A 288,358-nucleotide genomic window follows, 5' to 3' on the forward strand; every position below is an offset into this window, starting at 1 on the left:
CATTCATCTGCAATGTATCCACGTTGTTTGACTATTGATCAGAATGTTTTTATATTTTGTGATATGTCTGAGATGTTTCAAATATTAGGAGGAAAACATTAATACCCATACTTTGGAGTAGAGGATTTACAATTTGTAGACCTGAATTGTACAATTTATTTTTTTTATTTTGCATTATTTGTAATTTTATTTGCATTAATTGATTACAACTTTTGCAAAACATTAAAACACTGATCAGACCTCCTCCAAGCAGTATCTCCTAAAAAAGACAGAACATGAAGGAGAAGTGTGTAGGTATGTGACCATTACTGGTGAACATTAACAATAATCATAAGGTTAAGCCTTCCATTTTGTCTATGGGAGACTTTTGTTCAAAAATGCCACTGTGGCTAATACCAGTGGGACCCTTTCCCCATCCAAGAGAAGTGCCCACCAGCCTTCCAAGTCTACTGATGGCATTTCCTTCAACAACGGACCAAAATAGTTTGTTCTCTCCAAGGTCAACCCTGGACAAAATGTCAAAAGATGTTTTAAGGTTTCCACTTTGCCCACCTTTGCACAAAAAGACATTGGTTCGTTTTCAGGATGTTAGATGGCAATCTTGTTGCGATTATTTTATTAGTTGATAACAGATTCAATCTAATCCTAAATAATTGTTCCTTTTGAAATCTACTCGGGAGCCTAGCTAGGTACCCTGGTAGCACACTCAATTGTTTTGCTTCCAAGATGCTTACAAGAGAGTGACAATCCAATCAAGCTACCCCAACTTGATATTTACCCTACACAGGTTTGATTGTAAGTCTTCTTCAGTGCATTCAATCACCCTCAGCTTGTTGCGGTTGACATCGACCTATGCCTTTAGAGACCTGTTGGTCCCATCCATGATTTCATTATAAATGATCTCAATGGTTTTTATGTGAGAACCCAACAGAAATGTGCTGAAAAGGGCCAGTCTCTTCCAGTCCACTGTTGCCTTTAATGAAAAGAGGCCAAACTCCCTATGAAAAATCTGAATAGGGAAAGACATTGGAATTCTCAAGACCTTCTTCCAAAATAGGCCTTCCAACAGAGGCCAGAAATGTTTAGGAAGTTTTAAGATTGCCTCTGCACCGTAGGTCAAAGTAGGAACAACTTTTGACCTAAAATAGTTCAGAACAGGAATCAATGAGAATTGTCCAAATGTCCTGTTCACTGCTGTTGCTTGATTTGCTTGATTTGTCAATGATTTTGCTTTCCTTCGTAGTGCATTTCTGGCCAGGGTTTCAATGTTACTGTTGTTAACCCAAACCTCTAGGTACTTAAATGATGGAACCTGTTCGATTCGCGTTTGGCCCAGGTACCACTCAGGATTCTCTTTCAACTTTTCTGTTTTTTCAAGCACCAAGATTTTTGTTTTTCTTGTGTTTATCTGCAAGTCATTCTCCTCCACTTCCTTCCTCAGTTTGTCCAACTGACGCTGAAAACCAACCAGTGTTTGGTCTATCAAGCCCTAGTTATCAGAAAAGAGAAGGTGGCTTACATGGACCCCTCACTATACGTGGTGGAAAACACCTTGCTAGGTCCCGAGATAAATTGAGATCAGACATACAAAGGTTAAAAAAGAGCAGTGCCAGTGGGAAACCTTGTTTTAGGCCTCTGGAGGTTTTGATCTCTGATGACAAAAGACCCCATTTATTCAGTCTTACTCTCAGGCTGATGTTTGAGTGCAATGAGACCAAAGGCTCCAAAATTGGCTTTGGGCAGTTCCATGTTGACAGATTTTTCCACAATTGTGTATGACCAACCTGGACAAAATCAACAAAGGCCAGGTATATTCTCAGTTTACCTTCCCATAGCATTCCTTTCAACATGCTCAACAGTAAGATGTAGACCCCTGTGCCAATCCCCCTCACAAAAACAGCTTGGAAGGGGTTTTTGCATCCTTCAATCCCAGACCATTCATTTAACTTCATCAGCAACATGGAACCATAGATCTTACCAATCACAACCAGACGGGTGATTGGGCTATAGTTCTTAGGATCTTCCCTTTCACCCTTCTTGAATATTAGCACCATTATTGCTCTCCTCCAAGAGTTAGGAATGGAACAGTTCTGGGTAATTCATTTGAACAACAGATGAATGAAGGCAGCCCACGATTCCGGGTTTTGTTTCAGCAGTGCATTAGTAAGGCCATAGGGGCCAGGTGCACAGGAGCTGTTTAACTTTGTTAGTTTCTTCATTATGTCCTCAATGTCATGGGGCGTCCCATGGTATCAGCTCTTCGCTCAATTCAGGGACACCAAAGTCATTTTTCTCTTTGAAAAGCCCACTGAAATGACATATCCATGCTTCCTCCTGAACACAATTTAGCTGCGATGCAGTGATATTACCTGAGCAGGAATTTAGCAAGAACCAGAATTCACTCACTGTCCTCCCACAGATTACTTTCAGCATGTTTTCAGAGTTGTGCTGATACATATTTAACCCGTGGGAGAACAGCCAGTTCTTGTAGTATGAGGATGCATTTCTAGCTGTGAGTAAGTCATCCGGATGTTTAGAGTTAACTGCTTTTTGTTTAATCCTCCTCAGCTCTTTTCTTTTAGCAGTCAGGAGTGCATCGTAGGAGTGTAGTATATGTGTAACTCGTTGATGAATTCCACAAGTTATTGAGTGGAGACATTCAAGTAAGGGCATGTAGTCCACTGAGCCACATTTCTCCCTTACCTCTGTGTTCAAGTAGTTGTTCACAAATTGGGCTGTGAGAGGTTCTATTGAGTTCCTCGACATTCTTAATCTGATCTCTCTATTGCGCTCAATTACAGGGCCTCCAATCTTTTTCTTTCACGACCAGAGGCTGCTACCCGAGATATTGTCAGCAGATTATGATCACTGTAGGATGTTTCCACCACTTTGAAGGATGTTAACATAGGTTGCAAGTTCCTGGAGACAAAAACATATGGGCCTCATTACAAATCGCCCGGTATGGAAACAACGGTGGCGGTAAACCCGCTCCCACCGTTGTTTCCATGCCGGGTGATCACAACTCCTGCAGGCGGAGGTGTCAAACCCGCCAGGTCTGATCTGGCGGGTTTAACACCGCCCACCTGCAGGCGGACGTGGAAACACCAGCACCATCACGAGATGGTGTCGGTATTTCCATGATCCCTGTTCCCATTGAGTCCTATAGGACTCAATGGGAATGGGGATTAACACCATTCCACCTCTGGAATTCCCGGGACACCAGGGTTGTAATGCCCTGGTATTTCTGGGAGTCATGGAGGCGGAATGGTAATACGAGTCTGGCAGTAACCAGGCAGTTTTACTGCCTCAGTTACCGCCGTCCTCGTAATGAGGCCCATAGTCTATGACACCCTCTTGTCATTCTGTCGACCAAGTTGCTTGCTGGCGACGTCCTCCAGCATTTGTGTCCATTGCACATTTGCATGTCCCTTGATGCCATAACGGATTGCAAAAAGATTCCTCTTGATGCTGAGGTTTTTCCTGTACACAATCTTTTATGACAAGGTCCCCCAAGAGACACCTGGTGTTTAAATCAACACACAGGATGATATTAGCAGCGTCGTGGTTAATCTATACATCGTCCATCAAGAATGTCACCGGTTCCTGGAAGACATCATTTGAAAAAGAGCCCTTGGGTTCCAATATAGATATGATTGCAAGGCGAAGTGCATTGACCTGGCCTTGCTCCTCCGTGGTTGGCGACCATCCTACTATGATTTCCTGGGCAGACAGTTTTAAAAAAGCCACCTCAGTTAGATTGCCATTTGGAGAGCTGATGTTGGTCTTCCTTTGGCGGGGCTCAGGGTTATGTTGTATCCATCAAGGATCGGTTTCTGACAGACCCAAGTCTCTTGGAAACACAAAAGGTCATAGCCCCCCAAATTATCGTAAAATGTTTGAAACCCCTTGTGTTCCACAAGGTCATTCTCAGTAGTCATGGAGGGGTTTCCTTACATAGCTACAGACTTCCCTTACTGTCCAGAGCTCCTGACAGCCATGTCCAGCAAAAGCTATCCATGTTAACTGGGTCGTTCCTGGGGGCTGTCCGTACCTCTCTTTTCAGTCCAGTTACATTATCAGTCAGGCTTGTGATGTTGAAGTTAGAGCTAGGCCCTCCAGGAACACATTTTGTCCCCAAAGGTTCTTGAAAATTAAGCCTTTTCAGATTGCCTGCTTAGTCCACTACACTTTGGTAAGTCTTTGACGGTCCTCCTGATTTGATCGTCTTGACGATTGTGACAGGGTCTGTGCTCTCCCTGACCGGGGGCTCTGGGCTGCATTCCAGAAGGTTCTTTCACCACTATAAGATTGAAACCCAACATTACCAGACTTTCTGCAACATCCAACAACATTCCCTTCACCACCGGGGAAGTTGTATGGAAGTAAACACTGTCCCAAAATTCAATGATTCTTAGGTCCCCAGACACACTTGGTGGAGGTTCGAGATACAATGTATCACATCTATTACACTTTTTCTCTTCAATATTAAGGCATCTTCCTTGTCTAGTATTCGCTCCAATTTAACTGAGCAAACGCTTTTCCCACTTTGTGGCTGAGCTTCCGTAGAGGAGTGTGCCATTTGATCTGTTCTTGGAGCCCCGGCAGCACGCCCAAGTTTGACATCCTGACTGAGGAATACCTCCCGGATGGCTGACTCTGGCGAAAATTGGGCATGACGTCGACCCTGCCTACTGCCTTTCTGCTCAGAGGCTAGTTGTCTGGGCCCTGAGTTGTTTCCAACTCAATCGTCCTTGTTCAGCTTGTTGGTGTTTTTCCCTAAGCTCTTTGCCATATTTCAGCCATTTTTAAGAATTCGGGCGATTTATCTCACAGGAAGGTTTGTCCAACCAAAGTGAATAGGCCTTTATTCTGAGTTGGACTTGTCACTCGGGGGCCCTGGTTTTCCTCCAGTTCCGTCTCCGATTCCTCAATTGACTGACAAGTTTATTTGGTCCTGGGATTTTGTGGCTTCTTCCTCTATATCATCTGATCTCTCAGCACCTTCTCGGTCAGATACCGTCAATAAAGAGTGAGGGGTTTTCAGCACTTGTGGTCGTCCTTTATGCCATTAGTTACTGTAACTGAGACAGCTCCCTGATTTCGATGATTCTTTTGAGTTGATGCAGCAGTGCACATTTTGCTTAAGCAAGTTTGTCAGTACTTGATCTTCTTTTCTTTTTCTGCTTCTGGGAAAAGATGGGAAACTCCTGAATCAGATTGCCTACAGTGTTTGTTTAATCTTTGTGGACCTGGGTCACAGGATCTTCGTTTGTTGGGCCCTTTCCCACTGATACAATCTGGGGGACCTAAATTACTTCCCAGTCATCCTGGGCCGTGTTAACGCTCCTCTTAGGTGTGCGTTCTTTGTGAACCCGGTTCTCATATGTCAGGACCTGTCACTGATGTCTGAGCATGCTGGTCCCTTGTCATCCCCATTAAGTCTTGGGTCTTTGGGAGACTTGAGTTCCTTAGTTCAGAAGCAGTAATGAAGCGCTCGACAAACAGCAGTTTAGAATGCACCATTGCCATCAAAGTGGTTTGGCCCTTTAGGGTGTCATTCAGTGCCTTGTATAGCTTTGTAAAAGTGCACCAGGAAGACATGATAGTTAAGAGATATGGTTTAGTTTGCTGGGCTGGTGAGTGGGAGAAGGGAATTTTGTTTATTTTGTTAATTGAGTCGTTGTTTGAATACTTGGTCGAATATTCCGAAGTTGATGAAAGATTTTGCGGCTCTTATGCGAGGTAGGGCAAAGGGATGTAGTCTGAATCTTGCATGCAGCACCCCCAGGGTCAACAGATCTCTGGTGGCCCAGGTTGCTCCGTCTGTCTGGAACGGTTGTGCTCCCTGACCCATCAGATGTGTCTAGGGTTTCTCAGAGTTTCGCTTTGCTGCATTCTCATGTCCTCGTCCCTCTGCCTTACAGCCATGGTCCTGACCATGGGGGAGTTTCTTAGTTGTTGAAATCTTGAGACAGAGTTCCCATTCAGGTTTAGTAACTGGGGGTCCTGCGACTTATGACTCACCGACAACCTTATGTTGAATCGCAAGCGGTGCCTTCTTTGTTAGGTGCTGCAGTTTCTAAAAGTCTTGAGTCGTGTGCCCCCATCTACTTTAAACATATACATTATTTTGAGTTACCAGGGGGACCGTCCCTCTTCCGCTCCTTGCAAAATCTCTGCATCAGATAGTTCCCACAGTGTTTTGGAAAAAAGTTCCTTGTGGATTTTACTTTAAGTCGGTAGAAAGCTGTGAATTTTACTCCGGATGATAGCCCCCTAACAACGTTGTTTCGATTTGATCATGCTGATATAGAAGAAGTCGCCCCCTTAGTGGTATAGATTTTGAAAGGACCTCTTGTGCCAGCAGGGCATCCCCAGTGGTGTTGGGGGTGCCCTCCCACACTACCTATGATGCCCTGATGGCCATTTTTGGGTTGCTAGATTAATTATTCATTTGATATTCAAGAACCCCCAATAAAACAGTCTGTGAATTGGCTTGAAGGGAGCTCTCTTCAGTAGAACTGTGAATGGGGGCACCCCTATTCCCGTGGGCTCCAGGACTACCACGGGCTCAGCATTTGTTAAATGAAATATAGGTGGAGGACTCCGTTTGAGGGAAGACACATGGAGGTCATAAATCAGCGAAGATTGGGTCCTACATACTGGGTTATGAAACTGTGCAGAGACCTGCTTCATCTGAGGAGAGGGTTGAGACAAAGTTGGCAGAGAGCTCATTTGACTTTCTGCCACGTGAACCATGGCTGTGCGCCCGGCTCCGTGTGGTTAAGAGATACAACGTTCACCCTATTAAAGCCGAAGTCATTTGCCAGCCATTCTTCGTCAATACGGTCACTGCCCTGGAATCCGTTGTTAGGAGCATCAGCAGTACTCATTAGCAAGGGAACCCCTGTCTCGCCTTTCAGGTAAAACATTTTTGGGTTGGTTCTGAGGAGACCAACACCTCCAGCACCAAATGACAGCCTTAGCAGTGGCTCTGACTTCATCGTCCAAAACACGATGGAATATAGGAACGACTGAAGTCCCAGTAAATGCTGGTTGGTTCTTTTGCTATTGGAAGAGAGTCGGATCTCTGCGTTAGAGACAGTAATGCACAATGTGGTGACAGTGAGCAGGGGATTGTACTTTGCTGTGTGGGTGTGGGGTTCTTGAAACAAAGTGAAGATTTGGTGTTAAAGAAATGTTTATAGAAGCAACTATTCTGTTGCACTTAGCGGCAACTTTGGAAGTCATGGTCCCTCTGGTAGGCTGGAATGAGGCTGAGACTAGGGCTGCACAATGTCTCCTTCGCCATGCAGCTTTGAACTCTACAGATTACGTCCCTCTTCCATCCCCCCCCACCCTACCTGCCGGCCGACTGAAGTGCGTCTGAACTCATCGCCAAACTCTGTGCCAGCGCTCCGTGCTGCAGGAAGAGTTTCAATGTCCTTAAAGTGATCAAACAGAAATTAGGGTAACACTGCACACGCCTTCTTCAGCAGGAATATACCAATTCAAAGACGACCTCTCTCTTAAAGAGTTTAATGTGACTGAAGTTGTCGAAATCCACAGCGGTGCTCTGCACCAAAGGAAGGCTTTTCAATGTCCTTAAAGTGATAGGACAGAAATTAGGAAAATGCTGCACACTCCTCCTCCAGCAGGAATACTGTACTGTTGTACTATTTGATGCTGGCTCACGACACACTGACTATGATATGATATGATATGGCATTTATAACACGCTTATACACAAGTGTTTCATGTGGGTCTTGCAGCATTATCTTAGCGTAGCATGTCGTGATTAGAAAACACAATGATTAAGTCTTCACTAATTTAATTTGATACTGGGCATGCAAGACATTTTTATGTTCCTAATCTCTAAGAAAATATTCAAAATGTTATAATTTGACTACACATTCATGATCTTGGTTTTGGTAGTATTACTTATGTTTTGTATTGATGTGATATGTATTTAATTTTCGATGATTCTCATTTTCTTAATTCTGTAATTTATGCGAATGTAATGGCACTTGCTGAGTAATGATGCATTGATGATTGTAATTTACTTTATTATTATTAATATTACTATTATTATTATTATTATTATTATTATTATTATTATTATTATTATTATTATTATTATTGTTTGTACTGGTATCCTGTTTTGGTCTTGAGGGTGAGTCCCAACTGGGACAGCCTAACATAGAAACTACATGACTGTTCTAAATGAAATACTGATGATATATTTAATGATGCAATTCAACACATGAGTATTGAAATATGTGCATGGACTTTACTAAATACAGGCATCTGTTGTATTTTTCCCATTAATGTACTGTCTATTTTGTTTGACAAATGAATAATTTACAATTAGTGGATGTTTGAAGTTGTATTTCTGGAGAATTACTATGTATGTTAAAATATCCTTGTATGAGATATACTAAATGTATTTTGGTTTTATTGGATATTTCAGTTCAGTCACGTTTATACACATTGGTGAATGAGTTACTCATATTGCAGAATGCACATTTATCTTGTTTTTTGTTTTGATTTCCTTCACACAGATATGTCATAATTATGAGTATACATTTCAACTTTCTGTTTCCAGTTATTGGATAGTCTATTGTGTATGCATTGTTGGCTTCATACACACCTAACTATGATATTCCATAGATTTTTTAAGAGGGTGTGGGTGTACTTTTGCCACACACCCACAGGAAAAGTATTGTGATTGGCTGTGGAAGAAAGAGCACCCTGGTTTACACAGCCCTGTGTTAGGGAGAATTCTCAAGAATGGCTAATTTTCATTACCTACTGAGTCGCTCAGTAGCTTTGCTGGATATCTAGAATTGATCTTTTTCGACTGGTAAGAGTGTGAGCCCTTTTTTCCCGCTCTTACATGTGTTTTGCTGTGTGTGTTTAACATTTTTGTGTTCATAGACTGTGTAGCCACACCTACTTGAAGAGCATCATCTTTCAGACTTCCCACTGACTCCATTTTTCTGGGACTTGACTTCTGTCTTCCAGAAACATGTAAAGTTAGCATTAACTTTATGTACTCTCTTTAAACCACAGACCCAGTACACCCCATCTTACATGGAGTATTGGAAAGGGTTTATACATATACCTTTTTGGATGTTTCTTTTGGAGCACTGTTTCGCTCCCATTTCATCAAGACTTGACTGGTGGCAGTGGTAACTACCCTATGTTTCCTACCTATGGTTATCTTAAATAACCATGGTATTGTTTTAGGATAGCTTGGTAGCCTCGAACGTAAACCTGCTTGACCATATACGTTTTTATATGGTTCCGGCTGGGTTTATTCGCCATATCTTTTTGAAAATGTCTTTCTCGTGTTTTTCTCTGTGCGCCAAACAAGGTTTGGTTCCTTTGCTCACCGTATCTTCGCAGGCTTCTACATAGAAGCCCGCCTTAGGCGCCAGGAATCTTCTTACCCTGAGCTGGTGGGACCAACCAGTTTGCCGGACTCCCTCCTCTGGTTGAATTTGCTGTACAGAGCTACAGTGGACTGGGTAGCCAGGAAGGTCAGACCCTGCTTGGGTTTTAAGGAGCGCATCTTTTATCCATTGCTTTGCTCTGCTGCTGGTTTCATCCCTGGGTAGTGCAGGACCCTCCAGTCTTCCTACTTCATGTCAGTCCGACAGTCGCTGCAGGAACTACCAGGAACGTCCGCCTCAGCTACAGCTTCTTCTCCATTTAAAGGTACTGTGCAAATCTGGTTGCTCGTTTCGTTCAGCCACGGTGAAGGTGCTTGATACCTTTCGCCAATCCGAGGGCTTGTCCTTCTCTTCTCTTTAAACTAACTTTTCTGCCGACCATCTTCATCCGGAACTCTTGGCAAAGACTTAACTGCAAACTACCCTGAACTGTATGATCTTGATCTTGATCTTTTGTCCTATTGACTTTGGTCCTAAGCATATTTGATTTGATTGATCACTGTAGTTCCTTTTTCTAGTTTGCCCTGCTTACCTACTTGTTGGTACTGCTCAATTTTAGCCTAACTTTGTCTTTCCCTCCCTTTTTAATTCATGGAGTACCATTTTGCTCCCACTTCAATTGTGAGCTTAACTTTAGAAACCCATTGGGAGTGATGTGGTCTATTAGTAACGTGATTTTTCAACTGCTTTACTTTCGTGAAATGTTACACAACTGATGTGTAAATAAATGTATAGTCTTTTACTCAGAAACATTGAGTCAGTGTTTGTTTGAATCATAGTAATTGCTGTCCTTTGTGTAACTATTTGATACTGCTCACTTACTCTTGAGATAGGTCTGGCTACTCAGCCATTGCTACCACTTTTACTGTGTAGTACAGGCTTGTACCAAAGGTGAATTTGTACTGTCACTTGTAGTCTTAATTGTGTGTGGTGTTCCCAAAGGGTACTGCATATAATTCTGCCTGACACCCAGCATACGTGAGCTGAAGACCTGTTGGAGGTGCCCATGAGCAGTACTTACAATATGACCCAAGGAGGGGGGGCATTACCGGTTGGGCAATGTAGTCCCTTTTCCCTTTCCATGTTGGCCAGTGTCGAAGGAACTCAGAGCTGCGGCTGTGTTTCAGAGCCTTGTCATTCTGGTAGGGCCCAGGGCAGGGCCAATGAGCTTGCTTTTTACATGCTCATTGTCCCTCACCGGGATCTAATTATCTATAGTTGCTGCTAGTGACTTTCAAACAGCCAAAGCTGTTGAGACATAGACATGGTATTATTTACAAGTTTTAACATTACTCCACAATGTTCAATGCATATAATAGGATAGATTTGGATCTGACAACTCACCATTAATTTGGTTGCATAAGATGCAGAAAAATATCTATGAGGGAAATATGTGGAGGGTGCATCTATATGTTCTGTAAGATCCAGCATATACTGAACCCCTGCATGAGAACCTCAGCACATGACAGTGCAAATGTTATTCATTTGCTGCAGAGGCCATGCCATAATTGCAGGAAATATGCATGATGATAAAGACAGAATTTGCAAAACATCTGACAGAAGCACAAATAATTTGAAACAGCCATTCCGGAAACTGTGGGATTGCATATACGAACTGGTACTCCAGAACCAGGAGTGAAGCTAGTACAAGTACATGGTGAGATCACGACAGACACAGAAAAAAGTATTACCTGAAATGAAACAAACATCATAAAGAGGGTGACAAGTCTGTCAAAACTCTAGCTTGCACTTTCAGTGAGTGCTTTGTGGTGAGCAGTAACGGTTTCGTGGAGGACCCTACTTGGAGAAAAGTTTGCAGAACAAATGCTTGTCCTTTAATAGCTGGAACTGTGTCTCTGCCTTCGTCCTGTGAACTGTTAAAATATTCAGTCGTGTGCTTCTGTGGGTGCACTCTCAGAGAGTGTCTTATGGAGTGGCGGTTTGGCTGTGAGCTTGGCCTATAAGTGGTGTTCGGGTTAGGTAGCTTGCGGATGGAAGTCCTGATTACAGAGGCAAAATCGTTTCAGAAAGCTTCCGATAGAAGATCTCATTAGGCATCATTATGTGTTTGCCGGTATACCACCAGTAAATCTAGCGGGATACCAGCAAACAGACCTACTATTACTGGTGCCTGATATACCTCAATTACATGCATATTACAGGTGCTGGCTATGGTACGTTAATCCCCATTTCATGGAGTCCATAGGTAATACCAGCTGTTTATTTCTGGTGGGGTGCCTGAGTTACCTCCAGCTCCTGGCTGGAGGTAAATCAGGCCAACCCACTGGTAAACTTGTACTCTGCTGGTCTGGAAACGTACTGGTAAATGTAATTACCAGCATGTTCATTCCAGACTGGCAGATTTATAAAGGGGCCCATTGTACTCTGTTTGCTCTCCTGTCATCTGTGTCCAGTTATTTTCTAATAACCTAATCTACTGTATGAATATGCGCTGCGAAGTAAGCTAATCTCGGCTGGAACTAATGCATCTGCAGTGGAACTGCTATCTGAGGCTCTGCCATGGGTGAGTCTGGAACTCGCTTCAATTAATTTGCGGCAGGTGCCTGAATATGGAGAAGATCTGCTAACAATGCAAACGCAATTATCACTCCCATCATGTTCAACTCCTGTGGCTGATCAATGACCAGGTGTAAACATCACAGCGTTCTTTCCAAAGTAGAGTGCTAGAACTACTCCATTGCTTATAGAAAAAGGTGTTAAGGACTAATGTGGGTCTGCTGGACAGGAACTGACCGACACGCTATTGTTAGCAGGAGTTCAAATGCTGGAATCTAATATAGAGCAGTTTTATATATATATTTGCTTGCCGGTAACCCATCGGCTGGTTTTACCGGCAACCCCCGTAATGAACCCCAATGTATTGAATTTATTTAATTTGCTACTACAGTTGAGGTTCATGCATTCGAGGGACATTGACTTGGTGGAGTTCCTCGATACTCATTTAAATGAAGTCTTTCTACATATGGAATCAAGATTGGTTGAAAATATTATATTGGAAGCTGCACCACAACCTCGCTTGATGGGCTTACATTTGTACAAAGTCTTTAAAGAGGATATCTTAGTAGCATTGAAAATGGGAATGGAGGATTGGAATTGTGGAAGTCAACAACGACCACAATCTCCGTCAAAAATAACTTCTTTTGATAACCTTGCTCCCACGAGAACTATAGAAGTTGCAGAAAGTTATAGATTAGAGGAGGAAGCTGGAGATTGAAACTGGCTTGCAGCGGCTCTGGTGGAATCCTCCCACCAGAGTTAGCTAGACAAAAAGAAACTTCAGAGAGATACCCATATGGGTTATTGGAACACAAGGGGGTTTTCACACCTGTTTAATTCTGATTGTGGTTTATTTTCTAATGTTGAGGTATTATTATTGCAAGAAACATGGCTCTCAGTCTTCCCAATATTGGACGGCTTCAAAATACATTTGAACTCAGCATTTAAAGGTCTGAGAGGTAGACCTATGTCGGGTCTTCTGACATTGGTATGCAATGTTAAAGGGTTATCTCTTGCTGAAGGGAAATCCCCTAATAGATTTGTGCAAGTGTCTAAATTAACGTGAGATAAATCCTATACTGGGGAGCGGACGTCTATAATGTTAATTAATGTTTAGTGCAAACCGGCTACAATTCGTAGATACTATAGCTAATATCCTAGATGAGAGTTTAGATAAGAACATTTCAGATTTTATCTTATGTGGAGATCTTAATATTGTATGTGGCGATCTCGACCCACATTTTCCAGCGCAAGGTGTGCGTCAAACAGCTGCAAGGGTGAGAGGGAACAAACGTCTTAAATTGAATGAGTCCAGAGGCCTCACCTTGCTAAATGGTAATATGACAGGGGACATCCCTGCAAAATTGAAGGAAAGCCCCTTTTTACCCACACTCCAGACTGAATACAACCATCTAGGTAAATAAGCCAAAAGACAGCTTTGCAAGTATAATAGGGTTTAATATTACAGAATACAAATAACAGCAAAGGACTCTGCTGCATGAGAACGTTCTAGTTAATCTTTGTATAAGCAGGAGCTTAAAAGGCTGTGTAGCATCATCACATAAAATAAAAACTGGTGCCACTGATTGGTGGGACCCTATACATGGGCCTGCTCCATAGGGGATGCCAGGCTACAATTGGTTGGTTCCTCCACCATCGGTCAGGCTCCACGTGGGTCAGCTTGACTCATCTTGGAGTTTGGTGAAGGTCAAGGCACTCATAAATACAATGTTGCTTCTAAACTAACATGCTAATCCTACTTACTATATCACTGTGGCATGCACCTGGGCGTCTCAGGAATTGGTATGAGGGGGTAGGGAGGATAAAATACAGTCTCTGTGACCCACACATTCTGGGCTTCATTGATACTGCATCTCTAGCAAACAAGGTCTCCAACCTGGGTTTGATCTTTAATGTATCCCTTCCTGTACATTGTGTTACAAAGGATGTATTTTATGCTGGGAGGTGAAACAGTAGCGCATGCTTAGATATTTTATGGACACTGGATGTGTTCTAGTACGGCGGGTTCCCTGCTTATCACCTAGCAAGGGTGCGGGGGTCGGGTCAGTGGTGTGGGGTTTGCTTTAGCCTGGCTGGGTCGGGGTTAGAGTCCTGCTGGAGGCTTAATCATGACGAATGGATGCTGCACAGAGCCTGGTGTTGTCGCATGCTCTTGCAGGGCACATTACCCAGAACAATACTAAATGTTTACAACATTGAAGAGACATGGAGGAATTGAACTGGTGGTGTACTTCGTTCTGCCCTAATGATGTTGGTCCAGTGAAATCTTTGCATGGAGCTCGACTGGTGCAGCCAGGTTATACAAACCTGTGTTTTGTCATAACTACGAAATTACATTTCTTGCTATGTGTCTCCTAAAGCCATGCATCTGCTGTTCGTGCAATATTGCTTTTGCACTGAGTTTCATAGTGTGGTTTTCTGCCCCTTATACACTATACTATTTCATATGGGATTCACCTCACTTGAAAGCGCTTAGGGCGGTGGGATATACTAATTTCCATCCCAAAAAAATGAACATGGGAAAGATGTGGTCAAGCGGCCATTTTGGATTATATATTCTCTTTGGGGAATATCTTTCATTATGTGACAGAGATGGAGAGTATGTAGTCTGTCCCTAATGACCATACGCTTTTGCAAATTAAATTGGGGTTCCAGGTGTCCTATTTATTGGAAATTAAATATGGTTTTAAATTGGATGTGAATAACAGGGGAAATCGTTTAGCAGTTGCCAGAGAGGATTAGGAAGCAATGTTGACTTACTTTTTTTCCCAAGCAGTAATCATTGTTGAAGCCATTGTATAAACACAGATACTCCTTTGATATTGTAGTACAGCAGAAGAAGAAGAGATTATGGCCATTCTTGGAAGTGTAGGAATTATAAGTAAAATCGAGGCATCTTTCATAAAAAAGCAATTAAAATGTAGATTTAAAAACTGCTTCAGGGACATAAAGCAAAATTAACTCAGCAAGATGCTGAAGTGATGTTAAGGGCTTTGTCCTCTAACCGTTCTGTGGAAATTTGGAAACTCTTAAAATGTTCTGGGTATTCTCAAATCGCAGTACTAATCTACTCAGTTTCAGAAGATGTCTGGATTAATTCTCATTCTGAGGGCATGGAACAGGAGAGACTTGATCTAGGGACGGCAACATGGGCTTTGGACTTTGGTAGAGAGGATACCAGGTTTATTATAAACAAATGTAGAACTTCCAGTGCACCAGGCCCGCATGGCCTCTATAATGTTATTATTGAAAAGCATCCTGATTAATGGGCTAGGGCATTACAGATAATTATTTAAGGTGCCTTGGCTAAAAAACGAATTCCAGCCTCATGGAAGACTTCCATTATCGTGCCAATATTGAAGAAAGGGGATAGATCCATCCCAAGAATTACAGGCCAACCGCCTTGCTAGATGTCCTGGGGAAGGTATTCGCCTCATTAGTGTTAGTACGGTAAAAAGATTTGTAAAAAGAATGGGAACCTCTGTGAATGGATTAATACTAAATCTTTTAAAACAACATTTGCTTAATGGAAAAAATACTTATTTGGCATTCATAGATTTTGAATTGGCCTTTGATAGTATTGATAGGTAATTGCTTTGGAGTAAGCTAAGAGCTTGGAAGTGTCTTGACTACTTGTTGGAGATTATAGAAGAGTTTTATACGGGTACACCACTTCAGGTATGGTTAAATCAGCAGGGAGAGCTTTCCAGGTGAATGTTTACTATTAGGGGATTTAAGCAGTTTTATTTTAGCTTCCATATTATTTAATCTTTTAATCTCTGACTTGAGTCTAACCCTAAATCGAGCTAAAGCTTTTGCCCCCCGATATAAAAGCAGTCCAATACAATTTTAACTTTATGCAGATGACTTCGTCCTTCTAGACCAAACCGTGATAGGACTGCAAAGACAATTAAGGATGCTTCAAGTATATGGTGAAGGCTGATATCTGTAAATCGAACCTCCATTTAAAGTGGCTAAATCTAAGAGACTGGCTTAACAGACAGGAAAATTGTATGACTCACCCTTATGACACTTATCGGTATATCGGATTTCAAATAGATACTTTAATGTATCGCTTCTGAGACTGATAGCTGGATCTCTGGCAGCCCGGGGAGTAGCACTACATTATATGTTTGGCAGATTTTCAATGCTCCCTGTGATACATTACTATAAAATGAAAATTGTGCCGACATTGATTTGTGGAGCAGGCGTTCAACTTTGTATTCCAAAATCACTCTGGAATGTATTAGAAGGCGTGTTTTAGAAAAGGATTCTGCTGGTGCCAAAAAGCCTCCCTATTCAAATAATTAGAATGAACTAGGGCTACTATCTCTCCAAGAGATGATAAATTGGAAGGGCCTTAGTTTATACAGGAAATGTTCATTGGATGAAAAAGATTCTCTCCTCCTCTTTTACTAAGCCTTGTTATCAAAATCTGATGGAGGGGTGATTGAATGGGAAAATAATTGCCTAGAAATAATGAAAGATGCTGATTTTGAAGTGGATGTGTTGTTGCAAAACCCACAAAGAGAAAAATCTAAGATTTGGAAGAAAGACTGTATAGTTACTCACAATGAAAGTATATATATATATATGTTGTTATTTTATTTATTTATCTATTGGGTATTCATAAAGTGCCTATACAACAAATGGTGTTTCAAGGTGCTACAATACAGAAAAGAAGGTGTACATGGTGTTAGGAAAGATTTCTTAATAGTGGGTAATTTTCCTTCCATGTGGCAACCCCTAAACTTTTTGCTGTTGTTTTCACCATGATCTAGACTTTGCCAGAGAAGTGCAGCCTTCTGTCGCGCTCCTCTGGGCTTTCGCTCCATTCTTACAGGGAAACTGACATGCCCTTAAGACAGTCAGTACCGGGAAACGCTGTTTTCCGTAGTTTCTTTATCATGTTGCAGCTTTCATGCAACATGACACAAGAGGGCACTGTAAGCTAAGTTACTGCTCTCTTGGGTCTCTAGCCTTCTACAGGCCTTAGATACTCTTTTTGGATTGTAACTGATCGGTGCAAGTGAATCACGGACGGGAATGGTGGCAGCGATCGTTTCTTGTGTTTTTGAGCTCCTTTTGGCGTTTTAAGTGCGTTTCCCAAAATGGCCAGACCACGAGGCTCCTTTGTCCTGTCCGCTGACCGTCTTGCCCCCTTCACCTTCCCCAGGTCGAGCCGACCCGGGGCCTTCCTTATTTGGGCATGTACTTTCCTGCGAAACACAGATGCTTTCGCAGGCTTCTACAGGCCTTGTGTGTGCCTCCAGGATGTGGGCTGGGATGTCTGGTCCCAATACACATCCTGGGTGCCTGAGAGTCTAGTGTGGTATGAATGCCTGGGACCACCGTGGTCCGTGATAGGTCCACGTATGGTGTGAGTGTTTTATGAGCGGAGCTCCCATTGGGTCCCCTCCGTTTTGGTGCGAAGGGAATCGTGGATAAGAGGGGGCTGGAAACACCACTACCATGTCGATCTCCTGAGTTCTCACGAACAAAGGAATACAGGAGCCAAGTATCCTGCAACCACGAGGCTGAACCGAGGAATCGCTGGTGACCCGCTGAAGGACTGCTCCTGTCGCCTTGTGAAACCCTTTCTACCTCTGATCGAACCAGAAGGCCTGTACTGGTACTTCGACCCTTGGAATTTAGGGGACAGCTATTCTCGGCATCTTCACCATCTCCTGCACGTAAGCCTTCGGAAGTGTCTCTGAGCCATCCAGCAGACTGACCAGCCTACCCAGGAGTCTTGCTCTGTAACCGCCGCAAGGTTGTGTTGTATTTCGAGTCCTTGTCACTCTCACACGATTCGTACACTTGGCATTCCCAGGTCTGAAGTGAGTAGTGTACATTTGGCTGAGATACACACGGCCGCTCCGTTGCCCTGCTGTGGTAAAAAACTGTGCGGGTTCACTTCGTTTGGGACATCTTTAACTCAACTCTGCTGCTGCAGAATCTACACGACGATGCGACGTCCCCTGCTCCCCTGAACCTGCCAGCACTGAAACTGATGCAGAGAAGCCTGGGTTCGCTTGCATCTGGGACCGTTGAGTAGCATAGCTAGGAACTGGTCACCCTCCTGCAGGAGCCCATAGCTTTTCCCCGCTTTGTCAAACAGCACGCCTTTCCGTACTCGCGCTCTGCTTCTGCTCACAGTGGAGGCTGCGCTTGAGTCGCGGAACTCTGTTCTTCTTCATTTGTGCACCAAACTGAACTGCCTGATTCCCTCAAAGAGAATCCCCTTTTTGCCCGTTGGCACCAGCGTGTGCAGGTACTTTTGAGCACAAGGCTCCACTCTTCGTAGGGCTTGGACTTCCTTTTAGTTAGGTGCCTCTGAAGGCAGACTGGGTCTAATCATTATTTCGCACTGCCTGTTTTCCTCCCCTTCTAGGCGGACTACACATTTCGTGCATCTAACACTTTAGACTCATTTGTATTTGTATATATATTGTATTGGTTTGGTATGTGTTGGTTTACTAGAGTTTTGTTGTGATTTCCCGCTACGGTCATTGTTGCAAAGGCCTTGGAATAAATGTGTATATATTTTTAATATAACACCTGTTTGGAGTAGTTTGTAAGTGTCCTTGCTTTGTGTGCTCATTGCGGGCTTTCAGTCACCCTCACCCCTCTTGAGACCTAGTCTTGACCGCCACGATCGCTACCCTGATTAGTCTGGCTTGTCCAGAGGTTACCCTGTTCCAAGTAATTAGGTTGGCCTTCTGAACTTCTGCGCCGCCAGGACAGAGTTCAGAAATCCGTTTTAACACATGGAATAAAACACCAATAACGGTACTGTCATTCGGAGCGTGCAAGTGTAGTGACAAAAAGTGCAGTGGTGAGAACAGTGGGGGGACGTCAGGTGGGGCAGGAGGGTGTGAGCGAAGTGCAGGCAGAGTGGATGCATACAAGTGGAGAGGGGAGGAGGAGGGGACAAAGAGGGCCTCTGGAGCTAGGCTAGTGCTAGGGGGAGGCCTGGTGGGAAGTGCCAGGGAATGCAGGGAGTGAAACGAGTGAGGACCACATGCTAAGTGCAAGGACTCAGGTGGACCACACTCAGTAGGGATGCATACCCTGCCAGGCTAGTCAGGGGAAGGGGGCCCAGAAGGGCAAGTGCAGGTTGGGGGGTGCTTGGATCGACTGGGCAAGGAGGGCTGGGGCACTGTAGTACTCAGAAAGGACCAGGCAGGCAGTCAATGCATCAGACAGGGCAGTAGCAGGGAAGGGGGAGAGGAAAGTAAGAAGAGAAAAGGCGGGTCTTGAGAAGCTTGCAGAGTTTAAGGAGATCTGGCTCAAGCCTGACAGGCACAGGGAGGCCGTTGCAGAGGGAGGCTCCTCCCAAAGAGAGAGATCTATCCCTCACTGTCTGCAAGGAAAAATGTCTGATCTGCAGTGAGTTGGAGCTTGAAGACTGAAGAGCTCCAACGAGGAGGTATTTAGGGAGAGAGAGTTGGATGTTCTGGGGTCCCAGGACCAAGAAAGCTTTGTGGATGATACAAACGATTTTGAACTTGATCCTCACAGCCACGGGAGTCAGTGGAGAGATTCTAGGTCTGGATGGATGTGGTCCCTTGGCTTGTGGCAAAGGATATGTTTTTCAGTCTTATTCTGGATTAGTTGAAGGGGGCCAAGGGAGGATACAGGCAGATTGAGGAAGAGGCTGGTGCAGTAGTCCAGCCTAGAGAGGACCAGAGCTCTAAAGACATTGAGTTTCTGGTTGAAGGTGAGGAAAGGGAGCATGTCTCTGAGGAGGTGCAGCTGAAAGTGGGCCTTCTTGGTGAGGTCCGCGATGTGAGGAGAGAAGGAGAGAGAGGAGTCAAATATGATGCCAAGGTTTTTAGCCTCAGAGGAGGGTGAGGGGAGGGGAGGGGACCTTAGGAGGACAGCCAGAGAGTAGGCAGGAGGTCCCAATGAGAAGGATATGGTGGAATAGCAAACCTTTTAACCAGTTGCCAAACTATCTTAACATGTTTTTGAGTGCTTCCTATAGGAACCTCCTTTTAAGAATGTGTTTTAATTTACCCCTGTCAAAAGAGGTTATGGGAGTGAGGGGAAATTTAAGAGGAATTGAGCATTGTAGGGTGTTTGTTGGCTGAACCAGAAACATTGAGCTATTTATTGTCGGTTTTCCCCAAGCTATCAGAATGGAGAAGTCTCTGCTTATAATCTCTTATACAACTTTTAGTGTTGATGAATGGTGTACCATTTTATTTAGTGGCCATTTAGTTTCTATTTCTCTTGCTGTAATTAGATTTTTTTCAAAGGATTTAAGTAGAGAGTTAGGGATTGATGATCAATGGTTGTAAATTGGGTTGGAATATTGAAGATTTTAGCCGGTGTATCAGAAATTGGAAAGCCAATGTTGATAACATTTTCCTTTTCTTGATAAAGTGAAGTGCATATTTACAAGTACATGTATATGTTATAAATTAAATGTGAATATCACTGTCTTTGATACAAGTGAAAGGTTTGATTGTTCAAGCGTTCCTCTTAAATAAAAAAAAATGTAAAAGCAATATATTGCTTGGCTAACTAACAATGGGCCCCAAAAAAATAGAAAATAGAAGCAGACACGGTGAAAGACACACAGAAGATGGAGATTAAAATCTTAAATTCAGAGGTTACTATAATTAGGTGTGTGTGAAGATGCTTGACTTCACATTCACCTACATTACTTAATCAAGTATAAAAATTCACAATGTTGTAAAGCTATTCATTCTTTAGGGGGGAAAGGGCATATGTACTCCATGGTGTAATAGGGAATCTATGAAATGATCACGATAAACTCAGAATTATATTTCAGAAACATCGACACTTGCTGCACAATCAAGCAGAAATGCACTGGGCATCTCATCACCTAGTCATCTTTAGGGATGTATCTATCCTGAATACTTTGTAGGTAAGCTCTGATAGTGCTGCTGGGATAGCCTCTGGCTACATGTAGATATCGATAGGTTCTATGTTTCTTTTCACTATGGCAAGTACAAAATATGGGGCCATGTACCCTAAATTAAACAAGAATGTAAACTGGGGCATTGCTAGAAGCTCAGAAGATAGCCACTTAGATTCTATATTCCCTGCTGCATCTCACATTTATGATCTTATTAGAAGGCAAAGTAACTTTTAGTATGACATTCACTTGTAGACCAGTGTCTGCTGTTTATCATGAGCTGAACAAGATTACTCTTCCTCCCTTCGACAGAGAGGATTGTGTCCAACTCACTTAACACAAGCTTGGAGCAATAAGGAAATGAAGAACACCAAATGGCAGCCATCAGTATCTCCTCAGAGTAGACACTCATCCTCTGCATTGATCTTCGGCCCGGCATGAACCTTAATCTTCATGTGGCATTAGATGGGAGCAGTTTGCACCAGCTCCAAATGCGATTTATGGGCACTCACTCCTCACTCACCTCCACTTTTGACACCATTGGAGCAGCCGGTTCGAGGTGATGAGGTTACCATAGGTATGTGTGTATCCAATGGATTCCTCATGCCCGTGGAGCATCCCAGATGGAGGTGATTCCTCCCATTTGGCATCTTCCACCAGTGGAACTGTGTTATGTTGATGCTAGTATTAAAAGCATTATACCAAGGTGGTGGTTATCATGAAATGTCATAATGCGTGCCCACATTCTGGAGAGTAGTTCATTTGATGTTCTGTCAGACCTGCTTTCTGACACTACAAGTTAATGCAATTCTGCAGTGAATGATATCAGCTGTAATATTAGTAATATAATCATGACAGACAACAGAGAGACTTGTATAAACTTTTTACACATCTTAGAAGAGTACCCCAAATGGCTTCCAAGAAAGGTTTACTTAAGAAAAAAGTGTACATTTGGCCCTCAAGCATTAGCCCAGAAACAAGCCTCTTATAGTAAATCTAGCCAATCAGCCTGCCTTGGCAGATGCTAATTACATATATTGCTTGTTGTGGAAGTATCATTGCAGTGGGCTGAATGTCAGTGGTTGGAATAGTTTGATGGCTCAACATGTGATTGGACTATCTAAAAGGGTGGTCACATGTGTTTGCACTGGCATGGTGGAAGACTACTGCACTTGGAGATAGCCCACTACAATGAAGACTACTGCCCTGATACTATTAGACCTATCAGTGGCACACAGTCAAACAGTCTAGTCTAATTAAAATGATACAAGAAGCAGCATAAGTAACACTGCACTGCACTACAGTGGATTACATATTTCCTGACAGAAATAACTGAAACCACCTGGCTACCACCCTTCAACTCAATGTCACACACAATCGCATGTGGGTTTGACAAGGCATATCCTTCTCACTACTGCTCTTCAATATTTACATAACCCCCCCTCATGAAAGTCATCAGGTTACACAGACTCACATGCTGCAATGATGCAGATGATAGTCAAATCAACTATACAAATGATACCAGCGAAGCAATGGACCAAATCCTTTTCAACTGCCTCTCACGAGCCAATGCATGGATGAGAAAAAATCCCCTAAAAGTCAACCTGGACAAAGCTGAAATCATAATAACTCCCAACATTCTCTCTACACAACTGCATAAAACAAGATCTACTAAAATGGGAAACAGATCTGAAGCATCCAAAGTAGATACACATCTGAGAACTTTGATGGACTGTGACCTAACACTTGAACCTAAAGTCAACACAGTAGTAAAGGGATTCTTTTTCCACCTAGCTACTATCAGACAGACATACACCTTTCTCACCTTCCCACACAGAACATTTACCATCATCTATCTCGTCAGGTCAAGAACAGACTACACCAACATTACCTATCTTTGAATGCCTGACCTCCTCACCAAAAACTGCAACAGGTCCAGAAAGTAGTAGCTAAATTTATTCTAAGACTCAGCAAGAGAGAACACATCACACTAGCACTAAGAATCCTGCACCAGCTACCAGTCAAGAAAAGGATCTATTTGAAGAAACTTGGCATTGTTCTCAGAGCAATTCATGGCCAAGGAGCAGAATTCGTGCAATAATAATTCTCGACCTATAGATAAAAAAAAAAAAACTACCACTGTGGTTTAGCAATGAAATATGACTGGAACCCACACATATTGACCTTCAGGAAAGCACAAAAACATGTCTATTTGACTTGCCAACCTAACTCTGGCCCATTGTCAAAGAGAAGGGCATAGTTTAAAAGCAAAGATGTATAGCACAAAATACCGGGTCTTAGCTTGGGATTCCTGGGTCATGTGACATAATTGGATTGCTAGATAGAACAAAACCATATGTCGCCACACGTAGCCCTTGGATGCACTCCTCAGGGGACAACTAGTCCCAGGTAAAGTAGGGTAGTCTATAATCCAGGCATCCTCACAAAAATGTGCACACAGGAGAATAAACTTCAATGTAAAGTATATAGAGTACAATAATCTGAAGTTTCAATGTTAAGGTTAGGCCTATTGTTAAAAATCACTTCACACTCAAAACGGATTGATAATAAGTGAAACCTTTATCTCATCTAAAGTAAATGAGAAGCATGTTCAAATGCAGCATATTCATAACATTAACAACATAGGTAGGTCCATTGTGTCAGTACTTATCAGTTGAGCTTAAAAGAAACAAAATTGAACAAAAATTTAACAAGAATTTCAGTGCAAAGTCCAAAAAGGAATATATATTACAGAAATGTATCAACTTGTGTTTACAACATTCACACAAGATCTGTCAGAACACCCTGTTGATTTTTGTAAATAATCCCAAATAACTCCATGAGATTTATTGTGTTGCCAGCGCGTTTCAGATTCCTAATAATCCATCATCAGGGCTGGGGTAGGTATTTGTTCCAACTACTCATAGTATTCATTGTGTAGGTACCTAGGGAGTTATAAAGAAGATTGTTACCCGGGGGTCAATGCAGAAACCTAGCCAATCAACTGCAGCTATCAAGGGTCTAAGTTACTAACATTAAGGCTCATACACTGAACTTGTAGGCAGGGTCAGACCTGTTGAATGAGAATAGATCTCATGAACATCCAGAATCTTCATAACCAAAGTTATAATCACATCTTACTCAGTCAGTTATCAATTAAAAATGACGCTGTAAAACGGTACTCACCATGCTGGAGTGAAGAATCCCACTGCAGCAAGATAGAGACATGTTATTGGCGGTATGCATGTAAACTGGATTCCCTCAAAATAAGGGGTGATGGAACTTAGTAGTTGGCAAAATCGAACCTGTGTGAGGTATAGATGAGAAACACAGGGCGTGTGATACTTCTTTGAATATGAAGCATTAGGTCCACAATAAAAGGATTGTATAAACATGCAGAGTTAAAAATGGTGGTGTTGGTATAAAGGAAATGTCTAGTACTATGTCAAAGAAAAAGGTTCTGTTGAAAGAGCCGGTGGGGCAATGTCGATGTGTACATCAACTGCCTAAGCTTTGCCGCAAGCTTTGTAGAGGGTGCACTATGTAGGTAAAAATAATAACGTCCTGTAACAGGCAGAACACTGTTGGAAGTTTCTAAACATAAGGGTCTCTACGTGTAAGGTCAGCACCAACAAGTCGATGCTTACCACGGCGAAGAGCCGTCTGACGCAAATGCGCACGGCTGTGTCCGTGTTGTCATATCGGTGTCCCAGGCAACCCCGCGCATGAGCACTGGTGCCCGGTCGTGATCTGTAAAAGTAATAAAATTAGTAATGTCCTGTTACAGGCAAGACGCAGTTGGAAATTTCTAAAAGTGGCGTTCTCTTCATGTTAAATCCGCACCAACAAGTCGATGCCTACCGCAGTGAAAAGCAGGAAGGAGACAGCAGCCCACCGCGAACGCGTGCCACTGCGTCCGTGTTGTTATATCTGTGTCCATGGCAACCTTGCGCATGTGCGCTGGTTCTCGGTTGTGATCCGACCATCTTGGTGTGGGAAACAGTTACCAACCTCACCATGGTAACCCGCCCAGTGTCCATATGCCTTAAACTACATGTGGATCATGTACTCGGGTGCTGACAAATGTAAGCATTCCAAATCGGGATCCACACTACATACAATACCACAAAGGTAGATGAAATGTTGCTATACTGCATATCTCAGAGAAAGGGCATAAATACTATACAACAAAGGGAAAATAAAATTGTCATGCCATACGACCCCAGAATCAGACTGGTAAGAAGCCTAAGCTACCACAGAGGATTAGGTTGGTGGAGTCATAATTTATTGGCGGGCATAGGGGAAGTGCAGATCAGAATCTGCTCTGGCCCCCATGCCAGCCACGTTAGAGGTATCATTGACTCAGACCAGGCACTCTTGGTGAAGACCCCCGAGTGACCACGGTCTGCTAGGGTTTAAAAAAAGGAGCAAACTGGGTTAGGAACATTCAGAGGGAGATATCCAAAGAGGGAACTGGCACCATTTTTAAAAGGCTCCAGGGAGGAGGCCCATTCACAATCTAATCTGACTACTTATTGTAAAAAACTGTTCAAATAAAGTTCTCATATCATATCAACAATATGTAATACGGCATCACATGGCCCTACCCCTTTCATAGTTAAATCAGGCTCCTTAGTCCAGACATAAAGACATAAAGAGGATAAAAAGCCATTCTACTGGCCTTCACATGGACAATTCAGTTAAAGTCGGTGTCGCTATACCCTAAAGGTTATATAGACCTTTAACTCATAGTAGTCACCATATGTCTGAGCTCTCGGGGTTGCACCCGCTCACATTCTGATTTGGCCTAAAACGTATGCCAAGCTCTCAGGAATATACCCGATCACATTCTGGTTAGACCGTTGACAAAAAGTACATAGGACGATAATCAATTCATGTGGCATGTACCTATGTCAAAGAGTATGGCTGGTATCAAGCTTCAGCTGGTGATAATGCTGTGCCGGGTAATAACCCCCAAATCAGACAAAACACATCAGATTGAATTCGTAATTCATTCCTCTTCGGCAAAGACAGTCCAATAAATCAATCCATAGGATTTCCCTTTGTTCATGCTTCCTTTGTATGTCCCCACACCCCCGGCTTCCAAGCTTGACTTGCTGAACAATAACACATTTTAAATGTGCTACGGTGTGTCTTGCCACAGAGAAATGTGATGCTACGGGAGATTTCTGGCTGTTGGTGTGGATGTTGGATTTGTGCTCTGTCCACCGTGTTTTAACCTTCCTTGTGGTCATGCCTAAATAGTAATAGCCGCAAGGGCATTTCAGACCATAAATAACATTCATGGCATTGCAAGTACACACATTTTTCAACCAGCTGGGTTTGCCTGAATGAGGATGTCTGATATTGTTGCCCTTTATTATGTTAGCACAATACTGGGAATTCTGGCAGGGTATGGTGCCCTTAAATGAGTTCTTTCTTGTTGTCGGGGTCAGTATTTCAGCTTTGATCAAACTGTTACGTAGCGCTTTGTTATTTCTGTATGCAAATGTAGGTGTCTGGGGAAACAGTTGTAATTTAGTGTCCATTTGTAACATCGACCAGTGCTTCTGAATGATCCTCTTTATTCTCCCACTCTGCGTTGAGTGCGTAGTCACATAAACTAAGGACTCACCACACTTGGGTGGCTTGGGTGTAAGAAGTCTATCTTTCTCTACGGAACTGACTCTCTCCTTTATTTCCTCGATCAATGCAATGTCGTAGCCCCTTGCCTTGAATTTAGATTGCAGTAAGAAAGATTGTCGTGTGTATTCAGAGGGTTCCAAAATGCTTTGTCTATATCGGAGGAACTGATCAGCGGCACGCTGTCGATGGATCTTTGTGGGTGAAAACTTGTGGCGAGGAGCAGACTGTTTCTGTCCATAGTTTTTGTGTACATGCGGGTTTCCAACTTCTGTTCTTTGATGTAGACTTCAACATCCAGGAAATGGATCAGCGACTCGCTGGTCTCGGTGGAAAATTGAATTCTTGGGTGCATTTGGTTCATCATGGTAAAAAACTCTTCAGTTGGTCCAGTCCAGATTCCAAAAATGTCATCAATATATCAGACATATAGAGCCAATGACGAGGCCACCTTGGTGACGATAGCACATGCTCATGTTCAAGAAAATGCATATACGTATTTGCGTAGCAAGGTGCCATGGCTGCCCCCATGCTGATTCCTGAAAACTGTAAAAAGAAGTTGTTCCCAAACTTAAAGAAGTTATTCATGAGGACTAATTTAAGTAGGATGAGTACCAGTAATTGATCACCTTGGCAATTATCCGATCTTAGTAGGAGCCATTGCTCGGCCTCTAGACCTGCTTCATGTACTATGTTGCTATAGAGGGATGTGGCATCCATTCTAAATAGTATGTCTCGTCCCCTCAGGAATTGGACGTCTTTCAATTTCTGCAAAAAATGTGTGGTGTCCTTAAGGTATGTAAATGTATTTTGGATGAGAGGCTGTAAGATCTTATCAAGATACTGTTCCAATGGCTCCAGCAGGCTTTCAGTGGCTGTGATGATAGGGCGCTGAGGAGCTTTAATCATTTTCCTATGAATCTTGGTAAGTATGTATAGTACTGTTACTATAGGGTGTACTAAGTGGATTGCACCTATCAGTGAAGAAGAGACCCAACATCATTAAACACAGCACAATTGGTTTCAGTTTACTCAACAAATATCTGACACCAAACAGCAAAACCCCACAGCTACAACAACTCACACAATCAAAACACTTCCAAAACACCCTACCCCACAGGCATCCAATACCTCCCACATGGATTCAAGCAAAGGCACACCAACCAACCCACAGCATCCAAAAGCAAACCCACACACATAGAGCATTGTTTATGAATTGTAATTCCCAACACAATTACAAAACCGCGTGTGTGCTCTTCCTGAAACACGTGTGTACAGACACGCTATAAATGGCTTATCATATCGTATCATTATCCCTCTTCTCCCACTAACAACTCCTCCCATTCCTCTCATTTTCATATCTGCCTCATCATGTGGAGGCCAAGCAAATGGCAATGGTTCGTAGAATAAATCCCATTAACAAAACATAACATAACATAACATAACATAACATAACATAGTACAAAATAAGCAATATACTGCGTCTGCTACACTCACACTACCTGGTTGTGTGCATGGCAAACCTAATTGGGTGGCAATTGTGGCGATCCCAAAGGCCAAAAACTAGGGCATTCTGGCAAGCCCAGCAAAGAACAGTTCTGTTAGTGCTGTAATCAGCAATACAGCCAACCATTTATGAACCCACATTTATGGCAACACTCCACAATCTCTGCACCACTTTGAGCAGGTACATAATCTGTTCAGCAACCACTTTAATACAGTTCTAACAAGGCTGTTAGCAGAAGCTTGGCAAGTGCATAATAGATAGATACATGGCATGAATGCCAAATATTCTATACATTGCAATGTCCCATACTACACTGGACAAACTAAATGCCCCACATACCCATGTGTGTGTCCTGATGAGTAATTGTCATATTCACTTCCTTTACACAGCTAGTCAGTGGAGATTTGACAAAGAGGTGGCATGCATGCCAAACCTTCCATCATTACATATTTTGCATATGCCTATTCATACAGGCATGGTTTGTGTTTGATGCTGTCACACATTGTTTCCATGTCATACACGCTGCATTTGCTTAGTGAAAAAATAATCATCATCTGATGCTTTTCTCATCTGGCATTTGTATAATAGGCAAATAACCAAGCTACATGCCAAAATCCATAATTTAATACATTGCATAACTTCATTCCAATCAAATGAACTGAGATGTTATAATGTTCAAATTAAATAACATAGTCCTGCAAATAAAAAGGTAGAACTCACTTGATACATTTGTTTCAATTTGTGAGACATACTACAGACCTAATCTCCTAACAAATGCACCACTTGCCACTACGTTTGCCAAATATTCTTTGGGGGACAATCCTAAAGCCCCATTAACGATGTCTTTAAATCCTACATATTTTGTCAAGTGTTAATGATCAAATTCGAATAAAAAATGCCCCCTTTACATTCCTTGTAAACGACAACTTAATCTCAAATGACGTTAAAAACTATTGCAAATGTGCCCAATTTACATGCGAACCGCAGTTGGATTACTGTTAAATTCTGCGCATGAATATGTTCTTTTTGCAATATTCAGTTTAATACTACTATAATTTAGGTTTCAATAATTATGCAACTGCATGAAATACAACATGCTCTACCAATGGACTAATGCTGCTCACCGTTTCATTTGATAAACACATGTTGCCCATTACTCTGAAAAGGTTAGGGACCACTTAACTAGAGGCTTGTGGCTTTCTAAACCTTTAATGACTTTTCGGCCTGATTACATTCATATAAAATGTTTCATAATTTAAGATTCATTTTTATAAGCATTCAATATAATCGTGAGTGGTATTTTGTCCGAAGTGACTTACAATTGTGTGAAATAACTTTGCAATGGAGCAATTCTATTATATGTCAATCTGTCTATTTTGAATTACCTGCAGGGGTACTGATTACATTTATCCTTTGTCCATTCTGTATATTTGAGGTATTCGTGTTGTTTTACAGGGGTGCCGCACTAATGGAAAATTCTTCCTGACCTCTGCATGAAACAATGTTCTTCATGCTTTGTTATGGAAGGTCATTTTATGGTGGACAAAAGGTATGATAAGAAGTGTAGCAATGTGTATTTCCCACCCAACCAGGTCATGTGATTGCCCTCGGCACAGCATGGAGTACAAACAAGAACTGTTTATCAAAAAGGTGGTCTCTTGTGTGGTCCTTCTTCCAACCAGATATGTATACCTTTATTGTCGGCAGTGATGGAGTCATCCTGAGGTCCAGAATGCAATGCTAATAGGCTTGGCGTTGTTGGCATAGTATGCTTTAGTGTGTCCACTGTGCACTTAAAATGGAGCATGAACCAGCATAGTGTGGATTCAGTGACCATGAATGGACCCATCACAGAGATAACAGAAGCATCAGGATGCTGCAAGGCTTATCATAGCCACAGGCACCCTTGAAAGATCGCTTAAACAGAAAAGTTATAATACATGTATGGACATATTGCAATCATTTGGAAACACCATTCCATGAATAACTTGCTTAAGGATAAATGAATTAAATCTCTCCTGATGAGCCATTGAACTAAAATGGTGAAACACGTGTCGAAAGAATAGATTGGAATAAAAATCCTTTTTTAAATCAAAAACTTTGTCAGAATGTTACTTGTACTTTGATAAATTCATCACCATTCACAAAGTCCAAATCCAGGTACATATTACAAGAGCAAGACTGGCAGCACTTTTTTAGAGTTTTGGTTGGCGCATAAAAGACTACTCCTTCCTTACCAGTATTGAACTTTGTTGTGTGGCAGTCACACAAAAAGGGATATATCTTTGCCAGACAACCAGTGTAGTTAATAATAAAGAGTGTGTAATCGCCAAGGATAGGCCCTGTTAGACTGCAACCTCCTTTAAAACCCATAACAGACATAGACTAGGGGAAGGATGGCAAGCTGGAGGGCCTTAGATACTCCTTTTTGCTTCCATTAACAATCATGTCCTTTCCAAAGGCCCTGTACCTCAGTGCTTTAATCTCCAGGGTAATGATGAGGAGAGACATTTCTGTTTGGATGTCAGCCTGCCTGAAGGCGCTGAATGTGTTCTTTTATTGCATTGCATGTAGCTCTGATGTCTTTGATTTTGGTTAACGAACATACATGTATACATTCTGTTGAAAATGTATGATGGGACACAAGTAAAGACTGAGTCCTGGCATCAGGCAGGCTTTTGTAGTGTTAACCCCTGTACCACAGCCGTATGTAAGCCAACAATATTTTCCTAATGTGGAGATCCACCCACTTTAAAATAATTCGATATTTTAAAATGCTAGCTATAGTATGTCACTGTTGCTTTGCTATTCATTTTCTTTTTTCATGTCTCGTTAATAATTTAACCATTTTCGAAATGCAATTGTTTTGCTGTTTTGTTTATTAGTCTTTTACATGCTTGTAGCTTCCAGCCTTGCTCTAGATCTCTCAGAAGACTAAAGCTTGCTTACACCCCCACTACTAACACCCCAGCTTCCCTTGTACAATCATTGAATCGGCTCTCTTTTTGAATGACTTCAAACTCAAATGCACTATTTTAAGTCTTCCCTTTCTCTTGTGTGTTTCCATTCATCGGCCTTCAAGCAACCACACTTCTCAGAATGGTCAGCCTACTTCCTGCGGTTTCAAGAGTGGTAACTGGATATCATATATGTGCTTCCTGAGAGATGGGGACAGTGATTAGGCAGATGTGCCCTCCTTCCTGCTGATATCAGAACAGTTCCTGCGAGTAATATTATTATTATTATTAGTATTATTATTATTATTATTATTATTATTATTCTTATTATTATTAGTAATAATAATGATAATAATAATGATAATAATAATAATAATAATAATAATAATAATAATAATAATAATAATAAATGCTTTTTCTTTAGTTCTTAAAAATATTGGTTCCACATCGGTGCACAGATGTATTCTTTTGAAAGGAGCTTCCATTCAATTTACCAAACCACTACATCTCTATTGGACAAGAGGATCAGGTAATTGTTGCAAATGCTACACATGAAATGGTATAATTAAAGAGTTCACTTTTTTTCTGGGTAAGGGAACAGGGTAAGAAAGAGTGGGGTGAGAAACACTGGGTGTAATCCCATTTGGTTAGTTTGGTAATTTTCGACTGAAATATATTTTCAGAACTGGAACAAAGCAAGATTGACAATGAGGTAAGAGTAAGTGACTAACAACCCTGCAATGTAACATCATTAGGCGTTCTATACTAGCTCATCGCAACACAAAGAATGATGAAGAGAATGAGGAGAAAATAGACGGATTTTGTTCATCATCTGTGATTGATATCACTTCCCACAACAAACATGAACCCTAGTTTCAATCCATAAAAAAAAAAAGTGGAATTGTCTCAAATGTTTATTCTGTCATTCTGTGCCATTCTGTCTGGGTTACCACAGGGGTGTGGGAGGGGGTTTAGGCACCCTGGACCGAGTTGCCTTGCCAAATCCGGTCACACTCTGGAGTGATTGGCCCAAGTGGTGAGCCTCCCCGCTCACCACTTAGCATGTGTTGATTGACAGCTAGGCTGAATGAATGGGGGTTTTCTGCATAAAAGCAGGGCTTTTGGGACTGGATCTTCAGAAGTCACCACAGGACCTAAGAATCCGACGAGGGTAAAGCTGAGCCGACCTGCAACGACGACACCTCCGGTGGAGCCCTGCTGAACCGACTCACCACTTCCCAACGGCAGAGGATATCTCCCTGCCGGAGAGCCTCTTCCCCTGACTGGTGGGAACAACCAGTCCCCTTTGCTTTTTCTTCGCTCCAGGACGCAGTAGTCAAATTGCCCCTGCAGAGCATCTTGGCAACCAGATAGCCACTACCCCTGAACCGCGACCAAAAGGTGGTGCCTTGTGACGGAGCACTCTGCGGCTGGTCTCTTCCCTGGTGGTGCAACGATCTTCAACTTTCCTTCGACGACGAGATCATCTCTTCTCTTGCCAAAGTCCGGACGTGCATCCACCACCAGGAACAACTGCCCCTGCCGGAGCTGTCTCTCCACAATCAAGGTACTGTGTCCGCCTGGCTTCCCTTGTTGCCGGATAGAGTGGGGTGTCTTAATCCTCGCCTCTCCATAGGGTTGCCTCCAAGCTTCTATAACGTTTTGTTCTGAACTGGTCCAATCTGCCTATAACAATTTGCGACAAAGACTCGAAGCGCATTTCCACTAAGACTTTTTGGGACATATCGCCTTGCCTCTCTCCGAGTGGGCCTGGCCTCTGCACTTTGGAATCTACAGTGGTTCTTGTCTTCTTGCCTTGCATCTTTGTTCTTACAAGTATTGGTATCGAGTTGATTTCTTAACCTGCCTTTTCTCTCCCGTCCTAACGAATACTAGAGTGCCATCTAGGTTAAAGCATACACCTCTGTCTGAAAATAAGTGATGCCGTTGAACCTAGACTTGTCGAACTATTGTTAGGGGGATTGATCTTTTTCTGATAGTAATTGCGATTGAAGTTGTTTTGCCGTATTAGTGCCAGAGTGTTTCCTATAGATGTGTCGTTATAAATAAATACCTTTATATATTTACACTGAAGCCTTGTTGCGTGTTTGCTTGTCTTACTGTGTAGAATTGCCCTATGTTGTATACTTCACATACTGCCTAACTCTTCTTGAGAGAAGTCTGACTGCTCAGCCACGTGAATCTGTGTGGTACAGACTGCTACCAAGTGGGTTTACTGCCAAACACCTGTAGTCCTAAATCTTTTGCAGTGGTCCCAGAGGGAACTGCACAGGTTTCCGCCTAACACACAACACATCCATAAGCATGATAGCAAGTCAAATTCATTTACACACAATGATACAAAACATACATGTAAGAGAGAGAGGGAAAAGAAAAAAAAATAATATAAAGGCACAATTAGTAAATCCTTGTTATTATCATTCGATTAACAAAATACAAAAGTATTGCAGAGTCATTTGGGCGGTGGGTCACATTACCTATGCCTCTTAAGCAAGAACAGTCATTATTACTTGGGTTGTTCTGTGGTTCTCTTAATCCACTAAATAAAATGAATCCGGAAATAGTAGCAGTAGTGAGGTAAGTGAAAAGTTCTCATTAGGTTAAACACATAGGATCAATTCAAAAAAATCTGCAGGGAGATATTTGTTAGGGATAATTCTCAAGAATGGCTAATTTCCCTTACCTACTGAGTCCCTCAGGAGCTTTGCTGGATTTCTAGGATTTATTTTTTTCACCTGGTAAGAGTGTGAGCCTTTGTTCCCAGTCGTACATGTGTTTTGCTGTGTGTGTTTAACATTTTCTTGTGTTCATAGACTGTGGAGCCTCACCTACTCCATATGCATCATGTTTTTACTGTGTGTTACACATCACCTTCAGTGCAGTGACACAGATTTGTCTTTTTGACTTCCCAACTACGACTCCATTTTCTGGGATTGACTACTGTCTCCCAGAACATGTAAAGATACTTTATAGTCATTTTATAGTCTCTTTTAAAACTCACAAACCCAGTACAAACTATCTTAAATAGAGTTCTGGAAAGGGTTAATACTTATCCCTGTGTGTCTGTTTCTCTTGGAGCATTGTATCGCTCCCTTTTCATTAAGACTTGGTTGGTGACAGCAATAACTACCCTATTTTTCCTACCGTGGTTATCTTAAATAGCCTTGGTATTGTTTTAGGCTATCTTGGTAGCCTCGAACTTAAACCTGCTAGACCATATACGTTTTTATACGGTTCCAGATGGGTTTAGTCGCCATGTATTTTTGTAAAAGTCTTTCTTGTGTTTTACTCTGCGTGCCAAACCAGGGTTGGTTCCTTTGTTCGCCGTTCTTTCGCAGGCTTCTGCACAGAAGCTCTCATTAGGCGCCTGTATGTCTGGGGGGGACAGGATGTGAGGTAGGGGTTTAGAAGGGTCTCCTTGAAGACCCATGTCACACTCTGATCTGGTTGGCTGTGGTGACTGGCCCGGCGGGACAGCCACCCTGCTGTGTGTTTGACAGCCAGGCTGTGTGAATGTGGGAAAACTGCATAAAAAGCAGGTCTCTGAGTCTGGAAAGGCAGAGTCGCCACTGGATCGAGAGAACTGAGGAGAAGCTGACTCTACCACGACTGAACCGCCCGGTGAAGCCCTGCTGCGGATCCGAATCTTCAAACTTCGATGACAGGGAAGGTCTGCAAGGAATCTTCTCCCCTTGAGCTGGTGGGAAAAACTAGTTCACCAAAATGCTCGCCAGGCCTCCCTTCTCTGGTCGGATTCTCTGTACAGAGCTACAGTGAACCGGATAGCCAGGAGGAACGGACCCTGCTTGCATTTTAAGGAGCGCACCTTTTATTAACCGCTTTGCTCTGCTGTTGGTTTCTTCCCTGGGCAGTGCAGGACCCTCCAGTCTTCCTCCTTCTTGTCAGCCCACCAGTCACTTCAGGAACCGTGAGCCTGCAGGACCTGCCAGGAACGTCTGCCTCAGCTACAGCATTCTTCTGCTTTAAAGGTACTGTGCTAACCCGGTTGTTCGTTTCGTACAGCCGTGGTGAAAGGGTGTGAAATCTTTCATCAAATCCGAGGGCTTGTCCTTCCGCATTCTTCAAAGTAACTTTTCATCCAACCAACTTCGTTCTGAACTCTTGGCAAAGACCTAACCCCAAACTACTCTGAAATGTGTGATCCTCTGCAAAGACTTTGGTCCATTCACTTTGGGCTAGACCCCTTTAATTTGATTTCCTCACTGTCGTTGCTTCTAGATTGCCCTGCTTACTTATTTGTTGGTGCTGCTCAATTTCTGTCTAACTCTGTCTTTCCCTCCCTTTTAAATTGCTGGAGTGCCAATTTGCTCACACTTCATTTTGAGCCCAACGTGTCCAGAATCTATTGGGTGCGGTGTAGTGTATTAGTAACGTAATGTTTTCAACTGATTGATAATAGTGAAATGTTTAATAACTGATGTGTAAATAAATGTATATTCTTTTACTCAGAAACCTTGAGTCAATGTTTGTTTGAATCATAGTAATTTCTGTCCTTGGTGTAACGATTGATCCTTCTCACTTTACTCTTGGGATAAGTCTGGCTTCTCAGCCTTCGCTACCACTTTACTGTGTAGTACAGGCTTGTATCAAAGGTGAATTTGTACTGTCACTTGTAGTCCTAATTGTGTGTGGTGTTCCCAAAGGGTACTGCATATATTCTACCTAAAAGTGTCAATAGCTGCCCTCAAGATAATCATGTCCCCAAAGAGGTTAGGCACACCTGTGAGACATGCAACTTACAACGGTATCTCAGACTGTGCTGTAAGTCATTCCTCTCATGAAAAGAGTCATATTAAAAATAATGCAGTTGAAAATATTGTGAATAAAGGAGGTAAATTACATTTGATTGACGAAACTCTGAACGATCAAAGAAGGCAGCTGTTTTTTCACCATATTGTGGCCTTAGTTTCATGACCAAGAACTGACGAGCAGGTCCTACAAAGAGGAATTTATTTTTTAAATAGGTAATGTTTGTGTTGGGATTGCTTGGGTGGCTGGCCTAGGAGAATACAGCTAGGCAGGCAGAGCGCAAGGGCATCATCCAAGTGTGATGCCAGGTGGAATGTGAAAGGAGGTTCCAGAACAGTCAGTTGATGGAGGCCTAAGGGTCCAGAGGTCATGCTAAATGTGCAGGGGCACTCGTACATTCTATTCCTTGTAGCCCTCTTCATTCATTTACCTCTCTGTGGATTGTAGTGCCTCAGTTTAAATATTCCTGTGTGGGTGGTTGCTCGTTTTTGGTCACAGCAGCCTTGCTTAGTGTTAGGGAGAATTCTCTCTTTAGGCTGAATGTCCTAACCTAGTGAGTCCCCCAGCAACATTGCTGGATTTCTGGAGTTGTTTTTTTCCTCCTGCCAAGAGTGACTCTTTTTCTCCCACTCTTGGACATGACTCGTGGTATTCCTTTGACTGGTAATGGCCCTCATTACGACCCAGGCGGTAAGGGGTTTACGCCGGCGTAAACTTTGCCGACCCTTACCGCCTGAGTACGAGTTCCTTTAGCGCCATGGCGGATTTAACACCTGCTTTTAGCAGGTGTTAAAATCCATGGCGCTAAGGGACCTTGTTGTTAATTACGCCACCGTAATTTACGGTGGCGTAATTAACGCCTTCCCCACTCCCATTATGCCCTATGGGGCAAAAATGGGAATGGGGAAGGGTAAATGGGGATTGGGGACTTACCGCCCCGCCAAGGTCGGAATGGGGCGGTAAGTCCGCCAACCACCATGGCGGAGTTGGCAACTTAGCGCCATGGACCATGGTGCTAATAGCACCATGGTTCTCCGCCAAGGTCGTAATGAGGGCCAATGTGTTTTATGGGCTATGGGGTCCTTTACTCCATAGGGTCTCATGTGTTTTTCTTATGTGTGTTACACAGCACCCTCAGTGCAGTAACACAGGGGTGTCATAGTGACACCCCACCATAGACTCCATACCCTGGGACTGACTACTGTCTCCCAGGGCATGTAAAGTCACCATTGACTTTACTAGTCCCAAATTATTAACAGAAACCAGTACAAACCATCATATTGTGGACATACTGGTCGGGGCAATTCGATTGCCCCGGGGTCTGTTGTTCAAGGGGGCACGTCTCCGTCCTCACTGATCGAGTTTTGGCTGGTGGCAGTGGATACTACTTTTTTTATTCGACCGCAAATATATCCCTATGGGATTTTCCCATTGCTCGAGGCTACCAACTTTAATTATTTAATTCTCATAGCCTCGAACATACCGCCCGTTTATTTATTTAATATTAATTCGCCAGTTGGTATTTTTTGACAGGACTCGATTCGAAAATGGCGTTTGTGTTCTCTTCTGTGACTTCAACCTAAGTCGAGCCCTTTGTTCCACTTTTTGGCGGGCTTCTCCACAGAAGCCTCCAAAAGTGGTGCCACTCTGTCTGGGTACCACATGGGGTGTGGGAGGGGGTTTAGGCACCCTGGACTGAGTTACCTTGGTAACTCAAGTTGCACTCTTGTGTGATTTGCCCAGGTGGTGAGCCCGCCGGCTCACCACTTAGCATGTTTGATTGATAGCTAGGCTGAGTTAATGGGGGTGTGCTGCATTAAAGCAGGGATTTGGGGACTGGAACTTCAGAAGTCGCCACAGGACCTGAGAATCCGACGAGGGAGAAGCTGAGCCGACCTTCCACGACGACACCACCGGTGGAGCCCTGCGGAACCGACTCACCACTTCCCGATTACAGAGAAGATCTCCCGGCTGTAGAGGCTTTTTCCCCTGACTGGTGGGCACAACCAGTTTACCTTCTTTTCCTCACATCCCAGGACGTCTTGTGGTCGAATTGCCCGTGCCAAGCACCCCGGCAACCGGATAGCCACTTACAACTGGACCGCAAATAAAAGGACTGCTCCTTTTACCTGAGAACTCCGTGCTGGTTTCTTCCCTGGCAGTGCAACGGACTCCTGTCTTCCTCCCCGACGAGATCCTCTCTTCCCCCGGACGAAGCACCGACTTGCATCCGCTGCCAGGAACAACTGCCCCCGCTGGAGTATTCTCACCACTTTAAGGTACCGTGTCCGCCAGGCCTCCCTTTCTAAAGATTGCTACAAGGTAACAATAATCTCTTAACCTTCTGGACTTGGCTGGCCGCCTTGACCATCTAACTGGTCCCTTTCTTTGGTCCAACTCTTTCTGAACCTTTTCAAGACTTTTGTGCACTTCAACCATGTGACCTTGGACACATTTCATTCTGATCCTCTTAAAGTGGATCCGGCCTTCTGAACTCTAACTTCATGGTTTTACTTTGCCTTCCTCTCTTGTTGTGTTCTTGTGAAAGTGTTGGGATCTGTTTCAAATTATACTCTGCTTTTCTCTCCCTATTTAAAACGAATTATTAGAGTGCCATCTGTGTTAAGCGCTCACCGCTGTCTGAAAATAAGTGGGGCTTTACTTAAGAATTGTCTAATATTTTTTTAAGGGAATGTATATCTTTTAGTGACCGTGTTTTTGAACTGCTTAACATTAGTGCCTGTATGTTTTACTAGATGTGGTTTTAAATAAATAATTATATCTCTTTTACACCAAGCTCTGGTCAGTGTTTACTTGTTGTACTATGTTCTTTTGACCTATTGTGAATACTCTGTATACTGCTTAACTCTTCCTGAGGGAAGTCTGACTGCTCAGCCACAGCTACCAAGTGAATCTGTGTGGTACAGACTGCTACCAAGTGGGTTTACTGCCAAACGCCTGTAGTCTTAAATCTTTTGCAGTGGTCCCACAGGGAACTGCACAAGTTTCTGCCTAACACTTAGGAATGCCCTCCCTCTCGCTTTTCATGAGATGACTGATCGTCTTTCCTTTAGGCAGACTCTGAAGACCTTTCTGTTTTCTATCTGAGCTTCCTTTGCCCTTTTGCCTCTGGCTCTGTGTTCTGTTCCATACCCCTTAGTGACATTATGCTCCTGCTGGTGAAGGTGTGTTGTACAAATATAGCTAACATAACATAACACAATATGTGCAAGGAAAGAACAAGAACTATTCATTGTTGGATGAAGATAGTGTGTTGTCACAAATATCCAAAATGCTATATTGTCCTTAAATAAATGAAGGAGAAACAACTCAGTTTGAAAACACAATATTTTCACTAACACATTATCAACCGTGTGGAGATTCCTCTTAAAAGTCTTTAGTAGCTGAGGTGCCAATGTAACCTTTTTTGTGTAAAACCTCCAAATTGCAGTGTAACTATTCATGACAATGCCATTGCTAATAATGACCATGGCAGAATGGCAACCTGGTGAGTGTGGGATAGCCCACGCCTTTTAAACTATATGTTTATTAATATGAAATGGTGCAGGTATTTACGTTTCTGAACGGGGATCTGCTAAACATTTCATGAATGTTCCAAGTCAGAATTATAGTGCACTCATGTGCCTTTGCTTAGAGGGCCTTCTGGCATCATCAGCACCAGCCATGTAGGGACCCAGTAGAGGTGGAAATCTCAAATGTGCATTCCTGACACCTGGTGAACTACAGAAGATCTACAGGCACAGTTGGATTTTTACTCGTTAGCACCACTGTTTCCGAAAATAATAATGTAATTGCTTAGTCAGTCTAATAACAAGTACATATTTAAATATAAGGCATGCTTGGTTGGCGTGTGGTGACTACTAATAGCACTCAGCCACAGCAATTTCATAACACAGTAGTTTCAGATCTGTGAGCAGGACCCAGCTAGACAGGAGTTATGTGTTTTAGTATCAGGTCTGATTATCTCCACAGTAGCCATGCAGGACAATGGCCAGGCTGCTGCCTTTTGATTCTCTGCAGGGCAACACCTTCCTTGCACATGAACTCTCTTGAGAATCAGTAATTCAAAGCCAGAGCTGACATAAAGCCACAATAACACAAACGTCATCATTGCTGGAGTCCCTTTGAAGTCAGCAGTCATGGGAAGTGGGCAGAGTTAAAGTAGCCTGATGGAAAGGTGGATTGGGTGAGGGGTTCCATCATTATAGTTTCTGTTAGGGCTCTCTACAACTTTCTTTCCCCCATTTCCTGTAGGACAAGGCAGACTGGTTATGATGTCAGATAGGAATGGTCACATGTTAAAGCAACAGGGGTTGGACCCTTTAAAGCAGGCTTGCTTTGAACCAATCCAGTGTATCATTTTGCCTTTGTAAGGAGAGGGGGACCACATCATTATTGTATTGATATTTGGACTCTTACAAGGACACACATGATTCACTCAACCTTTTTTGGAAGAACAGCCTGCTTGTAACGCTCACCTGGTTCCCACGGGGGCGCTGGTCTAGTCTGGATTGCTGTGGCCTCTTCTAGCGTGATGCGCAGGACCCGGAACACGGATTAGACAGGACCTCCAAATCGTGCTTGCCTGGCCCGTAGGAATATCCTTCTGCAGATGAGAAAGGGGATTAACAGTCTGCAGAATAGTGTGCTAGCTCCCCCCTTTCCCCTTTCCCCCTTCGTTCCTCTCTAACTTCCTCCAAACCCCGGTTTAAGCTCACCTTATGGTTTGGAAGGATGAACTCTCCATCCTGCTTCTGGTGCAGGGGCGCGTGTTCGTCCAGTTATTTCACTGGTTTTCAGAATGGCGCTGGCAAAATCCACTTGACTTTCCTGAGTGATGCGCAGTAAGTATGAAAGTTCAAAGTTCAAGTGAGGCCCCCTTTATGTTGTCTTTCTAACCTGTGATCTGTCCTTTATTTCAGGTGCAGAATGAAGGCGATGCGTCGAGGGGTTAAACTGCTGAGGTGAGTAGTGATGAGGGCGATCCCTCTAAATGTCCTTATCATTCCCCAGAAATGTCTCTTGTCCTTTCCCCATAGGGGCCGGGGTACGGTACCTGCCAATGGGGCGGCGCCGACCCGAAATGTGGAAGAAAAGCCGGTAAGTATTATGGCTGTTAATCAGGCTTTCCTTCTGTGTTCCTTCTGCTCACCTTTTGTTTCTTCCTCTCTCCCCTAGGTGCAGAGATGTGGCGTCCGATGCTTTTAAATGGAAGTCTTTCTTCAGGGATGCTGGCGAGAAGATTCCGAATGCAGGTAAGAAGTTTGAAATAGTCCTTGGTTTTCACCTTTCTCTTCTCTTCCTTCCTTGCAGGTCTTCCAGGTTCGAGGCGGGCGTGGCTGGAGTCCAGGAGCAGGAGCAGACACAGTGAGCGTTAAGCTGCAGGAAGCAGAACAACGCGAAGCATGAGCTGCTGTCTGGGCGTGGCTTAAATAGCCTCCAAAGAAGTCCCAGGTATGTATCCTTCCCCAACTAGGTATGTATCCTTCCCTGGCCACGCCCGAGTGAAAAAATAGTCCCTATGAAAAAATAGTCCCTTTCAGGTCTCAGGGAGGCCTGAAGCGTGCAACATGGTCTGCATCAGGTAAGTGCACAAAACACCTCCCTTTATGAGCCTGGCGCCTATGGCGCCAGGACTGATGTCCAACATGAGCCTGGCGCCAAAGGCGCCAGGACTGAGTCCAAAGAGCCCCTATAAGGGGCCGCTGGGCTTTTACCCGAGGGCATGATGCCTGCTTCCGGGGGTGCTGGGACTGGCCTGGTGCTCCGGGGGTAGGCATCATGACACTGCTCCAAAGTCCTCTGCAATAGAGGTGAAGACAGACGGTATCTGAAACAATCCCCAGGACAGACTGGTCATGAACCCCTGCTCAGAAAAGCCTATTTGCTGGCTGCACTTCAACAAGGACCCCACTCTCTTGAGGTGAAGCATCACCTCTTGGGGCAACTAAATTCCCTGGAACAAGAGTGCCGCACAGAAGGATTCTCATTATCCCAGCAACCCAAAAGCCCAAAGGTGTGTAAAGACATCTACAAACTGGCTAGACCATGCATGCTTGATGCACTTCTAGCCACAGCAGGAAACGTGTCCCTGCTGTTAAACTGCTTGCTACATTTCGAGTCATCCAGATGCTGGCTTGTTGCAGTGAAGCAGACCAACTCATCTCAAACAGATAGCATGCTCAACATTGTGTTAGCAAGTGATCTAAGTGCCAATTAGACTGCTGAAAGCAATCATCTCACTCTTCTCAACTGGCAACTCGACCTAGCATGACCTTCGTCTTGCCGCCACCTTGACTGCTTCTCTGAACCTTCGGAAGCTATTTTCTCATTGTCTCAAATGCTGACTCAACCCATTAGGTGCCCAAAACTTTGAACCGACTCAATGCTGACTGGCAGTGGAATTGTATTAAATCACCCATCACAATACAGTCTCTAAAGTGACAAAAAGAGCATAAAAACCCAGCACAACCATGTTGAACACCAACAAGAATACAGTTACTGTGAAGAGTCTATGCCCACTTAGGCCACATTCTGGGGTCACAGTGACATTTGAGACTCTTTTCTCGACCATTTTCTTCAAAGACATATCCTTCAACAGTGGCGTGTCTGCCAATCTATTGACTGAACACCTCTTCTACCCAGTGTTTCCTTTCTCAGAAGCCTGTTATCTCTGTGTTTACTTTACATGTATAGGCTGTTAAATGTTTTTCCTTCTGATTAGTTGTTAGCGTTTCTATTGTTTGATTAAAACTATACATTTCCATAAAACCGTGATTGCTAATTGTTTTATTTTGTACCATTCTACAGAAGTCGCTTGTTTATCCCATAGTGGTACATTCCCTGCCTGCCTCCCTACTTCTCTGGTGTTAGATCCTCTCCCTTTTCTCCCTTTTCTCTCTTTTTCTCTCACTGTGTACTTACACCTATTACCTGAATAGCGCTCACTTGCATACCGGAGCCAGGTCAATGTTTAACAGATACCATATATTAAAACAAAATAATAACTGATATTCTTTCGGTTGATACTGTTATCAGCTCACACCCCACGTGAAAAAGAAGAAGCCTGCCCTGGACCTGCACTACCAAACGATGCAAAGGAGGTATACCTGTTGGGTGGTACCTTTTTCACCTTTTTGATTGTGGTCAATGCTGGTTCAGTAGTATTGTGTGGAAGAGTAGGCAGTTCACGCTCTACTCAGCTCTGTTATCCCTCATAGCAGTAGTCATTTCTCCAAAGTGAAACTACTTTTACTTAGAATGGAAAAGGGACATTTGACACAATATGGGTATGCATTGGCAAGTGTGCTAGTGTTCTAAGAGACGCCATAATGTGATCTGCCACTTCATGATAAGATAGGTTATTTATAACGCGCTTAATCCCCAGAGGTTTCTAAGCGCGGACCCCAGGATCGAACCTGTGGTGCTGCGTGTCATCTTGCTTCCAAGGTGAGCGCGTTGACCCTGAGCTATCCTCCCCTCATGGGAAGATCTGTTCGGTCCCACTCCCAGTTGCCAACCTTGTTCACAACTTTTACCACACAGGATCCAGTGATGGTGACTGGAGGTTAATTCCTGAGTGTTCTTGGCTATTTATGTTAAAACGTTTGGAGATGTTAGCATGGAGTTAAATGCTAATAAAAGTGAGATCAAAAGTCAAAGTGATAATGTCGAATAAGAGTACAGTTTTGGTATTGACAATGTAGAGTGTGGATGCAAGCATTCAGAAATATATATCAGTGCAGTGTAAAGCTACCAACCCGTTACAGTGGCAGAACTAAAATATAGCTCATTATATTTATGATTCCTTGTCTTGCACTGCCTAATCACAAATGAGATCTGTCTGATACATGTTAGGATTCCCATTGTGTGGTGCTATGTCCAGTAGCATTTAGCTCATATTATGTATGTAATACTCGGTGGAAGCAGTTTCCAAGATATGATTTGCATGCGATTAGCATATCATTGTCAACTTTCTTTTACATTTTCTTTGAATGTACACAACATTCATATTCATGAAAACAGTAGCCAAGGTATATAACATATGCTTGATTGACAGTTAATGAAATAAACATTATGAAGACAAAAATAGATTACATTGCAGAAAGTGGAATCATTGTACTGCTGGCTGCAATAATACATATAAATGTATGAAGTGCACTGTTGGCATTTCAAATATTATTTTGTTATGATATATGATTGTTGGTTCACACTCCTCCATACTACACATATTACAATTTGAAGAGAAAAGAAAAATAAGCATATCAAAATAAAGGAAATACTGATAACTGTCCACTTATATGTTACTAGTTATATTTTTGAAACTCTTAGTATATATGCACGTCTGGGATGTTTGTAAAAGAGTTTTTACGACAGCAGTTTCATCACATTCATTATACTTACGAAATACATATTACATGGTTGCGGTAGCCGCCCTGTATTTATGCCCAAGTTGACTTTCGCAAAGAAAGAGCGCCTTACAATGTTGATTTTATTGGACGAATCTGCACAAAAGTATACACAAAAATTATAGACTGAAGCCAAAAGATTTTCAAAAGTTTGGTGCAGTTTCCTGATAGACTTGAATCGGAATAAAATGTGCCTGCGGCTACAGCCGAACCGCTGGAAGGATTTGCAGCAAACTTGAGAGAGGAGTGGTTTCTTGGTCCCTAAAGCATACTTTTGGAAATCTGGTGTTATGCCGCCCAGTGGATTTTAAAAAAATGTTGAAAGAAATTGTCCAAAAATAAGTGATATCTTAGTCTGGTTCATGGGCTCACTTCCTGATTCAGTGTGCGCTGATGCCTCTGCACCAATTAGAGAATAGCATAATATCTGCAGCTATTGGACAAGGCCGCCGATTGGTCAACTAATGAAAAAAAGGTGTGTCTTACATATTTTCAAACGGGCACCATATTAGGTTAAGTATCCATGTCGTTTGTCTACAGACACCACAGTAGAAAATTAGTAATTATATTCATGTTGTTCATGAAAGAGTAGGGAGTTTAGAGGTTTGATAAAGGTATAGAATGTATTTTAATTGCTCAAAAAACAGCATTATGTTTTGTGCAGTGTTTGTGGATATTGAGTATCGTTGCAGACATCGGAATTTGCCCAAGGACTAATTTGCTGTCCGCAGACATCACAGCATTACGAATGTGGCATTTATTTAAAGTATGCTGATTGAATGTATTTTGGGTTTTATTACATAACAGGTACATAACAGACATGGCCATGAGGGATGATATATGGAAATGAACGTGGCAGTGAACAGGCTTGCTATGATGGCCAATGTGCACATTCAAATAATGAGTGGGGTGTGCAGTATAATCTGTCTGTGGGATAATGTTGGCACTGGGAGTACAACGCTGCAAGATCCAATGTTTACAGTGAGAGGATTAGAAGGGTTTGGAAAATAGCTAAAGGCCATGCCACATAACGTGTGGCATCTGACCCTGCCTGCAAGCTGTGGACAGTTGTGAATGGTCTAATTATTGGGGTATTGGGGATAATGGAGCATGGTAACTAAAATGGAAAATCTGTTTGCTGGTCAGCTTTAGTTAACACAATGGTAATGCAATGGATTTCCATTGGGGTATGGAAAGAGGAAGATGGAGGTGGAGATAATGCCTCCCAGTAGTACTTTTGTACTGAGATGTGGATGAGAGATTGTTGAGTCTTGGAGTAATGTGATAAAGAAGATGGAGATGATGATAATGTAACAGAGTACTAATATGGTTTTGCGATGAGGTGGTGGTAATACAATAGATTACCATTAGACTATGGGATGAGAAATGGGGTAGCGGGACAAAGAAGACAGTGTTTGAGGCAATGCAAAGTAACATTATATTTTGAAAATTGTATTGGAATATATGTTACATACATAAATACTTAATTTAGTGAAATGAGGGAAGTTGCCTTCTTGAATACATATTATTCTGTAATCTCTGTTTGTCTGGAAATTAAAAAGAAAGAAAACATGTTTGCAAAATATGAAGACATTTTATTTTTTAGCTGGGATGGGTGCTGCAGTCAATCATGTTTTGGAGTGCACAACTGATTGTATAGTTTAATTGATATTGTAAGCAACTGCTGCAGTTTTTTTTAGTATAGTGTTAGGGTATTTTGTGGTTTTCAGACAGGTCAGTGTATGTGTGACAAAGTAGGTTTAGTTTTTCTACAATATCTTTTTAAATCAACTATTTGGAAATGAGAGCATTGTGCACTGCCATATATAATAGGACATTTAGCAGTAACAATTGTTGTTAAGAAAAGTAGGCCTATGTAAATAATGGCAGGAGAAGAGGTTTTAAATGCATTAGTATATATTATAGGTAAACAGGTGATGCAATAGATATTACTAATTCAATAGTCATCTTGAATTTGTAATTTCAAGACAATTGGGCCTCATCACATGTTTGGTGGTAATTTGGGAGTAAATCCACAGATTTACCTCCAAAGTCACAAACCATTAACACCACTTATTGCAGTGGGTTTACTACAGGATTACACGTGGTGGTAGGGCGGTGTTAATCCCCATTGTTTGAGTCCATAGGAATCCCTAGGGATTTCGGTGGAATTACTGTGAGCAATAATTCCGCCTTGATAATTCTGTCAATTTCTTCCCCTTAAAGTGTCAGATTTACCTCCAGCATTTTGTTGGAGGAAAATCCACCACTTTATGCTCAAACCTGTAGTTTGACATAGGTAAAAACATCAATACTTACATCACCACCAAACAAAGTGATGGTAACAGATGTATCACTCATTTTTTCCCACACCTCCACACTTGTAATGATACACAGTGTGTTTTGGAATTACATTTCATAGTTTGGAAGAGAGTAATTTTGCATACAGTAAACATGTCCAGTTTGACTATAATATGTATTTGAGATGTATCCACTGTATTGTTTTAGAATACCTGATTACTTTTGAAAATTAAATCATACTTGTAGGATGGCTTGTTACATGGTGATTGGTTGAAATCCTAGAAGGTGAAACCTGTGAAAGTTTCAAAGGTAGCTTTGATAGAGCAGGCTCTGAATCACAGCACAAATGCACTCTCAGAGTTGAAAGATATGTCTGTACTGTTGAGCTGAGGTGACAAGATTAAATAGACGGTTTGTGGATGGCCCTAAATGCAGCCAATCGGAGTGTGTTACAGAGGTAAGGATAAAAAGAGAAGAAGGGAAGTCCTGTGTGTGCCCTCGCCCAATGGTGGTAGAAACATGTGGTTGTTCGTTGATGGATCGCATGAGTCACCTGGCCACCTTTTCATGGTCTGCAGGGAAAGGGGACTGCAGTGCTTGCAGAAACTGCATCTGTACCCGTAAATAGGAAGGCTCAGCCAATCAGGGTTTCAGTTTGTGAAGGAAGATATGGACTGGATAGGGAAGGATTGCAAAGTGCATCATGTCTCTTTGCACATTGATGAAAGCTTGTGGCTCAACAAGAAGACTGCTTGAATCATTGGATAGTCATGGTTTTATTGAATGGTGATTTACGCAAAGCGTCCTGGTATTTCACATAATCTTGCTTATGAAAATGTGGATGTGCTTTTCCTCTCTCTTTATGTTCTCTTGTATTTCCTTTTCCCTTCCTCTCCTCTCCCCCCTCTGTATATAAATAATGGTTTACAATTGTTGCTATGTTATGTATTTGATAAACATGTATTTACTTGCATGATCTTATATTGTATTCACTTGAAAACTTCAACACATACATATATTAAAAAAGAACATTTGGAGGTGCTATGGAATGGACTTGGAAATATGAACTGGAATCAAGTGTTTCCTACGTATCTGATATAGGGTGAATTACAAACACCCACAGATGATTATTATTTATTGTGGAGGTTAAATTGTGGTCTATGATACATGAATAACTTTGCAGTTTTCCATGAAAGATACATTTGGAGCTTTCATGAATGTTTTTACACAAACCACATGTATTTTTACTCGAATTAGGCGGACACGTTTGGAAAAGTAATAAAGTAGTGTGTACACAAATTGAAAAATTCAGACATAATATGTATTCATTGCGCTTTTAGTATGGCAACATTTCAAAACGCCAACATTCAACATGATGCACTGAATATTTTTCAAAGAGATGGAGTACATATTACAAATCATGGGCATTAGGTGTTTCTGTGCAATATTCAGAATGTGGTGAATTCATTTCACAATAAAATAGCTTTTAAAATACCCAAAATACTCTTTTAAGATCCACAATTAAAGAGTAAAAATATAGACTTGTATTGATATTACTTCCATTCTCTGTTTATTGAAAAGTGTGCATTATGCCTAGGTTGCCCCTGCACTATTTCTACTGTAGATTGCTTGGTGGGACTTGGGATATGGCTGAAGCCCATGCTCTAGAGTGTGAGGCCACTGGCGCAAACCATGGAAAGTAGGCCTGATGCCATTATGGTGGTATAGTGGTCACTGGACCAGGCTGCAGTGTAGATGTAGTAAATAGTGAGGGTGTCTGGGAGGAGCTGGGTTCATATTTGAACTTTGTACCCTAGGCAAGTCAACTGTGACTTACATCCCCAACATGTGCTGTCTAAAGAAACACATATCGGTATGCACTTCAAAAACGATGTTGTTAAATGAGCATTATAGTTCTTTGATATATGTTAAAAGTGGAATAATTAATGACTTTTATTGAATGCTAACACATCATCAAACAAAATATCTACAGTTATAAAAAAAAAGGTGAAATTGAGTAAAAAGATCTTTGTTACATGGTTGTCATGGTTAATTTGCCTTAATTAAAACATGTGACATTCAGGTTGCAGTGAAACATTTAAAAACAAAGAAGTGCACCAGTTATGGCAAGCTAGGCAAGCTAGACAGATATATTTCGTGTTCCCAGGCCTAATCACGAGTTGGGCGGTATCTAGGCGTTATTAATATCGAGCGTTATTAGCATTAATGTCAGGATTAGTCACACAGAAACCAATGTATCACAAGTTGGAGGAGACATGCACACGTTCCCAGCTTTAACCCTAATAACGTACGACGTTAATAACACTAATGTCTGAAATCTCAGCCTAAGTAGCGTCACCGCTGCCGGCGCTGCACGTTAACACCGCCCGGTAATAACACACAGCAAAAGCGGGCAGGAAATGCGTCGCTGCCAGAATGTGAAATACCCCAGTGGCCATTTTGGAAATCACAATCCATCAAAAGTCAGAGACCCTGGTAGTCAATGAGAGGAAATGAAAGAGAACATGTCACAGGAATGTACAAGTGCCAAGTCAGTCCAGGATCATATCAGAAAACCCATATTTAATGAGTCTGAGCTCAATGACCTTGTGGAAGAGGTGATAGCCTGTTATGAGGAGCTGCATGGGGCCCAACACAAATAAACAACCTCAAAGTGCTGCAACAACATCTGGACAGACATCAGCAAGAAGGTGTCTGCAAGCGGCCATGTCCCCAGGGATGGTGAAGACTGCAGAAAGCACTACAACGACCTGCATGTCCGGGTCAGTGGCATCCTAACCCAGCACCGGACTGACAGCATGGCAACTGGAGGAGGATCACTGCCACCACCAACAGAGCTCATGCCATGGGAGGAGAAGTGCAGCACCATCATCGACATGGCAGGGGTAGAGGAAGTTGGAGGAACGGAGGCAAGCACTGCCACCCCGGAGGCCAAAGGTAAGTGAACCCTCAATACCAAATGCAATGTGAACAGCCCACCACATCATCCCCCAGTGTGTACATCCGTGAGCCAGGCATTGTAACTAGATTCAGTTTGTGAGAGCCCCACCAGGCACCCACAGCAGCACCAATATGCCAGTGCTCCTAGGCCACTCCTGTGAGCCACAGCTGAGAGGAGGGCAGCCAAGGGACCCATCCAAGTGTCATGCAACACACAGCCATGGCATGGGCACAGCATTCCACCATTGCCAGCTGGCCCGGCAAACCAGATGCTTACCAGACAAATGTCTATGCCAACAATGAACCTGTGCCATGCCACCATCGGGAAGCCACATTTCCAAGTGTACCCCCCTTCTGCATCAAGCCCCGTATATACAAACCCACTGCAAAATGCAAGCAGGCCAGGACTGTGCATGTGTCCAACCGCCCCATGCAACCCCCCTTCCAGTACTGTAATGCCTGGCAATACACGGCATGCAGGCATCACCTGAGGTGTTCAGGGAGGATGAGGTAGTGGGGCGATCAAATTGAGCACTCGCCCACACCACCACTAGCACCCCTCGAAAGGGCTGACAGGGAACACCAAGGTGGGAGACCCACACCACCACTCCACACTGCAGCAGCGCCACGCCGCCACCAAGGACCAACACTCCAGGGCCATACCACCAGCAATGGCCAAACCCTCCAGGGCCACACCACCAGCAACAGCCCAACCCTCCAGGGCCATGTCAACAGCAACGGCCCAGCCCTTCAGGACCCCACCAACACAGAGGTCACAACCCATTAGTCCCAAACAAGAGGAGTCTGTTGAAGCAGCCCCAATATCAACAGCACAGGAGGAGGGAGGGGCAAGCAGGGACGACCAGCACGCAGCTGTGGCCCACACATCTCAACACATGCAAGTGCCTGAAATCCGCTAACCACCAGAGAGCCATGGCCGTGTGGAGGTGCACAGACCAAGCCCACAGTCCTGGGCATGCCATTGTCACACCTACACCAGAGTGTCTGACAAGGACACGATCTCATATGCCTAATAATCAGGTAGCCCCACCAGGCAGGACATCCCCACCAGGTGCTACAGTCCCACCAAGTACTACAGTCCATCCAGACAGGACATCACCCTCATGCAGGACATCCCACTCAAGGCAGGACAGCCCCCGAGGCATCCCAGCCACACCCCAACAACCCCTACTGGACCTGTGGCTGCAGTGATGGTGCGACTTGACATCATAGAGGAACATCAGCTGAGGATTGAGGGCCTTGCCAGAGGACACAATTGGTGTGTGACGGCCATCAGACATGCCATAATGGGTGCTACAAAGACCATGACCATGGACAATGCCCAAATGAGAAAGGTGGTGGAGACATGTACAGCATCCCTCATGGGGTTCGGGTAGAGGGTAAGGGAGCTATGTAAGGGACTCTCTGCATTCGCAGAAAAATGCAGGAAAACAACAAACTGCTCCAGAAGCATATACTAATCCCTGCCCCCATCCCATCTACCTCCACCACCCTCAACGATGATGAGTCCCAACATGGAACCCCATGACAGAGGTCAAAGCACAGGCTGCTACAGCGCTCTCCAGAATCCAGAGGACACAGGAAGCGGCCATGTAGCCAGTGATTGGACTGTGCACTGACGGCCTGAGGGGCCATAACATGGACACATGGTTGGGTGGGGGAGGGGGAACTGTGTGCATGGGAGTTGGTGGGGCTGTGGGGTGGGGGATGGGTTTAGTTTCACATAAATTAAAGCCTGTTGAAAACAGTCAAAATGCAAGGACAATTATGATTGTGTACTAGTGTTCTTTATTAGAAATGTGCGGTTGTATTATGTGTCCAGTCACTGTGTTAAAAATAATTGTCAATCAGTGCCTGTCTGGCAAGCCTCCCCTCCCTCACCCCATCCATGTGTGCATTTGGCCCGGCTCTGGCCACTTGGTCCTCGTCATCATCAGCCCCGGTTGTTGCCTGTCTGCATCATGGGTTAGGGGCACATTTCGCATGAGGCAGATGCTGTACAGCATTGTACATGCCAGGACGTTTTTGCATATTTTGACTGGGGCATACATGAGGGCCCCTCCAGTACGATCCAGGTACCTGAATCGTGCCTTTAAAAGTCCAAAAGCATGTTCAATGTAGATGCATGTCCGACTGTGGGCATGGTTGTAGGCGTGGTCATGTGGTGTTCTAGGGTCAAGCACAGGGGTCGTTAGCCAGGTGAGCTGTGGGTACCCGAGTCACCTATAATGGATGGAATAACAACATCATGCATGTGTACCATGCGTAGGTCTGCAGATTCAGGACATTCAGCCATAACCCACTGTGGATATTCCTGTGAGCAGCAGGGCCATGCAATGTGTGACAGGTGTCCGTCCTTCGAATTTCATGCCATGCGTTATTTGTCATGTACATGCACACTGTGTTGTTGAGGTGGCTGTCCTGTGGCGGATGACGGTTAACTGCACATGGCTACTGTGGCATTGGTGGGCATGGCACTACAGGTAAGGGGGTACATGGGTCACTTGAACTCATCATGACTGGGCATGTATTCATAATTTTTACGTATAATAGAGTGTGCGATTATTCCCTTCCATCATCGCGCAAGGGGCAAAGGGAGCCATGTGCCCCGGGATCATCCTGCAACGCTCCTTGGATATGGCTGGGCGATTGGTATATGGAGTCACACAGAATGGTCCTAATGTTATGCATGCCTGATCTGGGGAAGTAGGCATTTTGTTTTTTGATGTGCCTGTTTCAATGGATGACAGTATACGTGCATTGCAAAAACAAAGAGGTGATGGCTGGAAGGTTTAGAATTAATCTTAACCACTGGCAATGCTCTGGGCAACCCTCCAGACCACCATTCTTCGCCTGCCAAGCCATTACAGAAGGGAAAGACCATATGCAAATCAGGCTTGGCCCCACCCCAAAAGGGGCAGTCCAGCCCGAACTGCTAGGCCACATCCCTTCTGCACGAGACCACAAGCATCCCCAAACATGTTTCGCCCTTGTTGGGGCTCATCAGTGCGGAGTAGCTTGGGTCTCTAGGCCCAGCAGGCACGGGACCCACGTCTGGGCATACCCGTCCCACTCGGGGTGACATAGCAAAAACAAAGAGGTGATGGCTGGAAGGTTTAGAATTAATCTTAACCACTGGCAATGCTCTGGGCAACCCTCCAGACCACCATTCTTCGCCTGCCAAGCCATTACAGAAGGGAAAGACCATATGCAAATCAGGCTTGGCCCCACCCCAAAAGGGGCAGTCCAGCCCGAACTGCTAGGCCACATCCCTTCTGCACGAGACCACAAGCATCACCAAACATGTTTCGCCCTTATTGGGGCTCATCAGTGAGGAGTAGCTTGGGTCTCTAGGCCCAGCAGGCATGGGACCCACGTCTGGGCATACCCGTCCCATTCGGGGTGACATAGCAAAAACAAAGAGGTGATGGCTGGAAGGTTTAGAATTAATCTTAACCACTGGCAACGCTCTGGGCAACCCTCCAGACCACCATTCTTCGCCTGCCAAGTCATTACAGAAGGGAAAGACCATATGCAAATCAGGCTTGGCCCCACCCCAAAAGGGGCAGTCCAGCCTGAACTGCTAGGCCACATCCCTTCTGCACGAGACCACAAGCATTCCCAAACATGTTTCGCCCTTGTTGGGGCTCATCAGTGAGGAGTAGCTTGGGTCTCTAGGCCCAGCAGGCACGGGACCCACGTCTGGGCACACCCGTCCCACTCGGGGTGACATAGCAAAAACAAAGAGGTGATGGCTGGAAGGTTTAGAATTAATCTTAACCACTGGCAACGCTCTGGGCAACCCTCCAGACCACCATTCTTCGCCTGCCAAGCCATTACAGAAGGGAAAGACCATATGCAAAACAGGCTTGGCCCCACCCCAAAAGGGGCAGTCCAGCCCGAACTGCTAGGCCACATCCCTTCTGCACGAGACCACAAGCATCCCCAAACATGTTTCGCCCATGCATTGTACCAACAATTTGGTTTAACAATTGATACATGTTTCAATGCTCTAATGGGATTTTCTCTCTGTGATGTCCATGTACATGTTTAATGATTGATATTTAATTAACACAGTACTTTGGGGAATTGGGAGTGGTATTGTCACACTAGGGTAGTGGGCACAGCAGTGGCTGATGTCTAGGTCAGGCCCACAGGTCACCTGCACATTCAATGAATTCGGCGCAACCAATGCAACATGGGTGCATTCAATGATTGCAATGACGTTGGGCACTTGTGCAATGGCATAGAACCATGCTTTGAGGTAATTCACCTGTGCCTAGGTGGTGGGCAGTTCCATGTGCAGGTTTACATTGCACAGAAGGGCATCCAGCACCTGGTCCAGGACTGCACTGAATGTGGACTGGGCCATGTAATGCATCATAGCCACTGAATGCTGGAAGGTGCCCATCCCCAGGAACTGCAGGACTGCCACTTCCTTAAACAGTGGGGGCACTGCTGTGCGGATGGCAATCCTACTCCCAATGTCATTTTGTATCATGTCCAGTAGCTCTGTGATGGTGGCCCGATCCAGCCGGTACTCAGTTACTATCTGTATGCCACTGAGGGCCCAGGGGGATGGCCTGACCCTGTGGATGGGTGCACACCTTTCTGGCACAGGTCTCTTTCTTCTCCTCCTGATCCTCTTTGGCCCCCTCCTCTGTGCTCCCTGTGCCCTGCCCAGGTTGTCCAGCATGTGTAGCTCCAGGTGCAGCATGTGGAACTGCAGCTCAAACCTCCCAGCACAGAATGGCAGCATAATGTTGGAAAGTGTGCTTGTGGACTGGGTGTGTCTTTTGTAGCCCTCTGGTGTGCATAGTATGCACCTGTGGCTTTATTCCTGGCACCTGGGTTAATTTACATCCAGCTCGAGGCTGGGGCTAAATCCAGCTGTATTACCAACAGTTTTTGTGTGGTAATACTGCTGGAAATGGGGTTGTGATAAGTATGTGATGATGCGCTGTATTGTCGGCAGTGTTAGCACCGGTTGGAATAACATTGGCTGTGCTACTGCTGACTGTATTAACGCCGGTCCTTTGGGTCCGGTGATCATTTTGTAGAGTCATGATTGTGTGGAGTGGTAAATGCAGTGTTAATACTGTTACTGCCGCATTTAAGGACTACCGCCCAACTCGTGATGCGGCCCTAATACCTTAATCGTGATTCCCATATTTCCCCATCTTCAAGCGCACAGACGAAATGACAAATGACATCACTGATAATAGCACATATGACATCACTTATGGCATCATCAGTGACATCAATGATACTGCAGATCATGTTCGCAAGAAAGAGAGATGCAACATTTTAAAAACATGTTTCTGCATATGAGGGTGGATTCAGCTTGGTTGGAGTTTGCATTTAAATACTGTCCATATAAAGCCATAATATTCTTACACATCAGAGTTGATGTCATTATGTAGTACCTTTATCACTCTGTTCTAAATACAGTCCCCATGGAAAAAACCCATTTGAGTACTCTAATTATGACTTTACAGATGTCTGCCAAGGAACACAATATACATAATAGGGGGCAGTTTCTGAAGTCAACGTATGAACATATGGGATGACAACTTACTCCTGAGAGCCAAAGCTTGCAGACTTCTTCTGTATTGCAAATATTGTCAAGTGATGTATGCAAGAGGAAACATTATTTACAATTCTTAATAAATGTTGGCAGATCTTCATTAAAGCATGGGTCTCATTATGAGTTAGTCAGTAATTCCGTGGCAGTACCTTCAAATTACGGCCAAAATAATGTACTGTTACTGTCAGTAGGTCCTGTGTATTTACCACAGGATTACAAGTAATGTTAGGGCAGTGTTAGTCCCCACTTATTGAGTGGACTTACCACCGGCAGAAGGAGTAAAATTGGAGCATTTACCTCCAGCATAATGCGTTGTGATCTGTGTGCTGTTTGCTGAATCCTCCACATTTCCACCAAAAATTGGGGAAATTACCACTTAGTGGTAATTGTTTCAAAACCTAAAATATAGCGGTGCAGAAAAAATTGGGGTAACAAAATTGTCTCCACTTTTTCCCTGCAATGCCAAACTCGCAATTAGCCCTCCTGTTATATTGCATTCATGCTATATATTCAAATACAGTCAAAAATGTGTCCCAACTGCTAGTGCTTTTCAGTAAGGTCATTGAGTGGGTTGAAGGTGATGTCCTGTCTGATTTCTCATATGATGTCATCTCTGATGGCCTTTGTATTTGTATTTTGTATTTATTGAGCATGTGTGAGGCACTTATACAACAGAATAGTGTTTCCAAGTGACACAAGACAAAATGGGGAGGGAACAAGGGGAGTAAATAATATTGGCAGAACAGTAAATATACCATTGTGGTCCTACTAGGCCTTGTGGCATTCAGACTTGCACGTGCATTGAAAAGAAGTGAAGGTGATAGGGATAGTTGGGGAGGAATGGGGTAGGAGAGGACAGATGCTGAAGGACTTGGCAGAGTGCCAAAGGGGAGCTAGGCAGGAAGCCTCAGGCTAAGTACTAGGGAGGTTGAACCCCAGAGAGGGATGTACAGCCGGCAGACAGGGAGCTTGCATGGGTTAGTGTTGTGGGGGTGGAGGGTGCTGGTCTCGACTGCGTAGAGGGGCTGGAATTCGGAGCATTTCATGAGGACCATGCCACCAGTCTCAACAGCAGTGGGGTGATTAGCAAGGAAGGGAGGAAGGGAAAGAGGTAGCAAAAAGTAGAGTTTTCAGAATTTTCTCGAACTTAAGGAGGTCCAGCTCAAGTCTGAGAGGGGCAGGAAGGCTCTTCTAAAGGGAGACACCAGCCAAAGGGAGATACCTGCCCCCCACTCTTTGCTTGAAGCATTTGACTACCAGCGAGTAGGAATTAGATAGCAGAGAGCTCTAGCAGGGGAGTATATAGAGAAGGATAGTTGGAGAAAGTCTGGTCCCATGCCCAGAAAGCCTTGTGTATGATACGGAGGGTCTTGAATTTGATCCTTGCGGCAGCCAGGAGATTTTAGGGCTGGAGAGATATGACCTCTGGGCTTGAGGCCAAGGATAAGTCATGCAGTACTATTCTGGATTGGATGAAGTGGGCGCAGGGAGGAAAGAGGGAGATTGGGGGGAGATTGAGGAAGAGGCAGTTGCAGTTGTCCAGCTTTGAGAGGACTAGAGCTCTGGAGGCATTGAGCTTCTGGGGTAAGGTGAGGAAAGGGGGAGTGCCTCTAAATAGGTGAAGCTGGAGGTGGGCCTTCCTGACAACGTCCAAGATGTGAGAGGTGAAGGAGTGAGCAGAGTCAAAGATGAACCCGAGGCTTTTGGCATCCCAGGATGGAGATGGAAGAGGGCCAAGGGGGGGGGCAGCCAGAGGGTAGGAGGAAACCAAGATGCTGGTGTCCCAATGAAATAGATCTCCGTCTTGCTGGCATTAAGAAAGAGATCGATAGCTGCACACCATGCCTGGATGGCGGTCATACAATCAGATGAGAGAAGAGGAAGAGGAGGTAGTTGTGGGAAGTTTGAAGGAAAGCTGTGTCTCATCAGCATAACACTGGAAATTATGAGAGAAAGAGGAGATCAGGTGAGCAAGATAGGTGAGATAGATATTGAAGAGCGATGGTGATAGGATAGAGCCAGGCGGGATGCCAAAGGTAGAGAGTGCAGAGGTGGAGGAGAAAGAGCCCAGTTGCAGCTGGGCAGGGTGGTTAGTGAGGAAAGAGATCAGCCTTTCCAGTGCCCTGTCTGCGATACCGAGGGTGTCATGGAGTTGTTTTGTGAGGATAGAATTGCTGACCTTGTCAAAGGCAGAGGAGGGATTAAGGAGAATGAGACCATCAGGAGAGTTAGAGACAACATTTGCAAGCAGGTCTTCACGGGTGTACAGGAGAGCAGTTTCCATGCCTCTGGATGCCCAAAATCCAGATTGATGGTCATGGAGGCAAGCAACAAGTTCAGTGTGGAGGGTCAGTTGGGGGAGGACCAACTTCTCCAGGAATTTACCCAGGAAAGGGGTAGTGGAGACAGGGTAATAGTTAGCTGGGCAGGAGGGGTCAGCAGAAGGCTTTTTTTAAGAGACAGTGCAAAAGGTATTTCTTGAGGGATCGAGGAAAAGAGCCAGTAGTGAAGGAGTGGTTACAGAAGTCGTCTAGAGCCGGGGTGAGAGAGGAGATGTTGACCTTAATGGTTCTGAAAGAGCAGGGGAGCACCTGTTTTAAGGAAACTTTCATAGGGCCTCATTACACGGAATGCAGTAAACCATGGTGCTATTAGCACCATGGTTGGCGCCAGTACCATACTGGTACCACCATGGAGAAAAGGGGAATTACCACCCCATTCCAAGGTTGGTGGGGCGATAATTCCCCCTTTCTCCATGGCCCTTCCCCATTCCCATTTTTGCCCCATAGGGCTCAATGGGAATGGGGAAGGGGCTAAATACGGTACCGCAAATTGCGGTACTGCAATTAGCACCAAGGTCCCTTTGCAGGTACCAACTTTAATGGCTGGTCTACACCAGCCGTTAAGGTCGGGTCCCGCAAAGGGACCTCTTAGTAAGGCGGTAAGGGTTTACCGGTACCAGTGCCCTTACCGGTACCGGTAAACCCTTACCGCCTACCGTGCAATGAGGCCCATAGAGCGCACAACTTTAGAGTCCTCATCCAGTGCTAAGGGCAAGATGGAGAAGAGTGCAGGGGTGAAAGGAGCGGAGACAAGTGAGGAAAGGGAGCAGGAACAAGAGTGGAAATGGGGATGCAGGAGAGTGAGAACAGGATGTCCTGAGTTTTAGATGTGAAATGCTGGTGAGGTTACTTGCAGATTTTGAAGAGTTCTGCTGTGTTGTTATTGGCTCCAGAAATGCAGGCTAGGATGTGGGTCCTCTTCTTGGAGCGGATTGAGGAACATTTCCTTTGGAGCAGGTGACAGGCCAGCTTGTCAGAGGATGAACCCAAGATCTGACACTTCCTTTCAGCGACTCTGCACTTATGTTTCAGCGATGCTAGATCGGAATCATACCAGCCATTGTGCATGGAGGCAGGTTTTAGGCAGATTCTCATGAGAGGGGCAATGATATCAAGGGCATTAGAAATGGAGAGGTGCAGGTTAGCAAGGACAGCATCCAGGGGCATAGGAGACACATAAAATCTGGGGGGGGACAGGGGACACCTTAGGGACTTTGCTTTTTTAAATTCATTTAGTGTGTTTTAGTCAAAGAACACGACTTTTCACAAATTAAAATAGCAGTACGTATTAAGGGGCCGATTCATGGAACAAACGTGCGCCGAAAATCTTCGCGCAAGCAGGCGCAAGCAGGCGCAAGCAAGCGCACGATACATGGAAGTCCCTGCGCGTGTTTACCACGGGATGTGCGCCAAACCCGTGCATGGCACACACGTCACTGCAACATCCCAAAAGACGTGCGCGATGCGCACAGTGAAAGCGCACAACCTCGGCGCATACACCAGAAAGTGGGCGGAACACGGGCGTAACGCGCGGAATGGGGAACAACTCGCGAAAACAAGGGCGTAACTGGGGATGTACTGCAGGGAAGCAGACGGAACGCCCACACGCACCCGAACCACACGTATTCATGGAATCGAATAGGGCAAAACCACGCACAGCGAAAGACACGCACAAACCGATACACGTCCGCCACACGAAGGCAGGCGGTTGCGTCCCTGCGCATTACAAAAGTGGCAACATACAGCAATTGTGCGAGCGGGGCACGTGTATTTCGGGGTTGCGCGGGAAGTTACACACGCAATTGAGCGGGATACGTGTATTCCGGGGGTTCGCGGGAAGTCACACACGCGATCGGGCCTGGGGGAGCGTGCTACGTGTATTTCAGGGGTTCGCGTGAAGTTTCTCACGCGATCGGGCCTGGGGGAGCGTGCTACGTGTATTTCAGGGGTTCGCGTGAACTTTCTCACGCGATCGGGCCTGGGGGAGCGTGCTACGTGTATTTCAGGGGTTCGCGTGAACTTTCTCACGCGATCGGGCCTGGGGGAGCGTGCTACGTGTATTTCAGGGGTTCGCGTGAACTTTCTCACGCGATCGGGCCTGGGGGAGCGTGCTACGTGTATTTCAGGGGTTCGCGTGAACTTTCTCACGCGATCGGGCCTGGGGGAGCGTGCTACGTCTATTTCAGGGTTTTGCGTGAAGTTTCTCACGCGATCGGGCCTGGGGGAGCGTGCTACGTGTATTTCAGGGTTTCGCGTGAAGTTTCTCACGCGATCGGGCCTGGGGGAGCGTGCTACGTGTATTTCAGGGGTTCGCGTGAAGTTACTCACGCGATCGGGCCTGGGGGAGCGTGCTACGTGTATTTCAGGGGTTCGCGTGAAGTTTCTCACGCGATCGGGCCTGGGGGAGCGGGGTACCACTCACCGTCTGCCTTGCGTGTAGAAGAACGCGTAGCCAACACCCGCTGTGAAGTAATAGCGTGTGAACCCCAACGGATGGAAAACACACGCACCGCACGAAAAGCACGTACAGAACATAAATGCACGCAGGATCACCAAGCCCTGCCAGGGCAACGCCCGTGCGCAAAACGTCACAGACGCGCTTAGGCTGCAAGGGCCTTGGGTCCAATGAAATCGCGTACGCGTGCTGACACGCTTACGCGCTAAGGGCCTTTCCTCGATTTTCACGCTGACGTGCAGGATTTTCACGTGCCAAATCACTCCGTATCAAGCTGGCCACGCGAAAACACACGGAAGACCACGCTCCTGCCCAGAAGGCCGAATCACAGCCCCCCCAGTGCCCCGAGCAGCCTCCCACGTGCCATCTGCTGCTGCCTGCCTGCCTGCCTGCTGCCACCGTGCCCTGCCATTTGGTGCCTGCACATCAGCCATCTGCAGGGGTCCAGTTGCTGTGTCCACCCCTGCTGGAACAGAAGACTCCCGACTCGGATAACATCGCTCCACAGCCCAGCCCCAGGACCCAGTTGCCCACCCACTCCTGCCCCTGGGGTTGCCATGTCGGGCACATCAACATCTGGCACCAGTGGCAACCCCCAGCCAGAGGGGCAGAGGGGCACCAGCTTCACTGCCACCGAAGTTGGTGTCCTGGTGGAGCAAGTCCTGGGGCAGTATGATGCCCTCTTCGGATCGTCCCGAGCCAACAAGGAAGGACGGGACAGGATCTGGGCCGACTGTGTGGTTGCCATCAACGCGGAGGGGGTGGCAACCCACACCATCCAGAAGGTCAAGAAGCGCTGGGAAGACTTGAGGTCCAGGACCCTCAGGAAGGCCCGGCGCCTCGTGGAGGGGGGCCGGGGCCGCATGAGTTCCATCCAGTTGAGGGTCCTGGAACGCGCACACCCAGCGCTCCACGCCCAGGTCCTTGAGAGGGAGACCCGTCTGGAGTTGAGCGGTAAGTGGCCAAGCATTGCTGTGTGAGACAGGGCATGTAGCAGTGTGCTGGTTGTCTGATACTTGCCTGCATGTGTGACATAGGCCATGTACGCATGTATGTGCGCAGGGACATCATGGGAATGCATGTGCGACCTGTAATGTGTGAACCGCACGGTTGTTGCATGTGTTTGAATGCGACATGGGGAGCCCTGTGCAGATTGCACACATGAGAGCATGGCAGTCTCTGTTCCTGGACATGGGTGGGGGCGAGGGATGGGTGCTGATGCCAGATACATATGTGGTATCCATGTCTGTGTGCCTGACCTGCGTGTCTGTGACTTGTGAGTGCCATGGATGCATGACACATGTCTGTGACAATGTACAGATTCACTGATGCAGCCTAGTCATCCTTGTATGCACTGTGATTGGGGTGTACGGGGCCAGATGGATGTGACTGAGGTGAAGTGTGTGCATGTGATAGGCATGACCCATGATGCATGTGAGTCCCATTACATTGTATGATTCGAGAGTCCATTGGACATGCATTGAAATGTCCATGGCACGCATCATGACTGTTACTGTGTGTGTTTTGCCTGGACTGACACATGTGTTGTGGTGTGACATGATGGAAGTGTACTTTGACAGTGACACTCATCTGCTATTGCTTCCTGTCTAGGGGACCATTGTACAGTACCCTGATGCTTGTGTTCTATGTCTCCCTCTACGCAGCGGCTAGTGAAGGAGAGGGCGGAGACGGCGCTGTGGAGCAAGGCGGCGGGGATGCCCCCACGGCTGCAGCGGAAGGGGTGGGTGAGCCCCCACAGGGGCCTGCTACGGCGGTAGACGGCGAGGAGCCATCCAGGTTGGTGGTTTCCACAGAGGAGGAGGGGGCCGCCACTGAGGCGCACATGGGGCCTGGTGGGGGCATCCCTGCTGGTGCAAGTGGTGCAGTCCAGGGGCAGGGGCAGGAGGCAGCACAGGTCACCGTGGAGGGGCCTGTGCATGTCGCTGTCCCTGAACCTGTGGGTGCACCACCTTGCACCAGCAGGGATGCCCCGTCCCAGGCCCGTCCGCAGGTAGAGGGGATGTCCATGTCATCTGACTCCCCTCCACCTGCGGACGAGGGGACCCCTGGCCGTGTGGAGAAGGTCCTGATTGGGGTCGCGATGCGCACGGTGATTCGTGATGCCGTGCGTGCTTTCCAGGAGGAGCACGCACGTCATCACGAAGAGCACCGTGCCGACGTGGCCCAATTGGGATCGGCCATGTTCGGGGGTTTCCTGCATGTGTCGGCCAATCTTGCGGCCCTCTCCTCCTCTGTGGAGACCATACGCCAGTCGTTCTCCTTGCCGTCTTCCGGCCCAGATGCCACCAGGGCCCCCTGTGGACCTGCCCTGACCAATGCAGCCAGCTTGGTGGGGATCCCATCCCTGCCACAGTCGGGTGTCGAAGGTCCAGCAGGGGTGGACACACCAGCAACTGTCCCCCTGCAGATGGAGGATGTGACGGCATCATCTGGCAGGGCACGTGCACGACGGCATCGGTGGATTCCATCAGCCTGGATGCCGTTGTGCTGGCAGAGGCAGTGGCGTCGGAGGCAGCAGCAGGCTCGACGTGGGAGGCATCATGGCTCGGGGCCATCAAGATCAGAGGGGCAGGCATCGGCCGGAGGGCAGGAGAACCCTGGGATGGCAGTGTCTTCCGTGTGGGAGCAGTTGGTCCAGCGGATAGGTGCGGAGCGGCAGCGGGCGGAAGAGGAGCGGCTCACCATGGTCAGGGCGGAGTTCTCCATGCGTCGGGCATTGAGGCGGGCTGAGTGCCTCGAGGAAGCTCGCAGGGAGTTTGAGGTGGACACGGGGTTGTCCCTGCGAGACCTCGGGGCCAGGACAGAGTCCCGCCTCCGGGACATCGACATGGAGTTCGATGATGCCCTGGCCGGCAACATCACAGAGTGAGCCGCAGGACTTGCCCGCTGCCATTGTATATAGTTCTTTAGTTAGTTAGTGTTAGGTTTCCTTTATTTTTTAAGTTTTTTTTGGACCGCTCGGACAATGGCCACTTTTCTGTATATATTTTTTTTATTAGTTAGTAGTAGTAGGTTTCATTTATGGTGTTGGGCTCATGGACCCTGGGATATTCTTGTACATAGTTTGATGTTTGGAAAACATTTGTTGGATTTATATTTGTGTTCACCATGAGGCAATGGTTTTTCCTTATTTTTTCCCCCCATTATTTTTCTTTGGACTACATTAGTTTTTGGATTCCTTTGTTTTTTAATTTTTTCTATTAGTTCTCGGACATGGACCATTTGTTTTGTCATCCCCATTGTTGTGTGTTTTATTTCTTTACTTCATTTTCATCTTTAATACATATATTTATTACTTACATTTGTGGTATTTTCTCATTGGTTTCATGCATGTCATGATATGGGTTTTGACATTCACTTGCACCCATTGTGTATGTGTGTGTGACGGACATGTGTTCATTTACATACTTGCCATTGGGGTTGTATCATGTAATTGCATCTACTATGTGGGTGGATGCAATCCTTGGCTGGGTGTTTGTGCTGGGTATGCTGCCCATTACTGCCATGATTGCGTTTCGTCAGGACCTGGGGGCAGGGGGACATGAGTGGGGGCCTGCAGGGGGGTGGGGGTGCAAGGGGACATGAGTGGGGGCCTGCTGGGGGGTGGGGGTGCAAGGGGACATGGTTGGGGGCCTGCTGGCAGGTGCCCCACAGTGCTGGGGGGTGGGGGTGCAGGGGGACATGAGTGGGGGCCTGCTGGGGGGGGGTGCGGGTGCAAGGGGACATGGTTGGGGGCCTGCTGGCAGGTGCCCCACAGTGCTGGGAGGTGGGGGTGGAGTGGGACATGAGTGGGGGCCTGCTGGGGGGTGGGGGTGCAAGGGGACATGGTTGGGGGCCTGCTGGCAGGTGCCCCACAGTGCTGGGGGGGTGGGGGTGCAAGGGGACATGAGTGGGACATGGTTGGGGGCCTGCTGGCAGGTGCCCCACAGTGCTGGGGGGTGGCGGTGCAAGGGGACATGAGTGGGGGCCTGCTGGGGGGTGGGGGTGCAAGGGGACATGGTTGGGGGCCTGCTGGCAGGTGCCCCACAGTGCTGGGGGGTGGGGGTGCAAGGGGACATGAGTGGGACATGGTTGGGGGCCTGCTGGCAGGTGCCCCACAGTGCTGGGGGGGTGGGGGTGCAAGGGGACATGAGTGGGACATGGTTGGGGGCCTGCTGGCCGGTGCCCCACAGTGCTGGGGGTGGGGGTGCAAGGGGACATGAGTGGGGGCCTGCTGGGGGGTGGGGGTGCAAGGGGACATGGTTGGGGGCCTGCTGGCAGGTGCCCCACAGTGCTGGGGGGGTGGGGGTGCAAGGGGACATGAGTGGGACATGGTTGGGGGCCTGCTGGCAGGTGCCCCACGGTGCTGGGGGGTGGGGGTGCAAGGGGACATGTGGCTTGGCTGGGGGGCATGCCCATGGTGGATGGGCTGCCTGCGGGACATGACCAGGGGTGCAGGGTAGTCCCCTGTGGTGTGGGCTGCCTGCAGAGGTCGTGGAGGGGGTAGAGGGGAGACCTGGGAGGACCCACACTGGCAATTCACCTCTTCAACTTCCCGCACACCCACGTAATACACTGCCCCACTCGCACAGGCCCAATCGCGTGTAGGATTTCTCGCGCACCCCTGTAATACACGTACCCAGGCCAATCGCGTGTAGAATTTCTCGCGCACCCCTGAAATCCACGTACCCAGGCCAATCGCGTGTAGAATTTCTCGTGCACCCCTGAAATACACGTACCCTGCTGAAATCGCGTGTAAAACTTCCCGCGCACCCCTGAAATACACTCGCCCATGCTATTCGCGTGTGGAACTTCCCGCGCACCCCTGAAATACACGCGCCCAGGCTATTCGCGTGTGGAACTTCCCGCGCACCCCTGAAATACACGCGCCCAGGCTATTCGCGTGTGGAACTTCCCGCGCACCCCTGAAATACACGCGCCCAGCCTATTCGCGTGTGGAACTTCCCGCGCACCCCTGAAATACACGCGCCCAGGCTATTCGCGTGTGGAACTTCCCGCGCACCCCTGAAATACACGCGCCCAGGCTATTCGCGTGTGGAACTTCCCGCGCACCCCTGAAATACACGCGCCCAGGCTATTCGCGTGTGGAACTTCCCGCGCACCCCTGAAATACACGCGCCCAGCCTATTCGCGTGTGGAACTTCCCGCGCACCCCTGAAATACACGCCCCCAGGCTATTCGCGTGTGGAACTTCCCGCGCACCCCTGAAATACACGCGCCCAGCCTATTCGCGTGTGGAACTTCCCGCGCACCCCTGAAATACACGCGCCCAGGCTATTCGCGTGTGGAACTTCCCGCGCACCCCTGAAATACACGCGCCCAGGCTATTCGCGTGTGGAACTTCCCGCGCACCCCTGAAATACACGCGCCCAGGCTATTCGCGTGTGGAACTTCCCGCGCACCCCTGAAATACACGCGCCCAGGCTATTCGCGTGTGGAACTTCCCGCGCACCCCTGAAATACACGCGCCCAGGCTATTCGCATTTGTGGAACTTCCCGCGCACCCCTGAAATACACGCGCCCAGCCTATTCGCGTGTGAAACTTCCCGCGCACCCCTGAAATACACGCGCCCAGGCTATTCGCGTGTGGAACTTCCCGCGCACCCCTGAAATACACGCGCCCAGCCTATTCGCGTGTGGAACTTCCCGCGCACCCCTGAAATACACGCGCCCAGGCTATTCGCGTGTGGAACTTCCCGCGCACCCCTGAAATACACGCGCCCAGCCTATTCGCGTGTGGAACTTCCCGCGCACCCCTGAAATACACGCGCCCAGGCTATTCGCGTGTGGAACTTCCCGCGCACCCCTGAAATACACGCGCCCAGGCTATTCGCGTGTGGTACTTCCCGCGCACCCCTGAAATACACGCGCCCAGGCTATTCGCGTGTGGAACTTCCCGCGCACCCCTGAAATACACGCGCCCAGGCTATTCGCGTGTGGAACTTCCCGCGCACCCCTGAAATACACGCGCCCAGCCTATTCGCGTGTGGAACTTCCCGCGCACCCCTGAAATACACGCGCCCAGGCTATTCGCGTGTGGAACTTCCCGCGCACCCCTGAAATACACGCGCCCAGCCTATTCGCGTGTGGAACTTCCCGCGCACCCCTGAAATACACGCGCCCAGGCTATTCGCGTGTGGAACTTCCCGCGCACCCCTGAAATACACGCGCCCAGCCTATTCGCGTGTGGAACTTCCCGCGCACCCCTGAAATACACGCGCCCAGGCTATTCGCGTGTGGAACTTCACGCGAACCCCTGAAATACACGTAGCCCGCTCTCCCACGCCCGATCGCGTGAGAAACTTCACGCAAACCCCTGAAATACACGTTGCCCGCTCCCCCAGGCCCGATCGCGTGAATAAGTTCACGCGAACCCCTGAAATACACGTAGCCCGCTCCCCCAGGCCCGATTGCGTGAAAAAGTTCACGCGAACCCCTGAAATACACGTAGCAGGCTCCCCCAGGCCCGATCGCATGAGAAACTTCACGTGAACCCCTGAAATACACGTAGCCCGCTTGCCGTGCTGGTACAGGGTTAGCGCAGCCCTTTGCGCTGGATTGGGGATTTTGATGGCTTTTCCCTGCGCGGAAGGTGTTCTTGGGGGCGTAACTGGCGCTGCTGCAAGGTCGCTGCGCCACTATGCGCCACGGCTGGTTTTGGTGGCTGGAATCCATGAATACGCTGTGCGCGGAAATGGGTTTTGGCGCACGCGGCTGGTGCAGGGATTCGCACGCGCACACTGTGCGCCAGCCGCGTGCGCCACTTGTGCGCTGAATTCTATGAATTACCCCCTAAATTACATATATCATCAGTGTATAAAACAAGAGAAAAGAAAAAAGAAAACAGAAGAAAATTAAGAAAGAGAAAAGCAGTTCATAGTATAAAATCCTTCAATTTGGCGTCTCACTTCAGAAGGCTCAGTTCACGTATAAATGTTACCACTTCCCAGGTCAAAAGCCTTCCATGGCCTGAGCATAGATGGTGCCAAAAAGATTGGATGACCACCCACCATTCCTTGACCACAAACCTCACAAACTTTACAACCCTCTTAACGGGGACTTCGCTGCAGGCACAAACCACATGCATGTTTTGGTCAACTTTTCTTTTCCCCCCAACTAAAAAAATCATATGTAACAAGGCTCGCTATGGGATCATGAAAGGTAATATTCCAAGCATCAACGACAACCCCAGTGCCCAGAAGCAATGAACGGGGCACCCTTCACCGGCTCCTTTTTTTAAAATGTTATATGCGGGCATGCCATAGAGAGGGGTTAGTTGACAATCCAACTGTACAGAAAATGTATAGGATAATAGATTATAATTTATTTGCCTGGGAGTAAAGGAGTTACAGGCTCCGGAATGCAGGGTAATGCAAATGGAAATGAGTTTAACCTTGAAAATTGAATGCCAACATTGAAAACCCCCTAGCAAAGGAGGATTGCGGACCATGATCTGCACGTTGTGGTGGTCACATAAATCAACTTTTTCATATGGTGGCAATGGAGTTGTGTTTTTACCACTTTTCATTTGGTAACTAGGGTGGCCAAATATCCTGTATTTTGCATGACTGGCCCGATTAAATGTGTTGTGTCTGACATCCCGGAAATGTCCCGGCTTGCGCCATCAGGATCAAAGCCTTCCTGCTCACTCACACTTTCTTGTGATATTTGAAGTCCAGGGCAGCAGAGCGGCTCAACGATATGTGAAATATCTCTTCTTAGTGCAATTGGAGGCTAACTGAAGCTGAAAATGCAGTGAAGAGGCTGTTGGTAAGGACTCTTGTCCCTTTGGAGGTGCGAATGGCGGGTGATAAGAAATGGGAGGGGTGCATAATGCTGCATGCTGTGTGAAATAATCACAGCGATTGTAAAAGCCAAGGGAGAATTATTTATGCAGATCAACTGTGACTGTCTATTGGGATGGGGAAAATAAAGCTAAAACAATATATTTTTTTAATGCTGTACTATGCAATTTGTGTACTTTTCAAAGCATGACAATAAAACAAAATATTATTTAAACACATGAAACCTAAACAAATATTTACAGCTTTGAAAATATTAAGGAGCAATTGCTTAAATCACCAACAAATCAGTTTCACCACTTAACCAGTGTGTGTGATCTTGGGTAAGGTTTCACCACTTAACCAACGTGTGTCATCTTGGGCAAATTACCTAATCTTCGCCTTATCTACAGTCCTTGGAATGGTTTCGGTTCACAACTTATGCTATTGTTTATCTTGTCATAAAGCCCCACTCATGGTTTACTTAACCATGAAGTTGCACCACATGTAATAATAGTGAGCATTCTTATATCTCACACCACAAATGTTGTTTCTTTGTTTCCTCATGGCAACTACTTGTTTTGTCACTTCCTGTGGTACTCCTAAGTATGAAAGACTGGAGACACTCCTTGAAGTAGCCTTTTCTGTGATGTCAATATCTAAATTAGGAGGTTTGTGTTCACTTTGCTGTACAGGCCTTGGAGATCCCTGGATCAGTCATGCATAGGAATGTAACCGATCTGTGCCCTATATGCACAAAGGTTCCACAGGATTTTTAGTACCGTGTATGCATTAAATCGACATTTACCACAAATGTTTTAACAAAGGACGGTAGATGGGCACAAATGGCAAAATCCCTCTGGCAGCTCCTGGAGCGAGCACCTGCCACAGTGCCCCCTGGCAGAAAACAGCAGCCAAGACCTGCAATTGTCCCCTGCTAGCCCCAGCATCAAGCACCTCTCACAGTACCCCCTGCTAGCCCCAGCAGCCAGCATGGCAGCCGTCACAGTGCCCCTGCCAGCATCAGCAGCAATACCACCTGCCACAGTGCCCCCATGCAGCTTCAGCAGCCATCACCCATAACAGTACCTGTGGAAGCTGCATCCTCCAGAAACTGACACAGTGCTCTCTGGCAGCACCAGCAGCCAGCGCCTGATGCATGGCCTGCTGCCACCTTCATCAGCCAGCACCTGCCACAGCACCCATTGCATGTCCAGCATCCATTGCCTGACAGTTCCCCCTGGCAGCAACTGCAGCCTAGACCTGCCACAGTGCCCACTTGCAGCTCCTCGAGCAAACACAAGACCACGGTGCCCCCTGTCAGCAACAGCAGCCAGCACCTGCCATAGTGCCTCTGGCAGGTCCTGCAGTCAGCACCCGACACAGTACCCCTGGCAGCTACATCCATCAGCACTTGCCACAGTGTTATATGGCAGCTCCAGCCGGCAGCACCTGCCACAGTGTTCTATGGCAGCTTCAGTAGCCAGCACCTGTCACAGTGCGCCCTTGTATTCCCCAGGCGCCAGCACCTGCCATAGGGCACCCTACTATTCCCCAGGAGCCAGCACCTCCCACAGTGCCACCTGGCAGCAACAGCAGTGAGCACCTGACACAGTAACCCTAACAGCTATAACCTGCCACAGTGCCCCATGACAGCAACAGTAGCTAGCATCTGCCACAGTGCTCTCTGGCAGCTCCAGCTGCCAAGACCTGCTACAAGTGAAGGGCTTCTAAATTTCATTTGACATTCTCTTTGAAAATGCAGAGGAGCTAGCAAGTGATGTAACACGCTTTAGCAAAGCCAGTTGGTCTGACTTTCTGAATGAGTATGTTGGGGATTCACAGTGATATAAAGGCATGGGAGGGGCTGAATACTTCCCAACAGAAGAAACATGTGGAGTGAGCTAAAGGAGCACGGTGGGATGGAAGGAGTCCTTTGTGGGAGTAAGAAGCACTGGGGAGAATACAGACCAGGGCGGAACCAAAGAGCGTGGAAGGAGCACTGGGGGAACAAGGAACCCTGGAGAGCATGGGCAATAGGAGGGCTGCCTTGAGCATTGGCAAACCTGATGGGGCACTGGAGGGCACATGGTGCTCCCATAACAATGCAATAGGTACTGGAAGTGCAAACGATACTGGGGGACAGGTTCACTGGGTACACAAGAAACACTGGGAAGCAGGGCGCACAGGGGTGGAATAGGAGAAGGAAGGGTGAATGAGGACATAAGGGGCAGTGGGGGAGCAACAGGCAAAGGGGGATTTTGACTTACCTTAGGTAGCTTGTAGTTGTTGAGTAGAGTGTCTGTCTCTCTCTCCCTCCTCGATAACGCCGTCAGCGGAGTCCGGCCCAGCCTTTAAGTTCTCAGTCAGCAAGATGAGAGCATACGTTGCTGCCTGGCTCTGGCTGCTCCCTTCATTCAGCAAAAAATGCAGGCTGAGGCTACGCAACAGTGCACTGCGCAGGGACACGTGCAGTTTGTTCCGCATTGATTAACGTGCTGCGAGCAAATAAATGTACCTTTAGCCTGCAGTCTGCAGAAGAACTTTTACTTTTGCACGCACGCAGTGATGGCTGCAGCAGCCTGCAGACGTTTGCAACTGCAGACAGTGCAGTGCACTGCAGTGGGTTTTTGCATGACCCGACCCAACAAACAATTTTATTCTGGGGGGATAGATGCCATTCTATCCCCACACTTAGAATTGTGGGGGGCATTTGTCCCCCCTGTCCCGCCCATGTCCTAAGCCCATGACAGTGTCAGAGGAAGAGTCAGAGGCAGGGGTGGGAGGGGAGATGAAGGTGGAAGCAAAAGCAGTGACTGAAACTCGCCTCATCTGTCGAATGGCGGCAAAGGAAGCTGGCAGTGCTGGAGGTGGTTTAGATAGAGGGTTAAGGGGCCCCAAGCAAGAGAAGAGGAGGGAGTGGTCAGACCAGGAGAGGGGGGTGACCAGGGTAGAGATAAGGATGTTGCCAATGATGTGGATATCCAGATTGTGTCTGGCTGAGTGGGTCAGCCCAGAAGGAAAAATAGTGACGGAGAGGGAGTCACAGAGAACACATAACTGCGAAGTGGCTGATTCAAGGGAGTCAAGGTGAATGTTGAAGTTACCAAGGAGGAGGAGATTGGGAGAAGAAGTTGAGAGGGAGGGGGCATGGATGGCCCATTTAGAGAGGAAGATAGATAGATAGATAGATAGATAGATAGATAGATAGATAGATAGATAGATAGATAGATAGATAGATAGATAGATAGATAGACATCTACTTTATTTTGGTTGTCACCATTTACAAACACACTGAAATACAATACAAAATTCATTATTAAAAACTATCATGTTTTTCTCATAAAGTACAACTGTTAAGAACACGACTTGTAGAAAGGGGAGAAAAATATAAACTTAATATGTCCTTGCCATGTGCTTAAAAGAGACAATAATATACTTGCATAAGTCATTATGAAAGCAAGCATCAACACATGACAGAACAAAATGAATTGCAACAGAAACTAGCCTAATACTGTTAGCAATAAAACATCTTCTCAACCACTGGCGTCTCAAATCTAAATGTAGATAAATAAAAAGTGTGTTAAGTCCTCCACAGCCCCACTACCACAAAAATAAAGGTTAATATTGTACTGTCACGACATCCGGACCCTTAGTGGTAAAACATTTAGATGCACCATAGCCATAATACGTCTCTGTGACGGTGAACAAATAGAATTCACAGAAAAATTCTCATGGAAAGTGTGATGTGCCACCATTAGGTGTCCTAGTGAGCGTAGATTTGTCATACTATTTATAGCACAATCAAATTCTGTTCTTCTTGCTTTCATGTTCAACTGTTGTTTAGTCAATACCCCCCACTCAATTTCTATCCCCCACTTTCTGCACGATGTGGAACCTTTCCTGTGCCAAGCGTATGTGATGTAGGTCTTGGCTTTTGCTAGCTCTTCCTTCACATTCATGATGTTAGGGTTCGTTGAATGGCATGATTATAGTTTACAAAAATACTCAGGAACTTAAGTTCAGCTGGGGCACCAATATTTAAAGTCCCTGCTTCAAAAGCAAGAGGAAGCCCTTAGGTTCTAGTAATCATACTCAGCAGAATTCTCAAGTAGATATGAAAAACGCGATCAAGGACAGTGCAACTCACACTGCCCCAGATTTTGTTACCATGCAAGATGGAAGAATAGACCTTTGCTTCCAGCACCTGAATGCATTTATCAAAACAGAAGCCCCCGTATTTTTGATGAAATCTTTTTTAAGCAACCCAGGCTGGTTTAAATTGTGCAGACCACAAACAGTTGCTCGAGAACATAACGCCCAGATAACAATATGATTCTACCACATTTATATTCACATTTTCTATGGGCCAATTGTGATTACTTTTATTAATGCCACACACCACTATACTTGTTTTCTTCTAATTTAATTTTCAGCCATTGGTTTTAAAATACCTAGCTGCATACTTAAGTTATTTGCAAGTCCGTTTGTCATAAAATACAAAAGAATTGCATTATCTGCGCTTAAAAGGGTAGTGTTCATAACTCCATTCAGATGCATAGGAATGTTACCTTTCTGGAGTGAGACAGACATCAAATATGATAAAAAGATGATAAACAGCAGCAGAGCCAGTGGGAAACCTGGCACATGCCCTTATTAGTTGAGAATTCACTGGAAGAACGGCTGCTAATAGAAGCCCCAGTGTTAGAGTATAGGCAGACAATAGATTGCAGAAGTGGGATTGGGATGTCCATTCTTGGGAGTTTATTCCCGAGAAGGGGATGAACGATAGAATCAAAGGACTTTTCTAAGTTCAAAAACTCTGCATAAACTACACCCCCTTTTAACCTCACATGTTTGTCAATGATGGTCGAGAGCACAAAAACGTGGTCAGATGTAGTGAAGTCTTTTCTAAAACCTGCCTGATAAACGGTAGTATATTATTTTCTCTGGCCCATGCTCGAGCCTGACCTGTAGAAGATAAAAACATTGGGGGTATACCTCGATTCAATTCTATCTCTCAAAAAACAGGTCAACAGTGTGTCTTCTGCCACGGCCTACACTAATAAACTGACCTATAGCTGCAACTCCTACTTATCTACTAGCAGCTGCTTAACGCTGGCCAGAGCACTTGCTCTGTCTAAAATTGACTACTGTACCACACTATTACTTGGCTCTTCTGAACATAATCTAAATAAACTTCAGGTACTCCAGAATAACTCTCTAAGAGCAGCACTTAGTCTTCCCAGATCCTGCCACATTTGCACTCACAGACATTATGCTAACTGGCTACCCATCTGTGACAGAATCACACTTCACACTTGTCCATCATGCACAAATGCCTCACATACTCAGCCCTAAAATACTTGGCTGACAAAATTTGTAAACACCAACAGGCACGCACCACAAGATCATCTCACTCCCACAACTTGGTGATACCAAGATACAATCTAAAAACAGCCAGAGGAGCTAGCTTCCCAGTGCAAGCTGCCAAACGCTGGAACACTATCCCCATTCCTCTTAGGCAGGAACTGTCCTTCCTCGCCTTTAAAGCCGGCATAAAAAACTGTCTGAGGAACAAACCGCTCACTAAGACATAATTGCCATATTAGCCAACCACTGTCTATCTATGCCACTGTTCAACTCTTTGTTTTGTTTTACTACTGTGCATTATGCCCTTATGTCATTAACTGACCCACCTGTAACCAGGGTCCCTATTAATGTCTCCATTCTTAATCGTAACCTTTCTGCCTTACTATGTTTGTAACCTCTACGTTTTTCAAGCACCCAGTTACCTCAGGGTTTGGTGTGTGATACAAATAATAAACAAATACAAAAAAGTAAACAATTAGTAAAGATGTTATACATACTGTCCATTAATGATATTGGGTGGTAACAGTGAGGATCCAACCGGTAGCCCTTCTTATAAATCGGTTTAATTACGCTAAGTGTCCAGGACCTCGAAATAATCAATGATGCATCAATTGAATTAAACACCCTTAACAAGACTGGCGTCCACCATTCGGGGAATCACTCATATATTTCTGGTCTAATGCCATCAGGCCCAGTGCCTTGCCTGTAATAGCTGTTAACACCTCATCTACTAAGAAAATAAGGCGTATATTATCGTTGGTGTACATGAGTAAAAACGTGGATGGGGCACTATCTTTGGAAAAATGAGCTTAAAGTGCTACAGCCAATTGCAATCTGATTTTGGGCAGGTGACATTCTATGCACCCTCACGAAATCCACTTGCTACCAGACGCCAACAGCCTTTTCCATCTTTATCACGTAAAGTCTCTTCTAGCCTTTCCCACTGTGATTCAAAGAACAATCTTTTCTTCAGCCTCAAAGGTTTTTTATAGTCATTCTTAAGCTTATGTCTGAACCCAGAAGTTTTATTTTTGTTCCTGATAGCAGACCACAAACCAAAACTTTACTCTATGGCATTCCGCATCAAACCACAGAGCATCATCACACGCTCCTATGAAGCTTCCAGAAAAAGGGGTACAAGGATGCATATTATACCTTTCGGACCAATTCATTTCTCACTACCCCCTAAAGTGGCCAGTGTGCCTTCTGCAAGAGCCTGTGACAAAATGTTTGCTCTCACAATCTCTGCATTTGCCAACATTATTGCCAGCTTATCTTTAGGCAACTTTCTCAAACGTGGACCATAAGTGATTTATCGCAGTTGGAAAAGGCGCAGAGCACTATGTGATGATGCCATGTTCCATGAAATGGTTAAAGGATTATGATCACTGTCAGGATGGGGACATACCTCGAAAATGTTCACCCTCCAAAAGGAATATCAGTCGACCAGACAATAGTCAACCAAGAAATTTCTGCCAGCTAGGCTGTACACGTATTTTGGGGGATCGTCTCCCAAACATCTCCCATTCAATTCAACAAGAGAAGAATTCTGACAATTCTTTCTAGTTGTGATGCAAGATTATACTTCATAGTTCTGTCTAGATGTGACGCAAGGTTATCTTCACAGTTCTACCCGGATGTGACTCATGCTAACCTACACAATCTATTTAGATGTGACACACGATTATCTTCACATTTCTTTCTAAATTTGATAGATATATCTAGATTATGCCAAAACATTTATGCATATATGCAACATCTTTTGCTTGCTGGTCAACCAACATCCGTAAAGAAATATTCATCTCAGAGTAGGCATTTGTTAAATAGTTGATACAGTCTACCAGAAAGCTGGTGTTGCCCAAGACTCTTTCCCAGCCACTAAAATGTGCAGCTCATTGTGCACATCTTGCATCAGTGGTGAAAACGGTCCTCCATAGTTATCAGTAAAAACATCCAGCTGCTCTGTTGAGCTGGTTGAACAGATAGAGAACAGTTCATTTCATCACAAGGAAAGGTGTTGAACATTGGGGGCTAAACAGAGTCAAAAGAAGCTGACCTATCTTCAGGCATATTATGGATGATCCTGAGCGATAATGATCCACAATAACATTGGGGAAAGTGGGGATAGATGGCTGCAGCAGGAAGAGAAGGGGAGCAGGGAAGTACAACATAGCTAGTAGTTGTTGATGTAGATGTATGGGCCAGGATCAATTCCAAGTTTGACCGCTTACACTCTACTCTACTTACATTCTTGCTAGAGTCTCTGTACTGCCTGTACACACAGTTATTGTAATGGCGGTGAATTGATGCCTTCAATGCCTCAAGAGTGGACCTATCCAACAGTTCTGAAGATGGGAGAAAAGAAAATGATGGAATATTTGAAACATTTGAGGCGTTTAAGCATGCCCCCAATAATCTGTCGCCTGGACTGCAACCTCCATCACCTACACGTAGCTTCCCTTAGGGCATTACCTGGTGCTAAAAGTAACTAGGGGATACTTGTGCACAAGCTAGGGGGCATTCGCCAACACCCTCGGATGTAGGAGACAGTGCAGCTGAGGTATGGGCACCGAAGCAGAGAGCCTTTGAGGGCTTTGCGCAGAATTGATGGCTGACTTCCTCCGTAAGGCCCACTTGCTTGTTGACTGCGTTAAAATGTCACTATGGTTGCCAATCTGGGTAAAAACACTCCTTGCATGCCCAGGATATATTTTGCTCCTGGCAGGTAGCAAGACGTTCTTGCTCATTCCAGTAGCATTGCTTATTTTGCCCAACATTGAGTACAGGTTACACAAAAGCTTTACTGTTTACCATTGCTAGGCTCAGTGGTAGGGTCAGTGCTGGTATATAGACTGAGACAGCAACGGGTTCTGCGATTCAGTAACAATCAAAGACATCCAGACACAATGTTTAGAGGAAGAGAGAGATAGTGACAGGTGGTCTGTAGATGATTGCAAGGGTGAAGGAGTAGGTGAGTCCCAAAGCCTACAGATGAGGCATTCAAAAGAGGAGTAGGATTGAGTAGGTATGACAGAGGCAGGGATACACTCAGAGAAAATGAGTGCCACTCCACCTTTGGGCCTGTTGGGTCTGGGTTTGAGAGGATTTTGTCTCCCTCAGGAAGGAGAGTGTCAAGAGCAGTGACAGAGCTGGCATTGAGCGATGTCTCCATGAGGGCAAAGGCATCACGGTCAAAGTCTTCAAGAAGGAGACAGATGTTACAGGAGTGCTTGTTAGGCAGAATCATATGCAGTACCCTTTGGGAACATCACACACAATTTAGATTACAAGTGCAAGTACAAATTCACCTTTGGTACAAGCCTGTACTATACAGTGAATTGGTAGCGATGGCTGAGCAGCCAGACTTATCTCAAGAGTAAAGTGAGCAGTATTAGAAGTTACACAAAAGACAGCAATTACTATGGTTCAAACAAACACTGATTCAAGGTTTCTGAGTAAAAGAATATACATTTATTTACACCATCAGTTATAAAACAGTTCACTAACAAAGCAGCAGAAAATCACAATCTTAGTATACTACACAACACCCAATCAATTCTGGACAAGTTAAGCTCGAAATGAAGTGTGAGCAAAATGGCACTCCAGCAATTTAAAAGGGATGGAAAGGACAAGGTTATCAAAAATCAACAACACCAACAAGTAATAGGCAGGGCAATTTAGAACAGGCTTTCTACAACTAGGATTCAAATCAATAGGCCTGGGCCAATGTTAATGGTTCAGAGTATTTGCAGAGGATCGCAAAGTTCAGAGTAGTTTGTAGTTAAGTATTTGCCAAGAGTTCATGGGGTGCAGAATTACAGAAGAAAGGCTTAATTAGTCGGGACTGGCCGACTGCCACCAGAGCACCAAAGGCAGCAGAAAAGTGAGCACTTAAAAGCAAAGGTACTCATAACAAATGCTGTACTGAAGGAGGGCATTCTGAAGCTTCACTATCCTGGAGATGAGTAGGCCAGAGTTTGCAGAAGGAAGGCAGCTGCAGAGGCACTTAGGTGGAGGGGTGGAAGTTAAGTCCATTGCAACATGAGGTCGGATAGAACCAAGAGAAGGTGAGGCAGGGTATTGGCAGATGATTGCAGGAGCTCAGTGTCGGTGTAAGTGGAGGTGAATGGGCCTCAAGTTTGCCAAGTAAGTAGGATTGCAAAGGAGGGAACACCAGTAGAGCAGGGCCCAGCAAGTAGTGGCAAGTGACCATAATGCAGTGTTGTAGCATCATAACAATTTGAGATAGGTGCTTAGCTCAGCCCTCCCAGGTCTGGACAGGGCCAGAAAGGGGTGGGCAAGACCCTCTCAAGTGGCCCTTGGAGGGGGCTGTGATCATCAGCCGGCTCCTGCTCATAGTACAGGGAAGTAGTTGCGGTTAGCAAATCAGGGCGGGCCTCATCCAGAACTCAGATCAGCTGTTGTGTATGTCACGCAGGGCGGCCATGATGCAACATCCCTCACCGGCTCTGTGCTCTGGCTGCACTGTGTGGATGCAGCTTGCAGATGGAGGGGTAGAAAAGTGGTAAAAAAGCATGTCCTTAGTGGCTAGGGTGTATGGTTAAGTGGAAGGACGGTAAATGTTGCAAGTATTGTTATGTGTGGACACACCTTGGCCTGCATTCGGTGCTTGGTTGCAGTCAATGTACAGGTATTTTTCAGTATGTTTGTGCATGCAAATGTGGCCCATCAGCGAAAGTCACATGGTGCCAGACACAGTATAATATCAATGCATATGTGTGACATACTGGGAAACGTAAATGTCCAGGCAGCCTACTCAGATACTTCACCTTATCAGGGACAGTATTTTTTAATGCAAACTCCAACCAAGCTCAATCCACTGTTACATGCAGAAACACACATTTTAAATGAATGTTGCATCTCTATTTCTTGCACACGTGATTTTCTGTAACAGTTATGTCACTCATGATGTCATATGTGATGTCTTATGTGATATCATCAGTGATATAATTTGTGATGTCATAAGTGTGCTTAGGGGCCACACAATGGGGGCTTTTGTTGCAATAAATCAGCACCTTAATGTCACTTTTTTTTTCTTTACCGAATCTCAAGATTTTAGTTCCATCAGATTGTTTCACCTTAACATCGTTTCAACTAAAGTTTTTCACCTAATTTCAATGTGTTGTTATGCTATACCTCCCATCACCTGTAATTCTGTCATTTTTTCAGATGACATTCCTGATGTAATATCATTTGTTATCAATATCAGTTCTTGAGCTGTGCAACATCGGGTTTATCAAGCAGAGGCATTGCTATGGGGGTGGGTGGGCTAAGGGGGCTATAGCACCGGGTCTTCTGGTTGTAGCCCCGGATAGAAGCTCAGGAGCTACAACCAAAAGACTAGCTAGCCCCGAGTCTCGACAGTCCCAACATTAGTATAGCCTATATCGTTTCCAGACCTGTGTACACTAGATAAGATGGGATTAGTAATGGTGTACTGTGATGAGGAAGAGAGATGTGCGGTTAGTGGGAGACTCTGATGAGGAAGACGGAAGTTGTGTAGTTGAGGAATTTGATGAGGAAGAATGAGTTGGTGGTAGTGAGGTACTGAAAAGAGGAAGTGTGACCTGGCGTTAATGGGGTTCTGTGACCTACAGAACATTAAATCATGCCTACTTCACTTCTGAAAAAATAAACCTTACACATAAACACAAAATCCTTTTATGGATTACTTACAAAAACGTTTAATTAGAAAATCTACGATCAAGACCTGAGTAAGTACTATGATGAGGAAGAGGGACATGCTGACATGAGATCTAGAGTCATAAACAGTAGCTATAAAAATGAGCTGTATTAACTGAACATTATTCGCAGATAGTGAAAACACTACTGATAAGATGCAAAATCCTTGCATTTGGTTTTTTTAAAACTCATCACAAATCTTGATCCAACACCCATACAGCCCACTTACTCGTCCCTGTATTTTATTTGTTTGTAAATTTAATGTACAAACAGAAAATACTTTCTCAGCACATTTGAATTACATATATATTTTAACATATTGCCTCTTTTTATTAGTCAATCATCTACAATCGCATGTGTATGAGTTGCATATATTGTTTAGATTGTATCTGTTTGAGTATTGAGATGGAAAATTAACAAACAATCTGAGATATGAAGACTCTGTGAATCGAAAGACTGGGATGCAGCACTAGAAGCACAGGACTCTCACGCTTGATTCAATGGTTGAGGTGTACCCTGCTGCGTGTAGTGGGGTTAAATTCAACAGTGCCCCACTGTCTTAGGTAAGAAGTTGCAATTGGGTGTGAAGCCTTCACACTTGTGCCAGGCATTGCAATGAGGATGAGGGCATGTTCTCTCTAATAATGAGTAGGAATTAGTTTAAGGGTCCATCAAGTGTTTTAATTGTGTAGCAGGGACGTGTTTCGACCCTCAAGGGTCATCTTCAAGGCTAAACATTGACAATTATAAGCAATCAACATTGTGGGATGTTTTCACCCACGCATCCAAGCCCTACAACATCGCTGGCAGCAGAAACATTAGAGTGGCCAGCGGAAAGCATGCTTCTCGCCAGAAATCATCAAAAAATGCACAGTAAAAATCTGAAAAATAGGCTGCCACCCACTTTTGCCTATATTAGTGAGCACAGGAGGTCACTGCCTAAAACCACCATTGGGCTACACACACAGTAGCCTGAAACCACTTGGGAATAGCGATACTGATTGCCAAAAGCAACCCAGAGCTGTTGGGAATTCATTTTCTTGATCGTCAAAATTGCTAAAGTCACGGCTCACAAAACCACCAAAAGGATACAACTTCTTGTTGGGTGAACCACATCATTTACTGCAGAATCCACGTCAGTACAATATCAGCGAGAATCCTATGCTAGCAAGCTAAATCCTTGTTTTAAAGACATTTAATTTAAGACAGCTGTCAAAAATGGGTGCAGTACCAGTGCTTGCCACTGACTGGCGCAGGTGATCTAAATTCTGACAGAAGACCTGTATTTCAGAAGCTAAACAGTAGCCTGAGTTAGCTGAGACTTCAAAAGGCTTGCTGTCACCGGGAATCATTCACACCTGGGGACTCCACACCAGAAGGCAGGATATCACATGGTCCTGTTGATTAAGAGGGAGGAGATTTTCCCTGCAGCCTGGAGGAAGGAACAATGGGGGCTTTTGGATGAATAGAATATGCTGATTTGAGGTGTAACTGTCAACACTGCTCTGGGAGAAGCAAGACATGTGACCATCTGACTCACCAAGCTTCTAGGGGCGGGCCAGACTGGGTTGTGGATTTCATATTGCACCAAATATATGTTTAAGGAAAATGATTTAAAATATTGTATCAAGCTGACAGAAATGTACAATTTTGAGATTCTTAAAATGACACCTTCACTCACGGTTTAAGACTAAGCTGGACGCTGTGTGATGTTCTGAGGCCAAACCCTGGGATTTATTAATATTGTAGACACTGTATTTATGCTAGAAAATGAAAACTTACTGTAACATGCCCAGAGAGGGGGTGTACCTCTGTGTAAGATTTGGTGCAAAACCAATATTGTGAAACCCACTAAAATCGCTGATAAATTGCCATTTCTGAACCAAAGCTCTTAGAAAGATCAGGGTTGAACAGAGACCTACCTTAATTAATGTGTGATGTACACATGTATTCTCAACAATTTGTGTATCTGGGAAGCATGTTTGATTATGAAAAATGGATTTTCTTGAGAAACCAAAGGGGAGTGTTCTTTCCTTCAGCCATAAAGATGATACCTAATGACTCATTCTGACTCACTACTCCCTTCTCCAGTCAGAGGACAGTAAATCCTTTAACCTATCAGGATCCTCAGAGGGTTGGACATAGAAATTCAGCCTCCACACCCCCTTTGAGAACACATAAAAAGAGACTGCTGAGACCCAGATAGACACACTCATTTTTCTGCTACTCATCGATTCCTGCGCAGCACGCTGCCTGACCATATCCAGACAAAAACTCCAGACTCCTGAGGCTCCAGATTCCAGAACCAAAACTCTAGAACCCAAACTCTAGAACCTTGGAGATGCAGAGGCCTAATCCACAAGCTGAACTCTTTTCAGTAGGCCTCAGAATCCTGCAACCTAACCAAACTATTCAACAGCCTTGCCATGCTGTTCGCTTCTAGCCCAGAACCCGTGCCAGACCCGAGATCCAGAGAAAGCAGAGCTGTATCCAGAAACCGTCAGATCCAGTTCAAGAGGCCGACCAGACCACCATTCAGTGCTGAATGCAGAACCTAGAGGGCCTGAGACCAGTCCGGTGGCGAGAGAACCGTAGCCCGAACCCTTTGACCAGATCTTTGACGAGGCGCATTCGCTTCCAAAAAACTGGGAGTGAGTATCTATTCTAGAACTGTGCATAGTCATCTCTTAGTCTAAAGTAATCTTATCCCATCCATTTCAACCTGTCCAGAACTGCATAGAAATCGTGTGTCCATTCTGTGATTTCAAATCTGTAAAAGCGTCATCTGTCATTCTGAAATCTTGACTTTATTTTTGAAAATCTACCTCCACAAAAACGTCCATATCTTTTGAACCACACATTCTAGAAGTGAGATTTAACTGTCATTTTAAAGCTAAGATCCTAGGCTGTCCAACAAACCCAAAATTAGCTTCATTTCACCACTTGTAAAAATAGCTGCTTTTTGCTTGCAACTGCTTGCAACTGCTGAATTTCGTTTTCAATCTGATAATCATTCATGTGTCATTGCTAGTGTTGACCTGTACCAATCTAAAGTAACTATCACCTACCCTGAATCTCTTTTAGCGAATTTAAATCATTTTGCCTATTTAAAATCATACCGGTTTTCTCTAAACTTGCTGGGTCGAACTGGAACTGAACTTCATTGGATTGTATTCTGGAAACCTGTTTGCCCTCCTTTCCATCTCCCGATATTGCATAGGGGGGGAAGTGAGTAGTCACAGGGGAAAAAGTGATTATATTATCTTCTGATTGAATTCATATCAAGTTTATTTCGGTGTTGCATTCTTTCCCATCTTGCATTTTCCTTGAAACCATACAAAGCATTCTCTGCTACCTTATTCTTTCTATACCAACTCCTAAGTGAATAAAGAATTGCGCTATTGCAATATTATCCATTGCTGATCACTGTTATATTCATAAGTGTGCTATCAAATATTAATTTATTCATAAAAGTGTGATATATATATTGTTTTATTCCTCAAATAAATCTTTTAATTTGCAAAACAAACTTACTTCTTGGCTCAGTGAGGTCAGGGGGAATCAAAGAGAGGGGCGTTATATAAGGGTTTATCATCCAGATTCAAAGAATTTGACATAAAAATATATTAATAAGGGCTTCCATCGGGCATCCCAGACTAGGCATTGACTTAGTTGGATTGCGGGATTGAAGTCACTTACAACATTAGGTGAATCACTCAATAGTGGTTTTTTACCCAATAGTGGTCAGATTTAAATGCATAACGATCATGATAGACAATTAGAGTATAGTGCGGACATTTGAAGTGAGAAATTGTCAGTGAGATTATAAATCAATTGAAAAATGATCTACATGTTTTATAACCCTTTTTATTACAATTTGCAAACAGATGAAAGTCACATGGCATTCAGAGAGAGAGATAAGAAGGAAAGAAGTAGAGAGGACAAAGGGGTGTTAGGTATATTATTGGGTAAATATTACCGCCCTGAATGGGGGTATACAGATGGTATCTAGTTTTGCATGGAGGGATGAGGTTCCCAGGGTGGGTTGATTAGGCTGGACTTGGCCGGGGAGGTGCCCCAAGTTGTCGATACGTGGGTATTCCACAGATGCTGTAGATGCTGTTGTAGCCCATGAGGAGGGGAGAAGGAGGTAAGTATGGTGGGACGGTGGGACGCCCAGGTTTTATCTTGGGTGAAGGTGTCCAGTGCCTGCCTGGAGTGTCTTAGAAGAAGAGTCCATAGATTCAGCATACAGTATAGGTGATGCGTATAGATTCATATTCCAAACCAATAGTGCCCCGGGTCGGTGTATCCTGAATCGGTGAGTCATCCCGCGATTGCTTCTGTAGATGCTGTGCATCTTGAATACTTAGGGGAATAGTCTCAGGTATGTTAGAGGGAAGCCTCTCAATCATCAACACTTGGGCATTGTGCAGCACCACACCTGCCTCTTGCATGCCGACCGTATTGTCCAAGCTAGATTGATTGTCATAATTGCTGCTAACCCTGGCAAAATGCACGTGAGCCACAATAATATTTGGGGGAACTAGAGCTGGATTCACTGACTATACGATGGAGCTATAGACCCCACTTCGAACAGAATTTCGGGAGGCTCCACTATTTGGTTAGTTAGATTAGCGGCCAGTCCACCATTACATTCTGTCATCAAAGCTCCTGACAAAAGCACAGTTAAATGCTCTGTAGGATGAGCAACCAACAGGGCTTGAGTCTCCAAAATGTTACATTTAACAGAATGTATCTAATTGCTGAAAGGTTGCCAGCACCTGGTATCTGTAAATAAGAACATATATCAGAAGAGGAGCATTGTGGGATTACCGTCGAAGAAGCAATGGTCGGCTGCAGCAATGAAGCAGGCGAGGTTGTGCTCGGGGAGGCATTAACTGTTTTGCTGCTTGAACTGCAGGCACCGTTCCCAGCATCATGTACTTTAGTTTATATGCATATGACAGCAATCAAAATCCCAATGACCTAATGTCTGTGTAAGTCTTTGGTAACACTTACACTTCTAGCTGTGCAATTTTAACTTCCAAGAGCACATGTAAACAACTCTATTAAGAGTTAGTCCACACTCATCCACCTCTCCTCCTAATAGCCTAACAACACTCTGAGAGTGAGCGCGTGCGTGTGGCTTTATGTAATCCAGCTGATTGAAGGATGGTCTTCACTAGGCCAACAGGAAGATAGAAGCCTAGTTCAGAAAACAATTTACAACAGGTCTGAAACAACTTCTGAAACAACTTGGGCATGATGCATTAACTTTCTTTTGCAGTTAAAAAAAAACATCCAACTGCTCTAGGGTAGAGATGGGGGGAGACAAGAGGACACCATGTGAAAATGGGGAGTTGGAGGTGGTCTAGAGAACAAGTTTTCAATACAAAGCTTTAACCTCAGCTATCAGACAGAATAGCCACAGCTACCCCTAAACCTTAACTGAAACTGCATCACAGAAACAGTGATTCTTATAGGGTGAATAGGAAAGGGGTGGAGGGCTGATGAGGCAATGAGGGGAGTGGCAGAGATGTGGGGGACACTTGGTGATGGCTTGGTAGAGCAGGAAAGCTTGTTTTGCCATTTTTACTGATAGCTGAGGCTATGTCAAACAGAATCAAATAATTGCAATGGGTGTTTGTTTACCTGCAGCTATACAGCATGATGCAACTAACTGAAATAATGAATTGGCAACTTTCTCTGAGGTTAAATGTTTATTTGCTTGCACTTGTCCCAAGCTTTCTCTGCAATTCTTATCTTGAGACACAGCTATTTGCCGATCAGGTAGTGTGGCATGTCCCGAGACAACCCAATTGTGGCATACAGTGCAAAGAAGTTTTATAACAGAAAAATCGGTGATGATAAAATGGCAGCAGGTGGGTTTGATGCTCCACTGGAAGAAGTTGTGGCTACAACTGTGATGGGAGGTGTTGATGACAGAGCTGTAGATGCACGTCGACAAAAGAAATGAGACCCATGCATCCTCACTGCATGATGTTCATGTGCCTTCCTATAGTCACCATCAACGTCGTCCCAGTGCACACAAACTGGGTGATTTATCAGCACAGATCTACCCAAGCTATCAGAAACTGTAAATGTATGCAATGGATTTTCTGAATGCACTTTGGAATGCAAATATTATATAGTGTATGTCTTTTTTCAATCCATCTTGCATTTTGCCCCAATGACCCAATGATTATTCTATGTGAAGATAACAACAGAGTACAATGTACACATGTTTTATGAAAGAGGTTAAAAAATAAACATATGTGTACAATTGAAAGTAATAGTATTTTATAAAGTATGTGCTCTAACTAATTATATCTTCTTTTTTGTTTTTACAGACAGAAAAGCACAAATGATACCGTTCTCATTCTACCTAATCTTCATATCTAATATAATGGTTATTGTTAATTGTAAGCCCAATAACCACAATGTTCTATTTGCAATGTTCACATTTACTACATAATCTCTGTGAACATATTACTCTGGCCATGGCTAGTGTCTCTGCCTCTGTGCACCTATTGTATCCCACCTTCTCTACATCCACCCAACCTACCACCACCCTCTCTACCCCAATCACTCACCATACTCGCCCTCTTTCTCCTCAACAACCTTACCTAACCCTGACTACCCTCACCCACTCACCGTACTGACACCTTTTCTGTCACCCACATACCCCAACTGTCTCTTCTCTCATCCATAACCCCTACCCACGCCCTCTCTACACCATCCCAGCCTTCACCCATCCTCTTGACCCTAAGCCATCGATCCCAACCGCTCCAGAATCTATTTGTGCTTCTGCACCCTAACAGCACCATCTCTTACACTGTATATATCTCAAAATACAACTTACAAGGACTACTAAATACACATAAATTCCCCTAAATGTTTCATAACTGCGACTACCGTAGCAACCAATTTGTGATTGGGCGAACCGCACACGTAGTTCATCTCAGCAACAACTTGAGTATGTATCCGTGGTTATGATATAGCCAATTACAGCATGGTCCACCTAGACACAGCTATCATCAGGCAGCACACTTAGTATGCAACTAACTTCAGGCCAATGTGACATTGTGTTTTTTGGCAGGTTTATGTAGTCGTGGTTAGAACTGTCCCTTGGGTAGCCACGGCTATCAGGGTGCCCCTTCTGTATCTATAAGGGTGATGCAAACCAATGTGTGATTGGGTGAGTGAGGATATAATATGAAACATGTTGTTGTATTGGAGGGTGGTGTTTTCTTTGCATCGCACTGCACTGAGAGTGACATGTGTCAGTCATAGTTCTGAGGTTGTAAAGTGCACATATGTGTGTGAATATTTGTGGAACATTTGTATAGGCTGAAAAATGGATAGAAATACTGAAGAAGACTCTTCCACTAATTTCTCAGGTCCTAAATCTTTTTCAGAAGATTGTAGAGGAATAGGTGATTTTGACTTAACATCAAACTGTGATGTAGAAACATTGGGGACTATTTTGAGAAGCATTGGCTAAGTTCATTTTTATGGTTTGAGGGTGGCAAAGTGCAAAGATTAGCAGGATGTTTGATTTGTGGAGGGCGATTTTTGGAAGGAAGTAGAAGATATTTTATTTTTGGAAAAGGCATTTAATACAGCAACTAAGTAAATTGCACAGAGACACATTGGATTTGTTTTCTAAACCTTCAAAGTTGTGTCTTGATTCCAGCCACCACCAGTTGAGGCACAACTTCTTCACATTGAGCATGACACCCACCAGTTTTTATTTTACCCGCACCCAACTTTTCAGAGTTCAAAATTCTTTGCACTCTATGAGCCAATTGGACAGTCCTGGGAGGTGCCACACTAGCCGATTGGGACATTGTCATGTCACAGCATCAGGTGCATTGCCATCACTCATTTAATTTGTTTAAAGTGGTAATTCACCCTGTTTTAACAAAAACAAATTAATCAAAAAAAAATCCTAGCAAAAATATATGTTCCATTTTTTCAATCCCTTTGTTATGTGTTTCATCCTTAATGTTCTTCCCTTACAAGTTCCACCCTTCTTCCCTCTCCCCAAAAAGCCTGTTTCAGGGCCACCCTTTAAGTTATAAAAATAAATGAATGAAAACACAGACTGCAATAATAGATCAGTATCTTATGTGATCTATTGTAATCTTTTGTTTGCAGTTTGTGTTGGTGAAGTGTAATTTTTTTTGGAGTAGCCACGGGTACACATGTATACATATAGCAGCAAACAGCGGCTAATTTCCCTGAAATAAATCATTTGTTTCTTACATCTTAAACTCCAAAACCATACGTGTAGGGTGGGGGGTCACTATAATTTTGATGGTTTGAGATAAATGACAGTAAAAGAGGTGATAATTCTGTGATGAGCACTTTTCCCAGACTTGAAAACCACAAGTTTGCCAGTGGGGGTTACTTAATTTACCTGATTTACCTCCATCCAAGAGCTGGAGGTAAATCAGGCCACCACCAGCGAAGAACAGTGCAGGAAATTACAGAAATACCCTGCATGGAGTCCCGTGGTACTCTATGGAATGGGATTTACCACACTTTCTGCCACCTATAATATCCTGGAAATTCTGCGATATCTGGTGGCAGAAAAGGTAGTTCAGTTTGCCAGTATCTGACCAAAATTATCGGCAGGCTAACGGCAAGCTTGTAATGACCTCCATAGTATTTATACCACCTTCTCTCCTCTAGCCTAAGTTTGTTTGTGCATTTATAGCTCTACATAAACCAGTTTTGCAGTTTGTAAAAATAATTCAGGTACCCTCGGCTAGAACACCCATGCTTTAGCCACAGCTATGGCCTACAGCTGTTGCTGCGAATACTCATACCTCCAATGCGGCACCATGGTTAGGCTGGATATTTAAAAACATATTATATATCTGTATGATAGATATTCCTAACAACTTAAACAATTTATATAATTGTGAACTATTTTTAAAAGGTAAATAAAAGTTTGACACATTTTTAAAATAAAATGAGTATAATTTTGGGACAAATGTTCAAGAAGAAACACAAAAGCTATTTTAAGGTTGATTCATAGATGTTGTCGAGGAACACTGCATTTCCTTTATCAGGGGTAGAGAAGGTGGGTGGAACGTGAGTGAGCATGATTACAGAGAGAGGGAGTAGTGAAGGTAAAGAGTATGGTTAAGTTGGGTAGTTAGGCTAAGGTAGAGAAGGTAAAGGTAGGGTGGGTACGTGGAGAAAGAGAGGGTGGGTGTACGGTGTGTAAGCATGACTAGAGAAAGTAGGAGTTGGGTGGGTAGGAGTCTGGAGTATGGTGCTAGATAGCTAGGGGTAGAGTTGGTGTTGGTAGAGTGTATGGATGAGGGAAGAGATGGTGGACATTTAGTTGGATGTGTTATTATGTGCTTCTTTTGGTCCATAAAAAAAAAACCCAATTACATAGAGAATATCCTTCATGAAAAACAATGGGTTACTGTTGTACACCTGTTTCATTTTTGTTGACCCTCATAAGTAGTACACTGTATGCACTATATGTGGTACAAATTTGTGTGTGGGACACTGTTGTTGTTTTCACATGCAGTAATATTTGGGTGATTTGGAAAATATTCCAAGATGGATTGAAAAAAAAACACTCTCTAAGATTTACATGAATAAAGTCATGTAAGAAATGTAAGTCTTCCTATCGATAAAAACGAAACAAATGTTGTTAAAGGGATGTTATGGTTACAAGTAAAACCGAAAAACCCTTGAAATTCGCCAGGTATGGTAAGATAAGCAACCATAACTCACGCCACCACCGTGCACTGCTAAGACTAATACCCATGACATCTATCCCCAAAAATTCCCCATCACCAAAAATGTTATGAGACGTCAATCCCTTCCTCCCCTAAAACCCTACCTCTAGAAAAACCCAATTCCCCTCTATATGTCTCCATTTCTGCTTCCCCTTCTTTTTCATAATGTGTTTATTTTTGTGTATAAATGAAGTTATATGTATACTGTTGCTGTATATATCTGCTTTTTTTAAAAAAAGCCTATTTGCGAGTGCGCAGACAGAGATTTTGTCTGGAATGTCAGCAATTAACCAAAATGGGGGTGTCCTACGGACACTTACCCTGTTCGTACTGTCCGCAAATCAATGGAAGTGTCCGTAGAACACATAACCTGTCTGCATGTCTGCAAAGTTGTGACGCACCTTTAATTAGTTTGGGGACACCTGTCCGCATGCCCATTCCACCTTCGGGATCCTACGAACAAGGTGTTTGTCCAGAATGTTCGTAATTAATCAAAATGGGGGTGACCTATAACGTGTCCGGTCTGTCCGCAACCAAAATGGAAGAGTCAATAGAACACCTGCCCTGTCCACATGTCTGCAAAGTTGTGATGCACCTTTAATTTGTTTGGGGAACCTAGCCCTGTCTGGCGGACACTTGTGCGCATGTGTTTCCCACCCTTGGGGTCCTACGAACATCGCACCTGTCCGGAATTGTCCGCTGCACGTGTGTCGCACTTTTAATTACTTTGGGGAACCAAACCGTGTCCATAGAACACCTATATGCATGCGTACAACCGATCCCGCGTAATAGATATCCTACTAACAGCCACCCCATTCATGAACATGTCCACAATGTCATCATGTGACCGCACACACGCTGAGCATAGTCCCTTGACCACGGACACTGTCCGGGCCCCCGAACACCGAAAAAACTTTTTGGAGCAATCCAAGATGTTTGTCTATGAAACTTCAGCCTTGAAGAGGTCCCAGACTATGTCCCTACCAATTGGTATACTTTTTGGAACTTTTTGAGCCCTTTTTGGTGTTCAAAGTGTCCACGGATAGGGTGGCTGTCCACAGAGCGCTCCCCAGTACCCTTATAAAAGGCCACACACCAGAGCTGCTCCTCATTCTGTCTTTCTGTCTAAGACAGAGCACTACTACAGATTTGTGGTTTTTGCAATTCTTGCTGGACCTGATTTTGCTCCTGCCTTAATTCCTTTTGGAAACTACCAGGAATGTTTTTGGCTCCTTTCTGCTGACCAAGACTATTCAGCTTTTGGTATTCAGATTGCTATCTTCCTCATTCCTGACAGCTTTCCTGATAGCATCCATGGCTGCTGCTGGTACTACTTCTGCCTCATCACCACCCCCACCCCTCCACCACCACCACCTTCCCAAGGGCCTGGAGAGGGGAACAGGTGTGGAGATGTAGAGAGGGATGAAGAGGAAGATGAGGATGAGGTAGTGGAAGTCCTTACTACTGCCAGCCAGCGTGAGTCTTGGGTGTGGAGGCTCTTTACCACCGATGGAGGGGTACCCAGGGCAAGTGCAGACAAGGTGTGCTGCACTGAGTGCAACATGAAGCTCAGTCGTGTCAAACTGGGTTTGTACAGCTAGGGGACCACTTCCATGCGGCGATACCTAAGGTGGTATCACGTGACGGCCGTTCGGAGGGGCAAATTTTTCAGGAGCACTCAACAAAGTAGGATCACTGATGTATCCCAAATGGACAGCACCCCCAAGCAGTACCACTACAGCTGGACTGTTCCAAATGGAGATACTCTTAAAAACTCCTACCACTGCCTGCATATTGGAGCCAGGCACAGTTGACCACAAATCCTTCACTCCTTCAAAACCAAAATTAGCAACCATATCTTTAGACTTAGCATACCTCTCTAAAATATTTACTAACCGATCTCCAACTCCCAACACCCTCACTTTCTTCACCTCTGTCATCTTCACTACACAGAGCCTCTCTTCCTACAAAGTGCAACTTCAGCACCTGATTGCCTAATCCCCACAGTCCCCTTTCCATTCTAGACATGCTGAGAAGCCCCGGATGTGGCATGCCCTCTCTGCAAACTACTGTGGTGTGTGCGAACCCAAAACACAGGGGAAGCCCTTTTTCCCTTTCCACATCACTCTCTGCACCACTCCCTCATTGGCTACTCATAAGCAGTCACACAACCATCACCAATCACATCCAAGAACTCTACATCTAACTTTGTCATTACAGTTCAGCACGTTAGATATATTGCTCATCAGTCTGAGTACAAGTCTGCTGTGATTGCAAAGCACCAACATCAACAACAACTGTAAAACTATCCAAGATGGCTCCTTCCAGATTCATCCACATCTACATGTATCAACACAAACTACAGGTATGAATATTGTGAGTACATGACATTTGTAACTCTTTTATAAATGCATATGAACTGGGTACATGTCACTTACCCTGCATTATCTGAAAAAAGAATACTGTCCTTTCTCCCATCTCCTACCATCAAGTTCATTTGTAATTCTGTCTGCTTTCCAAGTTTTCATTTACCCAAATCACTCATTGTAATGGGGAAACTGTTATTCTCTTATTTTCTTCTGTCATTTTAACAACCACTTCAACCTTAACACACTATTATGAAATTCCTAGAATGCACAGAGAACAGGAAACCAGCTTGTTTTTTACCAAAGCATTGCAAGTAGATACATTGCATGCATTTCAACAGAGTGCCTGCCACTTACCTTCCACAATCTATTAAATAACCATTCTTGCAAAACCAAACAAATGCATGTGTATATTCAGAACAGTGCCATTAGAAATGTGGATAAAAAATGAAATAACTGAAAGGTTTCCTCCATTCATGTAGCAAGCATCTATGCACAGAAAAATTAATGGAATTCCATACACAAAAACATTCTCCTTTTCAATCTGTACATCTTTCCAAGCTTTTTTCTCGCACTACTACAACTTCCACTAATCCATTTCCATACTAAATTGTGAAACTGCAATACATACAATTTTAAAAGTGCACCTCATAGGACAATGATGCTGATGCTCCAAAATCCCCATTCATATATAAAGGGGTGCAATTTAACACATACAGTACCTCTTCCTGCAAAGAAATCCTTCTGCAAATGTAACTAATCTATTCTCGATGTGAATTTACTGTGCCATTAACACACATATGTACTAACTTCCTTCTTCACAATTGCAGTGAAGACCACACTCCTCAAAGTCAGTGGAGCCTCAAGTACAAAACAGAACCCAGAAGAAACATAGGGCCTCATTGCAACCCAGGCGGTAAGTTACCGCCTGGGTCGTACCCTTACCACCATGGTGTAAACTATGTTTACACCATGGTGGATGGTGGATTTACGTCCCCATTCCAAGGTGAGTGGGGTGGTAAATCCCCATTTCCCATTTTACCCTTCCCCATTCCCATTTTTGCCCCATAGGGCATAATGGGAGTGGGGAAGGCGCTAATTATGCCACCATAAATTACGGTGGCGTAATTAGCACCATGGTCCCTTAGCGCCATGGATTTTAACGCCTGCAAAAAGGGACCTTGTAATCAGGCGTTAAGGGTCGGCGCCGTTTACGGCGCCGTTAACCCGTTAACGCCTGATTCGTAATGAGGCCCATACTCTTTGCATCCAACAAAGTAAGTGCAATACTGTCGTAGTGGTCTGACTGTTACTCAAACAGTGTAGTGTTTTTGTATTGTAGAACAAACAATTGTATCAACCCTACAGTATAAGATTCAGTATTACTGATTGCACCTCACAGGTGCACACTTTGTATTGTCATCTGAACACCAGCATAGTAACACGCAGATACGAGTGCAGCCTTCCCAACCTGAAGTAACAGCCCATTCCATAATAAATACACCTCTACATGTATGCCTACCCTCATACTCAGATACTCATGCACAGTGCACACATACATTGCACAACCTCCCCACCCACACTTTCTGTCTCCAACAGACACCAAAGAATGCTCACCAAAGAGCAACTCTGTAGAAAGCAAAGCAGAAATAGAGCAAATCAAACTGAAAGCGTACAAAATAGGGATACGCTTCTAGCAGAATGTATACAAAAAGTTCAAACAAAACTAATTTCTAGCAGAATGTATACAAAAAGTTCAAACAAAACTAATTTCTCAGGTCCTAAATCTTTTTCAGAAGATTGTAGAGGAATAGGTGATTTTGACTTAACATCAAACTGTGATGTAGAAACATTGGGGACTATTTTGAGAAGCATTGGCTAAGTTCATTTTTATGGTTTGAGCTAATACAGTCACTAAGCCAAACTAAAGCAGAAACAGAAACATTGCCTCCTCTTTCAAAATGTAAAACTTAACAGAAAGATATTAAGAAGACTGCAACTACCACTAGTGCTAACACTACACCTATAAATATTGATGTAGCCACAAGTAAGCATACCAAAAAAATAAAAGGATTTTACAAAAGTTGTTCCACCACAGAGTTCTTAAGAACCTTATAAAACAGGGGACAGATCATGCTCAACCCTTAAAACCCATGGCAGAAAACTAATCCTGGAAACTCTCATAGACAGTGCAATCCTTCTCAAAACCAATTATTCATATTAGTTTTAAACCGAATGAAACCACTAACAAAATTAATTACTAAACTACAACAAGGACTTCCCACAGACGGAATATGAACAAAGATAGCTATGCAAACATCTGTGTAGGTGAGTGGAGTCACACCACCAACACAGAACCATATTTCTATGAAGAAGCATACAAACAAAAGCAAACAAACCCAATTGCCATACATAGACAAGGGTATGAAAAGGTTAACAATACCATCATGGAACAAGAAACGCTGCTCTCAAAAATATCCCCAGCAAACTTAGCATCAACTCTCCATTTCACCGAACCAATACATCCAGTCTACAAATGGCTGTGCACATCAATGCGTAACGTATGCAAAGAATCTTTCACATCTTTACGCCAGATCCACAATCAGTATGTAAAAGGCAAAGACAAATTAAAAATTAAAATATTACAAACTATAGACTCCTGTCCAGTGTGCAAATACACAGGACTACAAGGACATTCATTAGCTTGCATTTCTGGAGCTACTTACAAAAGCACCTTGCTCCATATCAAAATGTTAGCAACACACCATGCAACTGTACGAAATTTTGTTCATAAACTGTACTATGCAAAAAGTCCTGCTTTAGCACTGGACCATTTAAATAACATTCTTCTACATGGTACAGCCAAAGAACTACTCAAAGAAATAGAGCATATCTAGAGAAAATATTTTAGAATTGAAACCCACTTACAAAATTCAATAACTTTAGAACAGACTAGCAACAACCTTACAGATGTCCACCTTCTATTACACACATACAAAAAAGAAATACTAAGGTTTAGAAGCACATCTGGTGAAGTACTAAACTGTGTATGTTGCTGCATAACTTTTTATAAAAAGAGCACACAAACTGTAGACATAATGTACAAAATAGAAGACAATGAGGAATCCTAGTGTTTACAATTAGCTCTCTATAGTATAGCGGAAAACAAATACTAAATTAAAAACCCCTCAATACTTTGTAGATACTGCACTGAAAAACATGACAACAACCAAATACCTTCATGTTCTATAACTAATAACTTGGAAATATTCCATTTGCCAAAACCACTCCAACAACTTAACTTTTATGAGAGCATTATAATTTAAACAGTGCACCCATTTCAAGCAATAATACACCTTCAACCAGAAACAGCAACACTACCCCCCTGTGAATTACTGAAAGGCATTTGTGGCAAAGTAGTTTATTTGCCATTAGATCTCAAAGAAAATGTAAACACTCTGGGAGTGCAACAGCCAATAGATCAATCTTTGATTATCCTAGTGAATGGCATACCTACAAAAGACAAAATAATTTGGAAGCAACTAGTGGACTTAAATAAAGTTAGAGAAGCCCTGCAATATCTAAAAGACAACAAAGAATACTACAAAGAAATAAACATTGAAGAAAACCTAGGGGAAACCACCAAAATAATTCAAGACTCATCAGGAACTGGCCAATTTCAACTTATAGATCCTACTACAGCATCCAATATTTTAGACCATTATACAATTCACCCACTGCACTCCAAAGACACCATAGATGATGCACTGGAAACTTACCAAATGAGGAAAGCCAAAGGATCTCCAATCAGCATATGGGAAAAATGTGTAGAAGCACAAACCTTCCCTCTACTCTTCCCTACACAAAAAGGAGGAAGGTACTATGAAAGAGCCACACAAATAACAGCATCAACAGCATCAGAATACTGCTCTTTATGAATGTATTCTGAAGACCCCAGATTCAGACAAAACATTGAATACATATTCCACCTTCTCTTTGAAAGTGAACTAGCAACTCTATGCTACAGAGTTGCACACACATTGAAAACAGGTACCAATTTTCAAAATATGTCTGCTACGCAATTACTACAAAAGGTTGAAGAAAAAGATGCAGTTTTATAGTCAAGTATTACAAATCTTTTAGAAAACATGCGTGGTACGAAATAATACTGGTTCCGATTAAATGCAGAAGTACGCTGTATGATACGAAAACTTGGCCCACCCACATGGTCTGTGACATTAAGTTGTGCAGAGTATGCATGGGAAGACTTGCATGATTTCTATACATAGCAAAGAAAAACAAAACAAATATAGACATAAAAACACCAGGTGAACTCTGCTCTTTTGATCCTGTAAATGTATCAAGATACTTCCATCATTGCTTTTTTGCCATGCTGCACATCATTTGTAATAAAACAGTTTCTTCCCTCAGAGAAGTTCAACATTTCTTTTGGAGAAAACAATAGCCAGAGGAGCACCACACATCCACATGCTTTTGTGGATTAAAGATGCTCCTAAATGTGTTGAGGACAGTGATGCCACTGTTTTGCAGTTCATTCACAAATATATCACTTTTGAAATCCCTTCACAAACTACACATAGCAACATAAATGGACACATTTTACAATTTCAAAAACACAAGTGTGGCAAGTATTGTTGGCGCAAATATAAAAGCAAAAGGAAATAGTACACCAAAGGCTGCTTTGGTTTTCCTAGACCAGTTTCAGCAACAGGACACATGAACAACTTCATATCTTCAGTTAGACATATTGTCAAAGGCAAATCACCTAAGAACACATACTGCATAAAAAGAACAGAAGGATCAAAGTTAATTAATCATTACAATACAATCATTGCCCTTTTTTGGAATGCAAATACAGATGTGCAGTACATTGCAAATGCTGCCACTGCAGTGGCACAATATGTCACAGCCTACTTAAACAAAGCAGAGAAAACAGAGCTGAAAGATCTCTGGGACAACATATCATCTGACAAAACACGGTCGCAGAAATTATACAGCTTTGGCATACACATGCTCTACCATAGAGAATGTGGCTGCTATGCCACTGCAGACCATTTAACTGGTACTGCCTTGTATGGGAAATCTGAAAACATTGTATGGCTAAGCCTTTATCCTGCTGAATCTAGAAAAAGAGTTCTCAAATCATATGAAGACATAGAAACAATAGCCGAAAATGATTCCAACAACCAGGAAATTTAGAAAAACAACTCACTAGACACATACTACCCTAACAGAAGTACTGCTTTAGAATCCATGTATCTATACCACATAGCCCAAAACTTCACATACAAAATAAAATATTAAACCAGATGAGAAAAAAAAATATATATAGTCAAAAGTTGCGAGGGCAGCCTAGTTAAACTTACCAAACACAGCCTACCATATGAAACTATCATTAAAAACTGCTCAACATAAAGAACTCTATTACATGGCCCTACTGCAACTGCAAAAAGAAGATTTATTAGATAACATGTATCCTATGAAGATGCTTTCAAGGCAAATGTAAGCACTATAACAGATATAAATGTTACACAGTACAAAACCATGTAAGACAATGAACACCAACAAGAAGAACTCCAGGCACAACTAAATATAGACACTCTTGACAGAAGTCGACCTTCTCTAACAGGAAGCCAAGAACCACTTGGACAGCCATTTATAGCAAATGAGCAGAATTAGCCATGACTGAAGTAGAAAACACCATGTGCAAGTATGAAGAATCTACAGAAGACTTTGCTATACTCAAATCACAATTAAACAATGAACAGCGTAGCATTTTCCTAGAAGTAACATGGTATGCAGCACAAAACTAAAACTTGTACCTGTCAAGACTACAAACCTATACTGTTATATGTAAGTGGTCAAGCTGGTTCAGGGAAAATATTCTTAATAAAAATCATCAGCGAGTTCCACCAACAATTGACACACAACAAACTTTCAGCTGTTGTAACTGCCCCACAGGTTTAGCTGCCTACAACATAGGCGGTGTCACTTTACACTAAGTGCTACTCCTTCCAGTAGACCACCAAAACAAATTAGACTACTACAAACTTTCAGCAGAAGCTGCTATGGAACTATGCAGTGTTTTGAAATAAATGAAAATGCTCCTAATAGATGAGGTGAGCATGGTCTCCAACCTAATGTTGACATTGATTCAGCTTAGATTACACGAGGTCCTCAAAACGGACTACGAAGAACTCTTTGGAGGAAAACACATTATTGTTTTCAGAGATATCCTTCAATTAACACCAGTGAAAGGTGAACCTAGTTTTAAAACCTTAGGGCACAAACTATGCCATAAAACTCTTGGCAGCATAGGAAATGTAAATCTTTGGCAACATTTCCAATACAAAGAACTAACTGAAAACATGTGTCAGTCTACAGACCTCACATATGCCAACATTTTGAAAAGTATTAGAGTTGGTGTACTATCTAAAGAAGCAAAATCTATATTAAATACCAGACAGATCCATGTACTCTACGGGCATACCTCATGTGCTACTGATGTCATGGAAAAATTAGCACACAAAAATGTAAGCTGTATGCCCTTGATGCCAACTCCTGCAAGCTGTGCACAATTCAATGAAACAATGCTGAAAAAAGAAATGCAACCAATAGTTCAAATTTATTCCACAGACAAACTGGACATGCACGCTATGACACTACCCATGTGTGAACAAGCCACATCACGACTACATACCTTATAAAACTCTATCTCTAACACAGCTGGTTTAGAGAAAATATTTACACTGTCTTTAAACTGTAGAGAGATGGTACAGCGTAACCTTGATGTTGAGCAAGGATTAGTTACTGGAGCACTTGGTACAGTTGTTGGCTTTCAAACATACCCACGTGACAACAACATTCAGTTTGAAATATTCACTTTGGCAAACTTTCAGAAGTAAAAAGGATAGGACGCTCAACAGCATGATTCCTTCTTTTCAAAGACATGTACATATGCAGACGACAATTTTCTCTATCTCTAGCATACGCAGTCACCATTCATAAATCACATGGTCTTACCCTAGATCAAGCATTGATGGATATTGGCAGCACAGTGTTTAAAGAAGGCATGAGCTATGTAGCACTGTCATGCCTACATACACTTGAAGGTCTATTTCAAGTCAATTTTGATGCAAGTAAAGTAAACTGTGATATTGATTACATTGTACAATAGACTATGTGCATTCTACACACCCCATCTTAAAACCTACCCTGTTCCTCAAAAAGTAAAACTTTATAAAAGAAAACCAGTGAAGACTCAACTTATACAGGATCTCACAATACCTCCAAAGAAATTCAAAGCAGTTGGTACTTCATCAATTACCCAAACCCAAAGAAGGATCTACTGAAATAAAATGCATACCAAGCTGCACAAACATAACCAACTACCTCTTCAAAGAAACAATGTGCACTTCCATCAAATGACTCAGACAAAGAGCTGTCTGGTCCATTCAAATTTTCCAATACAACTGGTGTAAATTGCTATGCAAATGAAGCAATCAATATTCAATTCCAATTGCCACCAATTGTTGAAAACATTTAGTTAAATGGGACAGACCAATTATGTTTGCAAAAGTTAGTCCTTCACAGAAATGCAGCGAACAATCCTGACAACACTTACAGTGTTTCTGGAATAAGACAGGAATTGGACTACTCTGCTGGAATGGTGAGATTCATTATAAACACACAAGAAGATCCATAGGAATTTCTAAAATACTTCTTAAAAGTACTGGAAAACAAAAACATACCTATAAATGAAATCTTCCAGTGAATCCATTCCATTTCAGCAGCTTGTACAAAATGCAAATCATGGCATATTATGTACTACTTGCAATTCTGATAATCATTCCACCTTACATATACAGTCACATAGCAAATACGTAATAGTAATGCTTTTGCATTACATTGCAGATGGTACCAAAACAATTGCAGGCTGACTGGATTTACACATGGACAAGTATCACTTGGCAAGGAAACCTTCACAACAGTAGGCATAATCTACCACGCAGGAGCCACAACCAATGTAGGTCACTATACTGCATACATTAAAAGAAATGTGGGTGGTTCGAATATAATGCTACTTCCATTACTCTTAAACAGAGATTACCAGCAAATCTTGTAAACGCTTCCTTAATATTCTTTAAACCAAAATGTATTCACTAATCTGAGTATGAGCGTCTACAAAATGTCCACAGTAACCTTTAAATCCACAAACTAATAGAATAAGGCAACAGCTATCTAACACTGAAAATATACATCCATCAACAAGAGAAAACATGCTTGAAACCAGACCCAGCCAAAGTGAAAAACTGTTAACAATTAGAATACGCCAACAGGTATCTAACTCCAACCAGAATACTGCAATATAAGTTTTTCTGAGGAAACCCTGCAACAGTTATTAAGTATAAAAATACCCTCAAGAACTTCAAAACTATCAACAGTTAGAATATGCCAAAAGGTATCTAACTGCCTCAAAATTCTGCAAGACTACTGAGCAAACACAGTACTTACAAAACATCAACAACAAAACAGATACATGAATACTGCTAAAATGCAACAAGAAATAAACAATTGGAATTTCCCAACTGGTATCTAACTGTAACAATAGTACCATCACTTCCAAACCAAAAACCATACCACCTTTTCAATTCCTCATACTACAATCGACCACCGAAAAAGACTGTATCATGTTACAACAAATAAATGTAGAAAGTGTTTTTTTTTATCCTGCATGGATTTTCTTCCCCCCACAGATCCAATGATTATATGAACAAACACAGGAACTGAGCACATTGCACAGTACACTGGTTTGAAGCATAGTTCTTGTAAAGTACTAACTATGAGTGTCCACAAAGTACACAAATGTCTGCTATGCAATGCAATAACCCATTACAAACTACCAAACTACCTACCCTAACATGTGATCTTTTCTTTTATCACAGAGAATGAAAAAACAATTTCTGCTACATGTTCCCATACCATGCAAAGAACTGCATACACCCTCAGCAATGCAAACAGTAAGTATAAAATGATTGGAGTCACAACATTCAGTGCATACCTGTATTATACTACGATAGTTGTAGCCAACGATACAATGTCATACACCCAACATTCTGAACACAGTCCAACAAACCAACTCCCACACACCATGTCCACTTTCCTACAAATACTATTACACTACTGGCAACCAGTGGACAAACTCTTGAGAACATACCCCCTATGCAACCCACATACAACTGTCAAAATGTTTGCTTGCAGGGGTTTGTTATGCTGTGGTGGTTGTGGCCAGGGTCTAGAGTCTTGGGCGAATGGCCTAGGGCCGCCAAGACTCTAGTCCCAGGCAACAACCACTGCAGCATAACACACCCATGCAATCATGCACCCACCCACTGACCACAATCCAAAACATAACACAACCACCTCAATAGCTATCCCCATCACTTAACATACTATAACAGTAATTGCAGCCAATGCACAAACTCTTCAATGCATGCCCTCTTTACCCAATACTCTACTAACTACCCAAAAGCAATACATCATAACATAGTAAAATACCCAATAATCTGCCCAATGGTTATTATATCTGCGGTGACCGCAGACACCGCGATCACAACACAGCCTTTTCCCACCTAAACAAATACAGCATTTAACCCCTCTTTCATTCCCCCACTCTCTCCAGCCACTCTTCCAAACCAACGCACTCCCCAAAATTAGATTTTGGCTCTGTTTCACACTGCAATGACCACGGATATCCAACATGGCGGGTGCATTGGGAAAAAATGATGCACCTCACGCTTCACTCCAACCAATCAGCGAAAATGTTATGTGTCTGTGGACATGTCAGTGCCATTCTAGCCAATCAGAGTCCTGTCCACGGAGTAAATAGGAAAGTGAGTCCGCAGAGTGTACCCAGATATCACTAATTCTTTTGGACCTACTTTTTGGTAGTTTAAAAAAAAAAATACTGGTTGGATTTCCACCAAATTTACAAACACACGCTTTTGGGACCAAGCTGCCGTTCTTGCCGCAAATTTGTTGAAAATCCATCCAGCGGTTTGGGCTGTAGGCGTGAGCAAAGATTTCTCCATTCAGTCTATTGGAGAAAAAAAATTGGAGCCCCCCCTATAACTGTGTCCCCTCTTGACGAAACCTCACCAAACTTTTCAAAACAATTCAGCCATATACTTTTTTTGCAAAGTTTGGTGAGGATTCATCCAGGGGCAGCAAAGTTACAAGCCGGTCAAAAAAGTGCTCTTCCTATGGGTTTACCACGGACTGTGTAATATATACACATATATATTAGTGAAAAAACATTCTTAAAGGGACGTTATGCTTCCAAGTAAAACCTTCAAACCCCAGAAATTCACCAGATATGGCAAGCTATGCAACCTTAACTCACGCGACCATCGTGCACTGCTAAGACTAATACCCAGGACATCAAAGATGGCCTCACAAATTAATTTTAATGAAAAGTCCCTACAAGGGGTGTTTATAATGTTGGTAACAAGATGTCAGGGGTGATTGGGAAACCTATCCTGAACTACTTAATGTATTAAAGAATGTATTCATCTAAACAAAACATATTGGAATTTTGTTGGCAATGCATGACTCTAATCATACATACACAAAGGCAATGGCTGCAGCTTGCACCATAGAATCATGATATTTGTTATCTGGTAATGTTGGATAGTAAACTAATGTTACTTTTCACAGAGTTTGAGTAATGTTAAACATGGAATAACTAGCTAATAATTCAAGACTTACTACATACTTTTGTAAGTACATATGATACACATGAAGAGCTATAATGCATACACATCCGAGACACATACAGGGATCTAAAGTAAGGAAGAAAGAAACAACATCACCAGAAAATGTCAATAACCTTAAAGTTCATCATCAGGTATGAAAATGAATTGTGTGTTTCAGGCCTGCTTATTGCCCCATAAATGTGTACCACCAGCTGAGACCAAACCCTAGGAAAAGTATTTTAAGAACATATAAAATGTTTAATGTCTATATATATGTATAACACATTTTCAATGTTCATATTCTGACTGTCACTGAACAAAACCGCCAGGCCTAGATAAGTCAGGGAGCAAAATAAAGTGGCTGAGATATGTGATGTCATTAGTGATGCCATGAATGACATGTGTGATGTCATATTTGATGTCGTAGGTTTTAGTCTTAGCAGTGCACGGTGATGCCACGAGTTATGGTTGCCGTAACTAGCAACTTTTTGAGGTTTTTCATTTTTACTTGTAACCATAACATCCCTTTAAGAATGTTTTTATCACAGAATTTCCTAGGTTTTCATTTGTGCAACTTAAACAAACATCCCCTAAACAAAGATTTTTCACTGAATTTCATAGGTTTTTGATAGTGCAACTTAACCATAACGTCCCTTAAACAAAGTTTTTTTCAGTGAATTTCATAGGTTTTTATTAGTGCAAAACCATAATATCCCTTTAACAACATTATGTCAGTGAATTTAATACGTTTTTATGAGTGCACCTTAACCATAACATCCCTTTAACAACGCTTTTTCAGTGAATTTCATGGGTTTTTACCAGTGCACTCTAACTTCGCACATCTTACTAATATCATATTTACCCCAATATAGCCCCATTTGTGTCCAATTTACAAAGTTTAACCTTAAAGCTCTGCCATTCTCCACCTTCTAGCATCATTGTTTACACTTCTTTACACTTTTTGCAACTTTTTCCACTGTTTTTGTGTTTGTGTTTTTGTAATCTGTGAACGCCTGACGTCATCACAGACTTTCCAAACTGTGTCACATGACCACATGGTCGTGCACGGCATGATGACGTGTTTGCAAGCATTTCCGTAGTTCAAAAACAGGTCTGTGCTTTGCGGTCAGTTTGGTACTGCATGTTCTGCTGATCTAGGAACTAGGAATTTCAAGCTCAAAATGTACCCTTTCACAGCCCCTACACCTATTCTTACTCATTATCCATAATCTAGCACAGAACACATACTTGGAAGAATATTAGCAAAACGGCTATTTATCTTGAAAATGACATCAGCTACTGCCATCCCTCCTCACCAGGAGCCACCACCAACACAATTTGGAGGACCTACACAACAAAAAAGCACAATACTCCCAAAGGCATTGAAGAGGACCAATAAAATGAGGTAGAGGAAGTGCCAAACTCTAGCACCCAGAGAGAATCATGGGTGTGTCGCTGTAATTTACCACTGTTGGGAATGTACCGAAGGCTAAAGCTACCACAGTGAAATGAACTGAGTGCAAAGCTGTACTCAGTAACGGATTACCTGGACAGTTTTCCTACGGGACCACCGCCATGCGCAGCCACACCAAATCCAACCACTGCAATGCTCTCAGAATGGTTGTTCCTTTCTTATCAAGTAGTAGGCTGTCTTCCTCCACCTCATCTTCCTCAACCAATACTGTAACCACACAGCATACTTCTGTTGGACACAACACCCCACCAGCTACCTTGCAAGTGATAAAAGAGGCAGTTGATCCATATCTTTTGAAAACAACAGTACTCTGTCTATACTGCAACACACCATTCTGCAGGGGGGAGCCATTTCCAAGTGCTTTTTAAGCTGTAATCAAGGAGCATGAGAAACACTGCTCCCTACCTTAGATGTAACACACATGCAACATCTTCCACTGTCCACATGCCCCTCCATACTTTCGGACCTCTCCTGCAAAACACGAAGAAAAAAGGTTCCTTTGGGAAACACCTTTCACAGTTAAAAAATAGAACTAAAATAACAAATCTTAAAGATTACATCTACTTTGCATTTCTGAATCAAGTAGATAGACTCAATAATATTCTCCAATATTTCCATTAGCATTTTGTGTTATGCTAATGGAAATAATGTGGCATTTATCCACCATTCCAGAGGTTGGAACGGGGGATAACGGCCCGGCAGCCCAAGTTATCGGCCCAAGTGAAGCAAGGGTGGATAACGAGGGCTCAGGCCCGTTATCCCCTGTTCCTGCCCCTGCAACTGGGGATGAAGGCCATTAGCACCCCGGTTGCCAAAGTGGTAAACCGGGGTGCTAAAATAAAGGGATTTTCCTTCCTACAGCGTAACGAGTGCGGTGTCCCGCGTAGGAAGGAAAATCCTTTTCCAAGATAGCTGCCATGGACAGGGAAGGCAGGGCTCCATACAAAGCCCCTCTCCCATATCAATGCCGGCCTGCGGGAAGCAAAGAGAAGGAGTTTGTACTGGTGGTGCAAGTCTGCGTTCCTAGCCACCTGATTGGCTGGCTCCATGGCCCAGGGTGCTAATGGACAACTATATATTAGAGAAACATATAAAAGGACAGAAACAATTTTCTGTCACAAATACTTTTCTCTTCCATACAATAAGGACCATAATCGATGGACCTTTATAACTATCCACGGTCTACACAGTCCCCTTTCCCGGCCATGGATCATTAAAAGACCCATATGGCACATGCACACCATTGCACAAGGCAGTCCTTCTACCCTTTTTATTTTATATTTGTAACACTCTCTCTATGCCTTCTTTCAACCAGTCACACATCCATGCACCAATCGCTTCCAAAAACTGTGCATATAACCCTGTGACCATATTAGGCTTACACACATATCAACTGCCACTTAACAATCTTCTACAAATCTTTTGCATCTGCTTTTGGCAAGCCAAGGTGGGACGCCACTGGCTAACTACTGGAGGTGTGGAGTCCAAAGGGTAGGATGCATCTTAACCGTAACATCCCTTTAACAAAGTTTGTTTTTTCTGTCAATTTATTTGGTTTGTATTAGTCAAAATGTTTCATGATGTTGCATCACTGTATGTGTCATTAATAATTCCTCTTTTCATATATATGAAAGAATTATAAACCTCCTTTAAGAAACACATTTTTATCAACACATACTTATGTCTGTCATTATCAGCAGCACATGCTGGGTATGTAATTTCATCATTCTATTGCCTATGGCATAAGGCTCTACCATGACCCCAGCCAAACCAAGCCACCCCTATTATTCACTGCACCTATCCTGCATCATAGCTCATTGTCCACTATACCCATATAATGTAACCAATGGCCAATGCTCATGGCTTGCAGCCATGGTCAGTCTCCAAATCCATTGTGCATGGGCTCAGCCATGCTGCATTCCCCAATAAACAAATCAGGGTACACATTTGCATTTGCCGAGGGCCAGTCCCACTACCCAGACACCAAATGTATATCATTAGTTGTTCTACTTGAGTTCTGACACTTTGGATATATAAAACACAAGACATATTCCCAAAAATATGCTTTTAGGTCCTTGCTAATGCTCGTCACGCAAATTTGTTGTGATCTAGTCCACCACTGCAGGCTGTAACCGCAAACAGTATATTTTTCCACATTCAAACCTACCGCTTTGCCTATGCCATGTGCCCCAATAAGCACATTACAGTACACGTCTCCTTGCTGACGGCCAGGCCAATTGCCCAGACACCAATGTTAGATCACTCTTTTGAGTACTTACATTTTCACACTTTCAAAAAATAAAATCCAGGACATAATTGAAAAACCATGTTTGAAGATCTTACTGACACTCATTTGGCATATTTGCTGCAATCCCATCCAGCCTTTCAACCTGTACCCACAAGCAGAATTTCTTTTCCCACTCAAACTTAACCCAATTCAAAAAATGTTACCACATAGCCGGTGGCCATATCCACCATAACCCCATTGCTCATCCCTCGTGGTCATGGCCAGTAGCCAGATTGTCTGGGTCATCACCTTAGGCCATGACCCGGACATTATGGCCACTGCCCATGGTCACAGGCTATATCTCAGGCACCAAAGGTATATCACTTTTTGTATACCTACATTATGAGACTTTTCAAAAAAGAAAACACAAACACATTTGCAAAACCATGCTTTCAGGTCCTTGCCAATGCTCCTTGAACAAGTTTGTTGCAACCCCGCCCATGTTTTATTTTTTGAAAAGTGTCAAAATGTACATACATAAAATAGTCATGTAATTTCGCCCCCACTTCACAAAATTCATTCAGACTTGGCACAAACATTTAAGGTTGGGTCTATAATCCTTCTGAAAAATGTTCTGCAAATGTGTCAAAACGGCAACCAAGTTATAAGCCATCTAAAAATATTCTAATTTTGCCCCCTCTTGACAAAATCCCACCAAACTTTGCAAAACCATTCATATCTAGTTCTACATTTTTTCTGCAAACATGTGTCAAGATTCGTCAAATGGCACCACATTTATAAGCCTTTAAAATGTTTTGGGACTCCCCCACTAATTTGGTTCCCTCTTGGCAAAACAGCATCACACTTTGTAGAACCATTCAGAGACCGGTCTAGAACAGAATTCCAACATTTCATGCAGTTTAATTGAGTGGCACAAAAGTTGTAAGCCATCTAAAAACGGCTTTTCACCAACCCTGTAATGCATAAATAGGCATAGATGTCCCTGAACATCTCAGATGTTCGTGAACAGCACATGACTGCCCCGGACATGTGGACTGTTCACGGAAGTCAGAGTTGAAAAAGCACCTGTTTTTTGGCTTTTTAAATCCATATACCATCCCATCCCCATCACCCCCCACCTCCCCAGCGATTGTTCCATTAGTATGACAAGTGCAATGTTATGTTTTTTAACATATTTTTAACGGGATGCCCGTGGACTCCGGGCCACTGTCTGCAAAATCAACATGGCGGACGTATTTAAAAATCTGACTCACCTCCCGTTTTTTATTGACCAATCAACGGGCGCGTCCGATGTCCATGTACTAGAATGTACTATATATGAGGGTCACAAAAATAAATCTATATGTACAATCGTATGCAATTGAAGGTTTTAAATAATCTTCTTTAACACCATATTACAAACACTGTATACTCCCCCTGTAGTACCTGTAATTACTATACACATATTACTATAGGGTGTGTGGCCAGTGGCCAGATTCTTAGGGGCACAGCCTACAACCATGTCCCCAAGAATCTGACCACTGACCACAACCACCACAAGGGAATTAAACCATATAACAAGTATGTACAATACACCTTAAAATTACAAGACTCACCCACAATGCCCCACATCCCAATAATGTCAGCAAACAGTAAAATTGACAGTGGTCTCGTCAGCGACTGCACAGCTTTTTTTAACCTATAAAAACAGATACATACACCCCCCTTCCAGACCCTCATTTGACCATGAAATAACCCCAAATGTGTTTTGCAGATTTTTTTCTCAACACGCTGTCCACGGACAAAGGCCTTAGTCTTAGGATCCAATATGGTGACGCTTTCAAAAATGATGATGCATCATAATGTTTTCAACATCCAATCAATGTGTCCATTTGATGTCTGTGAACATTATGCATCTCCCTGATTGGTCCATAGGGGTCCACTGACTCCGAATCATGAAATAGGTCAGCGGACCAGACACAGAGGTGATATCCCTTGGTGGTTGTGACCAGTGGCCAGTTTCTTGGGGTCATGGATGTTCACAAGTACTATAATAATATGTGTATAGTAATTATAGGTACTGTTTGGGGAATACTGTATTAGTAATATGGTGGGATAATATAACTCGGGCTCCTTCTACACCTCCGAAGGGTGCAGCTCTGATCTGTTCCCCTCCCCGGAAGTCTTTCAAGGATGGCAACCTTCTCCATATTGCCACTCTAAACTCTCACTCTGCCATCAAACACTCCTCTGATATACGCCGCCTTCTGGAAGAACTTGACCTCAATATCCGCGGTCTCACTGAGACATGATTCACAGCCAGCTCTGTCACTAGCTTTAACACGCTCCTACTTGATGGCTACAAGATCCTCTCCGTGCCCAGGTCCAACCGCTCTGGAGGGGGTGTAGCCCTGATCTTCCCCGAGTGGATTCCTGCCTCTGTCACTCCTATGCAGGCCTACTCCTCTTTTGAATGCCTCATCTGCAGGCTCTCTCTCTCCCCTAGCCATTGCCTTACTGTGGCTACTATCTATCAGCACCTGGTCAAATCTCCTCCTTCCTCTCTGAGTGGGCGGACCTCTCCTCCTCACTCCTGGCCTCTACCACTGAACTCCTCCTTCTTGGAGGCTTCAACATCCACCTGGATGCCTCCTGGCTGCCCTCTGGACTCTTTTGTGACCTATGCGACTCTCTCTCACTCAATATTCTCCCCTCTGCCCCAACTCAATCTGCTGGGCACACTATGGCTGTTCTGATCTCCTTAGACCTTCCCCTTTCTGTCCCTCTCTCCACTCTTGTCTCCTGGACTGATTATTTTCTCCTCTCATCCAACCTCACCCTCCCTGCCCCTCAGGCCAAGCCACTTCCATCACTGCCACCCACCTTCTCGGTCATCCGACCCATGAAGCGCGTATCAGTTGAGGCTTTCACCATCACTTTCTCAGCCGCCTCCCCGTTTGGCTGACTCTCACCCTGACACAGCCCTATCCACGCTCCACTCTGCTATATCTGATACTCTTGATATCCTTGCCCCTATCATGAGAATCCGCCTGAAGCCCAAAGCCAAGTGCAACTCCTGGTATGACTCTGACCTCGTCACCCTAAAATGCAAGTGCTGGGTGGCCATGAGGAAATGGCGCGCTTCATGTAAATCCTTTGACAAACTGGTCTGCCGCCTGTTCCAAAGGCAATACCGGCTCTCTGTCCTAACCAAGAAGAGAGCCCATATCTAATCCTGTGTGTCTGCGGCATCTAATAACTCAGCTGAACTCTTTAAAATCTGAAGGAACCGCCCAATCCTGCTAGAGTCTCTACCTCTCCTGTCCCTTTCCAGGCCCTCTGCATGGCACTGGCTTCTCACTTCATCTCTGAAACTCAGGACATCCTGTCCTCACTCTCCTCCTATCCACTCCCTCCCTCTACTCCTTGCTCTTCCTCTGGCCCTTCTGAAGCCACCTCTCCTCCCTCCTTCTCTGCCTTTCCCATGTTCTCCTCATATGAGGTTTCTAGACAAGTCGGATCTAAGAAAGTCTTGTCGGAACAGGTTCACCATTGTTCCTCCATAACTATCGAGGACCACATCGACTCCCTGGCTCATGCCCTGTCTGATTTCTGCAATCACTCCTTCACCACTGGAGTCTTCCCTTCCCCCCTGAAGCACACCCTTGTGCACCCTCTTCTTAAGAAACCATCTGCTGACCCCACCTGCCCAGCAAACTATCATCCAATATCCATCACTCCCTTCCTGGGCAAGCTCCTGGAGAAACTGGCAGCTTAATCTCCACACTGAATCTGTTGGTTGTCTTCATGACCATCAGTCTGACTTCAGAGCTGCCAGAAGCACGGAAACTGCTCTGTTGACAAAATCTGTGAAGACCACCTTTCCAACCTTGACTCTAACACTCCTTGTGTCCTCATCCTGCTTGATCTCCCTTCAGCCTTTGACACTGTCAACCTGCTCAACCATCTCCATGATAACGTGGGTATCACAGGTCAGGCTCTTGAATGGCTGACCTCTTTCCTTTCTGACCAGCCCTCCCAGATCCAACTTGGGTCCTTGCTCTCTGCTATCTTCTTCTCTACCTGTGGTGTCCCCCAGGGGTCTAACCTCTCTCCATGGGCGTTCAACCAATATCTGGCACTCCTTGCCCACCACATTGCCGCTCTCTGCCCCAACTTTCAGTGGTATATGGATGAAAATGAGCTAATTTTCAGGCTACCCTTGGCCTCCTGTCTGCTATCCAGGAGTGGCGCGCCACCAGTGCCCTCCCCAATTCACTCAGAGCTGAACCTTCGCTGTGCTCCTTTCGCAAATCCCTCAAAACTACACTATTCAACTAACATCCTCCCTCCTTCGCCTACACTTGCTCGCATACGTATGCTACGAAATGTGTCCTGTACTGTAAGAAAATTTGCTTTGTAACCATCTTCCTTCCATTGTAACCAGATTATGTATTCATGTAACAGCGCCACGATGCCCCCGGGCTGACGTGCGCTTTCAATAAATCCGAATAAATAAAATAAATAAATGACCTCTGCCTTAATGCCAGTAAGACTGAGAGTCTCCTCATCGGCACACCCGCTCCCTCCTTTCCTGTATCTCTCTATGGCCAGCTTATCTTGCCCCTCTTCCGGCTCCCACCTGCAAGGCTAATAACCTTGGGGTCATTTTCAACTGCACACTCTCCTTCTCTCCTCACATCTCTGACATCTCTAAGAAGTTACACTACTAGCTGCACCACTTCAGAGGTATTCTTCCTTTCTTCCCCTTCCCCCAGAAGCTCACTGTCTCCAGAGATCTGGTTCTCTTCAGGCTGGACTATTGCAACAGCCTCTTTCTAAATATGCCTGCTTCTACAACCCGCCCTCTGCAACTAATGCAGAACAGGACTGCGAGACTTGTCCTTGGCCTCAATCCCAGGGATCGTATCTCTCCAGGACTGAAATCTCTGCACTGGCTCCCAGTCGCTGCAAGGATTAAGTTCAAAACCCTCTGCATCGTCCACAAGGCCGTCTGGGGCCTGGGGCCTCAATACCTTCAACTCATTCTTCCTAAATATCTTCGTTCTCAAGCTCTTAGCTCATCCACCTCCAACGCGCTCACGGTCAGTCGCTTCTCCGAGCAACAAGTTGGTGGTAGATCCCTTTCCTCGACTGGTGCCTCCCTCTGGAACAGCCTCCCTGCCTCCCTTAAACTTGAGTAAAACCATCTCCGGTTCCGGAAGCCCCTCAAAATCTTTCTCTTTGCTTCTGCTTTTTCTTTGCCTCTCCTCTGCTGACCTCCTTGCTGTAACCGGAACTGCACTGGCTACCTGGACACCCTCTGATCTCGAGCCCAGGTCCCTCCCCCACCAGCGTCACACACCTTCAATGTCCGCCTGGGATCCCCCGCACTGGGGACTGTTTCTGTATCTTTACAGTCCCCCTACCAGCCCTTGACACCTGATGTTGGCACCCATGCACTTGCCAGATGCTGACCGTTACTTATTGTTATTATCTATTCCCATGTACTGCACTGTCCCTACCCCCGCCCCACGCACATGCGCTATCTGAATGACACCCGGCCTAGTAGGATCATTGTCTGTCCTCCCTTTGTTTCCCTCCCTTGCTGTGTCGTACCTTGAAACACTTGTGTATAGGCACATTATAAATGCCATATCATATCACATCATATCAAATGTACATGGTATTTATGATTGCAGTATAATTGAGGATAATGCTGATGGAATCTTTAGAAGAAGACAAAAATGAAAGATAACAGTGGGTATGGATACTTAGTTGCATATGGAAATATAGTTGGAATCTCTGGTTCATTTTCTGTGGAAAGAAACAGTATGATTTGTTAAACACAGTGGTTTAAAATATGTAATTGCATTCAATTGTACAGACACATTTACTTTTTAGACCCTCATAAACAGTGCATTGTAAGTACTATGTGCCTCATTATGAGTTTGGAGGTATTTCAGAGGTAAATCCTCTGAAATATCACCAAACGGTTTATAGTTACCACCTCTTGGTCAGGCAGAATTTCCACCTGATTACAAGTGGTGCTAGCAGTATAAATCCCCATGTATTTTGGGCCTGTTGGACCCAATGGGGTTTTTTTGTGTGGAATTAACACAGCAGAATTACCGTTGTGGGAATTCTGCTGATTTTTGGACATTGAGTGGCAAGATTTACCTCCAGGGTTTTGCTGGAGGTAAATCTTCCACTCAAAGCCAAAACTCATAATTTGGCATAGTGGTAAATTTGGAGTTAACTCAGTTACTTCCAATTTTACCACTTACCGCCATACTCATAATGAGGCCCCATTGTGTACAACATTAGTGTGTGTTACACAGTTGCAGTGACTTGAAATAATCATTGGGTCATTGGGAAAAACAATCCATAGTGGATTTTTTTAAAAAAAGACCACATTTTATAGAATATACATGTTACAGAGTACATGTGTTTGGTAGCATTGATGTATTTTGTGAGTATAAGTGTGGTAGAATGTTTGTTAGAAGTGTGTTGGATGTAAAGATATGTTTAAAGATATGTTTAAAGTAATTAGAAACCCGGTGGCGTATTTTGAATATATTGGATATTAGATGAAGTATTGCAGTAACAATAAGTGTTATCACATATTTAAAGTGTATTAGAATGAAAGGGATTTTTAAAGTAGTTAGATACCTGTTATTCTAACTGTCTTGGATATTAAAATCAGTATTATAGTAATACAGATGTAGTTAGATACCTGTTAGTGTATTCTAGCTGTTTACTGTAATATAATTTAGTGAGCACATTTGGGTTGTATGAATATTAAGTAGGCATTTGTTAGATTTGCTGGTACCTATGTTTTAGAGTAACTGATGTGTCGTTACATTCAAACCAACCAGTTGTTTTTTAACATATGCAGTATAGTGGCCTGAAGTGGTTGTGGCACCAGCGTGCTGGATTATGCCTACTGTTGTGAAGGTTTTCTTGCCAAGAGATGCTTGGCTGTGTGTGAAGCTAGTCAGCTTACAGTTAGTGTTGGTACCATCTGCATTGTACCTTAGAAGCATTAGTATGACATATTGGCCTTGCAAGTTTATCTGTATGATGGAACTATTGTCTGAACTGCAAAAAAGGCATAATATGCTTGATTTGCATTTTGGAGAAGATGCTGAAATGGAATGTATTCACAATTTGGTATGGATACATACACTCATCGTTCATTATGGATGTGCTCTTGTGAAATATGGTTGCAGAGAGTGCATGTATGTTTCCCTTTGAATGAAATATGAATGATTTAATTCATAGGGGAAAATTTTGGTTTCTAGTACTTGAGGTAAGCACATTAAGAATGCTTGTGGATCTTCCTGTGTATTTAAGGAGAACATTACTACACAGTAGTCTAAATCTAAATACCTGAGACACTGTACGTGTTGTCAGGATTATTTGTGGCACTTGTATGAATGTAGAGCATTGGCAGACACAACTGGTCGGGGACGTTTAAGTAAAAGTTGTGTACAAATGTGGGAATTAGAAGAGAAACTTGATTGCTACATTTGCATAGCAAGTTACTCCACTTGTGTTTCTGGATTTAAATAGACCAGAATGTTCTGCTTTTGTATCTTTTGAAGGGCCTGCAGTTGTTTTTTGAGAAAAGACATGTGTCATTTTCTCTTCTGATGTATGTACAGTTGTTTTTGGACTAGAGAGTTTTGTGGTTGTATTATTTGATAGACTAGCAGTGTTTTTGTCTTTTCAGCGCTGTTGCTCAGAGATCTTGTATAGGTTCTGTTTGTATTACTTTTCTTTTTAAAGGTTTTCTTTCTTTAGATACATGGTACGTAGCTAGGTGGGGGGTGTACAATGCACATAGTCTGCTGTATTATAGGATGTAAGGAATGAGCATTGACTTTTTTTGCATCCAAGTTAACCAGTAATTAACTATTGAGTGTACAGAGATGTGAACGTGCTACGTAACTCATACCTTCTTTGAATACTGTACTGCCAATTTCAATCAATGCGTGTTCTGGGGTTTGACCTTGTGATTTGTGAATAATGAGAGCATATACAAGGGATAGAGAGATTTGCTCTCTGCATATGTACATGTTTTTGAAAACAAGGAAACGTTGTGCAGCCTATTTTCTTAACTTCTGCAAGTTTGTCAAAGTGGATGTAGACAAACTCAATGCTGATCTCATGTGGATATATTTGGAAGCCAACAATTGTACCAATTACTCCATTAACAAAACCGTGTTGCACATCAAGGTTATGCTTTAGGATTAATCTGCAGTTTAGACACAGAGTTAATACTTGTTCTAGTCCAGCTCTGTTGAAGCTACATTTGTCTAAGCTATTTAGTTGTGCTGTTGTTTGTTGACACATAGCAAGTGCCATAACTTGCACTTCAAGATTGTCTGTGAAACTGATATGCACTATCAGTTGTATTTCTTTTTTCAATGTTGTTTGATTGAATTGACAACAACTTGCAAGGGTTGGCATTAAGGACATTCATTTTATTATCTTGTTGAGTTAATTGTTCCATGACATCAACGGCATATGATTTTTGTTCATGTAGTTCACTGATTAGTCTAATTTGTAAGATCGATATTGCATTTTTAATATGCAGAACAGTTATAATGCTTTTTAAAATGTTATTGTAGGTGAGATCTGCAGACTGACGCATGTTTTGAGTTAGCTCTCTGTAGTGAACATGTTGCCAGAAATGTAGTGTTTTATGCATTGTGTGTGTCCAAATGTTTTAAAATAAGCTATACCTTTACTGGTGTTAACTGTAGAAGATCTCTGAAAACAATTATGTGTTTTCCTCCAAACAGTTCTTCATAGTTGGTTTTTAGGACTTCTTGCATTCTGAGATAAATTAAATCCAACATGAGGTTGGAAACCATATTTACTTCATCCATCAGGAGTATGTTAATTTGTTTCAGAATTCTGCATACTTCAGTAGCACCTTCCGGTGATAATTTGTAGTATTCTTATTTGTTTTGGTGTCCTAGTGGTTGGAGCAGTACTCAGTGTAATGTTACACCTTCTATATCTTATGCAGCTAAACCTGTGGGGGCTGTTACAATAGCTGACATGGTGTTGTTTGTTAAGTCTTGTAGAAATGTGCTGATTATTTTTATTAAGAACATTTTACCAGACCCAGCTTCACCACTTGCACAAGCAAAGGTTTATAATGTGTAAAGCTACATATGTTTGTTTCATGTTTAAAACCATGTTTAATTTCTTCAGTGACTTCTAGATAAACAGTGAGTTGTTCATCATTTATCTGTGATTTGAGCGGCCAGTCTTCTTCAGATTGTTTAGAATGATACATTTCATTTTCTACCTCAGTCATAGCTATTTCTGCGTGGTTCTCCAAGTGGTTCTTGTCTTACTGTAAGGGAAGGTTGACTGCCCTCAGGAGTGTCTTTATATATTTGAGCTTCAATTTCTTCCTCATGTTAGTGTTAAACGTCCAACATTTATTTGCATTGTTTGAAATTGGCATTTGTTTTAGTTTTAATATGAGTCATAGGGCCTCATTATGAGTTTGGTGGTAGCCTTGCCGGTAAAACCGGCAGGCTGCCACCAAACTTCAAAAAAATTCAGGCCCCCGTGAATGGGCAATTACCGGGTCATTACGGCCCTGCCGGACCCGGTAATTTCCCATTCGCGGGCGCCGGAAAGGAATGATCCCCATTCCCATTTGAGCCCTGGAGGGGCCCTGCAGGGCTCAATGGGAATGGGGAGGTCGGATGCACCGGCACCATTCATAATGGTGCCGGGGGATCCAACATGCTCTACTCGCGGGTGCCGTTACGGCCACCAGGTCAGACCTGGTGGCAGTAATGGCACCCGCGAGCAGAACTCGTAGTTTACCAGTCCGGGAACTACTGTTCCGGCAAGCTTACCGGTACTGTAGTTCCCAGACCGGCAAACTTGTAATGAGGCCCATAGTCACCTAATAATTATTCTTTTTTTCTAAAAGGTTTAAAAGGTAGGGTCATGTGATACAGTTCTCTATGTTGCAAAGATTTAAATGATAACTTTATATGATTCATTAGTATGTTTATGGTAAGTTTAGCTAGGCTTCATTCACAAGTTGAAACTGAATATTTGCCAGTTGTCTCATCTGATGTGACATTGTGTTTGTAGGAGTAGTACTCAGTTTCGGGATGAAGTTGGACCAAGGTTTTGCCAGACAATGTTCATATTTGCCATATAAGGATGTACCTGTTAAAAGGTATGAAGCCTCGTAGCACCCTCATTCTCTATGGGAGAGCATTTTTATACCAAAGCTGTGCATTTTTTGTGATAGTGTTTTGTTAGATGGTATGTCATCCCAGAGGTCTTTTTGCTCTGTTTTCTCAGCTGTGACATATCTTGCAACTGCAGTGTAATTGTCTGCAATATATCGTATGTCTATGTTTGGATTCCACATGAGGGAAATGATTGCATTGTAATCATTGATGTATGTGAATGCTGTGTTCCTTTTAATGTTGAGTATGTTTTTAGGGGATTTGCCTTTTGCGCTGTGTCTGACACATGACATGAAGCTATATACTTGTCCTTTTTTGCAAACGTGTGTAGGGAATCCAAAGCGACATTTTGTATAGTATTTACCTTTGTTTTTATATATACATGGGCAGTATTTGCCGCACTTTTGCCACACTTATATTTTTGGAAGGGTAAGATTAGTGTACCTAGGTCACTATCTGTGGTTTCTGATGGGATGTTGCAGGTCAAAACTGTTGAACAGTGGTGTCACTGTTATGAGCACATGTTGGAGCATCTTTTATCCACAAAAGCATTTGGATGTGTAGTGCTCCTCTGGATTGATATTCTTTTTTTCAAAAGAAGTGTTGCACTTCTCCGAGCAGAGGGGTAGTTTTATTGCAGATGAAGTGCAGCATGGCAATGAAGCGATGGTGAAAGTACCTTGATTCAAGAGAACAGAGTTCTCCTGGTGTTTTAATATCTTTTCCATCTTTATTTTAATTTGCAGTACGTAAAAAGGCTTGCAAGTCCTCCCATGCATACTCTGCACAGCTTAAAGTAACAAACCATGTGTGTGGGCCTAGATTCCTTAGCATACAACGTACATCAGCATGATGTGGGAACCAGTATTCTTTTGTACCACACATTTTTGACAACAGATTTGTGGTACTTGACTGTAAAATTCATCTTTGTCTTTTCTTTTTTTTAAAGCAGTTGATTAGCGGACAATTTTTAAAAATTAGAGCCTGTTTTCAATGTGTGTGCCATTCCATAACATAGAGTTCGTAGATCACTTTCCAACAGTAGGTGAAAATGTATTCTACATTGTGTCTGAATCTGGAGACATCAGAATACATTTGTAAAGAGCAATATTCTGATGAACTACTCTGTGTGGACCTTTCCTCCTTTTCCTTTAGGAAAGAGTAGAGGAAAGGAACATGCTTCTACACTTTTTTCCCATTTGCTCATTGGGGATGCTTTCGCTTGATGCATTTTATATGTTTCTAATGCATAGTCAATGGTGTCTTTGGAGTATTTAGTGTGAATTGCACTAAACAGTTGCTGGAAATTATTGAATTAGTTGGATGGTCTCTTTGAAGTTCTCATCTATGTATATATCTTTGCAGTCATTGTTTTTCACTAGATATTGTAGGGCTTGTCTAAGTTGTTTGCACATTTTATCGTCTTTTGTTGGTACACCATTAACTACTACAAACAAAGACTGATCTATTGGTCATTGTACTCGTAGAGTTTCTACATTTTCTTTAAGATTTAATACCAAATAAACAACTTTGCCACGGACTCCCTTTAGTAACTCAGATGGAGGTAAATTGGCTGTTTTCAGCTCAAGGAGTATTATAGATTGAAATACATGTACTGTTTGGATTATAAAGCTCTCATACTAGTTAAGCTGTTGGAGAGCCTTTGGAAGTGGGAATATTTATAAATTATTAGTGAAAGCACGTGATGGCATTTGGTTATTGTCAAACTTTGTGTTGAAGTACATGCACAGTGTTGAGGGGCCAGTTATATTGTATTTATTTTCTGACATTAGATATATATATATATACATACTTAAAATATATTTTATTAGGTATTTCTCAAAATATAGCAATAGGAAACATTGCAATTCATCATTGTTCTCTATTTTGTAGGCTATATGTACTGTTTTTGTGCTCTTTTTATAAAAAGTTCTCCGACAACAGACACATACTTGGTCTGGTATTTCAGCAGATCTGTTTTGAAACTTGAATGTTATTTAAATGTTGTAGTTCTAGAGCAGGAGTTTTTGCATATTAGTACCCGGTGAGGGCGCAAACAGAATGAAAGGCCATTCTGATTGGCCCTCGCCGAGGCATTACCCAGCCAGGAATCCCTCGGCCGGGATTCTATGCTTTTATCCCCGGCGGGGGGCGTGGCAACCCCTCAACCAATGAGGAGGCTAGAAGCAGGGACATCCCGCTCCGAACATCCACACGGCCGGAGGCCGCCTTTGTCCCCCGCCGGGGATTCAGGTATGTTTTTGTTTTTGTCCTTCCCACTCCCCGCCCTCCCACCCTCATTTACCTTCTGCCTGTTTTGTCCACGGTGGGGAAAGATGGCAGCCTCCAGACGGCTGGACGCTCCCATCGTCCCCCGCGGGGGAACCAGGTATGTTTTTTTTCTTTCTTTTTTTCCTCCCTCCCTTCCGCCCCCGAACCAGACTTACCTTCTTCTCTGTCATCTTTTGGGAGCGGACGCACTGGGAAAACTTCTCAGTTTTCCCTTTCAAGGCGGCCATTTTCTTGGTAGTGTTTTTTTTTTGTTTTTTGCTGTCCCAAAACGCAGCAGCATTTCAGGAAAAAATAAAAGCTTTTAGTGCCCCGGTCACGCATATCTTGCGGGCAGGGGTACTAATAGCTACCTGCCCCTCGCGGCAGGGGCATTACTGACTCTGGTAATGCCCTGGGGCCTTCGTTAATGCTCGGGGCATATTGTTTAAGTATAATCTATACACAAGATTCTGTATAGCGCAATCAATGTCTTCACAAACCATTGTGGCTGTGCTCTGGACAAGTGTCCAAGGTTTGTAAAGTTTTCATTCTACTTTTGTCTTTTAGTTTGATATAGCGATTTAGGAATTGTCATAAACATTTCAAGGAGTGTTGCCTTACGTTACACATTGAGCTGCATGCCCATTTGTACTCTGGACGGTTTGTTTGGGCGAAAGGAAAATTTAGTTGAACATATTTTTTTTAATATATATATAAGGATTTGTTTTGCCATGATGGTGTCTCCTTACATTTCATACCCTCAGCCATCACTGTTTATGACAATTGTTTTTTTTTTGTTCTTGTTTATATGCCTTTTCATTGAAATATGGTTCTGTGCTGCTTGTGTGAATCCAGTCACCTTCACAGAAGTTTGAAAATGTATCTATATTGACAATGCACATGTTTAGAACTACTTTTTATAATTTATTAATTAATTTAGTTAGTGGTTCATTATGTTTAAAATCAATATGAAGAATGTTCTCTTTAGTAGAATTTTTCTGTCAATTAGAGCTTGAAGGATTAGTCTCCTGTGGTACTTTTTAAAGGTAGATTGTTACTTTTCAGCTTTTGTGATAAGATTGTGAAGACCCCTATGGTGGAACATGCATTTTTTGGATTGCTTTATAGTGGTTATGTTAAAACTGGTAAATATAGTGTTAGGCTAATTAGTAGGTTTGCTTTTCTTTCTAGATATTTTATTACTTTCAGTTTTTGCAAGAGGGGCTTTGCATTTTTTAGTTGCGGCTGCATTTGTTTTTATTGTGAGGTTACTAGCTCTTTTGTTTTAATGTTTTCTATAAATATATATGGCTTACTTTTATTTTTATCTGCTCCATTCTTTCTTGCTTTTCTATGGAGTTGCTTTTTAGTAGGCATTTTGTTGTGTTTGTTTGAAAAAAGAAAGTTTCGGTTGACAGTTGTGGAATGTATATGGATGTATTTGTTCATGGGTGTGTGGGTGTGATTGTAGAAATTAATAGCGTGTTGTGTGAATGTGTAGTGGGATGATATTTGTGCTTGGGAAGGTTGTCAGAGTTAGAGTGTGTACGGGTGTGATGGGGTTGGGTTAGTGAGTAAGAGATTGGTGGTGTGAATGAATAAATAGGGACATTGTGATATTTTGAGGAAAACAGTGGGTGTTATACCGGTGGTGTTGAGATGGGAATAGAAAGAGTGTGTATGTTACAATATAATGGGTAAGAGTGAAATAAATGTTGTTGATTTGAAAAGAATATTCTAGGCTAATATATAGTGACACTACATTGTTACAACAGTAGAGAGATGAATACTGTATTCATGTAATTAATTGTGCAACAAATCTTTTTTTCATTTGCATTTATTTTCTTTAACAAACATGTTACACACAGAGGTCCTATAAATGCACATATGCATTTCTTAACTTTCATGAAATTACTCATGAAAAGAAACATTTTTAAACGGTCAGCATTTTCCATTTTTCATTCAATATATATGTCACACTTTCCAACCTCACTCATTACATCTCGTACACTGCCATCATTCTCCATCTGCTCACACATATATGTATACTGCCAAAGTATCTACACACAACACTTCACATTACATATAAAGTACTCTTCTTTCCCAACCGCTAAGACACCAAACACTACTGCAATAACAATCCGCCATTGCATTACCACTACGCCATAGTTTCCCTATTCTTTAAAACACTGCAACACAATGCAAATACATTACACCACAAACAGAGTGCTTCTTTTATTAAAATCAGCGGCAGAAAAATGACCTAGATATGCACCTTTTCATCACACCCATGTTTGCCCTTTTGCTTCCAAGGTGCGAAACAGACGTACTTACCTCTGCATAGTGATTCCTATGCACAATCGTATGTATGCCTGCCTTCAGGTGACAGTTACATTGACAGCTTTGCAAGGTCATGTCCCTGATGTGAGGTTGCGTGGTCAGATCCAAGAATAGTAGTTATGGCTGTGCAATTCCCTTGCATGGGCTGTCCCTTGGAATGCCCACATTTTCCCTTGTTCTTCCCTTTTTTGAACGTTCTGCCCCCTACTTCGGTCTAGGCGCAGTCCACGGCAAGCTCTGCGAGGTGTCTCGCTCAAGGCACTCGGTCGCTCTCAGAGATGTGTGGAGCCTGTGAGAAGTCCCTGTAGAGTCTGAAAAGGTACAGCGCAGTCGATTCAATGAATCGGCAAACAGGGTTTTGCACTCCATTTACAGCACAAAGTTAATATTCACTGTGCAATGAATTCCATGAATCGGGCCCTAAGGATGCAATGTATGTCAAAGTGCTCCAGGAATCGATAATGCTCCCAAAAGAGTTGGCGTCATAATGTGCTACACACACCAAAACACAGAAGATGACTTCAGCTAATGGAATGCACTTTCCGACATAAAATTTAGAGGGACTGCCCTTTCCTTTGAAACCTTGGCAGAATATAATTCCTCAACAGAAAGTGCAGGAATGAACATCATAAGAAAGTTGTCAGTGTTGCAAGTGCCAGCAACATAAAATAATGCATGGCGAAAGACATGATGTTGCCTTCATAATGTTAAGTTGATTCATTATCTTGAATGTCATTTAGCTGTTCCCAAGGCATTTCAAGCGTACTTCGCATGAATTCAACATGGAGCAGTCAAAAGGGAGAATGGTAAACAGAATGACGAATGAATGGTTTGCCCCTTTTTTCACAAATTGCAGAACAATTAATTCTGAGATGCTTGATATTTCAGCATCAGAACATTGAGCAATTTTGCAATGTTCAACAAAGGGTGCACACTGCCCCATGGACCACATTCGTACAACCTCTGTGCAACTTTATCTAAACACTGAACGGAACATGCCTGCAGTATGTGTTAGTTATAATCAATGCATTCCCTAAATGTGTGAAGGCATATCCGCTCATAAGGCACTGACATTTCTGAAGGCACGGATTACAGATTTCATTCCTGGATGTGGGGTACCAGTGAGTGTCAATAATGATAGAGCGAGCCATTTTACAGGAAACTAAATTGGTAGCTATGTAGGATCCTGAATATACAACAATAGTTCTGCTCTCCTTAACATCCAAAATCATTGAGGTTGGTGGAATACAAAACAGGATCCACAAAGGGAAAATATAGGGGAAAAACAAAATGATTAGGCCGGATCCACTACCATTAGCCTTAAAGAATTTGAGGGCAACTGCTAGCAAATTAACGGGACACAGTCCCTATGAGATACACACTGGTACATGGTTGTATATGAGAGGAACTCCACAGTTAGCAGATGACTCAGTTCTTGATTATTTTAAAGGTTTAGTGAACACTCTTTGTTCTATTTATCAGCAGGTGCAATAGCCTTTACATTAGATACCAACTACTCACTGCCTTACTTTTGGTATTTACACACATGGATTAACGTGGTGCAATGCTGCACAACAACACTGCCACATATTGCCCCAGAAAGTGATGCCATTGCTTGTCTGCCTGCCCTTTAGTGTGATCATGTTACTTCAAATGATATGGGTCGCTGGGTAGGAACAATATTGTATGACTCTTGTGTGAGGGAAGTTCACTGTAAAGATGGTAAACATGGAGGTTGTTTGTTTGTTTGTTTGTTTGTTTGTTTGTTTATTCATTTGTTAAGCGCACTAGACTCGTAAGTAAAAGGGCGCAGAGGTATGGAAATGCAAAGCTTACAAAGTTACGACATGAGCACAGGATACAGTATTTACATGCTTACAAGATATACACACAGTACAAAAATAGTCGCAACGAATAAACATGGGTTAAATAATTAACAAAAAACACTCTAAACACTGTACAGAAATATATATTACAAGATTAAGGCCCTTCATGTATCACATAGTCTCACAAGCAGACTAGATAGCACATAGGGCGACTAGAAAGCACATTGTCTTTGAGGGTGGCTCGGTGATACACTATTAGTGCAAGGTCTCTTCAGAAAAGGCTGGTTCACAACCGGTGTAGGGAGCTAGGGGTCAGTGGCGATGATGTATTTTATAAAACAAAATCTGAAATGTAGGTAAGGTTGGTCAACTCTCAGATCTTGAGGCAATGAGTTCCAGAGTTTAGCGGCCTTTACAGTAAAGCTGTTACCACCAATGGTAGTAAGCGTGTATTTTGGTATGGTCAGACAATTAGCATTCCCAGATCTGGTAGGTCTGAGAGAGGTTCTTCTCTGGATTTAATCAATAAGGTAGCTGGGGGCTGCGTTATTGAGGGCTTTTCAGGTCAAGGAGAGGGTTTTTAATTGTATTTTGTTAGATGTAGATAACCATTTATGCTGACGTCTCACAGAGGAGATGTGAGTTTTTTTGTTTATGCCTAGGGCTGCTATTAGGGCATTGTTCTGCAATGTTTGAAGCTTTTGGGTAATAGATTTATTGGCACCACTGTATGGGGCATTACAGTAGTCGATTCTAGAGAGTATAAGGGCTCTGGTCGGGATCAAGCAATTATTGTCGGATAGGAAAGGCTTACCAGCTCTGAGTAGCTTGCAGGTGTAAGCAGTGGATGAGGTAAGGGATTTAATCTGTTTATCAAAGGATAATGTGGAATCCAAGTAGAATCCAAGGGTTTTTACATCCTTTGAGACTTTAATGGTGTTCACATCAATATTAAAAGAGGAAAATTATTGGCCTAGTTTTTTAATGTTAGCCTGTGAGGCCAAAATTATTAGCTCAGTCTTATCATTGTTCAAGCACAGGCCATGAGTAGCCATCCATGCTTGGATGATAAGGTAAACTTTGTTCACTAAACCAGTGTCTGTAATATAATCCCCAGAAAGCGGGAGGAGAATCTGAGTATCATCTGCGTAATTAGTGTAGATGACACCCAGATGGTCCAGATCACCAAACAGTGGCTTAGTGAAGATATTGTAAAGGGTTGGCGAGACGCAGGAGCCTTGAGGGACACCACATAGGATAGGTGTTGGGTCTGGGTCTGCCGACGGGGAGAAGACTCTCATGGTTCTCTCACTCAAAAATGACTCAATCCATTTGATGGCTCCAGCAGAGAAATGGGCCGCAGAGTCAAGGTGACGACATAGGACCTTATGATTGACCAGATCAAATGTGGCAGAGAGGTCAAGTAGGAGCAAGAGTACTGTCCTCCCTTTGTCTCTCTGCTCATCTATTTGGGACTTTAGGTCAATCAAAGATGTCTCTGTACTGTGTAGTGGCTGGAAACCAGATTGTCTATTACCTAGGAGTTTATGCAGTTCAAGGTGTTTTTGAATTTGGACATTAGCAGCTTTATCCAATATTTTGAGTAGAAATGGGACCGTAGTGATAGGCCGGTAATTAGTAAATTAGTTGCTCAGCAACAATTAATCATGGCACACATTAACAATTGGCTGTAGTGGAAGCACAGTACCATTGTTTTACTGGTAGGGTGGAACTTGATTATCTCATTTTTGGGAGCATTGTATTGATTGTGATATTGGGTTAATTTTGAGCAATGTGCCTCTGTTCAACTTTCCATTTTATGTCCCACCTTGCCAGGGTGTATCCCTGGGGAGTGGTAGAAGAGAATGGTATCTAAGGCATTCCCAAATTCAAAAAGAGCAAGGGGTACATATTCTCACAAACACCACAGTCTAGACAATTTCACAATGGTACAGGGCTGGATAAGTGGACAATTCTAAGTGTCAAGTTTGGCACAATATATTTCGTTATGCCCATTTCAAACTTCCAAGAAAAACAATATGTTCCCAATAATGGTAGCAATGACCATATAATCCAATCAGTAGGGCCATATTAGTTTGCCTACTCAGCAATTTGACAGACGGCATTACTATATTATTTTAATAACCTTTGTATCTACGAGATATAGGTTGGAGGAAATATTTACCTTCTTTTTCTCTTTTTTCCTTCTTCTCCAAACTAATCTGTATGGAGCATTGGAGTAGTTTTCCTACTTTTCTTTGTATTCTGATCTCCTTTCCAAAGACAGAACACTGTCGAAAGTCATACGTATGACAAATGTTTATTTTATTCCCACATTGAAGACTACAAACACCTGCTGTGGCAACAATGTGGAAATAAAATACACATTTGGCATACTTATGCAAGACAATTGCTCAAATACGCAGAAATAACAAAGAGGTCAGTGTTTAGCTATGTTTGTTTTAATGGGTTATTTGGTATTGTGTATGTCTTCTACAGTTCTCAACACAAGAAAAAAGGTTTTGGGGAAAGTGACTATAAACCACGCCTTCTACACGATTTCTTAGTCCTGATAAAGGCCTCTTTGGTGATCAGATGAGAAAATCTAGGACAGACATATCTCACATCGGGGCCGAAACACAATGTGTCACCCTATAATTTGGCTAAATAGATACGTGAGTCATTAGTCCTATTTGTTTGATTTTGTCATTCCCACAATGTGCCATCTTTCTATACAAGATATATTACTGAGTAACATCTAAAGCGAGTTTTACTATACAGATACTGTGATCTGAGTAACCCTCTGGAGTCCATGAAAGGTGTGAAATGTGGTTTGATGTCTATTAAGCAGTTTTTTTTACAGATTTCGGGTGGAGGTGCAGTGGATTTTTTTAACCATAGTACATAGCATAGCTTAAGGTCATTAAACGCATTGAAAATTGAGGGTTAGCCTGTATCCTCTTTGTCTTAAATTATATGGCCTCTTCCCCTCATGATACAGACCTCTGATATACAAAAAGGTGGGAAGTACCCATAGTGTATTCTATACAGGTTCACCTATCTACAGTACCCACATTGGCTCATGAAGCCATGCTTAGTTTCCTGAGAAACAGATTGGCAGCCAAGTGAATGCTCCGTCCAACGTTTTAGAACCATTAGGTGGAATAGAAAAGATCCCAGAAAGGAGGTGCTCTGTGTCATGTGAGTGGGCTGGGCAGTATGATATCAAGCATAGATGGTCAGGTAAAGCCTTGCCCTCAGGATGTGCGATTGTTAATTTAACAGACTTAGGGGCCGATTCATGGAACAAACGTGCGCCGAAAATCTACGCGCAAGCAGGCGCAAGCAGGCGCAAGCGGAAAAAAAGAGGCGTGCGATTCATGGAAGTCCCTGCGCGTGTCTTCCTCGGGATGTGCGCCAAACCCGTGCATGGCGCACACGTCACTGCAACATCCCGAAAGACGTGCGCGACGCGCACAGTGAAAGCGCACAACCTCTGCGCATACACCAGAAAGTGGGCGGAACACGGGGCGTAACGCGCGGAATGGGGAACAACTTGCGAAAACAAGGGCGTAACTGGGGATGTACTGCAGGGAAGCAGAGGGAACGCCCACACGTACCCGAACCACACGTATTCATGGAACCGAATAGGGCAAAGCCACGCACAGCGAAAAACACGCACAAGCCGATACACGTCCGCCACACGAAGGCAGGCGGTAGCGTCCCTGCGCATTACAAAAGTGGCAACATACAGCAATTGTGCGAGCGGGGCACGTGTATTTCGGGGGTTCGCGTGAACTTACTCACGCGATCGGGCCTGGGGGAGCGGGCTACGTGTATTACAGGGGTTCGCGTGAACTTTCTCACGCGATCAGGCCTGGGGGAGCGTGCTACGTGTATTTCAGGGGTGCGCGGGAAGTTCCACACGCGAATAGCCTGGGCGCGTGTATTTCAGGGTTGCGCGGGAAGTTCCACACGCGAATAGCCTGGGCGCGTGTATTTCCTCGTATTACACGCTGACGTGCATGTGTGTTGGGGATTGTGAGGACCTGGTGGAGGCTGGCCATGGTGGCTGGGGGTGGGGGTGATAGGGGACATGAGTGGGGGCCTGGTGGGGGCTGGCCATGGTGGCTGGGGGGTGGGGGTGGTGGGAGACATGGGTGGGGGCCTGGTGGAGGCTGCCCCTGGTGACTGGGGGCGTGGGGGTGGTGGGAGACATGGGTGGGGGCCTGGTGGAGGCTGCCCCTGGTGACTGGGGGGGTGGGGGTGGTGGGAGACATGGGTGGGGGCCTGGTGGTGGCTGCCCCTGGTGACTGAGGGGGTGGGGGTGGTGGGAGACATGGGTGGGGGCCTGGTGGTGGGTGCCCCTGCACTGCTGGGGGGTGGGGGTGGTGGGGGACATGAGTTGGACATGGGTGGGGGCCTGCTGGCAGGTGCCCCACAGTGCTGGGGGGTGGGGGTGGTGGGGGACATGAGTTGGACATGGGTGGGGGCCTGCTGGCAGGTGCCCCAGAGTGCTGGGGGGTGGGGGTGGTGGGGGACATGAGTTGGTGTTCATTAGTTCAAGGAGACATGTGCCTTTGCTGGGGGGCATGCCCATGTTGGGTGGGCTGCCTGCGGGACATGACCAGGGATGCAGGGTAGTCCCCTGTGGTGTGGGCTGCCTGCAGGGGCCGTGGAGGGTGTACAGGGAACACCTGGGAGGACCCACACTGTCAAATCACATGTAGGACTCCCCGGCACCCCTGAAATACAGGTACCCTGGTGAAATTGTGTGTAAAACTTCCCGCGCACCCCTGAAATACACGCGCCCAGGCTATTCGCGTGTGGAACTTCCCGCGCACCCCTGAAATACACGCGCCCAGGCTATTCGCGTGTGGAACTTCCCGCGCACCCCTGAAATACACGCGCCCAGGCTATTCACGTGTGGAACTTCCCGCGCACCCCTGAAATACACGCGCCCAGGCTATTCGCGTGTGGAACTTCCCGCGCACCCCTGAAATACACGCGCCCAGGCTATTCGCGTGTGGAACTTCCCGCGCACCCCTGAAATACACGTACCCTGCTGAAATCGCGTGTAAAACTTCCCGCGAACCCCTGAAATACACGCGCACAGGCTATTCGCGTGTGGAACTTCCCACGCACCCCTGAAATACACGTACCCTGCTGAAATCGCGTGTGAAACTTCCCGCGAACCCCTGAAATACACGCGCACAGGCTATTCGCGTGTGGAACTTCCCGCGCACCCCTGAAATACACGCGCCCAGGCTATTCGCGTGTGGAACTTCCCGCGCACCCCTAAAATACACGTACCCTGCTGAAATCGCGTGTGAAACTTCCCGCGCACCCCTGAAATACACGCGCCCAGGCGATTCGCGTGTGGAACTTCCCGCGCACCCCTGAAATACACGCGCCCAGGCTATTCGCGTGTGGAACTTCCCGCGCACCCCTGAAATACACGCGCCCAGGCTATTCGCGTGTGGAACTTCCCGCGCACCCCTGAAATACACGCGCCCAGGCTATTCGCGTGTGGAACTTCCCGCGCACCCCTGAAATACACGTAGCCTGCTGAAATCGCGTGTAAAACTTCCCGCGAACTCCTGAAATACACGCGCACAGGCTATTCGCGTGTGGAACTTCCCGCGCACCCCTGAAATACACGCGCCCAGGCTATTCGCGTGTGGAACTTCTCACGCACCCCTGGAATACACGTAGCCCGCTCCCCCAGGCCCGATCGCGTGAGAAAGTTCACGCGAACCCCTGGAATACACGTAGCACGCTCCCCCAGGCCTGTTCGCGTGAGAAACTTCACGTGAACCCCTGTAATACACGTAGCCCGCTTGCCGTGCTGGTACAGGGTTAGCGCAGCCCTTTGCGCTGGATTGGGGATTTTGATGGCTTTTCCCTGCGCGGAAGGCGTTCTTGGGGGCGTAACTGGCGCTGCTGCAAGGTCGCTGCGCCACTGTACGCCACGGCTGGTTTTGGTGGCTGGAATCCATGAATACGCTGTGCGCGGAAATGGGTTTTGGCGCACGCGGCTGGCGCAGGGATTCGCACGCGCACACTGTGCGCCAGCCGCGTGCGCCACTTGTGCGCTGAATTCTATGAATTGGCCCCTTAATGTATTATACTGATTTTCTGTATAAAAACATTGTGTGAAAATGTATAAAACCATGACCTGGGCCTACACTTTTGGGATAGGGAAACAAGGTCAGTTTCCTGACCCGTTTATTTAATTGTGTCTCTGCCATTGCTGCATCTTTTCCAGATGTATTATTTAATGACTAACTGTGAGTTGAGTTTCACATCATCCACCAAGACCTTCATCATGTAATTGGAAAAATCTCCTTGTTTGGCCATGGTCTAGTGTCTACCGGCGGAGTGGGCAATGGACAGGTAAAGACTGAGATTCTACTCATCGGTACTCCCACTCCCTCCTTCCCTGTAGCTCTCTGGCCTGCCTCCCTTGGCCCCCTCCCTGCTCCTACCTGCAAGGCAAAAAACCTTGGGGTCATCTTCGACTCCACACTCTCCTTCTCTCCTCATATTTCTGACGTCGCCAAGAGGTCACACTACCAGCTGCACCTCCTCAGAGGTATTCTTCCCTTCCTCTCCTTCCCCCAGAAGCTCACTGTCTCCCGAGCCCTGGTTCTCTCGAAGCTGGACTACTGTAACAGCCTCTATCTTAATCTGCCTGCCTCCACTCTCCGCCCTCTGCAACTCATCCAGAACAGAACTGCGAGACTTGTCCTTGGCCTCAAGCCCAGGGACCGTATCTCTCCAGGACTGAAATCTCTACACTGGCTCCCAGTGGCTGCGAGGATAAAGTTCAAAACCCTCTGCATTGTCCACAAGGCCTTCTGGGGCCTGGGTCCTAAATACCTTCAACTCTCTGTTCCCAAATATCTTCCTTCCCGAGCCCTTCGCTCATCCGCCTCCAACTCCCTCAGGGTTAGCCGCTTCTCGAAGCAACGAGCTGGGGGTAGATATCTCTCCGCGGCAGGGGCCTCCCTCTGGAACAGCCTTCCTGCCTCCCTGAAACTTGAGGAGAACCATCTCCGGTTCCGGAAGCACCTCAAAACCTTCCTCTTTGCTTCTGCTTTCCCTCTCCCTCTCCCCTGCTGAGCGGCTAATTAATTTTCACTGAAGCTGCACTGATCCTGCAATTGGACCACTCTAAACGGCCTCGGTCCTGGGCCCTGCCACTCTCCACTTGCACTGATGCCCTGGAACCCCTTTGCACTGCGGGTCTGTCTCTGTATCCCTACAGCCCCCCCTCCCCCAGCACTTGTTCTGCACTTACCTCACACTTGCCACCAGCTGGCCCTATTCATTTATTTATTACGTACGCCTCTTACCTTGTACTGCACTTCCCCCCCTCCCCTTCCCCTTGCACTTTTCCCCTCCCCTACCCCTGCACTTGCGCGATCTGAATTACACCTGGCCTAGTAGGATTGTTTTCTGTCTCCCCTTGTACCCCCCTCCCTGCCTCGTCGCGCCTTGAAACACTTGTGTATAGGCGCGTTACAAATACCATATCATATCATATCATATCATAAAGTAATAAGGCAGGGTCAAGCAGAAGAAGCATGGGCCTGGTTCGCTCAAATTGGCAGGGTGTGTTCAGGAGGGGAAGGATGGGACAAGTGGAGGCTTGGAGGTGACAGAAAACATGGCACTGATCATGTTTCCAGAAGCAGAAGAGAAGGGGTAAATGGGACAGCAGCCAAGGGTGTGGTGGGTAGAATAGAAGTCAGGGGGGCGTAGTAAGGATGGATGGGTGGGCAAAAAAAGAAGCAGTTATAAGAAAGCCACCCAACGGGGATTCAAAGTTAAAATCAAATCTAAACTGGTGGACTAGTGCTGGTGTTAGTTATCCTGCATCCAATGTGGGGCTTTGAGGTACTTGGAGGTGACTAGGGGTCTGATATGTACCATGGTGGGCTACAAAATACTTCTTACCACCTTGATCCTTTAACCTATTTGTAACTACCCCTTTGTTAACCTCTTTAGCATATCCATTTTCTTGACTCTCCTCTTTCTGATCAGCCTCTGCTGTCTCATCCTTCTTCTTTCTTATTTTCATATCCTCTGACTCCTGAGTTTATGCATTCTCCTCTTTTATCCATACCGTCCCACTCTTCTCTTTTCCTTTCTTACCTCACCCTCTTCCATGTACTTTAGCTCCTTCTTCATATTTAGCTGCCTAATCTCCATTTTTCCTGAACTATGTTCTCATTACACCTAAGTCTCTTCTGTACCACACACATGTCCTCGTCATTTCTTACTCAATACTCTCCTTGGTCCCTAGTTAACCACAACCTCCATCCTGACCTCAACTGTCTAACTCTAATCCCAGAATTCTACTTCCTCATTCTCAACCTCTTTACTGTCCTCCGTCACCTCATTTCCCCATCCCCCACTTGCTTCCCTCCCCTTCATGTTCTCAATATACTGTCACTGCTCCCTCAATGTCTTGCATTGCTTCTGCATTTTGACATTGATTGCTCAAAAGCTTGTTACTCAGCTAGAGCCCTTCCTTATTTATCACCTCTCCTTCTGAGATCATAAAAAAAAACATTTCGTATGCCCCCCAGGGAAGGATGCTACTTCAGTGTGGATAGTTCTGAAGGGGACATGGTATGAGGTGTGTAGAGTCAGAAGCTCAATATCTACCTCTCTGTAAAAGAGCATGGTTCAACACAAAACCTGATTGCATACTGGTTCCAATAAGGATTCTAATTGCAGGCAGTCAATTATGAATGGAGTCCATGAGTGAAAACAAAATTCATACCATGATGGCTGCCAGCGTAGGCGCATCGGACATCTGACTGGACACCGACAAAGCTGCAGATAATTTGAGTGATTGAGCAAAATGGTTTCCTGCCTCCCTCATCTCCACACCAACGTTTCATCAGTTTCTTCTTCGTCTACTCATGTCATCACCCTTTTTCTGTCATGTCTTTTTTGCAATCCCCATTAATAATGTCTCCATATTACTCGAGAGGATTAAGAAAGATGTGAACACAGTGTGCTCTAAATGTACAGGCTATTTATCATTCTGCTCTGAAATAGAGTACATCAGGATGTGATCTATCACCTATTACAGATTGGGGTGCCCCCTCTCAGTCCTCAACTGTCTGGTCGTGTCCCTTCAAGTGTCTGAGTGATAAACCTACTGGAAGGTTGATGTGACAACCATAACAGATCACATACCTAACACACACAATGGATAGGACAATGGCAGTAAGCTGTATGAGCTCTGACAGCCATATTTTGTAATGGCATTTCTGGCTAGTTTGAAGTATGAAAGCTGACCTGAAATATGGTATAGTAGGATGAGTAACAGTTATCTTCAACGACAGCTTGGACTATACCCTGCACCTACACCGGTTTTGGGTGAAGGCTGTCAATGCATCCTCCATTCACTGTCGTTATCTCCTATCTGTAACTCTTGATGGCTTCTCTGCTTCGACCCACAGCCAAATTGTGCCCCAAAGTAAACATTTTCTAGATGCTTTTGAAACCTCTCATTCTACAATTTTGTTTACAGAATTTCTAACACATCCATCCATCTTACTAACACTTTCTCTGATGTGCTTGCACACAGACCTCATTTCCTCAAGCTATGCTCTCTTCAAACTTATATTTTCTGACACAGTGGACATAATAATACCAAACCTGATCCAGTGTAAACGATGGGCATACTCCTATTAGGAAAATTCTCACTGCCCATGAAACAAAAATGCATATCCCCAATTCATAAAATAACAATCTTTCGTGTCAAAACATTTTTTGGACCAACTCCAATACTGAATTAACATGCACATTGTAATTGAGCAATAGGCCCCTCACAGGGGGCATTACCACTTCAGGTAATGCCCTGGTGCCCATAGTTACAGTCCTGAGTGAAGTGGGGGCTTTAACAGAGGCCCTGGGTTATTCCCAGAAGTGGTAATGCCTCCCCCCTGCGAGGGGCATATTGCTATTAGTACCATGGCCATTAGAATCGGGGTACTAAAAGCATTTATTTTATTTTCTGAAATGCTCTGGTGTTTCAGAACCAAAAAATAAAAGGTCAAAAAAATTGCTTCCGCGGAAGGGAAAACAAAGTCTGTTTTCCCTTTCCATGGTGGCCATTGGAAATAAGTGTGAAAAAGTAAACAAACAAAATGGCCGCCATGGAAAGGGGGAAGGATCTACAAGTAGCCCCTACTCCCTCTCCTTGTTGGCCATTCAGAAAATAGGGAAACATGTAAACAAAAATAATGGGTGTCATGGAAAGGAGAGAAGAGACTACGTGTAGTCTCTTCTTCCTTTTCATGGTGGCCTGTCGTGGCTTAGGAGCGGCCGCGCTGGGGACAGAAGTGTTCCCAGCATGTCTGCTCCTGAAATTGACAGAAAACAAGCTTAGTGGGGTTGGGAGGGCAGGCAGGGAATTCTGTGGATTGGGGGGGGTGGACAACACTTACCTCGGTCCCCGGTGGGGGAAGATAGCAGCCTCCAGCCGTGTGGTGTCTCGCAGCGGGGGATTAACACTGGTAATCTGCATTCTGGAATGGATTTGCATGCAGGGCCATGATGGTGTTCCTGCTCCATGCTTGGAAACTAACATGATCTCTCCACATTTCTTATTTTGCTACAGGATTAGAGGGTTTGATCCATATGGAATAGCATTGTGTTTTTACAGCTAACTACAACATATGTTTGCATGGTGACCGTCATTACTGACTACTGATGGACATGCCTGCCACTGGTGGTGATCAAACAGTATTTCTCGGCAGAGGTGGTAACACGCATGGGACTCTCAGAACTGCCAAATTCATGTTCCTTTTATTGATGTTGCCGGAAAATAATCAAATCAGGTGGCGTGGACGATGTACTGTAAGTTGGGTAATAGCAACACTTGTTATTGCAGGGCTGATTATTTGTGCCCTAATTTAATGTGCTACTGTATAGCTACTCACATTTTTCCACATATACTTGAATGATTCCCTTAAAATATTTCGTTTGACATTTCTCCGAATGTGCACACGATCTCTGAACATTGCACATAATTTCTTACTGTGAAATGCCCACTTGTTTTTTGCTGTTTCTAAATTTTGAACTGATTCCCCACTTATTACAGATGACTTTTAAATGCTTAAGTAAAATTTTCTGAATAGCTTTATATGGCCAAAGGTACACGCAATTTAAATCTAATATAACGATAAAAGGTTTTGCATTGTCCGCTGATGCAATTGTTCTGGTTTGTTAGCACATGTTTTTGAGAGAGAGGAGTAAAGTTAGTGGGAGGAGAGGACGAGGCAGGTGTGATACTTGAGGTGTGTATGGTGGACAGAAAGTACAGACAAACAATTAACAGTGAACAGTCAACAGGGCCATCTAGAGTGAGCTGCCAGTGCCATACATTCCAAAAGGGAGGGAGGGGTAGGATCAGAGGTAGCCATGCTCCAAAAAATGAATATGGACCAATGAAAAAGATGAGCAGAAATCAATGCAAAATGATGTCCTGAATTCCAAGGTCCATGAGGTTTGAAATGCCAGTGGAGTGCTCCAGTACCGGGATCAGTCGTGGACCACTCCCCGGGTCGTATCACTTTATAATACCCTTTATCATTAGTGTTGGTTAATTGTTGTAGTGGTGTTAGCGTGCACATACTTGCAAGTCCCCATGCACTGGAATGTTGAATAATGTCCCTTATTATTTCAGTTAGACAGCCTCATCCTGTCGCTATAGTCTTTAGCAATCTTCAAAGGCAGATTGCGCTCTGCTCAATTCCCTGTGTGCAGAATTCTCTGTGCTGCTAGTGTTCTGTGAATGAAATGTATGTGTGTGAGCTATATTACTACCTTAACAACATTCATCTGAACCTGAACATGGGCTCCACCAACATATCCCCCGACTGTTTTAGCCTGGGATTTCAGAATCATGATTATTGATCTGGATGAGATGCCCCGCTTGCAGACCTATTAGGACCAATTCTAGGTTCTGTGGTGCCACAGGGTGTTCCACAATGCACTCTCTGCTGCTGCTCTTAGAAAAGGCTAAGTTGCAAGTGTTGATTTAGGATGCAGCTAAAATGTAGATTGAGCAGCAAACACTGCAGCTGCCATAAAAAAACGGTAGGTGCTGAGACTTGTATGTTCGAGTCTCCTACTGGTTTCTGCCATATCTTGTGAATATTGGCTTGCATCACATCTAGACAGGAATGTGAATATTAGCATGCATCACATCTAGACAGAAATGTGCATACTAGATTGCATCACATCTAGACAGAACTGTGAAAATTGGCTTGTGTCACATCTAGACAAAAGTATGAATATCAACTATGTTTCAAATCTAGGTGAACTGTATTACTTCGTCATTTGCTACATCTAGGTGAACTGTGTTAGTTAGCCATTTGCTGCATCTGGATAGACTGTGTCAGTCATCCATTTGTCACACCCAGATTAACTGCATTAGTCGGCCATTTTTGCCACATCTAGATGAACTGCATTAGGCAGCCATTTGTCATCTCTGGGCAGACTGTGTTGCTTAGCCATCGCTCCCATCTGGGTGAACTAATACTAGCACTCAATCCTTCGCATACACCTCTCACACACTGCACTTAAGACAATCAGAGCTCCTCAGCACAGCAAACCGCACGTACTTCACTAAACTACAACAACACGACATTGCACACATAACGTTGCACAACACCACATGTCAGCCACCTCCAAATCTCTCACCAGGCTCGGTGAACGGTCCATTCAAACTGAACTGCCAACAGCACATCACGCCTCTCTTGCTCTTTTCCCACTCCTCCCACTAACCGTACACTCTACCCTCCATATTTTTTTCACAGAACCACTAAAGCGCTGAGACCACACAAGTGGCACCTTTGCACGAAATAAACACCTTTAACATTAACATTAACATATCTCTTACATATTATAAACCCAAAGCTCAGCAGATGGGAGCAGATACGAGTGCTTGCACAGGAGGTAGGGAGGCACGGTAAGGCTCCAACAATCTGCACAGTTAGATGTGTCCAAATCGATCTCCTGCCCTATCACTCAACAGTTTTTTTTGTGTTTTGGTTTTTACAGTAAAACCTTACACAGCACATACAATTAAAACATTAATTAGAACACATAATTCCCACAGTCGATAAATCTAAAACGTGAAAAGATCCAGCAATAAAATGTGTCCATCAATTAGGGAATACATAAACCCTATTATATTTTCAGAGTATAACACACTATTCAGAAGTTCTTACCCAAATAAAATCTGTATTTGCATCATATAGCAAAGATTAGTTAAACATCTGTGGAGTGCTGGCAACAGTGCAATGCTGTTGCCTTCCATCAGTTGACTAAAAAGTGATTCACTGGCTTGACCAAAGTGGCTGTATACATAAGACTTAAAGTGCAGTATTCTTGTACTGCCTGTCACTTCACAATACAGTAATAGATGTTTTAGAGTTTCAATTGCGTCCACACTATCTGGCAGAACTGTCAAGACCAATTTTGGGACCATTACATGCAAGAATTATTGCTCAGTTTCTGGATTGGAAACATAAATAGTTGATCTGATTCTGCTGAGGTTTTCAGCTTGTGATGCGGGCTATCATTAATTTAATATCGCAGTAAAAATGTATTTAGCAGATATAAAAGGGTATTCATGAAACGATCTCTATTTACCATTATTTTGTGAAATTAGCAAACCTCTTTAAAGTGCCGTGCTGTTTCTTGTCATTTGCCCTGGACCAACAGCTGAATCAGCGTCTGTCAGTCTAGCACATGAAGTGGCATGTTGCAAGGCCTGGGCTGCATATCTGTACCTTGCTGCCAGGCTGCATCCGAGGGAGCGTAGTGGGAGACCTGCCACTGGCAATATGCTTCCCTAGTGGATGAAGGGGCGTTTTCACGTGCTTTGGCATTGACTGCTCCCCTCTGACTGCACACTTCTCCGGACGTTTGAGACGAAGCTTTAAATATGGTGTGAATCTGCGAACACACTCTCTTTTATCAGTTGAGTTGGTGAATGTTGCACTCTCGACATTTCCTGCACACAAACACCCTCTTTAACTCTTGTACAATTCAATATTACTGTGCAGGCTCAGTGAACTTGCTACTGTGGACATCGCCGGCTGACAGCGTGAGTGCACAACTGTGTTGTATCTGGCCCCTAGGCCCACGCAGGCACACGCACACAGACACGGACCACAAGAACATGCGGGACGCGATGCTGCTTGCTCCGCGTCCCGGCGGCAACTGCCGCACGGACGCACTTTATTCAACCACGCATGCGCGGGACCATAACGAGGCCCGCGCATGCGCACCAACAAACTGGGATGTCACATCCCTTTTTAACTTTAACCAAAACAAATTAAACAGCTAGGCGTGCCTCCCCCCGCACGCCGGGTACCCGGGTGGGCGGACATATGACCACCTGAGAGTCTCACCTTGCATCGCTCAGCTCAGTCACATGAGTCCAGGACATAGTCCTTGAGATGCCCGGGCAATCGCCGCTCGTGGCGGATCGGGTACCTTGGTGATGCGGGAGGTGGAGTCGAATCCTCACGTTCAGGTCTCGAGGAGTCCCTGCCCTGCTCGCCCTCCTGATCTCCTGGCGGACCATCCTGCCCTACGCCTTCCTCTGATGTCCCATTTTCAGTCGGTCTTTCAATGCTTTCAATTTCAAATGACCGGTTGCGCGTGACTGTTCCTCGGTCGCAGGCTGCCGTCACCATGGTGCCCTTAACATGCGTTACCTTCCACGGGCGCGGCTCGAAGGGCAGGGACAACTTCCCCTCGGGGTGCCTGTTCCTGACCAACACTGTGTCCCCCACTCGCACCTCCTTTTCTTGCAGACCCCTTCTTTCACTTTCTTTGTCGTTGCGCCTGGCCCGTTCTTCCCTGACACCATCATTGTCTATTACTCCGGGCAGACGGCCGTCCTCTTCCGGTATCATTCCCCTCGGGCATCGCCCAAATAGTGCTTCGGCTGGAGCCACTCTCGTGGACTGGTGGGGCGTCGGGCGGTATTCTCTCAGAAACTCCACGAGCTTCCTCTCCAGGTCTTCACCGCCGCAGGCGGAGATCCTCAGGACCTTGTTAAGAGTCTGCATCATTCTCTCGGCCTCGCCGTTGGCCCGCGGCCAGAGCGGGGACATCCTGCGATGCCGGATCCCCCTTTCTCGGAGGTAAGTTGCAAATTGGCTGCCTGTGAACGGTGGCCCATTGTCCGAGCACAGGAGGTCTGGGAATCCATGGGTGGCAAACATTTTATCTAATGCCTTCGTTGCGAACTCTGTCGCCGTCGACTGTACCACCTCCACCTCGGGGTACCTGGACCATTGGTCCACTGCCACCAGAAAGTACATTCCCCGACCAGTCGAGCCAAAATCCACATGGACAGTTTCCCATGGTCTGCAGCTACGCTCCATCGACCTTATCGGCGGAGCTCTGTCTCCCGGGGCCGCTGCTTGACATGCGATACACCTCCTCACGAAACTCTCCACTCGCCCCTCCAAGTCCGGGAACCATACTTTGTGTCTCAGCCGAGCCTTCATTTTGACAATCCCCTGATGGCCGATGTGGGCTAGTTCGAGGACCCTTGACCTCAGTGCCCGTGGGATGATGATTTGCCGCCCTCGAAGTATAAGCCCATCGTCCGCGACCGAGAGTTCATCCTTCACCTTCAAGAGCGCTCGGAGGTTGCTCTGAGCCTCCGCTTGACGGCGGGAGTTGTAGTGAAGCACTTCCCTACACTCGCCGCTCCTCACGGCATTCTTGACAATGGTAAACACCTCGTCCTTGGAGCATTCCGTTGCCATCTCAAGTCTCGATATTGCCATCGGAAGAGACCCTTCCACCACCTGACACAAAAGCCCATGGCACTCATTCGCCCCAATGTCGGTGACAGAGTTCTCCTTGCTGGGGTGGCGCGACAGGTAGTCGGCCGGGTTATTCGTGCCTGGTCGGTATACGAGTTTCACCCCGTACTCCATCAGGGCTAGCATCCAGCTTTCGATCCTGGGGGGCGGCTTGGACGACCCCTCAGCCAGTATGGGCAGGAGCGGCTTGTGGTCAGTTACCACCACGACAGGTTTGCCCAGTATGTACAACTGGAAATGGCGACAGCCCCACAGGATGGCTAACGCTTCCCGTTCAATCTGTAAGTATCTCATTTCCGTGTCCGAAAAGGCTTTACTCGCATAGGCGATGGGGCGCATGTCCCCACGTTCGTCAGGTTGCAGTAGCACCGCCCCTACTCCCACTGGACTCGCGTCAACCACCACCTCTGATTCCACTTTGGGGTTGAAGTATGCCATGGTGTCCCCATCGGATAGGGCATTTTTCAGAGTCTGGAATGCCTCCTGCTCACTGGCTCCCCATTTCCACACAGCATCGTTCCTCGTTAGCACTCTGAGTGGTTCCGCCAGCGACGCTAGCCCCTTGATGAAACGCCCACAATAGGTCACCATCCCCAGGAAGCTCCTCACTTCCGTAGGGGACTGTGGGGGGGCGGCTTCCTTAATGTCCTTCACTTTGGCTGGGTCGGGCGACACACCGGCCGCGTGGAAGATGAACCCAAAGAAACCAATGCGGTCCTTGAAGAACTCGCATTTTTGTCGATGAAGGGTGAGCCCTAAGTTCTTCAACCTCAGGAGCGTGTCCTCCAACCTCTTCATGTGCTCCCTTTCGGAGTCCGCAAAGACTAAAATGTCGTCGCTCATGTTCAGCACCCCTTTTAGGCCAGCCAAAGCCCCTCTAAAGGTGTTCTGGAAAACTTCGGCGGCCGATGAGATGCCGAAGCTCAGTCGTTTGAATTGGAAGAGGCCGTCATGCGTCGTAAAAGTAGTTATGAACCTGGAGTCCGGGTGCAGTTCGAGCTGATGGTAGCCCGCTCGTAGGTCCAACTTCGAGAATACTCTCGCCCCCTGAAGCTCTCCGATAATGTCATCTAGTGTGGGTGTAATGTGCCTCTCCCTCTTAATTGCAGCGTTTGGGAGGCGCATGTCTACGCAGATCCTCACTGCCCCAGGCTGTTTTGGCTTGGGGACCACCACTATTGGGGACACCCAGGGCGTCGGCCCCTCCACTCTCTCAATGATGTCCATCTCTACTAGTGACCGGAGCTCCTCCTCCACCTTTTCCCTTAGGTGGAACGGGATCCTGCGGTGCTTGAGGGCTGTCGGTCTGATGGACTCGTCGATGTGCAGGCGCACTGGGGGTGCTTTAAGTTTCCCTATGCCCTCGAAGATGCCCGAGAACCTGTCCAATAGTGTCTCAATGTCTATCTGGTATACACCATACGCAAAGTGAACCAAATTGAGGGCCTCCGACGCCGCGCAACTGAGAAGCGAGTGAGGGCTCACGTCTGTGACAAAGAACTTTGCCTTGATGGTACTATCCCCCTTCGACACAGGTGACTCGAACACACCCTTGAGTGGCAGTGGGGTGTCTCCTCCAAAAGTAAATATCTTCGCCATGGACTTGTCCAGTGCCGGCGGGCCTGGAAGTTTCAGGTAATCTTCCTCTGCCAGCACGCACACAGATGCTCCTGGGTCTATGAGTATCTGAGTCGGCACACCCAATATGTCCACCAAACAACTGGGTTGCCTCCTCCGTTTGTCTTTTGAGGCAATGTTAGAGATGAAGAACACCTCTTCTTCGTCCTCCTCCTCTTCTTCCTCTTCCTCCGCGAGTTGTAGCCTCTGTATCTCCTGTTCGAGGGCTGCAATGCTGCGTTGCCTTCTGATCCCGCCGCCTCTCATTCTCGCGGGGCCTCTCTGGGTGGGTACAGGGGCCGATGCGCGGCACATGCGAGCATAGTGCCCTAGTCCATTGCACCGTCCGCACGACCTCGTCTTGGCGGGGCACTCCTCTGCATGTGGCAGGTCATATCCGCAATCTGGACAAATCGACCCAGGCATGGACGGATGCCTGTTCTCTGATGCCTTCGGGGCCCACTTCTCCTTCAGCTTTGTTCTTCTGGAAACGGCAAACGCCTCCTCCCTTGCATTCGGCCTGACCGCCGCGTCCATGCTAGCACCTCTGGATTCCGCTAGCTCATATGTCCTTCCACTGTCTAGTATCCGCTGCAGTGACCACCCCGGCTCCCTCAGCACTTGCCGCCGCAATTTGCCCGAGCTGCAGCCCTGGAGCACCTGGTTCCTTATCATCAGCTCATCGTTGTCCCAGCGACACGTGCTGGCTACCAATCTCAGTCAGGCACAGAATTGATCGAGAGATTCTTCTTCCCTTTGCTTCTCTCTGCAGAATAGGAACCTTTCGTAGTCGACATTTGACTGTGGGATGAAATGGTTTTCAAGCGCGGTCTTGACAGTGTCATACGTTACCACTGGTAGGGCGAGTGATTCATAGATGCGCATAATGTCCAGGCCAACTGAATATAGAAGGGTCGCCCTTTTTGCGTCGTCATTCGAAGTCCCAGTCGCAGTAAAGTACATTTCCAACTTCTTGACCCATAGGAGCCACCTGGGTCCCAGCTTGGACGGGGGCCCTGACATGTCAAACTCCTGCATGGGCAGCAGCGATCCCTGTTGTGTCCTCACCACTCTTGTCGCCACTTCCGTTTCATCCTCGCTGCTTGTCATCTTCACAGGTCGCACAGGCACCTCTCGGGGTGGTAGAGGCCGCAAACCTGGCTGGTCTGCTCTTCGACGTACCTTCTGCTGTGGTCAGCTGCTCCAGCCTTGTGTCCGGCTTTTTTTTTTTTTTGGATTGGATTGTCCCCAGGTTGCTGGGGACAATCAGGAGTTCCAAAAATGTCCTTCGTGGAGACGCACGAGCACCTTTGCAGGTCGCTACTGCCTCGAGGCGAAAAACGTTCGCACTCGATCCGCGTCGTGCACTCGCGTGCCGACGATGTGTATAGTGCGCCCACGTCCGTTTGGGCGAACGCTGTGGCAACGATCCCGCCTCGTCGCCAGTTGTTGTATCTGGCCCCTAGGCCCACGCAGGCACACGCACACAGACACGGACCACAAGAACATGCGGGACGCGATGCTGCTTGCTCCGCGTCCCGGCGGCAACTGCAGCGCGGACGCACTTTATTCAACCACGCATGCGCGGGACCATAACGAGGCCCGCGCATGCGCACCAACAAACTGGGACATCACAAACTTTGTGTATTCGTGCAGGGAGCCCTGACTTCAATTTAAAATATTCACGAGACAGAATGGAAAACTGAAGAGTAAGACCAGGCAAAATCATCTTCACTTTTCAGTATTACTCTTTTTACATAATTCATCTGCTCTTTAGCAGATGTTAGTTTGAGGTGGATTCCAAAGGAATTCATTCATTTTACACCTGCATGAAATTTGCATGCAGGCATAGGACACAGTGCCGGTGTAAAATGAAGTACTCACACAACACTGAAGAGGAATGCACCAGCCAGATGTACACTCAACGCAATGTTCCTTTTCCTACTTATGCACTTAAAATGTGCTGCAGTGGGAAATGGAGGCTTATATGCAGGGCGTATGGCTTTTCCACCTCCATTGTTTGCACAGCCCATTGATAAAAATGCCTCCCCCCCATAGTTTAATGACAATCATAGGGGTTGCTTTTCCAGACAAAATGTGAATTCCACGCAGGGGTTTGGTAACTTTATCACGTACATGCTGGTGGGTCCCATACAGACAATTAAAACATTTTGAAAGTGGAGTGGACAACTGAAGATTAACATTAGGTGGAACTCACTATCCCTATTCAGTTTAAGGCACTCAATCAGAACAGAAATGGAGGAAAGGATATGAGGCTCATCTTCGCCAATAAACAGCAGCGTGTGATCTACCATAAGGCTTTAAAAACAGCCAAGTCTTTTTATTTTTAGGATTCAATCCAAGCAGAAGTGAATGTTCTGAAAAAATTATATGAGATAATAAAAGAATGGACTAAACCGGATAGTAATAGACAGATAGCCACCTCACAATCTTTGCGTGATGAGCTCTGCCTTTTTTATCAGTACAATGGAGGCGATTAGGAAGGGAATTGTGGGTAAGGGAAACCCAAGGGATCTAGATTATGCAAACATTGAACGTGGCATCCCTATGCTGTCGGCCGGTAAAAAAGTCAGAAGCCCTTTTTTCTGACTTTACCTTAACGAACAAGGGGGAGCTAATTAAGATAGTTGTAAAGCTTAAATCGGTGTCACCCTTAGATCCCATTCCACTGAGATTGTTTAAAGCAGCGCCTATGGAGTTTTATAACACACTGGCTGCTGAAGTAAATGTGTCTCTGCCGTAGAGCGTAGTTCCGTCTAAGCTTAAAGGGGCTTTGGTTATTCCATTGCTGAAAAAGCCATCACTTGATTTTGGCTAACTATCGGCCTATTTCACTCTTGCCCTTTCTAATGAAGGTTTTGGAAGCAGTAGTGAACCCCCAATTGAGAACTTTCTTGGAAATTCGAGACACCTTACATAGCTTCCAAATGGGCTTTCACCCCTTGGTGGTATCGGTATTGGATGATCTTACCATGATCAGGGATGAGGAAGGCATGACAGGTCTTACTCTTTTGGACCTGTCGGCCGCTTTCGATACCATTGATCATGGAATATTGATGGCGAGGCTAGAGTACGCAGGATTTGCTGGGGCAGCACTGGATTGGTTTCATGCTTTCTTGATCTCTCGCTCGCAGATAGTTTCCCTTCACCTCTACCACTTATCTCCGGTTTTCGGTCTCCTGCGATGTTCCGCAGGGTTCAGCTCTTTCTCCCCTGCTTTTCAAATTATATATTCACCCTTTGCTAATCTTGATCCATCTGTTAACTCAGTGTATGCTGCAGGCTTTTTTAAGCTCAAACAGCTACAGAAAGTCCTACCATTTATTTCAGATACATTTCATGCTCTAGTTGTGGCAGCTTGTGTTAATGGGAGTCTGGATTATTGTCATGCTGTTTGCCTGGCACAGCCTGCCTTTCTTATGCAGCACACAGCAGTGCCTTTGGTTACCCACTTTCCAGCCAGAGCAGGAGTAACAAAGGCTAGACAATATCTCCATTGGCTCCCAGTAGAAGCTTGGGTACAGTTTAAGTGCTTTGCATTATGCACTGTGCACTAGGTGGAAATGGATGCTTAGCCATCCAGGAGAAACTGGTTAGATATAGCCCGGTGCGTTCTTGAGATCCTCAAATGCAGCACTCCTTCAGATACCAAAGTACAGGAAAGAACGTTTGAGTGGCTGGGGCCTTTTCAGTGGCTGGCCCAGGGCTTTGGAATTTGTTGCCTGAAAATTTGAGAACAATTGAAGATTTCTTATCCTTCAAAAAGCATCTCAAAACGTTTCTCTTTAGATAAAGCTCAGAGATACTTACCCATTTTGACACCTAGATTTCGTTTACATCTATCCTGACTATCAGTTGTTTTAGCGCCATAATGCCATGAGTGATCGAGCGCTACACAAATAAATTGATTGATTGATAGAAGTCTTCACCTTTTAAAAAACGAAACTCCACCTTTTGTGCACTTTAAAATGGACTGGATGTTCAAATGAGTGTGGTGTAACATTATACCTAGATGTATGCCTCCATTTCCTGAACCTTCCATTTTGAATTGACTCTGTGTGTGAGCCATGCTAATTCAAACTCTCTCTAGGTGCTTTGTTGAAAGTATGATGTCAGATGGAATGAAATGGTGATTCTGAATACGTGATGACATATGTTGAAAACCAATGCTATTTATAATTGGAGTACTGTTATCTAGCGGACCACCATCTATTTTTGAAGACATGAACATTCATCAAATTTAGTAGGCATAATTTGTATTTTATACATATCTCTGCATTCAAATTGTCAACAAAATATACACGTCTCCGAGAATGTTTTTGCAAAGTTTTGTTAAATTTCATTTGGGGGAACGGGGAACACTAATAGAAAATGTTTCTCTAATCGACAGAAAATTATAGATTTGCACCAAACCTTAATAATAAGTAGGAGCCTGGACAAACTTCATGTGTTTACTTGGTTTGTCGAAAACAATCTGGTGTATTTTGACTCAAGTATATATTGCCAGGTAAACCATATATCCTTAAGTTTGAACTGAAACTCACCAATTAAATTGACTAATGTGGAAATAATTCACATCCATATAATGGACCTAATCTGCAGAGAGCAGTGGATACGATGCTTCAGATACTTCAGAATGCGGTTTGTTTTGAATATTCTTTGACTGAAAATGTTGAAGTGTCAGCCAGTTTTGATCTGCAGACCCCATCCAGGAAATGCAGATTAATAACCAACATTTTCGGTTAAAGAATGTTGACTTATAGTAGAACATTGAGGCTTCTGCTCTACTCATTGTGAGTGATGACATTTTTCAGAAAGGTTTGGATATGACCTATTTTAACAATGCAGCAGGAATCCCTCTACACTGCCTTGGCTTCTCATTTCACCTCTAAAACTCAGGACATCCTGTTCACACTCACTTCCTCCACCTCTTCTTCCTCCTCCTCTACCACTTCTGGCCCATCTAAGGCTGTTTCTCCTCCTTTCCCCTGTTCACCCCTAACAATGTTTTCAGACATGTCAGATCAATTAAAGTCTTGTCAAAGCAGGTTTTCTCCTGCTCATCCAGAACCATCAAGGACCACATCAACACCCTTGCCCCAGCTTTGGCCAATGTCTGCAATCACTCCTTTGCCACTGGAACTTTCCCCTCCCCGTTAGGGACTCTCTTATGCACCCCGTTCTAAAGAAGCCCTCAGCCGATCCTTCTGGTCTATCTAACTATCGCCCTATTTCAATCATTCCTTTCCTGGGCAAAAGCTTGGAAAAGCTGACCATCTCAAAGCTCTATCTACATACTGAATCTTTTGGTTGCCTCCACGACCACCAGTCTGGCTTTAGAGCTGCCAGAAACACGGAAACTGCTCCCCTGAACACCCATGAAACCCTGCTCTCAATCTTGACTGTAATCTCCCATCTGTCCTCATTCTCCTTGATCTATCCTCTGCTTTTGACAGGGTCAACCTTGTCATCCTGCTCAAACGTCTCTCTGACAACCTGGGTATAACTGATCAGGCCCTGGCCTGGTTGACCTCCTTTCCCTCTGACCTACCCTTTCAGGTCCAACTGGGGTCTGTACTCTCTTCTATCTCTCTCTCTTCTTGTGATGTTCCCCATGGGGCTAACCTGTCTCCCTGGCTGTTCAACCAATACCTGACACCCCTTGCCCACCGCATATCTACTTTATGTTCCAATTTTCAGTGCTATGTCGATGACACCCAGCTCTCTTTCATGATCTCCTCATCCACCTCTGCTCCTTCTCTCATACCAGACTGTCTGTTCACAATTCAGGAATGGAGTGCCGCCAATAATCTCTGCCTTAATGCCAGTAAGACTGAGATCCTCCTCACTGGCACACCTGCTCCCTCCTTTCCTCTCTCTCTCTCTAGCTGCCCACTCTGGGCCCTCTCCCTGCTCCTTCCTTTGAGTCTATGAACATTGGTGTCATCTTCAACTCCACCCTCTCCTTCTCTCCTCACATTTCTGACGTCTCTAAGAAGTAAAACTATCGGCTGCACCTCCTCAGAGGTATTCTTCCTTTTCTCACTTTCCCCAGAAGCTCACTGTCTCCAGAACTCTGGTCCTCTCTTGGCTGGACTACTGCAACAGTCTCTTTCTTAATCTTCCTTCCTCTACTCTTTGACCTTTACAACTTATCCAGAAACAGGACTGCAAGACTCAAGCCCAGTGATTGTATCTCTGCAGCACTGAAATCTCTTCACTGGATCCCAGTGACTAAAACGATCAAGTTCAAGACCCACTGCATCGTCCACAAGGCTTCCCTCTTCATCGTCCACAAGACTTTCTGGGGCCTGGGACCGCTCTACCTGCAACTTTCTCTTCCAAAACATCTTCCTTCTCGAGCTCTCTGCTCAGCCACCTCCAACTCTCTGAGGGTCAGACGATTCTCCAAGCAGAGATTTGGGGGCAGATCTCTCTCCTGCCTCTCTCAAACTTGAGCATAACCACATACGGTTCTGGAAGCAACTCAAGACCTTCTTTTTCACTTCTGCTTTCTCTCTTCCTCTCCCCTGCTGATGCTCCTGACTGCTCCATGCGCTGGATACACTCTTAACTCATGCCCAGGCTCCTGCATATCCAGGTGACCTCGCGCTGCCTCCGGGCACCCCAGTATTTAAGGGTCTGTTCCTGATATCCTGCTGTCCCTTCTCTCTGCACCTATGAGCCACCTGCTGGCTACACTTACTGATTTAGCTGCACTTCTCCCTTCCCATAGCCCCTTCTGCGTCACCACCCTACACATGCACGATCTGAATGACACAAGGACTATTCATATCGTTGTTTTGAACTCCCTTTGATTCCCCCTACTTGTCTTGTGGAACCTAGATACACTTGTTTACAGGCACATTATAGATGCCATATCATATCATATCATATCATATCATATCATATCATAACGCTTCAGGCCCAGATCTTATTTCCCCTTGATATTGCCTAATCTATCCATGACAGATGTGCTATTGTGGGATGCCATCCTGACTCAGGCTTCTAACAGCATCATGTCCAACTTAGTACTACCAGTATGTTGGCGGTCAGCGAAAATAATCCCAATTTTCAAGAAAGGCGTTAAGACTTCCTCTGCCTGCAACATAAACATGTACCTAATTTAGGGGCCGATTCATGGAACAAATGTGTGCCGAAAATCTTGGCGCAAGCTGGCGCAAGCGTGAAAAAGCAAGCGCACGCGTGCGATTCATGGAAGAGCCTGCATGTTTTTTCCCCGGGATGTGCGCCAAATCCGTGCGTGGCACACATGGGCGCACACGTCATTGTAACATCCCGAACGCTGTGCGCAACGCGCACAGGTAAAGCGCACAATATCGGCGCACACACCAAAAAGGGGGCAGGACACGAGGTGAAACACGCGAAATGGGGAACAACGTGTGAAAAAGAAGGCGGATCCAGCTTCCCCTATCTCGCGCCCACTCACTGGAATGCCCTACCTCCAACTATCCGAGGTGAGGCCTCCCTCACCACCTTCCGCAAAACTCTGAAAACTACCCTCTTCACATAAGGCCCGACACACCAGCACAAATACTTATCATATATGTTGTAATATACGTCCCAATGCAATATCTGTAACAACAGTATGATATCTTGTAGTATTCATAATGTGTTAATCGCTATCATGCATGTACCATGTAACTAAGTTATTGCAAGTAACAGCGCCTCAATGCCCATGGGCTGCTTGCGCACTATATAAATATAAATAAATAAATAAATAAATAAGTAACTGGGAAGTACTGCAGGGAAATACACGGAACTCCCACACGCACGTGAACAACACGTATTCATGGAATCGAATACGGGAAACCCACGCATGCTAAAAGACGCGAACAGGCGTCAACACGTCTGCCACACGAAGGCAGGCGGAAGCGTCCCTGCACGCAGTATAAAAGTGCGCACACACAACAAACACGTATATACAGCTACGATGAATGCCCCATTTGTCGCAGCACTGATCGTAGGACACCGCAGGAGGAGGAGAATAGCCAGGCCCAAGATTTATTTACCCCAGACCACCCTTTTTGGGATGCCTGAGGACCAGGTCTATGGCATGTATAGGTTTCCAACTCATATCATCCTAGACCTGGTCAGAGAGTGGGAAGATGACCTTACATCAGCCACCCTGTGCTCCCAAGCATTGAGCCCCTTGGAGAAGGTGCTCAATGTCCTGCATTTTTTGGCCACTGGGTCATTTCAGTGGACAACTGCCATCATGGGGGGGGTCTCACAGGCCACGCAGTCACGCTGCCTACACCAGGTGTTGGCAATCCTGACTGTGCGCCCCTCAGTCCGTAGGCACATATACATGCCGAGAACACCCGCAGAAAGGCAGGCTGTGGTCCAGGACTTTTACAGGGTGGCACACTTCCCCAAAGTGCTTGGTGCCATAGATTGCACCCATGTGGCCCTACGTCCACCTAGCGCCACTGAGCACATCTATCGAAACTGCAAGCACTGGCATTCCATCAACGTGCAGGTTGTAAGCAATGCCAAGGGAATCATCACCTCTGTCTATGCAAACTATCCTGGCTCTACCCATGACAGTTTCATATATAGAATGTCCGCCTTGAGCCGGGACCTGGAAGCTGGGAAGCATGGCGACACATGGCTCCTAGGTGAGTACAAATGCCTGTGCACATGCATGCATGTCACACACAGACAAATACACAAACCCAAATAATCACAACCATTATCACCTCCCCAGGGGACAGTGCCTACCCTCTGAGCAACCACATGATGATGCCAATCCGGAACCCCACCACACCACCCCAGGTAAGCTACAATGCTGCCCATATTGCAACCAGGGGCATAGTGGAGCGCACATTCGGAGTGCTCAAGTCACGCTTCCGCTCCCTTGACCGCTCTGGCGGAAAGCTGCTATATGCACCCCCAGTAGTGTGCAGGATCATTGTGGCAGCATGTGTCCTGCACAATGTTGCAACATGGCGGGAAGTACCGATGGACATGGTGGTGCCCCCACATCCCCAACCCCATGCACAGCCGCTGCCCATGGGAGGGGAAAGGGCACGTGGCGAGGCAGCCCAGACCCAGCTTGTGGCCACATTCTTCACCTAAACTCCCACCCCTGCGGAGTGCACACAGGCCTGGCACATACAGGTGACAATCGATGATGACAAAGAGACAGTCAACTGTCACAAACTTACCACCCTGAGAATGTTGCCTTGGAAGTGCTACATTGTGTTCATCCCTAGCTACTTAAACATAACCAACCCCTTGTGACCAAAAGGAACACATGCAAGGTGTGTATCACACTCCCCACCCGCAAAACCGCCCATGACAATCCCTGGTATGTCACCCAAACCCTCCCAACCCACATCACCCTTGTCTGCCACACCCTAAGATGGCATGCAATAGCAAAAGCCCAACACATGACCAATAAGATACAAAGTAACATGTGATAAATGGAAAGTGACCCGAGACAATGACGCCTGAAATGGAATCAGATAAAATGACTGACCAACAACCTCCCACACATACCAAGTCATACACAAATACTTTCCACCAGTGGTAGCATGAAGAAAACACTGAATGCCTGTTCACTTGCACATTGGTCAAGGCGAAATTGCTACTCCCGAAACCGCGAGCTGTGTGTGTCTCCTGCAACACACTGCTCAGCACACAGCACTGTCAGCTGCCATTGTGTTGGGGATACACCTTGAGCATCACATGAAAAGGACAAACAACATAAACAACCTATTGATGCATGTACAGGATCCCCAAATGGTAATAGATCATGTGCTGCAGGGACACAGCGTGCCTGAGAACGCAATCTGTGTGCACCTGTGGTCATAGAAGGGTGGTTGTATGTGTGGTGGAGCATTGTGTAACTGTGTGTGTCAGTAGGCACATGCACTCAATATATTCATGTGAAATCAAGTGACCCTCAGCGTCCTGTACACATCACAGGCGAACATAGCCCATGTGTACAGCCCAGCATGTCCAACCACAACAATCCCCTGACACCTGAAATATAAACACAATACAGGAACAGGCATTGACCAGCAGAACACATCATGTACATAGTACCCCACAATTACAATGTCAGAAAGTGTCCAAATACTGTAGCCCAAGCCAACTGTCCAACAACAAAAGGCCCTCCCTCATTTACACATCACCATGACCTTCTGAACAACTGTGTCTGGGGTATGTAGCCTTCTTCCTTCAAGTCTACCTGGCTACAGGATCACCCCACCCCTTGCTCTCCATGTTCCACTTTGCATGTAAACAGGTTCCAGCCCCCTCGGAGGCCACCTTGACTGGTAAAAATACCAAATCGCAGAGAACTCCAAGGAGCCAACCCCCCAAACCAGGGAAAAAGCCTGTAGGCACCAAAAAAGCCTTGAAGAGTCTCCAGTAGATGTCTTGAAGTAGCTGAAAATGTAAAAGCACATGTCCAAGCAGAATGATAGAACAACCAAGGAAGCACAGTCCAACAATGGTTCAACAGGATGGGTACCATTTTCTGTACATAATATACAATGAGGATACAAAAACTGATGTGTAGTGTCACAGCTCCGGTGTCCAGGCGCAGGAGTGGCACGAACCAACCACCCCCTCTGTGGTCTGGGCGCCTGCACGGTCAAACTTACACAGGCCTCTGAGACCCCGGCAGGGAAGGAGGGTCAGGGATCTGTTGTTTGGACAGGCATTGGAATTCAGGATAACCGGAAAGATGGGCAGGAGAGGGGAGTTGGATTGGCAAGGCAAAGTATGCAAACTACAAAATACAACTATTGCCAATAACACATACTCAATCAGAGAAAACATGTTTATCATGCACATTGTACAAAATGAGTCAAATGCAAGCCAAACAGAGACTTATCTCTAGGGGTGAGTGCTGGCCTCCTGCCTGCGCACTCTCATGTCCGGTAACAGGAGCAGTTCAATGCTGCAAAGAGAGCGTGAGTTACTAATCTGTGTGTGTTCACAGCACACACACACACAACACCATTCATGCCCCAAAGTAAGTGACTTCTCCACAAACAAACACTCTTGTCTGTTGCTTTGTACGTATACGTTAGCTTGCCCCATGATGGTTCATACACTTGCAATGCAGTAAGGCAGGCGCATGTGGGCGCAAGGGAAATAGAAGACCAATGCGTCAAGAATAACACATGATACAATGGTCCCTGGGTGAGCTGCAAGACGCGTATAGCGAGGTGCAACTTCAGTACAAGTCGTGTTCGGGCAGTCACAGATCTTAATAGGTACTGCACGTAGCAATTTGCATATGCAAATGACATGCACTGCACACGAGTCTGTGCTTCGCTGGGTATCCCTGTATGCAGTATGAATTTCTGGCTAGGAACGTTACTGCGCTAATAACTCTGCTTCATTGGAGCAGTTGGGACTCCAGGATATGTTTGACAGCCCCTGTGTGTGCCCCTGACAAATTGTAAAGCTACTTGCAATTTGTCCCTCAAAACATCTTAGCTGTACTGTGCCCTTCTACAACAATGCCTGGGCAAGCTCCCCAGCACTGGCGCTACTTAGCATGCATGTGCAAGTGGCGTGGTGGAAGGTTGGCTGCAGTGTGGCCACTTCTGCTGCTCACCTTGCTTGGAGCTCCTAGAAACACGTCTGCTTCTGTCGGAGGCCTGAGCACAAGCCCTGTGCTTCTGGTTGTGCACACATGTGCACGTCTGCACCACCGAACGTGGCCAGATCTCAGTAGCACTTGGCCCTGTTTCTGCTTGCAAAGGTAGTCTGGAGGCTCATTTTCCTGCAGAAAGGTCATAAATGATATCATTAAGGCTGGAAAGTGCTCTGTGTGTGTCTTCATGCTGGTTGTCACTGGGCCATGTTAGAGACCCACATCCTAACTCCTCCCACCATCAGTGCGACTTTGACATGCAAAGGGTGCAGGCTACTGTCTACAGCATGAAGTGCATCAAGCACATATACAGGCAAGAAAAGAACATACATCACATTCCACATCAATTAATGGAGAGATCAATCATGTACTCACCCAAATTGATAACAGACAAATTGATTAGAGACATGGCATGCATAAAACCCACCCAATCCCCACTAGGGCTGTTAATACAAGTAGTACAACAGCAGACAGGCCATAGATATGATGAAAGTCCAAAGCCCTTGTGTAAATGGCTGTTACACCGAACCATCCTTGTGAGCCCATGGATAAGGGAAGCAGGAGTGGCATATGTGAGTCAGGACCCCAAGCTGCAAACACATACATGAGACAAGCCTGAAGGGCCCAGCTGGAACAGACAGTGGATGCTTTCAAAAGCCATAAAGCACCACACCGTCACATGAATGCACAATAGACAAGCAATTTTAAACTATATTAACTAATTCAACTATCTCTAAAAAAGCTATATTACCTAATTAAACTAACTATCAAAAACCACATTAACTTACTAAACTAAAAAGAAACATCAAAAATGGCAACATACGACCCGGGGGGGAGGCACCCAGGAGAGGGGAGGTACAGGGTGCACCTCAACACCCACATGCGATGATGTTGAGAAAAAAAAAAACCTCCATGGGCTCAATGCCTGCACAGCATGACCTGTGTGGGAGATATCTTGTCGTCCGAGTCACCCTCTGGCTGAAAAAGTTGACCTGGCACAGTACCATGACCATGCCTAGGCACAGCTTGCCCCTCGTCGGCAGCAAGTCTGCGGGACGGGTGAGCCTGGTTCTGTGCGGCAATGACACGTAGCTCAGCATGTAGAACCTCGCGTGATACGGGTGCTTCCTCTTGCAAGGTAGCAAGTGTAACACAGAGTTCTTCCTGCGTGGCCTGGCTGGACAACTGCTACACCTCCTGGGAAGCACGTAGCTCAGCCGAGATGGTACTCTCTAGCTGCTCCAACATCTCCTCTGACTGACTCTTCTGGGTCATCATGAGCACAGCCAGAGTAGATTTGAGGGATTCCAAGTCAACCATCATGGCCTCCATATGTGCCTCTGTGTGAGCAGCAATTGCTTGATGCAAAGGCACCATTTAAGCCCGGCGTGCCCTGTCAGAGGCCGCCATGCCCAGCCTGAGCAAGCGTGCCGTCGACTGTGCCGCCCGCTGCTGGAGTTCCACCTGCATAGCAGGGGGGAGCACGGATCGGGCCACACGTTCCATGGTCACAGCGATGTTATCAATTGCTGCCCCCTGGTGTTCTGAATTGGCATTCAACAATATGTGAGGGGGCAAAGTAACGAGTTAACAGGCAATACCCTTATTTGATCAACTGTGTAACACAAAAAGGGGTGCAGGGCAAATGCCAACTGTATTAAAGTTTAAATGGAAGAAACCCAAGGCGGGTCTGTTTTCCAAACACAGGTTAGCAACCTGTTGTTTATAATAAAACCACTGTGGTTGAGGGCATAGTTGTTTTTACAAATGTTTAAGATACTACTGTAGGTTTTAACACCCACAGTAACAAGGCTGTGCAGGAGGACAGAAAAAGGACAGAATTGAATTCTAAATATCCCTTCCTATATACCTCTTCTGTTCCTGTGTAGCGCTGGTGTAACGCCTAAAAAAAGGGACAGGATAAGAAGGAACACTAATAACTTCTAGGTGTTAACAATCATTCAGCCTTGCATAGCTTATGCCCTTCAACAACTCTCTTCCCCTATGTGTTTGCATAGGAAGAGACAAGTACCATAAATAAATAAAAACGGTGCTTTTAAATTGAGGCATACAAACATCCACTGGGTTCTGTCAAAGTTTAATGACCCAGGGATTGTTTGAAAGAGCCTCATGCACCGGACATATCCAATGTCTGGAATGGCCATGAATGCTCATGGGCTCTCTGGAGCTACGAGTCAAGTTCCTTTTACTGATGTATTACCAATCTCTATAGGGGAGTGTGACATGTCTGTTCCATTGTTGTATTCACGACAGACACCAGTTCATATTTTCGGAAGAGACTTAATGACAAAAATTAACATGACGATTTCTTTTACTGACAAAGGTATAGTGTGCTCAACTCGTGGGATACAGTATATGAATGTGGGCAAATTTATATTGGTATTTACAGGGCAAATGGCTCTGCAAAGTGTGCCGATAGAACCAGCAGTTTTCCTTTATGGGGTGAGAATTCTGTTAACATGTCTACCTGGCTTAGTGGGAAAGACTATGAGGATACCTGATGAATTCCTATTTAGACCCCAGATACCTATGGACGAAGAGGGGGGACAGACTATCCCCCTAGAGTTAGATTCACTCATAGTCCAAGGGGTAATGGCAATGCTCAAAGGAACGGATGAAGAGAATAGGCCATGGAGAACAGTGATTGCCATTGGGGAAGGGCGCAGACTGATGCATGTGTGGCATTCTCCTTTCCTCTAGTCATAATCTAGTGTAAAGAAATTCCATTTGTCTTATTAAAGTGCATTTCCGTTTCCCATTTTTGTGCCTATTTGAAAAAAACGACCTTCACTAAAACGTCCATAACTTCTTCAGATTTTAAGCTACAAACCAAATTTCAACTTCTGCTTGTAGCTAACATCCACAGCTTTCCTTAGAACCACATTTAAAATCCATATAATTCTCCTGCAATTGCAATTACCGCTCAGAGAAAAGTTTGCCGCAAATTTTGTTTTAGGTAAAATTCTGTCACTTGTAAAACAGCTTTCAATTGCACCCGACCTCAGTTTTAAGTTTTTACATTGCTTCTTACTATCAAATCATTGTCAGTGTTTGTCTGCAACCATATAAGATGGCTCCCATTAGAATTTAAACAATTTCAGTAATTTAAACCATATTTAGTGTTTCACCCATCCATTCTTCAGATAACTTTAAAACCATTGTTGACAGTTTGCCAATCAATTCTGTTTCTCGCTTGTGTTGCTGGGGGGAAATTGGGATTGACATTTTGTTTGAATTCTGCATTCCTGAATACCTGCTCTCTCTCCTTCTATCTCTTTATATTGCAGACAATAGATTGCTGAGTGTTACATCACCCATTGGTGATTATTGTATGCCCATTAAACATAGTGTGATCACATTGTGAATACATAAATAAATATTATATATAAATAAACATTTTAATAGAGCATGCGCAGAACAGATGGTCACTTTAGAGAACCACATAGAATCCTTAAAAGAGGAAAATAATAAATTAATTCTCAGGTACCTTGAATCCCAAACTGAATTTGATGAAGAGCGCCAGAAAGCTGGTGCACTCAAAAAACAAAGGGACGACCTGGCTGCACAGAGGGGTACTCTAATTCAGGAAAGGGACACCTTCGTTCAAGAAGTCAGTTATTTAAAAACCAAGATGGAAGAAAATCACCTGGCCCTTTAGGGACTGGGTGAGCTCAAAAAGGACTACGAAAAACTGTTATAGCACACCAGGAGGGTGGAAGATTCTCTAGCAAAGAATGATCAGGCTGGGATATCATACTCAGGAGGTGACCCTCCTGCAGCAAAAATTGGCCCAATACTCAAAAATTAGACAGGAAGCACAGAGAGACAACAAGGCTCTCTGTGAGAAAAATGACAGGCTCCATAGACAGGTGGCCATGCAGGAACAATTAATAGAGACCAGTAAGGCCTTAATAGAAGAGCAAAAGGGTCAGATTCTTGCATGGCAACAGGGAGTAGGAGCTGAAAGAGATGAGATCCGCTGGGAGAAGGAAACACCTGAGCATAACCTCAGGAACCCTGGCACCAGAGACTTTCATCTCTTCAACTCCATGGACTATGCCACCCCCATGTCCACTGGCTCACATGAACCATGGACCATGGGGATGGTAGACTTCAACCTAAGGGGAAATATGGGGCCAATAGGTCAGCGCCTCCCAGAAATGGATGGGCGGGCATCTATGTATGGGTTCCCAAGTGCTAGGGCCATCTTCTCTGGTCACGGAGACTCCAATGAGGGGAGAATCAGAGAAATGCATCCTCAGAAATATAATTTACCAAGAGATCAGATGCTAAAATTGGGTGGGGAACTCCATGAGAGTAGGCCCACTAAGGGCACCCTGAAAACCTATTCCCAGCTAGGACAGCGGGGGGTGGTACTCAGCCAATCCTGGGAGCAAGGAAGAATCAGAAGACTCTTCTGAGCGCCACACGACTCAAGAAACTAGGCCCCCACATTCTGCCAGCCATTCCCAAGCTCGCAGAATCCGGGAGAGCCTAGAAGACCAGACGGCCACCTCTGGTAGCAGTGCCTCTGAGTCAAAGGATGAGTGAACCAGGGTGACCCAAACTAAAAAAGCCAACAAGGTCAAGAGGGTTTTGCTCAAGGATCCCCTAAAACAAATAAAAGCGATAAGGGGCGTTATCACACCCTATCACAAGAAAGCAAAATATTTGGTTTGGGAGCACCTTGAGCTATTTGAACAAATGATGGAAAATCTCCATTTGAAGGATAGCCAAAGCTGTATTCAATATGTAAAGTGGACATTTTCTTCCGAGTACTGCAGCTTCTTTGCGAGGCTGGAGGATCAGAATCATTCCAGATGGTCCACCTATAGGGCAGCCAACCTGAAACATTTTTCCATTCAAAGGAATCCGCAGGAGGCTTGCAAGACAGCCTACAACTTACAATGTGGAGAAGACCAGGCCCCACAAGAATTTGTTCAAGATTTAAAACGTGCCTTTGCGCAGACCACTAGAAGGGTACGCACTGACAGTAAAGAATTTGCAAACACATTCTTTCATGCTCTCCCCAAATATATTATGACCCAGTTAGTGAGGGACTTTCATGACAAATTATCACTAGACTGGGTCATTGAACAAGCAACACACATCTATGAGGTGCAGAAACTGTTGGAAAATAAAAATAGTAACAAAAGCCCCAAAACAACGAACACCCCTGCTGCTGCTAAAGTGGAGGAGGTGAAGGTTGCCCCCATTTTAGATCTCGAGATGGGAGGGCCTAAAAACCTTCCCGCACAGAATCCAAACAACCCCAAACCCAGAAGGCCCTCGGCCAATCAGAAACAGGGAGCCAGGTAGGTAACCCCACAAATGGGACCCCTAACTCTCCTGACTACATCAGCCCACGCTACAAGGGAAATAGACCCATCCTGGGTTATGTGGGGACTCCTCCCACCCAAGGGGGGGGATCCAACCAGACAGCAAGAAACCCAGGGACTTCCCTCCTCACTTTCCCCAGGAGGGCAGTAATCCCCCAAATGCCAGACCAAATTTCTTTCCTAGGTACCCGCAACATTTCAACCCCCAAAACAACCCATCTTTCTTTCCCCACTTTCCTGAGCCCAGACAGCCCAATCCGGGAGAGGGGAGGCCAAGGGCGGAGGGGTACCCAAACTTGCCTAACACAGGGTATTTTGTGATAAGGGACAGCTATCCTTCCCGGGATCAACCCAGGGGAGACATGAGGACCCCGTACCAGCCAGAGCGGGTGTCACAACTAGAGCGTCAGGTCCAGAACATGGCACAGGATCTGGGTCGCATGCTAAGGGCTAAACAGAACCCTCAGATGAGCATGGCGGCTCAGAATGCCTCAAACCCAGGATCTGGTGCTCCAAAGGAATGACAGGGGAAGAACCCCGACAACCCACTGGTTCCCAGGGAGGAGGCACAAGGGGAAGGGGGGTATAAAGCCTTGGAGGAAGCTTCCTTCCCCACTTGTGAAAAGACCCGGAAAACCCCGGAACCGGAACCAAAATCTCCTGCCCCCAAAAGTCTGCCACCCAAGGAGCAGAGGAGGGTAAGAGAAATAAAGAACCTAAAAAGACCCATTTTTAGGAGGAGGTACAAATCTTCCAGTTTGAAGGAGAAGGATCCTCAGAGGATCCTGGGAAAAAGGATCTTCTCATTCAGCGATGGAGGAACTCCTCCCAAAGAAACATGGGTCCCAAAGGATCCAAATCCAGACTGGGTAGATGTGGTGACCGAGTTGAACCCGCCCATCATCAGTACTCAGAACCACCAGCACGAAAATCCCCTAGTTCAAACACACCCTGGTGAATGCCTCCAAAATGGGGGTGAGGGGGCGGACCAGAATCAGAACCAGGGGAACCCAAAACTTCCCCCATATCTAGCTGTCATCTTTTTCTTTCAGGTTCCCAAGACCCCAAACAGAATCCTGCCCAAATCACCTCTTTGTCAGTGTCCAAGGCAAATAAACTAACCACCAGTTGGCCAAAAATGTGCATTACCTCTGCCCCCATGAGGAAAAGGAGGGAAGATTCTATGCCCCGGTCTAAATACAGGGGCAATGTACAATTTTGGCACTGGTGGACACTGGATCCCAAGCTACCCTTCTGTCAAAAAGGGCCTTTGGTCAACTGAATTCGGGAAGGGGGGAGAAATACCAAATTCCTCTCACCCCTCTTCCTGGACAACTTCAGAACTTCGACGGGAAGACAATTCCCGTCGAGGGGGACTGCGGATTGGGACATTAAAATTGGGCGACACAAGGTGAAGCATCCGGTCATAGTTGTGACTCCAGAGGGCACACATTGTTTACTAGGGAATGACATCCTGTGCAGGTTGTTTCCCCTCATAGATTGTGTAAACAAGGACCTCTGGATCCAGACTAGCCGACCAATAAAATTGAAACAGAGTGTCTACCATGTTAGTTTGAACGACACATGCAACATGGTTGAACAAAAACCTGACCAGATTGAATTTCACTTCCAGAATAACCAAATCCCAGATGTGACAGTAATTGCAGTAGGACAACAAACTGGTGATGGGGTGTCCTCTCTATTTCTGAAAATCAACTTTCCTTCCAGTCTAAGGTGGCATTCCACACTGGAAGGAAACACTCACAATCAGAAAATCCCATTTCTATAGTACAGAAAGATGAGAAATTAGCTTATAGCCTGGCTGATATTCAGAAAATTGGAGAGCAGTTGTTCATCCCTATTCAGTTAAATGAAGGGAAGGACTCTGTTCTCACCCGAGTGTGTGTGAACAACGGTAAGATCTTCATCAGAAAAACCATGTTCTGCAAACTCCCAAAAGACCCAAACATTCCCACATTTAAACTGATAGACAAATGGGAAATGGACCTGGAAATTCCAAACATCTCCTGCCTAGCAGGTGCATGCTAAAAATGTCCATAGGCAACAAGAGCATAGTCCATAATTGTTGGGTCGTGCGAGATGTCGCTGCTGCATTTTACTTAGGCAGTGACATTCTCAATCACTTTGCCATTAGTTTGGACCTAATAAACTTCAAAGCTTGGTCCCGATTAGCGGGTAATCCCATGGACTTTCATGACCCAGAGAAAGCATTTCGGTCAGCACAACTGCTGCCATATGCAGTTGAAAATCAGATTGGAGAGGAAGTCACCATCCCAGAATTGACTCGACAATTCTCACTGGAAGTAAAAGTTAAAAGAGGACAGAAACTGAAAAATCCTGACGCCTATGTCCATCTGAATGCTCATTTCCAACAGCAAGGATTGGGGGTAAACCCAACACCACTAGTCAACATAGAACACAACACCATTCCAACAGAGGTGGATAACAGCGACTTGAAGAGCATCACTCTGGCCGCAAGCACCATTATTGGAATGGCGGTTGATGAACGACATTTTTCCATAGATTTAGGTAATGAACTGTTAGGACCAGTCCCCAAGGACTGTTCCGACAGTGATAGCGACGATGACGCAACACCAGACAGGATCTTCACCCGGCATGGGGGGAATTTCCTGGTGTACACTTCCTGCCCTTATGGTAAGGAAGATGTGACCTGTGACTTCAGGAGGGATGAGGTGATCTTCCAAGTCCTTGAGGACTGCCTTCTCCACCTGAAGCCACTAGTCCAAATCAGCACTCTGACCAGGGACTTCTCCACCCAGCTGGAGGAGGCCGCTGAGATAGCCAAACTAGAAGTCTTTGCACTTTCAGGCAGATGGTTGAAGAGAGAGTCAACCTAGCTGATGCCTGTGAGACTCTGGAGCAGAAACAAAAATTGAGCAAGTTTTCTTAGAATTTCAAGATCTCTTTGCGGTGGACTCATATGACTGTGGTCGCACCAACATCCACACAACAACAATTCCCACGGACCCTGGCATGACTCCAGTGTTTGTGAAGCAAAATCGCTTGCCTCTAGCATCAATATAGTCGCTTACTGAAATAATTAAGAACCTTGAGCCCTGTAGAATAATTTGTCCAGTCCACATCACCTTCAATAATACGGTGATGGGGATTTTGAAACCTAACGGCCAGTGGAGACTCTGTGCCAACCTAAGGGAGCTCAACCAACGGGTCCATACTTCCCGATGGCCTCTTCCCTACATTGACCAAGGGCTGGCCCAGATCCAGGGGTCAAAGGTATTCACTGCCATTGACCTGACCAATGGGTACTGGACTGTATCTGTCAGTAGGGAGGACCATTACAAGCTGGCCTTTACCTTTTGGGGGCAGCAGTACACATGGACCCGGACTCCCTTCGGATACATCAACTCCGGCAATGAAGTTAACATTTTTCTACATAAGGCCATGCCCGATCTGGGCGAAAGGGGTAACCTGGCCTATGTAGATGATGTTTTAGTCAAAAGCTCAACTGTGGAGGAACACATAACGGAGATCTGTTATGTCCTGACACAGTTGAGGACTGCCGGAGCAAAACTCTCCTTTCAAAAGGCACAATGGTGCAGAACCCGTGTCAATTTCTTGGGGCATGAGATAACTCCTCAGGATCTCTGTCCCCAGGAAAAGAAAGTAGAAGCACTCAAGAAATGAAAAGACCCCACAACTCTGCGGGAACTAAGGAGACTCCTTGGACTAACTAATTACAGTAGAACGTTCATTGAGGACTACGCTAAGATCACAAGACCCCTGATCCATCTTTTGAAGGGGGGGTCAAGTTCGAGTGGGTTCCAGAACAAGCCGAGGCAGTAAGACAACTCAAAAGAAGCCTCTCACAAGTGCCTTGCCTAGCTTACCCTGTCAAAAACAAGGAGTTCTTCTTGGAGACAGGGTTCTCAAATACATGCTTGACTGCAGTATTATATCAAAAGCATGAAAAGGTCAATAAAGTAATCTCCAATGCGAGTAAGACTTTATCCACCGTGGAGGAAAAATTTAACGATTGAGAGAAGGCACTCCTGGCAACAGTGTGGGCATTGAAGAATTACTGCCCGTTTATCCAGGGGGAACACCTCATAGTGGAGACTCCACACCAACCTTTGCAATATCTCCAAAGTGACAGAGTCCCAGCCGGAAATGTGAGTAATTCCCCAATTACTTCCTGGATTCTGTCAATGTAAGGCTTTCCTGTGGAGGTCTGATATGGCCAAAACAAGAAGAGTCCCCTCGTGCAAGGTCTGGCTGACTTGAATGATCGTGCCAGAGAACACTGTCTCGAGGACAAAAGTCTTAAAATCAAGGACAACATATAGGCATACCTTAATTCCCCACACAAAGTCTTTGAAGAAAACAAGTGTGAGGGAATGCCCACTGTCTATGTGGATGGATGTTCCTACCATGTTGACAACAACGGGGAAAAGGAACTTGTGGCCGGCGTAGGGAATGCTTGGGTGAATGATGCCCCTGAGCCCTCTGCTGGGTACAAAATCAGTCCCCGAAGTAGTCAAGTGGCAGAGTTGATGGCTGTGCATCAAGACATCATCGCTGCTGTCCAACACCAACTCAACGAACTGGTCATAATCACAGATTCGGATTATGTACAGATTAATACGAAATATTGATTATCTGGTCACCTTGAATGGGATGACCATCTACTGGAAAAAAATCAAGGGTCATTCTAAAGTAGAGGGACCAGACAAAACTGGAAATGACTTAGCTGATCAGCTGGCCAAAACCAGAGCCATCCAAGGGGATCTACTTGAGATCTGGTCCCTGTTGGGGGAAATCTAGGTCACTGCTATCACTAGATCCCAGACAAATGCTCACAATGAACTCTCAACTGCACAATGGAGTAAGGAGATCCCAGATGCCGAATTGATTACGGCTCAAAAAGGGGATCCAATAATTGGTAGGTTTTATCAACACATTGAGGACCCAGAGAACTTTCCCCTGAAGGATACCGATTACATAGGGAAAGAGGACCTCAGGGTGTTGATGAAATGTCCAAAAATGTTCCGAATCCAAGACGGTTTGTTGGTAAGGAGATCCGTAGCTGGCCATGACAAGAGGGTGGTCCCTACCTCATTCCGAAGCCTGATGCTAAGCCACACCCATGATGCGGCCACAGCCGGTCATCGTGGGTTTCTTACAACACTAGAAATCTTGAGAGAGGTTGCATACTGGCCACACATGGGGCAGGACCTCGGCCAATACTTGAAGGGGTGTCTTGTGTGTGCACAATTTCAGCCAACATCACTTGCACAGCATGCTCCCCTCCAAAAGAGGGGGATGACACTGCCTTGGTCAGATTTACAAGTCGATTTGTCAAGCCCGTGATTCGCTCCTCTAGGGGGAACAAGTACATGTTGACCGTGACATGCTTGTTCACAAAATGGGTGGAATGTCTCCTGGCCCCAAATTGCAAGGCAGAAACAGCAGCTGCCCTGATGATCAACCACATCTTCTCGTGTTTTGGACTACCCCAAAGGATCGAGTCAGACCGAGGTAGCCACTTCCCTAGCCAAGTGATGACAAAGATGTGGGAGATACTTGGGCTCAAAAGGGAACTACATATTGTCCACCAGCTAGCCTCTAGTGGTTGAGTTGAGAGATACAACAAGACAATTGTGAGCATATTAAAAATGTTTGTGGCAGATTCTGGGCTAAGTTGGGACATTCGACTACCTCTTGTCCTTATGGCCATCAGATCTACCCCTTCTTCTGCAACAAAAATGTCACAGTTTGAGCTGATAAATGGACCTAGGATGGTGCTTCCCCAGCATCTGCTCTACAGAACCCAAGAGCAGACCTTGATAAATGCCTCCACAACTCATGAGTATGTTGGGAATCTGAGAAAACACCTTCAACATGCTTTTGCCTATGCTCAGTGGAATCTAGAAAGATTTGCAGACAGTATGAAGACCCACTATGACCTTAAGACAACTAAAAAAGAATACCAAGTAGGAGACTGGGTCTACTTGAACAATTTTCAAAGGAACCAGGCCAAACAGCGCAAATTTCTTCCTAGCTGGCGGGGTCCTTTTGAAATTGTAGACAGAATCTCACCAGTCGCCTACAAAATCGGTATCCCCAAAGGCAGTTTGGCAGAAGGGGAAGATAAGTGGGTCCACATCAACCAGCTGAAGTGTTGCCATCCTAGGCATACTCTGCGGCAACTAGAGGATTCATCTGGAGACCCAGAGGGGGACATTCCGGATTCCTAGAATATTCCAACTGTAAAAACCATTCCACCTGTCAAAAATCAAGTCCAAGTCCAAGTGGACTTTGATGACCAGAAGAGTTTGGGGTATGAGGTTATTCTGGGGTATGAGGTTATTCTATTGAATGCATCTATACATCCCATATGGTGTTGCCTATACTATCCTGCAACATTTTACAAAGCCAGTGAAATCTGATGATATTGTCCACAATCGTGCAACATATGAGGGAGAAGAGGAAGAGAGGACGAGTCTTAAGGAGGATGCTTAGGAGGGAGGTGAGGTACTTTTTGTGGATGGGTCCTCGACAATCAATCGAGACACTGTTGAGTTGTATACAGGTTCAGCCATTGTGGGCCTTGTGGATGGGGAATACCAGATCAGACTGAAGAAATGGTTGCCTAAGCACTACGATGCGCAAGCGGCAGAACTAGTGGCACTCATATAGGCGCTAGAAATGAGTAAGGGGAAGGCAGTCACTATTTATTCTGATGCTGCGTATCTAGCCTCCACTGTGTATTTAGGTTCATCAAGGCACAGAGGAGGGTTAAGGAGATCTGACTGGAACCCAGTCCAGCATGCAGCACTGCTATCCAGATTATTCTAAGTGTTAACCCTGTCCACAGTGATAGGAATCATAATGTGCACTGCGCACACTAATTGTACTAACTCAATAGCACTTGGAAATGATGCCATAGACAGTTCAGCAAAAGAAGCTGCATATTTGCCATTTACAGATTCCCCGAATATGGAAACCGTGTCCCTGCAGGTGTAGTTGCCAGGTCCATACACTGCAGTTCTGTAGCTTCAAATCATAGAAATACAAGGAAAAGCTCCTAAAGAGTACCAAAGGTTTGGGCAAAGACGGGAGGGACCCTCTTGCCCACGGATCTCCTGTGGAGATAGAAGTTGACTGGGAAGGCAGTAATGCCTGTAGAACTGCTTCTTGTGGCCCGAGAGCAACCACATTAAACATTGTACACTTCTTGATGACAAATTGCAGAAGAGCTCCAGCAGGAATGGTTTATTCCAAACCTTAAGGAACAGGTAAGTATCTCTGTAGGAAACTGTATAGTTTGTAGGGAATTCAATCCTGGAAAACATTATGAGGTCATTAAGGGGATATTTGCCATTTTGCCATTTTGGAAAATCCATATTGATTTTGTCAATATGCTTGTGAGATGTAACAATTACTGGTGCCTTATAGTCGTAGTTTGCCGAATCTCCTGGTGGCTTAAGGTTTGTCCCTGCTCACACCCTGGTGCTAATTATGCAGCAGAATTTCTGGTGAGGGAGGTATTTCCACAGTGGGGAATGTGTGAGATATTGAAGTCCAACAATCAAACCCACTTTTTTAATACCTTGTTCTCAGATCTCATTTTGCTCTTGGGAATCAAGCACAGGTTGTGTTCTGTATATACCGCCCACAGGCCAGAAGGAATGTGGAATAGTTAAATGGAGTTTTTAAGATCCGAGTGGCAAAAATGTGTAGTGATTTAAGTAAACTGTGGTTATACTGACTGAAATTGGTTTATTTTTATTTGAGAAATCAGTCAGGAAAAGAGTAGCAACTTAGTCCTCACAAGATCGTGAAACGACATAGATTACACACACCAGTCTCATCTGCACACACCATCAGATGCACATAGGGCAGAAGAAGTCCTGGGTGAGGAGTTTAGGGAGTACATTAGGGCCTTGACCAAACGTGTCAGAATGATATCTTCACAGGTGTGCCTTCTCATTAACAGCCTACAGAAGGAAGCAGCAAAAAATCTGACAATGGGCACAAGCAACTATTGTTCCTCTGGGACTGGATCTTTATCCGTACCTTTGTGCAATGCTGGAAGGAATGGTGTTTCCATGGACCGCACTGTGTGATTTTCACAAATCTGACTGCTTTGAAGGTTGGGGGGCAGCAAGAGGTGGGTCCATATAATCGATGTACGAAGGGATACCTGTAACAATTAGTTTCAATACTTTTAGAAGGACTCCAGTATAAAGGTAGCCGTGTTTCACAGTCACAATTAGAGAACTCAGAGTGACAACAAAAGTGCACTAACCCGTACTCTTGGTCTTCTAAATGAAGAATATAAGGCTCACCTGTCCTCCTCTCACCCTGCCCGAGAATCAGCAGAAAGAGAAGAAGTCAGGAAAACCATTGTGGGGAAAAAAACCCTGTTGTGCCGAGGAGTGGAGATCAGCTGTGTGTAAGACTTCGGTTCCAGTTGGTAGTCCGAAATCCGAACATCAGAGGGATGTACTCGAAATCTCAGACTAACCTAAACAAGGAATACAGATTGGTTATATGGAATTACGAGTGAGTGAACTGTACATTAGACTTCTGTGTACCTTTTACATCTTCCAGTCTGCTGTCTGAGGGAAGAATGTAACTGCTAATTCCGACGGTCTCTGCGAGTTTGAGAAAAGGAGTAGGTTTAAAGTTAGTATTTGAAAGGAAAAATGGAAACAGGTGAATGAATGGCCTTGACAGAAGCCTACCGGAGTTGTACGGCACGCTGAATGGAATCCATAGAGATTTTACTGCTTGTTGGGAAATGTAGTCCCAAAAGAATGAGGGTAACCCTATGAGAGTACAGAGACAGTTTATATAGAGTGGTGTGGAAGTGGGGTAAATGTACGAAGGGAAGGAAGAGTGATACATACTGAACCTTGAGCAAATGATTCCTGTCGTTGGGTGTTGGAAGATGATGCCTGTAATGCACGGGCGAGGAGAGAGAGCTCGCTAGAGAAACGGGAGACAGGATTCAGAGAGGTTTAAGAATGAAAGCCTTCCTAACAGAAATAGAACAAGTCTGGAGTTGCGGACTTACTTAGCATGGCCTCTGAAGACAGTAGCAACGCGCTGTGTCGAGGAAGTGGCCGAAGGAAATCCATTCTCTGTGGCTGGGGGCAGTGCCTGCTGGACCTTCCTGGTTTGGATAACTAGAGCGCTGCACTTCCTTGCGACCTCCATGTTAATGGAACTAGGAGAAATGTAGGAAACGCGTTGCCATCATTGCCATAGTGACCATGCCCGAGGTCCCCTGCCAGGAGCGGGCGTGACAATACCAGTGACCCTCCACTGGCATAAAAGGCTCAAAGTTATGTATGCCCTAACAATTTGCAGTTAAGTCCAGTGCAAAAGATGGGTGCAAATGAAAATCAGGATTTGAAATACTAACTGACATACCCAGTGTTGCTCAGGCTTTCTTCATTCCCTCGTAGGTACAGGTAACTGTGAAAAATGTGGTGCAGCACGGTGAAACGGTTTGGAATTGTATAAGGAACAATGCTTTGCCAAGCCACAATCCCACAAACCCACAAACAAATCATGAGGGAAATCTGGGGATAGGGAGGGCTGTCCAAATGTCATGCAGCCAGTAATGTCCAGAGGGTCCTAACAGGTGACTGCGTTCAGTGTGGTGCAGATTGATGAAACAGTGTGGAATTGTATAGTGAACATACGCGAAGCCACAAACCCACAAACTCAATGACTTTTGCTGAACTCAGGTGAAGGGGGCGGAGTGACCAAATGTCATGTAGCCAGTAATGTATGTAGGGTCCTAACAGGTGACTGTGCAAAATGTGGTGCAGATTGGTGAAACGGTGTGGAATTGTATAGGGAAGATAAGCAAAGCCACACACCCCAACCCAAATTGTCACTTTTCCTGAAATCTGGAGAAAGGGGTGGTCTGCAGATGTCATGTAGCCAGTAATCTCTGGAGGGTACTGTGACGCTGGAAATGCATTGGACAGACAGGGCCTCCTTGTCCTTGTCCTGTACTCCCTTATCATGTTTGTCTTGTATAATTTTCTGCACAGGTGTCCCGTGGGCCCCCTGGCAGTGCAGCTCTTACTCTTTTTGGTCAGAGACCCTTGGGATACCCTCATGACACACATGGGTGGGGGTAAAACCCTTTACCCCTAGTGTATGTTTTTGTGCACCTTTGTGTTATCACAGAGCAGGGTATGTGCTGGTGGCTGCTACATGCTAAAGTGACAGGTGCTCTGAGGATCCTCCATGTAATATGTGAGCCTGATTGGCTGCCTGCCTGCATGAATGCCCATCTGTGTGATTGGCTGAATGAGCCTGGCTCAGCCAGAATGAATGCGGCACAGATGTGTATATTTGAGGACCGCTCACTTACCAATTTGTTCAGAAGCTGAAGTTGAAACTTGAAGCTCATCCTTGAAGCCCAGCTGGAAGAAGAAGAATAGCTGCTGCATTTCCTTTGATGAAATCTAAAGGCTGCTGAGTCTGTCGAAGACTGATCTGAAAGAGGACCTGGCTAAGAGACCACTTCCTGAGCTATGAGGGATCATCGTTCAACAACCGCTATTCTTCATCGAAGCACCCTGGTAGCCAGTCCTGAAAGGCTATCGACCAGAGAAGAGGTCCGCCGAAAATCTTGAAGTAATGCAACGGGACCTCTAGGCTATCGAAGTCCATTGCTGTCGACTGGGGTTCAGAGGATTTTCATAACTGCTGGAAGCCAGTCTAGTTGTTTTTCCCAGAAGCGGGGACAGCTTGATGCTGTGCTGCTCAACGACTGGAGCCGCAACTCTCCACCTTGCCTAAGAACATCTGACCTCACCATCAGCCACTTTGCTCTGCCAGAGAATGTTGAGGTTGTCGACTACCGGGAGAAGTCCACCAGTGGGTTTCCCGCCACCAGAAGCTGATGAAGACATCCTGAGGACACTAACGGAGACAAGATCCAAAGACAGCCTGTTCTCGAGTCCTGATCTTCGACACCATCCCTAGGTACATGCTGCAGCACCGATAGGCTAGAGGACCACTTAAGCGACTCCTGAAACCTGACATACGCTGCTGGGCCTTCATCCATTACCGAGTCTTCTTTGCAACAACTAACACTTTGCATCGAGGTGGACCGCAAGCATCATTGATTGATTGATTGATATTTTATTTCTATTGCGCTGGTACACAAGTGTTTCAGAGCGCGACAAAGCAAGGGAGGGGAACAGGGGAGAACAAAACAGCGATCTTACTAGGCCCAGTGACATTGAGAAAGCGCAAATGCATGGGCGAGGGGGAGGGGAAAAGTGCATGGAAGGGGGAGAGGTGGAAAGTGCGAAGCAGAGGAGAAACAGATAAATAACAATAAATAAATAATAAAGGCAACAAACAGTGGTAATGCAGCCAGCAATTTGCAAGTGCTAGGTTTAAGGCAGCAGACAGGGTAGGTCCCATAAGTGCAGGAAGAAAAAGGGAGGGCTGTATGGATACAGATACAGACCCCAGTGCAAGGGGTGGCCCAGAGGCAGTGCGGGAGGGTTACAGGATGAGCAGGTACCTGGGCCCAAAAGACAGATGGTGGCCAGGTGCACAGTGCCAAGAGAGAACAGATCAGCAGGGAAGAGGGGGAGCGAAGGCAGAAGAAAAGAGGAAGGTCTTGAGGTGCTTCCGGAACCGGAGATGGTTCTCCTCAAGTTTTAGAGAGGCTGGGAGGCTGTTCCAGAGGCAGGCCCCAGCCGAAGACAAAGATCTACCCCCAGCTCGTTTCTTAGAAAAATGACTGATCATCTTCCCAGGACTTCCACGAACGATCATCACAGAGCCAGTGTTTACTTTTCTTTGACAAATCTCGATGCCCTGTGGCTCCTGCTTTAAAGGGAGTTCACCCTCGAGGACATTGTCAATGTACTGTCTACGAAACTCTGCTATCTCAGGTATATTGGGTTGGTTGAGCTTTTTGACCTGGAAGAAATACTTATTTAAACATTAATGGACTGGGCCTGTTACTAGTTTTATTTCAAGTAGCCCAGGTGGGGGATCCTCACTCAGAATCGTGTCTTAGTTGCAAAAGAAGCATTCTGCATTGTTTAACCTTACTTACTTTCCTTCGTATGGTCTATGTTGATGCACCTTGCTGCATGATTTGTATGCGATTATAACTGTCAGCAGTTGATGCATTTTAAAGGAATCTATAGTTAAGTGTGGTACCACATAGAAATTGTATATATTTGCCATATTGGATTTGCCAGAGTTCAAATGGCCTCATCACTAGTTGGCAGTAAAACGTCGGTATTACTGCCGGGTTACCGCCTGCACTAATAGCGTTACCGCCAACCAGTCTGGCACTATTAGAACCGGATAAAGGGTTGGGCAGTAACTGTAATCCCCCATTCCCCAGTGGGTCCATTGGACTCAATGGGGAATTTTTGGCGCTAATAGCGCAACGCTAATTGCGCCAGAAAATGGGAATTTTTCCAGCACATTTACCTCCAGTTTGGAGCTGGGGGTAAATGCTGCTGTGATTGGGCAGACCCTTAAATGTGACAGTAATAGCATTACCACCGCATTTAAGGGCTACTGCCCAACTCATGATGAGGCTTTAAGTGTGTTTTTAATGTATGTATATACCCTGAACCTTATTTTTATATAAAGAACTATGTTAGCACATAACAACGTGTGTGTACATTCCTTTGTGGGGGCTTTGAGATTACACTGTACTTAAGAACCAGCCTGCATTACCTCCTGAGAACATAAGCCTTGGTTGCTCGTCCATTCTACCATATAGGGAATCTTGGCTGTGGTTCTCTCTTCTTCTACTCTGCCATATAGAGGGCAGGAGTACAGATACCCCCCCCTCGCATTCTTTACAGGTCTTAACAGGTGACTTTGCAAAATGTGGTGCATATTGGTAAAACGGTGTGGAATTGTATAGGGAACACACGTGAAGCCACACACCCACAAACCCACACCCACATTTGCACTTTTGCTGAAATGCAGGGAAAGAGGTGGGGTTTCTAGATGTCATGTAGCCAGTAAAGTCTGCAGGGTCCTAACAGGTGACTGTGCACAATTTGGTGCAGATTGGTGAAACAGTGTGAAATTGTATAGGGAACATACGCAAAGCCACACACCTACAAATCCATACATGTTCACTTTTATATAGAGCGATATTACAATTATTGTTTATATGTATTTTGTGTTTCTTTTGTCATCATGTTCAAGATGTGACTGGTCTAAATGTATCCAGCATCATGTGATTTGATGACATATTATTGGGGTCACAAAGGAATGTTGAAGCTGATTTCCTGGGCAGTGAAGACAATGAAAATGTAGACCTGATAGTATATGCAAATGGTTTTGTAGCAGATAATGTATGGTACAGTCACATGAGAAAAGTTGGGAGAGAGAGATATGTAGGATTTTGCTACATCGGCTCTCTCCTCCCCTATGCCTCTGGTGTCCCTATGGTGTTAAACCAGATTAAATAGAGCTAGAAGAGGCATTGTATCTAGTGCACCTAGCTCTGTGCATGGTCCAAGGGCAGTTCCAAAGGCAATCAGTCACAGTATCTATTTTACCTGCTGACAAAGAATGTTCAGCTACAGATCATAAAGAAGTAATTGGTGGTAAGGAGTTTGTCAAATCTACTGGTGCGCTAATCTTCACCATGGGAAGTAACTAGAGTAAAATTCCTGCTGTGTTAACACTTCCAAAGAGCCCCCCCAAATAAGTCTCACATCTGGTAACAATACGTCTATTGGGTTGGACGTAAAGTTAATTGCGCACTGCCAAGGAGAGATATCACTGTGTAAAGTTATAAAGTTAATATTACAGTCACAGATGCACTTGTATTTACTTTATGTTTATGGTAATGTTAATGTTAAAGGATATTTGTACTGCGCACTATCACCACCGGAGTGGTCCCCTGGCGCTTATGAAGATATTTAATCAGGTAGTGAACAGCCGACACGTGTTTAGACCCAACTGGTCGTTCTCAAGGACTGATGTGTTAAGACAGAAGAATGGTAATCATATATCAGTGCCTTCATGTGAGTGAAATGCCACAACAGTTCAGCAACTCATATGATAGAGAAACACCTCAAATGGTGTTGTAACAAAAGATGAGTACTGATCTGAAGGAGGGAAAAGTTTCTGGAATGGGATTAAACCCAACTTGTCTCTATGCAAAGGGAATGTGCCATTAGAGGCACAACACCCAGACTCACTTCAATGAGAAGACACTTCTATCCAGGAAACGTTTTCACTCCATCAGAACAGTACTCATCTTTTGTTACAACACCATTTGATATGTTTCTCTATCATATGAATTGCTGAACTGTTGTGCCATTTCACTCACGTCCTTATTATCTTTTGTCCCTGACAAATGTTATTGTGGTGTTGTTTTTCCCAGGTACTGAAAACAGCTGCCATGATGACTGTAATCGTGTCCAAAACAATTACCACTACAATTTAATATCACATGGATACTCAGATTGAAGCTGTCTTGTGTCCTCTTCCAAGTTGGGATAATTGTGAAGAACAGCGGGAAGATTGTGCCAAGATATGGTGGTGGGACGAGTTGGGTTTGTCCAGCGGAGGTGGATGCCCATCTTGCGACCAATGTGAGAGATCATTGTAGGGCTTTTCCCAGAGAAGATGGTTTAAAAGGACAAGAATTTGGTTTATTAGTTCAAGTATTAACTAAAGGGGGAATGTTGGGCTGGTCAGGAAAGGTCCCAAGAAGGAAGAGGGGTTCACATTGCGCACACCACATTTGTGACTGGGGGAGCTGTAACATTGACACGATGTTGCAATTTTATATGTATCCAGTGTAGTTAATAAGAATGGATATGTGTTACTTTAAGTGTTAGTTTGTGTTTGAGTTGATACATTTAGAATTGCACGCATGCAGCAAGATAGAATGTCAGAATCACCACTTAAATATAAACACACTCTGGGTATGGTGTGTCATATAGCACCTGGAAGGCAGGCAATGAGAAGCATCACCATGCACATGCAAGAAAGGAGATTTGTTATGGAGAAACCACTGTAAGATTGGGTTTTTATGCCTTAGCAGTATCGCAGAAGGAAGATGCAATCTTTTTAAGTGCATCAGACCTTGGTATTTATTGTTCAGAGGGGTACAGACATTTGCTTTTGACCAACAATAAACTTGGGGTGAAGCGAAATGGATTCTGATTGTTTTCTCAGGATGTGACCAAAAGTCATTTGTGTTGAATTAGTAATCATTTGGATAACAGGTTTCTGAAGATGTCATGTCGGTGTGGGTGAGATGGTTATCTCCAGTTCAAAGGGAACCTGTTTGTTCTTCCTCCCCTCATGTCATTTTAAGTATTCGTGCAAACCATGTGTAATTACGCATAGGGTTAGGAGCACTCAGGCTTGCTGGGACTTGTAATACATCATGTTTGCATGTGTATGTGTAACTATGTGATGATGTCACAATTTACAACAGCCAAATCCTAAAAGAACGTGTCTTGTACACATGTACTGAAAAAGGTAGTTCACTTTACCATGACCAAGGAGAACAGGGCAATTGGAGAAATATTGGATTTCTTTTGTAAAGGTCTTGACCAATCACATGTGGTGGTGGATTGTAATAAAATATATAGGAGTGTTTTAACTGTTGCAAACATTTACATAACATGCCAACTTGTGTGGTTCTGATAAACCCAGATTAGTTTGACTCTATAGAATCATCTAGCCCCTCCCGGCTGATTGTACAATAAACTTGTTTAATGTATAAACGTGCACTTGCTTCTTAAGTGGTGAACCTGCTTTGGGTTAAGGTGATTGGACGAAGTCATCAAGGGGAGAGGATATCATTGCTCCCCAACCATCTCCAGGGCACATTAGGGGTACATTGCTGTGACCCAAGGCCTGCCACTATGCTGCTGCACTAGATGCAGGCTCTTCACTGATTGTAAATGAACCCTGTAGGAGCCAGCCAAACTCCATAGAGTGGGAGTGCAGAGACACACCTTTTTGTGAAGCCCCTGAATCAGATCCCCCTGCAACCTGAAAGTCGAAGATCACCTGGAATCCTGTTTATGCACTTCAAACCTTCCTCAAGCTGCTTCATCGTGCCTGGCAGTACCAGTGAGTGTAAGAACAAACTTGTCTTGGATTTGCCCAGCAATGTCATTACTAAGGCAACGCAGCGTTGCAGCTAAGAACAGATACAACGCACCGGCTTGTGGGCGGAGTCGGTATTTAAAGAACTACCGCCATATTGGGTGAGGACTAGAACGTCTCACTGAGGAATTCAAAACCTCCAACGGTTCCAGAACTTCCAGCCGCAGTTCCTGACACATCGTCTCACCTTTACAAACGATGACTCAACCCTTTGGGAGCCCACACTATGGAACAGACGACAACTGCAAAACTGTGACATTGTTGCAATTTGTTTACCTCAACATCCCTGCTAAAGTACCATCGAGTGCCATACTATATAAATCTTCATTTTCTGTTTTCTCTTTATAGGGCTTAATTTTTTCCAATATATATAGCCCTCCCTTGCCTCACATGACCACATAAGGCAAAGGAAGTATAGCAGTCAGGCTAGGTCCGTTTTAACTTTATGGGCCTCATTACACAGTATGCGGTAACCATTGCGCTATTAGCGCCATGGTTGCCGCCGCTATTTTACTGTGTCCGCCTTGGTGGATGGCGGAATTACCGCCCTACTCCAAGGTGAGCGGGGCCGGTAATTCCCCATTCACAAAGGCACTTCCTCATTCCCATTTTTGCCCCCATAGGGCTCAACGGGAATGGGGAAAGAGGTAATTACGGTACCGCAAATTGCGGTACCATAATTAGCAACAAGGTCCCTTTGCGGGCCTGTTTCTTAACGGCTGGTAAAACCAGCCGTTGAGGTCAGGTCTGGCAAAGGGACCTCGTAGTAAGGCGGTAACGGTATACCGGTACCAGTGCCCTTACCGGTACCAGTAAACCCTTACCGCATTCCGTGTAATGAGGCCCTATGTCTGGTATCCAGTAGTGGCTGGTTGCCTATTGCCGGGGAGCGTCGTCCCCTCAGAAATAGCCGAGGGCAGTGTGCCATGAACTAGTCCACCCAGACTATATTTATATGTGAGCCAATCACTCATTAGCACCCGGCACGCGCAACGGGAATACTGCGTGGTGATTGGCTCATTTGCCAGCCATACCACACGGTATTCCCTTTTACGCCGTGTGTGCTGGCTACTCTGTTACCGGCAAGGGGCGTGGCAGCCCCTCAGCCAATGAGGAGGCTCTAAACGGGGCAATCCCCACTCCGAGCCTCCCCCTGGCTGGAGGCTTCCTTCGTCCCCCTCCGGGGACTCAGGTAAGAATTTTTATTTTTTTCCTCCATCCTGCCACCTCCCACCCCACCGACTTACCTTCTATCCTGCGATCTCCGGCGGGGGATGATGGAAATCTCCAGCCATGTGGAGACTCGGAGCGGGGCCATCCCCGCTCCAAGCCTCCACATGGCTATAGGCTTCCATCGTCCCCCGCCGGAGACCGCGGTACTTTTTTTTTTTTCTTCTCCGTCCCCCTCCCTTCCGCCTTCCCAACCCCACTTACCTTCTTTTTTCTTCTGGTCTTGGGAGCGAACACGCTGGGAACACTTGTGTTCCCAGCGCGTCCGCTCCCGATGGCCGTCATGGAAAGGGAAAACGGACTGTGTTTTCCCTTTCCCGGCGGCCATTTTTTTAAAAAAAAATTCTGTTTCGAAACAATCGAAACAGAAAAAAAATGCCATTAACACCCCGGTCTAATGGGCCGGGGTGCTAATGGCAATAAGACCCTCGGCGGTGGGCCAATGCCGCCCACGGTAATGCCCCCGGTGCTTCGTTAAGGCCCTCTGGAGGCAACCTTGGCAGAGATGGAGGCCTGCCCTCGGGGGATGCCAGGGGGCCAGCCTCAATACCAGGAAAAAAGCCTGAAGGCAGAAAAAAACCCTAGTCTATAGATGGGTTCAATGAGATGGCACAGATTTCAATGCACAATGTCCAAATGAAATAGATGGTGCAGGATTCCAAATAATGTTCCAGACAAGTGAGAGATCAATACTGCCTGAGCTCCAAATCTGGAAAGGTAGGACTGGACAAAAAAATAGAAGACTATAAAATGAAAGTGAAAGAATCCTAGAAAGGTAGTGAAGGGAGAACTAGTATAAGGAAGAACAAAAGATATGCCGAGGATAGAAGGTAAAAAAAAGAAAGAAAAGGGAATATAAAGTCAAGCAAGTAACGTGTATAGGCTAAGGCAAAACAATGAAAGAAAAGTTGGAGAGCATAGAAAAAAGGGAAGGCCTGCCGAACGAGGGAAATGCTCGGAACAGCTGACGGATGGCAAATGACAGACGCCGCCGAGGAGGGAGCTGAGAATGGCAGGAAGAGCGCGGTAACCGTTCGCAACCAAGGCGGGTAACAGTAAGCAAGAAAAGATTGGCGCAGCAGGTGCTGGAAACCGAGGAAGGCAGGAAACCGCAGGTAAGAAAACAAAAGATGAAAACAGGGAGTACGCAGCTGGCGGAAGGCGGCACCGGTTGCAAGGTGTGGAAAGGCAGAAGCCGAAAAAGTACAGACCAGATAATTGCAGTAAGATCGAGAAACCGCAAGAGGAGCAGGAAGGAAGCACAAGTGGGAGAAACGAAGCAGACTGAGGCGGAGGAAGGCACGGGGAAACAGGAATGAAAGGCACAGAAGGGAAATCCACAGGATGGTAGGACCGAACGTTACAAAGGCAACGCAGCGTTGCAGCTAAGGACAGATACAACGCACCGGCTTGTGAGCGGAGTCGGTATTTAAAGAACTACCGCCATATTGGGTGAGGACTAGAACATCTCACTGAGGAATTCAAAACCTCCAACGGTTCCAGAACTTCCAGCCGCAGTTCCTGACACATCGTCTCACCTTCACAAACGATGACTCAACCCTTTGGGAGCCCACACCATGGAACAGATGACAACTGCAAAACTTATTGCATAGTCCTGACCACAGCTAAAGCACCAAGAAGCCTGCCTCGAAGCTGATGAGCCTTCAAAGGAATACATAGGTACTGTTAAGAGGCACTGTCCATCTGGCCCATTTTCTGGCACCATAGTGACTTGCAAGCCCCCTTGTCTATCGTATTGTTCAAAGACATATCATTTTTGAACTGTGACATTGTTGCAATTTGTTTACCTCAACATCCCTGCTAAAGTACCATCGAGTGCCATACTATATCAATCTTCATTTTCTGTTTTCTCTTTATAGGGCTGACATTTTGCCAACATATATAGCCCTCCCTTGGCTCACATGACCACATAAGGCAAAGGAAGTATAGCAGTCAGGCTGGGTCCGTTTTAACTTTATGGGCCTCATTACACGGTATGCGGTTACCATGGCGCTATTAGCGCCATGGTTGCCGCCGCTATTTTACCATGTCCACCTTGGTGGATGGCGGAATTACCGCCCTACTCCAAGGTGAGTGGGGCCGGTAATTCCCCATTCACAAAGGCACTTCCTCATTCCCATTTTTGCCCCCATAGGGCTCAACGGGAATGGGGAAAGAGGTAATTACGGTACCGCAAATTGCGGTACCATAATTAGCAACAAGGTCCCTTTGCGGGCCTGTTCCTTAACGGCTGGTAAAAACAGCCATTGAGGTCGGGTCCGGCAAAGGGACCTCGTAGTAAGGCGGTAAGGGTTTACCGGTACCAGTGCCCTTACCGGTACCGGTAAACCCTTACCGCAATCCGTGTAATGAGGCCCTATGTCTGGTATCCAGTAGTGGCTGGTTGCCTATTGCCGGGGAGCGTCGTCCCCCCAGAAATAGCTGAGGGCAGTGTGCCATGAACTAGTCCAGCCAGACTATATTTATATGTGAGCCAATCACTCATTAGCACCCGGCACGCGCGGCGCAACGGGAATACTGCGTGGTGATTGGCTCATTTGCGAGCCATACCAGACGGTATTCCCTTTTACGCCGTGTGTGCTGGCTACTCTGTTCCCGGCGAGGGGCGTGGCAGCCCCTCAGCCAATGAGGAGGCTCTAAACGGGGCAATCCCCGCTCCGAGCCTCCCCATGGCTGGAGGCTTCCTTCGTCCCCCTCCGGGGACTCAGGTAAGAATTTTTATTTTTTTCCTCCCTCCTCCCATCTCCCACCCCACCCGACTTACCTTCTATCTGTAACTACAGCCCCGGGGGCATTACCTGGGGCGGTATTGGCACGCCGCCTCGGGTCTTATTGCCACAGTAGGAACGGTTAGATAAATTCATATTTATGCTGGGCTGCTTTGTCCTTATCGTGGAGATAGCTGGACGCACAGGAGCACACCTCATGCTGTGCTTGTTTTCTTCCTGATCTGCGCAGACACCTTAAATTGTAAAACAGTGTGTGCATCAGGTGGCTGGCAGGGCAATAGAGGTGGGACCTCTCCAGTATGTATCATTCGCAAACAGCACACTTTGATCTGAAACGTTTTTATTAATACTGTATCAGTCACTGAAATTGCTAAACTGAATTGTTGGACTGGGGGTGGGGGCGCGGGGGTTGGATGCTGTGAGCAGCAACGAAGGAGCCAATCAACCGAAGCATGCATCTGAGCAAAAGCCATTCATGGCGCAGACCCACAGCTTCTAGGAGGTGAGCTAATTTAGTTCAAGATTCCATCTCCATTGCCCAAATGGTAAATGGCCCTGAGCATATTAGCAAACCATAATTCAAGATTGCAGACATGAAAAGAAAGTGCAGACTCGGTAACCTTCACTCTTGGTATCAGGACTGGGGGAATGATAAGTCCCCTTTTCCCCACGTGTCTTTCCATCGACATCAGCAGACAATGGGCCTGATTCATTGAATGTTTAGCCAGTGCAAAGTGACTTTGCACTGCCAACAAAACACTCTGATTCACACACAGTGCAAAGTATATTTTTGCAGTGCAAATTGACTTTGCATCTGTGCAAGGTCATTGCAAAATCAGTGTAAAGTCACTTTGCACAGCTCTGTGAATCAGGGTGTTTATTGGAAGTGCAAAGTCACTTTGCATCAGTGCAAATTCTCTTTGCACGCCGCTAAACATTCCATGAATCAGAATCTTTTTAAACCTTGTGACCTTTGTTTAAAGTCAGCTTCCACAACCTGAGTTATTGTTCACTGATAAAAGGCATGACAAGGAACATTTAATGGTTGAAAGAATTTCCCCCGATTTGCTGCTAGATTAGGCAATCCATGGCCTGATTCATTGGACTTTTAGCACAACCCTTTTGCAGAGCAAAGCCACTTTGCACAAGTGCAAAGTGACTTTGCATTGCAAAAATACAAAAATACACCTTGCACCGCTCTGTGAATCAGGGTGTTAGTTGGCAGTGCAAAGTCACTTTGCATCACGCTTAAAGAGCCATGAATCAGGCCCTACGTTTTCTAAAACGTTTGGCCCATCAGTAATGGCCTGATTTACAAAAACGTTTTAACATGGGAAAGTCCCGTTGAAAACATGTTTGTAAATCAGGCCCTAAGTGCTCTAGCAGGGACGAGATAGAGAGACGCTGGGCCTGATTCACAAACGCGTTTTTTTGAATGGGAAAACCCTATTGAGAAAGGTTTTGGAAATCAGGCCTTTCTCTCTTGAAAGTGTGATACCTGCAAATCCTGTTCATTTTATTACAAAGTAGTGTGATATTTCATATACCCATGCATTCTTCAGCCTGTTTTGTAGGTATCCTCAGAATAATGATTAGCTCGGGAATTTTCTCCCATGATTCCCTTCTCCCTAATGCATTTTACTGTCTGCTTTGCTATTTGTTTGACTAATAATCTGATATAACAGGGGGCTGCCGCTGCTCAGATAAGTGTAAATATATATATATATGTATATGTTGGTCTGAAATGTATGTGTGTGAGCCAGTTTTCGTGAAAAGGGTGCAAGTGTGTGAGTGACAGAGAGTCTGTCTACATAAATGAGTGTACCTGGTTGTGTGTGTTACGTTTCCATGATGCAAGGCAGTCCACCCTTCCTACCATCAGTATGGCAGGGGAGGGAACGCCTCCTTTGCACCATGGAAATGTGTTTTACAGGGCAATGCCCCTTTTTTGGGCAACGCTAAGGCAAGTATGTCCCTGCTGTGGCTAGCACTGTATATTACTGGCCTTGGTCTCATTGAGCAAAGCCATGAGGAGTGTGTTCTTACAAATATAGCATTGACATTATTGGACAAAGCCAAGACAAGTATACACTTGCAGTAGCTGGAACTGAACGTCTGGGAGAGTTGGCCTTGGACTCAAACAGCAAAAGTGCACTTACCGTATCTGGTAGTACTGCATGTGAGGGGAAAACCAACACTGGTGTATTCGTACAGTTACGTTACTGGCATGTCTATGCAAATCGAAGACAAGTTTGCTTTTACACTCACTGGTACTGCCAGGCTGGCAGTATTGGCCACAGCATTATTGGTCAACAAAGTCATGGCTGTGTACTTACAGTATAGACTTTATTGAGAAACGCAAAGGCACCTGTGCTCTAACATTAGCTGGTAGTGACAGGCTGGCAGTGCTGGCCTTGGCATTATTGAGCAAAAACAGATGTGTGTTCTCATAATTATAATAATTTATTTTATACACGAGATCCGAACCTGTGTTGCGCTACGTTGTCTGGTTTCCAAGTCAACCGCGTTGCCCCTGATCTATCCTTTCTAATTATAGTACTGACATTGAGCAAATCTAACAAAAGTGTATTTCTACAGTGGCTGGTGGCACTGCAATTTTGGACAAAACCATCATCATGTTTTTTTTCGTATTGTTACCGAACTGGCTTGTGTGCGACAAAGCCAAGAACACTGTGTGCTTAAAGTGTCAGACAATACTGGCTTGTTCGGCAAAACCATCAAGGGTGTGCTCTTCTGCGAGAGGAAATGCAGGCCTATTTTGTGGGCACCGTCATTATGAAAATGTGCTGGAAAATGCTTCTGCGCACTGTTAGCGACCTGACGATTGGTTGATGTGATTTGATTTAATTAATTACAAAGCGCATATCTCCGGGAACCAAGCAGGGAACCTGCATCTGGCTTCAGATGTTATAAAAAATACCAACACAGCCAATTTAGCTGAACAAAGCAGTTTTAAATCGTTTTCGAAAACAACTGTAAGGGTCTATTTGAGGGAGTTCCAAAGGAAGATCTTTGCACAGCCGACGTCCTCTGGAAGAGAATCGTCTGTCACCCAGAGAAACTGATCTAGAAGGAGGCAGATATTGGTCAAGAGAAAGTAAAGAACGCATTGACTGGTAGATTAGAATCTTTGATGAGAGATATACCGACGCAAGTCCTTTAATGCACTCATAAATCAAACACAGAATTTTAAAAATAACACTAGGAGCCAGTGAAGAGATCTGTGATAGCCTGAAATACAAGAATGCTTGTGCAGTGCAAAGACCAGCGTAACAGCCGAGTTCTGAGTGGTCTGGAGGCATTGGGCCTCATTACGACCCTGGCCCTAATGGGTTAACGGCGCTGTAAAAGGCTGCGGCACTGTTAACCCATTAGCGCCTTACTACAAGGTCCCTTTGCGGGACCCGACCTGAATGGCTGGTCTAGACCAGCCGTTAAAGTAGGGACCCGCATAGGGACCTTGGTGCTAAGTACGGTACCGCACTTTGCGGTACTGTACTTAGTGCCTTCCCCAGTCCAATTGAGCCCTATGGGGCAAAAATGGGAATGGGGAAGGGCCAATGTTCAATGGGGAATTCCCACCCCGCCAACTTTGGAATGGGGTGGTAATTCCCCATTGAACATTGGCGGACTCGTTACGATACCGGCACCAACCATGGTGCTAATTGCGCCATGGTTTAGCGTCAGTATCGTAATGAGGGCCATTGAATTTGATATTTAGGAATACCCAAAAGTAGGGCATCACAATAGTCCAGTTTTGAGTTGGCTAATGCTCATACCACAGGGCCACAATCTTTCTCAGCAAGAAAAGAAAAGATGGATTTCACCAATTTAAGTTGGAAATATATAGATTTCACAATGTGCCCAATATGCATATTAAAAGACAAATCCGATTGCCAGATGGAACCCAGAATTTTTATATTAAATAGCAATTGGATGAGAACACCCAGACAAGAGGGAAGTGGGATATAAGGTAGAGCAGCAGCTAACTTTATTTTGTTTTCATGTGTTACCAAACATAACCAGTTACAAATTGTGGGGCTATTTACATCATTTTGCATTTAAAGTGTGACGAAAATACATCATTTTGACCAATTTTTTAAAAAAACTTATTGGGGGATAACCCCCTCTTCCCCTGTGTACTGGACTCTTGAGTGTTTTGCGCGTCCACATTTTGATTATAGTCATTGTTGGGTAATACTTCACGCACCTCCATAACTTTACGTACCTCTGGCAGCCCCTCGCTCCATGCTGCAGTCATTTGGTGACCACACGCCTTTTATTTAAAATAAAATAAATTAAACAATTCCAAAAGAGTCACTGCTGGTATCACTGCTAGTTTAGCAGTAGTGTGGCGATGAGTAGGTGGTTTAGCCAATTCTCGCCAAGGAACTCCTGCAGAACAGTGGTCATTTCGTCACATATACTTCCAAGCTAGAATAAGCCAACAAAGAACTGTTAAGAAGTGCAAGTACTCACAACGGCCCTGGGGTTGAGTTTAGATCTATGCTCGCAAGCAGCCTATCTAAAAGGAGCCCTGCACTCTTTCAAGTCCCTAGGCTAGGATTACCGGAACACAGTACATCGAAGGTACCTTGTGAAATGTGAATTCACACACCACCAGTTCCCTGGCTGTAGAGTCTACCTTGCTGTCTCCCTTCCGAGTCACAGTGCAATTATACACAAAAGAAATCAAAGTTCTGTGGAACGGTGTGGCCTAACCAACTCTGCCGGTTACTAGGGGCAGGTGGCACAACAATCAATAATGTCAACTGTGATGCCGCTGCCCACTCTCTTCATCACATTCCCTTACTGGGACCTGCTGGTTTATTATTATTATTTATTATTATTATTATTATTATTAGTATTATTATTATTATTATTATTATTATTATTATTATTATTATTATTATTATTATTTATTTACCTGGACATCTCGTTAATGTGATCGAAAGGCAACCAAACCTTTCAACCAACTTACAACCTTTTGTGTTGTGTTTTGGCATATCCTGGATCTATGCGCTCCTTGCACAACTGCACCCCCTAGGGCTTTGGAGCTATACAAATGCAATAACATAACATAACAACAAAACATAATTCTATTAATAAACATTGTTTAGCGTCTGTAGTTTCATTATTGCCATCATTTCATAAAAACGAGGTTTTTAAAATTGTTTGACGTCACTTGTCAGTACGAATTTAAATGTTTTGTACTTTACTGTTTTTAATGGTGTGATTTCTTATAGGAGTATGGCGTGCTTTCGCCGCCGTGAAACTGCACGTTTGCATTTTAAGTGTAGATTTTTTTTACACGTGTGCTGGGTTTTTGGGGGAATTGTGGAATCGTGGGTGGCAGGGGGAGGTGGTGGGGTACGCTCGGTGGCGGGAACCCCATTAAAAAAACAAAAGGAAAACGGCAGTGTTGAAACCTGCACGTTTACAATGGAAACGGGCAGTTTGTCAATCATCTCCGAGTAGTGATGACTGTTCCTGCTACCACAATATTGCAGCATTGTTTTATCAAATACCATGTCGCTTCCTGGTCTAGAGATGAAGATGACTGTAAACGTGCTGACAGGGTCTTCCGACCGCGGCTTAAAGAGGTAAAAGAAATACATCGCCATGATGACTTTCCTTTGGTAATTCTCAAAACCGATGTAACACTTCGTTCTGTGGAGGGCACTGTTACCCAAACAAATGAGTGCGTGCTGGGAATACTTTAATTGACCATGAGACGTTCCATTTCCTTCGGCTAACCTCCCACTGAGCACTCGCTACATTATACAATTTTGAGAATAACAACATTGGATATGATTAAAGAGAATTGATTACTGCCTATGATTAAAACATTAAGAACCAGCCCTCGGATGGAACATGATCAAAACATGTAGCGATTAAAAAAAAGAGTTAACAAAAAATGCAGAACGGGAATGCCGAATTAAATATGGTAGTTTTACTGTAATTTGTCATATCAAAATAAACATGCCAGATGGCAATCCCTCCCAAACGGCTATTCCAAAATACCTCTTTTTTAATGTGCAGATCAAAGACAAAAATGTGGCAACGTAATCTAATAATATGAATTTGCATCATTTAAAAACGTATTAGTTCGGAAGACTGCACATCTCTTCCTGGTTGCTCGTGTAAACACGGGAAGTGTGCACTGCTAACACACGCCTGCAGACTGCACAGAAGCTGCTGCCTCCATAAAAATCCTGGAGGAGCTAATTAGCATAGACAAATTGGCGCGTCAATTCTGCAGAAGGCTTTAAATGTCTGCCTTTAATGAGCTGGTGCACTAAAGCAAGCCTAATAAAGCCATTCGAGGAGTGAAGGGCTAATACCCTATCTGAGAGCCCCATCCAGCTCACTCATGGCTTATGCACACTCATGGTCTTGTATAATTGCAATTCTGTACTTCACAGTTTAAGATACTTAATCAATAATACATAGACATACTTTGCAATAGCTACTCTCATTGGCAGCAAAACCTTTAATTGAAATCTGATTCATAGTTTATTAATTGCGCAATATAATGATCATGCATTGGCTCTTCCATAAAATCCGATGCTCACCAGTGATTTCTGGTATGCAGTAAATCACAGAACAGCCTTCTAGCTATTTTCCCATGGTTACGGCTCTATACTTCTCATGGTATTGTGTGGATGGTTTACTATTGCGTTTTTATGATGGAAATACCATCTGTTCCAGACTAAGTTCCTGCTCACAGTGCGGCCCGAGAAGTCAAGCTCATCAATCAGTCGGTGCTGTTAATAATTGGAGGGCCTTCCTCCAAAGTCAGTAAGTGACTCCGTGCTTTTATGATTCCTGATAGTAGACGTGTGGCTACAGGAAGTGGCAACGAGAATCTTTAATCCCCGCTAGATGTAGCACCTGACTGCTAACTAGGAATCAGTAGCACACAGAAAGGATGCAGCAGGAGCTGAATAATGTATGCGCTGAGCAAGCCAAGTCTGCTTTTTCGAGATTTTCGACAACATATCAAAGTGAGGAACACGATCAACCGCTAACCAAAACGGGCAGATTTTCTGCTACAAAAGCGAACAAATGAAGGGAGATGTGTCTGAAAAATATCATTAAAATGGACAACCATGCACGTGCTAAATTATTCCGCCACTTTCCAAATACCATAAATATTTGCTGTTCTGGTAGAGTTAGAATTTCTCGACAGGTCAGGTGCCGGCAAGGCGTTCTGAGTGAGTTTGGGATAAATAGAGATTGTGTGGAGCAGTTTCGACTTTACCCTTGTAGGCAGTGATTTGGGTTGGAAGTTACTAGAACAGTTGAAGGAGATAGAACATGAAAATAGGCTAAAGTTGAGGGAGAACTTTAAAATTAGATTAATTTTGAGTGAGTGAAAGAACATTGAAAAAGGCTGTAGTTGAGGGGAAGGTAGAAACTTGAAATATTATAGACAATTTTTTTGTGACTAATCGAAGACGAGGGAATCCAAGTGACAACGTTTCATAACATACAAGAACATGCCATATTTTATCAGTGACTAAGGAGGGTTTTGAAGAAAATAAGAGCATTATTTGTAGAAAGCCAGCAGATTGCATTCAATGGCTCATGCAGTGTGGCAACGTTCGTGACGAGATAAACTGCTTGTTGCAGAGGACGCGTAAAAGAATTGTTATAAGTACTTAGTGCGAGCAAGAACATTGCACAGACAACATGTACAGCACTGGGAGTTGATTCGTAGAATTAAATGCGTGCAGAAACATGCAGCGCAAAGGAAAATGAGTAGTGCCTGGAACGTACACAACACGCCCCATGACAAACAGAACATAGCTCTATTGAACAACTGTTGCACTGCACCCATGGAAAAAAAGTTATCAAGGATTACTTACAAGCAAGCATCATTATTTCCACTCCTCTCCTGCAACCTAGTATTGTTTTTCTCTACCAGGGTATTCTGTTGGGGGAAGATGTTTGCTGCAACTGAAGGGGACGTTGCTGTATTGTGCATGTGCAGGAGAAATCATAGTTAGGTGGTTTGCAGGAGTACAGGAGGTGACATCTATGCATTCCAAGATGCAGCTGGTGCAGGTTCACATGGTAAAAGGTGTGAGGGGAGATGTGCATCTATATTGCAGTGCTGTTTCATTTCTCAAAGTCTGCATGACTATTTTGACTATTTTGTTGGGACTACAAGACATGTCCTTGGCCTCAAGCCCAGGGATCGTATCTTTCCAGGACTGAAATCTCTGCACTGGCTCCCAATTGCTACAAGGATTAAGTTCAAAACCCTCTGCATTGTCCACTAGACCTTCTGGGGACTGGGGCCTCAATACCTTCAACATTCTCTTCCAAAATATCTTCCTTCTTGAGCTCTTCGCTCATCCGCCTCCAACTCCCTCAGGGTCAGTCGCTTCTCCAAGCAACGAGTTGGTGGTAGATCTCTTTCTTCGGCTGGGGCCTCCCTCTGGAACAACCTCACTGCCTCCCTGAAAGTTGAGGAGAACTATCTCTGGTTCCGTAAGCACCTCAAAACCTTTCTCTTTGCTTCTGTGTTTTCTCCTGGCTGAACTGAAACTGCACTGGTTATCTGGCGACCTCTGATCTCGGGCCCAGCTCCCTCCCCCACCAGCTACACACACCTGCACTGCTTGCCTGGCTTCCCTCGCACTTGGGGACTGTTTCTGTGTCCCTACAGTCCGACTGCAAGCTCTTGACACCCCATGACTGCACTTACATTTGTAATTGCCACCTGCTGGCCTTTAGTTTCACTTATTGTTATTATTCTACTCCCATGAACTGCACTGTCCTTTCCCCCTCCCCCCGCAGTCTCCCCTTCCCATGCACTTGCGCGATCTGGATCGTTGCCTGTCCTCCCTCTGTTTCCCCCTCCCTTGCCTCTTTGCACCTTGAAACACTTGTGTATAGGCGCATTATAAATGCCACATCATATCATATCATATCATATTGTGTGCATACTTGTCCACAGGGAATTTGTTGGCTACTCGACCTGTATATTGTTGTGGAACATGCATAGGGGGTCCAGGGCACTCCTCAAACATGTTTGTTGCTAATGTCCATTTTGTACTGTGCCTCCCTACTTGTGTTCTCGTGTATGTACTTAGGGGTTGAAAAAACCAAAAAGGGATACCTGTACACCCCAAGATCCTACAGGTAAACAATAAAGATATATTCAAAAAATTGATCTGAGGCAGTGAGGTTGGATTACACATGGATTAAATATGCTGATATAAAATCTTCATACCATCTTGTTTAACAAAAATGTATTCACCACAAGTTATATGCAAATTTAATTAAAATAACATAGATACTGTATAGATGTGTATACAGTATCTATGCTATTTTAATGGAATTTGCATATAACTTAGTATCGATGTTATTTTAATGACATTTGCATATAACTTGTGGAGAATGCATTTTTGTTAAACCAGATGGTATGAAGATTTTATATCAGCATATGTAATCCAACCTCACTGCCTCAGATCAATTTTTTTGAATATATCTGTAGTTAGGGGTCTACATGCAGAATTGTGGTTGGTGTCTATACAACAGTGGTCAGGGACTATGTTGCTTGTGTTGTGTTTTTTTGTGTGTAATACATGAACACTGTGGTTTCCCGTTGCTATGACTCTGTTGTTGATTTGTGCACAACCCTACAGATCAGTGGTATATCAGCCACTTCCACTCCCTCTAAATTTGCACAAACATCAAATGAAAATAGGGAGTGTAAATACTACCCAAAAATATATTTAAGCAACAACGATGTGGAATCTTGCACCCCTCCTTTCACACTCACAATGACATAGATTTGTTTGGCCCAGTGGTGCGCATAGTGCCACAGATGTCCAGTAGTATTTTAACTGCCAGAATGGGAGAGGTGAACATTGATCTTCTTATGTGCATATATGACTATTTGCATGTGAAGGTATCTTGTGCAAGAAATTGCAGCGTTTCAGTTGTGACATGTTTTTACTCGTTTCTACATTGGGAATTAGACTTACATTTTTACTCCCTATGTAATCATTTTACTCCCTACTTTTGAAATTGGCAGTGCAATTCTACCACTTGCAAATGTTGTCTGGTGCACTGTTTGTGCATGTTATTTTATGGATAATGGACACACACATTTTTCCTCTCCCAAACACACATTCACGCGCACCCTTAGCAAGTACTTGTGTTAAGTACCGCTTGGCCGCTGGATTCTGCTCCTGTTGGATTTTGAACCTTATTGCAACAGAGCGCTGCATCTTTAACACATGATGGGGACTTGACTTGAAGTTCCGCCATCTTTTCAAACCAGTTGCCGCCTTTCTTTATCTACGAGGCTGCTCGCGCACCCACACGCACACACTCGTAGCAAGTACTTGTGTTAAGTACCGCTTGTGGGCCCAGTGTGCCTCGTTCCTGATACTGACAGGGGAATAAACTTGGAGCACCAAAAAAAAAAAAATAACACGCAAGAAAGGGCCACAAAGTAAAAAGTAAAAAAAAAGGCCTTTGTGGTTTAGGAAAAAAAAGTAAAGAATTATCTCCCCTTAAAACACTCCAAAAATTCTTTGAATTCCTTTTTTAAAGCATTGACATTACCAAAAATAACGGTTGACACTTCCAGAAGCCAAATCCTCCAAATTCCTGCGAGTGTGGAAAACGGCATACTCCACCTCCAAATGTGGAGATTTATAAAGAAAGTGGTGTTAATAAATCACCATTATCTTACGCCCCACTAAATGACTTATTACAAGAGATAAGACAAGATGAATAAGCTTGAGCTATAACAAACGTACCTCAGATGGTGACAACCACGAAAATGGGCCTTGGGAACCAACAACAGGGTTTGGATAACTCGCCGAGATCTATCTCAATGAGAGATCTGAGGAGGGCAGTGGATTCTTATTTGACTGAGCGTCTACCTGGGGCTCATGTTGATCGTGTTCACGCACCATGTGTTGAGTCACAAAAAGAATGCCCAGGTCCGATTTCAGATGAAATGCAGGGATGTTTACCTGCCAATATGGCTTCCCAATTCCAAGTCCCAAATACCCAGTTGCTGCAAAGAGACAATTCTAAGTCTATGCATCAGAATATGTTGTCTGGCCACCAACCCTTGGCCGCTAAATTAATGAGTGTTTCTCGACATACTTCTTCATACCAATCAGAGTGTCACTCTCTAATATTGAAATGTCGTGAAGGCCCCTTTGAAATGTACAATTTAAATAGACTAAAGTGTACTAAATTAATTTGGGGACCTGGTTGAATTAGAGGATATTACATCTCGTGACATTGAACAGGTGGAATTTATTTCTGATTCAGTCTGTTCGATTGTTATATTGTGGATTCCCTCTGGTGTTGTTTTAAATACATATTGACGGGGGGCGCTGTTGAGCAGCCTGAGGAATGGCTGCCTAGCTTTAAAGCTCTGTGCATTGTCGGCACATATCCGACTTCATCAGCAGTTTACCTCGTCATTTTCTGACTTTACCTGGCATGGTGTACAGCTGACATCCGAAAGGGTATCTGCCCCGGGTTCTGGATAAAACCGTTGCTCCGGAGCTTTGATACGGCAACTTTCGGCTGGACCGTGTGGGTGGGTGGCCTCGTTTGGGGCCATCTTTCCCTGAACTGTGTGGGACCCCTGCTCCCCTTTCCAGGAGTCTCTGCGGAGCCGGTCTCATCATCCACGGCGTACCGGTGCTCACAGGGCTGTGGGCACTGCTCCACTTCATCCCACTGAACATATCATTGCTGCTGTGCCCATCTCAGGTGCAGGGTATGGAGAGCCTGGGCTCCGCCTGGACCGTGACTGCCGTGGGGTGGCGGAGTGGACCCTGGAGGTCGCTGCATTTCCGTAGTGCACTTTCTTCTGGCCCTGCAGGCCCGACTGCTCGCAGCGCCCGCTACATTGCCGCCTCGGGAACCTAGAGCAGATTAGAGTTGGGGGCGGTGGACCTCCCACTTTGCATTGCTGGCCCTGGAACTGTGCCGGATTCCTCCTGTGCTCTCGTGCTCCTGGCGCCGTACGGCGGGCTGCATGGTCGTTGGCCGGTGCCGCGGCCGAACTTCCCCCATCGGCACACTGTTGGAGCCTTTTGTGCACCCCTTGGGCTCCCGGAGCGAGCCGGCCTTCCGCCGGTACAGGTGAGGAGCTGGGGAGGGGCCGCTCCTTGGAGTACTGGGCATCTCGTGGTGGGGGACCCACGTGGACCTTTGTTGCTCCTCTTCTTGCCTACTGACCCCGCCAGATTCTTTCCAAATTATTACACGGCACTACGCCCATTCTCTACTCTTGGGCCATTGTGTTGGCTGCTGTTACGCTCACCTGGCTCCCACAGGGGCGTCGATCTGAACTGGACAGGTGCGGTCTCCACCAATGTGATGCGTAGTGCCAAGATGACAGACTGGACTGGCCCACCTAGCTTCGTTTGCTTGGCCCGTAGGAGTATTCTTCTGCAAACGGAGAAAGGGAATTAACCACCCGTGGAGTTGAGCTTTAACCCCACCCCCTCTGTTCTCCCCACTGATCACCTTTAATGTCCCCTCTTATAGTCTCACCTGATGGTTTGGAAAGATGAACTCTCCATCCTGCATCGAGTGTAGGGGCGCATAGATAACCAGTTGCTTCACTGGTTCGAAGGAATAGGTGAGTTCCAGAACAATATTGACTCTGAGATTTCCGGCAAGACGCTGTATGTATATAGTTCGTAAGAGTTCAAATATCTGACTTTCAATCTTGTCCGATTCCTTGCAGGTTGCAGCTTAACCCTAGCAAAGAGTTCCTCGTGGCAACCGGTAACATTCAGGTAATTATTTGTATTATCCAACACAGTTCGATAAAATAATATCAGTATGTAACCTGTTGCTTTCTCCCTTATTCAGGTGCTGAGAGAAATTATGAAGCCTCAGGGAATAATGCCTCCGGCGGTAAAATTAGGTAAGTCTATTGTGGTGAGGAGGATTCCCCTTGTTTGTCCCTTTGTTTCACCTTGCTGTCCTTTTGTTTCCCCTTAGGGGCCGGGGTACGGCAAAGATGCGGTGGAGGCTGTGCCGACCCGTGAAGAGGAATAGTACCCCCGGTGGTAAAATCAGGTAAGTCTATAGGGGGTAACTAATATTGCCTCTGTTTATTCCCTTGGCTCACCTTGCTGTTCTTGTGTTCCCCTTACGTGCCGGAGTGCGGCAGGAACATGCAGAAGGATGCAGTGAATAGTGAAGATGCTGCGAAGGCCGGTGAGTTCAGTGTGGCGCTGCAGCAGGCGAGGCAACGCGCATAAAATAACTTCTTTCTTCCAGCTCGAAGGCACAGTGAATCGGGAATTCAGGTAGGGATCAAAGGTATTGCTCTTGTTCTAACCTTTTCTCCTTCTTTCTCCCTTTTTCTAGGAGCGCCAGACTCGAGGCGGGCGTGGCAGAAGACTGGATGCAGACTTGCAGGCACGGTGAGCGTTAAGCTGCTGGATGCAGAATAAAGCGAAGAATGTGCTGCTCTTCGGGCATGGTTTAAATAGCCTCCAAAGTAGTCCCAGGTAAGTATTCCTCCCCGACCCCACCCGAGTAAAAAATAGTCCCTAGGTAAAGTAGTCCCTTCCAAGCCTCTTTTGGCTTGGAGCTCTGCAGCATGGTCTGCATCAGGTAAGTTGTAATCTATGAGCCTGGCACCTATGGTGCCAGGACTGACCCTCCATATGAGCCTGGCGCCATAGACGCCAGGACTGCACCCAAATGGCCCCTAGCAGGGGTTGTTGGGCTTGCTTGGAATAACTTGATGCCTGCTTTCGGGGCTGCTGGACTTGATCTGGATCCCCGGGGGTAGGCATCATGACAGCACTCTCCCCCAAGGCCCTTCCTAAAGTTGTTCTTCCCTGTGGTTTTGGTTTGTCTGGGAAATCTCTGTGGAATTTTTTCACCAATTGGGGTGCATGAACGTGGTCACTAGGTTCCCATGACCTTTCCTGTGGTCCGTAACCTTTCCAGTCGATTAAATAAAAAAGCTTTGACTTCACCAGCTTGGAGTCCAGGATGTTCTTAACCTCAAATTCGGGTTCCCCATCTATAAGGATGGGGTCTGGTGGCTTGGTTAGTCTTGTCCCTGGGTGCACTGGTTTCAAAAGTGACACATGAAAGACAGGGTGAATTCGCATATTAGCAGGTAAGTCCAACTTGACGGCCACTGGGTTGATAATGGCCTTAATAGAGTAAGGTCCCAAATATCTGGGGTTAAAGGTCCGTTTTCCCTTTGGAGGTATGTGTTTTGTGACCAACCATACTTGGTCCCCTATATGGTATTGTGGAGTATCACTTCTATGCCGATCAGCATTTTTCTTGTATTTTTCTTTTGCTTGTTTTAAATGTGCAGTTGCTTCCTTAAAGGCTTGTGTAATCGTAGCGTGCAGATGGTCCACTGCGGGCATTTCTAAGTGTTGGGGTGAGTCAAGGTCTGAGGTTCGAGGATGTTGCCCATATAAGGTATAAAAGGGGCTTTGTCCAATTCCAGAATGTACTGAATTATTGTATGCATATTCGGCGATCCAAAGAATGTCTATCCAATTACTCTCAGTCTGATGTAACATACAACGCAGGTATTGTTCAAGAGTCTGGTTGGTCCTCTCCATTTGACCATCGGTTTGGGGGTGGTGACTAGTCGATAACCTCACATCGATTTGCGCCAATTGACAACATTTCCTCCAAAAATGTGAAATGAATTGACTGCCCCGGTCAGGGACCAATACGGATGGAAATACATGTATGCGAACAATGTTTTCGAGGAACTCCTTTGCCAGGATTGAAGCTGAAGGTAACCCCTTTAAAGGAATAAAGTGGGCAATCTTGGAAAAAAGATCCACAATAACTAGAATGGTGTTAAAACCATTGTAAGGAGGTAGATCAGTAATAAAGTCTAATGATAAAGTGTGCCATGGTGTAGGCGGAATGTCCAAAGGTTGTAAGAGTCCAGCTGGTTTTCTCTTCTGACTTTTGTTTTGGGCGCAAATGCCACAAGACATTACAAATGATTTAATATCCTTTCGCCAGGTGGGCCACCAGAATTGTTTCTTAATTTTAGCTTCAGTCTTTGCGATACCTGGGTGCCCCTCCATTAGGGTGTCATGATAACGGGAAATGACTAGCTCTTGTAGTTCCTTGTGTGTCAACAATAGCCGCCCTTGGTAATAAGGCAGGTCATTGGTGACAGAGTAGTCTGGGCCTTTCTTTACCCAGTCCTGCGGGCTGTGGAATCAAAGAATTGATGGATCTTTACCTGAATGTCCTCTAGTGCCTGTAGAGTAGTCATGCCAAGAATCCTTTGTTCGGAAATTATAGGTACTGGTTCTGGGTTCACTTCTGCCTCTCCCATTCCTATTCGGGATAAGGTGTCTGCTTTACCGTTCTTGCAACCTGGTCGATAGGTTATCACGAAATCAAACTTGGCAAAGAATAATGCCCATCGGAGTTGGCATGACGATTGGGCCTTGGCTGTCTTTAAATACTGTAAGTTCCGGTGATCGGTGATCACAGTAATGGTATGTCTGGCACCAGGAAGATAGTGCTGCCAAGCCTTGAAGGCGGATTTAATGGCTAATAACTCCTTGTCGGTAACAGCATAGTTTAACACAGGTGCCGAGAACTTTCTGGACCAAAATGCTTCTGGGTGAAGCTGGCCAGTTTCAGGGTCCTTTTGGGACAGGACAGCTCCCATGGCTAAACTGGATGCATCAGTTTCCACTATGTATGGAAGTTCAGGGCGTGGGTGCTTTAGTACAGGTCCAGACGTGAATTTCGCTTTCAGCTCTTGAAAGGCATTTTCAGCTTCTTCAGTCCACATAAAGCGTTTGTTTTTTCGCACGAGTGCTGTGATGGGATGTACAACATGTGAGAAATCCGGGATGAATCTGCGGTAGAAATTGGCAAAGCCGAGCATGCTTTGTACTCCATTAACTGAACTCGGTAATGGCCACTTAAGAATTGCGTCCACCTTTCGTGAGTCCATTCGGACTCCTTTTGGACTCAGGATAAACCCAAGGAATTCAACTTCTGTGGCATGAAAAACGCATTTTTCCAGTTTTGCATATAATTTGTGCTGGCGTAATTACTCAAGGTCTGCTCGGACGTGCTTCACATGGTCAGATTCTGAGGAGGAGTACACTAGAATATCATCTATGTATACAACAACACAGACGTCAATGAGTTCACGAAGGACATCGTTCATGGAGTATTGGAAGGCTGCTGGTGCATTGCACAACGCGAAGGGCATCACCTGGTATTCGAATAACTCGTACTTAGTGCAAAAAGCCGTCTTCCATTCGTCGCCCCCTTTGACACGTACCAGATGATATGCCCCCCGGAGATCCAACTTAGTGTATATGCAGGCGTCCTTTACTTGGTCTAGTAGTTCGGGGATCAGAGGCAATGGTTATCGGTTCTTAACAGTGATCTGGTTCAATGCGCAGTAGTCTATGCACGTTCTGAGGTCACCTTCCTTTTTGGGCACGAAGAACAAAGCTGAAGATGCAGGGGGCTTGGATGGGCGAATGAAGCCATTAGCAAGGTACTGGTCTAGGTATTGCCGTAGGTGAAGGTTTTCAGGTTCCGTAAGGGCATAGATCCTGCTACAAGGGGGTTGTGCACCGGGTATGAGATCGATTTGACAATCGTTCGATCTGTGAGGTGGTAAGGTGTTTGCCTGTTCTTTTTGGAAGACATCCTGGAATTCTTGATATTCTGGAGGTAATTGCACGACTGATGTGGTGACTGTGGCCAGGCCTGCGTTCAAGTTTTTCTTTGGGTAACAGGTTTGTGCACAATCTGGGAAGGTTATTCTCTTCTCTTGCCAATCAATACAAGGATTATGTGTTTCCAACCAAGGTATCCCCAGTATTATTTGGAACTGTGGGGCTTTGATTAGATCAAACACAATAGTCTCTCGATGCCCATCCTGACCCAATAGTGTCATCTCTGCAGTGGAAGAGTTACAGGCCCAGTGGCAATTTCAGTTCCATCGACTGTGGTGATGACATCTGAGGTGGACTTTCGGCAGAGAGGTAGATTCATCCTGGAAGCCAATTCGTAGTCCACATAGTTTCCTATGGCCCCGCTATCAATGTATGCCCTTACTGCGTGCATACGTGATGGCTGCATTGGATCTACGAGGACCATTGGTATGATGAAATGCGAGGTCTGAGTATCCTTCTTCAAGCTCGGCAAGCGGACCTCTACGCTTGTCGGGCATGGTCGTTTCCCGAGTCTGACTCCATATGGCTTTTTTCAGCAGCTCCTACCACCTTCTTGGGTGGTTTTACAGGGCAATCCCGTAGAAAATGCCCAGAAGTTCCGCAATATAGACACAATTGCATTTGCCGTCTCCTTTCTCTTTCCTTCTGGGTTAAGGGTCCTTTAACCCCTCTGATTTGCATGGGTTCTGAAGCATCTGCTCCTTTAGGGTTAGCGTGGGTTTTGACCAACACCCGATTCGCAAACTTGGCTCGATCAGCCTTTCTGTTCTGAAGTCTGTGATCTAACTGGACCACTAAGTCTATATATTCAGCGCAGACTTGAGGTGGGTTCACAACTTGAGACAAGACATCCTTGAGTTCTCCTCGAAGTCCTCGATGAAATAACGTGATTCATTTTACCTCGGGCCATCCAGTTTCCACTATCAACCTATTAAAGGTTGCGATGTAGAATAGGAGGTCCTGGTTACCCTGTCGTAAGGACAAAAGTTTGTTCTCCAAGGCCTGTCCTTGGGAGTGCCGGTCTAATAGTCTTTCCATGCTTATTTGAAAGCCCTGAAAATCCCGAAGAATTGGGTCATCCTGAGTAACTAGTGGAATTGACCAATCAGCTGCACTGCCGCTGAGATATGACAATACAAAGGCTACCTTGGCTTGATCGTTTGGGAAGGCTCCAGGTCTGCATAAAAAGTGCAAGCGGCATTGGTTCATAAACATGGCGAACCTTTTGGGGTCCCCGGCAAAGCGTTCGGGCGGAGCTAATGGAATAGTTCCTGTTAGGTTTATTTGCACAGGGTTACTCGATGACACAGGAGCTGGATTTCCCCCAAGTCCTGGTAGGGGTGTTTGTCCAGCCTGGCTTTGCAGTAGTTGCCTAGCAAGGTCATCAGTTCGCTCCTTTGACAAAATCAGTTCTCTCCTAAGAGCATTGGTTTCTTGATGGGCGGAATGCACTTCAGCCCTCAGTTCCCCTAGTAATTGGGCCAATTGGTCAGTTTCTGAGGTATCCATAACGCCCGGGTGGGAATTTGTGGGTAGGCTTCGCGTTCTGTTACGCTCACCTGGCTCCCACAGGGGCGTCGATCTGAACTGGACAGCTGCGGTTTCCACCAATGTGATGCATAGTGCCGAGATGACAGACTGAACTGGCCCACCTAGCTTCATTTGCTTGGCCCATAGGAGTATTCTTCTGCAAATGGAGAAAGGGAATTAACCACCTGTGGAGTTGAGCGTTAACCCCCACCCCCGCTGTTCTCCCCACTGATCACCTTTAATGTCCCCTCTTATAGTCTCACCTGATGGTTTGGAAAGATGAGCTCTCCATCCTGCATCGAGCACAGGGGCGCATAGATAACCAGTTGCTTCACTGGTTCGAAGGAATAGGTGAGTTCCAGAACAATATTGACTCTGAGATTTCCGGCAAGACGCCGTAGGTATATAGTTCGTAAGAGTTCAAATGTCTGACTTTCACTCTTGTCCGATTCCTTGCAGGTTGCAGCTTGACCCTAGCGAAGAGTTCCTCGTGGCAACCGGTAACATTCAGGTAAGGTTTTGTATTATCCAACACAGTTTGATAAAATAATGTCAGTATGTAACCTGTTGCTTTCTCCCTTATTCAGGTGCTGGGAGAAATTATGAAGTCTCGGGGAATAATGCCTCCGACGGTAGAATTAGGTAAGTCTATTATTCATCACCTGCCGAGCGACCGATAATTGACTTGGCCGTTCAACAATGTCACACTTCATGCAGGTGTATTGACTGTCCATTCTCAGCAGCTGTGTTGCTCTGCCCCCCTGGATTTCCATTCCGGTTTACTGGTGCCCCCTGATATAATCACTGAGCACAGCACGCCCTGGCCTGGACAGCTACATCTCCATCTATCTGGGTACTCCCACGTCCTCACCTGCACAGTAATGCCGAACAAGTCCCGCAGCGCCAATAAAACGGGGGCCATGGACAAATTCGCCAAAGCAACAACGAGATCAGAGGTGGGTCATACATCCTCCAATCAAGATGAACCTGAATCACACCCAGGCACGCCAACTCCTGACCTCACCACGATGATGGAGTCCATGGCTAAAAACTTTGCCTCTTTCCAGGAAAAGTTTGACGACATAAACGTCAATGTTGCATCGCTTAAGTCCCAAATAGACCATACCAGTACAAGGATCACCGAGGCGGAGTCCAGAACTGGAACTAACGAAGACAGACTGCATGCCCTTCAGCACACAGTTGCCTCTCTCACCCGTGACATGAAAGCCGTAAAAAAGAAGTGCAATGATTTTGAATCCAGATCTCGCAGGAATAACATATGGATCACTGGGGTCCCAGAAAATGCTCTCAAAGGTCGCATGGAAAGGGCAGTTGAAAACCTTCTTAAGGACTTGCTTGACAATCCTGACCTGTCCCCTTTTTTCACTGTTGAAAGTGCCCATCGCGCCCTATCTCTGTGACCTACCCCAGAGACTTTCCCAGACTTGTCATTGCCAGGATCCTCAACTATAGAGACAGGGATCTCATCCTTCATCTGTCCCGTGAAAAAGGTGAGCTTCCCCTTGACTCCCAAGTAATCATGATTTTCCCTGACTTCTCCGTGGGTGTGCAACAAGAGAGGCGTCAATTTCTTGGAGTGGAAAAATTCCTTGGGGAGCAGAACATTTCCTACGCAATGCTGTTCCCGGTGCGACTCAAGTTTACCTTTAGGGAAAAACTGTACTTTTCACCGTCCCAGATGTGGCTGTGAAATTCATGGAGGCACAGATACCACTTCACAACCCAGCTGAGGACCTTATGGACAATGACTGAGCCATGGCCTGCTTACTTTCGTACTGTCCACGTTTTGATCCCTAAGATCCGTTTGTCATCGGGTTGATGGCAGTATCAGTCACACTATCTCTCTACAGCATATATGTTCACTTTGTTGAAGTATGATACACCCCGCCATCATAATTATGCTCTGTCATTCCCTGTAAATGTCCTATATAGAGTTATGCGACACAAATTGATACTCTTTGCTGGGGCTAAACCTCTTGATGTGTGTGCTATTTCGAATCAATGTGCCACATTTACTTGTACATTAATGTTGTACTCCTATACTGAAATTGTGTGATTGGGATGTATACTGCCTACTCACGTACCACTTTTGGTACTTCTCTACTCCTGTTTAGTTGACTGCATGGCAATAGTGCACCCCATTGCAGTTGCAACAGTCATTTTGGAGGGTTTCTTGGAGGCTAGCCCCTGTTTGGCCTATGGAGTGGTTGGACCAGGTTGGGGTGGGTCCACTGTCCTCTGTTTGGGGCAGACTGGTGTTATTGGGGGTGGGGTGGGGTGGGGGATGACAATACCAGTTGTGGTTGGGTGGTGAGGGAGGGGGGTGATAGGGTTTGGGGAAATTATATTAAAAATGGCAGGGGGGGAACAGCATGTCATGTCACAGATGAGCGTCATAGTGGAAATAATCCTAGTTGGTCATATACACTGGGTCATACTTGTTGGGGTGTGCCCTGAAACAATAAGATGCCCACAAAGCTAATGTCCTGGAATGTCCAGGGCCTGGGTAATTACACCAAGGCTCGCAAGATTGTTGCCTATGCCCAAAGACATGGGGTTAAGTTACTCATGCTGCAGGAAGCACATGCTCGGGCTTCTGTGGCGACTACCATTGTGCCGTCCTGGGGCCTAATAGGTTGTACACAACTTATTCTACACAAGCTAGGGGTGTGCTAACATTGATCCATAAATCTATTAAATTCACCCTCCTGAAAAGCTATATCGACCCCGATGGTAGATATGTCATACTACATTGCATACTAATACACCGGGAATACCTGCTGGTTAACACTTATGGCCCCAAGGTAGACTCACCTGATTTCTTTGATTCTGTGGCTGCAAACCTACTGGGATACATGGATGTCCAGATCATTTGGGGGGGTGACATGAACCTTATATTTGACACTGATTTAGATAGGACGGGTCTGGCACCCAGGACACTGTCCCGTGCTGCATGTAAGCTGCACAAACACAGCGCCACGCTTGGTGTCCGTGACGTTTGGAGGGCTCTCCATCCCCAAACATATGGGTATACATACTGCTCGACCGTGCATGATAGCTCATCTAGAATTGATCTCTTTCTGGTGTCCAGCTCTGACTATGCACCGATCACTCTATCGGTGGATCTTGGATAGCCTGTGCCTAATTGCAGTACCTGGTGCTTCTAGTCCGCTGCCCTCCTGGATATTGTATTCAAAGCTGATATACTTGCTGACATTGTGACCTTCTTCGAATGCAACTCCTTACAGACTACTACAGTTTGAGTCACTGGGAGACTTTTAATGTATACATTAGAGGGATGTCCATTCCCAGGGAGGCAGGAGTATTGAAGACCATAAGAAATGATCTCGCTCGGTCTGAGTCTAAGTTACGTGAACTGGAACTTGACTGCACAACTGCGGCCGACCCTGATAAACTGGCGTGAAATAATGAGGAATTTGGGGTCTTTGATACACATGCCACCAGAGAGGTCCGCTACTTCAGTCGTCCACAAGCTGCATGGAAATACGGGGAGGGGGACAGACCTGGGAAGACGCTAGCTTGGCTGACAAGAGGAGAATGGGGCCATGCCCAGATTGTATCTGTCAAAGACACACAGAATGTTCCGCAGTGGTCGCAGTGGTCAGACCAGCAAATATTGGAGTTCTTCACTGAAGTTTATACTAACCTCTATGCACTGCCCCCAGGTCACAATGAGCAACATATGAGAGATCTTCTAGCCCAGATTCCCATGACGTATATCTCTGACTCAACCAGGGATCAATTGGACTCGCCGATCCTGTTCGAGGAGATAGTTGAAGTGATTTCAGACCTCCTGAAGGGTAGGCCACCTGGTTTTATCCAGAACATGTCGCTATTCTAGCTCCCAAACTCTTAGAGGTCTGGGAAGAATCACTCCGTCTGGCTGTCCTCCTTCCCTCTCTGCGGGAGGTTGTCATTACGGTGCTGCTTAAGCCCAGCAAGCCGGGTGATGAATGTGGCTCATATAGACCTCTCTTGCTCATGAATATCGCTACTAAGATTTTCGCTAAGGTAATATATAATAGCCAATCGCTTTCTCCCGATAATGACACACCTAGTACACGAAGACCAGGGGGGTTTTGTGCCTGGGAGGTCTACCTCCCATAACATCTGACGGCTTTTTAATGTTATGTTCAGAATTGACCAGGACTCGAGTGCCATAGCTGTTACACTGAATGCCCAGAAGGCATTTGATATGGTTTCATGGAAATATATGTGGCTGTTCTTGGAGACTATGTGTATTGGTCCCAACATGATTGGATATATCAATTTACTATATACTGCCCCAGTGGCCAGGGTCCAGATCAATTCTCTGACATCCGCGATATTCACGCTCTTTAGGGGCACCCGCCAAGGCTGCCCATTCTCCACCTTTCTCTTTGCGTTGGTGATAGAACCAATGGCAGATCATGTCAGAGCACGACACGCCGCAGAGGGGGTCGACTGATGGATACCCCCGAGATAATATCCCTATACGCCGACGATGTGTTGTTATATATTAGAGACCCTGCTGTCCTCCTCGATCCCATTCTGCGGGACATTATCCGTATTGGCACCTGCTCAGGCTTCACGATTAATTATTCCAAGTAGAAAATTCTTCCCCTCGCCAGAAACACCCAACGGCCCAGCTTGGAGTATCCACTTTGCTGGTCCCCTGAGGTATCAGATACTTAGGCGTACAGGTGTCCCTAGCTAAATCCACCCTATTGGCGGATAACTATGTGGCTGATGCGCAGCTCACCGAATTGAAAATGACCAGATGGTGCTCCCTTCCGTTGTCACTGGCCAGGAAACTCTCCCTGATCAAAATGATTCTGGTCCCCAAACTACTGTACGTTTTCAGTAATGTACCAATCTTGCCCGGAAGACAATATTTCATAAAAACTACATAAAACATGTGCACAATTCATGTGGCATTCGGGCGTGGTCCACAAGAAATGGACGGACATGGCTCTCCCATAAGAGAGAGAGGGGTTTACAGACCCAGACCTGATTTTGTATTGGACAGCGGCACAGGCCCAATATGTCATGTACTGATACCCTAGCCCTCTCCTCTGCCCGCATGTCAAATTGGAGACACTGGCTGGAGATACCACTAATATCATGACCCAGATACTATTTCGGGATTATGTGACTGATTCTCCATTTGACCCGGTGGCGGCTACCTTGTTTGCTTGGAGCCGCCTCCTGAAGGTAACGACCAAATCATGTCCCTATTAAAAGTGGCTCCCCATTTGGAGGTTTCCAGGACTGGAACCCACGTTTGGCATGGCTCTGGCCCGCCGCTGGGGAACCCTAGGCTACCAGGCAATCACTGATTGTTTCCCCAACGGGAAGTTCATTGACCCACAGACATGGAGGCAAGGCCATTCTGTATCCACACTTGAGAGGTTACAGTATTACAGGCTTCGGGCCACTTTCTGTGCCAGATGGCCCACCTTTCCTGACAAACCTCCTGATACACCTGAGGTTGCCTACATTGCCAACTCGAATGGGACCCGCGGTGTTGTTTCTTCTCTGTACAAACTGCTATTAGCTGGGATTCCGAGCCAACCTTCCAGAGCACGTGCTGAATGGGCCGACGAGCTGGGCCTTGAGATCTCAGACCCTTTATGGAAAACATACCAAGAAAGGATCCCTTAATTTCCGCTACCGAGTCATGCAATTCAAACTCCTCAACAGATTGTACTACACTCCCGATAGAGTTTCAAGGTTTGCCCATGCCGATACTCATGTCTGTGGCTGCTGTGTGGAGGAGGGGGCAGACCATCTTCATATGTTTTGGACATGTCGCAGATTGGGTACGTTCTGGTGGTGTATTCTGAAGGCCCTCACTGAAATCACTGGTGTGGTGGTGGACCCTGACCCATTGTGTGTCCTGTTTGGGATGTGGGGATCCGATGACAATAAGCAGATGGCTACATTTCTGAACATAAGCTGTATGGTGGGCAAGAAATGTGTGCTTCAATGCTGGAAAACCCCCTCCCCACAGACCTTGCATAGGTGGCTCAGTGCACTCACTTGGTCCCGGACCTGTGAGGAGGAATACCTGACAATGCTCCCAGTGCGATCTCACCCCAAGAATGTGTGGTCTGCATTTAACAGTTATCTTATCAATCAGACTGAGTGTGCATCTGGTAGTAACTCGCCCATGGCGTCGCCTGACTGTTCTTTAATGACATGGTGCCCAACACATCACTGCTTTTATTTCTTGCTTCTATTGATGTATTACCTGTACTTCATGTGTATTATGTACCAATGGTGTATTGAATGAACAAAATGCTCCAAATGTGTGCTTGTTGTTAACCTCTGCCTATAAATACAAGTTTAAAAAAATAAAATAAATGCAATTTGGCAGTCAAAAATGAAATTATTTGAAATAGGTTTTTTGATCGACTTGCCTTCAGAGCTGAACACAATAATCCTCAAACAAATATATACCTAGGAGCCCAAGCAGACCGTCGGCCCTGTGCCTCCCAACAGTTCCGGGCCCCCCCAGTTCCATCAGCTTAACCACTAACTCAAACACAATTAGTGTCACTTAGAGTTGCCAGTTGGAACACCAGAGGGCACTCCCACCTGCAAATTTCCATTAAAAACTTTCCATATTAGGTTGATATAACAGCTCTTCAAGAGACGTGGCTCACTCAAACGCCTACATGGGGTAACTATGAAATCATCTTACTCCCTGCAAGTACTGGTATTAGGGGAAGACATTCTTTGGGCCTTGTAGTAGGCGTAAATATGAGTCAAGGACTTTCTATTGCACAGTGGGATTCAGTCAGTTCCTTTATCCAAATGGTCAAAATTGTGTGCCCTTAGCACGCCATTGCTTTTGTAAACATTTATCGTAACCCAGTTGGTTTAGTGGATGAGGCCTTTTATCCAGGCTTAGCAAGATTACTTGATCAAATCACCATGGATTCAGATGTAACAGATACCGTGGTGGTTGGAGACTTAAATCTTGATTGCCTCTCATCAAAATTGAAAGGGAAATCTAAAGCCGCAACCAGGTGGCTCAACTTTATGAGAGACAGGAATCTTTATATGTTAAATGGTGCAGTAGAGCGGGATGTCCCTGCGCAACACACCTGGCAAGGTGACTCGACCGTCAGCATCATTGATTATATGCATGTGGATCAGAATTTGGTCACTAAAGTATCCTCTTTGGAAGTTATCCCACAAATGCAAAGTAACCATAATTTATTATCCCTGCATATACAATGGTCCTCATCCATGGTTGAGCATCACTGGTTACCTCAGCAGTTTTCAGTTAATCAAGCAAAAACGCGACTTCGATGGACGCAATCAAAATTAGCGGAGCGGAAGCAGACAATTAATTATAACAATAATTCTAAAACCCTAAAATGTTAAACAGACTTCCTTGAACCATTTAATGACACGCAGATGGTTACTGGTCGAGCCAAAGGGAAACATTTACATCTGTTCAATCCTGAAGTTAAAGAAAGAAAAGCAGCCTACCGTAGGGAAAGAAGAATTATACTAGCCTCTATAGAATCCTCCATTGGACAGGCATTGAAGTCTGCTAAATGCAAATATCAGAATTGGCTGTGTGGTCGCAGAGCCCTTACCTATCAAAATGATGGTGAGCAAATGCTTAAAACCATTGCCAGTAAAAATGTATCCGAAATATGGGTACTTCTCAATTAGCACGTACATCAGCGTCAATCTGAGATACAAGAAAGTTTTGTTCAAGAACATCAATGGGTGACCAACTTTACCTCTCTATATGCAGATGTGGAGTTTAATCCTGCAGCCTATGTGCATACATCTACAACAAGATGGACAACTGATTGTTCCATAGAAATCATCGAAGATTTTATCAAGAAACTGAGCTCTTCTATAGCAGCGGGCCCTGATGGTTTACATAATGCAATGCTTAAAGCTGATCCGCAATATTGGGCTGCAATCTTATATAAAATCTTCAAACACATTTTAAGGACGCACATCATTCCTGGCACTTGGAAAATGTCCATCATTTTCCCAATTTGTAAAAAGGGAGATCGCTCCATTCCACAAAACTATCGGCCCATAGCGTTATTGGACGTGCACGGCAAACTATTTGCTAAAATGATCTTGCGTGACTTCAATGCCTGGACGATGGCTGATAACTTGCGAGACCCACACCAAACGGGATTTGTTGCTGAGATGGGGACACATGTTAACCTCTTTTGCCTAAACGCCATCAAGCACCAATGCCAAATAACTGAGCAATCCGCCTACTTTGCTTTCGTGGACCTACACACAGCCTTTGACTCCATCGACATGTCCTTTTAATGTCTAAATTAAAAAGAGACAATTGCCCTCCGACGATGTGTGACATCATCTATGCATTTCATTCTGAAACATCCATACGGATCCGGCTTACATTAGATGGATTATTATTAGCACCCATTTTGACAGCTAGGGGCCTCAAACAGGGGTGTCTGCTTGCGTCTGCTATTTCATGCAAGACGTCAAACAGACCTTTGCAAATATACCCTCTGACTCTCCCATTCTTAATGGCAAGACGAATTTCAAATTCAATTCATGCAGATGACATAGTGCTCATATCAAAGATACTGACAGGTCTTCAAAAGCTACTTATGGCCTTTGACTCATACATTGATGAAAATCGATTGAAAATCAATACCAACAAAACCCAGATTGTGGTCTATTCAGCTTCTAGATTTGGTTGCAATTCATATAGCTGGTCTATTAATAAGACCAAACTAGAAATTGTTAAAAAATACACATACCTATGGATGATCTTTGAGGGCATTAGGAATTCGAAGGGCCATGAAGAGGTCATGGAGCTGAATTTGAATACTGCCATATCTCAAACCAAGATACTGTTGTAGCGATATGGCAAGTTTACACTTAAACCGGCACTGCTGTATTGGCATCAAAAAGCTACACCTTGTTTGTTATATGGCATTGAAACACAGCTTATCTGGCAAATCCAGAAACTTGAGAGATTAGAGGCAAAATTTTGGAGAAATGTTTTACATCTACCAAACTGTGTTCCGGGACTGTGGCTTCAGTATGAATTGGGCCTAATTTTACTTCATGCTGTATATCATTGGAGCTTATGTGCCTTATTTCGTGAATGTCTCATCTCAATTCCCTTGAACAACATGCTGAGAATGTTATCTGCCTATTTGTTCACATCACCTCACAAATTTGTTTCAACATGGTTGAGTGAGGTTTACAACATTCTTGCAAGTGCTAATGTTTCCATTGAAACACTGATTAGCAATCCTGAGAATGCCAAAGAACTGATTTATTGTTGTGATTGGATTGCCACTAGGGCCAAATGTTTAGAGTACAGACAGAATTGCCTTTTGAGATTTTGGCCAAAGAGTGCTAAAATTATGGAAAGTTATCTTTTAAAAACTCCATCACCAGAGGTACGGCTAGCCATCCTTAGAGTGCATTTTGATCTGTGGCCTACCAGACAGATTCAGGGAAGACGCAAAATGATACCTAGTAGTATGAAATTCTGCCGTTTTTGCCTTCATCAAAATTCTGCAGAATCGCTTGAACACCTGATCCCATGTTGCCCTGTTCTAACTAGTCTAAGAATGACACACTTTGGACGGCATTCCAAAACTATTGGAATGACGATGGTCGTCGTTGGCCTTTTTTGTTATGTTCAATGTCGGAAGCGGCCATGTCACACTGTGAGGCGTTCGGAGAGTGAGCGTGTGTTCGTAGGTGCGGCTTGACGCGGATGCTGGGTCCTTTGGGTGCTTTCCTCTAGTGGCGAGGAGCCGGAGGCTGCGACCCAGAGACGTGTGACGAGACGAGGCAAGGCAAAGCTGTGCAAGCTGTGCAAGGTGAACGCTGGCTCAGTGTTAAAGCTGCGGAGAGCTGGGAGAGCTGAGGAGCGGAGCCGAGCCGAGTCGAGGATCGATGTGCGGTGTCCCCGCGGTGGTGCTCCTGCAAACTGCCCACAGCTATCTCGCAGCTACCTCGCAGGAACGCAGACGTACGCGGCAAAGGTGAGGCACAGCAAGTGGCGACTTGGGGGGATTGAGCTAAGATTCCCCTCGCCCCCTTCCCCTCTCGCCCTGCCCCTTTGCCAAGTGATCTCAGGCTACAGTGCTCCCTCCCCCTCCCCCTTCCTTCCCCCTTCCCGTCTGCCTTCTGGTTTCTACTCCTACTATCTGGCACATGTGCTGTGCCATTGCATTTAGCACAGCTGCCTGGAACCTTTTTTCACCCCCAATGCTCCCTCACCTGTTTTCTGTCCCCGTGCCCGGAACAACGGCATGTTAGACAGAGGTAAGGGAAGGCGCAACTTATAAACGTGGGTCTCAGTCACTCCCACGTACTTTTGATCAGGGAAATCTTAGGCTATGTTACTGAGCCGAGGACACAATTGTTGTGCCCACTGATTGAAAGTACTATCTGTGTGTCACGCTCACCTGATTCCCACGGAGGCGCAGGTCTGGCTTCGAGTGCTGATGCTTCTTCAATGGTAAAGCGCAGGACTCTGATGATGGACAGGTAGGGCCCCTCTACTCTGGCTTCTCTGGCTCGCAGGAATATTCCCCTGTGCGTGAAAAGGGAGTATTACCTACTGACGGAATAATGCTCAAGCCTCCCACTCCCTTCCAACCCTCCACGATACCCTTCCACGATTCCCTATGAAGTCTCACCTTAGGGTCTGGAAGAATGAGTTCTCCATCCTGCTTCTGATGCAGGGGCACCTTGAAACCCAGTTACTTCACTGGATTGAGGTTTGATGGGAGTTCAAATAAGCTTGACTATTCAGGTAAGGCGCTGTAAGAGTTCTGTAGCAAGTTCAAAAGTTCAAGCTTAATAATAATGTTCATTGTCTTATTGCAGCAAGCGCTAACGCTTATGTCTTTTTCCCGTTAGGGGCCGGGGTTCGGAATGCCGGAGATATGGCGCCGCCCCGAAGTGAAACGTGCAGTTCCAGTAAATGACAGGTAAGTTCTGGACGAGCGTTCGGGTAATGTCTTTGCATTCGCTCATTCAATGTCTTTGTCTTTTTTCCCCATAGGGGCACGGTCCGGAATGCCAGGAAGCGGCAGGACCCGAAATGAAATGGGAATGACCCAACAGGTAAGTCTTAGAAGGAAACTGAGCTTTTCCTATTCCCTTCCTTCTCTCACCTTGTGTTCTTGTCTTTTTCTCTCTAGGCTCTGGGAAGTGGCTGCAGATCCGGATGATCGCTGCTGAAGATGGAGGTGCCCAGGAAAGGTGAGTGAAATGCAGCGCTGCAGCGATCGAAGCGAAATGCTTTTAAAAATGATGTTTTCCCTTTCAGGATCGTCGGTGTGATGTCTCCGTGATGCAGCTTTAGCAGGTAAGGTCTTCTTTCTCTTCAATTCTCTCTTATCTCCCTTTGCAGGTGACCCAGGATGCTGACAGGCGTGGCTGAAGTCCAGATGCAGGAGCTGACACGGTGAGCGTCCAGCTGCGAGGAGCAGAACAACACGAAGCGTGAGTTGCTGATCGGGCGTGGTTTAAATAGCTTTGGAAGAAGTTCCAGGTATGTATCCTTCCACCGATCAGGTCCTTCCCCGACCACACCCAGGTGGAAAGTAGTCCCACAGGTAAAGTAGTTCCATTCAGGCCTCAAGAGGGCCTGGATGTAGCAGCATGGTCTGCATCAGGTAAGTGCACATTAAAACACTTGAACACATGTCTAGCTTTATGAGCCTGGCGTCTGAGGCGCCAGGACAGGGGTCCAACATGAGCCTGGCGCCTAAGGCGCCAGGACTGTGTCCAAAGGGCCCCAGCTTGGGCCTGCTGGCACCTCCCTGGGGGGAATGATGCCTGCCTCTGGGGTTGCTGGGTCGGACCTGGCTCCTTGGAGGTAGGCATCATGACACTGTGGCCTTGCACCAACTGCGCTAATTACCTGAGGATTTGTTCAAAATCACCGCTAAGATACCCTGTTCGTGATTTCCAACGCTTGAAAGTGCTGAAGGGAGCATTATACATTACCAGCAAAAGGCGATCTTGCTGGACATTCTTCCCACGGTTCATTCCCCACTTGCCCCGATCCGTCACAGAAGCGAAGGAATTGACTCACTATGCTAACTGTTAAGAAGTGCTCTGCCACGAGGTACAACCTTCGAAACCAGAAGGGCAGGACCTCTACCACAGGGCTGAACAAGGGTAAGGGTACGAAACCTGCTCTGAAGGAAAGAGGTGCTATTACTGACTTTTTTCTACCTCCGACCACCCCAAATCCCACAAGTCCATTGCCAAGTGAGGAGAGGGAGCCGAGCAGTCACAGCAGGACGAATAATTCAGTGGGTCTAGGGGAGAGTGTAATTGACAATAACTCACTGCTAGACCTCTGCCTGTCCATGCAGAGAGCCATGACTCCACTGCCGGGAAGCAACACGAGCAACCAAATCAATAGTTACCAACACCAGACGATAACCTCACAACGGGAAGCGCTAGACAGATTATCCGCTTCCCCTAATCTTGATGTCCATTTAGACTCACTGGAACCAGAAAATAACAGCGACCAAGGAGAAGGCAGTACGAGCCTGGGTGATTTGCAAGCTTCTGTTTGCATCTTTACAATTTGCATTAAACATCTTACTGAAGATGTGTGGGAAGATACCAGACGTCACCCTCGCAATTGCAACAAGCGATACGGAAAAAAACATTCCGAAGGAGTCCGAGCCAGAACGTATTAATGCGAATACGCACGATGGCTCCGACCTTGGGACCCAGGACCCAAATATTACCAACAATTCAGAAATTTACCTCTCACGCAAACAGAGACGCCTGACCAAAAAGGGGATCGGAAGAAGAAAGCGTCAAATGGCAACAATTATACTACCAGACACAGCAGAGTCAGTGGAGAAATCTCTAGACCAACAGTAGGCAGCACGCCTAAAAAGGGACAGAGGAAAGCCAAACGGAGAGCGGCACATGCACGTAAACGTACTGCAGGAAAAGAGGGGAAGCTCACAAGCTGGCTTATTAATGACAAATGCAATACCTCCCAATCAGCAGTGGCACAAGAACCTGAACCATCTCTATGTGAAGAAGAACAGGATACGAATTTATCCCAGAATAACACAAACAATCTATCAGTCATCTCAATACTCCCGACCAACGAGCCTCAAGAACGAACAGCAGCACCAGCTGAGGACAAGGGCAACATCATAGTGCCTAGAGGCGGAAGGACCTGCCTGATTAAAAATCTCTATCAATCTAGTGATCATGACTGGATCACCAGATCAGTACTGATGACCAGACTGCATTCCATTCCGCAGCTGAGAGTACTACAATCTGAGGACTTTGAATTTGTCGAACCATTAAAAGTCATGAATTCAAGCACATCGGCCCTTCATTGTAAATTCTTAGCTACTGCTAATGTATACTGCGTAACTTAAAAACTAATTTGAGGGAAGTTGACCTGGAAATAGATGCTGATCCCAATATCATTGATCCTCAGTGGCCGATCCAGATGTCAAGTCCAATTATGGAAGAAAGGACCATAGCACAGTTACCTAAAGGTGATTCTATACAGTTGGCAGATATACAGATATGGCAGATATACAGAAGGTTCTCAAATGGTTCTATTCTACCGGGAATAACATTAAGCCAATGAGATCAAACCATAATATCTTGGAACTGCCGGGGATTCAGCCATCTACTATCATCTGATGGCTCTATCCCCTTATTAACAGGCCATACCTGTATATGCTTACAGGAGATGTGTCTTACCTCCCGAGCGCTGCTAAATGGATACACCATACATCAGGAACTGGCAAAAAAGGGACAAAGGGGAAGACCATATGGAGGCCTATTAACTGGCATTTTGCATCCGCTACGATCCACCCGCATCTACACGAATATGGACTAATTTGTGTTAGCAGTAGAACTGGAGCTCCCTGGCAAAGATAAAACGGAAAATGTTCTCCTGGTCAATATATATAACCCACCTGAATCTTCTCAGAGTGAGTATATCCAGGAAGCTTGCCACGATTTGTTGATCAATTGGCTGACAGAGCCGAAGAAAAATATGGTAATTTTTGCTGGTGACTTCAATTGCCACTTAATCGGTGAGATGAGCACAAGTAACAACCCCTTGCTGAAAAAAATAGGTAAACTGAAACATGGAAGCGCAAATACGGAGGGACTGCTATGGCTTAACTTCTTTAAGTCATGGAACTTCGAAATACTAAATATTAAATGGCAGAACCACCAGTGATTATCCGGGAAAACCAACATGGGGAAACTCTATATCCAGTAGCACATTGGACTATATCTATGTAAGCCCCACCATGACCACCTGGGTCACAGATATGAAGATCAAGGATAATGATTGGAGCGACCATGCTACTCTTACACTCTCTTTCAATTATATTACACAGTATACATCGCATAGATCTATTGGAGAGTTGAAGACGAATCATGCTCTCTCCAAGATTCGGCGGTCTGACAACAGCATCAAACGAGCCACAGAATATACAATCAACAATTCCAATCTGTGTCGTACAGAGCTCTTAGCCATGACCAGCAATGAGATCGAAGAATGGATTACAGCATTCTCAAACTCCTATGCAGCGGTTAAAACAAATATGCGGGCCCCTGAGGCTCAGACCACTAACATATTCGACATTGAAATTAGAGATGCTAAACGAACCCTAAGAGCAGACCTGAGAAAACTACGTAAAACTTCCATTACATCGTACAACTATTTGACTTTAAGCAAGAAGTTGAAAAACGCCTATAGAACATGGCTTAAACAGAAACGCTATGCAATAAAATTGCTCAAATGGCAAACAACAGTCCAAACACTATGTACTGGGAACTCCTGAACTATATGGGGATTACTGAGCACGGCACGTGGTGACACCAGTATCCCCTTAACCAACTCAATCGGTATTAGCCAATGGGAGGATATCCTGAAAACCCGGAACGGCACGGATCAGGCAAAGCCACAGGAGAGGATTCCCCAGGATCGACCTACGACCCCTTTTAAAGTGTAAGCTGAATCTTTGACAATTAGGATAAAAAAGCTCAAATCATCAAGAGCTCCGGGACCCAATGGCCTAGCAAACGCCATACTAAAGAGCAATCCGGAGTACTGGGCAGAGGTACTCGAGATCCTTTTTGAAAAGATCCTGAAGGAGGGTCAAATCCCGGAATCCTGGCAGACAGCAATCTTGATACCTGTATATAAGAGAGGTGACCGTACAGACCCTGGTAATTATCGTCTACTTTCTATGCTGGACTGCACGGGCAAGTTATTTGCAGCATACCTACTACAAGAACTTCAAACATGGGCAGACAGATAAAAGATCCTTGACCGTTTCCAATGCGGATTTATGAGCGGATACTCTACTATACATAACCTGGTAGTAATGGATATTCTCTGTAACAAGGCCAGCACACCAGGCAATCCACCTCTATACGCCCTGTTCATAGATTTCAAGTCCGCTTTTGATCTAGTCCCCAGGGAACTACTGTGGGCCAAACTTGAAAACTTGGGATGTCCTAAAGGAATACTACACTATCTCAAGTTATTGCACCACAACACCACAGTTTCCCTGAAGTTAGATGCTAAAGGGAACATGACCAACAAGATCAATCAAAATTGTGGCGTGAAACAAGGATGTGTTACGGCACCAATACTGTACAACCTGTTTGTCCATGATATACCCAAAGTGCTATCATTGGAAAATAACTGCCCCCCCCAAGATTGGATCTGCTCACTGTGTGGTACTAGCATATGCTGATGACTTAGTCATCATGGACCACACTATTAGCGGTATCTGAAGATCAGCAGAGGCACTATGGTCCTATACTCATTTGAATGGATTGGCTATTAATCTGAACAAAACTCAGATGGTAATGTTCAGTTCCAAGAAGACAGCACAAGTCAGTTTAAACATATATGGGACGCAATTAACTATACCCCATATTACAGATACTTGGGTGTCGAGGTTTAGCCCAAGGGGCACTACACTATCTGCAAACAAACCATAATTACAAGAGCGGCCCAAGTCACAGCACTTATCCATTGTTTCTCTACATCCCACTGTGGATATACCATCTGGTCAGCACGCCAACTTTACCTTCAGGTCTTAACGCCAATGATAATCTATGGCCTTGAGGCATTGCAATTGATAGACCTTGACTGGCTTCAAATCCTCGAAGGAAAATTCTGGAAAAAAATACTTGGTCTCCCGGGCTGTATTCCAATGGCCATCCTTAGATTAGAGCTGGGCTTTATCTCCTGGATGTCCCTAGTTCTCAGGAAAAGAGCTGAATTATATCTAAAAGCAGCACCTGATAAAGCCAATCTATTGTTAGCAGCGATTCACTGTGAAATCAACAAAGCGTCTTCATATTCTCTTATGAAAAAGAACATCATCAACTATCTTGAAGCGATTGGCTGGACCCAAAAACAACAAGTGGTCTCCACTCCTTAGCTGAGAGCGCTAGCCAAGAAAACTGAACTACACGATTGGATCAGCAACTTTGCGCATTTGGAAGATCTAAAGCGCTATAAATTTGTGCAATTCATGAACTACACTTTCAAGAAACCTTTACCATATCTGAACCTATGCCCATCGCCACGTCTAAGACGATTCATTCTTCTGCTAAGGATCGATCAGCTACCTGTATTGGCCATAAGTGGGATCAAGAACAATCTCCCCCTACCCGAACGCTACTGCAGGTTGTGCAAGGACAGAACGGAATCTGAACGGGAAAACATGTCCTTACTAGATGTGTTGCTATGATAAAGGTCTATACAATATTTTACGCAGATGTTGTCCATAACTTGGAATATGTTGGCAGCAACAAATTTTGGCAAAGAGCCGTTAATGCAAAGGGAAAAGGAATGAAACTATACATTGCAATGTATAATGTCTGGACGAATGTTGAGAAATCATTGGGCATAAACATATAGCAAACTGCCAATTTAGGGATGCCTTCTATGGGAATGTCATATTTAGGAAAACAATAGTTTAGTAATCTACCATCAGCAATCGCTTTCTGGACCTGAAGTTTTGATTATGTAAAAGAACTAACACTCATCAATCGGTGGTTTTAAGGACTTATCCACATATTTTCTCGACATACACACAATTTGTTTTTTTTACTAATTTTATCTTTCGTTTTTCTTCTTATTCTTACTTTCCTTTTTCTTTTCTCCTTACTCCTTCCTTTTATTCTACTATTTCCTTTATTAATTTAATATGGTATTATATGTTTTTAATGATTAACTGCTTTGTAAATGTAATTTCTTATGTCATGTGAAAAGCTTATACTAAGCTATAACACATTAATAATAAATTAAATTAAGTTATGTTCAACTGATATTTCAATACAGGTACCAATTGTCAATTTTTTAAAGGCTCTGAATTTAGACGGTAATTGATCCAGGGTATTGTCAAAAGAACTAATGATTTAATGTGAAAGTGAGTTGCCCTATCATAAATAGGCAAATCATCATTGTATTCCAACCTATTTGGGATAGGTATTATATCTCATATTTTTATTGCTATCCGAAATGTATCTCTTTTATCAAAGTTTGTTATAATGTTGTATTCATTCTTGCTGTTTTCTTTTTTCTTTTTTCTTGTATGAATTGTATTGTTTGTCTTTTGTCAAATATATTGAAAAGCTGATTTATTTCAGCTAAGAAAAAAAAAGAAAGTAGTGGGCATGGAGGATAGGCCCCGATTTATCATTGAATGGCACCTCGGTTATGGCCTTGCACTGTGTGCTGCAGAGGGGCAGTTTTTATAGGTAAAATAGGTTTGCACCGGCTGGGTGTGTGCAGCCTCTCCATGTGCCCTTAGGCCAGCCAAGCGCGGGGGTGATGCATGTGGGTGAAGGTGGTGTCCCTCCGGAATTTCCGCTGGTACTTCACGCCATCTGCCAAGATTGTGCAGTGCACACGCTGCCACTATGATTTTACAGACTACTGGTGGGGCATACAGCAAAACCCCACCAGAGTGGTCAAGGGAGCGGAAACATGACTTTAGTACCATGAATGCGTGCTCCACTATGGCCTTTGTGGCTACATGTGCTGAATTGTATCTTACCTCAGCTCGTGTGGCAGGATTATGGTACAACGTCATCATGTATGGTGACAGTGGGTAGGCACAGTCCCCAGCAAATGTGCACATGGTTGTTATTGGCATTTATTGCCATGGTCTGTTGTTCAGTGAGTCACATGCATGCATGTGCATGACAGTTCATACTCACTTATGAGCCATGTGTTGCCATATTTTCTAGATGCCAGTGCCCAGTGGAGTGTTGACTGGTGGTATGCTGCCAGGGAAATTGGCATACACTTCTATGATCAGACCATTAGCATCACACACTAACTTCACATTATTAGAGTTCCAGTGCTTGCGGTTGCCGTAGATGTGCTCCATCAGTCAGCGGGTGGCGTAGTGCTACATGTGTACAGTCAATTGCATCTAGTACACATCGGAAGTGTGCTACTGTGTAGAATTCCTGGCACAATCCCTGACTTTCCTCCAGTGTTCGGGGCATATACATGTGCCTGCACTCCTATGCACATGCTTTTATGCATGCCAATACCTGGTGGAGACAGCGGGATTGTGTGGCATGCGATATTCCACCAATAATTGCTGTGGTATGCTGGAAGGAATCAGTTGCAATGAAATGTATTACAATCACCACTTTCTCAAGGGGGGTAATGGCCTGGGAGCAGATGGTGGATGACACAATGTCATGTTTCCACTCCCTGACAAGGTCTAGGATTGCATGAGGGCGAACCAGTACCTGGCATATACCTGGTCATCAGGCATCCCAAAAAGCGGGGTGCATTGTGCAAAAATGCAGGCCCTGGCCCTCCTCCTCCGGTGTCTGTGGGGCGTGGGATTGCTTAATTGTAGGCCGTCCCTTAACATGCCCACATTTTCACCTTTTCTTCCTCATTCTGCATGTTCTGGCCCTTATTTGGGTCTCTGCGTAGGCCCGGCCCACACTCTGCGAGGTGTCTAGCGCAAGGTGACTGACGCTCGCAGAGACATGGCGAGCCTGCGCAAACTCCCCAGAAGTGCCGGAAAAGTCCTGCCTAGTGGATTCCATGAATCGAGAAGTGGGGTTTTTCATGCAGAATGGCACGCAATGTCCCGATTTTCCGGATTTTCCCAATTTTCCCCGCAATAAATTCCATGAATCAGGGCCATAATTTCTTTTGTCCTGAATAACTCATGTGTCAGTATGAGATCACATTTAAATGGTTAAACATAGTGCCTCATCGTTTTGACTTTCTATTCAATATGATATCACAAATACAGAAAATTGAAAATAAAAAAAGTGATCTATCTGTGTTGCAGACAACATGTACACATTAAAATAACCCCATTACAATATCACACAGAACAGTGTCTCTATGCAAACTGATGAAAATACATCAACCCACCGTGATGATGAAATGAACAGATTCTCATATGTAGGAGGCACTTCTTGCTGTGATTGTCGTCACTGCAAATGCCTTCTTTATTTTCTAGTGCTGCTATCTGAAACGTTTTAAAAATACCCATTAGGTGAATATAGCAAAACTGTTCACAATGCTTTTAAATAGTGTGGGAATTCAAATATTGGAAGATGTTGTATTTGATGAAATTGTAGAAGATGAATCAGAAAGGTGACTCCTGATTGATTACAAATAAAAAACAGAAACAATGAGCCAACAAAGAATTGTAACTAATGCGAATTTATATGGAAACAGTGACATAATGCAAAGATTACAAATTGGCACAAAGACATTTTAAAATTGCTTTGATTAACCTCTACAGGCAGGTTTAGAAAATAAAGATCAAAATGAGACCTGATTTGGAGGGAAGAGATTCCAACAAAAGGAAGTTTCACGAGAAAATAAAATAGGAATTAAGTTGTGCTAGAAAGCACACAAGGGCAGAACTGATAAAACCAGCAGTATTTGATATTTTCTTAGGAAAAATGACTGTGCACGTAAAATGGGTAGAATAGCACTGCAGCCATAACACTGGGTATGATATGGCAAGAAGCACTCACTAACATGACTGACTGACAGGAATCAACAAGTGCATAAGGCTGTGCAGCTATGATATTTGTCTCTGCCTAAGATCCAATATTGCCCAGTGATACATGCACCGTCACGCATGTAAGGCAAACTATACCTGCCTGAAGAATGGAATAGGGGTCATGTGGCTGGCACTCATCCGATCAGTTCCTGTTTTGTATGATTGAGAGTTCTGCTTGTTGGACGACACTGAGCACAGTGGTAGACCAAGTGTAATTGCACAGATCAAGAGCATGCTGTTAAGTCATGCTTTTAGAATCTGTCATTTAAAGAGAGGTTTATTCCCAGCACATTGAAGCATGCCCGTGTGCTACCCCTGTTGAAGAAGCCCTCCTTAGACCCTGGCGTGCTTGCTCATTTCTGGCTGATTTCTCTCCTCCCCTCTTTAATGAAGGTTTTGTAGGCTCTTGTTTCTTCTCTCCTCACATCTTTTCTGGAAACTTCTAGGTTTTTCGATACATTTCAGTCCGGTTTTCAGCAAGGGAGAGGAACCTAATCAGTGCTGAACTCATGCTGGACGATTTAACCCGTCTAGTTGATCAGGGTGGGAGCACTTCTCCTGTTGGACCTGTCGGCAGAGTTCGACACTGTGGATCATTCCACTCTGATCTCACGTCTGTCTAGCACTGGCCTGGGCGGCCAAGTACTGAGTTGGTTTGCTGCCTTCCTGCCTGATCGGTCTCAATCTGTCTCTGTCTCCTTTCTGCTCACAATCTATCTCACTGTTTGCGGAGTCCGATAGGGATCCACCATGTCACCAATCTTGTTTAACATTTACATTTGCCCTCTTCTGCTTCTTATTCTGTCACATGGCTTCAGTTTCTATTCTTACACAGATGACACACAGATCCTGGTTCGACTCTGTGATGCTGGAAATGCATCAGAGGGACAGGGCCTCTGAATCCTTGTCCTTTACTGCTTTGTATCATGTCTTCTGACTTGTTTTACATGCAGGAGATCACGCAGGAGTCCTGGTGGTGCGGATATTCCTGTATTTGGTTTGGTGAACAGATCCTTGGGATACCCTTATGGCACCCATGGGTGGGAGTACGACCATGCACTCCTAGTGTATGTTATTGCCACAGAGCAGGGTACGGGCTGGTGGTAGCTCCGTGCTGAATTGACAGGTGCCCTGCACATCCTCCATTTTGGGATGCCCAGGCCCTGTCATTGGAATCAGTGGATTCCTGATGGAGACAAGATGGCCCCCGTGGCCTCTTGCCATCCATCGCCTGTTACCTTGGTTTTCCCGAAGTCCTGGGAAGCACTGACTCTGTCCCTTCCCCCTGACTGGTTGTTGGGTGGAAGTTTCATATATAGTAGTGTGTGGAAGTGCTGAACAGAATGGCTGGAGCCTTCCCAACGACTGTATGTTGTGGGTACGCCCGTGGGGTGGGACCTGGGTGAATGGAGTGTGTGACAAATACGCATTCTGTGTTATGGGTGTCTAGTATCTGGTGTTTGACACAATGACTGAGACAGCCCTGCTCGAAACTGGTATGAATGCAGTGTGTAGTGCTGAATGGCGGAGTACTTGTCCGAATCCACATTCTGTGTTGTGAGTGTCTGGAAGGAGAAGAATGGCCTGAATACACCTTGCGCCTGATTGGCTGACTGACTGCCTGAATGCCCTTCTGAGTGATTGGTTGCCTGAGTGTGACGTAGAAGAATGAATGGGAGATCAACAGTATATCTGGGGGCCTTTCACTGCTAGAAATCGTTCAGAAGCTGAAGTTGATACTTGATGCTTACTCTCGAAGCCGAGCTGGCAGTAGAAAGTGAACTGCTGGTCCCTTCCATGTAATCGGAAAGCTGCTGTGTCTTCAAGAACTGATTCAAGAGAGGACCTGGTAAGGAGACCTCTTCCCAAGCTAGGAGGGACGATTGTGCATCAGCTAATCTTTGCCAGAGCTCCCTTGTAGACAGACCTACGAAAGGCTGCCGACTGGAGAAGAGGCCCGCCGAGGAGAATAAAAAAAAGCACCGGACGGCCGTGCATCATCAGAGACTGCCATCGCCGACCAGAGCCGCTGTGCTCCCGTTTGCCTAAGAACATTTGATCCAAGGACTCCCTTGTTCATCATCATCGACCGCTTTTGTCCTGCCGGAGAAAGTCAAGGTCATCGATGACTGAGGATAATCTGCTGGTGGGTTTCCCGCCACCCGAAGACCTTAGAGATGCTGAGGAAGATACTGAAGCCAGCAGTAGTCACCTCCCATTCGCCGACACCAGACGCTGATGACTTGACGCACTTGCTGGGCCAAAGTTCTTCACTAACTCTTTGCAGCAACAAACCATCGTCGTCGAGGTGCACCTCACGCCTCCCCTGTTGCAAGACGTTTTCAATCACTCGTCTACGAGCACCGCAAGAACCGAAGCTGCTGCCTCAACAACAACGTTCACCCTTTCTTCAAGGGAGCGCACTCAAGAAGGGCCCGTCAATTCCAAGACGAAGAACTCTACAACGCAAAGGTACATTTAGGTTGCAGAACTATAGCACAAGATAAGACTCTAATAGACAATACATGGACTGGGCTTGTATGATATATCTTTATTTACAGGTTTCCCAGGTGGGGGTATCCCCATACGGAACTGTGCCTAGTGGTAGGGGCCAGTATTCTGCCAATTGTCTAACCAACTTTTCTTCTTCCTAAGTCTATGGTTGATATAATTTTGCTGTGTTGATTCGTATGATATTTGAACTGAGTACAGTTGATACATTTGAATGGAATCCGAGTAATAGCGGTACCACCTAAAACTGTATATATTTACCATTTTAGAATTGTCAGACCACAAAGTGTATTATTGTGATAGTGTATTTAACATTGAACCCTATTTATATAAAGTCTGTGTTTTAACTAATACAGTGTGTGGACATTTCTTTGTGGTTGCTTGGGGACTTTACTGTACTTAAGAACCAGCCTGTATCCTGAGAAGCTAGGCCTTGACTCCTCTACGACATTACCAATAATAGAGAATCTTGGCTGGAGACCTCTCTGCCTCTCCTCTGCCGTATAGAGAGCAGGAGGACAGACACCCACCTCCAGTGCGTTTCTTTACACTGGTGGCAGTGGTGGGATGCTTATGGTTTTAAGAATCTTCGTATAACCTTGCCACTTACAAAATATATGCACTTTGTTAAATTGAGGTTTAGTTGTGTACAAGATAACTACATTACACGCAATGGAATCTATAGCGAATGGTAAATTGACTCGGGTGATCTTAGAGACTCTACAGAGTGCTTGTGAAGCCAGGGAATTATACTATGTAAATAAGTCTAGGGCTGAGCTGATAGCTGCCCTGGTGGACCACCAGACTGACTGTGAAGCTCTTGAAGGGGGGAATGCAACCAATGAGGACTCTGCCCCTGGGGTTGTTACTGAATCTGATTCTGGGAATGCCACCATTCCTGCTGCCTCTGTTCCGAACCCCAGCACTGTTCTTCAGAGAGAAGCCCTGAAGATTGAACTTTTAAAATTGAAGCTACAACTGGAACAGTTGGCCTTTCAATACAAAAAGTTGGAAACAGAAGCTGAGTTAAAGAAGGAGGATTTTGCACAACAAGTAGCGCTCAAGGATAGGGACATTGAGCACCAGATAATTCAGCTGGAGAAAGCTATAATGGAGACAATTCAGCGAAACCTGTTGAGAGTGTCAGGTCCCCAGCCACCAACTTTATGAAAGATTTGGTGGATGTGTATGCGGAGGGTTCTGTTATCCTCCAATGGATTAAAGCGTTTGAGATGGCTTGTTGAATTCATGATGTTAATAAAAAGAGATTGTTGGGCTAAGTGTTTGTTAAGCAGAGTGCCTCAGACTGGATATGTCTGTATTCTGAAACTGAGTGTGGAAGAATGGAATCAGTATGAGTGCATTAAGTCTACTTTGATTGCCCAGTTTGGCAAGACACCTACCCAATACCTTAAAAGGTTCCTAGAATTTAAGAAACAAGAAAATGTGTCAAGGATTGACTGGGTGAGTGATGTGCACATGAACATGATGGGGTGGATTGATGGTTACAAAGTGAAAGCGTTTGTTGAATTGTCACACCTTTTGTTTTTTGAGCATTTTTCAGAAGCCTGTTCCCCGGAGCTGCATCAGTATGTTGCTGACCAGAACATTTTAGATCCCTTTAAGCTGGCCATGCTGGCTGACAAGTGGGTCTCCCACCGGATGTCTCTTAAGGACTCCAGTGGGAAGAACAAGGACAAAGAAAAGGGGACCACTCAGAAGGCTGAGGAGTCCCAAAAGCAGTCACAGTCAAATAAACCAAAACCTTCCTCTCCTAAGACCCAAAAATCTAGTGGGGCTAAGTCTTTTGTGGGTGGGAGTAAGAGTAGTGGTCCGCCTTCTTCAAAGGAGGGTCCCAGTGGTTCATGAACCGTACCCCGCATTCCTGGCACTTGTTCAGACTGTGGGGTTCTGGATCACCAAAGGGGCGACCTCAAGTGTAAGGGTAAGGCACTTGGAGTCCAGGCTGTCAGCCTGACCTACCCCTACTCTGTACCTGAGGTGGAGGCCAATGCCCTCCCCTCTTCTACTGGGATCATATTTGGTGCCCCCGTAGAGATGTCCCTAGTGTCCCTTGGGGCCTGGGACCAGTACGCAGAAGTACTGGCGTCAATCCCACACAATACCCGTAGGTTTTTGAGAAGTGTCCTATTGAATGGCCAGTCTTCTACTGGTTTTCGAGACTCTGGGGCAAGCATGACAGCGGTGGACAGGACCCTGCTCACGCCAGAGGACTATGTAGGAGCTCCTCTGAGAACTCCCAGGTTAGCTGGTGGGTCTCCTAAATTATCGCCTGTAGCCTTAGTCAACATTATGATTGGAGACAAGACAGCAAAGCTTCCTGTCCTGGTTCAGGACAATGTACCTGCTAACATTTTTATAGGAAATGATGAAATGATTTGGTAGACTTGGGGATGATCACTGATGGTCTACCCATGACTGCTGTGGCAGTCACCCGATCACAGGTCACACCAGTTCCGGCTGTGAGTCCGGTACCCTCGACGACAGGGAAGCCCAAGGTACAACGACGAAGGAAGAACAAGAAGGTTGCCTCAGTGAAAGGGACACCGTCTCTTCCTGCTGCTCCCGCAGCATCCATTGGGATTCATGCTCCGGACGGGCTGGATCCAATGGGGATCCAAGCCTCAACTCCTGTGGGAGAAGAGCCAGAAGACTCTTCTGTGGGAGAGGCACTCAACCCAGAGTACCACCCCAACCTTCAATGCTTGTTAGCTGAAGGGGGACCTTCCTGGTGGACTTCTGTAAGGGTCAGAGAGAGTGCCACTCTCTCGAGGGTCTGAGGAAACAGGCCCAGTCCGAGGCACAGGGAGAAGTGCCTAGGACATTGCAGATTTATTGGGAGGGTGATCTCCTCGTTGGTGAGCCCACTAAGCTTGAACCTGGTGCCCTCAAGAGGTTGGTGGTACCCCAGGTTTACCGGTCCTTCCTGCTGCAGTTGGCACATGAGATGCCCTTGGCTGATCATCTTGGGACCAAGAAGACTAAGCAGAGGCTCTCTGCTCATTTCTACTTGCCACGGATCGGAGAAGAAGTGGAGTCCCACTGCAGGATCTGCCCAACATGTCAGTTATCTTTCAAGACCATGGCAGTGTCATTGCCACACTGCAGCTGTTGCCAATGGTTGGCACACCATTTGAGAGGGTGGGAATCGACATTGTCGGTCCCCTTCACCCTCCCACTTCAGGTGGACATCGGTTAATCCTGGTCTTGGTTGATCATGCCACCAGGTACCCTGCGGCTATACCGCTTCGGACGGTTACGGCCAAGGTGGTTGTCAGGGTGCTCCTGGGCATTTTTACCCATGTTGGATTCCCTAAGGAGGTTGTCTCTGACAGAGGATCCAACTTCATGTCGAGCTACAAGAAAACGATATGTAGAAAGAGTGCGGAGTTACGTACAAGTTCTCTACCTCTTACCATCCCCAGACCAATGGTCTGGTTGAGAGATTTAACAAAACTCTCAGGGCATGCTAGGCACTCTGGAAGATACCCTAAGGAGGAAATGGGATCTCCTCCTGCCATTGCTGCTGTTTGCTTACAGAAGGGTACCTCAAGAGGGAATTGGTTTCAGCCCCTTTGAGTTACTCTTTGGCCATCCAGTGAGTGGGCCCCTTGCCTTGATCAGAGAAGGTTTGGAAGCCACCCCTCTGGATCCTGCCAAGCAGGTGGGGGAATATGTGTTAGGCCTCAGACAGAGGATGACACAGATGATGGGTCAGGCGACAGCGAATCTTAAGGTAAGCCAGGAACTGAACAAATACTGGCCTGACCTTAAACCCTCGCAAGTGGATTGGACTCCAGGACAGGAGATCCTTGTGATGGAGCCTACCAAGCCTCGAGCTTTGGCAGATAAGTGGTCTGGCCCCTTCAGGATCATCTCCAAGATGGGCGAAGTCAACTATCTGGTTGTTATGGGAGTCCCTAGGGTAGCCCCTCAGGTATTCCATGTTAACAGGCTCAAGCCTTTCCATAGGCGAGCCGAAGTCTCATGTCTCTTGCTGGCTTCAGAGCAAGAAGAGGATGAGAGTGAGCCCCTTCGTGATTTGCTGCATAGCAACCCTCAGGATGGCTCAGTGGAGGGAGTGCATCTCTCTCCAGATCTGACGACAGAGCAGCAGAGGGCCTGAAGGGATTTGCTCCGACAGTATGCCTCTCTGTTCTCACTGACACCAGTCCTTACAGTGTGGTGTAGACACAAAAGTTGTCACTGGTGACAATGTGCATGTCAAAAGCAGTTGATACTGTATGTCAGATACAGTTAAGAACCACATCCAGGCTGAGGTCGCCAAGATGTTGGATCTGGGTGTTAATGAACCCTCAACCAGTCCCTGGTCCAGTCCAATGGTCCTTGTCCCCAAGGCAAGGTCCCAGGCAGCTACCAAGGATTGGAGGTTCTGTGTGGACTACCGAGGAGTCAATGTCATCACCAAAACTGACGCGCACCCATAGCCCAGGGCTGATGAGCAAGTGGATACCATAGGTGCTGCCAAATTTGTGAGCACCTTTGACCTGACTTCAGGCTATTGGTAATTAGCTCTGACGGGCCATGCCAAGGAAAAGACTGCATTCTCAACACCTGAGGCCTCTACCAGTTTAGAGTCATGCCTTTAGGGCTGAAAAATGCACCTGGCACTTTCCAACGTTTAGTCAATCATGCACTCAGTGGGCTGGAGGCCTTTTGTGTGGCCTACTTAGACCACATCGCTGTCTACAGTTCCACTTGGGAGGAGCATTTGACCCACTTGGATAATGTGTTGCAAGCCTTGAAAAGGGTTAACCTCACTATCAAGGCCACCAAGTGCCAGATAGCTCAGGGGAAAGTCACATATCTTGGGCATGAGAAAGGAGGGGGTCAAATCCAACCTCTCCCCAGTAAAGTACAGGATGTATGTGAGTGGGAAACTCCCACTACCCAAACCCAGGGGAGAGACTTTTTGGGCCTCACTAGGTAGTATCCAACTTCATGGCAGACTATGGAACTATAGCTGTACCTCTGACAGCTCTGACTTTGCCCAAACAACCGAGGAAGGTTAATTGGACTGAAGACTGTCAGAGGGCCTTCAATAGCTTGAAAGAAAGTCTGTGTAGGGCACCTGTACTGTGTGCACCTGATTACAGCAAGCTCTTTATCATTCAAACTGATGCCTGCAACACCGGAATTGGAGCTGTCTTGTCCAGTTAGATGACAAAGGAAGAGAACATCCAATCACATTCATCAGTAGACAACTCAAGGGTAGGGCACTTTGGTGGGGTACTCTTGAAAAGGAATGTTTTAGTATAGTTTGAAGCCTTAGGTATTTTAGGCCCTACCTTAAGGGGTCTACCTTCAAGGTCCAAACAGATCATAAGCCCTTAAAATGATTTATGCAGATGAAAGGTGTGAACCCGAAACTGCTGAGGTGGTCCATTAGCCTGCAAGGGCTAGACTTCACCACAGAGCATAGACCGGGGAAGAGTCATGATAATGCAGATGGCTTTTCCAGAAGGTATGTTGACCATCTGGATGAGGATGTCTATCTCGTGGGAGATTAGGCACCCTAACCTCAGTCTGGGGGGGGGGTCTGTGATGCTGGAAATGCATCAGAGGGACAGGGCCTCTGAATCCTTGTCCTTTATTGCTTTTTATCATGTGTTCTGACTTGTTTTCCGCGCAGGAGTTCACGTGGGACTCCTCGCGGTGCAGCTCTTCCTGTATTTGGTTTAGTGAACAGACCTTTGGGATAGCCTTATGGCACCCATGGGTGGGAGTACGACCCTGTACACCGAACAAAGGAATCAAACCTGGTTTGGCGTGCAGAGTAAAACACAAGAAAGACCTTTACAAAAAGAAACGGTGAATAAACCCAGACAGAACCAAATAAAAGTAAATGGGGTCCAGCTGATTTAAGTTTGAGGCTACTAACTTAGCCTAAATCAGTACCAAGGTTATTTACATAGACTGCAGTTGGAAAAATAGGGTAGATGCCACTGCCACCAGCCAAATCTTAAAGAAAGGGGAACAAAATAATGTTCCATGAGAGACAGACACAACGAGATAACTATTAACTCTTTCCAGTACTCTATTTAAGATAGTTTGTACTGGGTCTGTGCTTTTTAAAAAGACTAATAAAGTCAATGGCAACTTTACATGTTCTGGGAGACAGAAGTAAGTCCCAGAAAATGGAGTTTAAAGTGTGAAGTCTGAAAAAGACAACCCTGTGTCACTGCACTAAAGGTGATGTGTAACACACACAAAAAAAGATGATGCCTATGGAGTAGGTGAAGCTCCACAGTCTATGAACATAAAAATGTTAAACACACACCAAAACACATGTAAGAGTGGGAAAAAAAGGCTCACACTCTAACCAGGTGAAACAAATAAATCCTAGAAATCCAGCAAAGCTGCTGAGGGACTCAGTAGGTAAGGGAAATTAGCCATTCTGGAGAATTCTCCCTAACATGCCAAAGCTCCCTGGTAGACAGACCTACGAAAGGCTGATGACCGGAGAAGGGGACCGACAAGGAGAATGAAGAAAAGCACAGGACAAATGTCCACCGTAGACGACCACCATCGCCGACCGGAGCCGTCCTGCTCCCATTTGCCTAAGAACATTTGATTCAAGGACTCCCTTGTTCATCATTGTCTACCGCTTTCGTCCTGCCGGAGAAAGTCAAGGTCGTCGACGACTGTGGAGAATCCACCAGTGGGTTTCCTGCCACCCGAATACCTCAGAGATGCTGCCGAAGCTAATGAAGCCAGCCGTGGTCACGTCCTGTTCGCCAAGGCAAGACGCCGACGACTCGACGCCCTTGCTGGGCCAAAGTTCTTCACCAACTCTTTGCAGCAACAAACCATCATCGTCGAGGTGCACCGTATGCCTCCTCTGTTGCAAGATGTTTACCATCACTGGTCTACGAGCACCGAAAGGACCAAAGCTGCTGCCTCAAAGATAGTGTTCACCCTTTCTTTATCCCGGAGGTTCGACGACCGGTGGACCCGCTTGAAAGTGAGTGCACTCAAGAAGAGCTCATCGATTCCCTGACGAAGAACTCTACAACGCAAGGTACATTTGGGTTGCAGAACTATAACAGAAGATAAGATTCTAATAGACAATACATGGACTGGGCTTGTACAATATATCTTTATTTACAGGTTGCCCAGGTGTGGGGAACTCTCATACAGAACTGTGCCTAATGGTAGGGGCCAGTGTTCTGCCAATTTTCTAACCAACCAGTCTTCTTTCTAAGTCTATGGTTGATTTTGTTTTGCTGTGTTGATTCGTATTCTATTTGAACTTAGTACAGTTGATGTATTTTAAAGGAATCGGAGTAATAGTAGTACCACCTAGAACTGTATATATTTACCATTTTAGAATTGTCGGAGCACAAAGTGTATTATCGTGACAGTGTATATTTCATTGAACCTTAGTGGTTGCTTGGGGACTATACTGTACTTAAGAACCAGCCTGCATCACCTCCTGAGAAGCTAGGATTTGATTGCTCGACTACGTTACCAACAATAGAGAATCTTGGCTGGGGTCCTCTGTGCCTCTCCTCTGCCGTATAGAGAACAGGAGTACAGACACCCCCCTGCAGTGCGTTTCTTTACAGCCTCGATTTCTCTCATCCCGAAACTGCCTCCCAGCTTAGAAGCTGTCTCGAGGATCTGGGCCCATGGATGGCTAATAACTCATTAAAACTCAATGGTAGCAAGACTGAGGTCCTTGTGTTAGGCTCGACTAGCCACTTTTCTTCTGGACTCCTGAGTTCTGGCCTGTTTCTCTGGGCCCTTTCCCCTTCACACCGTCTCGGTGAAAAAGATGGGGATGAAGTTCTCAGCTTCCTTCTCTATAGCAGAGCAGGTTGGTGTAGTTTGTAAATCTGATCATTTCAAGCTGCATATCCTGAGGAAGGTTTTCCCCTTGATTCCCTGTAATTTCCATGCCCCTGTGGTAGCTGCTCTTGTGCTTAGTACAGCCGATTATTGCAATTCACTGTACTACGGCCAACCTGGTCATCTGACAAATCACATCCAGTTGCTCCAGAATGCGGTGGCCAGAGCCATTCTGCACCCTCCATCGCGAGTGCATATGTCACCACTGCTGAGACAGTTGCATTGGCTTCCGATTGAGAAATGGATTTTGTTCAAATCAATGTGTCTTGTACATCGAGCCTTTACAAGTAAGGAGCCAAGTACCTTCAGGAAAAACATATTCACTATGTTCCGTCTCGTCCACTCCATTCTCAGATTGCCCTTTTACTATTGGTTCCTCGTGAACGACGGTCACGGATTGGTGGCTGTGCTTTTTCTGTAGTAGCTGCAAAGGCTTGGAATCAGCTGCCCTGGGCTCTTTGAGCTACTACCAACCATCTGGCCTTTTGGCGGCCCCTGAACACCCTCCTTTTACCTGGTACATTTCTGATTCTGCACTCTCTCTTGGTTTGAGATACATAACATCTGAAGCAGTAAGACTGGCCTAATGATTTGGCATAACGACTAGCCTAAACATCTAACAGCCATGAAAGCAGATGTCTCAGAGCACAACAAAGGCACAACCAGCTGAGCTGTGGAATGCCATCCAGGCCTCAGAGCTGGGCATCCATAGCCCTCCCTCTTAGAGAAAGTACACAGCGCTGAAGCTGAAGCTGCTGGCTGAAGTCCCAAGGTCGATAAGAGCCTGCCTTGCAGAGACAATCTGATGTTACGAAATATGTTTTTCTCTCTCTCTCGGTTCTTGCGATTTGTACTTAAGGATGAGCCAGTCCTGGGAGGGGATGAGTCGAATGCAGCCCTCAAGAGCCTGATGTGTGTGTTAACATTACAGTGCGTTTACACCCAAACTTCTGGCTTTGTTTATTATTTATGTCTGAGTCCAGAGTGCCTGGAATTACTGAGACGGTATGAGGGAGCTGGATTTGCACTAGTATCAGGGGGAGCAGGACGAATGAATGTAACATATGGTGCCAAAACCCAGAAGCTCCTCTTATCTTCATCAAGTGCATGGCATGGAGATTACAGCAAAACAACAAGTAAGTGAAAAAAATGTTTTCGCTGTGCCTATTGCTTGTTTCAATAGTGTCCTTTGTGGAATTTTGATTCTTCAGGGACTCTAGGAAGAATACGAAGATAGGGCAGAGCATTCTTAGGCACATGTGATACAGTCAGAGCACCGGGTCGTGGAGAGCGGGTGTAAGGTCAATGCTGTATATGTCACAGAGTGGGAGTGGGAGGTCTGTCTGAAGGTTGAGTTAAAGTGGAATAAAAGAGATTGAAGAATACAGATTACAGAATACAGTTTCAGTGGCAATATGGCAGATGCTGGTCCACTGACAAGGCAAGAGGCAGGTGGAGATCTGTCATATAAATTGGGGGCAAGGGCTGTTCTGGATAGGTTGAAGAGCATGTTGCAGAATTGGGATGTGGTCCCCTAGTCGGTACAAAGGAAGATGGAGGTGGGTGCTGCCCAGGAACATCAGTTACAAAGGGTACCACAGGGTAGGGACATGCGAGATAGTGCTGTATCTCAAGCAAAGCACAAATATATCACAAAGGGAATGGAGGTACAGAGTGATCAGAGACACTCAGATTTTGAAGTAAGGCTTACGCAAATGTTCATGAGGAGCACAATATGGCGGTTGCTTCAGACGAGATAAGGAGGGTGGTGGAAGGGAATGTGGAGGAACATTTAAGATCCACCTAGGGTGGGCAGACATTCTGAATACAGCTGATGATGCATGGCTAAGAATGAAAAATGCTATGTCAGTGAAGGAAGGGAAGGAGAGAGGACACACAGAGGGGCAGGAATGTGAGGTGCCAGCACCAGTGCCTGTGGGGGTTGGGGTGGATGATGCACTACACTGTGGGGGGTGGCTCTATGTATTTCTGAGAAAGGAGAGGAAGTGGGGGAAGACAGGGGCTAGAAAGACACAGGCTGACTGGGTACCGGAGGAAGAAACTGTGTGCAACAGAGGGGGGAGGACATTTTGGAAAAAAGAGTTGCAATGACTGATTTGGCAAACGGGGTCCTTATAGAATGGGGGGAGGAATGTCCAGACAAAGTGGCAATAAATAGACTGTTTTTCAGAGGGATGGGTGACTGTGGAGTGTGAACCTTACGCAAGGAAGGGAACAAGATGCTAGTGAAAGGTGTAGTGTCAAGCCAATACATGTCAGAGAATGTCAAACCACAGCCAGAGTTAATGGCATCCATAGAAGATACAGAGTGTCATTTGATGGAGTGGCCACAGCTTGAAGTGGTGGAGATTATCCTACAGAAGAGCAAGAAGCAGGAACAAAGGAAATGTGAGCGCCTCTTGGCCATTTGGAAAGGGGAAGATGAAGAAATGATGCAGCATATCAATGCAGAGAAAAGGCAAGACAATGCATTTCGGCGCCCGACAGAGAATCGGCCTGGTGGCCCATGGCAACAAAAGGGTGGCACGAGCACATGTGCATGTGTGTGACTCAATGGAAGAAAAAACAGAAAGAGGTGCCAAAGAAGGAGCAGTCAAACAGATGGATGTGAAAGACACACAGAGGGAAGAATGGCTGTCATTTGTTCTCCATGGACTGCTGAGAGAGTTTTCAGCGACCAGGTATTCACAATGCAAGATGCTAATTGGGAAAAATATGACAAGCAGTGACAAGTTGATGCTGATACTGACTGCGGGTTCACCTAGGGACTGCGAGGTACTGGAGGGTTACTATATAGTGGAAAGTAAGGAAGAGATTGACTTTGACTTAGACAGTGCAAACAAATATGACAGACACATGAATGGTTTGTTACTGAATGTGAGAGTGACAGGGATGCTCAGAGCTAGAAAGGGCAGGACATGTAGTGATGCCTGTTTTTGGTGTTTTAGATGCACCCTAGATTCTGGCTCATGCTAATAGGTGGGGTTGTTTATGCAATACAGTACAGTGAATGGCTTTAAATGAGTAAAGATGTAAATAAGCTGACTTAGTTTGATAATGTTTTTTATTTTCTTGCTTCCTTATTGAGTAAGAATATTTAATGAAATATGCGTATGTAGTAGAGCAAGGGTTTTAGTTAGCGATTCATAGATAAATAAGAAGAGATGATAAAAAGTGGGCACATGTTACCTGGTACATTTCTGATTCTGCCCTTTATTTTGGTTTGAGATACATCACATCTGAAGCAGGAAGACTGGCCTAATGATTTGGCATAACGACTAGCCTAAACATCTAACAGCCATGAAAGCAGATGTCGCAGAGCGCAACAAGAGCACAACCAGCTGAGCTGTGGAATGCCATCCAGTGCTTCAGAGCTGGGCATCCATAGCCCTCCCTCTTAGAGAATGTACACGCCGCTGAAGCTGAAGCTGCTGGCTGAAGTCCCAAGGTCGATAAGAGCCTGCCTTGCAGAGACAATCTGATGTTACGAAATGTTTCACTCTCTCTCTGTTCTTGCGATTTGTACTTAAGGATGAGCCAGGCCTGGGAAGGGGCAGAGTCAAATGCAGCCCTCCAGACCCTGGAGTGTGCGTTAACATTACAGTGCGTTTACACCCAAACTTCTGGCTTTGTGTATTAATTATGTCCGAGTGCTGGTTGCCTGGAATGCCTGAGACACTGTGAGGGAGCTGGATTTGCACTAGTCTCGGGGGGAGCAAGATGAACGAATGTAACACCTCCTTTTTTAGGTTCTACTCTGTTCAATCACTTCCTCATCTCAACTGTCTAGTGCCAAGATGCCTTTAGGCGTATGTGCGCTGTATAAATACATATAACATAACATAACATGTCCCTATAGGTCAGAGTCAGAGGATGTTCCATTAGGAAGCTCATTGTTAATATAACCAAATAAATGTATACTGCAGGATCTCTGTATGGGCGTCTTCCATAAAAACCTATAAAACCCAGAAAATTCTGTGCTCAGGGGCCTCTCTCCTGGGCTCGGATATTCTGCTGGTTTCTCTGTCCATTCGGGTATAGCTGTTTATGAGTACACCTGGCACATTTGTGGATGCTTAGTTTCACCTTATTGGATTCATTGATGAGGCATTACGATATTACAGCAATTTCCTATTGTGTTTGTTCTTGAACGTTTTCAAATACAGGTAATAAAGTAAGATGATTGAAAAAATACGATCTTCTGCCATGGACAGAATGCATGTTCAAAAGGCATTTAGTCAATCTACTTCGAACTATTCTGCACACTTATAAATATCGAACAATGGCCCTCATTACGACCCTGGCGGAAAGGGTTTTACGCCAGCGTAATGCATGGCGTACCTTTCCGCCTTACTACGAGTTCCCGTAGCGCCATGGTGGTTTTTTCGCCTGGTTTTTCCGGGCGGAAAAATCCATGGCGCTACGGGACCTGTTGTTAATTACACCACCGTAATTTACGGTGGCGTAATTAACGCCTTCCCCACTCCCATTATACCCTATGGGGCAAAAATGGGAATGGGGAAGGGTAAATGGGGATTGGGGACTTACCGCCCCGCCAAGGTCGGAATGGGGCGGTAAGTCCGCCAACCCCCTTGGCGGAGTTGGCAGCTCTGCACCATGGACCATGGTGCAAATTGCACCATGGTCCTCCGCCAGGGTCGTAATGAGGGCCAATGTTTTTTCCTGAACCTGAGTACACAACACTTTTACTATGGGCCTCATTACACGGATGGCGGTAAGGACTTACCGGTACCGGTAAAATACCGGTACCGGTAAATCCTTACCGCCTTACTACGAGGTCCCTTTGCTTGTTGGGGGATTTAACGCCTGCTTTTTGCAGGCGTTAAAAACCAACCTGCAAAGGGACCCAGGGAGCTAATTACGGTACCGTAATTAGCACCTTCCCCATTCCCATTCTGCCCTATGGGGCAAAAATGGGAATGGGGAAGGGCAATGGTGGAAGGGGGAATTACTGCCCCGCCAACCTTGGAATGGGGCGGTAATTCCCCTTTCCGCCAAGGCGGTGCCGGTATTTTACCGGCATGAACCATAGCACTAATAGTGCCATGGTTCTCCGCCATCCGTGTAATGAGGCCCTATGTCTTATGTTTCCAACAATAAAACGCTATATGAGAAGGAGGAAATGTGCACTGGGTTTTAAGAACAATGATGTAGTGTATGCACCGTGAATAAATGCAGTCACATTTAGGATGCGCAATAGCACAATTATTATTTTCTCCTGCTTGTAAAATGTCACTCTGGCTTACGTAAGCATGTTTCCGTGGATACCTGCATGTATGTGTAAGGCACGGCACGTGGACTCTAGTTGATTGAAAAGGTCGAGTGTACAATAATGCTTTGTGCCAACAATCTATAAAAGCGTGCGTATGTTCTCAACAAGATATCCAGATGTACACGGGAAAACAGCTGTAAGGGGAAGTCAAGAACAGTTGTTGTTCATGACGGACATAGTTACAGGTCTAATGCAGTGCTTACCATATTCCTGAGCAGCACAAGAGCAGCCAAAACACTTTATATTAGAGGTAATAGTGCTGCCCTATTACACAGTAGAACAGTGCATTTTCAGGTCGTCAAGGGCAGGCTATAATGTACCTAGATGAACCTTCAAGTTGGATGGAGCGCAGACATATGGATCTCTTAAAGCTTCTAAGAAGGGCTTTTCGTTCAACGCTCCTGCTCAAGTGCTACACTCTTCTGAGAAATAAGACGATCTGCGCTGAAACTGCACAGGCAATTTTCTCCCACAGACTACATTTGCAAATGGTATGTGACCTCCCCTTCTAATTGAAAAAAATGCCTTTGCTTCATGTACACAAATCCACTATGACCTACAAAGATATGCAATTTACATGGCAGTCACATTAATACCAGATCAATACGTGCAACTGAATTTGCCATGGGCCTTATCATGACAATACATGCAATTTACATGACTTTGTGCATTAACATTAGGGAAATACATGACACTAGTTTAAGCTGCTATGTTGACAATGATATTTGTAAGAGTAGATAGACATTTGCAATACGAGTAAATAGGCATATTTAACATGGATTACATCAAATATGCAAACGCACACTCCACGAGGAAACATTCCTCTGTTTTTGTGACTTCAAAGCTTGCAATACACACAGATTCAAAAAGTACTGAAATATTCGGCAATAATACATTAATGCAATTTGAGAGCGGGGTGTGCTAGGAGAAATCTTCCAGAGGTCCTTCAAAATTGTGCTGTTGCCTATTGCAAATAAGTCACCAGCCAGCAGTGGTCATACAACCAGATTTTATTCACCAGAAAAACGTAAAGAACTATCTATCAATATGATTTGGGTACACATAAACAACAGTTTACTGTGGTGCACAGGATTATAAATAATCGGCAGTGCAATCACTCCTGTATGGACTACACAAACTGAAAGTGTGGCAGACTCATCCCCTGATATTTCACAGAAGGATGGAGGGAACTCAACCTCAGATTAAGGTGTGTGTGGTAACCACAGATGTGCATGAACTACCACACTATCAGTGGCGGCTGGTGAGTTTGAAACCTGGGGGGCGTAAATTTCCCTGGGGCAATTTTTGAGCAAGCGCGTGGTGCACCACCTAAGGGGGCAGCAGGGGGTTCTCCCCCCTGTGAATTCTTTTGGAAAATGGCCTCCAAAATGTGCAATTTACTGTCCAAAAAACCCACCGAAATATGACAGAAAGCATTAGGTTTTACATACTAATGGTATGGTGGTACATTATTGTTACGTGTGCAAGTGTGACAGTGTATTTTACAGCAGCTTGTATTGAGAATAGCTGGTACTATGGTGTATGCATGAAGAAATTCATTATATAGTCCCTCTGTTCCCCAGCCCTCCCTTGCCGCGTCGCGCCTTGAAACACTTGTATATAGGCGCGTTATAAATGCCATATCCTATCATAACATAAGCAAGGGTTGGGTTGGGTCAGGTGTGTCATGGACTCATGACCTTGCGTGCGCTCGAGGTTGCCTGCGAGTTGTGGGGGCTTCAGAGCAGCTGTAATGAGCTCCCTCCCGATGAAAGCCATGAAGGGGGGGCTGGCAAGGCCGAGCCTTCCGAGAGAGGTACCGTGGCAAAGTGCTGGTGCTATACAGAATGACCCCTGGGGGGCACAATATGAAAAGTTAGAAGAAGCTCTCCCAGCTGAGCTGAGCCAGGAAGGCCTCCATTGGAGAAGGGAAGGAGTGTCACGCATGTATATGTATGCAATTATTCTGGCATAGGTGCAGAGTGATGAATAACCTTGTCAAAGCAATCCGCGGGTGTAAGTTGCCTCGTGGTAATGGGGGCTGCTGTAACACTAGGTGCGCAGTGCCTGCTCGTAATGCAGTGCAGTGAAAAAAGTGCAATATTATTCAGCAGCTATGAAGAGCACAGCACTTAAACTGAAAACGACAGCGTCCAGCACTATCATCAAGACGCAGCTGCAAATAGCACTACCAGCAACCCCTAGAAGTGTACAGTACTGCAACCAAGCACCAACCAGCATTGTCATGAAGCCAAGGGTACCCGCAACACAGGGCGCTACTACTAACTACTAAGCTGTAGGGTACAGCACTGCCACTGGGCTCCAGCAGCACAACACAGTGCCGAGCACTGCCATGAGGCAGCATCCAGAACTGCCATTGAACACTGCCATCAGCCCCGAAAATATACAGCACAGCAATCAAGCAGCATTAAACATCACTATCCTCAAGCCAAGTGTGACCAGCATTGCCATTGAGCTCCAGCAGCAACACACAGCACTACCATGGACTGCTAGCACCACACAGCGCTATGTTCGACACAAGCAGTGTACAGACATACCATGAAGCCTTGGCTAGCATAACACACCACTTCAAACTCACCATTACATGCAAATAGCTGCATTGCCACTGAACTCATCAACACACAGCACTCCCACTGAGCAAAAGCGACATCTGCATACAGCACTACCACTCAGCCCTGAAACGAGCAGCAGACAGCACTACAGTCCAGCCTGAGGAGGATCCAATTAATCACAGTACTGCCAGTGCCAGTGACCCTAGAGCCGACAGCACAAAGGAAAACCATCGAGCCACCACAATACACAGCACTACCATCAAACCCCAGTCCCCGCAGCACCCAACACTACTCGTGTCCATCAGTAGATCAGACCACAAAATCGAGCCCAAACAGAACACAGCCCTGCAATAGAACCCTAGCAACACACACACCTACCGTCACCAGCAGAACCGAGCAGTGCCATTATCAAGCCAGAGCCACATGCAGCACTACAGGCCAGACACCGCCGCACTGTCTCTGATCCCCGCAGTCCATTGCACACAACACCTCAATGGAGAGGAGCACCGAACAGCCCACTGCCATAATCCCAAACATAATTAAGCACACCCGTGGGGCACTGGTGTCTGCACCTGCCCCCCCCACCCAAAGCCATCAGCCGGGGACCTTAAAAATGTAAAATAAATCCTGCCCACCTGAATACGCGCTGCGACCCCACACAAGAGTAAATTTATTTAAATTACTTGCAAGTTGCTTTTAACTTAACTTACTTTTGTTAATCTGGGCTGGGCAGGCTCCGTCAGCGTTGCTCAGGAGCAGGCAGCATTGCAGCAGGCGAGCGAGGCAGCACGTCCGGTCTGTGGATGGGCCTGGTGGTCCCTAGAAGAAGTCCATGTCGACACCACACCAGCAATAGGGCCCGGAAAGAAAGGAAAGGACTAGAAGGCGAGGCACCGTGTGCCCATGACCCGACCCGACTCCACCCATCACACACCACATGGATTGTCATTGGCTGGCAAACAGCCAATGACAATCCATCCACAATATTATTGCTATGCTCATGGCCCAAAGGAGGAGAGGAGTCAGACACTGCAGAATACCAAGAGTGCAGGGCCACCCCTCCAGCGTTCCTCTAGCCTCTTGAATGGGTGAATGGTTATGTAGAGTGCGTGGAGCTATAAGCTCCACGCACTCTACATTGCAGAAATTCTACTAAATCGGGACGTGCCCCACCGCAGTAGCAGGCCTGGTCCAGGCCAGCAGCCCAGGCTGCAGAGCGGAAGATTAATTAATAAATAAATAATTAATCTGCCGCTCTCAGCTTTAATAAATGTATGTAAATAACTCTTAAGAGAAAGAGAGACTCTCTCTTCTCTTCTTTTCTCTGTGGTGGGGGGGGGGCGGCACCCAATGTAAGCAGCCGCCACTGCACACTATAATCATATTCATTAGGGATCTCTGTTCACTACTCGAATATGTGAGTGGCGAGAGCCAGTCACAGAGCACGGATGCATAGAAAAGGCTAAACAGTCTGACTCAGAATATTATTACATTACTTTAAGAGGTGCTTGTACGGGTTGTGAGACAGACTCTGCTGCCCTCTCTAAAAAAGATCCCTGCAGGTGGGGTCTCAAGCCAAAGAGTGGTCAATTCTAGATAACCTTCTGTGTTACATCTATATATATAAAAGTCAAAATGTGTTTGTTTGTGGCAGGATTTGTGGCAAAGGGTTGTTCCTTATACAATTCAACACTGTTTCACCAATCTGCACCACATTGTGCATAGTTGCCTGTTAGGACTCTCTGAACATTCCTGGCTCCATGACATTTGGACACTCCACCCATTTCCCTGGATTTCAGTAAAAGTCAGCATTTGTTAGTGTATTTGTGGTGAAGCATTGTTCTTTACATAATTCCACACTGTTACACCAATCTGCACCAAAGGTTGGATTGTTACCTGATAGTAGCCTCCACCCTGTTCCTGGTCTTTCAGCGCAAGTCAAAATGTGTTTGTACGTTTGTGGATTTGTGGCTTGGCGAAGCGTACCTTATACAATTTCACATCGTTTCACTAATTTACACCATATATTGCATAGTCATATGTTAGGACCCTCCAGAAATGACTGGCTACATGACATTTGGACACCCCACCCTGTTCTCGGGATTTCAGCACAAGTCAAAATGTGTTTGTGGATGTGTGGCTTGGCAAAGCATTGTCCCTTTTAAAATTCCACACTGTTTCAGCAATCTGCACCAATTATGGCACAGTTATCTGTTAGGACCTTCCGGACATTACTAGCTACATTGCATTTGATTACAACATCCCTTTCCCCGGATTTTAGCACCTTCGCACATGAGACGATTGCCTGAAATCGTGGTCCAGACGATAGGATGCACGGTTTCCAAGATATTTGCACCGCAATGCACCGTAACAAACTGCACCACACCAGGGTGAAGCGACATGTGGGGTAGAGAGCACAGAATTTGCGGTATGCAGTAGCACACCGACACTTGCCTAGCCCCAACGTCAACTCACGGGTATGTCAGCCAGCCACACGTGCCCATTCTCAGTGAAGTTTACGTAAGGGTGCAAAGCACATCATGCGATAAGCGAATCGGAACGGCGTCCTTCAGGATCAGTGTTATCATGTCTGTTTACAGAACCCATTCAGAAAACAGGTACTTCTACTAGTTATGTTATAAAGCTTTTATATTGCATCAATCACCATGGTTGTGGTGTTTCCTGCTGCTTATTGACCAAACAATAGCCTATTGTGGCCTAGGATAACCAGTCTGAGTCTATAGAGGAAGGTGAAATTAAAATGGCAAAAAGGGAGGGGTATGGAGTCGGTGGAATAGGAAATGGAAGCACAGAATCAACATATTGGTAAGGTACAATGGAGTTGATTGCTAAATTTGATTGTAAAAGTAGATGTCCATATATGGACAGTGGTAGACAGTGAATTGTACGGAATGCTGATCATGAAAGAGGCAAGATAAACAAGATCTGTTGGTAACAAACAATGTTACAGTGATGGCAGTTTATAGTACTTGGAAGGAAGTGTTAGAATTAGTGGAAGCAGGGTTGTGTGATGAACCCGAGATGTACTTGATAAGTCCTTGAATTATGGAGGCCGAATTGTCAGTTAGCATTTGTAGGTAGCCCATGCAAAGCCCAGGTTTGTAATCTGTGACTACCATGTGAGAGAGACAAGGAATGACTGTGCACAGAAGGTGAATGTGTAGAAACCTCAGTGAGGGATAGAGAATAGAGTCAAAGAAGTGAAAACTGCCTGGCAAGACATATCAACATGGCCTTTCCTTTAGTGCAAATTCAGTAATTTGAGTTGTGTGAGATGTTGGGGCAGTGTAATGTCAGTGGTTTGTGTTTGTACTGATTCTCTATGCTGTCCTAGGAGATATTTGTGTTGCTTTCCATGTGCTGTTCTTGTATGTTCCACAACTATCCTAGGTGATGTTGTAATGTGTGTACAATTTAGCTGTATTCTCCAAGAGATACAGAGAAGATCACTATGATAGTAATTCATTCAGGAGTTAGTTTGTTAAATAATGCATGAAAGCTGAAGGAAATATTCACTGAACCATCTAGAATGGCACCTGTACATTATAAGGACTGTTTGCACTGACATTATAGAACATTTTCATGTGAAATGTCCCAGTAATGCCAGCACTTCTCTGTTTGTGGGGTAGACACGCTTTGCAGACTTCTGGTATCTCCTGGATCTAACAAAATATTACCTTTGCATCCCTCTTTTGCTTCACCTTCTTTATGTAGTGAAGGATACATGCATCCCTACAGACATACAGTTTTTCTTCTATAGGGACTTCCGGTCCATCCACTCTCCGTCCCTCGTTCCCCCGCATGCCTATAAGTAGCACCCATGAGCCATGCACATGGCTTTGTTTTGTGTCTGCTTACACAGATACACTACGGGCAAGACCCATGCAATCCTAAAGGGCCAGCAATGAGTAATAGCTGCTCCGGCAGGGCATGTTGCAGAATCACAAGAAGCAAGGCCAAAGACCTCTCCCTCAGGCTCTGCAGGCAGTGGTGCCATGCAGTGAGCATGGCACACAATGTTTCAGAAAGTTGGAATGGCCGCTTCCATACTCATCGAGCACACTGGAGGAGTGGGCCCTGCATCCTCGCAGCGCAAATTCATCAAGGATGCAGTGTTATGTCCGATGGAGAAGGCAGGCCATGTCTTCCCCGTCAGGAGTGCGACATTCAAAAAAGGGAGCAGGAACTTGTCAATGGGTTTTGGTGGGTGATGGTGTACACGTGTTGTTCTGCATTGTGTTCTACACTGCATTTGACTATGGGGGATAGAATGGAAAGGACAACTAGATCCCATGGCCAGGAGTGTCCCAGAAGCAGCTGGGTAAGATTCTGGACATTCTTGCAAAAGTAAAGAAAAGGAGATACCATAGAAAATCTTCCACCCTTCTTCTTGCATGTCCTCATTTACTCATCCCCAACTCCTCCTCCTCAGGGTACGAATCCAGGGATATTGATGTCAGAGGGTTATATGTTCCCGAAGAGACCTAGCAGGATGAGATATAAAAACCAAAGAGAACATCTTGATTTTCCTGCCACCACTGATCCTGCTCACTTCCAGTTCAGATACCATTGTCTCTGGATGATGACATACAGGATATTATTCTGTACCTCTTTGCAAATTGATCAGGTCTGTTTGGTTCGATTGGGTACAAAGTGATGTCAGCAGATGTAGCATCCCTGTCAGATTAATCAACCACAAGGTGTAGACTGAATAAAAAAAATGTCTTTGGCAGGTGAGAGACTGGTGCTGTGGGCATTTCAGTCATAGCTTACAAGGTTAATTCTCTAAAGAATTACTTTGAGACCTATCTTTTATATATTGATTTAAATGATCCAGAGACTCAGGGAATGGATCTCGGAACTGTTATTTGACAATGTCTGGTTGACTGCTCTAGTCTCAGGTGAATCGATCCTCGGCTGCACACACCTCTGGACTATATATTGTAAGGTAGTACTGTCACAAGCCAGTCTGATCAAGCTCTCTTTCTTTGGCAAATACCTGTTTTGAGAAGAAATTGACATGGTCATGAAATGGGCAGATGTGCTTTGGTAAATGGCCACTGCTTTTCATGAAAAGCAGAAACATGTGGTGTCCAAGATTCAATCCTCAAAGTGCAGATTAAGGTATTCCTTTCAGCAATCAGGCAAGTTTCGATATCAGCAGAAACCTGCTCCTGCAAACACCCCAACGGTAACCTCCACTCCCTGCTCCTGACTATCCACCTGAGATGTATATCCCAATAGGGGGCATCCAGCCTACTTTACATGAATTTGGGAGACAGAGGTCACTGACATCTGGACAGTTTCAGTTGTCAAGGAGGGTAACAAAATTGAGTTTGTTTCGAATAATAATTCAATATTGTTCCTGGTCAGAAAACCGACAGGAGAATGAGGTCCAGTGTTCTATCTGGAGGACTGTAAAACATTCATCAGTACTATTCACTTAAAAATAACTACCCTACACACAACTTATTCCCAGAATGAGCCAGGACATTACCTGTCTGCCATAGATATGCAGCACACATAGCTCCATATTCCGATATGGCCGACACAATGTTCATTTCTACAATTTGAGGTACAGGGTAAGAGTATACAGTTGTGTGTGCTTCCGTTTTCGGTTGACATCTTCTTCCTAGGTGTTGACAAAGATTCTTATTCTGTAGTGGACTATATCCATTTAAAGGCTATACTTTGTCACCCGTACCTGGATAACTGGATGATACATTCTCTCCGACAGACTTCTCACTCGCCTCTCTAACCTTACCTCTCCCTCCACACAGGCTTCCTTGCATTGTGTGCCTTCTTCCTCCTCTGTACGGGCTCCCATGCCTTCTGTGCCTTCGTCTCCCGTGGTCAACAAAGATTGGACCAACGGAACAGGGAATAGCCTCTCAATACATTTATTTATTCATAAATACCAATAAATGTTCAATTGTCAATTTCTACAAAAACTTTTATTTACATATCAAATTCATATAAAATACTAAAAGATTTAAACAAACAAATATCTCCAAATTATTGACATATATATTTTGCCTCATATATGAACGGCCTCAAACTCTATTTACACATTGAACAAAAGTCCTCCATCCAATCATCTGATGGTTCCGTCTGTGTGTTCCTAATCACACCGACATTCGTCTACACGTGTTTCAGTTGTCTTATTTCGGGATGTAAACATTTGTCGACCCTTAGTTCATACAACCTTCTTCAGGACAAAATTTAGGGGAGTTTTCTTATTCCCATAAGCATCGAGTAGGGTGAGTATCACCACCTAAAATACAATATACAATATCAGAACACACTAAAATAACTAAATGTAATACAGTGGCCCTCATTACGACCCTTGCGGAAATCGGAAAACGATGGCGGAAATGCAATACCGCCATCGAATAGCGCTCGGTGCGACTATGACCCGTCACCGCAAAGTACGAAGCCATTAGCGACACCGTAGTGAACGCCAACGCTAACTGCACCAAGCACGCGCGCGCGCGCCATGCGAAACCGCAAACACCACCATGGCGCAAGGGTACGCCAATTCCGACCCTAGCGGACATGTACCTAACGCCATCAGGCATGGCGTAATGTACCATTCCGCCATGGTGAGAAGTACGGCATCGCGAATCAACCGTAAACGGCCCCACTGAGTGCCTGTACACCGCTCCCTGCCCACAAAGTACAACTCCCCGTAGGTGCAATGAAGTCACAATGCAACCATTGAAATGTACAAGTCACCCATGCATGGCAACGAACAAAAGAAACACAAGAGGGGCCAATGGGAGCTGCAGGGCACAGATGGCACGAATACAGAAGCCATCCCAATGGACATGACCACAGTCCCCCACCAAGAAACGCACGCAAACACAGGCACCTGTGACCAGCAATATTCCGAGAATCACATCATTCCACCAGTCCACCTGGCTGACCGGCATCTGTTACACAAAACCCAATCCCCCGCCCCTGAGCATGACAACATTCAAACTGTCATATTGGCAGCCCCCATCCCTGACCTCACGGGCTTAGTAGGCAAACGCGCCCAGTACAGTACCACGCAACTAAACCCCGAAGCTGGAACCCAATGCAGATCTCCTCACAATACATCGCCCCCCAAATAGGCATATGCCACATCACTTGCAAAGAAAAACGCTACACGGGCCAAATCAGAATAGAAATTTTATGCACATCAAAGTCACCAAGCCCATACAGCCATCAGGCCATGAACTCCAAAACACTAATCACCATTGTGGGCTGCATCCGCAAGAAATGACCAGCCACTACTTGTGTGTCGCCCTGTTCCCTCATGGTACACAGAGCCACATTCACGTACGAAAAGGCAACATGGAAGCGCACAGAACCGCAGGGCCGTCCCAATGGGGAGGCACTAGTCCAGCTGAAAGGCCGAAATGTTGCTCCGAGCCACCAGTACTGCGTAAGGGCATGTGGGCCATTGGCGATCGTCCCATAAGATCGTAATGCTGCTCCACTGATTAACACGAAGCAGCAGGTGTCGGGAGTAAAACCCATCTGCAGGAGTGGCATACAGATGGCAGTGGCAAAAGGGGAGGAGATACCTGTCAACCAAAAGAAAAGAAAAAGAACAGAATGGCCATCAGAACTACATTCCAACAACTCACTTCAATGATCACACGAAATCCACAGCCATATGCATGCTAGCCCACTCCAAAGGATCATCACCACCCCAAAACCACTTGCGACTCATAAACATCTATTTCGAGGTGCAAACACCATCACAAACGAGTGTACCTGTGCATGCGTCTGTCAAAACAGAATCCATCAGATGGGAATGTTAACGTGCATGGACACAAGTGTCTGAGGGCGCGTCGAGACAGGGAGGGCTCAACAAGGCCAGATAGACGATGGTCCCACTATGGCAGCCCTGCATCACATAGCGTAGGGGAGGCGGATAGATCCCAAGAAGCCCTGTACATGGCAAACTCTGTATCAAATCACCTGCCCATGCATCCATTCATCATTCCCTCATCCCGGGATCAAAACGCCTGAATAATTACTCACATAACATTAGAAACATCCATTGAGTCTGTGCGTTATGCAGCCTGCAAAATCCACAGTGCCCCAGCCCGTAATTCCAGTGTTGTGAAGTAACATGTATTTGTGAACGGCCGGCCTCATCGCCCACGTAGCTATTGCGCATCCCAAACTATTCATATCAATCATTGCTTCCTCGCCATGGGCCCTGTCTCAAGGACATTGAACAATAGAACGTTATATTTGCAGTCAGACCTGTGGGCATCTCCTCGCCGCTAGCTGGAAACCGAAAGCGCCGCCCTTCGAATTCCTCATTTGCAACATCACGTCGAAAAGGCATCTGTGGCCGTTTGAAATCACTAATTATTCCATCGAGTGCGGCTGTGTGTGAAAATGGCAACTGCCTTCACCCACAAATGGGACGCCCCGCCCGTCGTTGCAACTCGGTACGGTGATGCATGAGGGCCCACCGTTACTCGAGTACTACGTTCCACTGACCCTTCACAAGTCTGTTCGTGACTGCACAGATAGTATGTGAAACAATGGGACCACAGCAGAATGAACATATCAACCAATCTTACACGGCCATCGGGTACAAATACATGATTGCAATAGCAAGATACCATTCCCCGAATTGCAGCGTTGTGCGCGGGACGTGCTCGGCCAAAGGGGAGAGCAGTTTGCACAGGTGGAATTAATCACCACAGGTGGAGGCCATACAGCCTGAAAACACATAAATTGCACAGCCAGTCTCCTCCCACAACCACACCGAAATGCTACCGGCAGGACTCGCGATGTTGGCCCTGGGGGACCTGATAGCACTGCAAGTGCTCCAACTCCAAGAAGAAGACGAACACCAACTACAACCAGCCGCACGGAGGAGACGCAGGAGGAGGAGGAGGCCAAGGCAGGGCCAGCAAGGCCCACCAGCACAGCCACTACCACCACGCAGGCAGCCCGCAATCCCACGCCTCCGAGCACATCCGTTCAACCTCACTGATGAGCAGATCCACACCCTCTACCGTCTGGACCGGGACACCATAGCCGCCATTGTGGACATGACACAGGCTGACCTTGTCAGCATGATAGATAGCCCAACCGCCATCCCACCCCTACTGAAGGTGGTGTCTGTACTCCACTTCCTGGCCACAGGCACCTACCAGCACACAGTCGGACAGTTGCATGGCATTTCTCAGCCACTGTTCTCACGGACACTATTGCAAGTGCTCGATGCCCTCCTGCAGCACGCAGACGACTACATCTCTCTACCACGCTCGGAGCAGGAAATTACCAACACAAAAGTGGGATTCCATGCACTTGCCGGCATACCGGGTTGCATTGGTGCCATCGACTGCACCCATGTGGAATTGGTCGTCCCACATGCCATGGAGGCCCAGTACCGCAACCGAAAACAATTTAATTCCCTGAATGTACAAATGGTGTGTGACTCCAACAGGATCATTACACATTGTTGTGCCCGATTCCCTGGATCAACCCATGATTCTATGGTCTTGAGGAACTCTACAATACCATGCTACATGGAGCGACACGCAGGGAACAGATCCTGGCTACTCGGTGAGTCTCATTACATGCATGATTATGTGGGGTATGTGAATTGGCAATGACCTGGCAGGAAGGGGGGGGGTGTGCGTACGTATCAATGGCATTCCACATCATACGTTTCTCGTCCACATACAGGTGATGCTGGATATCCACTGAAGAGATGGCTCCTCACACCAGTCCGGAACCCACGGGACCAGCATGAGGAGGACTACAACCATGCCCACTCACGTACCCGTGTAGTCATTGAACAGGCATTCGGCCTACTGAAGACTCGTTTCCGCTGCCTCAGCAGGTCTGGCGGGGCACTCCTGTACCGCCATGAGAAGGTTGCAAAGATGGTCATGGCATGTGTCATGCTCCACAACATGTGCGTACGTAGAAATGTGCCCATGCCCCCTGACGCAGAACTGCAAGCACCTGATGATGGTCATGATGAGGGTGGGGATGTGGCAGCACCTCATGGAGTCTGCGAGGCACCGGAGGCCCGTGACATTCGTCAGCATCTCATTGATGTATGCTTCTAGCACTCACGCCTGGTGGCTGATACATGGACACGGGACTCGTGGCACTGCGTGTGTCTGGGACATGCACAATATGGACTGTACGCCTATGATGGCCTAGTACACAAAGATAAATGTCCACACATCTCATTGGTTGATCGTGCACTTTTTATGGCATATGTGATGTCATGTTGAACACCCTATCGACCCGCCACCCAAGTGAGCCCAACACACCCCCTCCACCCTCCTACCTCCCCCCCGAACACCAGTGTCCAAAGATGCTCATTGTCAGTGGGCTGTCGCTATTGCAAGCCCCCTCTGCGGGTATCAGGGGCACCCCTGCCTGTGGAGCGCAGGTTCCTTCCAGATCTACGTTGGGGGCTGCCCTGGACGGAACTTGCAACGGATGATGTGTCTGCCTGCTCACGTCCATGCATGTCCCTAAGGGTTTGCGAGAGCTCAGTGAGCACACGGCGCACTGCGGCAAGTTCGGCACATACGTCTTTGGACGTCGCATGCAGTTCCCCCCTCAGGCTCTCGGTGCTTCTCTCCATTTGGACTCTCAGGCTCTCGGTGCTACTCTCCATTTGGACTCTCAGGCTCTCGGTGCTACTCTCCATTTGGACTCTCAGGCTCTCGGTGCTACTCTCCATTTGTGCCCTTAGCGTCTCTGTACCTCTCTCCATTTCTGCCCTAAGTGTCTCAGTTGATGTTTCTATGTCTGCCTTAGTGCCCCCACATTCATCGGCATGGTCCTTGAGGAGTGTGGCCAGTTGCTGCTGTTGTACGATTAACTGGTCGAGGGACTGTTGCCTCTGCTGGGCCATGGCCATTTGCGGGGGTGTCACAGAGGGGCTGTTGTCCTCATGTTGCCTTGCCACAGGGCTTGTGGGGGATGGCCAGTCGTCGTCTTGTGGGTGCCCCTGCGTGGTATCCTCATGTTGTACGGGATGGGACAGACAGGGGGATTGGGACAGGTCATGGATGGATCTGACTTCGACATCCCCGTTTTCTGTGTTCGAGCATGCTGCCATCAATGGGGTGTCACCTATGGTGCTGCTGCCGCCAGAGGCAGTGCCTTCTGTGGCATCCATTGGGGGGACCTGTGGTGGTGGTGTTGTGGGCATGCTGGCTGCTGGGGTGCCTGTTGATGTTCCCTCCTCTGTGCTGCCACCTGATTTGTGCTGCTGCCGTGTCTTGATGCGTGCAGCTGAGGTGGAGGGTCTCTGGCCGTTGGTCTTGGCCCTCTTTGCAGGTGTGCTGGTAGGGGTGTCCTGTAGCTCGTCGTTTGGATCGGACCCTGTGGTGGAGTAAAGGAGGGCGAGGGTTATTGATGGGTCTGTGGGAATTGGAATGGCATTGTTTCACATGCTTTGGGGTGGTACCTGAGGGTGATTTGGGTCGGGGCCTTGGAGGTGCTTTAATTTGTGTGTGGAGTGAGGGTGCAGTTGTTTGGCAGCCTGCAGTTAGGGTGTGCCTGCTGCACGTGTAGTGCGTGTATTAGGGGTTTTTAATTATTTATGTATTTATTGTGGGTTTTAACGTGCGCTATCAGGCCGATGTGTGTGGACGTTCTCCTGGACATGTGTTTCTGTTGCACTATGTGGACGCATGGTACTTCACATGGATGGACTGTGTGGATTTGGCATTGTTTTATCTGGCCCACCTACCTGAATCTTCGGATGTCTGCACTCCTTTCTCCATCCCTCCGACTCCCTCTATGCTCTCCATTCCGATGGTGGAGGCACAGATTTCTTCCCAGGGGGTCAACTTGATGGGTGATTCAGGACCTCCCCCGGTGGCTGTGGCAATGTTGCGGTTGGCAGAGAGTATGCTGCGGACGCGTATCCGCAGGTCGTCCCATCGCTTGCGGCATTGCTGTGGGGTGCGGGGTGCGGTCCCCACCGCACTTACCCGCTGTGCCACCAGAGCCCATATGGTCTTCTTGTTTGCAAGTGCCGTTCTGGTCATTTGCGTGGAGAAGACGACGGCAGCATTCTCCTGGAGGGTCTCTGTTAGCACGGTGAGTTCCTCACGGGAGAAGTGGACCTGCCGCTTGCGGTCGCACGCTTTCTTCGCTACTTTTCCCATTTTTCTTGGTTTCGCTAGGGTGGGTGACGGGTTGGGGTGTGTTTCAGGGTAGTGATTTTAGTGGTTGTGTGGTTTTAGTGATTTATAGGTGTACGGCGGGATGTTTCCCGTTCCGGGCCCATGTTTTTACTTCCGTTTCCGTATATTTCCGGTCACCGTACTTTCCGGTAGGCGCACACTCCGGTGACCGCTAAGAGGGGTGGCGGTATAGCACCTAGGGCGCCGTACGGCGGCGGTGTGGGCCGTTTTGGGGTCATTTCCGCCATCGCGGACTTTGCACTTCCGCCGTGGCGTGGTGCTCGTGCCCGATGGGTCGGAATGGGCCGCACTTTGCTCCTTCGTGCAATGGCGGAAACGCTATTTACGCTGTGGCGCTCCGGTCAGTCACTTTCCGCCAGGGTCGTAATGAGGGCCATTGTCTATTACCATAGGCTATTCCCTCTCATTTTTAGCACATTTAATGTGAAGATATGATTCTGAATAGTAATCATTACATCAATGTCTATGAGCGATAAATATTAACAACAATTTCCATTGTTAGCTGGATTAATCCTGTCTACATCCCAATGTAGTGGCCACCTCCATCTGCCCACATCCAAGATGCAAACTAACCTGTTAAATCACTGTTTATAGAGCATTATACTTACTCAAATCAATTCTATCTCAATATTCAATTTTATTGCAGAACATTCGGACTCTTTCTTCAAGAGGGGTTCTTCACAACTCAATCTCAGGGAACCTGTTGATTCCAGATAGCTCCTAAAAGGAAAAGGTGCACCTTCAATACAGGTGTAAATACAGGGGAGTCTCTTTTTATATGGACGAGCCGACAAAATACTTACAAGCAGCTCCGATTCAATTCTACAGTCTTTTCTTTGTTCCGGAAAAGCCGCCAACAATTGCGGCCGTGATGTTAGTTCTGAATCTGTAGGCCAATAGGGGGACAGAATAAGCTCTAACCCTCTAAGTTTGTATCATTTTGCATCAAACTAATCGTTATAACTTTCATTAGATTGCGTTTTACTTCTGTCTCTTATGTCTGCTCGGCTATTCTTCATATTTAGTGGTCTTCTAGTATATGCCCCCTCATGTGCCTTAGTTCTGGTTACAATCCAATACATCTAGAAAAAGGCATATTCTCTAATCCGTGCCCATTCCCTTCCCTCTGTTATTTTACAGACAACTGTCCACATTCACATGCCATTCAATTCCCTCTGTTATTTTACAAACATCTGTGCCCACTTTCCCGCTTACCTTGTTTTTTCTATCCAGAACCCAACTGCATGTCGTCTCACATTTCGTCTTCCAGTGCTGTTTACATCAACGCGGCGCATGTCTATTTATGTTCACGTATTAGTCGCAGTAGAAAGAGGAGTGCTTCAAATATTCAGTTTGTGAACATAGTGAAAGGACTACTTACCTAGTTTCCTTTCTCTTTCTTGCATCGCGTAGTCCTAAAAACTTGCACATTCCTCAAAAACAAATGAGGACAGAAGCTGCATCTAAGCTGTCATTTATAAACACAAAGAAAGGACTACTCACCTTGGTGGTTCCTAGTGTTTCTTAATCATACAAATTCGCCCGTGGGCACACCAAGAATGTTATTTGTATACTCACAGAGCACTCTCCATTAGTCAAAAGTTTTTTAGCGAAAAAATGTGTATTAATGACTACAAAATCTGAAAGTACTCCATCCCCTTGACTCACACAAAGCCGGTGGGTTCGATGTGCATCTGAAATCACCACTATTTTACCTTGTGTGCAACCATGCAGAAAGGGAATCGTGAATTTGATATCATTGTCACATGTGTTCAACCACTGATGGAATTGGTTCAGTGTTTCACTAGTTCCCCTCCATATCATAAACACATTGTCGATGTATCTGTACCAGGCCCGAAGGCCTTGGCACAGATCACCTTGTTGTTTCAGATGGCTACATTCGCCTAGGATATATTTCTCTTCGTATTCAGCCATGAACACATTCGCCACATCTAGCGCAAATGTTGCCCCCATGCTGACTACCTTTCTTTGCTTAAAAAGTGTTTATTTGAATAAGAAGAAGTTCTCAGTCATCGCGATTTGTGCACATTCTTGTATAAACTCTGTTGGTGGAGTGTGAGGTTCTGGTCTTTCATTAAGAATTGTGCCCAACACCTCCAGACATTCTGTCTGGTGGATGGAAGTGTAGAGTGACTCTACATCCATTGTGACTAGGATATCGCTCTCCTCTACCACCTGGTTCTGAGTTATTCTTATCATATCTCCTGAATGTTTCACATACGATGGCATCTTAACCACAAAGGCCCTCATTAAGACCCTGGCGGAGTGGGTTTACGCCAGCGGTATTCGTGGCGGACCCGTCCGCCCTACTACGAGTTCCCGTAGCGCCATGGAGCCTTTCTCCGCCTGGTTTTTCCGGGCGGAGAAATCCATGGCGCTACGGGACCTTGTTGTTAATTATGCCACCGTACTTAACGGTGGCGTAATTAACGCCTTCCCCACTCCCATTATACCCTATGGGGCAAAAATGGGAATGGGGAAGGGTAAAATGGGGATTGGGGATTTACCGCCCCGCCAAGGTCGGAATGGGGCGGAAAATCCGCCAACCCCCATGGCGGTATCGGCAGCTTTCCGCCGTGCTCCAAGGTGCATTTTGCACCGCGATTTCCGCCAGGGTCGTAATGAGGGCCAAAGGGTTTAATAAAAAATTCCACATAAACAGAGAGTGGTTCAAGCAGTGAGTCTATCACTGCCACTATGGGTCTACCTGGTGGGATTGTCATCCTTTTATGAATTTTAGGCAGAATGTAAATAGCCTCCTTTGTAGGGTGGCTTTTTCTGAGGAAACAACCCTCTTCACTGCTAATCCACGATTCCCTTTCTGCATGGTTGGTCAGTCTCTTAATTTCCTCTTCTAGTCTAGATGTTGGATCTTGAACTAACTTTTGATAGGCATTTTCATCGCCCAACAGACGCATACATTCATTCTCATAATTCTCTGTAGATAGGATAACTATCCCTCCCCCCTTATCGGTGGGTTTGATCGTGATGTTTTTCCAATCACACAATAATTTCAGGGCCTCCCTTTCGTTTTTATTCATATTATCTGGGGTATAATTATTTTTCTGAATAGCCCTCAGAACTTCTTTGGTTACCCGATTTTCAAAAGTTTCAATCTCTGGTGGGCAAGCATACGATGGTGGATTAAATCCCGATTTGATTTTTAGTCCTGTCACATTGGGAACAACTTCCGCTGTACTCGCTGATTGATTGTCTTTCTTTTGATTCGGCAAGAAAATCTCAAAATAATGTTTGAGTCTTATGTTACGAAAAAATCTGTGCAATTCCACTTCTGTGTCAAAGCAGTCTGCTCTCGTTGCCGGTACAAAAGACAGACCCCTTGACAAAAGACTAAGTTATACCGCTTTCAAAGCCTCTGTGGATAAGTTAAATACAGGGATTTGATCTTGGCTCACTGGTTCATGTACCACTGCCTGGTACGCATTCCTGGGTCCTGTCTTCGGCGTCCTCGTTGGTTGCACCTGGGAAAACCCAGTTGATTTGAAGGGCCTCCTTTGCCTGTATTAGAACCCATCTGGTTACTAAGGGAGGGATCGGAACCAATGGAGGATCCCGAGGTGTTGGAAAAAGACACATATCTTTTGTTTCTTCTATTGGATTGTGTTTTAGCTAGATCTGCAAAGAACCCCTCTCTCAGATACGGGTAGGTTCTCTCTTCTCTATAATTGGACACATCTTTTTGTAATTTTATAATTTTACGGTCCAAATTGAGCTGTTTAAACTTCCTTATTTCTACATCCAGATCTTCCAACAGTTTTTTTGCATCTTTGATGTTCTTATTCTCTAAAAACAATTTCTCCAGTTCTGCCAATTTGTCTCCCTATTTCTTAGCCTCTTCTTCTGCAGTTTCCACAATTAAAAGAATCCAGTCCCGCGAACATCTGTTGCCAACCCCACTAAAATTCTTCTGAAATGTGGGGTTGTCAACAAATATTCACAGGATGTTTCTAACCTGCAAAACCTCGGGAATAATTCCTTGGTACAGGTGCCCCTTCCCTGCCGTACTGTCCCGACTCCCTTGACGGCCTTAGCTCCTTCGCAATCCTCTGATATGATATGATAGGTTATTTATAATGCATTTAATACCCAGAGGGTTCTAGCACGGACCCAGGGATCGAACCTGTGTTGCTCTGTGTCGTCTTGCTTCCAAGATGAGCACGTTGCTGCTGAGCTATCCTCCTGAGACAGGGTCCTGGCTCTACTAGCCCCCTGGCCCTCTTGCCACCCTCTGGGGGGGACCACTGTCCACTGTGCCCCCTAGGAAGACCCTCAAAGATGGCAAGTTGCTCCACATTGCCACTCTCAACATTTGCTCTACCTACAAACACTTGTCTGAAATCTGCAATCTCCTCGAGCTCATGGATCTTGATGTGCTCGCCATCACTGAGACCTGGTTTAAGGATAGCTCTGTCACAAGCTCTGACACACTACTTACTGAAGGCTACAAAACCCTCTCTGCGCCCAGGCCTAAGAAGACAGGTGGGGGAGTGGCACTTATCTTCCCAGAATGGATACCTGTGTCTATCATCCCTACTCAGGCCTACTCCTCCTTTGAGTGCCTAGTTTGCAGACTCTCACTATTCCCAAATGTTCTTTCATTATGGCCACCTTCTATCAGCCACCAAGTCAGTCCACTCTCTTCCTCTCTGAATGGACTGACCTGGCCTCCTCCCTACACTCCTCCTCTTCTCAACTCCTCCTGGTGGGTGATCTTAACATCCCTCTGGATTCTACTGACTTCTCAGGTCCTTTCTGCAACCTGTGTGACTCTCTTGCCCTTTCTATCGTACCATCTGGCCCCATGCATACCACAGGGCACATCTTGGATGCTCTCATCTCTACTGACACCCCTATCTCTATCCCTCTCACTACCTCCCTCTCTTGGACTGACACTCTCTTTCCTCAACACACCTGTAGCTCTCCTCAACTCTTGCAGCAACACACCTGCATAGCCACTTGGCTTCAAAGTCACCAGACCTATGTTAAAAGCAACTGTGGCTGCTTTTGCCTGCTCCTACTCTCCTCCACCTATTTGCTTGGCTGGCTCCCAGCTTGACATAGCCCTCGCTAACCTTAATCTCTCTATCTCCAACACTCTTGACACGCTTGCCTCTGTCATGAGCATCTGACTGAAGCCTTCCAAAAAGTGCAACTATTGGTATGACTCCGACCTAGCTGCCCTTAAGTGCAACTGTAGGGCAGCTGAACGGATATGGAATGCACCGGGCGAACCATCTGACGAACTGGCCTGCTGCCTCCTTCAAAGGCAATTTCGTCTCTGCATCTGCACCAAGAAAAGAGTCTTTATTGAAGCCTGCTTCTCTGTGGCATCAAACAACAGAGCCAAACTTTTCAAAGTCTGCAAGGAGCTGGCCAATCCTGCAGCAGCCTCTTCTTATTTCACACCCACCCAGCACACTTCACCACAAAAACCCAAGACATCATTTCCACCATCTCTTTCACAGAACAGACACCAACACCCAAGCCTCCCTTGGCCCTCCTCCACTTACCGTCTCTTCTCCCTCACCCATCACACCAGAACAGGTCACCAGACAAGTCTGATCTATGAAAGCTTCATCCAAACAGGTGGACCCTTGTCCCTCCAAAACCATTAAGGACACTATGGAAAGAAATCCACTGCCGACCCCTCCAGTCCGGCAAACTACCACCCTATCTCCATCACTTTTTTTATTTGTTTTAAATTATTGTATCAGCTCAAAATGGTTTACAACATAGGAAACATTTAGACATACCATCTTCCAACTGTTAAAACATCAGAGTAAGATACAGAGTTCCATTCAGTGTCCGTATTCTTTCCATAACTCAGTTCCTTCTGTTTAAAATGTATGTCCTTTCTATCAAATCACAATTGGCAATTCTCCTAAATATAACCGACAAGAATTTGAGGAAGGCCAGGGTGATATGGTTTTTTCGCCTTCTACCAGAATTTTCCACCAGTTGGCCACCGACCTTGCGACATATTTTTTCAACGCCTCTCCCAAAAAGGTTTCACTCTCATCTCTCAATGCCGAGCAAGTAAGTGTCAGTTGTTTTAGCAATTCTATTGAGTCCTTCTTCTGACATACTCTACATGATGTGTCCATGCTGTGCCTTTTTCTCTTGTGTAGTACTTCTCTCGTTGGTAGTGTATTCAGTTGGAAGCGCATGTACTGTGTTCTAAAAAACCAGTTGGGGAAAATGTTCAAGTAAATGGGTAGCACATTTAGTCTTCAGGCTTCACACCAGTAATCACCATGGCGTTTGTACTTTTGTGTCTCCTTCTGGGTCTCAATACACTCTCTTATATACAGTTTTCTCTTGATTTGACTGGCGTTTCTTATAAATGCCTCGTCCAATTCATTAATTTCTGTCATGAACAATTGCCTGGAAAATGTCTCTTCATTCTATTAGAGATTTAATAGATTCACTCCTGTCATCTATTGCCTTTCTCAAGACCTGAAAGCCTCCTCTAGGTTCGTCCTTGACACATGTATGGTAAAGTGATAGAGATTTCCACACCTCTATTGCCTTGAAAGAGGTTAGAGCCATTCCCTTCTTATTACCTGTATTGGTAGGCTCTTTGGCAATCAGAGGACTGTTTTCCAAAAGATGCCTTCTACGATGGACCATGTCTCTTGAAAGTGAAAAAGATGTCTCTGCCCCATAAGTTAAAATGGGGACCACCTTCATCCGGTAGAATGTCACCAGTGTTACTAGCGTGAATCCACAGTATCTCTTCAGCAATATACTTCCTTGGGCAGCAAGATTGTTGGCCTTTTTTCACATTAATTCGACTCTCGGTGCATCACACATGCTCGTGTTTATACAAACTCCCAAGTAGCTGAATGGGAGGACCTCCAAAATGTTTGCACTGTTAAGACTTCATGTAGGTTTCTTCTTTACCCTTCTGTCATGTGCTGCTTCAAACATCATGATTCTTTATTTCGCTGGATTTATGCTTATCTTGTTGGTCTCTGCATAAGCTTGGAATGTATCCAGTTGACGCTGTAGACCTATAGGTATCTGGTCTATCAACACAATATTGTCAGCATAAAATAATCTGCTGATAGATATACCTGTGATCTTTGGCACATCTGACACAAAAAAAAATTAAAAAGCTCCAGGGCTAGTGGACAGCCTTGCTTCAGACCTATTATATATATTTATCGGTATAGCGTCAGTCAATAAGCCTGATTTGTCTAACCTTATTTTTATTGATGTTTCCGAATACAGGTCTATGATGTTTTCCAGTACCACACTTGGGCATTTCCAATCTGCCAGTTTTTTCCACAAATTTTGTCTTCTGAAGGTATCAAAAGCTTTGGGCAGATCTATCAGTGCGAGAAACATGTTCTGCCCCTTCCTCGTCTCTGCCCTTACCTTTAGAAGTTTAATCAGAAAGATGTTTAAGGGGGTCCCAATCCCCTTAACAAAGCCTGTTTGCACATGCCTCTTTGGCCATCATTTGTACTCCACTTTGTTAATGTTTTCAATATTATCACAGCAAACACCTTGCCAGCCACATCTAGCAAGTGCATCCTTGCCCCCTTCTTAAAAATGGGTACAATTACCTCAGATTTCCATGATGTTGGCACTTTTTCTGAGATCATGATGTATTTAAATAGGTGGTAAAGGAACCCTGCCCATTCAGCTGGGGTATGTCTCATCATTTCATTTGTCAACCCGTCAGGTCCCGGGGCTCTCGAGTTATTTGCCTTGATAATGATGTCTTCAATAGATTGTGAATCTATGACCAGCTGTTCTTCTACATTTATTGTGCCTCTGTTCCTATGGGTGACTGCTTCTTCATTATCCCGGAATTTGGCATAATGATCAGTTTGGGTTTATGATCAGAGCCTCCTGTGGGGCATCCATCTCGTTAATGGTAGTCCAAATTGCAGCCATGTTTTTTCTGTGATCTTGTTCAACATTTGCTCTATGTCCTGCTTACATTTTTTTTTGTTTTTTTTATGCAAGTGTAACCATTTCCGATATTGTTAGTTGATCTTGTGGATCAAAATTGATCTTTCCCTTGTAGGGTTGTTCTTTAACGAGCCAATCATTTTTTTTAGAATTTTTTTCTTTAAAAAAATGTTGGTGTCATCAAAATGTGATGATGTGACACTTGTTTTTGTGCTTCCATTTTTGGTTTTCGTCACCTATTCTTTGAATAAGGGCTCGTTATTTATTACTTGCTTATCATCTTCATCCTTCAGTTCAACGATTTTTACTTAGGAGAGTGCACGTAAGTTTTATCAGGTTGTGGTCACTTGGTGTCGTTGTTGACACTTCCATTTGTTTAACGACTGCGGTCATATTAATCGAAACACATGTGTAGCCCAAAGCGTTGCCACTCTTGTTCCCTTCCATGTTTCTTTACCAGGGGTATCACTTTGGGTTCTTCCATTTAGAATGCTAATATCTCTTGATTGCATAGTTTTCCTCCAGAGTAAGCCACTTTTTTCTGCTTTGGTTTGGACTAGTAGGTTCTCTTCAATTTCTTGATTTTGTTGATCCTGGCAGGTGCAGTTTAAATCACCTAAGATGATTAAAAAAAACAGATCTTTCAATCTTCTCCTTTGCTCATCTACTAATGTCACAATAACCTCTGGTAGATCTTTATTGATATGCGTTACTGGTTTCCAGTATATGCTTACTATTACTAGGACCCTTTGGTTAGTCAAGTTATCCTTTGATAACTCCAATGACACCAACTGTATGTATTGAGTTGGGTTATGGGTGTGTAGCAATGTCCAGTGTAATTCATTTTTGATGGCTGTCAAGAGACCTGACATTGGTCTTCCTTTAGGTCCTTTAATTGCTGGATCCAAGAGAACCCAGTAACCGTCTAGTATTGGGGCATCTCTTAGCCATGTTTCCTGTAAGCAAATGACTTCAAACGCATCTATTTGTAGTTCGCCCTTTTCAAAAAGTTGGGCAAAGCCTCTGGTATTCCAGCATACTAAAGACCAATCTGGTCTTCCTCCATCCCGGTGGCATTATTGATTGTGAATTCTAGCTGCCAACAGCCCTGCTGACCATTTCCAATTTGCCTCATGACCATCTTTACTTTGATTGTGATTTGTTGAATCCATTGATTTCCTTTCTCTGGATGCCCTTTCCATCAGCTTTGAGGTATCTTTGTTGACTTTTTTCTCACCGCTCGACAAATTGATACTTGTTCATCGTTGTCTATCTTGATAACCCTCTTTGTGTGCCTCTGAGGGTTTTTCACATAAATCAGAGCCCATTGGCCTCAGGTGGAGGGTTTCTTCCATCAATAGTTGTTTGACTAGATTTGAGACAGTGTAAATAATTCTTGGTCAGGTCATTTCTCGTCCGGGAATTCAATGATTGCAAGGTCTTCCAATGTCACTAATCTTAACGTAGGGACGTGATGTAACAGCCGCACCAAGTTTGACCTTTGACTTGTTTTAGATAAGACCATCATCGTGATACAAGATCCTTTCTAGACTCAAACCTTGTCTGAAATGGTCAAACTTGCTGTTGTTATTTTTTGATATATGTAGCTTTCCCAAATACATGTCAGAAGGCATTTGTCTGTGATTTCCAGGAAGATACAATCTTACTTTAATCCCTTGTGTTTTCTCCTGGAAGCTGTGTGAATAGTTACCTTTGTTCTTGTTTATTATTTGTTCCAAGCCTTTTGCTTTTGTTTGGCCATTTGTTATTGCTATCTGCCTCTCACTCTGTTTTGTGTGTTCGTTAGGTTCCAGTTTGTCTTCTCTATCTTCATGTGTATTGGGCTGGCTTGAGTGTGCCTGCTGCTTTGTTACTTATTTGCATTGCACTATAGATCGCCCCTTAATGTCAACTTTGGGCGCATTTCCGAGTGGTTCATGCAGACTTTCGTCTTCGGTCCAGGAGAATTCTCCTCCAGATTGTTCGTTGCCAACTGATTCATTTAGCAGTTGACTTTCATCAATCTCCGACCGCTTGTCCGAAACAGTATACGTTGCTAAATTCATTAAGTCGGCATCTGTCGACTCTTCTTAAATTAGTTTGAAGATCTCCTGTGTTAAGGATTTCAGTCAGGCAATACACCCGTTTCTCACCTAGCATGTAATGAACAGATGAAATACTTATTTATTGTGTCTATAGGTTCAATTATTCTGAGTGATATACCACTCATATCACACCCTTCTCAAAATAACCTCCAGGTCACCCTAGACCAGGAATCAGGCTGGTTGGTAAAGGTAAATATTTATGTATTATTTAAAATTGAAATCAAACACAAAATGTTATATATATGGGGCAGCAATCACCAATGTGGTGACAATACAAATCAGAAAATAAGTAAGACAATTTAATTCACTTTTGAGCAGCACAGGATATAAAACACAGGGAAAAGACAGTTTTGGGTTGTGAAAAGATAGTGTTTAATTTAAGATTCCCCCTGCAATGTTCTTAATTCACAAATGAGCAATTCTACACAGATGTAAGTAAGCAGCAGGTATTTAGGAATGAAGAACAGTATATAGAGTTTGAATGCAATCTTCCCTCTCCAAACAAGAGAGAAAAGCGTTTTTGGGAAATTTACACTTTTTTAAAATGACAGTTGAAAATGCTTAGAAAACCAATGAAAAATAGGCGCAAATCCTTAAATTGATATGAATTCCTATGGAGCAACACTGAACAGGTTCTAACAAACATAAGCTACAATATGAGCAACAGAACACACTTTATATCAGAATAGTAGTTAAGAAACACTTTCAATGGGAAAGACAGGTGTAGAACTTTTGCAAAAATACAAATTTGCACCTAAATTTCACTATGCGATTTGTAATAAAAATGGGTCAAATACACTGTTTCACAATTTTTGGTTTTGTATGTAGCTACAGGTCTTAGGTTTAAGAGAAATTAAGTCTCTAGCTATACAATTGAAGAAGTTATGCAAGTTTGAATGAGAGGCATTTTTGTAAAAATAGAACAGAGAAAAGCAGACATTTGGTTTTAAAAATGACAGGTTGGTTTTATTTAAACTATATTAATGACTAAGAAAAAGAGAATGCCACCCGTGAATCTCCACAGTTACGCACTGCCAATTGTAACCCTTCACGTGGCGGATGCTCGGTTTTTCGTTTATGGGAATTACTTTATTTAACCGAAATCACTAATGGCTTATAGTCTTGTGAAACAAATGAGAGAAATTCAGCGCTAACACTATGGATTACAAGAGGGTTGCAAGAATGGTTCTGTCAATATTAAAGGTCCTTAAGTAAAAGGTCGGCTGGGTTATAGATTGGGATAGGACAATACAAATATACTATTGGTTACTAGGATTCCTAATGAAACCTACAGTCCACTTGTAATTTAAGATTGGACCATCAGGTTCTGGTCATCACGGATCAGGTATACAGGCAGCAGGGCACCTCTGGCAGAATTGGATCAGTGGGTAATTCTGGTCAATTGGACTGGCACCTCAGGCTGGATTGGATTGGCCCTTCTGGTCAATGGACACTGCGGATTATCGGGATGGCGAGTTCATCAGGCAAGCATGAATGGTAGCAAGCCAAACTGGATCAGAATTATTTCCCTGAAGTTCTTTTGGGATGGTTTCAGGATTTGGGCCTAGCTGAAAAAGAGTTCAGCAAATGCTGGGCCTTGTCTTTGTAAAGAAATCTGGAACAGGAACAAGATGAAGAGTTCTGGAACAGGATGAAGAATTCAGGACCAGAGTGTCACGCAGAAATCAGGATGTAGTCAGGAATCAGAGTGTGTCTGTGTGTGGTGAAGTTCCTATATTTATCATGCCAAGTGACATTACTAAGTTTATGGTAGGGGCAGAATTACAAACCACACCCATATGGCTGTGATAGGTCAAAGGCACTTGCCTTTTTCTAGTTGGAAGTCAAAAATAACTGTCATATTTTATGATGTGATTTGGGAACTCCCATATTGATTTGAACCATAATTTAACTTTCCCACAAATGCACATTTCTATAATTATGCCCTCTAATAAAATCGGACACATACATTACATATTTTGTGGGTTATCCTTACATCTAACTCCCATCTCATTGAGAGCTGGCTTTGTCGTTCTGTGGAATTTTGTCAATTTTAATCATAACGGTTTGGCCTAACAATTCCTAATTCAGTACACATCTGGGAAATCACCCCTAGAACACGGGTATACAATATTTTATTTGCAAAATCAATAGTCTTGCGAAAATTATTCTTTTTGTGTAACTTTGGTCCTTGTGTAGTACAGGGTTCACTCACGTCTTCATTGAAACTGCATAAAATTAGATTTAAAACTACCAATTTTTAGATTTGTCCTCCTTCATGTCGGAAAGTTAAAGGTTTTCAAAACTTAATCACAAATAGGCATTTTAAACAACAAATGTCTTTTAGCAGTTTTTTTTCTTCTTTCAACTGACAAAATCTGTCAAATTCCTTTGATCAGGGTGGGGTTCCAGAGGGAAGTTTCCTGCCCCTCCCCTGGAGGGATCAGTGTTCAGCCTACCATTGTCGTTGGCTGGGCCGCAGATGAATGTTTAATGAGTTCTTTGTTCTAAATATGCGAGATCCTCCAGCAGCAATTAAGCCTTCCTGCTAGCAGTGGAGTGTCAAACTGAAGTGTCAATCTTTCCCAGGCTGGGTACTGTCAAGTCAGAATTAATTATTTAATTCATTCCAGACTGGGTTTTGACTTTAAGATTCACCTAAATCTTTCATTTACAATATAAAAATGATCTCAGTTTATAGGGGATCTTGACATTTAAAGAATTAGGCCTTTCACAAAAATAGGCTTTAACCCCTTAGGTGCCAAGGGTGAGGTATCTCGTCCTTGGGATTAAATCCCTGTTGCCAAGGATGAGATAACTCGTCCTTGGCACGTAATGATATGATATGATATGGCATTTGTAACGCGCCTATACACAAGTGTTTCAAGGCACGATGAGGCAGGGAGGGGGGAACAAGGGGAAGACAGACAACGATCCTACTAGGCCAGGTGTCATTCAGACCGCGAAAGTGCAGGGGTAGGGGGAAGGGAAAAAGTGGAGAAGGGGGAGGGAGGGAGTGCAGTACAAATAAGTAGAATAGAAATCAAATAATAAATAAATAGGGCCAGCTGGTGGCAAGTGCAAGGTAAGTGCAGACAAGTGCTGGGGGGGGGCTGTAGGGATACAGAGACAGTCCCGCAGTGCAGGGGTTGCCAGGGAGGCAGTGCAAGTGAAGAGTGACTGGGCCCAGGACCGAGGTCGGTGAGAGTGGCCCAGTTGCAGAATCAGTGCAGTTTAGGTGAAGAATTTAGTAGGGGAGAGGGAGAGAGAAAGCAGAAGTGAAGAGGAAGGTTTTGAGGTGCTTCCGGAACCGGAGATGGTTCTCCTCAAGTTTCAGGGAGGCAGGAAGGCTGTTCCAGAGGAAGGCCCCTGCCGCGGAGAGAGATCTACCCCCAGCTCGTTGCTTCGAGAAGCGGCTGACCCTGAGGGAGTTGGAGACGGATGAGCGTAGGGCTCGGGAAGGAAGATATTTAGGAAGAGAGAGTTGAAGGTATTTAGGCCCCAGGCCCCAGAAGGCCTTGTGGACAATGCAGAGGGTTTTGAACTTAATCCTCGCAGCCACTGGGAGCCAGTGTAGAGACTTCAGTCCTGGAGAGATACGGTCCCTGGGCTTGAGGCCAAGGACAAGTCTCGCAGTTCTGTTCTGGATGAGTTGCAGAGGGCGGAGAGTGGAGGCAGGCAGATTAAGATAGAGGCTGTTACAGTAGTCCAGCTTCGAGAGAACCAGGGCTCGGGAGACAGTGAGCTTCTGGGGCAAGGAGAGGAAGGGAAGAATACCTCTGAGGAGGTGCAGCTGGTAATGTGACTTCTTAGAGACGTCAGATATATGAGGAGAGAAGGAGAGTGTGGAGTCGAAGATGACCCCGAGGTTTTTTGCCTTGCAGGTAGGAGCAGGAAGAGGGCCAAGAGAGGCCGGCCAGAGAGCTGCAGGGAAGGAGGGAGTGGGTGTGCCGATGAGTAGGATCTCAGTCTCACTAGCATTAAGGCAGAGGTCATTGGCAGCACACCATTCCTGGATAGCAGACAAACAGTCAGAGATGAGGGAGGGAGAGGAGGAGGCCGACGGTAGCCTGAAAATGAGCTGGGTATCGTCCGCATAGCACTGAAAGTTGGGGCAGAGGGCGGCGATGCGGTGGGCAAGGAGTGCAAGATACTGGTTGAACAGCCAGGGAGAGAGATTAGATCCCTGGGGAACCCCAAAAGTGGAGAAAAAGATGTCAGAGAGGAAGGACCCAAGTTGGACCTGGGAGGGTCGATTGGAAAGAAAGAGGTCAGCCACGCCAGAGCCTGACCAGTGATACCCAGGTTATCACGGAGACGGTTGAGCAGGATGGCATGGTTGACAGTGTCAAAGGCAGAAGAGAGATCGAGCAGAATGAGAACACACGGAGTGTTGGAGTCGAGGTTCAAGAGCAGGTCCTCACGGATGTTCAGGAGAGCAGTTTCCGTGTTTCTGGCCGCTCTGAAGCCAGATTGATGGTCATGGAGACTATCAACAGCTTCAGCATGGAGGTTAAGCTGGGAGATGGCCAGTTTCTCCAGGAGCTTGCCCAGGAAGGGAGTGATGGATATTGGGCGATAGTTAGCCGGACAGGAGGGGTCGGCAGAGGGTTTCTTAAGGAGAGGATGCACAAGGGAGTGCTTGAGGGGGGATGGGAAGACTCCAGAGGTGAAGGAGTGGTTGCAAAAGTCAGCCAGGGCAGGAGCCAGGGAGTCGATGTGGTCCTTGATAGTTTTGGAGGAACAGGGGTGAATCTGTTTAGACAAGACTTTCATAGATCGGACTTGTCTGGAAACCTCGTCAGCAGAAAAAAGGGGAAAGGCAGAGAAGGAGGGAGGAAGGGTGGCTGCAGAAGGGCCAGAGGAAGAGCAGGGAAGAGAGGGGGGAGGTGATAGGAGGAGCGTGAGGACAGGATGTCCTGAGTTTTAGAGATGAAGTGGGAGGCCAGTGCAGTGCAGAGGGCCTGGGAGGGGACAGGAGAGGTAGAGACTGCAGCAGGGTTGGCAAGCTCCTTGCAGATTTTAAAGAGTTCAGCCGAGTTGTTAGATGCCGCAGAGATGCGGGCTTGGATAAGGGCTCTCTTCCTGGTGAGAACAGAGAGACGGTATTGCCTTTGGAGCAGGTGGCAGGCCAGTTTGTCAGAGGATGAACATGAAGCACGCCATTTCCTCTCTGCCACCCTGCACTTGCGTTTTAGGGTGACGAGATCTGAATCATACCAGGAGTTACATTTGGCTTTGGGCTTCAGGCGGATTTTCATGACAGGGGCAAGGATATCAAGAGTATCAGATATAGCAGAGTGGAGCAAGGAGAGGGCTGTGTCAGGGTGGGAGTCAGCCGAAGAGGGAGGGGGGGCGAGAAGGTGGCAGCGAAAGCTGCAACTGACACGCGCTTCATGGGTCGGATGACCGAGAAGGTGGGTGGCAATGATGAGGGTGGCTTTGCCTGTGGGGTAGGGAGGGTGAGGTGGGAGGATAGGAGAAAGTGATCACTCCAGGAGAGAGGATTGGAGAGAGGGACAGAGAGGGGAAGGTCAGAAGAGATCAGAGCATCAAGAGTGTGCCCTGCAGAATGAGTAGGCCCAGACGGGAGAATAGAGAGTGAGAGAGAGTTGCAGAGTTCACGAAAGAGTCCAGTGGGGGGACAGGAGGCATCTAGGTGGATGTTGAAGTCCCCAAGAAAGAGGAGTTGAGTGGTAGAGGACAGGAGTGAGGAGGAGAGGTCAGCCCACTCAGAGAGGAAGGAGGAAATTTGACCAGGTGGCTGATAGATAGTAGCCACGGTAAGGGAATGGCTAGGAGAGAGAGAGAGTCGGCAGACAAGACATTCAAAAGAGGAGTAGGTCTGCGTAGGAGTGACAGTGGCAGGAATCCACTCAGGGAAGATAAGGGCAACACCCCCCCCTGCACGGTTGGTCCTGGGCACAGAGAGGATCTTGTAACCTTCAGGTAGGAGTGTGTCAAAGCTGGTGACAGAGCTGGCTGTGAACCATGTCTCAGTGAGACCGAGGATGTCAAGGTCCAGTTCCTCAAGAAGGCGACAGATATCGGAGGAATGCTTGATGGCAAAGCGAAAGTTAAGAGTGGCAAAGTGGAGAAGGTTGCCATCCTTGAAGGACTTCCGGGGAGGGGTACAGATCAGAGGTACGCCCTGCAGAGGTGTAGAAGAAGGAGGTGAAGAGGGAGTGCGAGAGGGGGCAGGGAGGGAGGGTAGAGGCAAGGTAGCCGAAGACAGGGGGGGAAAGCAGGGGAGGAAAGGAAGTTGATGAGGCGAGGGTAGCATCTATCAAAGAGGTGAAGGTTGGCCTGAGGGCCTTGGACCAAGACGGTCCCATTAGCGTAGACATTAATGATGGCCTTAGAGGAGCGGAAGGGGGCCAAGAGGACATCCCAACGGGTGCCACCATTAATGGGAGAAGAGGAAAAAGGAGAGAGCACAGAGACCATATGAAGGGTCCATAGGTCAGGTGAAGGCACGAAAAAGAGGATGTCAGTGAGAGTTTCCTTAGAGCAGGCACTAGTGTAGGTGTCAGCGATAGGGAGGCCTATGTTGGAGACCAGGATGTCCTTTTTAAACTTTTTCCTACCAGATTTAGTGAGGAGAGCAGAATAGTCAATAGAGAAGCAGTTAGAGAAAATAGGCGAGATAGAGAGCACCATGGAGTGGGAGGGGGGGGGGGAGACAGATGATGCGAGAGCCCACAGACAGGAAGGAACGGCAAGACAGGTTACCACATTTCAGAACAACAACAGTATTGTGTTTTAGGAACACAGTGGAGAGGCCACCTAAGTTTGAGAATCCTGCAAAGAGAGAAAAACCCTAGTTACCACAACTGTGGAACACAGTCAGGTGAAGACACCGTGCGAATGCAGTGGCCAGGCGTGGGTGGGGGTGGGCAGGAAGAAGGTGAAGAAGGCGAAATTTATTTGCGCCTTGCGTCCCCTGCGGACACCTGCAGACACAGAGGGAGCCGCAACTGCAGGAGTCGCCCTTAGCCTTGGGGCCCTTAGCCGCAGGGGGCTGCCCAGGAGCAGGGTGGTAATTTTTTTTTTTTTTATAAACACAGGAAATCACTCACAGAGACCCGCTAGGGCCAGGCAGGGCTTCCTGGCCTGCAGTTCCCTCTTGGCTACCGGCGACCGCTCTCCAACACTCAGCTCAACAAAGAAGCAAGCAGGGGGAGCGGGCGTCGAGTAGCCCAGAAGGGAGGCAGCCAGACAGCCAATCAGAGGGGGGGGTGGGCGGGCAGTTAGGCGGGAGGGAGAGGAGGACCAGGAAGTGGGAGGGGAGGGGAGAGCAGGCACAACAACGCGCTCGGAGCGCAAATGCAAAATTCTTTTTTTAAATTTTTTTTAAAAACACAGGAAATTACTCACAGAGGCCCGCTAGGGTCAGGCAGGGCTTCCTGGCCTGCAGTTCCCTCTTGGTTACCGGCGACCGCTCTCCAACGCTCAGCTCAAAAAAAAAAAAAACCTTAAGAGGTTAATGAAACTGAAAAAGTTAGAAGGCATTGAATGGCGAAATACCAAAATCACCAAAAAAGGCATTGGCACTGGGGGGAAAACCCATGGCAGTTAAAAGGTTAAACAAGCAATTTCGCACTTCTTTATGGAAAAAGCATGTTTAAACTGAATCCTTTACATCAGGGTTTCCTCTGCAGCACACACATTGTATTCAGCACCAATTCTTCTCTTAAGTGCTGTGATTTGTCTGCAGTCTGGAAGTAAGTATCCAGTCTTTACTTGGAGTTTTCTCTAAACAGCTGAAATTGTTACATGTTTAGCCATTTTTTGCCACATTTTTCCTGTGGAACTGAAAGAAATTTTGGTGTGCTGCCTTTTTCATGAGATACATTTCTTAGCTGCTGTCAGTCAATGAGGCCCAATTTCTCTGGCCACACTGGATAATCTATAACCCTTTTAATTTCAATGGTTCACTGGAAAATAAATGGATCTAGCACCAAAACAACACTTTGAAGATTGCAAAGCTGCATTTTAAAAGACATTTTCGGTTTTTAGCCCAATTCTGTGGCCTTGCTTCATGTTAAGTGTAACAACACCCACTGGCATGCTCCTGCAGTGAGTTCTGTTTTCCCCTCCACTTTGACTGTGTGTGGCAGTGGTGTGCAGCCCTTGGGATTGTGACCCATGCGCTGTTTTGCAGATTTGTGTGCGCAGAGGGGTTAGCGCATCCATTTTTGGCTGTTTATTTCCAGATTGATAAAGTGGTTCAGTGGGGCACATCGGCATGGGGGTAAATATCCCACACCTGTTCTTTGATCTCTACCACGTTACTCGCTTTCTGACTATTTTTCTCTGGGTTTGGTTTCTTTACCCTTTCGGTTCCGGTAGATGATGGCTGTCGGATAGTTAAATCTCTGATGAAGGTACGACTGCCATTGGATTTCTGTTTCAGCAGGCTCACTTGGTTCTTTGATTTTTTATGTACCGTATCTTCAGTTATTATTTTCTTAGGTTAAGTTAACATTGACTTCTCTATGTTAATTTGTGTGCCCATCGTGTTCATACTCTTTCCTTTTCCTTTTTCTGTGAAGATTTGACATATTGTTTTGTCTGATGTTTCTTTATTTACTTTTTTGTCCTCTATTTGAAGCTTTTGTCATGTGGGGTTTGTCAGTTGTACCCCCTCACCCATGTAGGTTACTTCCAACCTACTTTCTAACTCGAAGTTGGTGTATTGTGTGACCCCAACCATATGTTAAGGGTGCTTCCTGTAGACCTTGATCACCAGTTGATGAAGATACTTGCTGAGGATGTTGGTCATATTCCTTTCTCAGGTTCTGTGTCTTGACTACTTTAACCACTGAAATTGTCTGTCTTTCTTCTTGTTTCTGTGTGTTAGTTCCTTTCATCCTTGCACTTAACTGTGGCTCCTCCCAGTTCTCTATCCGAGTTCCAGTACTCATGGGTGTGGTTATTTCTGAATATTCCATGTTCCCACTGGTTTCTAGGGGCATTGGCCGTGTTCCTTCAGACATTTGTGATGCTCTCCTGTTCCTTTACTCTTTGATAATGGGCTTCAGAATGCTATGGAGTAGTTGTGAAACCCTGGCAGAACTGCTTTCAATATTGTCCTGAATAGCTGTAATGAAGCCTTCCACAAAGAACGTTTTGTTGTGCACCATCGCTAACATAGTGGTGTGGTCTTTTAATGTCTTGCCCATAGCCCCATATTGTTTCATAAATGGTGCTAATGTTGCTGACAGGGTTGATACCAGTAAGAAGTCACACTCTGCCATCGTGGTTTGGAGGGGTTCTTGTGGTGCTTTTGGGGCGAGTTTGTCACCACGTTGTGTTACTGTGATCATTGTGGCGCAATCCTTCTTAGTGTTGAGTTGCCAACTCTTATAATCTCTTTCGTCTCTTATCACCATGGTTTGTGTTGTTTGTGTTCTTTTTGTTTTGCTTAAGTTATCGTTTCTCCTTTGACTGTGGTTTTCATAGTTTTACAGGATTATCTTGACTAAATTTCTTGTTTGATTTTTCTATGCTCAGTGACCTTTCTATTAATAGCTGGTCAGATATTTCTACTTCTGCACCCCAGGCTTCATTTTTTCCCTTGCTCTGACAGCACTTGAGGTTCTCCCTTGGATGGCCGGTTTCCAATGAAGAAGAATCTTCTCCCCTTCATTTCACTGACTGGGGTTAATCTTGGGGGTTTCCAAATGTTTTTGTCTTGCGCCAGCCAGCTGTTTATATTCATTCTTGACTTCAAACCTCCTCTCCCTCCTCCCCACATGTTGGCAATACCTGCAGTTTAACTCTTGAGGTCAAGGTCGTAACCATTCCTTTCTCTCTGTCCAGCTACCAGCTCTGTTTCCTCTACCAACTTCATTCTTTTTTTGTCATGACCTTTCTGCAGGATTGGTGCATCCTCTATTGAGATTGAGATTCATGCTGGTGGAACATTCCCTCCTCTCTCCCGTTCTCTTTCAGAACTCTGTTTGCCGTGACCTGATTCTCTTCCTCCATAGTCTTCCTTTCAGGATGTTTTGTGCCACAAGGCGATCGTTTCTGCAGGGCTCTAACAGCCCCACCTTGTTCATAAATCCCCAGCGCCAATCGACTCGGAGGGTTTAGGCACAGTTAAACTAATGATGTACGTGGCCATGCTAGCTCCAATTTGCACCTCCACGTTGAACGGACAGCCGGAGTTTGCCGCTGTTGTCTCCGTACACGTTAGACCATGAGTGATAATGTTTTGCAGTGCCCTCATAGGGGTAGAACACTGCCTGATTTCCCCACAACTCAAGAATTGACACTCCAGTGAGAGCAATTTTGCTGTCTGGCTTCGCAAACAGTTTGGACTCTTCATAGGGCTGAATAAGCACAACATCAAGTCTCATTTACCCAACACCAGTCTTACCATCTTTTAAGATCTAACCTATCCCCCTGGTTCTTCAATGTTTTTATGGTATGGCTCCCTGGCACGTGTGATTGCCACTTTCACCTCCAACTCCCAGTGCTACGCGGATGACATGCAACTATCTTTCAGGTTACCATCAGCCGCCGCCTCCTCCTGGTTCATATCTGATTGTCTATCCGCTATTCAGTCATGGTGTCCTGCAAATTACCTCTGCCTCAATGCCAATAAGACTGAGATCATTCACATTGGGACCCCTGCTCCAACTTTCTCACTCGCACCCTGGCTGGCCTCCCCTGGCCCTGCGCTCACACCCACCTGCGAAGCAAAAAACCTTGGGGTCATCTTTGACTCCACTATCTCTTTCTCCTCTCACATTTCGGACATCTCTAAAAAGTCTAGCTATCAGCTCCACCTCCTTAGAGGTACTCTCCTTTTCTCACTTTCTCCCAGCAGGTCACTGTCTCCAGAGGCCTGGTTCTTTCCAGGCTGGACTATTGAAATTCACCCAGAACAGAACAGCAAGACTTATCCTTGGCCTCAAGTCCAGGGACCACATCTCTCTGCCACTGAAATCCCTTTACTGGCTCCCTGTGGCTGCACGGATTACATTCAAGACCTTTTGCATTGTTCACAAGGCTTTCCGGGTCCTGGGACCTACCTATCTGCATTGCAGCCTACCTAAATACTGTCCCCCAAGAGCCCTGCGCTCCTCTACCTCCAACCTTCTGCAAGTGAGTTGGTTTTCCAAACAGAGATTTGGAGGGAGATCCTTTCCCTCATCAGGTGCCTCCCTATGGAATAGCCTGGAATGGCCTCCCTGCTGCCCCCTGTCTTGAGCTGGATTTCCCTAAATTCCAGAAACTCCTCAAGACGTTCCTCTTCTCCTCTTCCTTCTCTCTCCCTCTACTCTGCCGACCTAGTTCTCTGTTTTTCCCTCTCTCCCTCCTCTTCCTTACAGCATGCTTACAGGCTGCCAGGTGTACCTTGGAGTCTCACTGGACCCCGGCACTCCTGCCAGTTCTCTCTCGTACTTGTCCCAGGACCCTTCACCCCACCCACACTCAATGCACTTGAAAAATTAACCCAAGAGTGTGGCTCTCTCTGCACTTGATCCTCACCCGCCTTGTGACCTTCTGTGCACTCGAGCTCTTCGCTCATCCACCTCCAACTCCCTCAGGGTCAGCCGCTTCTCCAAGCAATGAGCTGGGGGTAGATCTCTCTCCACAGCAGGGGCCTCCCTCTGGAACAGCCTTCCTGCCTCCATGAAACTTGAGTAGAACCAACTCTGGTTCCGGAAGCACCTCAAAACCTGCCACTTTTCCTCCGCTTTCTCTCCATCTCTCCCCTGCTAAAATCACTGAATCTGCAACTGGGCCACTCACCGATCTCGGTCCTTTGCCCAGCCACTCTTACCTGCACTGCCTACCTGCACTACGGGACTGTCTCTGTATCCTACAGCCCCTCCTCCCGGCACTTACCTTGCACTTGCCACCAGCTGGCCCTATTATTTATCTTGTATTCTACTAACCATGTACTGCACTTTCCTCTCTCCTCTTCCCCTTGCACTTTTCCCTTCCCCTCTACCCTTGCACATGCACGATCTGAATGACACCTGGCCTAGTAGGATCATTGTCCGTCTCCCCTTGTTCCCCCCCTTGCCTCGTTGCGCCTTGAAACACTTGTGTATAGGCGCGTTACAAATGCCATATCATATCATATCATATCACTTGCTTGATCAGCATGCACCTGGCCTGAAGATCGTCTGTTATGCTCTCACTTGTCTTCACCCCTTAATTGTACTGTTAAAATTGCAGAATCGCTGTCAGGCCTATTTTCTGTATCCCAAACTGTTAAATGTATGTTTTATGCACTTAATCTGCCTGTGCAGACTATTATCGTCTCAGAATTTCAAGGGCTCTGAGCAACTGTTTTTTCCCCCATGTTCCCACCCTCCTTGAGTACCTTGAAATACTTGCCTGTGTATAAGTGCTATATAAATAAACAATACCAATACCAATACATGCCTCAATCCACGGGAAAGAATCAGCAACATCCAGGAGGTGATCTGCACACTCCATCATTTTGGGACCATACTGAACAAAGAGGAAGTCCTCTCCCAAAACCATCAAAGGTCATTTAGTACATTAGGCCAGGTTTCTGACATTCAAAGGGTTGGTCTGCCTGCTAGAGTACAGAATTGTCAAACTGCACCAGTATCCCCAGTAAGGCTGGAGATGCAAACTCAAGGGGACATTGAAGCTGCCAGCTTTGTCATTCTTTGTGCTCTCTGGCACCTCAAACCTGTAGTCCCACAAATCATACATCAGTGGTCCCCCTTGAATACACTGGAGGAACCAGAGGACTCATGTCAGGTCACACCAGTGGAAGATGGCCAGATTCTCAATTTGGAAGGAGCTAGCAGCAATCTCTGGGGCCCACCAGTACCTCCAGTCTTACCTGCAATGTCAGTGTATGACGGTCCAGACAGACAGCAGCGTTGCAATTTCCTATGTTATCTAATGAACAGATTGGCTTTAGGGATTGGCATGTGGGTGGAGGCTCATGTATCAAAATGATCAGGGTTTCACTTTTGAGTGGTGGACAATCAGGTAGCAGATTAATTGAGTCAAATATTCTTCTTGTCCCAACCTCTCTCCCTGTCTTTTCAGATTTTCCAGAGAATGTGTGCCGTCTCTTCATCTCCTTCCACAACACAAAGAGACCCTGGTTCTGCTCAAGGGTTCAGGAGCCCTAAGTGTGGGGCCTAGATGCCAAGTCAGTGAGGTGGCTCACAGGCCTTCTATATGCATTTCCCCATACCCCTGATTAGGCCAGTTTTGATGTTGTTTTGGAGGGAGTGGTCTCCTGTGATCATGGTGCCATTTTGGAATAGGAGGACTTGGTTACTGTTACTGAAAAATATGGCCCATGAACCAGCATGGATCCTCCCACTGGACCACAATCGGCTGGACTTTCCTCTCCTAGACAACGTGTTGCTCTTGATGTGGTGCCTTATGGTCAGGAGGTTGAAAGGTAGGCGTTACAGCAGAAAGAATTGTCCATGACTGTAGCAATCAAGAATTCCAGGCACCATTTGGTTCTCCAATCATACTTGAGGTGCTGAAAGTCCTTCCATTCTTGTTGCCAAAAGAAGAATACGTGTCAAATGAAAGTTGATTTGTTTCAAATTCTGAACTGTTTACATGGTGGTTACTTGATATGGCTATCTTTGGCCACCTTTAGCATTCAGTGGGTGGTTGTTCAGGCATTTAAGATGGCCTGGAGTGACCATATTCCTTCTATATCTAGGTTGCTTTATAGTTTTGAACTTCTCAGGCCCACAGTCAAGACAATTATGCCCTATGGGATCTTCCTTGCATGCTCAGAGCTCTCAAGCTGGAACAATATGTGGTTCTTTGAAGGTCACATTGTTGATCGCCATATCCATATCCCATATCACCATATCCCTATCTGAAGGTCCTTTCTGACAGGTTGGCTCTGTGCACAGGACCTTCTTTTCTCCGCAAAATTCTATGGGTGTTTCATAAAAAATAAGAAATCTGTTTGCCTCCATTCTTTCTTGACCCCATTGTCACAGGAGGAGTCCCATTTGCATAATTAGAAGCCTGTAGGGCGGTCCTTATAGACAGGTTTCCCCACTTCTGAAGGTACAACTCTCTTGTTGTCATGTTTGGCATGGTGGGAAGGGGGTGAAATTCCTTTTCATTACCTTGAGCAAATGGATCAGAATGGCCATTGTTTAGTCATATGCAAGGGCTGAAGTGTCTCTTTCCCCACTGGTGCAGGGAACATCTACAAAGGGTATGGTGGCTTCCTAGCCTGAGGTGAGGTAGATCACATTGCATGATATGTACAGGGGGTCTACATGAGCCTCAGCACAAACCTGTATGTCCCATTACTTCTTGAAGGTGGGAGGGGGCTGTGACCCTTCATTTGGAGAGGGGGCTCTATGAGAAATGCTTTAATCATCCACCTTAAAAAAAACTTGATTATTTACTGTGCTAATTGCAGGACTGTCCAGTGTAGGGGTAGAAATAGTTGGGGGGCTGTGAGTTACAGGGATTGATTAGCTTGGTATGCACATGTTGTGTTAGTGGGCTTATGTAGAGATAGGGAAATGCTGCTGGTGCGTGCACCAGATGGGGAATGCACACATCCAGTAACAGAGAGCACATGTTTAAAAGTGTTTTATTTCAGAATAATATTTAATTTGACTGGATTGTACTAAATATAAATACTAATATAAATTAACATGCTAATCCTTTCCCATAACCTGTAACATGTCCTTAATATAAATTAGTGCTAATTGGTTCAGATGAAATAACTTGAAAACGATTTTGGAAAATGCTCTTCTGCAATAAGGTTTAAGTATGCAGTCAGGAGCTGTGTTGCTTCATTCAATGTGAGTTTTAAATGGGCAGCATAGCAGAAGCTGCAAATATGAAATATGTGCTGCTAAAGAACACCATTGTGTTTGCGCAGGAAGCAAGAGGAAGATGTTACATTTGTAGTTTAGCAGGGCAGTCATTTTCAAAGGGTAAAACACTGAGCAGGACGTTTGTGAAGTGCTACGATCTGGTCCAGGGGAAGGAATTCTTTTGAATGACAGAGGAATATTATAAAAGACACTGTGAGTGGGTGTGCTAGGCAGACATCCAGTGACATCCAGGGAGAGACATTCTGGAGAGATCCTCGAATGCTGGGCTGAGGCAGTGCTGGCAGACAGGCAGGCTGGGACGCTTTGCTGAGACAGTGCTGACAGGCTTCCTGGGGTCATGACAATCTTTATCGCTGAGCGAACCAAGTGAGAGGGATTCCCAGGTTCAGCTGTTCCAGGAATCTTGCCAATTTACCGGTAAATATAGGTCGAAGTGAGGGTATTGGATTTGCCTGTCCGATAGTCAGTCAGGGATAGGTCATTTCATGTGTAAAGTTTCAATGTTATAAGTGCATGCAATTCCGAATTTACAAGATTGCGTTACAGTTTGATTTTCATAAAGCTTAATTCTTGCCAAGTTCTTCTCTTTCAAATTTGGGTTGCTAGGGCTGGTTACAGCAGATTCAAATTTGTAAAATGTGCCTTTTCGTTTTTTTTTAAACATTTGCACCAACCAATCTGCCCTATGCATAGTTGTTGCCATGTGTAATTGGTAAGTTTATCTGTCACAATAAAGACATATCATCAAAATTACTTTGTGTTCACACAGACAAGCACGTGATAATAAATGTTTGAAGTGAAGAATCTGATGTGAACTCTATAGTTAAAAAGTGAATGAGTGTGCAGTATTTCATTTTGCCTGTTTACAGTTGTTCAGCCACCAGGACAAACATCAGCATTGTAAATAAGGTGCTGAGAGGTAGAGGTACTGTCCCATATTAATTGTAATAAGTCCAGTATCTGGTATTGTGAATAACTCTGGGATAAAAGGACATATGTTAGACTATATTTTTACCACTATAAAGGGAATCCACCAATGCACTATCATAAGAGATATTATATCACAATAAGATACCAATATTTTCCACAATAAAAAAATACCACAAGATCAGGTGTAACTCCTCTAGAAAATACATATTTGGTGCATTGGCCATTGGGAATTTAAAACAGTTACTTGGCATGGCATTGCATTATAGTCATAGCCATAGTGTGCACTTAAAAGTGAATTAGTGCTGTGAAGTGATAGTGCAGTGCTGTGTGCTTATTTGAATCACACAACAGTGTCACCGTGTCTCAGATTGGAGCTGATTTTTCTGATCTGGCAAACTACCTTCAGGCAAAACTTTTTTCCCATGCAGTTTGGTCTTCAGAAAATGCAACCATATGGAAAGACAGGATTTGCGGAGAGTGGAGAAGTGGAAAAAGAACAGCTTGAAAATATTTTTGAGGAAGGGGGCATTGTGCAGGTATGCCTCATAAGGCCATTTAAGCCTCAGACCAAAAGGAGGCGAACAAGTGGTTCATAAGGCCATGTGCCAAATTATGGTTCTTATTGCACAGGTCTTTGAAAATGCAAGGTCATGATACAAGGGTGATTAGTAAGCTGCAGAGTAGTTTGGATGATGCAGTTGGGCAAATTCAGCGACTAAAAGTGGAATTAGAACAGTCTAAGATAGCATTGCACTCTAAATGTAGCAATATGGATGCTCAGTTAGCTCAGAAAGAAAAACAATTTAATGAGAGTGACCAAGAATTAATGCACTTAATAGGGATTGTAGATGCAATAAGACAAGACAAAGATGATGCCATTTCAGAATTACAAACCCTTAGAGAGCATAACATGGAAAAAGATAAATAATTCCATGCTGTGGAACAGGAAATAGTTAAATTGTTGGAAGAGAATGACAAGAAATATAGAGCATGTGTCCAGTGGCATGTGCAAATATATGAGTCTGATGCCGTGATCAATAAAATTAGGGATGAGAATTCTAATCTCTGTCATGAGGCAGAACTTCTTCATGGACAATGCAAGAATCTGGAACATATTAGTCTGAAATCTCAGGAAAGGCGACAAGGCACTGCATTCAATGTAGCAGAAGTTAACCCCAGCTATGCCCAAGGGAACAATGTACCAAAAGTTGTTCCTGTGACCAGACCTGATTACAGCCCAATGGTGGGATGTGAATCACCTGCCAATGGTTACAATAATTCCTGCCCACAAGAGAATAGCATTGAGCGACAGAATAAAACACACCAAAATGAACCAGATAGCCCTAAAAAAAACATAGAGTTAATCACAACTTTGATTAAACCATTCAAAAAGGGAGGTGATTGTTACATGGAAGACCATTTAGAAACAGTCCACAATATGTTCAAAGCTCTCCAGATACCTAGGGAACTTTATATACAGTACTTAACGCTTGATTCAGCAGCTGTTAGTGTCATTCATGGTCTCAATGAATAGGAAAACTTGTCATGGGCGGACTTTGAGTAAGAGGTTAGTTTCACTCTTTGATTTGGCTTTTAATCCTAATTCTGTAGAATTTAAGAAGGCATACTTTTATGGACTCCAAAAAGAAATTGTACCCCAGTTAATTTGTGGATTCGACAGTGAAAAATCACTAGAATGGATAATACAACAGGGGACCAAACTATATGAAGTAATCTATGTTCAGAGAGGGGAAGGGACTAAGAATAAAGAGACAAAATCAAAATCTAAAGAACCCACACCAGCATTAATGGAGGTAAAATCTGCAAAAATTCCACTTGAAACAGCCTAAACCAAGGCAAGAAACAACATGACCGCTAATCAAAGGGGCATGCTGCCACAGAGGACACCACCCCAAACTCCTATGTTACAATTTGTTGATCGCGGCAATAGAGAGTCTTACATAAATCCTGGATATCTGGCCAATGCCTCTCCTCCCCCCGAGTGGGATTTCACCCCGATATATCAGGCCTTTCTAACATTCAAAATCAAATGTACAATGGCCTGTACCAGACATTGGGGGCTCAGAGTAAATTTGACCCTAACACAATGGTGAATGGCCACAAAGAAAGACCAAGGTATGTGGATAGATTCATTGACAATGGAAATCATCATTGTGGACAATTCACTTCAAATGAAAGACAAAATACGAACTATGTCCCTCACCATTATAACCAATCTGCCATGGTCAAAGGATGATTACTCCTCATTTTCCACCTCCTATGTCCCATGATTTCAGAGGTAACACAAATAGAAATCAATCTCCTGAGAGGTACCAGAGTAAGCCCAATCAGGGTGAATTTAAACAGTAATGGGCCAGGCCAGAAAGAGAAGAATCCAGAGACATGGACAAGTATCAATGCCTATAGGCCCAATTTAAATTGTTTTCTGAACAAATAGGAAAGCTCTGTGAAGTTTAGAAACAACAGTCAAATAAAGGTGCAGAATGCCATATTAGTGATCTTGTGAGTTCTGACAACAAGTGACCATTTACTAACCCATGCACTGATAAAAATACAGAAACTCCTTAATCACCTTTTTATAATGGCCTGAATTGCCTGATGATTCAAAAATAACAATACACATGAATAAAAGTGAGACAGGGAATTCCATAACACACAAAAAGGGAGTGTGTTTAATTTAGAAATTAATCACACTATTGAAGTGTATGAAGATAAAGAACATAAAGGGGAACATGAACAAGAAAAACCTAAATAACAGAGAAACAGATTTAAAAAGAGCATCCAATGTGAAAATAAAACACAAGATGAAGAGGTAGGATTAGTAGTTAGAATATCCTCGCTTAATAGTCAGAGTACTGTTGAGCCCCAGACAGAAAAAACAGTGGCTCAAAAGGAGTGTGCATGTCAGTCACCGCAGGAGTATTTTGCACTGCAAATATTACAAGAGACAGAAAGGTCAGGCACCAAGCAAAACACAGATAAGTGTAATGTGTCAGAAAATGACAGTCTGCCATGTGACACTAATGAAAATGTTAAATCAAAAAGTTGCAGTGTGAACACTAGTAGTCCCAGGTCACAGGGGCAGTCAGTGGCTACACTCCAAATGGGTTCTGAGCACAGAAAAATAGACAATGAAATCCAAAACAAAGTGGGCAAAAAGGAGGGAAAAATATAATTTCACATTCCCATGTGTTTAGCATGGAGTAAAAGGGAGCTAAGGAAAGTGAGTCCTGAAATCAGCAAAAACTCACACTTTTTTGTGTGTGTTATAGGCGGTTGAAGATAGGTACTATGCTCCTATCACTGTGGAAGAAAAATGTAATTCATTTGCAATGATTGATATGGGTGCCCTTGCCACGATAATGTCAAAAGAACTAGTAAAAACTATCAATGAAGGGAGATCCCCATAAAATAACATAAAGGTGAGACTAAACAAAAGCCCTTTGCACAACTTCAATGGTGAGGAAATACATATTGAAGGTGTCACTGAGGTTGACATAAAGAGAGGGAAGTATAGGATTATACAGGAAATATTGATCACATCCATCAGTGAAATACATTTACTCATAGGGACACATTGCCTGAAGAGGTTGTTGCCCCTCATTGATGGGGCAAATGAGGTCTTATGGTCCCTAGCCAAAAAACCATTGAGGCCTAAGAAAATAATGACACAAAACAACAATGTAAGAGAATGCCGTACTGTGGCTAAGTCAGAAAGTGCAGTGGAGGTATTTCTTCAGAATGGCTATATGCCTAGTGTCACTGTCATTCTCATGTGTCAGGGTGATATGTGGGGTGAAAAAGAGAAGCAGTCTCTGGAGATTTTTTTGAACCCCAAGAAAAAATAGCAGACAGAAATAGATGAAAACACATTGAGCTTTTATCTAAATGAAGACAGATGCAAGTGAAATGTCACTCCAGAGATAAATACCGAAAAACACATTTCAACTCTTTCTGAAGTACATATGGGAGATGGGCAGCCATGGATCCCTATCCGTATAAATGGGTATTCTTATATGAGAAAAGCCACTTCAGCACTCGAACATGAAAGAAGTTTCATAACTGAGAAAGTACTCCAGCAGATAATTGACAGGAAGGAGATCCCGACATTCAGAATAAAGAGTCAACACATATTTGGCCTGGATGATTCAGAGTCAGGGCAAAGGATTGTAGGAAGACACATGTTAAAGATTACATTTGGTCCTAAAATGATCCATCACAATGTGTGGATCATGAGTGGGACACAAAGCAAATTTTACTTGGGAAATGATATTGTGCACAGAATGTATATGGTGTTAGACTTTCTAAATCAAAAGGTTTGGTCCAGATTAGGAGTGGCCACACCTGAATTTGAGGACAAAAGACAAACTTATCCTGTGCGCAGATGGTACCATATGCAGTTGAATTGCAGGTTTGAAAGGATGTTACCATTCCCGCATTCAACAGACAAGTTACAATACCATTAAGATACAGAAAGGGACACCAGTTGAAATATTCTGATGCATTTGTATGTCTAAATGAATTCATGAGGCAGCAAGGGCTAGAATGTGAATATACACCACTGATAGAGATTGGGGATGGACACATTAAAATTCTTATGGACAATATAGGATGTCAGGACATTCATTTGGAAGATAATTCAGCAATAGGAATGGCAATACAGAAATATGATTATACTGCAGATTTCAGTAATGCAGTGACTGGGAACCTTCCATGAAACCTATGTAACTGCGCCGGGTGAATTACCAGAATCCTTGGACTCTCAAACTAAAGGAATCTTTAAAGTTCAGTCTGTGTATCCTTATGAGTCAAGTGAAATAGTGTGCTCTCATCAAGATGATTGCATCCTATTCAAATTAAGTGAGGCTAAAACATAAAAGCAGAATGTTGAAATGGACAACAATATTCCAAAATATTTAATTAAGTGGCTCGACTCTCCAAAGAGATACAACCTCAAAGTTGGAGGAAAGTACAGAGGTTCCTCCGTTGGAAGACTTCCAAGAGTTTACTAAAATGGTAGAAGAGCAAATTCAGGATGCAGATTTATTCACAAATGAAGAAGAAAAAGACAAATTGAGAGAAATATTTATGGAATTCAAAGAGGTTTTTCCAAGGATGCATATGACTCTGGATTAACTGATTTGCATGTTGCTACCTTACCAGAAGAACATGGTAGGGTACCAGTATTTGTTCGACAATATAGGTTGCCCCTAGCAGGTTTGGAATCAATAGCTGAAATAATAAAACATTTAGAATCTAGAAGAATCATTAGGCCCATTCATAGCACATCAAACACCCCCATATTAGGTGTATTAAAACCTAATTGCCAATGGCATTTGTGTGTAAATCTACGAGAATTAAACAAAAGGGTACCTGTTTCAAGGTGGCGTCTTCCATTTATTGATCAGAGTCTCGCACACGATCATGTGTCAAAGGTGTTTATCACATTAGATCTTACAGCTGGATACTGGTGTTGACCACTGGCTGAAGATATTCAACATTTGTTTGCATTTTCCTTTGACAAATTACAATATGCTTGGTCCCGGACAAATTTTGGGTATGCTAATAGTGGGAGTGAGTTGGGATATTCCTGAGCAAGGCACTCCCTGGATGCAGCTGAAAGGGAGACAATAGTTTACGTGGATAATGTGCTGATTTAGAATGAGAATCTTAAAAAGCATTTAAATGAGAATAGACGTGCTTAGCCAGTTACAGAAGACTGGGGCCAAGGTATATTTACTGAAAGCACAGTGGTGTAAAAAGAAAGTGAACATCTCAAGTCATGAAGTGACCAAGAATGGGTTAAACCTGCAAAAGAAGAAAGTGGAGGTGATACATAAACTGTAAGATCCTACAAATCTGAAGGGGTTAAAAAGTTTATTAGGGATGGCAGGTTACAACAGGAAATGTATTGAGAATTATGCAGAGATTTTACAATGTTTAATGAGATTTCTAAAGCAGGGTGTACCCTGGAAATGGGAAAAGTCACAATGTGAAGCAGTGGCCAGGCTAAAAAAATGTCTCATGAAGGCGCCATGTCTGGAATATCCAATAGAGAGCCATGATTTCTCTGTAGAGGTAGGATTCATTGATCAATGCATGTCAGCAGTGTTATATCAGAAGCATGATATGAATAACAAAACTATTGCATGGGCCAGCAAGGCCTTGTCACAAGTAGAAACTAAGTTCAGTGATTGTGAAAAACCACTCCTAACCACTGTCTGGGAGTTACAGAATTTCCGTCCTATAATTCAAGGAGAAAAAGTCATTATTGAAACAAATCACCAGCCTCTGCAGTTTCTGCAAAGTAAGAGAATTAGATCAGGGAATTTGGCCCAGTCCAGAATTACTTCCTGGATATGATATGATATGATATGATATGATATGGCATTTATAACGTGCCTATACACAAATGTTTCAAGGCGCGACGAGGCAAGGGAGGGGAAACAGAGGGAAGACAAAGACAATGATCCGACTAGGCCTGGTGACATTTGACAGCGCACAAGTGCAGGGGAGGGGGAAAGGGGAAAAATGCAGGGGCAAGGGTGGGCAGTGCAGTACATAGGATAACAATAAAAGAAATAAAGACAATAAATAAAAGTGCGGCCAGCTGGTGGCAAGTACAAGGGTAAGTGCAGACATTAGGTGTCAAGTGCTAGTAGGGGCTGTAGGAATACAGAAACAGTCCCCGAGTGCAAGAGTTGCCAGGGGGGCAATGCAGGTATGCAACTGGCGGGGAGGGGACCTGGGCCCGAGATCAGAGGGTAGCCAGGTAACCAGTACAGTTTCAGATTCTGCCAGAAGATTAGCAGGGGAGAGGAGGAGAGAAAGCAGAAGCAAAGAGGAAAGTCTTGAGGTACTTCTAGAACCGGAGAAGGTTCTCCTCAAGTTTCAGAGAGGAGGCCCCAGCAGAAGAAAGAGATCTACCACCAGCTCACTGCTTGGAGAAACAAATAACCCTGAGGGAGTTGGAGGCGGATGAGTGAAGAGCTTGGAAAGGAAGATATTTATTAAGAGAGAGTTGAAGGTATTGAGGTCCTAGGGCCCAGAAGGCCTTGTGGACAATGCAGAGGGTTTTTAACTTAATCCTCGCCGGCACTGAGTGCCAGTGCAGAGATTACAGTCCTGGAGAGGTACGATCCCTGGCCTTGAGACAAAGGAGAAGTCTTGCAGACCTGTTTTGGATGAGTTGCAGAGGCCGGAGTGTAGAAGCAGGGAGATTTAGAAAGAGGCTGTTGCTGTAGTCCAGCCTAGAGAGAACCAGAGCTCTGGAGACAGTGAGCTTTTGGGGGAAGGAGAGGAAGGGAAGAATACCTCTGAGGAGGTTCTGCTGGTAGTGTGACTTCTCAGAGATGTGAAGAGAGAAGGAAAGTGTGGAATCGAAGATGACCCGAGGTTTCTGGCCTCACAGATGGGAGCAGGAAGAGGTCCAAGAGAGGCCGGCCAGAGAGTAACAGGAAAGGAGGGAGCAGGTGTGCTGATGAGGAGAATCTCAGACTTACTGGCATTAAGGCAAAGATCATTGGCGGCATGCCACTCCCGGATGGGAGGTAGACAGTCAGAGATGAGAGAAGGTGAAGAGGTGGCAGAAGGAAGCCTGAAAATGAGTTGTGTGTCATCCGCATAGCACCGAAAATTGAGGCAGAGAGCATCAATGCGGGGGGAAAGCAGTGCCAAATATTGGCTGAACAGCCAGGGAGAGAGGTTAGACCCCTGAGGAAGACCACCGGTAGAGATAAAGATAGAGGAGATTGGCACTTCAGGGATTTCCTGTGGAAGTAAGATATGGACAAAATAAGAAGAACCCGGCTGCTGAGGGGCTAGCAGACCTGCATGATTGTGCAGCTGAATGTGCACCTGAGGCTACAGAAATAGAATCAAGTTTGAATTAATTTGAGGAATCCCCACACAAAGCGTTCAATGAAGAGATATGCAGGGATTTACCAACTGTGTATGTAGATGGCTGTGCATATCATGTAGAAAAATAACACAGAAAAAGAGTTTGTGGCAGGTATAAGAAATATCTGGTTTAAATGTGACAACATTCTGAGAGTAAGCATGAGGACTGGGCCTAGAACTAATCAGGTGGCAGAATTGGCCGCTATTCACAAAGCAGTCACTACAGCAGTAGAAAACAAACTCAAAGAGATAGTTCTTGTAACTGATTCTGATTATGCCCGGAATAGCTTTGTAGAATATTTACTTGGCTGGAATGTAAATGGCATGCTCATCTATAATAAAAAATTAAATAAAAACTCTTAAACATGGCAAGATGATTCAAGCCATCGATAAACTTGTGTCAGAAAATGATTTGGTTGGTTTGTTTGTTTGTTTGATATTTATTGAGCGCGCCAGACCCGAAGGTATCAGGGCTATCAGAGTTAAGAAGTCATACTGCTTGATACACAGGTTACATAGGTCACATTCGTTACACAATAACAGAAAAGCATCTAATCTAGCAGTTATACATTATATGTACATACAGTAAACAATGGTAAATAAGTAGTCTATATATAACAAAATGTACAGTAATGTATAGGTATGGTCAAGTTCTGCAGGTTTCTTTTATCTCATTCTCTAGGAGCCATATAATCAGATTTTGCCTAAATTTAGTAAAGGTTTGGTCCATTCTAAGTGTGGTAGGTACTGAGTTCCACAGTTAAGCTGCTTTGACTGGGAAGCTGCTGCCCCAATGGTAGATAGTTTAAAGAAAGGCACCTGAAGGCAGTTGGAATTCACTAGTCTTGTGGGTCTAGTGAATGATTTTCTAGAGAATCTTTCTATTAGATATCGTGGTGCTTTGTTATTTAGGCATTTGTGGATGTGGGATGCTGTTTTTAGTCTGATTTTCTCGTGTAGATAGCCATTTGTACTTCCTTCTAGTATCAGAGATATGTTCTTTCCTGGAGATAGTGAGTGCAGCTCTAAGGGCGTTGTTTTAGAGTATCTGTATTTTGTTAATAATGGATTTGTTGGCTCCAATGTATAGGGCGTTGCAGTATCCTAGTTTGGAAATGATGAGTGCAGTGGCTAGGATCATATAAATACTAGATGAGAGGAATTGTTTACCGGCTCTAATTAATTTACATTTATATGCTGTAGAGGAGGCTAGGTTGTTTACCTGTTTAGTGAAGTTAAGGGTAGAATCTAAGTAGAAACCTAAAGTTTTTACTTCTTTGGCAATCTTGATAAGATTCCCATCGATGATAAACGATGAGTATTCTGTGCCAAGTCTGGTGAGAAGAGATGCAGATCCCAGTATGAGAAGTTCTGTTTTGTCATTGTTCAGACAAAGGCCAGGCATGGCCATCAATGCCTGAACAATACTGTACATTCTATTCACCAGTGCTAAATCCGTGCTGTAGTCCCCAGTAAGTGGTAGGAGGATCAGAGTATTGTCTGCATAATTTGTGTAGGTGATACCCAGATGGTCTAAATCATCAAGCAGTGGCTTGATTAAAATATTATACGGGGTTGGGGAAACAAAAGAACCCTAGGTCACCCCTCAGGTGATAGGGATGGGGTCTGCTGCTGCGGATGGCGAGAAGACCCTCATAATTTGGTAATACATTGTAGAAAAATATGTGGCCATTTGAAGACACCAGGTGAGGACAAAGAGGGGAATGACAAGGCAGATCAGTTAGCCAAAATTTGAACTGTGATGGGGTATTTGTTTCCTATTGAACACCTGATTGGCGAAATACAGGTAGATGTAATAACACACTCCAACACTCCTAAAAGCAGTTGAGCAGCCTGTGGTGCAATGGTGTTTTGACACTCCAGATCAGGACCTGATTAATGCGCCAAAGGAAGACCTAATTTTAGGCCTATTCTATAATCATGTGTTAGATGCAGAGTACAATCCTCTGACTGAAGTGGATTGTAAAGGGAAAGAGGAATTGAGGGTGTTGCCAAAAAATAAAAAGAGGCTTATATTACAAGATGGACTGATGATTAGAGAATCTGTGACAGGTCAAATACAATGGGCAGTGCCCTTGTCATTTTGGGGATTGATGTTACATCATGTCCATGATGCCATAACTGCAGGACACAGGGGTGCACAGAAAACATTGGACATTTTGAAACATTATGCATATAGGCCACACATGTCCCAAGATGTTGAACTATACACCAGGGGGTGTCTAGTATGTGCACAATTTCAACCTGCTTCACCTACTCATAGAGAACCATTAATGAAATAGGGTTTGACCCTCCTATGGTCTGATTTGCAAATCGACTATGTCAGGCCTGTAAAAAGATCAGCAAAAGGAAACAGGTTTATGTTAACAGTAATTTGTTTAATTTCCAAATAGGTGAAGTGCATTGGATTACAGTGCGCAAAACGCAGCCGCATGACTTGTAAATCACATGTTTTCAAGATTTGGTTTACCTCAAAGGATAGAGTCAGCAGCACATATATGGGTTGCTTTGGTATGCCTCATTTCACAATGCAGGTAAAGTGGAAATGGGATGAATAGGAAAAACACTGATTACAAGGTGTAATCCACATTACAATGAGTTCTACCCTTACTCATCACATTCATCTCCCGCCCTTCCCCTTCCTGGGGATCATTTCAACAAGCCACACTATTGCTTGGGTAATTTAAGGCACAAAGGGAAAGGGGCAGTGTAGAGGGGAGGGACTGGAAGTTCCTCCCAAAGAAATAAAAAGCATGCATGTAAGTAGGAAGCAGGCATCCTCCATTACATGTGGAAGCTGACAAGAAAGAGCATGATTATGTATAAAAGGATGGCACCCTGGAAATAGGCCATTACACACAATGTAAATGTACACGTGCAATGTTTTATAATATAGGCTTCATGAATAATATTGAATACTATTGAAGTGAATAGGTCTGCCATTTATTTAATTCATTTCTGCAATTTATTGAATTCAGCATCACTTCTACTGCACTCGAGAGTCTCCAAGACTTCCCAGTATGTGGCAGGGTGAGTTGATAGCACAAAATATGAAGCCATTGTTCCAAGAGTTAGGCTTCTGTTGTATTTTCCCAGAGGAACCTTTCCCAGAGACGAGAATGTTTCAAGTACTAATGGTTTGTGTCCTTGCCATAGGCAGATAATAACGCAATATTTATAAGGACGGCTCCAATGTTGAGGGGTTGCAGGGCTTGGAAATAGCATATTCAGCCAAAATGTCTGGTTGCAATGTATGGAGTATTAGTGTATCTAGATTGTTGCTGTGGGGTTTATTCCTCTCTTTGTATTACTGTATGGTAGGCCACTGCAATGGGATGCATGTGACATTACACATTGCTGTATGAGTCAATCCAGGCTGGCCCATTTCTGTGTTATAGATTTGTATTATTATGTATTAAAGTTATGAGCCCAAAATGAACTTTACACATATAAAATATGAAATATGCAATTCACTATTATATACAAAATCCATTAAAATCTATACAATGCATTCATTAAGATATAACACAAATTAATTATTTCAGTCCTCAAGATTCCTATCCATATGAATTCATTATTTAAATACTGTTTCTGCATAAACTTTTCAAAATACAATAAGTAATTCTTGACATTGCAAGGAAATTCATTGTGATCGCATCAGCAGGATCTCTCTCTGCTTTCATATGCAATGTAAAGATATATTGGGCCTCATTATGACTATGGCGGTAGCCATGCTGGTAATGACCAGCACGGATGCCGCCGGAGTCATTTTTTTCCGGCAGGACCCGGTAATTACCCTTTGCTGGGTGCCGGTAATTGTCAGTCCCCATTCCATTGGGCTCATGGGAATGGGGAGCACCATAGCACCGACACCGTTAATAACGGTGGCGGTGCTACTGTCAAGTTCTGCTCGTGGGTGCCGGTATGGCTGGTGGTCGCAATGGCACCCTGAAACAGAACTCGCAGCTTGCCGGTCCGGGAACTATGGTACCGACAAGCTTACCGGTACCAAGTTCCCAGACAGGCAAACTTGTAATGTCCCCCTCTCTCTCATTCTCAGAATTCAGACAATACTGCTAAAAATTGTCATATTTTATATCGTTATATTCATTAACAAATCTTCCTAGTACCGGCACATATAATGACCCATTTTCCCTACACTCTGTCAACACATGTTTTGCAGTTTCCTCCGTAGTTGCTAATTTACAGAGTCGGCATGTTCTTTTTGATTTTGGGGCACACTTTTTTGGCCCTGTAACTGTCAGCACTGGTGACCAATTTGTGCATAGCAATAATATAAATATACGGAAACAAAGTGCAAGACATAACACAAGGTACCTCTTAGGGTTCTTAAACTTGTAGCTATCCCCTGCTATGGCCGTATATGTAACTTTAGACTGGCCATATGTTGATACATATTAACCAAATTTCATTTCTCTAGTTTGTTAGTGAATTCCTTCTCTAATTAGATTTTTATAGGCAGGAAAATAGTAGAAGGGCTAGAATTAGCATACACGCATTGTCTGGAATACATTCTAATTGCGTGGTTTTTGCCTTCAAATAATGCAGCCCAATGTGGGCAGGTTTAGAGTTTATTTTTCCGTTCTGAGACGAATGGCTGATCTCCCGGCCATTATTGCATTGCATTAAAGCTGTGTAATGACAACTCGTACCTCTCTTCATTATTTCATTTAGACATTAACAGTCTACATCTGATGACCCCGACGTGATTTCCATCACCTCCTTGAAGACCCAGACTCCCCGCTGCATGCCCTGGGCCGTGGTGCCCGCCATCAGAGAGCAGTCCCTGCGCACATCAAATCAGAAGGTGAGCAGACAGCATGATTGTATGTCTAATTTCTAGCGTAGGGTGCCAGGCCGGGCTTTCAATGCAGTTTAAGGGGACACAGCATATGGGGGAAAACACATAGTAAGTTGAGTGCACATTTTGCATAAAATACCGTGGTTTTGATATCTTATTTTTCTTTGGATTTTGTCAATGATTGTGGACTGATGAGGTTTGGGTGGGAAAGTTCCCCTTAGTAGGGAAAGACAACATTGTATATGAATTATATCCCTAAGTTCTAGAGGATCTTTAAGAGGGCTGAGTAACCTTGTTTTTAGGTAAGTAGACAGAGGAAGGATCTATATCATTGTGTACATAAAGGTGTAGATTCCTAGATATTGTTAGTAATTGTGCATGCTTTTTTCTAGATATTGGTATTAATTGTGTAAATACAATTGTCCACTGTTAGGTTGTGAACTTTGGAGACAAGCACGTCTGACGTTTTGGTAAGGAGACACTCACGGGAGTGTTGCCCATTGGGGCTTACTCTGAGCGTGGTCAGACATGAATGACAATGGTACAATTTTAATTTCTTTTGATAATACTTGAAGCATTGAGAAACATCACGGAAGTATTGAGACTATACTTGCAGGTCACAAAGGGCTACAGAAATGTAAGTCAGAGCCTTTTATTTAAAGATTGGAATGATCCAGCTGCTGTGATCTCTCACAATGAAAATAAGAAGAATGTGGAAGATATTCTCAACTCTTGGAATATTAATACTCCAATTTTAATAGGCAGTGACTGTAATGCCAAGATCCCCTTCTTTATGGATATTGATGATATGGAGGTGTTATTCATGGTGGTAGATAAGTCCAAACAGGATAAAAAGGGTCTTTCCTAGGCAAACCTTTTGTTCCTGTATGGCGTTACCATGCAAAATGGATTTTGTGTGGGGGATAAGAACATGAGATATACTAGAGTTAGCTACGGTCCTTCTTCCACCATAGATTTGAGGTTTTCAAATAAAGTAGCTTTGAAGCTAGTTATGTATATGTGCATTGATACACAGGAGGAGCACAACCATTTTCCTTTGTGCTCTCTGTTACATTTAGTGCTGGCTGAGAAACCTCTGGATAATATATATGTGATTGGTAAAAGCCAATGAAATGGCTAAAACTGAACTTGGAAGTTTCTTATATACAAGCTGTTTGTGCGATACTTATTCTGACATGAGGAGGAGGATGTTATTTGAATATGCCGTAAATGAATTAAGTAAGAAGGTGCACGTGAGCATTAAAATTGAGAATGATTGTGCTCATGGTAGGCCAACCTGCTCTCGGAGGGCCCCCTATGATTGGGTAATATAAAGTGAAAAAAGTCAAATGGGGGCATCTCTAAGAAATATGGTTATACAATCAAAGGATTTGGGTGATGCTACTATTAACACAATATTTATGATCATGATTAAAAATAGGAAGAGAGAGTTCTACACTTAGTTGATGAAATACCAAAAAAGAAGAAAAGAGGTATGGGTGGCATTAGCCGGACATGCCAAAAAAGAACATTTAGATTATTCTGGGGCATACTGAATGCCAGGAGAGATGGGTTCAGTGGCAGGAATAAATTACTATTTCCCTTGGGAGCTGTCAGAACGCCACCTTACCTATTGATATCCTACATGAAAAATTGGAACATAAGGCCTCTATTATGCAATTAGAGACCATTGTGAGGGAATTGAAAAGCGCACATGCTGCAGGACTGGACGGACCATGTAATGCCCTGTTAAAAGGAATCCTTCACTCTGGACAGCTGCCCCCCATGATGTTTTCCTGTGTATTAGACATATAAATCAAATTACAGCATCTTGGAGGGACATCAATATTATGCCAGTGTATCGAAAATGTTGTAAGGCCATTCCCTCCAATTACCGACTTCTGGCTATGTTGGATATTCTGGCTAAGATGTTTGCCAAGGTTTTGCTTCGTGAACTCACTGCTTGAAGTGACGCTAAAGGAATTATCCCCCAAAATCAAACCGGCTTCAGTAAAGGTTTGTGTACATCATACAAATATGTTTACATCTCTGATTGAATACTCCTGCAAGGTGAGAGAGCTGCTGGTTTATGCTGCTCATATTGATTATAGTTCAGCTTTTTACACCATCCTCCATTACCAGTTATAGGAGAAACTGGTTGCTTGGGACATTCCACAAGGACTTTGTCCATGATTATCAGGTTGTACGCGATACTCGAGTCAGAAGTAGGCTTGATGCTGGGTAGCTCAACTAATTGGATATCTACAGCTAGGGGTGTAACACAGGTATATATCAATGCACCAATATTGTTTAATATGTATATGGCTGATCTGAAAGAGGTTTTAGCAGTGCCTGGCACTGATTTTACAAAACTTGGTAGACTAGTAGTATCTTGGCTCAGATGTGCTGACACCGTGTTGACCTTCGATTACACCCCAAAGTGATTACAACTCAAACTTTATGCGTTGGGGGTGTACTCTGAAAAAAACTGTACACAAATTAACGCTGACAAATCAAATCAGACCTAGTCAAACCATAATGAAGAGATACTACTGGAAGATTAACACTAATAAGATTGAGCAGGTTACTAAATATAAATACCTTGGAGTCGTTTTTTTAATGAAAGACTGAAGTGGAATGACCACTGGGAATATGTGAGTAATAAAGTTGTACTGCCCTTTTACAGCAGTGCAAGCAGCAGAATACTTAGAGCGTGTCCCAACTGCTAGAACAGCACTTTAATTACAGTGTATTACATTTGCAAACATCCAATGTGGAATGTCTAGCACGGTTGTATCTGATTCTGGTTGTAGAAACCATTCCAGTTCATACATTTGTAGTAGTTCTGGTTTATAATGATATTTTATATCTTGTGCTGTCTGCATTGAGTCCCTTTTAACCCATTTGGAGTGTAAAGCCTTCACATTTACAACACTAGAGCGTGTATCTGTTTCTAATTGCACTAGTGGTTTGTTTATGTGCATCATCGTATAGAGATGTGAATGGCATGCTATGGGTTTTGTCCCGCCAGGACTACATAATACATATGTAAACTCTTTTGTCACCTCTAAGTCTTTATCTGTGTTTCTGTCCTGAAGAGAACTACTCTGAATCATCTGTTGGTAGGAGTGGTGCAGAATGTGTATGAAGTTGGGCTTCAATAGGTCATTTAGTGGTTTCACTAATGTTGCATATTATGCAACTTATGAGCGCCCAAAGTTGGCCAATTATGGCCTGTACCTGCTTACGTGTATGTGGGCTCTGTAAGTGTGCACATTGCTCTAGGAATTGTGGTGTCAGTCCCCTTTCCTCATCAGATAATGAAAAACCCCAGAAATATGATTTGTCTATGCGCTATTTTAAACTTCTTGAAATTGAAAATGTAGCCTAATTTTCTTCAAATTTAGTCCACCTTTTCTAAGTGTCCATTAAAGTCATCATCTGTGCACTATATGTCATCCACATATGTCCAACATATCTCTATGCCTTCTAAGAGGGATTATATTCAACTAGAGTATAGTCCTGGACAATTTATGTATCACTGTGGGAGTCTTGTGAAGCAAGACTGTTTCCACTGAATACTAAAGCTATGCATGTGCAGCTCTATGAAGCCAATGGTTGTGCAAAAAATCCATTCCCCAAATCCAATGCAGTCTTCTATTTGTATGTCCTACATGATACTTGCATAACTGTGTTGCACCTAAAACATCCCATGGGGCTGCATAGGTGTTAACTGGATTTCCCCAACTTCCCCCCATGGGCTTTCCATAACATATAGCCTGGCCAATCATGTTCTGCCAAAAGGCCATCTTGTGTTATATGCAAATTAAACCAGAATAGTGCCTCTATTTCCTTAGGATGTTCCCATTCAAGTTGTATTTTAATTATATACGTGTCATGGTCCTCAACCACTTCTCATGTGGGAGTAATAACCTCTACTTTTTAATTATTAGAAATGTGATGTAAAAGCTTCTTGTGTCTTTCTTTAAATGTGGAGACGCGTGTGTCAGAATCCAATTGTACAACTAGCCAATCCCGTGCATCTTCGGTTACTGCTATTAGCTTCTGCCAGTTTCCACTCTTAAAGCTGCAGTTTTTTCCTTTCTCCTTTCTTCTCCTCTCTCTCAGTGGGCTTATGGTCTCCCTTGGTT

This window comes from Ambystoma mexicanum, chromosome 5p (assembly GCF_040938575.1).
Source record: "Ambystoma mexicanum isolate Mex_15411 chromosome 5p, UKY_AmexF1_1, whole genome shotgun sequence".
Classification (NCBI taxonomy): Eukaryota; Metazoa; Chordata; class Amphibia; order Caudata; family Ambystomatidae; genus Ambystoma; species Ambystoma mexicanum.